Source organism: Macrosteles quadrilineatus, unplaced genomic scaffold (assembly GCF_028750875.1).
Source record: "Macrosteles quadrilineatus isolate MER2022 unplaced genomic scaffold, UCM_ALF_1.0 Scaffold_8__2_contigs__length_117827958, whole genome shotgun sequence".
Classification (NCBI taxonomy): domain Eukaryota; kingdom Metazoa; phylum Arthropoda; class Insecta; order Hemiptera; family Cicadellidae; genus Macrosteles; species Macrosteles quadrilineatus.
The window spans coordinates 63,490,081-63,778,438 of NW_026542601.1; the positions used below are offsets into that span (position 1 = coordinate 63,490,081).

At 35.0% G+C, this 288,358-nt stretch overlaps 2 protein-coding genes across 3 annotated transcripts in view; one reads left to right on the plus strand and one right to left on the minus strand.

The window, feature by feature from the left end:
- The first annotated feature begins 1,655 nt into the window (after positions 1–1,655).
- On the plus strand, positions 1,656–147,769 carry LOC128999390 (protein winged eye-like). Of its 2 annotated transcripts, XM_054425873.1 has the most exons (30): positions 1,656–1,812; positions 11,015–11,201; positions 46,191–46,349; positions 51,491–51,613; positions 53,979–54,200; positions 64,093–64,299; positions 70,804–70,929; positions 74,009–74,101; positions 93,249–93,356; positions 95,885–96,103; positions 101,094–101,275; positions 115,086–115,199; positions 117,331–117,471; positions 117,595–117,684; positions 118,813–118,956; positions 119,508–119,665; positions 120,501–120,862; positions 121,744–121,965; positions 122,243–122,415; positions 122,895–123,149; positions 123,938–124,187; positions 124,760–124,953; positions 125,614–125,827; positions 126,704–126,798; positions 128,014–128,208; positions 128,722–128,896; positions 141,460–141,581; positions 141,826–142,017; positions 142,635–142,799; positions 143,551–147,769. In XM_054425873.1, the coding sequence occupies exons 3-30, from the start codon at positions 46,235–46,237 to the stop codon at positions 143,761–143,763; spliced, it is 4,869 nt and encodes a 1,622-aa protein (XP_054281848.1). In that variant the 5' UTR covers positions 1,656–1,812; positions 11,015–11,201; positions 46,191–46,234; the 3' UTR covers positions 143,764–147,769. The 2 variants fall into 2 exon arrangements, with proteins under 2 accessions (XP_054281848.1, XP_054281849.1); XM_054425874.1 differs by lacking the exon at positions 74,009–74,101.
- Positions 147,770–193,277: 45,508 nt separating this feature from the next.
- LOC129000433 (ATP-binding cassette sub-family A member 7-like) overlaps positions 193,278–288,358 on the minus strand; it is a 126,879-nt gene continuing 31,798 nt past the window's right edge. Inside the window, exons 15-49 of the mRNA XM_054427396.1 lie at positions 284,878–285,099; positions 276,209–276,431; positions 271,209–271,430; positions 270,022–270,226; positions 263,805–263,921; positions 261,716–261,899; positions 259,441–259,572; positions 257,528–257,719; positions 256,756–256,841; positions 252,117–252,280; positions 243,211–243,244; positions 242,437–242,630; positions 239,262–239,310; positions 239,019–239,129; positions 238,136–238,180; positions 234,415–234,557; positions 232,259–232,476; positions 231,049–231,184; positions 230,635–230,723; positions 229,680–229,854; positions 228,972–229,135; positions 228,081–228,258; positions 221,805–221,920; positions 221,238–221,382; positions 207,566–207,689; positions 206,144–206,292; positions 205,322–205,432; positions 204,997–205,116; positions 202,778–202,975; positions 199,453–199,587; positions 197,210–197,285; positions 196,798–196,918; positions 195,968–196,196; positions 195,700–195,808; positions 193,278–193,974 (exon numbers count right to left, since the gene is read on the minus strand). Coding sequence (XP_054283371.1) covers positions 193,952–193,974; positions 195,700–195,808; positions 195,968–196,196; positions 196,798–196,918; positions 197,210–197,285; positions 199,453–199,587; positions 202,778–202,975; positions 204,997–205,116; positions 205,322–205,432; positions 206,144–206,292; positions 207,566–207,689; positions 221,238–221,382; positions 221,805–221,920; positions 228,081–228,258; positions 228,972–229,135; positions 229,680–229,854; positions 230,635–230,723; positions 231,049–231,184; positions 232,259–232,476; positions 234,415–234,557; positions 238,136–238,180; positions 239,019–239,129; positions 239,262–239,310; positions 242,437–242,630; positions 243,211–243,244; positions 252,117–252,280; positions 256,756–256,841; positions 257,528–257,719; positions 259,441–259,572; positions 261,716–261,899; positions 263,805–263,921; positions 270,022–270,226; positions 271,209–271,430; positions 276,209–276,431; positions 284,878–285,099 — 4,939 coding nt within the window. The 3' untranslated portion in view covers positions 193,278–193,951. The remainder of the gene's footprint in view (positions 193,975–195,699; positions 195,809–195,967; positions 196,197–196,797; positions 196,919–197,209; positions 197,286–199,452; positions 199,588–202,777; positions 202,976–204,996; positions 205,117–205,321; positions 205,433–206,143; positions 206,293–207,565; positions 207,690–221,237; positions 221,383–221,804; positions 221,921–228,080; positions 228,259–228,971; positions 229,136–229,679; positions 229,855–230,634; positions 230,724–231,048; positions 231,185–232,258; positions 232,477–234,414; positions 234,558–238,135; positions 238,181–239,018; positions 239,130–239,261; positions 239,311–242,436; positions 242,631–243,210; positions 243,245–252,116; positions 252,281–256,755; positions 256,842–257,527; positions 257,720–259,440; positions 259,573–261,715; positions 261,900–263,804; positions 263,922–270,021; positions 270,227–271,208; positions 271,431–276,208; positions 276,432–284,877; positions 285,100–288,358) is intronic.

The following is a 288,358-nucleotide window of genomic DNA, read 5'->3' on the forward strand; positions in this document are numbered from 1 at the left end:
CATTTTACTAATGCACATATAGCTATTATACTATATTATTATTAGTTCTTTTGACGGGGGTTACTTCGATTTACTTTTGACAAATAATAACGACAGCATTAGCTCGCGTTGATTGATTTAATGACTTGCTTCACATTGGCAACGCAGAGTTGAATTCCTCGTTAATTGAGATACCTTATCTTGACGGAGCCGAGTCATCAGTTGGAAGATTACTACGTCATCAGCAAGAGATGCTCTGATATAATCTACAAGAAGCAACGAAGATATTCTTTTCTGAATGATGATGTACCGTAGGCCTACAGGTTTAAATAATATAAACAATAACGGGGTCTGTAAATAATGAAGAGGAAACTCACCTCCCTTTTCATATCACCCAATCAACATATTCATCGCGATGGATCAAAAGTATTCTAAATAACATCGACATAGCTGCAAAACCCGCGGGAAAATAATTTATTATAAACATCGTAATATTTTATTCCAGTTTTGACTTATTGTTTTTCAAACGAAAGAGGCCTCCAAATGCCATAGAAGAGTATGCGCCATTGTAGTCTAGCTTAAAAATCATTTGATGTGTCAATCTGAAAAATAACTTACCTCACATTTTTTGATAGGAAACATAAAACTTCACTTGCGTTTTAGAAGAACTGCTTTGTGTCTTTGTTTATTTATGGCATTAACTATATGAATATATATAAGGCAACTATAGGCTACGTGTTCGTGTTTATGATTGAAAACCGATTATTTTGTCTGCGAAAACCGCGGAAAATAGTTTATTATAAACATCATAATATTTTATGCCAGTTTTGACTTATTGTTTTTCAAACGAAAGAGGCCTCCAAATGCCATAGAAGAGTGTGCACCATTCTAGTCTAGCTTAAAATCATTTGATGTGTCAATCTGAAAAATAACTTACCTCACATTTTTTGATAGGAAACATAAAAATTCACTTGCGTTTCAGAAGAACTGCTTTGTTCCTTTGTTTATTTATGGCATTAATCATATGAATACTAATAAGGCAACTATACGTGTTCGTGTTTATGATTGAAAACCGATTATTTTGTCTGATTTATTGATTTTGCTCAGTATACTGCTTGTATTTGAGCTTGTTTTAGAATGCGTAGACTCATGGAGTAAAAATACATTTTAACGTTTTGTTCAATAATTTTGTATTGGTAGATTGTGGGAACTAAAAGGCCCTACAAAATCTTGAAACGTTTTCACCTAACCACAATCAAAATTATCTATACTATCGACCATTTTAGCTGTATTCTTACTTCGCCTGGGAACCAAACATAAATATAGAATAAATTGAATTATTGTAGGCCTATTGCATAAATTGCGCATACAAAGTAATCTGAGAAGAAATTTGTAAAATTTAAAGAAACCTTCAAACCAGTACTAGTTTACTGTCGCTGTAGAAATGTATAATAATTATTATTAGCGGCGCGGCGAATTAAAGTTTTACTGTACCATTAATAAATAATGCATGGGTCGAACAAAAAGCACTTGAACGTAATAGCATGGTATGGTAGGCAGTCCTATAGGTTGTTCACCACGCCCCCTTCGCACGGAGAAGTCCGAACTCGCACGAACTTGTCCGAAGTCTTTTCTTCTCACTCAACTAAACTGCCAACAACAGTTCGGGTAGAGATTCGTTTCAAGTTATATCGTCGCGAACGCGCTTTCTACATAAAACGACAAGTAATTAATACGGTACATTTTCGTCAAGTGTAAGAAGTGAAGTGACATAAAGTGATAGTAAAAGTGCTAGCGGAGTCAAGTTGTTCAGTTGTGGATACAATTGTTATCGTAAGTTTATGATTATTTCTGTTAGGAGGATAGATTATTGTTGCTTTTCAAATAGGCTCTAGGCCTTTTGTAATGAAAACCACATCCGTTCAATGTAGCTGCTAGGATAGCTCATACTATATAGTTAACTTTAAAATCATAAGTGATTTGTGCATCCAAACCCATGACATTAATACCCTACAAGATTAACATTTTTTCCTTGGTTTATGTCTCGGAGGATTATAGGATCGTTTATTAAATGCTTAAAATAAATAGCATAACTTACAGTCGTACTGCTTGCTCAACTTGCTGGCTGTTTTTTTTTCTTCTTTTTTATTTCTTTTTCAGGAGAAATACTGAAATCTGAATCCAATAGAGGAACAACATATTTTACTTACGAATGTTAATAGACGATTGCAACAAGAGTTAAAAACTAGCCTGTATAATAGGCCAATAATTTAATATGTATAATATCGAGGGAAATTACTGCTTTCTCGCTTTCTGTTTCTCAAGCGCAAGCGGGTAGAGCTCCGGCCCGATTCAATACAAAGACTGAGTATAGACTCACTTCATGTGGTACAATTTTGCTGTTTCCATATTCTGTGTAGGCATGCTCATCATGTCTTTGGAGAACCAAAACTGTAGTTGTTGTCCGTTGCTTCGGAAAAAATGGCAGATCCTTCGGAAATTGGTATACAGTACAGTACGTGTAAATCGTCATTTGTTTTAATAGACCTAAGTCTGCTAATAGTCAATCCGATTCGACCAAGCGAATTCCTTGGTCCAATTCAATGCTCGTTTAAAATACGGGTTGGGGCATTTGAATCCAATTTCAGTTGTCTACGTTTCAAGATATCATTTCTTAATTTTATGTAGGTCTAAAAAAGAAAAGAACAATCTATTCTTTTAATTGTCAAAAACGAAACCGGTTAATAAGTCAGCTTTGTGTGTTGATTGCACATACTGTATTTAAACCGACAAACACAAAATTTCGCAAAACACTGTGCAGTCGTTTGCGATAAATATTGGATATTTTCAAAAGGCATTCGTATAGGCTTTAGTAGTACTTAGTACTTAGTAATAGTAGTACTTGTAGTACTTAGTAATTGATGGAGTCACCGAAACGCAAATTTCTCTATTTTTGCGGGCGCTCAATTCTAATGACAACCAAATATTAACTAAATTGCATGGTTGGTTGTCCGATTATGGTTACCTACAATTTTGTTAAAATTGTATTGTTTCGTAATTGGAGCATTTATTCATTTATTCGTACATACGGCAATCGCCATTTTACAAAATATGTTTGACTAGGTATACAGAATATTATTATACATTTTTCTTTCAAGCCGCTTACATGCAATAATACTACTAGATTCAATAATTTTAGTTGATTCAGTTGCAGGTACAATTAATATGACACAGAAATAACACAAAAATAGAGCATCAAAGACAAAATAGAACAAAGTGAATTTAAGCGCAGTGATAATATAGTTCATGCTACATGCTATGAAAATCATGCTATGAAATAATATAGTTCATGCTACATGCTATGAAAATCAATAAATAAATAAAGCATGTTGGATTCCCTCCGAAAAATGAACTCCCGGCGCAAACACCTATTTGCTTTCGAGTAGTTTTCAAATCTACACAACTGAAGTAATTTGTTTAGGATAGTGTTATCTTATATTTGACTATCGAAAATGTGTTAAAATGTTTTAGACAATTTATATTTTTAAGCATTTTGTAATGTACTCTGGCCCTGTGTACTTGTTTGTTCTCGTTGCGATTAGAATAGCCTACTTTACTAAGTAAGTTTAAAATTTTAGAGAAACACTGAAGAAAGTTGTCACTTGCCGGGTGACGTAAAGCAATATTTTGGTTTAATATTTTTGATGTTATGCTAAAAAATCTACATTCTGTCCGAAAGAGTAAGTTTTCAAATACAGTGCAACGTTTTCCAAGTTTTTCAAAAGGATTAATTATTGAGTTCCTTGTATTTAACGTAATAGTGAGCGTAATAACATTTAGAAAGGAAAATTGGGTTAATATTCAATGGTAAAACAAAGACAGTGTAAAATTTTGGAATTTAGCCTATACAAAATACAGAACATATTTGTCGAATACAACGTCAAGGACAATGTAAAATTTTGGGGTGTAGCCTGTACAAAATACAAAACTGATTGTATACAACGGTATTTATTTCTTTCCACAAATGCCACAAGAAACCCCGCCGGCAGCTCTATCTTATCTTATCATTGTTTGATAATACATTTGGGCGGGTCCCTATCAGAACACATAGCCGTCAAAGTGACAATTGAAACAGTACATAGGTTAGTTCATTATCATTATTTGTCCACAGTGCACTATTCCAGAAATATAGCGCAATGACTTACAGATTGTAGCAATAACACTGATATTAAATTCGTTTGAATGACCCATGAAATCAGCGCAAAAAGTTCCCCAATAACAATTTTATCTCCATTATAATTGTAAGAGGAACACTGCTTAACTTTATGGCCAATAATTGTAATTACAAAGACATCCCATAAGTTTGTATAATGATGTATGAATAAAACCATAAAACTGTAATATCTTTGTCTGAAATATCTTGTAATAAAATACCCATTTTGGTGAAGGGCAATTGTCTAAAATGTTCTGTTAAAGATTAATTAGAATAAATACAAAGAGGAACAATGAAAGATGTTACCAACATTAGTACGTGAATCTGCTACACTGTTTTACTCTGATCATGTTTGTAAAAGTTTTTTTATTGTTACAGTATATGGTTATAACTTATTCAGTTTATTTACTTGTTTTCGGATTTACATTAATTTAAATTTTAACGGGGTCATACAAAGCCTTAAACAACATAATATCTCCTAAATTCGAATAAGTAGGCTATTTGTAAATCATCACAATGGAAACAATGATTAATGAATAGTTTGGTCTAAAATTACGAAAAAATCTTGTGATACGAATAATTTCATGAGAAATTATATATAAAGCCTTGTACAACTAAAAGTTAGCTAGGTAATTGAATTGTACAGTAACTTATACTATAAATATTTTGACACTTTTACAACATTTGTTTCGTAAATTCCTAACTCTAGTGGCTAATGTACTCTCAGCGCCACTCTAATTATTTTGATTCGTCTATAGTTAACTCATATTTAATGAATGCTGAAGTTGTTGACATTGTTTTGGATTTACTATGACAAAGTTATCCAGAAATATACCGTCCGTCGGTCGCGGAAGCACCGCATCTTCGCGTTCGCGTAGCTGAAGAAAAGCACGATATTATTGATGGAAAATGACAGGCCCTCATTCATTTATTGAATGCCCTGTTTTTGTTGTTGTGCTTTATAGTTTCCGCTCACCAAAACAGTGGCAACGGGAGTAGGCCTATATACATCGATGGTGGTAACGGGAGTATATAGATCGATGGAGGTAACGAGAGTATATACATCAGTGGTAACAAATATTATTCTAAAAGGAAACACACCTAGCTGGTCCAAATAGATTTTCTGACAGTATATCTTTTGAGTATACTCTTAATTATGTTGTTCATCTATAATGTGGACTCACTGTAGGATACTCACTGTATTCATTACAGTATTAAATACTGTAATCAAATGATTTCTCCTTGTTTAATAGGAATATTTATAGTATATTTATAGTATTTATAGGCCCCTATATTCTAGTAAACAGAAAATTGACATGGATTGTTTATTGTTATTGAATTTTAATGAATCAAATAAGACAATTATCATTCCTTATTTGCTGGTAACAAAAATCAATTAATTGACTATTATTAAATGTGTTCTATTAGGCCTACTTGAACTTGAGGCGTTTTAATAGGAGTTTTGACATCACTGTACCCAACCCATATTAGGCTAGTTAGTTCGTTATCAGGGAAATATATTTTTAAATTATAAAAATATATCCCCATTTCCCCCAGAGGGGAACCAGTAATTAAATCCTAGCCTTAGTTTTTTCTAAATATTAAATTTAGTTTTTAAAAGATCTTCCAAAGAGTAACATAATTGTTGACTGTCTACAGTATTGATTTGCCAATTCTACACATCAATTTTACGTTTTGCACACATGTTTTTGTTAATTGGGTGAGTTTTAGATGACAAAAATTATATAATTGTTAAGTAAAATTGCCCTTATTATTGTCGTTACCAGCTGTCAGCTGTGACGTGTTTAACATCACGGCTTTGTAGCCCTATAAATAATTGATTGATCACACGGTAAAGTGACATGCAAATTTTATTATTTGCTGAATTAATGGAAACAGAGAGTTGGGGTTGTGAACATCTTTACTCACTTGTGGAGCTTAGGAAAGACTTTGTAAGATTATCAAATTTAGTGTAAATTTCAGCCAGTTTAGGCCTACCGTTGAAAATAAAAACAAATAAAGAAAAAATATGTTAACTACAATAATGTTGAAGTTAACTTGTATACCCACAACTCGCATATGCCTACATAAATTACCAGCTAATAGGATATTTGTGGGCCGTTGGCCCATGCTGTTTTGAAAAATACTACAGTAAACCTGCAGCATTTTATTGTTGGTACAATAATACGAAACGATAAGATATACTGTACACTGGTAGTACGAATTAGGCTACAGTACTTATAAACACATGAATATGTACTTCCTACTCCTGTATTGTGGGTACTGCCGGATTTTGAAACCGCGCATTCACGAATCACAGGGCCGGGTAGGCGTGGGTGCACGACGTGGCAACGTTGCAGCGGAGATGTGGCAACGCCGCGCCGTGTTCGTGGAAGCCGCACGGCGGAGTGACTTGGGTCGGGCGCGGCATTGTTGTTTTGTTTTGGCGCCTACAGCCGCTCTCCGCTCAATGAGGCGTTGAAGCTGAAGGGACTTTGGATATAGGAAGAATGAGAGAAGTTGTCGACCACTTGGTTACCGAAAGTTAGCAATAAACGTAACAAAAATTAAAATAATAGCACATATAAATGTATCAGAAGAATTTGTTAAGGCCAAATCAAATCAGAGGTTTTCAACCAACCCAAAACAAGAAATCCAAACAGCGTGGTAGAACATCATTCAAACACAGATTTATTTGATTTATTCTATTTTTCTTTTAAGACTTTCAATGACCGTGATTTTTACAATGTTTTCCACAGGGAATTGTTCAGATTTTTATCATATTACTTCCGTGGACCGGTCGTTCAAGCCAACAATCTCCAGATTTTGCCGAGTGGCAAGTGCTTTAACCAGATTTGCACCAGCTGCTCAGATTTTCTGCAAGCGTTGTAAAGTTTTACATAACTTCATGTATGGGAAACCCAGCTAACTGAGACTAATAACTGAGATTAATAGTTTAAAAAAATCACAATGTAAACGTTTTATAAGACAGGTGAGAATACATATTTCATCACATTTCATTCTACATTATAAGATCATCTTGGTATACGCAGTGCCAGCTGGAGGATGTGAGTCTGAAAGAACTACAGTACTGTATTTCTATTTCGACTTCAAAGAGAGCAATTCGTACTCTCTTCTACTACCGGTACTATCAAAATTAGCTCACACGCTTCTTGCAAAGATAGTTTTCAGTCTTCAAATATTTTTAAATTTCCTTGCATATACATAATTGAAACATTCTCTTTTCTGAAAAATAACTTTTCTATTGTATTTTTACAACCCCCAGATCATGCCCAGAAACAGTCTTAATCTTCAGATACCAAAGCATTCCATTACCTTTTCCAATAACACTTCTAAGCATATTAAAACTAAATACTGCTTTTTGATGCATTGCACAATCTAAAAATAGAGTCAAACCCTGTTTCTTTTGAAAAGTCGCTTCAAAAATTCCCAGCGTCTAAGGCCCCGTTTATGCACCAAGTGCGGTAGCGGTAGCGACAGCGGGAGCGATTTCTAACACCATTGAGTTAAATGGGGCTGTTTATGCACCAAGAGCGATAGCGATAGCGGTTGACCTCCCGCTGCGATTTCTAATTCGCCCGCTGTGTAGTTAGGAATCGCAGCGGTTGCTTGGGCTGAAGCCAGGGTTGCCAACTTGACCCACGCGCACGTGCACTTAGGACAAATAGTCGTGTTAATTATTTGGCAGAGTTTGAGTTGGCAAGACTGTGTCCCCCTTCCATTCTCCTTTAACCAACCGCTACCGCTATCGCTCTTCGTGCATAAACAGACTCATTTACAGCGGGAGCGGGCCCGCTATCGCACCGCTCCCGCACTTGGTGCATAAACGGGGCCTAAAATCGGCTACTACCGTGTAGTTTACGTTGGCCCCGACCGTGTCCTGTGTGAGCTTATTGCTGACGAGCAGGCATCGTATCAGTGCTTAGATTACAAGTTATAAGGCATAAATGTACACATACTTTGCCAGACGGTCAATACCAAATATATACAAAAATTCGCAAAGGTCACTTCTTTTTCCTTTAGTTTAACTAAAACGGCGAAAAGGGTTATTATAAATAATTTTAATGATTAATTGTAAGATAAGTATCCCATGTCAAGAATTTTGAAAATTTGTATTGTCTTAAAACAATATTTATATTCATATTTAAGGCGGATAAGTTTGTTATTGGTTAATTATTTTATATATTGTTATGATTATTAAATACTATTGGACTATAACTAAAGGTTTTAAAATAATTGCAGCGTGTAATATGATTGTAGCTAAATTTATTGTTCCGAATTACAATTTAATTTTGACCTGTTTACGCTAATAATTATTTGTTCATTTCTACATTTTTTATTTGTTTAATTCTTATTTGCCTCAAAATGTTTATTTTATTTAACGAAAATTCGCATATATGTGAATGTACCATTAATTCATCGGTATCGTAAATGAGAAAAATATACATTATTGTTGTTGTTGGTAATGTTGTGAACAATTTAGGCGAATGCATTTTTATTTTATTTTGTTGTACAGTAGCATAGTTCATTTCATGTTGAACGTACATATTTTGGAATTATGTGACCCTGAGAATAGTCAAAACTGTATTAATAATCTGTTTTATAGAGTTATTTTTTTACCAAAGAAATACTAAACAACTTCCATCGTGTCATTGTTATTCATGTAAAGCTCGCTTCCTTCGTTTTCCTCGTTTGTTGCTTCCGATTTTTGTACCTCAACTCAATACCGGTATTTTATTTTATTTATCTTGTAGGCTATGTTTTCTTTTTGTTTGAACTCATTTGAACTAGCCTCGCTCTCTCTAGGACGTGCGTCCTGTCATATTATAACACGATTTTGAGTTTATTCGATCAATTAATTTTGGCTATCATTGGACAAGCTAGCCATTTGGTCATTTGGGCAGGATCGTTTGTCATAGTTTAATTGACTATACAGTAATTGAGTATTTTGTCTGTATTATTATCAATAGATTATACTTATGTAAACAGTATACTTATGTACAGTGGAATAACTGCAGTAAATATTTGACCTTTTGACTAGTGACGTGGTCTGTGTAGTTGGATACCGTTGTAGGAGACCACGACGTGAGGCTTGGCGGTCACGAGACTGTGTTATCTCATCTGCTGCATTCTGTTTGAACCTACAATCTCCCTATACACCCTGTAGTCTAGCTGTCTTATTGTAAAACAGTACAATAAGTACGTAAATTGTATCTGGGGTAGTAAGCTTTCCTACTAGCTTATCTTGGGTTATCATGGCTGGCAAACAAGCAAGCCGTAGGTAAATTTTTCAATGATGGGTTGGCGCGAAGGCAAGTTTGTAGAAGTCATAGATGGAAAGCGCCTTTTTCCAGGAAAAGAATAGTTAATTATCGAAAGCATTACCGGTAACAGTGAGCAATTTGGTTTTTCCTCGATTAATAATTGTAGAACCTGAACCTCTTTCCGCGATTTGTACTATGGCTTTTCATTGAGGAAATTGTTATTGGACTAATTTGCACATTACACCGGCAATAAAGCTCTCATTGTTTGTAATTTTTATTTAGTTTTTTTTATTTTATTATAGATAAATGTTATATTACCTATAAGGCGTGAAGGTATAATTCGACAACGTTGGAAGTGTATTTGTTTACCAGGTCGCACGGTTTGGCAACGCTGCAGTCCAGAGTAGCGCAGTCAATGAACCGTGCAGCTAGACCGCGAATAATAAGTCTATCGGCAAATGACATCGATACCCAAATCAGCCATTTCCTGTACAATATATCCCGAAAAAAGGTTTAAGTGATTCAAACTAAGCGAACATCACCTTGACCAACAAGCTCTAGATGCTATGATTTCACATACTATTGTTCACTATAAGCTCTTCCATTTCCTGTGTTGCCTCACCTCTGGTACAGGGAGGGAGCGGTGATTAGAGAGGTCAAATTGACGGTGATTTTTGAATTAGTCGGCACGACTTCGACTTGGCGCTGCGGGGTTGGAAGTTTCGAGTTGTTGATGTGGAATGATGACTGGTACTGCCGTAATGAATCTGCACTTAGAGTGTCCTAGGTCGACCGTAGCACACGAATGAACAGTGGGTAGGTTCGTGCGTTGAAACAGAGTACAGTATTTGCACTCAATATAGCTCCCACTAATCGAGATTTCTCTCCATTGCTATAAAACCATTTGTCGACCTCAGGAAGATAAGGAAAGTATGACTTGAGGATACTATGCTTGAGGGTACCCTTCTATAATTTATAACCTCCTTGCCAAAAGAAGGTTTTACGAGTTTCTACAACCAGAATTTTACTTTCACGTGGTTTGGTCAATTATGATAAAAGATTATCAAAATATCACATTTTACTCCACCTTTTTACCGCATCATCTCAAAAATTGTGGCCGTGCGGGAATGAGATTTTGCGGAACATGGGTACAAGTATGATTCAATGCTAAATATTTCGGGAAATCTGGCCTCAAACTTCACAGTTAAATTGTGACAAGCGTACATACTGTATCTGTATATTAATCGCCTTAGCCTGTATACCTTAGCTTACCTCTCAAGCTATCCTTAGCCGATTCTACACGTATCGTTCATGAGTGTCAACCCTCAGCTGATTATTGTGCCCCAAATAAATGATCCTGGCAAATGAAACAAGAGATATTAATAGTAAAAAGCTACACAGATCATCTCACACCAACCTACCCTCTTCCTCCACTCTTATTTGGGTTAAAACCCGCTCCTAGCCATCCAACCTCATTGATTGTTGATTGATAATTAATTCATAATACTTGTAGACGCTAATTAACCCTATTTCACAGGGTTTTGTGCTCCAAGAATGCTTCCAACTCCACCGACACCAGTGTTTCTCGGACCTTAGTGCAGTGTCGGGGATCACCGCTGTCGGAGAGTGATTGAGGACCAGCGACTCCAGCAGGGTACTGGACCCGACCGCTCCTTCCGCCTGGAGTCTAGATGGGGTGACTCTGGAGTTTAGACTAGTCCCAGGTAAACTACTTTCTCAAACTATATGCTACTTACTTGAGGGAAATGAAGTCGTCATCCAATTTCTATATTAAAGCTGTAGCAAGTTAAAAGAACCATAGTTGAATTGAACCAACGGCAGAGGTTGGTTCGCTAACCTCAAAATTTGTTTATGGCACATTTAAATGTTGACTATGTGAAACACGCAAGAAAACGTTGTTAATCACACGATATATTAAGTTATGTTTGTAAACAGATGACGACATTAGTAACTTTGTATAGCCTCAAATTATGTGGTCTAATTTATGTAACGATTAGAAGGGTAATTAATTTATTCAGTCTTATGAAAATAAAAACTTGACTGCGCCTCGCTTGTAAAACACGATGCGTAGCCACTTTCGCTCCTAGTGAAGAAAACTACTATTGCGTTCAACTCATTAAATCGTTTCACTAGCGATTGATAAATGAATCTTATGTTTCTTTTTTAATAGTTGCGGTTTTAACAAAAAAATACAATTTACACTACTCAAATTTTCATACAACGTCGGAGCGTCTGAACTTACCATTAACTCTTTAACTCTCTAGTGTTTTAGACGTACCAAATTATATAATTCGATATAAATATCGATATATTGTACCGTATAAAACGCAAACAAAGTGTAAATAATGATGAACTATAGTTACACAACGCCTACTCATCGCCCTTCGCTACGTGCTCGAGTCAGATAAAGTGGAAGTTTACAGAAGTTTGTTGACTAAACTTCGCTTCTCAACAGGAATTGTGAGTTCCGGTAGACTTGGGACCCAGAAACTCGTATTTTCAACAACTATTCAATTACATCACACTAGTTATCTTTGTTATACTAGCTGTGTCATAGTTCCCGTCCCATTCATTCTATATTACTTTTAAGTTTTAAACTTTCCCTGTAATCTCCCGTAACTTGTACATTTTGGTACGGTGGGGGATAATTAATTAGCTATTTTAACGTAATATGACATGAATAAGGACAAAAATGAACTATAAAGGTAGCGTAATTGAGGTATTACGATATGGTATCAAATAAAAACAAATTGATTGGTTTAAAAAAAAAACTTACTAACCTAACCAGATGCCTTTATTATTTGATATCGCAGTATACAGTATAGGCCTAAAAAAAAAACACACACGAAAAAAACTAGTCAACTTCCTCTATGTGGTAAGGTTTTTGAGTTTTGAGACTTAAAGACAATATTAAAGAAATGCAGAGAAAAAATTAAAATATTTCTTCTTTAACTTCGCTGTATCTATTTACAACACGAGTGTCAACAGGATTTTTTGACCAAGAGACATTTTTCGGGGTTTTTAAAATATCCAAATTACAGCTTGAAAGAGTAGTTGAGTGTAAATAATATAATTTACCTTATTTGGTTTTTGTTGAAAGTTAAATTGATAAATTTTAAATGTGTTTATAACGCAATAACACTTTTTCCATGGCAAACTCATTGATAAGTTATTACATTATTAAATGTAGTAGTGTGTAAGTGATGTAATATATCTGTTTGCCAACTTTTAGTTTGTATCTGTAAGTCAAGACACCATTAACCGTAGTTGTCTTTTTTGTAACGTCATCAAATTGGTCATATTTATAATGCTATCACGAGATAGGCATGACATACTCACTTATGTTTTACAATTTTCGTATTTTAGATATAAAGTTATGTACAGTTAACTATTGTTAGGCCCAATTGTCCTTATTTTAAAACATCGCCAGAGAAAAGGAATATCTTATTTTTTAACTCACCATATATATTTTTATTTTTATTTAAGTTTGTGGTTGAGAATAAAAACGACGGTAAAAACTAATTATATCGTTGCAGTTTAGACTGCAGTATTTAAAATCCTTAGAACTTCCTTGTTGTAAATACCCAAACTTGAGTTTGTTTAAAGAATTTAGAAAAAAACACACGTTGTTTGTACCTTATCTAATCAATACGATTTCAGAAACGATGCGCATCTTTCAAGGCCGCGTTTTACTTTTAGACTTGTTTTTAAAAAGAACGACGGCCGTATCGGCGCGGGCGCGGGGCCAAAATTGGGGATACGAAGCCCATTTGGGCGCCGTCTTTGCGGGGGTCCATTGGGGAACGGGCAACAGAGATACATCTAACTAGTAAGTACTGTGATAGCTAATTGTAAGTTTAAAATAAACATAAGAGTAAAATAACGTTATGATTTTAGCAACATTCATCGACATATGTACTAAATTGAAACGCAAGTTTTTCTTCCCTCCAAATTTTGGTAATTTTTGGAATTGGATGCCATTAGATTGAGGAATTGAATAAAACAACGGATGGATATTTACCATATGACGCATCCGACCAGCGAGTAAGAATGGAAAAGTTTGATGGAATTATAACTTACTAAAATGTGTAATCGTCCTCTCATTAAAAAATATACAGTGGAACCTTGATAAGAGGACCCTCGATAACAAGTCACCCTTCGATAACAAATGTCATTTTAACATCCCCTCAAAATTATTTAACCCCTAATCACATGTTATTACAAACCTCGATAAGAAGTCAACCTTGATAACAAGTCTTATTTTACAATCCCCACGAGATTCTTGTTATCAAGATTCTACTATAATCACTATCCATACATCTAACATGGATACGGGTTCATGAAATACTTATAATAGTATAAATAAGACACAAAAAATTGTAAATTCTATGGCCAGGTAGACATGAGTTTTGCTACGACCTTAAGTTTGTTTTAAGTATATTTTTAGTCAAACTGCGCACAATGTTACACCACTTTAACAATACAAATGTTTTTATTTACTATGTTGGACAGCTATTCTGTCCTTACTAGCTTTAACACTTATTTTAAATTTTAGTATTGATCTATTCTGTTTATTTTTGGTCCGTGTCAGGTATTACAGTCAAATGTTTTGACAACTTTCAATTAAATTTACAGTATATCGATATATTGAACACTGTATAATGCCTACTATGAATCAACCAAATATTAAGATATATCATGCTTTCTAGTAAACGTTTCTGAAAGCGGATAACCATATAAGAATCATTGTAATCTAGTTGATGATAAATATATTTTATATTTTCAATCGTTATGATTCTCTAGCTGGCTCAAGGTACGTTTACCACTTTACCACGTCTCTCCAATACCACGATACATCACGGTCACGACGCGACGTTAGGAGTGACTATTTGTCACACGGTGAAAGCCACCATCTCCGATGACGTCATTGCACCCCGCTGCGATGTCGATAGTCAACCCATCAATAATTATCCGATAGTCGACATCACGGCCGCTGTCGTTCATCATCTAAATTCCAATATTTTAAATTTAAACATGCGAAAATAGTTTAGTTATTTTATCCAGACGATACACCGTCTACTTCTAAAAACGTTTAAAGAGTTATTAGGGGACGCGGAAAGGTCGCCCCCGGAAACATCACCCCCCTACGTCATATTGACGTCAGAGACCGGGGGGTGATGTTTCCGGCCGCGGACACTCAATTTCAGCTGGAGCATGCACTCGTCGATATGACGAGTTATTTTTTAGTTCGCGTATTAATTAGATAATTATATTCACTTATCATATACAATTACCAGATTTTCTAATTAGAATTGATGTTAACCGGATACGTTAACCCCGATCGTTTTCAAAATGCACACCCCGGAAAGGTCCCCCCCTGTCATGATCACCCCCGGTATACCTGCTGTAGGGCTTGGGCTCGTGACTCGAGCCAGCTATTGTTCACAAGGGTAGAGACTGTCCCATATTACCACCGCTCGACTGAACTCGCAAGAATGGGAAGGATTTGGTATCATTACGCAAACGTTGTGGATATTAAGATAAATACAAATTAACACTTTGATATTGTGCTTTCTCTAGACATATCCCCTTAATTTTATACATCAAATGATGTATAAATTACATATAGTTTTTGACGTATAAAATGTATTTGAAACACGTGGAAATGAAATAAAATGTTTATAGTAATAGTGACAATTAAGTAAGGAATCAACTCGTATTAATATGAGCATGCTTCAACCACTCAACATCATAATACAGTCAGTACACACTTGACAAACATATTTTCACATTTCCTAATTCTTAAATTGTAAACATTGAGCAATAAATGCTGTATATAATTTTTATACATTTAAATAATTCTCTGGATTTTATGGTAAAAATAAATGCATTGAGAATATTCCTGATTTGATATTGGTGAAGGACTCTTTCCCGTAAAAAAGAATTTAGAAAGTAAATATTGGTTAGTTTCTTCGGCAATAAACAGGAAAAAGCTCACACTGTTTACGTTTGCGTTGACAGAGAAGCAAGCAACAGTGTCACATTCACTTTATTTCATGATTTCACACTGCTGATATTAAATAACTAAATTGAAATTGAAGTAGTACAGTTATTCCATAAACGGTCGCCCATTGTTTTGAAAGTTATACATTTATATCTACCTGTAGTTCGCAGAATATTAATACGTATAACTTAAAAGTTTGCAAGAGAACATAATCCTAAGTATAGTATCCACTATTCTCAGAGTATTGATTTATGGAATTCGTCTGTAATTTGCAGACTATTAATTCGTAGAGTACAACTGTATTTATAGCGGGAAGTATTTTTTGTAAAATAGCTTAGACTTCCCCACTTCAGGTATCCCTCCCAAGAATACCTTAGCCAAATACGTTTGTTTAACATAGTCAAGGAAAAGTTTAGTTAGTTATTTACTAAAGTCAGTTTCATCTTTTTACTATAATTCGTACATTAACCCTTTGATGCACGGGAATATTTTTTAATTCCAATTTTCAGCAAATTTATGTTTTTTGATAACCTTAACAGTAATAGAGTTTAGGAAAAATAACTAAAAAATTATACAAATGTTTTTATAAGTTTTATTAATAAAAAACAAGGTGGTATTATGTATATACCACTATGTATCAATGCGTACCCTAAACATACACATACAGTTGTAAAAACCTACCTTGAAAAGTATCAATATGTCACAAATAAGAAACTATTTTACTTGTTATACTTGTTACTTGTTGTAATACAAAGATTAGGCATCATGTTGAAAATAATATATGAGTCTAATAAAATTCACACGAGTAAATAAATTTTCTAAAATTACTGAATACATAATACATGTGTGGGTCAATTATATAAAATAAAGAGTTTCCAACAAATTATTGTCCAATATCCTATCATCATATTTTAGATTCAAGGTTATTCTATCAGTTTAGTTATGAAACTCAAAAAAACAGTTTTTCTTGTCTGTTAGACATAAGGACACTTTGCACTCGTTGCACTCCCAGTAAGAGCGAACCTGTTTATCTTTAGTGCTGCAGAAATTGCATCTTTTCCATGTAGATCTCATGGGTAGGTGGAGATTCTCCTTCAGCCTCTTCTCCACTGGCACCTGAACTTTATGTTTGTTAACATTTAACATTTGTTAACATTGTATGATAGGCCAATTTCATCGCAGGATCCGTCACTTGGAATTTCTGCTAAAACAATGTCTTCAGTCAGGTCTTCAGGGAACCAAAAACGTCTTTTTGACATCTGAAAATCATATATAAATACTTAAAATATAGTTAGGTATATTTATATAAGTAAATTACCTGATAAGAATAACTAATATCATAAGAAAATACGCTTGAAATCATGTTTGAGCTTAGTAAGGCAACGAACATACCTATTTGTATAGTTGCATGGTGGTATTGTAGGGATACCACGTGTATTTGACAAAATAAACATTAAGTTTTAGAAGTAAATGCGTTTTTAACGCAATATTAATATAACATAATGTATAATTAAACATAAAAACATATAGCTTACCTTGTTAAATGTAATAGAAGGGCATACAATACAGTCTAAACTTCTGCAGTACAGCCTCTAACCTGTAGCATGCAACTCCGCTTTCAAACTAGAACTATGCTGCTAAAATAATCCATATAATAGTAGTTCCTTCTAAATACGCTAGATTACATCACTGGCTAGGTCCCTGATATGGTATTCTCACAATACCAGTATGCAGCAACGCAGTAAAAATTATTTTACAAGTGGTATTCTGATAATACCACTGTGAATCAAAGGGTTAACATAATTCATAATTATCAGTGTTATCTAGCCTATGTACTTAATTAATTTGGAAGGGGTTAATTTGTGAACAGAACGCCTCATTGAGTTTTAAACAGATTTTGAAAATGATAATGTAATTTGTAAAAAGTATACTCTGAAGTTGCACTAACAATAAAATCAGCTCAAAATATAGTAGGGGATTTTCCCCAGTGTTTTCTAGAGACCTGCTACACCGGTTCACATTTTTATAACCCTCGAAATTTTGGTATATCGATATAGACTACACACATTCTACAAACATGACATAACTTTCATGGCATAAACTTATAGGCCTACTTACACAGATTTGATTTCAGACAAATCTTGATTTTAACCAAGGGTAGAAGTATTAGAGATGTATAGTTCAAATCAAATCTACAGATTTCCTGAATACGAAGATCCGTTACGGTAGGAAAAAACAACATTTAAAATTGAAACAGTATGCGGGCAAACACCGACGATCAATATTTAAGTAAACTACTTGTAACATAAAAACGTCAATGACAGTTTGAAACCAGCTGTTAGTTAAAACAGCACTGAAACGACTTTAAAAATTATTAGCGTCGGCTGCTAGACTAAAAAAATTAAACTTAAAAAAATGAAATCATGGCATTGACATTCCCTTCCTTAGAAAATTATATTTATTTCAACACAAAAATCACGAAATCGCGAAAGTAGTTGATTCAGAATCCTGAAATGAAAAAAAAACTCTGTCACGTTTAAAAATATAATATATCACAATTAATTGCACACTCTAGTGGAAATCGATGAAACCCACCCATATGAATTCTTGCTTATCCGTTTACTTTTCCACTCTTTGCGTTTTTGTACATGCCAAGTCAAGTCTTAAAACATTACATTTAAAACAATTGTATTAAATCTTCCACAAATTACAAGAAACAGTGACTCATCCATTTTCCCCGATTCCGAATATTTGTGCGCAATCTTGGCGACTTATGTTCAATCTCCAGCATTTTGGAGGTGTTCGCAATTCAGACACACCCGTTCCCATAGTCCGATTATGCTGGTTCACGAACTCGTTCTAATAAACTTAGGCTTACACGTTTGTAACAAATCTCATCAAACTCGTTGTTGCCCGAGTTACCGCGCTCACGGTCACATATACAGGGTGTATTTATAAAGTCCCGCATGGGCTTAATATTTTCAAAACGGCAATAGATAAATCAATAAGATTTGGTACATAAACACCACACCTAAAAACAACGTTTTAAAGACTGTCAGTTTTCTGTCATATAATGGAGACATCCCGCAAGGAGTCAGAAGGAAATCTTAAATAAGAGCATAGGTTGATATTTACAGATAACCGTAGGCATATTCTACAACTTAGTAAAACGTTATTTTTTGTATTAAAGCCATTTTTCATTTAGGACACAAATGATTTTTCTTTTTGCTTTCTTTATTTGTTGTGCTCTTGGTCTTTAATGTTTACCAGGTTTTTAATGATTTATTTGTTGCCAAAAACAATTTAAGAATAGTTATTTGTGTAACTAGTGGTGAAAGTGGCACTTTGCTGCACACGAGAGCAATGTTTACGCACGAGCCGCAGGCGAGTGCGGAATGATCTCGAGTGCAGCAAAGGCCTTTTTCACTCGTGTTACACATTATATTTTTCCTACAGTCATTATAAAGCATATAAATAATTAGTCTTTCAAACACTATACAACACGTTTTTAGGTTCAGCTGGCAACACAAATAGGTGCCCTAGAGAAAGTAGTACCCGCGGTCTGTATCACTCCGCTATTTTTCCTCGGCAAGAAATGTACTCCGCGTTTTGAGAATATAGTTCCGTATGTTTTTGTAATTTGAAGTGGTTTCCGCGCCTAAAATAAACGCTTTAAAGGTATTTTCTTGTTTATTAAGATCGTAGGAACGTTTTAAAAAAGTTTAAATGAAAAGTCCAGAAAGTTCAGAAATACCTAAACTATAAACACGAAATGACAGGTTAAATCGTAGTTATAATAGTCAATCAGCTGCTCATAGTATTATTTTCTTTTAAGTGTTGCCAACCTATTTCCAAGCGTACACGGATTATGTGCATAATAGAACCACGCTGTTTTGTGTTGTTTCGTTGGAATCCTGATGTGCGGCAAAGTATAAACCGTACGGCAAAGTATAAACCGTACGGCAAAGTATAAATATGCAGCAATTAGCAGCTTTCTGTACTATAAACAGTACAAGGAAGCCAACTTTGTCGGGTGACTGTAGGAAAAATATATTTAATTATTTACTTACATTATTTTTTTACGTAGTTAAAATGACTAAGTATTTGATTTGATAATTTGAATTATTATCAACATATTTTTCAACCTTTTCCCATATAAGAAGGTGTCCAAACACTACCAAATAGGTAAAGGTACTACAGTAGCAAAATGTGTATTTATAAAAAGAAATAAAAATAAGAAACGAAACACACAAATTTAAAGTGCGTAACACAAAAAATTTATCTTTATGCTTTTTTCTTCTTTTTGTGCTCTTGATTTTGATTTTGATATATTTTATTGTTTTAAATTATATTGTAAATGAAGTTTGTACCGGTACTGTATAAATTCCTTGACACTTTGTAGAATATTAAATTGTTGTTCAGTTATATTTTTGTATTTTCTTTCCATAATTAAAAGCCACTTATAATTAAAAAATGAAATAATTAAAAGCCATTTTATTTTTTTTTTTTGTATAGGCCTATAAGACGATTTAGTACTCATTGTGTGTATTTATTTCTCAATTTAAGTACCTGTCTTCCAAACTTTGTTACAAAATCCTAAATTTGTGTTAGCGAATTTCCCCTATAGGGAATGAGCTATTACCGTAGTAGTACTCATGGTAAGACCTGGACCCGGGACCGATTTACTTTTTCGTTTTGAGGTCCCTAGATGCCAAAAACACCATCCGTTCAAATTCATAAATTTGATGAAATTTGGTACAAGCGTGTAAACCTACGTTTATTCGAACGAGTTCGCGAACCAGCATGATCGAACCAAGGGAACGGGGGTTTATGGGGGGTTTTATGGGGTAAAAATTGGGTTTTCCCATTTTTGACACTAAAAACTTAAAATTTAGCAATTTCTTTATAAACCATTTTGTAGAGCTTAAAAAACAAATAATTTAGTATATTGAAGCGTTAATTATGCGCCTAATGGTTACGGAGAAAATTCCAAAAATCTGTAAATTTAAAATGTCCATGTTATACTTAGAATAAGTAAACTGTTGTAGTTTGCTTGTTTATATACATATTTTAATCAAATTTGGAAAATGCATTCATTTCATACTAAACTATTATCATTTTACAAAAAAAAAACACCTTTTTACCCTCCCTGTTGCAGCAAACCTAAGTACTCGTTATACTTTGATGGTTCAAAACTGGACCCAGCTGTTCCTGATCATTGGGCTTTAAATAAATGGTCCTGGCTAATGAAACAACTTATCTTAGTCAGTAACAAAGCTACACAGATCATCTCACACCATTCTACACTCATATTTGGGTTAAAATACGCACCTAGGTGGCGTCCCCATATCAATTGATATTGATATATATTGAACTAATGTTATTTAAATAGGGAATAAATGTGATATTTTTACAGAGACTTTTTAGCGTAAATCCAATCAGGCAAGTGGAAATTCGCTTAGTCTGCAGGTTTGCTGTGTCGGGGGTATTTTTAATTATAATTGGCACTTTGTGATACATTAATTGAAGTATATACGAATGTTACTATCGTTTAAGCGATGTAATACAAGTTTACAGCTCAACATTTCAAATTTTGATTACATATTAAAAATTTGAACTCACGTATATTTTCCCCTTAGTAATTATGAAACATAATTTTGCAAACTTCAGTAGCAAAAAGGTTTTCTAAACATATACATCTTATAACAAAACTAATTTATTGGTATATCAACACTGATTGCAAGTCCTCTTCTCGATTTAAAGTGATTCTGATATTTTGATTATACTTTCATTATATTTTGACTCTATTCCAGTGATATGAAACTAGCCTAGGCTGTTTCTGAATTAAGGTACTTTTTGGCATAACCTTTAGAATAGTATCATTTACATATTTGTAATTACTAACAATTAATTATTTCGATAAGTTTAAGGGATTAATCCCCTAAAAGATATCATTATGTTTATTCTTATTTAATAATCTGTTTCTAATTTTCAAATTATTAATTAAATCGGGGCCAAACCTAAAGCAATGCGATTCATTTTTAATACATTCAGAAATGATTATATTTTTAACAAATGTGTTGCTTAACAATTACCATAGGGTGTAAGGTAAGTTTACTGATGTTGATAAGTATAACTACCATTTAATGCAATAGAAAAAATGTATACTTTACGCATTATCGTTGGTTATGAATTAAGTACCGGTATAAAAGAATCATTTTTTAAAGTCAATCTTTGCTCGCATTATTTAGTTGTCTTAGAAGTTTATACACATCTAAATCTACTGATTGATATTCCACCACAGCGTCTGCAATTTTCTTCTGTGGAAAAGCTGTTGTCCAAGCGACAATAATAATGAACGAGCGGCCGACCCTCAGAACAATGGACTGAGGAGGACGGGCAGCAGGTAGGCTGCCGAGCAGCCCAGCCCTACTAGGGGTAGCGTTTCAGGGGGGGACGATTCCGGGGTGTACATAGGGGATGCCTTGCCGGGGAAGACCTTTCCGTTTCTACTTGTTTGAATTAAAATTAATAACATAATTAGTTCATATCAACTAGATTTTGATAAATTACTTGTCAAGCCCTTGGGGGGAACGATTCCGGTCGCGGACATAGATTTTATACCAGCTGGTTGTCTGGTTTCGTGACGTCACGTTTAGCCTGGGGGGTGATGTTTCCGGGGGCGACCATTCCGGCGACCCAGTTATTAGATGTATAAGATAATGTGTGTTTTGGGCGAAATTAGTTAAAATTGTACCCTTTGTTATTCTTTGCTGTTAAAGACGAGGGAAACGTCCAAATCCTTTATTTCAGGACTGTTAAAAGTCTACAATTCATAGACTATGTTTTATTAAGTATATATCGTAGCTATGATCTTCGTCGTGCAGTCGGAGTGCAATCGGATAGTTAAGATTTTACTGATAGTTGTTTGTTTTGGTTGGCAGGTAGTAAGAATAAAGTGAGATGATAGCTTTGTTCCTGATTCGTATGGACCCTCTCAATATTAATTTGCGTTTTCATTTTGCGTTGGTTTTTTTTTCACTAATTTCCTACGTCGCACAGACCTAGATTTTAGCAATGCCTACCCAATCCTTTTCATAAATGTAACACTGTGTACAACTTATTAGCTCTAAAAATTATTAGCTCCCGGGATCTCCGAAATATTCATGTTTCGATAAATTCACTGAACAAATTGTTTGAAGAACCGTTTCGAAGTCAACAATATGTACTTATTTAATTCCTGCTTTATTTTAGCAAACCTTGGCACCTTCTATGAAACCCCTCCTCATAATTTACATAACATCCACTGTGTAGGCTATACAACCAAATATTCTTCCTTTGTGAAACGAATGTGTACGTTTCAAAGTCAACAACAATTTTTTCAACCACGGTTCGAGCGAACCTTGGTCGTTGCTTTTATACAAATCCACCATAAATTTATCACTGTGTGTATTTGGTCGAAAATTAATTATTAGCTCTCGATCACTTTCAATAATGCAGTTAAATTGTGCTTTATGTAGATTGTAGAGGCCTATATCCAAACCCAAATATATTTCCTCTTGCGATTCTCAATCCCGCTATAATTTTCTCACCCACACACGGATCACATCGCCTGCACCCCTCGACTTCCTGGTGACCTCAGGCGGTAGTCTCGGGTGTACCATGAGTCACAGTCCTGGCGACGCCCAGGAGCTGCCTGCTGACTACTGTACTGTGCTGCTGGCTGCTTCTCGTTTGCAGTTCCCTGAAGTCTGCGTCAGTGGGCTCAGCTCGGACAGTTATGTGCTGACGTATAACGTATAACACACACACTGCGCTATTTGATGACTCCATACAGCAACCTTTGAAGTGTCGACTGTTGAAACTCTGTTTTACTGCTTCCTTTTGATCTTGGAAAGTTTTCGCCCCGGAATAGATGTGTATGTGAAGATCGGTATTTTGCAGATCCATTGATTGATTTCACTATTGAAGTATGCCTCCAATGGTATTCTTATGGATGTTTCACATACTGATTGAAAGATACAATTGGAACCTTGAGTGGAGACAGGAAAATTCCTCATTCTGTGTATAACTACGTTGTGAACGGTATTGTTTATGTTTCTCTGTGCATAGCTTGGGCTGGGTGCTTGGGTGTTTATTCCATTTTCGTTGTTATATAACTATTTTCGATGTCTTCAGTCGCAAGGTTATGATGGTTTATTGTTTAGTTGTACTGTCATACATAAGTGTTTGAACAAACGGCTGATGATAGGACAGAGTGTGTATTGATTTCAATTCCAGAGCATTGCGTTGTCCACGCTCAATTTTACGTCGATTTTAAAAATACCCTGTATATAAACTCTCCCAAGATTAATTCCAAAAGGTCAAAAAACTTAAATTGATAACGTAATCATCCTTCTAATTCACAGGACAAATCAGATAATAAATGCGTATACTCACTCTACCCAGCGATGTAAAGAACTACTAACTGAGTTGTTTATATCGTCGACTTAACCTAATGTGACCATACAATTTCCGATCGTCTTAGTTCAGAATATAGGTTCTTTCTCGACCGTATTACATAGAGTACAATACTTGCTTCTTTTGGTTATAAACTACTCCTTGGATCTCACTTTTTTGCATTTTCCGTAATAATTTCATTTTAAACAACTCATATTAAAACATTCTTTTTAAATCCCTGCACAGTACCTTTTCGTCGGAACTTCTATAGAATGAAAAATGAACCGGGAGCGCGGGAATTGTGCGCTGAGAGGGAAAGGGTGGAAATCCAATAGGGGAGGGAAGTTATCGGGGTAACATTCCTTTCTCTCTCTCTCCCCCATCTCTCTCGCCGACTCTGCAATTCCGCCTGCATTGTGTTAAAACGGGTTCCGACGGTTTAGAATTCCAACTAGTTTTCTGACGGATAGTTTCTAAGATTTTTCCCCCGAAATGAAATAGCTGGAGGCGGCAAAGCTGTAAAAAGTCGAAATAGTTTTTCGGCTGTAATGTTGTTTATAGCAATATAAAAACGGTTTACGTACCTAACGTCGTCAATCCTAGTTATAGTTTTTCAGGCGACTAGTTTCGAAACTGACGTTTCATTTTCAAGCCTTGTCGTCTAAAATTATTTGACATGATGTCGTCGTCAAAATACACAAATAAAACATTTAACACACACAGATACATTGTGTATTGTATTGTAATGTAATGTAATTGTCTAATGTATCCGCGTGTGTTAAATGTTATATTTGTGTATTTTGACGATGCCTGCTGAAATTCATGTTCAAATAATTTAATAGACGACAAGGATTGAAAATGAAACGTCAGTTCCGAGACTAGTCGCCTGAAAAACTATAACTAGGATCGACGACGTAAGGTACGTAAACCTATTTTATATTGTCTTAAATCAATCCTGGAGGCAAAGCCTAATTAATTGTTTATAGCCCTATAAAAATGTTATGGGTTTAATCAAGATGTTATATTGTTTTAACCGACTGGATGCTTCGTTGGATATTCGTGTTTTGGGTTTAGATCTATTATTGGTTTTCTAAATTTATTTCACAAAGTCAGTTTTAGGCGTACAGTACAGTATGTACAAAATTATACGCCTAAAACTAAAATTTAACTAAAACTAATTAAAAGTAAAATTAATTCTCTGTAGATTTGACAAATCAGTTTATGTAGTATACTACTACTGAGACAGATGACGCTATTTTATGTTATTCTATTGTTTTTACCGTTGAGCTTAGCTATATTTCAAAGTAAACTGATAAAAACAACTGATGTGTGATAATTCATTTCGCCTGGCGTAATGTTGTTTGTATCACCTTTCATGGGGTTGCTTGAATTCCTTTTGTAATTCCGGCACATTCTTCATATATTCTTATTTTTAGATTAGGCCAATAAGATGTTTCCATAGTAATTTTAAAAATAAGTAGTAAATGCAAGTTAATAAGTACGTAATAAGTGATCGATTCTTTTTGCGGTTGGCAATACAGTATTTACTGCCCCTAATACAGTCAGGGCACAATGTATTTCTACCGATTTTACCGTTTAGCTTGGCTATATTTGATCGCAAACTGATAACATTCAATCAATATGTTATGTATTCATCAAGATATATTTTTAAATATTTTTGAGGACTTTTTTGTGGAAATGAATGGACGAAAGGAAACTCCTGATATAATCGGAACAATTATTTGAATGACCTGTAACTGTTTGAGGAAGTGGGAAGAAGTAAAACTGGAGGAAACAGGTGATTGGAAACCTGTTGCTTATGCACATAATCTAGACACCGGCTATGCTTAATGAGGTGTCATTATATATGCAGGTGCATCCCCACCCTTGCCAGTGCTATTCAGATCCCCATGTAGCATAGGGGGCAAGGACAATAGCACTTCAATACCCTTTTGTGACGTACAAGCAATGTATTAATTAGGAAACAATGGACAGGAGAAAATTTAAACTATGAAACTGAAGACCAATAAACATTTCTGGTTTTATTCAATGTTAGACAATTAGCCGGAATTTTAATTGCTTCGTTTCGTTGTGATATTCATTGTGCGAACTAGGAGCTTTAGTCTAGTAGTAGCGTGTGGTTCCTTAAAAATGTTTTTGTGTGTTCAAAGTTGTTTTAATATTATTTCCTCAGTTTTCAATTTTAGCATGAGATGTTGAATCACTTTAGTTCACACAAACGTAAACATACGTGGAGACTGCTTCTTCTATTTGAAACGGATTTTTAAAATTTATTGTGTTTCAACAATCTAAAGTAGGCCTATATTTGAACAAGTATAACTTAAAGAATTTACTTTAAAACTCCCTTAGCGTGGAGTTACGCTTAGATACGTATTGTCTTCTACGTCAGGGTTCCAAGTCTGGCCCCCGCTTACAGTAAAAAAATTTCCTTTTTTTATTGCTTCTTACGTCGGCGTTTTGCCGGGAATCTCGTCTACAGGTCTCTGGAATGGCCTTTGCGATCTTTGACGAAGACAAATCGTCTAAAACAAGCAGTGATGATTAATTATATACTGTAGATGGTTTTTTGGCCGAAGAATCATATTTTTTATTCCACTTTCGTAAGCTATCCGTTATCGCATACAATTTTTGCCAACAAAAATTCAGGGATAGTTGTTTCTGTTTATTAGAGACGTAGTTTTTACAAACTGTATTTGTGAATATCTCTGGATTTTGTAGGCCTGTTGCATGGTAAAGGTTGTTCACAATTTTATTAGAGTTTTATATACTACTTGCACTACACCCGGACCTATTGATTGACTGAGAGTTTATCGTTTACAGGCGATGGTATATCTCTGTTGGAAATGTTAGATTTGTCCGGACGACGTACCCGAGACCTGTCCCACTGGAAGTTTTCGGAAATGGGTAAGTCGAGTCTCTTGATAATCAGAGGTGGCTAGCGCCCCGTGTTGCGCGCTGTGGATGTATATACGTTTGTGCCTTGGCGTGGCTTACTGTATGGCGTATTAGAGGACGTATTTGTATTTTATCAATCTATGTTTTTATTATGTAAGGTGCCCCGGACATCTGAACAACATGTGCAGATTAGAGTAGTTAGCTTAGACCACTGTAAAAGATATTTTAAATCGGTGAATTTGAGACAGTCCCGTGAAATATGACAAAGGCGTAAACGTAGTTCTACAGGGAAATGTCTGTAGATTTCTACAACCTATAGTCATATCTTGTTTACTACTTAACGGTTATCGATCAGCCCATGTATATATATGCATATCTACATCAAAACTTGTATTTTTGACTACCAACGTGACTTTGTGTGTTTGGCTCACGCGCGCAACCGGCGCTTTACTTCTGTAAGCTACCTCTGGTTAGTATTTGGGCTACGTATCAGCTTACAATGTAGAGTAGTTGTGATATTTAGTAGTTCGATATATACATTAATATTAGTAACGTTTTCCGAATTAAAGAAATACATATTTCACTTCATGTTACGATGAGTAGTGGTCGTTGATACACCAATATTACAAGTTTAGTTCTACACAAATTTGTTGACATAATAAAAAAATAGATAAAACATAAAAAATGTCGAAAATGTATTTTTGTAAGTCCCATTTAAATTAATCAATGTTAGTTTGATCGATAAACCCGATTGCGCCATTTGTTGGACACACAAGCCTATATTTGATAAATAAGCCAGTGATGTGTATGTTTTGGCGCCTTCCCAACTTCGCAAAACGCATTTGCCCGGGTGATTATGCTGGGTTCCGCATGATTTGCCTCCCTTAACGATTATTAGGGTGAAGAAACTACATGATGATATTTTTAAGTGAATAGAATTACAAGCAACTGAGCATATGGTGTTATGAAAACATTCAAAGCAGAGTTGATCTAATAATATCTATATAAATAAAATTAGAGTTTTGTCTGTACATTGCTCAGAATCATACATTTTTAGGCTATTTTTACGTTTTATACATTAAAGAAGCCGAAACAAGTCTCATCTAAATTTCTGTCTGTCTGTCTGTCTGTCTGACACACTCAAGATGGCATTTTACGCAATCTTCTCCTGGAAAACGAGAGTACCTATCAAGACCCAAGTCATTTTAATGTATTCACTGGATTGGCAAGAGTGTCTTTAGCCATTAAAATATGGTCTCACTACTTTGTAATTAAAATTACGGCCGTTCAAAAATGCAGTTTTGTGCGATTTTTGTCAAGTTTTCTTCCAATTTGTATAACATAATCATCTATGAAACAACGAACAGCTGTTCGGATCAAGATTATTTTTTCTAGCTGTCACTGAAATGTTTACAAATGTTGTTTACAAACACCACAACCATTTCCGATCACGTTTTGAAGGCAAATCCCATCCAAGTGAGATTAAAAACGTTTTTATTACATAAAGGATTTAATTAATCGCAAGTGGAATAATATAGTGTAACCGTAAATTAAATAACTAGGCATCATCCAGGTCAGTAACCAGAAATACAGTATGTGTATAAAATTGTTTTGGAGTTTTGATAACCAGAAAGAAGACATTGAATCAAGATTGAATCAGTGTTGTATACGGCTGGGAAACTTAAATTTACTAATGACCGTCGCCAATAGCTTAGAAACAATGTTCCACTCATTGACGGCTCTTCAATGGCGGTTGTGTAAAGTGTAAAGCAAAAAATTACAACTGCAGTGGGTGATTGTAAAAGAGGTTTACGGATGATGCTGAACTCGATTTTCCAATGTGTCACTTTCTGTTCCTACCATTGACTATATAAAGTCAATAGTTCCTACTCACCGTGTGATGCAATCGCTGGTCCATACAGCCAATAGGCCCATAGCCCTTCTCTTGGGTACGTGTGGTACGTATGCTTACCCAATTATTTATAACAACCCTTTCGACAACAATCCTTGATACCGGTACTTTTCCTTAGAATACACGGCCTTCCTAGGTACTTAAGAAATAAAATTATAAACGTCCAAAAACCCAACGTTGTGTGATTTTTGTCATTTCCTTATAATGTTAATATATATACCAGCAACCATTGTTTAGAGAATACGTAATCTATTAAATAACAGAAAGTTATGTTGTATAAGGTTTTTTTTTCAAACTGACACCGATAAGTTTACATTAAGAGTTGTTTACAAATAAAGCAATTAATGGGAAATAATTTTGATTGCCGATAACTTTTTACGAGAAAATCCAAAACCAAGAGATCAATTAACCTTGATTAACGCATATAATTGGTCGGCTGTACTACAGTTCTTAACTGTAAACGTTGGTTTTTGGTACGGTACTGGTTCTTTTCCTTTTAACCTTTAGTAGCAGCAAGAATCATTTTTACGTACCTACACATCACAGTAATTTACAAATTAGTTATCGTTGGTGTTGCACCTTATTTATTACAGGCGTAGGCCTATTCAATTTAATTGATGTCTTAACTGTATAATTTTTGCTTTTTCTGTCTGGATTCCAAAATGTTATGCTAAGAAAACTATAACGCATTTTAGTAAAACATTTATTCATCAAACCATCATGAATTGTTCAAACACTTTGAACGTTGTTTATGTATCAATAGTTCGTGGCCTATTTTGGTAATTTTTATTACAAATTACCAATCTAAATCGTCTATAGTAGGCCTACTGTACTTCATTTCATATAGCAAACCGATTCTGATAGCATTTCGACAGAATTTCGAGTCATCTCCGGTCCAAGCAAATATAAATTGTTATGATCAAATTTTATGGCATTAACAAAGATTTCAAGTACTAATTTTATATGTACCTTTTTATGCTTAAAGCGTAGCAGATTCCCTAATTAAGTTCGGTATTTTTGTGTGTATGTATGATGGTAACGCATTAATGTCCTTGTTTCTCAATGTTTCACGGAAAGGACAAGAGCGCCTTGATAATGAAAATGTCAACCCGAATAAAGTGTTAAATTAAGAGGTTGAGGTAGTACCTTAAATACGTTTAACCATTATGTTATAGTCCTTTAAATTCTGAACAAAATTGTACAAATCCCATTTCCATATATTTACTCTCACCGCTTACACATGATAAAGGTTGTTGACAAACTTATGGGAGAAAGTATGTGTCAGAATGCTGATACCGTTTATTTAGTTTAATCATTGGATATAACATATGGACCAACAAGATCCGGGTGACATTTAATTGCGAAGCATTAGTTTTGGCTTGAAACTGTCAGATAGCCTACTGTATTTGCGAAGGAATAGTTTTGTCAGCATATCTGAAAGTATGCAAACCAACTGCTGTGCTTTATATAAGAAGGTTTTAACTGTCTATGATAAGATCCCCGTGCGTAGAACGGGCACACAGCTAGTCTTAACTATAGAGCGTTTAGAGACAATTATTGATAATTAAAGTTAGATATATAGCCTACAAGTATTAAAAAGTATCAGTATAACACTCTGTTTGTTGTGAATTAATTTGAAGATACTGTACTATAATTTTCTTAGCTTTGCGAATTTATCTTCGAAAGTTAACAAAGCACAGCACAGCGGAGGTAGGTCTACAATTCGAAATTATTGGTTACACATAAATATCACGTATTATCGGATTTTCTCGACGCTAAGCCGCTTCAAATCGTATTTTCAGCGGTGTGAGCCGTGAACCCTTCTCGTCGGAACCGGTTATCCTGAACAGGTCGGGCTCAAATTCGGCTTCAGGTGCCCGCGACCACTTTGCGTGCGGCTTGTAATAAATCTCGCCGGCGAAATTTGCTTTTGCAATCACCCTTGGTGAGGGAGGCAATTTTACAGGTGGACTGTAAAACCATTAAAATCCAAGAGTGCTTTGTTCTGCTCGGTTTGTGCGTGTTATGAGTTTGTCATCTGCTGGAGGAGACCAGAGACTTTTCTCCATTCGGTTGCACACGAACGATTGACCTCTGATTTCAGGGGTTTTCTTAGAAATTGTTTCTTGCTTAAGTGGACTGTGACATTTAAATTACATAACACGCCCCCTGGTGTAGCGCATATAGTTAACTCTTTATGAGTTTAGATTTGATTTAAGTAGTTATATACAGATGTATTAGGTCCACGAACATCTTTTGGTGTGTTCAGCACTTGAATGCGAAAAAAACTAGGCATTTTAATTTCCACTGTGAAGTTGTAGCTAGTTTTAGATAAAAAAAACTAACGAAGTTAAGTTTTGTCACTGACAGAGTGCGCTGGTCTGAATTGCTGTTTTCTTTCGAACTCTGCAACTTTTCAACTCACCTTATTATCTTGTTTACGTAATCATCAATCACAGTAAGAAAAACTAAGGGTGAAAATATATAAATGTATGCAGTAACGTACTCTGAATTGATCGTTCGACTAGTTTCCAAAAGTCAATGAATCGCCCACGTAGTCAGAATTACTATTCTAATTAAAACAACTGACTGTAAGCGCAAATGAACAATTTGTTGTGAAAGGTTTCTAGCCTGGAATCATAACTTATCACTTGGCGCCAGCGGCGGCATTTTTTACTGATAAACGTTATCTGTCTGATAGTTCACTCTGTGTTTATTCCGCATTAATTAGTCGAATGTGATCTATGGCGGAGTAATCTATCTACTTACGTATACCATTGCAATTTTCCTAGTTGTGCAATTACGATCAAAAAGTCGTCGTCCTCACACAACGAGATTATTAATTTTACGCTTTCAATTAATTCCCCCTATTTTGTCTGTCTAAAACATAAGTTATGTGCAGAGGCTGCGATAGTGTGGTTGAGTGGAGATGTGTTTTGGTGTTTTTCGTCCCCAGAATGCGTTTCTAATTGTGACAGTTGTTGTTATGAGTGTGTGGGGGGAGGGGTAGATGAAGGAACAGGGGGGAATTGATTGATGGGGAGAACAGCTGACTAACCCTCGTGGGGGAGGGAACAGACAGAGACAGAAATAGCTGGAGGATAATAGTAACGTTCACTCTTCAATTCATAAACAATATTGTTATCCATGCTTTCTGTTTTATTATTTTTATTTTTTATTAATGAACCAAGCAATAATTCGAAATCCGATCTAATCAGATTAAAAAAGGTACTGTACATTTAAAATACGTCATTTTACTTCGCTTATATATTTACTGTAACTTATTTTATAATTGGATACTTGAATGTGTGCTCGCTGTAAATGAAATGTTCTCAAAGTAATTAGGCCTAGATGAAAGCAACCTATATCTTTACAGAAGATATATCTTTAATTTTAAAGAAACTTTATTTTGTTTAACAATCCCAGTTTTAAAATTGTACATGGAATTTTCTCCATCGTTTTAATTAAGTAAATAATATTAAACTTTTATTTAATTTTAGAATAGTCTAATCTTATTTTTAAAATTGTACATTGACTTTTCTCCATTGTTTTAATTTTTCCTAGTTGGAATTAAGGCTCGAAGTCATTTTTTGGGTTTTCTTTGTCAAAAACAATTTTACGTGAATTAGAAGAAAACCTTTCGAGAGTTCCTCATTGGTAATGTCGTTGTGTTAAAATCACATACTCAGTCTAGACAAGAGTATCGTACTAATCGTAGCACTGTATTGTGACAAATTTGGGGAAAGGCTTCTTTTAGCGAGACAAATATTATTTTTTGAAAGAAAATACCTTTACTGGACACCATAGGTGAAAAAAAAGAAAAAAAAAACTATCATAGGGGTTGGCAATGGGAAGAAGAAATTAAGTGTGGTGTTTAAGAATTGAAGAACTTTTTTATCATCACTTGATATTTTTTTTTTAATTATAATATTAATAATAGGCTACAGTAATAAATCAATACCTAATAATAGTCTAAATAAATAAAAATTCATATATTTAAATTCAAAATGCCATAATTTTGGTCATGGATAGAATAGGAAAAAAATCAATAAAAAAATAAAATATTTTACGTCTGAGTAAGTTGCTAATAATAATCTAACCTAGTCATGAGCAAAGCATTGATATTTAGTATACTTTTATATTTTTTTAACGATAAATAAAAGGCTTAAAATGGAATAAAACAGTAATCTTAACATTAACATTACTGACATAACATAACATTACTGAGCGCGATCACCCGCGGCGGCGGGAACGACGCGGCGTTGCCGAGTCTCCGTCAAAACAACCGCGGGAGAAACTTGGCAACACTGGATGAGTCCGCCGGTCGCCTACTACAGTAGGTATAGGCGCCCGGCATACATTTGGCGGTATGTTTGTCGATTGTACATCATAACAATTTACCGACGGATCCTCTATTTGATGGTTAGGTCGGTAAAGTTAGTGCAAGTCGATACCTTGATTTATTACCGAGTTTAAGTACTGTACGAATACAGTACGTATTCGTAATGCAATACATACAACATACAACATACAAAACATACAAGAATATATCAGAGGCATTGATTATTACAGTGCCACTTCCCGACAGTGTCATACAATCTACAGTATTACATAGGCTTATGCCAGACGTAAACGCAAAAAAGGTGCTGCTTAAAAAAATATTTTTCGCAGAAGTTTTCCACTTAAACAATTTTACTATTAGCCTATTAACCTGTGAATGGTTTGTTTACTAAAATACTGGGTCGTTTAGAGTTTTTATAACAAAGCCTAATAAAAATACCAGATTAACTAGTACTGTAAATAATAAATTATTATAGACGTATCAGACGTATCAAGATGTAACTAACTAACCAAATACGATACATTTTTAAATGAAGATGACAAACAAAAATAAATAACTTGACAATAGCATTAACCACTTTAACCACAGAAAACATATTACTTCTGTGCTTTAACTATCAAATTGTATTAAAAGTTCAACAGGTTATCTATTAAAGTGTCAAACGATTGGTCTATAAACCCTACACTTGGTCTACTTGGTCTATTTGTCTATTTGGTCTACTTGGTCTATATACTGTAGAGGGGAAGTAGTATATTTAACTACTAGCATAGATGAAGTAATATAATTTATTACTTCATCTATGCTACTGGACTTTCGTGACGAGTAGACCTATTGAACGATACTTTTCATCACGATGAAAAAAACTACTTCATCAAACTTCAAAACTCAAACCTAACATCAACTACTAAAAAAAAAACGTCAGTTGTAACCAGTTGTAACTTTGTTGATGTCAGGCAAAGTATTGTTTGTATAGCGTAGCGAAAGTAGTATGTCAGGAAAAGTCAGCTGATCACTATTAGCTATTAGTTTTTGGTGTAAATTGACGATTTACGAAGATCTCATCTGTATGGAAATGGGCAATTTTCGAATACAGAGTGATGAAAATATTATTTTCAGGATATATTCTATGGTGTTCGTTGTATACGTAATTTTTCCTCACTTTGGTAGCCTGAGGCTCTTGTGTCACTAATCATCTTTACAAGAACATAAAGTACAAACTCACACTACGCTTTGCAACAGTTATTTCTCATAATTTCGCAAGCCCTAATGAGGACGTCCAGCGGTGATAAGATGATAGGATGTCAACTTCCTCCGCTTATCACAGCCGGGGTCGAGGCTTATCAGTCGATAACGGCTGCCCACTTTGTTGCGAAACTGATGACCTAGTATGTAAATCGAGCTAAATTATTCATATAACATAGTTGAGGTTAAAGTAAGTAAAGTTTTTCATTTTCGGTACTTAATGGGATAGTGAATCCAAGCAAACGTACTTCCTTAAATTCTTGAAGTGCAAGTTAATATTTTTTACTTCCAGAGGCAGACAGCTTAAGGAATTTCGATTTAATTTTTGTTACAAGGTGTTACCAACAAAAAGTTCCAAACTCCGGTGTAAACGGGGTTTTATTGTTTCATGCGTTTGCTAGACCCAGCTAGACCTACCATCACAGAACCAAGAGTACCTAATCTACTCTTCATTCTATGAGACCATAGATAAAAGGAATTATGGGACTATATCATGAAGTATAAATTTGTGATTTGAATGTCTTCATAAAGTATTCTTGGTATTAACTAAGAGTAAAAACATATTGTTTACAAAATAAAAACATTATTTGGATCTAAAACAAATTTATTTTTAAAACTTTCAAACCAACGTATTTTTGTAAAATCTTGTACAGTGTAAGAATTAAACTGTTCAAGATGGAAAACATGGGAATTAACATTATTGTGGCCATTTATAGGCCCATTTTGAACAACTGTGTATACTTCTCAGAAAAGTTTCAATTTTTTAAGTTTTTTCTTAAGTATGCTTCCTTACTATCAGAGATAAATTTACTTATTTTGCACCTCAGTGTAAGCATTGGAGTAGAGATACTATATAAGTTTTCCTATCGCGTTCCCATGATTCGAACATTACCAGTTCCACATGACTTCAGCACATAGAGAGAACGCTGAAGGATATCAGCATTGCTGACGAAGAATGCAGTTAACACAATTGTCAAGATTGTTATGAATGTAGCCGTCCTTACGGACATACAAGGACTTGTTACCGAACTTGATATGAATTTAGATTTAAGGACTATAGCATAAGGTGGTTTAGATTTTTAAGGTCTACAGAGACTTGTAGTATGCATAAGTTGCATAAGGGCACCACTTGGTAGCCAATGAGCGTATTTAGACAACTTTTATTGTAAAACAATTTGGGGTTTAATTAATGTGTCCTTTAGGAGAAAGTATTAGTTGATTTAGTTGCAAGTTTGTCTCTTTGAAACAAATAGTTTTGCTTAAGCCAACACAAATTTATCGTTTGGGGAAAACATTCGTGAATTCGGTCGCTAGTTTTATCCGTGCAAGTAATTTTATGTCACAATCCAAAGCTTGAAAGTGCCAGGCTTATAACCAAACGTGAACATCATCCCATTTTGTAATCAATTTACAATCCCATTTTGTGTAATCAAAATGTTGTAAATTGTGACGTCTAGGTTGTGGATGCCAGAATACGGCGTTGTGTTAATATTTGTACCTTAGTTGTATTATAAAATTAAATTTTGGGCCCACGTACAGCTTCTTAGCCAACTATAATGAGCGACTCGTCGGGTAATAAATCGAAACGTTGAAAAGCGCCCTACAGACATCAAAATGTAAACTAGATCGAAACAACTGATTTGTAAAATACCCGCAATTTTTGCAACATTTAAATACCGTATCCTGTGTGGTTTGCATAAGATTTTAATATTTTTCAACTTATTTCAGTTTAGATCATTTATAAGCTATACTACATGTTGTAAATGTTAGAACTGATCTATAACATCAGTTACCTACACAAGTATGGACGTTTCTCTCCTTTAGTGGATGACGTCGATTTATCGTTGGCCGAACCGCGGCTTCATTCTATGTAAATGATCCTCATACATTGCCGTCCCAATGGCTCTCTTGAGCAACGGGAAAAATATTATAGTTTTTACGTTTAGGGTGTAATATATTTACATTTTATGGGTTAATTTATACCCCATTTTGTTTCATGTACTGTAATTAACCAACATTTTTCTATTTTCCGGATTGATAAATGTTCTATTTTACTAAATAATTTTAGCTAATAATTTTCGGCCTATTATACTGTGGTTTGTTAAGCTGCATTCAAATGCTATCTGCTTGTTTATGTTTACCATACAATCAGTTTGTTTGTGGTCCAATATTTGTAAGGACAATTTGAAATAATAAACCGAGATCAAGTTGATGATAATCCGTTTTACACCAGCCATCAACCACTAACGGAGCTTGATTAAATCTATTACAAAATAAAATCTTAATTTTATTTTGTTAAATTTTAGATTACTATGCTGAAATTAGTATTTGTGTGTGTAAATTTACTGTGTCGTTAAATTCGTAGAAATGTTGTAGGTTAAAAAAAAAACTAAAACTTCCAACAAATATTTCTTGCTATTAAGGTCATTAACTTAAACTGCTAGCATTACACCTTGGCGTTTCAACGCCAAGTATTATATGGCGATTTTTTAAAAGTATTATATATATATGTAATATTTATAATACTGTGCATGTGTAGGCCTACTGTATTTACTGTCTTGTGAGTTAACAGTAAGTGTAAATACATGTTTAAAGTGTTGTTTGACATATTTTTAATTGCTTTTCGAACCGTAGTAATGCACAATGTATAAGAGTTGGTAACATCCACTCATCCGTAGTAATTAGTAATGTATGCCAAAATGAGGCTTGTATAATTATTACTATACACAATTTCAAGGCCTTTGATTGTAACAGAATATACAAGGTACATACCTGAGAATAGTCTAAACGTGCAATCCGTTTTTTCTCAATCCTTTAAGTCCACTCGTGAAGACAAATTCTCTACAAAAGATTTTAAAGACGTTTTGACCAGTCTAATAGATTTCACAAACAATGACTTCGATTTGTAAAATAATCACAAAGTTTCCAACTTTATTACCGTACTGTGTCTTGCATTCAAATTGCAATTAGTGATTTTATCCAGCGGTTGTAATAACTTATCCTTACATCGACCAACCACTCATTAACATATCTGTACTTATTACAAGGAGCTGCTTGTTTCTTGGCAAATTAACATCATTTGCCGCATTATTAACATTAGTTCTGCCTCCAATTAACATTGACCGTTGAATGTTAATGCGATCTTGATATTGTTTTGGTACATTCACGCTACAAAGCGATTGGCGAATTTAAGCAGGAAATTGTGCTATAATTGTAAAGCAAATAGTACGTACTTTGGGCATTATTTATGCTTTCTTTACAATCTAATAACTATAGGAGAATTTTAATTAATTTTTAATGGACTAGTCTACGTTCATGCGGCTTTAGAGGAATTTGAGCCATAGGTTTGGCAGGTTTTGATATTCTTTTGAGTTGTCAACCCTTTTTTTATACGGTACAGTAAATGAACCAAACGAGGCAAACCCAAATCGGTGGAAATCTCTCTTGATTAATGCTGTAGTTACACAAAACAATAGATAGGTTTTCAATATCTTTTGAAAATGTGTATACATTATAGTTTTGAACACACTCTCTTTATTAATGCTGTAGTTAGGGGCCTACACAAAACTATAGTTAGGTTTTCAATATTTTTTGAAAATGCGTATACATTATAGTTTTTTACACAGTTAAGCCGCTCAAAGAACTGCAATAAAACAAACGCTCAGATCAGGGGAAGTCGCGATTCTGGTTGGCCCAGGATCGACGGCTTGTTTGGGCCAAACGTTCCTTCACGCTACCGGTGACTTAATACCTTATTTTGTTAACCCAATCGTCAACTATTGTACTAAAACTAAAAACTCTACGCATTATGGGATAGCATAAGGTAACATTACAAGGATTATACACCTAAACCAATATTGTTAAAATAAACGTTTGCTGGCTTTATTACAGAAACTGGACGACAGGGCTTACGGTGTTTAAAAATTGAAACTTGTTTACATTCTTGCTCTAAACACGTAGCTAATAACTGTGCCTAATCTCTTAGAATAAGAAAAGCTACATACCGTACAGGTTCGTGGTAGCTAATAAACAAATTAAATCAATGCGTGAAGCTAGTGATATATTTGTAATTTGCACCCAAGTATTATTAATCTTGTAATTTTTAAGGAAATTCATTGTAGTTTACTACGTTAAAATGTAACCAATCTGTCATAAATAACCTGTAATATCTTCACTTCGCTAGTTTAGAGTCAGTCTAGCGGGGACGGCTGTTTTTGTTGGCCGAGAATCTCCGAGATGTTGGGCCAAATGGATATTTCCTCCTCCCCTAGTTTTTAGTCATGTACTAAGCAATGTCGGCAGAACCACGGACAAAGAAATAAGTACTTAGATACCTTATTGTGTATTGTAGGCTACAGTTAGTTTTTATTTAGATATTTTTACATAATAATATAACACAACGTTTAAAGTTTTAGGTTTGACACAGTCTTTATAACTGTGAAATTTTTGATTTTTTTATCGATTCAGATTCTTAGCCAAACATTTTTCTTCTATAATAAAATTACAACTTACATCTAATCACATCACTATTCCAATAATCCACTTGCGACAACGTGATCTATATAACTAAACCTTGTCTGTCTCCATATTATTCTGTGTTTTTATTAAAAAACTGTAGTTGTTTATAAAGCCCTGTACTGCATCAGGCATGCATGTTAAGATTTTTAAAATTTGACATATTTTACAATAGGGTATTTTTTACTGAATATCGTTTTTTCGCTTTCTTCTGATTATTTTGTAGTGCAGGACATAGCTAACTGATCCCAAATTTGACCTTTTACCTTTTTGTGTTGGATAGAACCTGGTGTTTATTCTATGATAGAACAGAGCGTTCTACGCCTCTTGGTAAAGAACGGAATCGAAACTTATATAAACAGTTTCCTGTCGGTAACAAAATCAACACAACATAACCATTCATTAAAAGAAAAGATAAGAAGTGATTTTTTAAGATGGAATTCTTAAATATACATAGAATGGTCGGTAGGTATGTCAAAATGAAGACCATATGTCGTAAACGACCAATATAAAACCAAAAGAATCCATTCTGTACCTACTTTTGAGTTGTTCTTTAAGACTTCTTGTCTGATTTCATATACTATATAGAATACAGTTTCTATTCGCTACACTACAAAATCTAATTATTCTATTATTTAACACAGATATTTTATATTTCTTTATTACAATTAGGAAAATTGAAACGCATAGATGTGTTTAGGTTATGCCTTCAATTTATAAGTTAATATTTACATTGGTTGTATTTACAGTTTTTTTTTGTTGCAAATTGAAAAAGTTAACAAAACAATGGCAAATCTTCGTTTGTTTACGTCGGCTAAATTCCCAAAAGATAATAAACATTACTTACGCATTGTAAACATTCTTTTTCTGTAATAAACAATGTAATGATGCATTTTCGCAAATGATTAACATGTAACGAAAACAGGTCTTCCACAGGTGGTGTGACTTGCAAATAAATAACATTTCAAGTCTAAATTGCTTGCAGAATTATATAATGGATAATTTTTACGAAAAAAAAACCAGAAAAATGAGTGATTTGTATATTTTCCGATGTAGTGGGTAAAAAAAAAAACGTTAAAGTGACACCTCATTTATGAAAATTGGTAAATAATTAAGGAACAGATGGTCACCGAACAAGCACTTTAGAAATTATAATATATATATATATATATAATAATAAGTATTATTGTGATTAGGGCTACTACTATATAAACAATTGAAAACATTAGTACCCTTTTAATTCATTTTAATTATCCAACGACTAGGTTCAACACTTAGGTCATAGTCATGTTGACATTTTATACAAATACAATAACAAAAATAATGAAAGTCAATAGATAATGAATTACAACAAATAATAACAAATATAGCCTATAGATGATTCACGTTCTTAAAATTATTAAAATATAAAAATACGATGGACCGTGTGAAAACTGCACATTTTAATAGAATCAAAACGAATAGTGTAAACCCTTGTTATCTTTACTTTAATACTTTACTTTAATACTTTCTTATTCAAAGATTATGTTTGTTTTAAGACAGTTTAGATGAACAACGGCTAGTTAGCAATAAATTAAAGTTAATCAGCATTACTGGATGTTTTAAAAGTGACCTATAGAAATAAATCAAACCCTAGGGGAAAGAAATTATTAAATTACCTTTTTAGTTACCATTCGCCATTCCGCTAGATCGTAGGGAAGAGGGATGTAACAATGAAAACTATTACATAGAAAAGTATGTTGATGTATGTATTTATTTGTTGCAACTTATTTTAGTGTATCCTTGCGAAAGCTAAAAACCATATCAGTGGTATAAAGTGTTTTTTGTTTCTTCAATTATTCTTTTCTGTGCTTTGAGTATTTCTCGGTTAGTTTCAATCGTTAATATTAATATATCATATAAATAAATGATGAAATGTATGAAGAATTATCACGATAGCGCTATTTTCCATCAGGGTTTGCTTCATAACAGCACACCATAGTTTTTAATTTTTAGACCACTTCACTAATGAGCTACGATAAATGACAAATTGAAAGTTTCTGATTGTCATCTCAATGAAGGTAATGTGCGCTTCTATTTGGCACTCTTATCACCCGTTCCACCGCCCAAAACATGTGTCTTCACCGCCAAACCCATATTATAGACTGCGGACCAAATTACCCAGGTCGGCGCCGTGTTTGATGTACCCAGGAAGTGGTTGTAACTAATAAATCACTGAGGAGCGATAGAAGAGAGAGAGAGAGAGAGAGATTTATAATCTAAAGAGGAAGGCGGAGAGGTGGGTGAAGAATGATTGTGTTAAATGATTGTCTCGATTTTTAACTTATTTATGGTATGGTTCATGATTGAGACAAAGCGTGTTGAAATGTGAATATCCAAAGGCGCAATGCAGACATCATAAGAAGTAATTGGAAATAAATATAATTTAGTACAAATAAAATAATTCCAAAACACTATCTTTTCACAAATGGCATATTTTGTTAAACAATCACACTGGTAATACTCTGAATAGCTTGGTGATCAATTAGTTAGAAAATAATTAATAGTGTAAAGAGCTATTGTTGTATAATACAATATTTTAACACGTTATAAGTACCGTAGCTCATAAATCGTGTTTATTTCAACTAGTAATCAATAAATATAGCATATAGGCTATATTTAGGCTATATTTATAGGCATATAGTGTGATATCTGAACAGTAATAAATTATTGTGATCAGGAATATTGTTGTATAACACATTCACATTATTTACATTTTTATCGTTTAATATCCAAGCAATAGTATTTTCATAGCATTTTAAAATGTTTGCTCTAGTAATTACTTAGGCTATAACCATAGATAAAAGGAGTTTAGACAATACTACTTCTACTGTCTACTTCTTCTGTCTACTTCTTTTAATCTATGCTATAACGTAGCCTAAATTTAGTGACGTGCATCGACAACGATTCAAAAGTGACCGCAAAAATGATCATATAAATGCTGTTGCGTTGTCTGGGTTAGCGTGTACTGGGTTGTTCTTGTTTCACGTGTACAATACACGTTTGTCGTATACTGTACCAGATCAGACCAGACTTGTTATTTTGCGTGTCGTGGCTGACAAACTCAACCCATCAATATTGGAGAACAGCGGGCCAATAAGTCCGATACGCCTACCTCGCACTGTAGGCTTACAACATGTAAACACTGACATGGCTGGCATGTAACTGTAAACGCTCCTAAAATAAATTGTGTTGAATTTTGTTGTCGCGGATTATAGTGCTGAATTGGAGTATTTTTACTATATGCTGTGAAAGCTGACGACTCAAACAAATGTCATGCTGTAATCCTTATTTGAAAGAACCGCAAGAAGGAAATAATACTTTAATCATGTCAAATAGGTAGTCTAAGTTATACTAGTACTACGACTAAACAAAATGTTTATCTTCAAGGTAAAAAAATTATTAAAACTGTAGACCAATCAACAGTACTGATAACAGATACTATGCTGATACCACCACAGTACTTGCTGAACAATACAAAATACATTTTTATTGAACTACGACTCAAAGTTTGATCGTTGGTTTGAAAAGTAAAGGAATGAAGCAAATGTGTAATACTGTAATTATAACCTATACACAGTGGTTTGGTTGATATTGTGCAAAGGATCTTGAAATCCTTATACTGTAAACTTACTTAAAAATAGGTAATTTATTTTTAAGGTTAAAAATGAATGGGACAAAGTATAACCGTTGACCGTTAACCGTTGGTTGAAAGTATAACCGTCCTTAAGGATTTACAGTCAACGGTATAACTCTATCTAATCATAATTCTGCGCTGCACTGATATATTTAATTGCATCTGAAACAGCATACGGACGTAACAATAGACACTAACCTCTAATCACAGACAAGGGAGACTGTATTTGCCAAAGCCAAGAAAACTATCATTCTCCATGGATATCAACGATGATGCAAGAAGTCTAGGAAAGAATTTATGATCGGAACAAACGGAATTGTTGCTAAAAGCAGAACGTTGTGTTCGGTCGCGTGTCCCGCGGCTCTATGTACTTCAATTTCAACTACAGAGCTGAAGTTGGTGAAGTTCAACTGTACAAATCAGTTATTTGATGTATTCAACAATGTGCATGTACCATTGTGACATGTGGGTGACGCCATGTTGTTTCATAGGGACTGTATTTTATCGTAACTGTTTTACATGCAAACCCTACCTCGAGGATTTGAAGTTAAAACCAGTAGAGTATTCCCATAACAGGCCAGTTTTGATTGCTAACCATTTTTGAGAAAAAACAATCAAAACAAAACACTTTATTCAGGAAAAATAGCAAAAATTGTCATTTGTATAAAATTTTATAAAAGCTTATATTAAAGTTTATGTTAGAAGTCAAAATGTTGTCCAAGAAAGTAACCAGGGTATTCCAGTTGTAGTATTTGATTGTGAACCTTCCGGGTGCTGATTATTCGTAGAAAACAAACAAATAAGATCACAAACATTGTGAACTTTATAGTTTGAGCAGAAATTCTCATCACTTGTCCAGAATATCTGTTTACAAAATCCTCAAAAACTTAATTTGAATGACAAGAATAAAAGACAAACCTACAGCCAGCAGCGTTATCCATACTCTTTGGTTCACCTCTCCTAGTCAGATAGAGCGAGGGGACGACATTTACAACACTCCACTTATCCCAGGGACGTACTGGACCACGTGTTCAGTCGGGGAGAGAATATTTAGCACCATGCAGATGATTAGAATATAATCTCGCACTGTAACTGAGTTACTCCTATAGATTTACGCAACCGAAGAGTTACCATTATGCACTCAGTTCTTTCAACCTTATTTGACAATGGAGTCCGGGTCCAGTGCGTACTCGTTCGGGTAGGTTGATTAGGGAATGACAAAATCGTTAAATTCGTGTTGAATCAGTCGTCCTATCTTACCAGTTCACCTCACTAGGTCTGCAATGGACCTGATCATGCGGCATCAGACTCTACAAGTGAGCGAGTGCTTCTATATAGCCGGGTACTCACATTCAGAGCCATTCACCTGCCTTTGCTTTGATAAGATTACGGCTTATAAAATGTCAAAGCGCTTGATGGTAAATGTCTCAAAGTGATCAATGAAGAACCAACTCAGTCTCTTTGAGCATCAGTAACCGCACTTACTGAAGTAAGTAAGCTTCATACCACTACCTATTTCTTATTTAGGCTTTTGCCCATTTAGGACGAATAATTTTTTTTTATTATAACTATTCAGTTTTAACTAAACTTAATTGCACAGTCCTATGATGTTCCTTGTCTCCGAATTTCTATAGTGGGAATGGCATATTTTATTTGCATGGGTCTAACAAGTTATCATTCCTGTCAAGTTATGTTAACAAAATTATGATGTACGTATTTATAGAAATGACGTTATGACGTACGTTAAGACGGTTTGATTGCATATATTTTACAAAGTTCATGAGGTTTTATAGAAAAATAACTTTATCATACATTCTCAGCCTAAAATATACTTTAAGAGAAGTGCAGTTCCTTGAAAAGTATTGCTTTTTACCGTACCTTATGCTTTTTAAGATTCTTTTGTAATCCATTAGACGATTTTAAAAAGTCATTAATTATTGTTGACAATTAAAACATCATACATTTTAGGACCCATAAAAACTTTGTGGTTTTAATTACCAAAATGTCCCAATGGAGAGTTTGAACTCTTTCTCCAAAGTATTATTTTCCTTGTGTGTGAGAAATGATCTAACATACATAACATTGCGTCGAAGGATTTGACATGGGTTAATAAGTGATTGTGGGTGAAATTCTCGTAAATCAATTAAAACACCGTTGACACGTCCCCAATATTATGTCCCACCCCAATCATATTATCATAATCGTACAAAAAGTATGCAATAATTAAACTTGCTTAGGTAGTTGAACACGGAAGTGAATTGTTCATTCAACCCGCACAAAGTAGTGTTCAATGAGTGTAATGCATCAATGACGTCAGTTCAGCCATTTTCCACAGTCAATACATCAATTATCCGTCAATTGACTTTCTCTTACGTCATACCCATCAAGCCTTCACTTTTCATTGTCTCTTTCTTTACAATTTCGTAGTCGCCTTGTTGAACTACTATTTTCTTTGAATCTCTAGTTTTGCTCATAATTGCTACAATTGCTACCTAGGTAGTGATGTATCTTTATATATATATTACATATGGTTAATCTATGGCCTAGGCCTCAATGAAACTTTACTGTACAAGCCTTTGGATTGTGATGTAGAAAACGGAAGTTGTCTCTTGTTGGCCTTTTAATAAAGATGTCGTTTGTCGTTGTACAATGTGGTCTTGTCTTTGTCTCTTTTAATCCTAACTCATCTCGCTGTCCAACACATCAGGTAGTAAAACGGAAGAAGATGAAATTTGCTTCGATTAAGTGTATGTTTGAGTTTGAATATATGCTTATAATAACTAAACAGAATTGCAAATTTGAGGGTTTTCACTTGTTTGTACATTATGTATTGAGGTACTGTATAACAAACTTAAGTTGGTTTTTAAACACTGTAGCAATTACATGTTTTACCTTACCTATTCAATGGTTTGTTTGTGCAGAGGACTGACAGCCTGCGTGTACAATAAGTCGCACACGGGTTTATGTTCTGAAAACATATAAATCAATAAGATTTGGTACACGACACCTAAAAATATTATTTTTGAAGGAATCAACCATCAGTTTTCTAAAATATCATGGGAACGTCCCGCAAAGAGTCAAAAGGATTTCATAGGTAAGCATAGGTCGATATGAAGGGTGAACATAAAATTAAAGGTCTTCTTGCCACAAACATGAGCTAAAAAGAACAACAGAGTAAAAAATTACAGTCGTTCAAAGATTGTTTTGAATCTGTCATTTTGATTCTTTTGAACGGCTGCCATTTTTGACTCAGGGTTTCGTTTGAGTTCAAATTTGCAGCTTTGTTTTCTACTAATAAAGACTTTTAATTTGATGTGCATATCCTATATCCTTATGTTATGTTATGTATGACCTATCCTTATGTTTATGATTTTCATCCGACTTCTAGAGGGCCGTATAGTAAGTAACATTGCAAATTTGAGGAATCTTTGAACAGCTGTCATTTTTGACCTGGGTTTCCGTTTGGGTTCGGGTTTGTGGCATCATATTTTATTGACAAAGACCTTTAATTTAACCCCAGTTTTTGCTACTGGAGTGGTTGTTTCAGTGAGTCCCAAATAGTGGTGCACCAGCACCACTTTTTTGCGACGGAATTTTACATCCATGTGGTTATGTACGTTATGTTAACACTATGGTCTTGTTACAGGCGGCTGCTACGGGGCGCCCGGTCCCGGCCCCGTGGTGGCGGCCATGCTGGGCGGCGCCCCGGTCATGGGCGGCATCAGGACGCCTGGGCGGCCCTGGCCCACCCTGGACATGTCGCACCCGCCACCCGCCCATCAACCCAACCATCTAGGCGCTGACAGTGAGTATCCTACAATACACATACATCATGTACTCGTGTTACTATGTAAATATTGACATTTCTGAAGCGTTGAAGCTTGTAAGTTGTCGGGACAAACTTTAAGTTAAATTTATACGGACCAAACTACCATTTTGTTGAATGGTAGATTGATCCGTAGATAGATTTAAACAAAAAAATTATCACTATCTTCGCCGATTCAACGTTAGGGTTATCTTCCATGATGAATCTATAGTGAAAAATAACACTCCTGACAACTTATTTTGAGTTTTTAACCCAAAATGCAAGATGCCATCACATACAACAATTTATGACCAGAGAAATCGATAAATCTCTTTCCACTGAAAGTGGATCTCATTACTTTTACTTTACGTCACGATTCTAATAATTATAAAGTTTTTTGTCTCCACCCACACATCCGCCCCAAAGCTCTGAGTCTGAGCCCTGTGGACTTCCTCGCAGGTCGAGGCTCCTGGACGACCTTTGTTATCAGATTATGAAGGCAGATCCCTCCCGTGTGTCCTGCCTCGTCAGTCAGGGAGGGAATAGAGAAAGGGAGAAATTATTTTCCGAGAGAGCGGATTTGATCCTAATCCCGTCTTATCTATATCGCTGATCGCCCGTGACGCCCGTAGACAAGCCTCTGGCCTTACCTGTCTGTTGACAAGGAATGAGATGTTTGACAGCCTGTTAAGTCTTAATCAACGGTGGCTACAGTGGCGTTACGTTTTAGTGTTACAACATTGATGTTGATTCTAAAATTCGAACCTAAACTAGGCCTATATTATACCAATCAACAGTGGGGATTTAGTAGGGAAAGTAAAAAAGCCGAACAAAATACGATAGCGCAGTATAAATAAGAATTAGGGCTTACTTCATACATATACGGTGAGTCGTATGCTCCTGGCCCTTGATTATGTATCAAACCAAAAAGGTTTCGTGCCTCTACTAACGGTACAAAATAAAATGTAAGAAGAAAATGTGTATGCACATCAAGGATGCGCGACTCCTCTTCGATTTGTATGCACATCAAAATATATTTAAGAGTCCTCTTCAGTTACAACGCACATCAAAGATGCACGACTCCTCCTCTGTTTGTATGTACCACAAATATGTACTAGTCGCAGTTTGTATGTACATCAATGATTCTTCTTCAGTTTGTATGTATGTAAATCAAAGCTTTACGAATCCTCTTAAATTTGTATGTACATCTAAGATGTACAATTCCTTCCTTGTTTGAACGCATCAAAGATACACGTTTACACCTCAGTTTACATGGGCCTCTAATATATGGGAAGTGCCACAGTATGCGCTTACACGACAAACTGGTGATATGCACGTATATCTCAGATTGAGTGTACGATAGTCAAAGCTGAATTTTCACACCGTGAAGTCTTATGTCAAACATCCACTTTCTCCCCTTAAATCAAATGATGTTATTATAGATCCTCTTCCGTTTACTCAGACGTTAAAATTATCTTCAACATACTCCTTATCTGGACGTTGTGATCCCTCTTACCTGCCGAGTTTGTTATTTTTTAATTTAGTTAACTTATACACAATTTCCTCATTTACACGGAATGCAAGGCGTTCTAACGCTCCTTTCACACTATACGATTTCGCTCGTGCGGTTATTAATCGTATTTGTTGTATCGCATTGGAGCTTATGGCCCCTTTCACATTATACGATTACCAACCGTGTACGATTTTCACCCGCGTAGCGACCGTAGGTGCACACGGTTGGTATCCGACTCCCGCACGAGTAAAAATCGTGTCTACTGCTAGTGGCCATGTGACCATATGGCCCCTTTCACACTACACGATTGTAGTCGTGCGGGAGCCCTCCCCAAGTGCAGTTTGTTGCGTATAGTTTTCAGATATTTTGCGTTTACAGTTGTTTAATTGTTTAATTATTGAGTTGAACTACCTGTGCAAACTGTATTTTATTATTTAGTTTTTGTTATTAATTACAGTTTTGTCTATATAGTTAAAATTATGAATGTGATTGATCTTGAAGCTTTAAACGATTCTCTTGAAATCCGAAAATAGTTGAAAAACTTTTCTTCGTCATTTCTCAGGTCTTGAAATAATGTTTTAAACATCCCCACTTCCTCACGTCTCAAATTTAAATACGACTCTTATTAAATTTATTTTTCTCCGATAAATTATTAAAGTAGCAATAATTTCCTCGTGATCCATACTACTTAAAACTTTCCACTGAAATGACAATAAACTGTTCTAGTGGAGTGGGGGTTAAGATTTTTTTAAATCGTACGATTACAAATCGTATAGTGTGAAAGCAACAGACCCACGATCATCTGCCCGTACGATTAACACTCGTACGAGCGAAATCTTATAGTGTGAAAGGAGCGTTACGCTAGAACAGTGGCACGTCCTGCATTCCTACCACAGTTACCTGCTCGTGACTCTCGGCGAGTGTTTATTCGGTGAGTAATGGTGGCTAAGTGACCACGCATGCTATTGCCCACCTCTGTCGACTGTCCACGTACGACCAACGACTACGACCGATTGTGATTGTGGCTGATTCGCTTTTAATAACAGGCCGCTGCCGTCCTCCTACCGGTGGGAGTGGATGGGAGTTGAGAAGGGAGTGCTTACTTCTCTCCGCGCTGTTTGATCGAGAGCGCTGCAGTCAAATCATGTTTACTCTACTCCTATCTGAAATTAGTATTACTGTACTAGATTTTTTAACACCAACTTATTTTTGAGGGATTAGCAACAAAATCACATACGTGTGTAACTTAAACTATTGGTCGCCATTATGTAAGAAATATAATACTAAATATTCGGGAATAAAGTGCAGTTGGTGTAGAGGTACAAGACCTAGATTGTTCGAGAAATGTCCTATTGATATTTCTAATTTTTAGAACTGTCATGACAATAGCGAGTTGTAAAATTGAGGTATATTGCAATTTAGCAAGAGAAAAACGAAGATAAATCAGTCTATAAAGTATTCTTTGATCCTCCTCGTCGCACGACTATTTATACTGTAGTACTTTCATGACGGATAGGGGGTGTATTCCAGACTATAAATCATGAATAAAATTCCTAAAAAGCAGAAAGGAAGTTAATTTTTTGAAATCAGCAAATCGTTTGTATTTCAATTCGTTTAAGAGTCAGTTGGATATGGATTATTCGAAATGAAAAATGTAACACTTGAAGTCCGCCAAGTGTTTAAACCATATAACTGTCACTGAAATAAGAATTCTCTGTTCTTCTCAGCCAAGTGATGAGCAAATTGACAACACATTGAGAACTTTCAGTCATCACTGTGTGACCGGCTCACATGTGGATGTCATTAGTACAACTATGGTGTGTTGCGTAATTTGTTTGATGCTACTCTTTGAATCCTTCCGGTTTAAGTTGTATTGATAGACAGAAAAGTATGTTCTTGAATATGGTCTAATGAAAACAATCTAAAGCTATTGATAAGGTTAGCTATCATTGTTGAATTTCAGAAATTGATTATGATGGACAAAATTGGAGTTAAGACGCCTACACACCAGTGTGTGTATTCCAAGGCGGAAATGAGTTAAGGATTAGTGTTGAATTAATGAGGTAACAGCTTTGTTATGTCTACAATCAGATTACTCCGTTTTGGGCGATGAAATAAAATCCCAATAATCAAGGACAGCTGCATCCAATTCTAACCACCAAAGTCCTTTGCATGTAACATGCGACATAAATGGGCCCGCTAGGAGTCAGAAGAAAATAAATATACCGTAAGATATATTTACGGTCATAAGATATACCGTGGTATCTAGTCATCTTGAATATAACAGCTTTGAGCTTACAGTATCCCAGGATCGTACCGGTGACTCACTGATTACTAGACGTGCAATATCCACTCAATGACCCAACTAATAGCTATACCGTACTACGGATAGGCGATACAAAGGGCAGGCCTATTTAACACGGACACATAAACAGAAAGCGCTTCAGTGATATTGCGTCGTAGGGTCTATGAGGAGCGATCGTAAGACTTCCCGCCACCGCGGCGACATAGAGTAACAGAGTACAGCTTCTACGGTTACACAGAGAACCCGACTAGGATTTTTCTTTTCCGCCGACTGAGTATAATCCGACTCAGGTGAAACTCAATCTTCACACACGACTCGGAGAATCCGTAGAAATTGAACTCTGTGTGAAGTCTCGACCGCGGGGTCTTGTGTTTGTTTTTACCATTTGATATTTTTACAAACTAGATCTACAGCGTAAAGTCAGTTGATAAATCATCATCCGATGCTATGAGAATTAATAGAAATTGAATGTTGAACTCTCAAACTGGCCTCGAAAACGTACTTCACTTTACAACGGTCATCAACTTTGACCTATCTAAATCTATTACTTATGTAATCTTCAATTGCAGCTATCGGTGAATCAGCAGGCATTAGACCTTGGGTGAGATATTCTTAATGGAGTTCTTGCTCCCTCACGCCATTAAATGTCAAAACGAACCAGTTTTTCCTGTTTTAATTTTCTACATGTACTAGGCCTACTTTATAAAATGCTATCACTTTTAACTACGAAACCCCATAGCTTTCTGTTATTTGATGGATTATTGTTAGGATTTTCCAATAAACATGAAATTGCGTGACGTCGATGACCTGCGGACCTGCTTGAATCTTATCCCGTCTGTAATTGGAGAGAAAACTTTAACATGAAAAAATAGTTCTATACAGGACAAACGCCGGGAAACATTATTATTATAGACATTACCAATTGAGATAAAAACGCCATCTTGGTGTGTATTTTAGCCAAAATATGAGTGAAGGGTGAGTGTTGAAGTAGAATGAAGTGATTTAACTTGTTACGCTCTGTTACCGACGAAGATAAGATGTTTCATTTGCCAGGACCATACAGAAAGTCAATTATCCAGGCTGGGTTCATTTTCAGTATATTATGGAAGCTACTGATTCTTCTCGTGTCAAACTGAAATAGCTTTCGGTCTCCAATAAACGTTTGTAAAACGACTAAAAACATCGTAGTGTGGTGGAAAAATCTTTTCGAGAACTTAAGGTTGCAACATACTTGATTTAAACATGTACACTGCCGACCCCGATAGTCGATAATATCTCGTAGTAAACTGAATTTCGATCATTTATGTCCATTGTTTGTTGCAGGTTTCGCCAGGTATGGAGTGTACTCTCTGCTACCTAGCGACGTGTACGCGGCACCGAGGTACGCGCACACACAGACAGTGGCTGCGCCTACCTACCACAATATACTGCCGCCTGCGCATAAAGGTAGGTCTACTACAATCTACAAATACTTTTACCATTGACGTCAATTTGTATGGACCAGCTTTAGAAGATAGCTTACAGTTGGTGTCACTGTCAAGATTCTATTTTCTCTCTATGGAAAATGCCACAGTTTACCGTTAGTCGTCCTGTCAGTTAAGTTTGCTTAAAGGTCGGTGTGTCGGATACTACAGAAATTAATCAGCAATTGACAGCAGCACAACAGTTGTCGCTGGCTCAATTCAACAATGTTTGATTATCACTTAAACCATAGATAAAAGGAGTATAGACATCTAGTGTATAGAGTAGGCCTATAATATGTCTACTTCTTTTAATCTATGGTAGTATCGCCATTCGCCAGTATCGGAGAATTAAGATACAGTATTTTTATATATTCTGTAATAGTGTGAATTTAGTTGATGCCTTGGATGGATATACAGTAGATGGTTGGAATTCACGTAAGAAGAATATACATGTAGCCTATAGAAGAAAGAAAAAGTATGGATTTAAATACCACCTAAACAGTTCATTTGAATTAGCTTCTATCGTCTAGAAATTATAACTTAGGTCTAAATCCCAATACAGTAACTGTACTATTGTTTTTAAAAAATACGCCCATCCTGTCAATCAAATATTACACGAATACAACCACGTACAGGAATTGCAATATTGGAAACTATACATTATTCGAAAACGATCGAAATCCCAGCGGAAGTTGACTATTTATCTCGCACGCGACCGGTTTCGCGATTGCAGAACCGGACCGCATCAAAACCCGGTGTGGCGGGAATCGATTTCGAGCGGGTAATTTAGGGCGGTATTGGCGCGTACAGTGTTTGACGCCTCAGGCGAGGAAAGGGTCTCGGATATCGCCTTTAATTACGCCCTGTGGCGGTGCCGTGTTGATAGCTGCTGAATATTGACTAATCCAAAGACGAATTAAACTAGACACCTTCGGTTTTATATTTTTTGTAGAAGCCCATTTTCGTACTGGTAGGCCGGGCGCACACCTGATGCGGCACGGCACGGCACGGCGCGACGTTTTGCCTTTTCAATTTTCGTCTTTTGGGCAAAAGGCTTGAGGCAAAACGATGTGCGCATGCGCGAGGATCGACACCACGTTCAGCGCAGTGACAGCCCCTGTCAAAATCAGTATGCACTTCCAACGATTAGTAATTATGTTTTTTTTCCGGATCTGCTCTTAGTTCTGCAATGAATGGTTTCAAGTTCCTTTTTTGGTTTATGGGATGCACCCACGATTCTCTGTTAGGGAGATCATCCATTACATTCATTAGGTACAATCATTGACTATATAAACACAACAGTCAATGGTGCCATATAGCAGCGATGGCAGCAGCCTCTTCTTCGCCTTCTGCATTCATTCTCACAAAATGTGTAGTACAAAGTGTCACAAAATGTACAAACAACCTAATAACACACAGTATCTCACTTTACTGAAACCATGGGATCGACCATGTGGGTGCTCAAGTCGCCTTGCCGTGCCGTGCCGTATGCATCTCAAATCTCCATCGGGCACAGCAAGGCGAGACAAAGACGTCTCGCCTCGCCTTGCCGTGCCGTGCTGCATCAGGTGTGCGGCCGGCCGTAGTTGACTTGTAATTTTGGCCCGCGACTATAGTTAGCACGATGGAATCTATTTGAGCAATGATTTTAGACCAAAATGAATTAATCAGAGTTGGTTGTATGTGGTTACCAGTTGAATTTTAACGTGATTACGACAATTGCTTAGGAGTTTGATGGAGCAACTTTTAAAACTGCAAGCCATACTTTTATGCTAGGTTTGTAACGGATTAAGGGTTTATTTTTTTCTACACTACACTACTTTGTCATTTTTACGTTTTTTTTTTAAAGGAAGCAGACCAAGATCTGGTCTTATTACTACGTCTTATTATAAGCAAGATCTGGTTTTATTACTACGTCTTATGATAACGTCGGTCATTCGTTGTAGCATAGCATATTAATAGATAGCCCAATGGCAAATGACATCCGGATTCCAAAATCGACCTCGAACGGCAACGAACCAGCAAACTTCACTTTAGACTGATGACTCTAGTTTCTACATCAATTTATTATTAATTAACACATTGAGTCTCGATTTTTACGATGTTTGTACAACAATATTGATCCCAAATTTCAAAAGAATACTGAAGACATTTATTTGCGTTTAAGGGTTGCAATAATTAGTTCCAAATAATGTAATACTTTTAATCAAAACTCTCTGTTTAGTCACAGATAGGCTATACTGAATTCCATCCCTAGGATCGTCGATCGTCAGTGTCATATCGATATGTACCTACTCCTGCAGCTTCCATTCCACTGATGTTAACCGAGTGTCTTGTTTCTGCTCCAGAGTGCGTGTTCACGTATCCCACGGCCCCCGGGTCGCCGATCACGTATGGGGCGCCCGTCGTGGAGCGCGGCATCTCCCAGCTACAGGAGCTCATGTCCAAAGGGTTGGAGAAGAAGCAGCGCCCTCTGGAGGCGGCGCCTGAGCGGCGACCCAAGAGACGGTCCTGGGAACCCGCTCCGCAGGACGACCCAGGCTGTTCTTGCAAGGAGAAAACACCTGTCGGTAAGTCTACAAGCTAGGTGGATAGTTGCGATTGCAAACTATTGTGCGAATCTGCGTTACTGACAGCTACTTTGCCATCTATTAAGTTTGTGTTGTGAAGTTCATGTTTTAATTGAACAGCAATTACTGTACTTTGCACGTAGTAGAGAAACTAAACACGTACTCAGCGACCAACGAAATCGATTATTCGCTCTAAATTAAAATGATATTCAAGAGACGTCTTATCATTGACTTTATAATGGTCTTATGGTCTTATTTTCTGAAGGTAATGAAATGCAGATTTGTCAAGAATAATGATGACTTCAAATACAAGATCTTGCATATTTTTCTAGAGCGTTGTAATTTTAAGATGTTAAATTCCTATGTGTTTCACTACCACTGGGTATATTTAAGAATTAAACAATAAACACTTGAGTATTCTTATTTTTGGATATGGCGGAGAAAGCAACCGACGATAAAAACTACAATCAGTACATAAAAACGCCCAAGTAAAATTACCATTTGCTCTTTAGAGCATTATTTAATGTTCAAAAGTGGTGCGATCCCATTTAATGGGAATGTCTGGGTTAAGACAAACAAATGCCGTTTTTCGTACATTACTAAAATCTAACTCTCATCACTGTAGAATAAAGTAAAACCGTCGATGCCAGTGCGTAAATACCGTATATTACCTGTGTGGTTGTTGTACCATATGAATTGCAGGCACCTGTGTACCCCCTCCCTTCCTAATATCACCCCTTTGATTTTATACGCCTTTGTGTCGTCGTCAGTGCATTTGCCTTTGAACTCTAAAGCTTTATTGATGCTACTCATATTCACTCTGTTTTAACCATATATTTAATTCAGCGTATTTTACCAAAGCATTCTGTTTTGTGTAAACCTATAAATCAAATCAAATCAAAATCTGTTTTATTTCCAAAAATCTTTTACAATATTACATATACAAAATACGAATAGTCCCGCATAGGCCGTAAAAGACCTGTGCGTGGGACGAGCTCTATTAATATCGGCTTACTTTGATAGATATAATGTAGATCGTATTTATATTCGTAATGTCTCAAAACTTGTATCAACCATATTCTTTCTATTTAGTTGTGTTAAACATTTCGTTAATATACTTCAGTTGAAGTCCAAACAAGTCTTTTCATTTCAGAACTGTGTCGTTTATGCATGTTAAGCTATCAAAATAAATCGAACTCTTGGAGATGTCAAGAATGAATTAAAGAATATTGTGCTTACATAAACAATTTTAAGGATATTGTACCTACAGATGGTCTATTTTGTTCAATCCAGTTTCATTTATCAACAATTTCAAATTACTGTACACGCACGGTTTTTCTGTCATTCCAACGGTTCTGTGAAGCAAATTTTCTGAACTAGTGAAGTATCAACTGTGTAGGTTCACGAGAAGCACTGTACCACCATTTTGATTCGTACAAAACTATTTGTGATGTCTTGTGTAACAAATTTTACCAGAATGCCAAAAATGTTTCATGTTATTTTGTTGTAGACCTTTACGAAATATGTATTTTACATACAAGCCTAATGTGACAGTCGTAGCACACGTCAGCGTGACACACTTCACCTTTCGTACTCTGTGTCGCTGTGTACCTTGGCGGGAAATGTCGCCTTGGCAACGCCGCAAGGTCACGTGATCGCGTGCGCGCCAACGCGGCAAGTGAAATATGTCGTCCGCCCGTGACACTGGCAGGGCCAATTTTTTACCCGACACGCAAAATCTAAATTTCCTCCTTTGGCGACAAAACTGAAAATAATACTGGTCCTGAAAATTGATATTTCAGTTGTGGAACACATTTTTGTAATTTCTCAGCGCTTTTTTGTAGATCTAACAATCTAACTGTAGCTGTTCGACACGTTCATTTGTAAACATAGTGATTTGTATAAACTATGATTGACGATAAACTCATAGATACGGATTAGTACGCTCCACACGTTCTCCTCCATCCGCTGATTCGCTGAATAGGAATTAGCATGTCAAATGATTATACACACATGTATTCGTGGTAGATTAGACTGCTGTACCAAAAATGTCGCCTGTGGAATGGTAAATAAAGTTCATGGAGTTGTTATTGAGAAGTATGACAGGCTTTTTGTATAAACAATTGTTGTAAGAAACTACCGTCTTCCTATACTCATGATAGGATTGTATAGAATGCATAGCGGGTGTCTAATATTCAACCAAAACATCAGTCATTATTTATAACACGACAGATAAGGAAATTTGTGATAACATGCACGATAGGGTGTAAAATATACGGAACTCCTAATATTTATCCAAAATATCAGTCATCGCGCCCTGACTTTCCCACATAAACTAAAATCTTCTATAATAAACTAGTTGTCTACAGCAATCTCTCCTCAATGTTTTGGCCCAACCCAAGTCCTTCGCAGTCGGGAACTCAAACGAAGTTCCCTTTTCTCGAGTACATATTTCATTTTCGCTTTCAAGTGCAGTCGTACAGCACTAACTACTCGCCGAGTGCTCATGTATAACTGAGATGAAATAAGAGAATCGCCGTCGGAAGGGAGGACCCCCCTGTGGGAGTTAACCCCCCCCCCGCACAACCCCCTTTTTTGCAACCCCAGTTCCGCAATTACGTCCGTTTTCACCCTGCTGCCTCACTGGAGTACACTATTGATAAATTAGGAAGCGATCGTGATACAAGTAATTACAGGTATATCGGTGTTTCACTCCAAGTTTCGAAATTAACTTTGTAAAAGTGTCGATTTATTTATGGATTGTGTGCTTCTAGCTAATCTAATTGCGATTATAGTAGATAGGTTATGGTTATGGAACAAGTGATTTCACAACTTTGTGATGATAATCATATCGCACTCCACAGTCAGTAGGCTATTGATAAGAATTGTTTAATTTGATAGTGAAATAATAGTTGTTACTTTGTGACGATTAGATTAGAGGTTTTGCAAGATAAAGGTTTATTTGTCAAGGAGTTTTAACAATATTTATCTTTAGATAAATTACTATCAGGGGTTTCTCCTAGGCGTCCCACAGAAAATGTGTACATTGAATTGTTATCGAAAAAAATTTAAGCCCCTTACAGATATGTCAGATTTACACAATTATTTAACACATCTTATGATAAATGAATATCATAGGCTTATATTTAACCTTAATTCCTCTAGCAAATATATACATTTATTATACACATTTACCGACGGTTTAGTCAAAGGTACAGTATCGTCAGTATTTTCAAAGGCAATAATGTACACAATATTTTTTTCGCAGATGGGAAGATTGTTTTAATCTTATCGCATTGCATGCATTATTTGCCAGTTATAGTGGTAGGTTGTATCAAGGCTCCAAGGTGATAGTCATCAATCGATTTCGTACTTTGTCATTGTCGAATTAACAACTTTTGAGTGAAACCAGCCCCCACCTCGTTGTCTCCACGCGGCAGACATATCCTGAGGACATTGTATAAGTTTTAACAATATTCCCTCAAGTGATATTCTAATTTGTGATATTATCTCTGTAGAATACAATCAGTATTTTTACCAAAAGCCAAATAAAAACAGTCACGCCAAAAAATCTGCTGTAAACACGAATACGAATGTGTCACTACTCCCATGTCCTGGGATCAGACCAACTATAAAATATTGCAAGTTTTGCCCTTTTTTAACTTCCGCAAAGCGGGTCACGCCGTGCTCCGGGCTGGAGCCGCCGTGTACAGTCCTCCAAACCGGTCCCCTGTTGGAACTAATCCTTTCTAAAACCGGTTCCCCTTCTCTGTCCCCACGCCCCCACTCTGCCCCCCCCCCTCCAGTGATAACCGGTTCACAGGACTACAGGAGATCAGGAGATGTTCACTTGTTAATGTTCTGTAGCATGTCGGCGCGGCGGGAGTCGCGGGTGTTGTTTCTTGGCAAAGTATTTGAAGAATGAAGGTGATGCTCGAAATGTTGTCCACACATTACGGTCTGAGAAGAATAAAAGCCACATGAAATACTCTGTGTGTTTAGGCTGTACATAGAACATAGAACCCCATCTCTTGACATCTCAAAAATAAATAAAGAGTAAATCGAATTTATTCAGATTCTCTCTTGATAATATACTCAACCAGACGTTCCTTTTCGCGTCCATTCAAACTATCTGTTGCTCAATTAGACAACTGTTATTCCCAAAACTATACCTAAATATCTTTAAATTTTGATTACACTCGATAAATTTCAATAAAGATAGAACATAAACAACCGTATATCATAGTAAAATAAAATTTAGTTCCCTAATTGCCAATTAATAACATCATTTGATGTTATTGATTTGAAATGAACTTATGGGTTGAAGTCTAGGCATTCTATTTAATAATTATGATCACATGTAGTACCATTTTAACCATAAAAGCTCAATCGTTTCTGCAAAAGTTGGATGTATGGTGATAACTTTAGTAATTACCTGAACAGAGAGAAGACAAGTTACACATTATATTTTATCTGAAACATTCAAACACTCGTGAAGCTTTGCACTATGTTGTTTGTCGATGACTCATGATACCCCTGGTACAGTTCTCGCAGCTAGTCTGGGCGCGCGGCCGCGCTAGGGCAGGGGGTGTAGAGGGGAGTGTTTATTGTTCATTTCCAAAAACATTCGGCCCACACGGCACACTGGGGTTGTTCAGCGCCTCACTGCTGTCTTCATGGCTTTGGCGTGGGGGACGGTTAGTACACAAGGGTCCGCGCGCCCAGACTAGCTGCGAGAACTGTAACTCAACACAGCCCTAGCTAATAGTCTACCTGTTCCTGCTTAGTGCTCTCACAAGGAAAAGGTAGTTCTAGGAACAAACGAGGAAGTAAACAGAAAGTTCCACGAACCCTCTGAGAACCTCTCATTGGGAAAGAACCGAAAGGCCAAAACCATAAACTGGCCGAAAATAATTTAAGAGACAAAAACAACCAACTGTCGCTGGTTACTGCTTCCTTCTGGGAAGTGCGAGGTTTCTGGCTTTGAAGTGACCGAAATGTTGTAGATCTTATTGTATTTGTTGTGGGGGTTGTCTGTTCAAACTTTGGTTAAGTGGCACACCTTAATGACAGAACAAGTAGGCAGTAAATACCTCAATAACCAGTGCGTTCCTGAAAACGCGTATATTTATCTACGAGGAACTTCTAAATCCTTCATAGAACGTATAATTTCCAAGTTCTTATTTGTTAGGACGGTAATAATTGAAGAGCATTGAGTAGACAATACCAAAGCCAAAACAAAGCAGTTTTGACTGATGTCGAATCTATAACTGATTATAATTTATTTATACTAGAAGTATTGCTAAGAATCACGTTTAATATTATCGATATTTGTTGTTATTGAATGAGGTACTGTATTAGAACCAATTAGAACCTACTAATTAATGAGTGTCAAGAGTGATCGGCACAATATGTATCACAATAAATAAGTTTTATCATGCAAATATGATTTGCCATGTTCTGAGGTTTTAAAGGGCAATCACATATTGCATCACAGTGACAGAATACCAAGTGTCACACATCAGGTATTCCATGATATTACAGTATGTACATTGGACATTCTGAACATACCTATACCTGTTATCTTTAATAAATTGTCTGATAAACCTTTCGTAGCGGTACATACTGACCTTGTCATATTGTAAAATGATTTTAAACTACTGTACCACAGTGGTAGTAGTCGAATTATTCGGTTCAACAATAGCACACCACGCTATGTTTTGAAATAATTATCCAAATTTAAAGTAGAATATAATATGTAGAATATGTATAAAATTACTCAAAGCATTTTACGTATTCTTAATGTTAAATGAGGAAAACACGAACCAAAAATTGCCTAGAGCAAATAATGATTAGTTTCTGCCGGTTAGGCTAATTAAAAATGTAGGGGGCCTGGCCTGCCTAATGAAAAATCAACCAGCAAACTGTACGAAGAACGCTCAGTACAGACGTCTCAGCTAGCCAATGATCTTTTGACATTGTCTACAATCGGCTAACAAAATTTATACCGACCTGTAAATTAGCCATTAGCACAGTTTAGTGCAGTAATTCGCAGCACCAACCAACGTACTGTACAAGGGCAAACCGGCTAGAGTCTTCAGCTATCTTGTCTTGAGACTTCGTGAAAAAATGTATGTCCTGTGTAATTATACATTGTATGATAACACCTCATACATTGATAATCCTTAAATTATAAAACCTAATAATAAGGTGTTGACATCGAGTTCCGCAAGTAACAATTACACATTAAATGAGGGGCGTTGATTTTATTTTTACACGTCTTGTTTTTTCAAAGATATAACATTAAAAATAAATCAAGTAAAAATGGAATTAGTAATTAAGATAGGTAGACCAGTTTTCGCAACAATCGCGTAAGAAATAGACAATTTTAGGTACGAGCCTTGGACCTTTAAAACTTCTACGACTGTCTCTAATTACGTGAGTTGCGTACACTTGGCTACTTTAACCAACATACGACCATTTAATTATTAAATCACTACTTACAACTTCCAAGAGAGGTTATGTTAACGTTTATAATCTTCATAGTCACTGATTGTGATGCAACAACATATTGTCCCAACCACTAACTCATTGTTTAATCAATTAAATTGGCCTTAGCAGCTGATTAAGTTGACGTTCGAAGTATTACAATTTTATTTATTTTTTCTCAATCCTTGAACCTCAATAATTCGTTACTCATGTTGTAAAGTTAAACAACAATGCTGTTAAACTATCCGCTACAGTTCAGTACATAGAATTGAAATGATTCACTTAACAGCATTGTTTACTTACTTAACAGCATTGTTTTACTTAACAACACGAGTAGCGGACCAATGAGGTTCAAGGATTGAGAGATAAGAAGTAAAAAAATTGTAATGCATCGAACATCTACTACAGTAATCTGATTAGTTGATGTTCGATGCATTTTACTTCTTTTCTCTCAGTTAAGACAGCTCAGTTTTAACAGCTGTTAAGACCAATTTGTTAATTAATGATGCTATTAGTGACGTTATCATTCATGCATATTACCATATATTACTGATCTGCGTTGTCGTTTGTCATACAACTAAATGAACAGCGCTGTGATCATTCGCTAACTGAACAGGGACGTGCAGTACAGACAGACAGCTGCCCTTCCTTTCTATTCTAGACCTTCCTAGAATGCATCAGCCCCTATGTGGGGTGTAGCGGTGTAGGGTAGCCAGTACGTCGTTGGTCCTAGTGCAACAATCATTCAGGCAATAGCAGTATACAAAGTGATAGGCATAAGTGATAAATTCAAAACGAATTGACCGCAGAAACAGTATGGTATTTTTATCATAGTGCAACCTTCATTCAAGTGATATCAGTAGACAAAGTGTCAAGTTATGGATTCAAAACAAAGTGTCCGCGGAAACAGTATGGGATTGTGTTATTTGTTGGAACAGCTGTTGGCTAACTGGACCAAATCCGAGGAAAAAACTGACTGTAGTGAAGTGGTTTTTGAGGAGAAAAAGAACACTTTGAATCCCTGTCCGTGTGGATATAAGAGGAGGAAAACTGGTTAGTCGAACTTTATTTTTGGAGTTGTTGATTATAAAATAATATATAGCCTATTAATAAATGCTGATATATGAAATATATCTTTTCATGAAAAGTATATTCGCTTTCTATTTGCATAATAGTTCAATATGACGAAAAACGTGGTTTATCACACGGGCAAAACGTGTTGAAATATACCATTTACATACCATTAATTGTACCGTAAAATCGCATTAAAACCAATATGAACGTACAGTAATACAAAGTTGGTACCTGCGGAATTTACAGAAATTCGTGGAGTAATTGTTGGGTATTCGCACTGGTCTCCCCTACATAAAAACAAACCCTCAACATGTAAGACTACATCGGCTGAGCTAGCCATTGGGTAACTTCAATTATAAATACAGTACAATAGTCAAGCTGAAAGTAAACTTAATTTATGCCACAACAATCCCAACAGTGCATAACGCTCAGGGACATACGAGTTCACCTTGAGAGCTCTCGCTCGATGTTTTGCCTGTGCAGTACAAATGTCAACAATAAAAAGGGGAAGTGGGCCAGGGAGGGGAGAACAAAACAGGTGGGGTGAGTTGAGACGGTTGAGACAAAAAGAGGGTGGGGGACTCCCCATCCGTGACGCGTCTATTGCACTCGGATAACCTCAGCACGATACAGACTAAATTGAATTTGTTATCTTTCATAATTTTAAAAGAGGAGAAAGTTTTTAAATAAAAGTATTAACCAAACATTAAAATAACTGAGAAAATAGATAAAAAGTAGAAAAAAATAAAAATAAGGAGGGTCGGATTACCATGCATAAATGAATAAGAATAAATAAAAGGGTTTGTTATCATTTCTATAGGTATAAAATTGTTGTGTCCTTCACTTTCTACCAATTATTTATGAATATTAGTACATTCAAGTGGGGGACCTTCAATATAATATTCTGTTTCAGCAATAAATTTAGAATATAATGATGTAATAAGTATTTTCATGCAGCAATCCGTTTGGGTGCAGCAGCAAAAGTTTTCAAATTTTCGGCTTTTGCAAATTACAAATTTTGAAAGCAACCCACAATAATGCAAAGGAAAAAATCCTACACATTTGATTCAAATGTAAAAGTTGTGACAGATTTATTCCCCGACGTCAAAATATCAATATATTTAATAAGCTCATAAAAATAAAACGTTATAAAATGTTTTCCTAAACGATTCCCCCCCCCCATTAATGCAATTCCCCCCACGGGCCATTTAGAAAATATAACAATTTCATCTGAAGTAAATACATGTTATAATTTCTGAAAGAAAATAAAAAGTTCTTTCAGGAACACCTGTTTTTATTTACCAATTGCACGATTTTCGTCTCCCGCCAGAATGCAAATTGGAATCACATGTTTTTAGAATACTCCAACTTCTCCCATATTTTGTTATTTTACCTACTACTCGCTGCCTTTCGTTGCTTCCCTGAACATTTCTGCATTTCATTATTTTTTTCGAATGCTTGAAATACTTTTTTAAGAATGTATTTATAACATGTTCATACATATTCTCTGTTCCTAATGTCATAATTCTTTAATTTCAATCAATATTTTATCGTCGCTATTCCGTTAGTTCGTTATTTCATTTCTTGTCTTAACGACAACCGGTATTGCTGCATCATTTGGATTCCACGATTAATGTCCCCATGGCATTCATTGTGTCTTTCTTTCCTCGCATACTTTATTATTTTTACACATTATGTCCTAGATTAAATTTATGTAATAAAAATCGTTTAGTTCCCCCTTCTACATTTAATTTCTTCTGCAAAACCTCTCATTGCATGTTCTTCACCATCTCGTATGTTCCTGCCAACGTTTTGTCTTGATATACGTACTTCACCTTAACCTAATGTTATCATGTTTCTTTTTCCTTCCTTCCTTTACACTGACTTCTTCGCAATCACTAACTTTTCCTCTTTTCTATCTCCTCGACATTTCCAATCAGTGGGCTCATTCCCCAATTAGTGTCTTCTAGAACATTTTTCTTCTTTTGGTCGATAACCCTATCCTCTTTCCCTCTTCTTCTTCTTGAGTTCTTTAATGCCACTCCAACACCTTTACTTTATCAGTTTTTCCATACCCCTCGGATTCTGTATTATGTCTACTTTGTCCCATCACATCCTTCTTTTCCTTCATTTTCCTTTGAATGCCTTGTTAGTAGGTACTTGAACTGATTTCCACCATGTGGCAGTTCCTCGGTATCATTTGGATTTTGTGTATATACTTCTTCTTTCTCTCCCCTCAATCGTTTCCCGATTTGTTTCATGTTATCCTCCTCGGTACAACTGTTATGTTCACTCTACTTCAACTGATGTGCACGTTTCTGTGTTACAGTATCCCCAGGCTGTTCTCGCACCACCCCAGTCAGCCTGAGACCCGCCTCCCAGGTGAAGAGGGAAGCCACCACCCCCGGTCCCGCCGCCTCCACACCTGCCCTCGCCCCGGGACACACCCCGTGTCAGGTGGCCGAGGTCACCACGTCCGTGGTCAAGGTCAAACAGGAGGTGTTGGATCCGCCCCCGTCGTCGTTGCCAACTCCTGGTAAGGGGAATAGAAATCCAACCCTTCCTCAATACTCAATTTCTGTTTGTAGTGTGTATTCATATGGTCCTATGGTTTTAGTTAACTTCTTTTTTAGTAGTGGCCGAGGTCCAACTCTAATCCAGTTGTATTCTCGATTCCGGATACAGTAATATTAATAACGTTTTAATTTGTATTATTGGCATCATTATATGTGTCATGGGGACCTTTAAATAAGAAATTTCCTGAATTTAACCTCATCAAGAGAAAATCAGCAACCAGCCTAAGCAGATGGTAAGCTGATGAGCCGACCTATGTATTGTATTCTGTCGTTTGTAACGGAGCAATATCATTTTTGTATCCATGTCTGAAGGGAAAATATAATTTGAAAGGTCGTAAACTCGTTGTCGCCTCGAGAAGATCCATGTATCTGAATTCCACCAAATTGTCGTGATTTTTTACATTGAATTCTACTCAACATTCGGCCAAAATGTATTTAGTTTAGCCTTCACACAAAATATCCGTTTCAACGAACCGGTAAGGACAAAATAGGACTACATTGTTTTGTTGTTGGTTAGTAATGTCAAAACCGAAACTAATTATCAAATACTGTACCTCACATTTTCGGGTCTATTGGTGTAGAAAGAAATTGCTGTTGAATGTGAAGCAAACCTTGCGATATTCTTACTCCATATATTTTATAGGTCTTGTCCTCGCATCAAAATGTAAAGCATGGTTACGCTGAGTAATATATTAATTGATAAATTTCCGCCTTGGAAGTTCGATTTTGTTCATGAATTGAAATCTTTTCTTTGGTTTATCAGCAATTACTGAATGTCTATTCAACAAGTACAACTGATAAACAATTCGTGCGTGTAACAGGGGCGGACTGGCCCGCCGGCCCACCGGCCGGTGGGCCGATACGCCTTCTCAAAATTCCAATATTTGCGCCCTCGTTAAAGGAAAAATTTATATTAAAAAAAAAAAAAAAATGAGACGAGACGTATTTTTAGAAAGCAAGAGTAAAAACTTCGAGTAAAAGTTTCAGCAGTGAATAGGAAAACATAAAGTCGGGTGTGAGACCTGAATAGACACTGTCGACAAGCGAGAGCAAAGCAGCTCTTCTCTCTCGTACGTGTAGGCCTACTCCGTCCGAGTGGAAGGCACTTTAATCTGTGCTGTGGTCTGAGCTACTTAAAAACAGCTGTCCTCTTCCCGCGTCGTTTTACGCCGAACCCGAAAAAAACTGCACTGCGACTGCATCCGACATCGGTCTCGGTCGGTGTCACGATGTATTGTCGTCTGTGGTAAACAACTAGTGAAGATAATTTAATATTATTTCATATTTGTTATAATATTTAATTATTGCTCACACTATAACTATTTCACTTTAAGCACAGAAAACATACTACTAGTATGTTTTCTGTGCTTAAGTCACATTTAATTTTTATCAATGTCAACTCAACTCTCTTGTAAAATGGCGTTTGCCGTGCATGTAATAAATAAATAGTGTGAGCTTCCAATTAAAATGTGTCCCTCTTTAGTGAGTGTCTAATTTGTGTCTCTGTGTCGAAAGCTTCAATTTATTTTTATATTCTTTATCTACACAGGAAACATGAACGAATGTAGTATTGTAGAATCACTATACTTTTACAAAATTAAAATTAGATTTAGTGACAGTGTATTTGTTAACTTAACCATTACACAGTAAAGGTTAAACAGTAAACAGTATTTTAATATGTGGCTACCGCCTATTAATTAATGATTTCAATATGCACTATGGCACTAATTTGGTCAACTTTCCTATTTTACTTACACATAGCCAGCCCAAAATACCTTCGTAGTTCTCTCTAGGCTATGGCTTCCATTTCGTTTGTAGAAATAGCTTAGGTAGGCCTACTTTAGGGTTACAGTTTTGACTTAATGTAATGCTAAAACAGTTTAAGTCAATAAATTGTTTGTTTTTTTCACAGTGAAAGCATATTGTTTGTGTTAAAATAATTTCATAGAAATCTGAAATATATAACTTCTGTTATTTACAGTGCCAAAAAATACAGCAGTTGCAGGTTCAGGTTGTAAACATGAAGCACATGATTTATATTGTATGCATGCAGCCAAGTCGTGCAAGTGAAAATAGTGAAAATACACAAATATAATACGAAATAACCTAAGAAAATCGTTTGTATTTTTATGTTTGTTAGGATATTTACTGTCAGAATAGCGCCAAGTCGTGTGGGTAAATAGTCTAAATTTTGTAAACCAAACATTGACCAATAGTGTCAGTGATCAGATTTCTGATTTCCACTGTCAATGCCTCTAGATTGCCTAAAAATGCGAGTTTACAGGTATAATTTTTAAACAATTTCCCGGGGGAGCACCCCCGGACCCCCCTCTGTACAGGGGGGTATTCCATACCCCCCAGACCCCCCGGTTTGGCGCCTTCGGGCTGGTCAAGGTTTACGCCCTAATAGAGTACCCAGTCCGCCCCTGGCGTGTAACCACCTGTAGACATCACCCGACGTTTCCGAAGGCTCCAGTAGTTATGTAAGTTCTCGGTCGACGGCTGTTGGGTCGATGTGCACTAACCGTAAACGCTCTTGGAAATTTTCCCCAACAAAATCCGTAATGGAAAGTCCTCATGGCCAACATAAACACGCTAGTGCTATAGTGGTAGTGCGTCAGCTAGGCCGTTGTGGGTGGGGGAGGGGGGAGATGCCCGGGACTGGGACTGATCAATACAGAGTGTGGTCTATGGACCGCCCTCGCAGTCCTGCACAGACAACACTCGTAGGGTACCGACCGCAGGGTACTACACACAGCACACCAGGGATACTCGATTTAGTTTAATTGCTGTGTAGCGGAGTGGTTTTAGTGCTCGCCTGGTAATCATAGGGTAACAGGTTCAATCTGGAGGATTATCAGATACTTTTTGATGGTTCGAAAAACTGTCTTTGGGACGAAATAAAATAATGGTCCTGACCAAGAAACCAATTGATCTTAATCACATACTGCAGCAAAAGCGAAGGTTGTCTAGGTCCTACGTTGTGGGCAAAAGTAGTATTTTTTACACTATCACTATCACAACAAAGAATCAGTTGTATTTGAGGATACAGCAGACTCTTGATAATTCGAAATTGGTGGGCCAAGCATATAAATTTGAATTATCAAGAGTTTTGAATTATCAAGAGTTCGATTTATCGGGAGAAAAATAAACCATTCGAATTACAGAGAGTTAATTTGTTTAATACATACAAAGGTACAGCACGTTACAATAAAACATCATACCGTATTTTAGTACACTTTTAAACAATCAACGGCTTATTTTTCAGTTACTGTAGTTGCAAAGAAATCTGTTATTTAGCGCTATATATTTCGCCAATAGCTGAACTATCAGCTGTCGACAACTACGTTTGTGCTCAAGGAGATGTCGCGCAATCTAGAGATCGGATTGCCAACTTAGAAAAACAAGTCAGCGAACTAACTCAGACTACTGCTCTAACTAAACAAACATCAAAACGTCCAACACTAGCCTACCATGGGAACAGGATGTACTGTACTGTATAGTTTCTTGTTATAACAGGAAGAGATCACTTCGAATTATAGAGTGTTTTGCCGACTAAACTTCGAATTACTGTGTGACTTTGATTTATAGAGTGTTTTTTCGACGAAACTTCGAATTACAGCATTACTTCGAATTATAGAGTGTTAACTGACAAAACTTCGAATTACTGAGTTACTTCGAATTATAGAGTGTTTTTCCGACGAAACTTCGAATTACTGCGTGTTACAAATTGACCTGCCCTCTATTTGGACTTTGAAATACCGAGTGTATCAAAATGCATGGTAAAAATTTGAAATATTGAGAGATTCTCTAGGGACTGAGCCTTCATTTTGAATTATCGAAAGTTTTGAATTATCAAGTGTTTGAATTACCAAGAGTGGACTGTATCAACTGTTTATGTTCCTCCATGTTATAAACTTACATGATACATAATCAAATGTATTGAGACTTTTGGGATCGTCATCAGTGATCGCTGTTACAAAAATATTGTCACGTTGTCGGATATTTTTATTTTGCCCATACGAGTAACCGATTACGTGTAAAAAAACACAAAACAACCAAAATGTTCTACTTCACCTATCCTTTGAGCAATTGAGCATACATCCATCTGGATTGTCTGATCACAAATGCGCTTTATTTTATGCAAGCTCTCCATTGTGCCATCCATTGTATCCATAGTAAATTGACTCATACTCATCACAGTTATATGTTCAATCCGAATAGTCCAAGTTCTCAAATAAATGTTTCATTTGAATGCACGCTTCCTACCTACTTTTCGACAAATATAAACAGGTGAAAAGTATACTTATTTACTTCATACAGACATGCGTATTCGTGTTGTCTACAAAAGATATACAAAATCTAGAATTCGCCTATCATCCTATTGCAGGTGTTGGAACCAGAGAGCACTGGTTGGAACCTAATCACAAAGTGATAATGACTATCATTACAGCTGATTTGTTTTGTCTTCTCTGATGTTTCCGTTCAGAGTAAACAGACGACGCTTTCTGCGTTTCCACCAATGTGATACTTTTTACGGTAGCAAACACTGATTCCGGCAAAAAATGGTCTAAAGTTATTTTTATTTGATAGTAGCTTTTCCCGCTCTTCCCAACGGCGTGTAAACAAATAATGTATGCTTTATTCCTCAGCGGATATTTAGATAAATTTTGACACAGATAATAGAACCGTACTGTGATTTAGATCACTACCAGCACAGAAAAACGAAGTATGGCCGGAAGTATTCTTCCTTCGCATGGCCACAATCACAATTCGGGAAGCGCATACAGCAGCCTAGCTCGTCCGAAATAGAGATAAGAGAGGCCTAGAACCTAGAACGTTGGACACGAGCCATGCTTTGGCTTATTTGGGCCTCCGTGTCTTCCCTATATTGTAAATTGGGGTTGTGCAGAGCCGGGCTGGGCCGGAGAAAAAGCACTGATGTTTTGCACATGTGGTGGAAGTTGTAAAAGTTTTGATTTTATTCAAACAAAACGGGAATAATCTAGTGTTGTATGTACCTCTTTTTGCTTAATGGACATTTGTCAGTTAAAACGGGAATAATCTAGTGTTGTATGTACATCTTTTTGCTTAATGGACATTTGTCAGTTATTCTGTAATTTATTCAGGGAAATTAATTATTTTTACTTTCGATATAATCTTCCTTATGTATTTTGTTACACTTTTGTTGTTGCTTTTTATAATTGTTTCACTAATGTGCTCAACTAACTGCAGGAATCCTGTATTTTCCTGTACAAATTGTGAATCTGTTAACAAATAAATAAACAAATACACATAGCCTATTAAAAAACATAGTCTAGAATACATACAATTAAAATACCGTAGGGTTAGTACAGTATATGTACAATCATTTCTAGTATTCAAAAGTTAACTACGTCACGGTTTTATTTTTTTCCACGATGCTTGGCACAGTCATGTATACAGGATTTGTATAAAATATTTCAAAATAATATCCTATAAATACCATATTTACTGCGGGAATATAAATTAAAAATAACATGTGCTAACTTATAGTTTATTGACTCTAAACTAAACCGTGTATTTCAGCAATAGTTATCGTGCATATCTGTTTATATGGTTGATATTCGATGATTCGGTTTATAAACTACCAGCTTACATGAAACATTATTACCAAAAAGTAAGACCTTTAAAAGCCAGTTTCTTTTTATTAATTCTGAATCTTTGTTCGTGGTTCTAAAGTATAAGATACAAATGACCCATTCACCATGAAGGTACGTGATTATATTCGCTACCAAATTTTATATGGTCAGAGACGGAAGTGCCGAAAATTAATTCATAAAAATCAATTATCTTTTGCAATACTGTATATTTATTTGCATCCCTGTTTACAATACCAAAATATTTTGTTTTAGGCCAAATCCATCAAAAATAATTGTTAAAGCTGAAATTTAAAACGATATTTATATATTTAATTCTAACGTGCATACTCTAACTTGACTAGCTTCTTTATCATATACATTCTCTACTTAGCTCTAAATGGTGACAAAATCGAAGACACAATACAGTATTTAGTTAAAAATAAAGTGTTTATTTCATTCAGTGAAGGACGGTTTTAATGTAGGTATCCTACACAAGGCGCGGTATTTGGATTTAAGATTTTAGTTTCGTGAGGATTTTTACACAGAGCCTACTTGGAACTGCCTATTTATTTACTATGTAAACTTTATAGTTATATTGGTTGTTCACCAATGTGGAGAATGCTTTCTCACAAAGAATTATGGTTGTAAATTCCACATCACGTTTACAACTGAATTAAAACTAATATTCTAGAATTTTTTTCACGAATGGCATATTTTATCTTCTGTCTAGCCTTGTGTAACCGACTATAACCATAATCTTGTACCTTTTCCCCCAATCTCCTACACTCCATTGTCCTGTACATTAGTGTGCGGACTTTCACTAAGGTCTACCCTCTGTTACAGCCACGACGGCGCCGCCTGTACAGCCCCAGCTCCAGGGCGGCATCCCTGTGGGCATCGCCGTGGCCCGCCAGAGGTCGCAGACACAGGAAGTCAGACTCAAGGAGGATCCTGTTGTACCACCACTAGGTAGGTTGATTTACCTGATTATTTCGTATCAGTATTTTCACTTAGAAACAACGCCCACTCTAGGATTACATTGTAAAAATACATAAAAGACCTTCCTAATAATATCATTCAATTAGTCTTAATCAAACGACTCCTTTTGCGTTTAATTAAATGAAATTAATATTTTCAAAGTAGTCCTTATCCTGGGAAGTATTTAAACCATATTTCTTTTTAGTTGTGATTTCTAATAGGCTACTGTCAATGAACTCAGTTGCACATTTGTTCTTCCGTAAGGGAACGTTAGGTTCTAAATCTTTACTAGAGGTTTTCTATAGGATATTCTATTTCAATAGGCTATACAGTACAATCGACATTTATTTGATTTTATCTTCAAATGTTTCACGGATTTGATTAGACCCTGTAATGAATTCAATTCGTAAACATAATTTTGGTAGTAATTTCTAGATGTTAAAAACACGATTATTTGTAAAGCTTGTATAATTATATGTTTCTAATATCGGGTACAGTTTGTTTTATGATTTTAAAATAAGCGCAGTATTTTATATGTAATGCTCTCCTACGCTTAGTTATAGTATATAAATAGTATTCATGTTTCTCGGATTATATTGCATGTAGCACGATAATAAAGCACTGAATGCATGAAAATGGGACGAGACGTCTAACTGCTTGGTTCATGGTGTCAAACGAAAGGTAGAATGTTTATAGGTAGGCCCTACAGTATTTGTATTTGCTGGACGAAGCGCCTGTCTACTAAAACCACTTCGGTACGGGTTATAGATTGCCCTTTGGTACATTTTAACGAGTAGATAATTAAAGGGGTCTGTGTGACGTATTATAATAGCCTAGCGTGACGTGATTATGTCTTAATTATGTCATGTCGTCATCACTGTTAGTTGCTTCCCGTGCTGCCAGATCAGCGAAGTCGTCGTCACTACACAATTAGCCTATGTCGTCATCACTGTTGATTCCCTGGCTGCCTGATGAGCGAAGTCGTCGTCACTACACAATTATGTCGTAATCACTGTTACTTCCCTGGCTGCCCGATGAGCGAACTTGTCGTCACTACACAATTATGTCGTAATCACTGTTACTTCCCTGGCTGCCCGATGAGCGAAGTCGTCGTCACTACACAATGATGTCGTCATCACTGTTAGTTGTTTCCCGCTGCTTGATGACCGAAGTCGTCGTCACTACAAAATTTTGTCGTCATCACTGTTACTTTCTGGCTGCCTGATGAGTGAACTTGTCGTCACTACACAATTATGTCGTAATCACTGTTACTTCCCTGGCTGCCCGATGAGCGAAGTCGTCGTCACTAAACAATTATGTCGTCATTACTGTTACTTCCCTGGATGCCTCATAGGAAAGGGCAAACTATCGATACAAACGAGTCGCTTGTCGTCTGTAAATGTGGACAACATTCCTTGGGTAAACAAATTAAATTATTTTATCTTCCTAAACCATAACTTCTGATGTAGCGATGCAAACTTTTCCCACGTGTACAAGATTTCTCTCGACATAGACATGTGGCTGACAATACTCCACTTTGACTTTATATTTTTCACGATGAAAAGCGCAACGGAACGTGCAATTAATTTGTCATCACTCATTGTTTCGTGGAACCCTCAATTTGGGAAATGATCGCAAAACGATTTGATTAATTGAATCGCGAGATATAACAATTCGGACGGAAGAGATGATGAAATGATACACAAATAATTGCATCCGTGGAGTTAAAAATAGAAACATCCAAACATCATCTCCTGCTTATTAGTGGTTATAATTGAAATCTGCTTTTCGTTAGTTCTGTGTAAATATTGTCTCTTGACAAACCATTTCAAATGTTACGACTCTATAATTTTAGATTATTGGTTGATTTTTAATTTGGCGTTTAATCCAACGCATTCCTTAAGGTAGTTGGGTTCACTTTAAATGTACTTGACTGACTGCGAATGCATTGTACCATAGATGAAGGAGTAGACACTCATTTTATCTATGATTGTACTTCGTTTGTAACCCCACATTATCAACTACTGGACGTCATAACATCGTCAGTGAGCAGCGAGCACGGAATGTAAATACTGTAAATTCTACTCTGCTCTCTGGCAGTGAGTGGGCTTAAGCATTGACTTTTGGATTATGAAGAAAGTAGGCATCCAATCTGCATGGATCAGCTGCTGCGTATTTTTTTGTTATCAAAAGAACATAGTTGACAAGTCACTACTCACACTTAGAAAATGCTACAGTTTAAAATATTTTGCGTTAGTGTTTTGTTTCTGAGATAGTTGATGTGATTTATGCCTAAAAGATCCTAGGCTAGGAGGTTCAGTTAACAGCTTACCTTAATTTATGTTTTATTCGGCAAAAAGTTGGTGTTATTCTATACATATTATCAAAAATTTACCCTACATCAGCGCACTTAATCTTCTTTCAGCCGTTCAATGTACATTGAACATATATTTAATTTTGGCGAAATTATCAATATATCAGATTGACGGTACATTGTAGGCCTATGTTTAAACTGTATATGTAAAAATTAAACATTTTACATCATTAAATAGGTACCATTAAGTTACCAATGTATACTCCCTGGGTTTATAATTCTATAAGTTACCCTGTCTATAAATAACAATCCGCGAGCATTATATGCGAGTGCCGCGATTGTATGAAGGTATTGTATGAACTAATACGATTTAAAAGGTCACCGACCCTGCGGTGTGTGTTCGTGTTGGTGTTGATATAAAAAATACACAAACCTGAGTTCAGTATTTGAATCGTGTGTATTTTATTAAATGTGAAACGTGTGTACAAAGGTTACTGTTAAATATCTAATCAATAAAATGGTTACGGTGGTGTCGGTATAAAAGCTACAACTCATGGCCATGGTGTGATTAAAACAATAATTAAATCAGAAAATGGAATATAAGGCTACTAAATGGATGGAATGGTATGCCTCAGGGATATATAATGGGGCCGCTATACCGGGCGGGTTTAGGGCTTATCATGCTTATGGTGTTGCGTATAAGGCATGCCAAGCGATTACAGGCCTAAGTGAACACGGTTCGAATGTGTTTTATAGCTGTTTTGGCGTGCGAGCGACCGACCAATCACACGCCGCTGTGGACCACGCCCCCCGCCCTCCCACCGCTGGCCCCGCCCTCCTACTGGCACGGTGAGTTGTTGATGCGGCTATCGATTGTCACACAGGTGGTATCGAAAATCTCCATCGATATTCAATCAGCATCTTTTGCCACTTGCAAGGATTTATTATATTTTATACAAATAATTAATTATTTATTTAGTGTTTAGGGTTATTTCTTATCTACAAAAGTTTGCGGCAATAGATTTGGTTTCGTTTAATTTTGTGCGTAGGCCATTGCCCCACTTATTGGCTTAGCATCCAGTTGTTTATGCTCGTATCAAAAACCCGACCCACTAAACTAAAGATTAAACAATATAAGATAGGCAATATTTTTATCAAGCAATAACTTGAACGAACACAGTCCCTTGTATCGTCGGAGATAATAATTCTACTATTCCGCAATAAGAGTAATAAAGCTAAATCAAGTGATTAGATATGATCTTAAAATTAAACCAGGAATAAATTTAGTAGTTTACTCAAATAACCTTATCACATATTGCTAGATTTAAATACAGTACATACGAATATTAACGTCAAGTTTAAAGGCAAACTTAAATAAGTTTTTATCTCCAAGGAAATCAGATGATTCCAACTCTCGTGACATTTACAATCAGGGAGATTTTTATATCTTGGATACAATAGTTTTCTTGAAATACGGGAGGTCTAGCATTGAAAATTAATATTAGGCCAGTGCAGTGCTATCAAACTCACAAGAGCTATTTCTTGCAAGCCTAAAAGTAGTTTTAAAATTACACTTATGAAAGAGAAAGAGTGCTGCCTATCATAATAATAATATAATTGAATGAACGAAGTGAATTCTCATACTGGTGTAAAATGCATCTCATCAATCTCCAATAACTCGAATATAACTTCGTATATCAAGTTGATGTTTTGCACAAAGGTTCTTTATCATATTGTCTCGGTTAAGTTCGTTATTGGAGATTATTTGTTCAGTAATAATTATAAAATCCTAAAAAAACCATTTTAATTTTCCCCCATAAGAATAACATTAGGAGCTACCTTCTTCTTCTTTTTTTTGTTTACATTTTACGAGCAACAATTTTGTTGTGAATTCTAGAGACCGAAGTGAATTCTATTATTTCTTTCATCCATGGAGTAAACAGTTTTAACATCTGTAGGTATATTATATTAGTCAATGGTTTTATGCATAATAAATCTTTAAATTGTAATTATTTTAAAAAGTTTTTATCGGAGGAAATAAATATGGGATATAAAAATATCCACCGAAATATATTACAATCGATAAAAATGTTTAGGTAGTCACATGTTTGAACTTTTTACATGTTTTTATGGTTTGTTAGTTTAGTAGGCCTAGGCTTGAATTAAGTAAGACCACAGTCCTTGGAATGCTTGTTAATTAAAATAATGTGTGAATTTTATCACTTGGGTGGCATGATGGGTTTCTAAAAATAAGTGGTTTTTACATTGTCTTGTGCTTTTTATATTGTTAATTTTCAATATTATTGTTATAGCACACTCTGCCTATGCCAATCAGATTTTTCTAAGAGTAATTTTTTTTTCAAACATATAGGCTAATAAGTTAAATAAATAGTTGCCTTTTTTCTTATCGTCGGTTGTTTGTTAGTGCTTTCTGTCGGGTGTATTTGTTGTTAATGTTGGTTGTAAAATAAAATAGTTAACATTTTTATACAATCATTTTAATGAATAAACCGCAAATATTACTCCTCGTAGTTAGAGTGTAAGAGTTATTTCACTTTATACCTATCTTTGTCACTGTTGTCAATGGCAAAAACTAGGCCTAGATCTAGGTTAGGAACTGAGGGAGCCATGGCCATTGGTCAGAGACCATTAGATTCTAAGCAAGGAAGGAACTTAAATTACTGTGTCTGGTTAAGTGTTTCAAAAATTAATCGTCATTATTGAGATATGATCCTTCAAGTGTTATTTTGAATTTAATAGCCTATTAGGCCTATAACTTAACGTTATCCGGTAAGTTATAAGCTAGGCCTATTTTAACTTAACTTGGTTACACTATCAAGTGTAACTGACAGAGTGTTCCCTATGAAGTAGGGTAGCCTGCAATCAAAGGTAATAGGCCTAACCTACCTTGGCCTTTTCTACAGTCTAATTAATTTAAATTAAAGGACCTAGGGTAGGCCTAAGTTAATAGATCAATTTATTCTAACCTTTAACTTGTATACGTTAGCCTATCTCTGGCCATAAGCCGGGTTTTCCTAGGCGTGGAGTGCGGAAAGGCGATTTAACAACGTCTTCCGACGCGCTTCTAGGAAAACAGTTAACTAAACATTAACTTAAATTACTTTAAGATGCCTACCTAAGACATGAGGAGGGCCTCACTTTCGTTTACGTCCTACACTCATTGGAATGAATATATCGATCGATATAAGTTTATCGATTATTCCATTCGATATATCAAGTTTGGTAAGTTAACTAAGTTTACGTTAACCGAATGAAATACAGTAATCGATATACTTAATAGAATAATTTATATCTTAGGGCTATCAATATTTTTCATTCGAATTAGTGTAGGATGTTTAAACTTAAGTGCAGTCAAGAGAAGTCTGTGTTTTGCAATCTGTTTCTGTGCCTAACTTAACTTGGGAAACTCCAGGTTAAGTAGGCCTAGGGTGAGTTAAGTTAGGCAGACCTAACTTATCTGTCTGCAGTCAAGTTTCTATAAAAAGCCTACTACATGCAGGCCTAAGTTAGGTTTAAAGCATTCGTAGCTCATCTGAATCTATAAATACCGTAGTTTAAACTTATGTAACGAGTGTTCTAAAAGTCAGTTAACCTAAGAATTTCTCATTTAAGTTAGTAGGCCTAGGCATGGGTGGAGTTCCGCTAAAACCTGCGATATTTTATCAAATTAATAATAAGCTATATCAATTATGATTCGGTTCGATGAATTTTAATAACTTAGATCTACGCTATAGACCATACCGGTAAGCAATAACAAGTAAAAAAAGATCCAATTTTGATGAAATTTGGTATAAACGTGTAAACATAGGCTAGGCCTACATTTATTTTCGCAAACCAGCATGATCTAACTATAGGAACGGGGGTTTTGGGGGGTTTTATGAGGTAAAAATAGGGTTTTTTTCATTTTTGACCAAACACAAAATTTTACAATTTCTTTCCAAACCATTTTGTAGAGCTTAAAATACAAATAATTTAGTATAATGAAGCGTTATCATGCATCTAATAGTTACTGTATGGAGGAAATTCCAAAAATTTTAAATTTTAAATAGCTATAGGCCTATTATTCTTATGGAGATTAATTCAACTGTTGTACCTGTAGTTTGCTTGTTTTTGAGCATATATTGATCAAAGTGATTTAATTGGTGTGAACCTGGCAATAACTCCAACAATAAGTATTGCGCGCGCCCTATAAAATCTATTGCTGGCCGTTTAGCGGGAAAATACGGCCGCGTACCATATTACCGATGATGTCACCAGATAGAGGACACTTTAACGGACACGACAGTATCAATATCATGTACCTGGGGGATAAGTTAGGGAGGGTAAAGTCAGCAATAAGTAGTGAGCGCGCCTAATAAAATCTATTGCTGCCCGTTTTGCGGGAAAATACGGCCGCGTATCTTAATACCGATGATGTCACAAGATATAGGACACTTTAACGGACACGACAGTATCAATATCATGTACCTGGGGGAGAAGTTAGGGGGATAAAGCCAGCAATAAATCGAAAAAATCAATTGCTGTCCATTTAGCGGAAAAATCCAGCCGCGTACCTTATCATCGATAATGCCAGCAGATAAAGGACACTTTAATGGACACGAAAGTATTAATATCATGTTTCTGGGGAATAAGTTTAGGGGGGGGGGGGTAAAGTCAGCAATAAATTGAAAAAATCTATTGCTGTCCGTTTAGCGGGAAAATCCAGCCGCGTACCTTCCTTCTTATCGATAATGCCAGCACATAAAGGACACTTTAATGGACACGACATTATCAATATCATGTACCTGGGGGATAAGTTAGGGGGGTAAAGTCAGCAATATGTAGTGAGCGCGCTTCATAAAATCTATTGCTGGCCGTTTTGCGGGAACATACGGCCGCGTACCTTATTACCGACGATGTTACCAGATAGAGGACACTTTAACGGACACGACAGTATCATCATGTACCTGGGGGAGAAGTTAGGGGGGATAAAGTCAGCAATAAATCGAAAAAATCTATTGCTGTCCATTTAGCGGAAAAATCCAGCCGCGTACCTTATCATCGATAATGCCAGCAGATAAAGGACACTTTAATGGACACGAAAGTATTAATATCATGTTTCTGGGGAATAAGTTTAGGGGGGGGTAAAGTCAGCAATAAATTGAAAAAATCTATTGCTGTCCGTTTAGCGGGAAAATCCAGCCGCGTACCTTCTTATCGATAATGCCAGCAGATAAAGACACTTTAATGGACACGACAGTATCAATATAATGTACCTGGGGAATAAGTTAGGGGGGGTAAAGTCAGCAATAAGTAGTGAGCGCGCTTCATAAAATCTATTGCTGGCCGTTTTGCAGGAAAATACGGCCGCGTACCTTATTACCGATGATGTCACCAGATAGAGGACACTTTAACGGACACGACAGTATCAATATCATGTACCTGGGGGATAAGTTAGGGGGGGGGTTAATTTAGCAATAAGTAGTAGATTGCTAACATACTTCTTATTGTTCTTATTGTATTATTGTGTTGTTCTTATTGTTCTTATTGTAAGAAGTGATATTTATTTTTTATTTATATAGATTATTGTTATCTACTCAAATCAAATTTATTATTGTTATCCATTGAACGCTTTTACTGATTTGTTTTGTTGTAACTGTTTTGTTTTTTTTTCACTTGTTTTGTTGCAACCGCTGTCTTTTTGCCATCTTGTTGCCGTTTCTCTTTTTTGTTGTTATCAATGGATTCTAATTCTTTGTTTTCACTAAACATTATTGTAACTACCTTCAAGAAAGTCTTGTTTGTATTGCACTAATTTGTACGAAATATCAAAATGGAGCTGTCCGTTGGAATGTAAAATAAAAATAAAATAAAATAAAGTAGTGTGATCGCCCAAAAAATTTTTTTGCTAGCCGTTTTGCTGTTTTGACCCCAGTCGCGCACCCTCGCCACTAGGTTCGATCTTACGCGACCAGCGGGCCATGTTATCAAATGCTGTTGCTGTTTATTACGCGCAGCCACAGTCACACCTGTAGCTTCCTCAAACGATTGGCAGTCGCGGTCACACGCAATTCGAGTGGCCGACATGTGGCCACGAACTGTCGTGTCCGTTAAAGTGTCCTCTATCTGTTGACATCAGGGGCGGACTGGCCCGCCGGCCCACCGGCCGGTGGGCCGATACGCCTTCTCAAAATTCCAATATTTGCGCCCTCGTTAAAGGAAAAATTTATATTAAAAAAAAAAAAAAAAATGAGACGAGACGTATTTTTAGAAAGCAAGAGTAAAAACTTCGAGTAAAAGTTTCAGCAGTGAATAGGAAAACATAAAGTCGGGTGTGAGACCTGAATAGACACTGTCGACAAGCGAGAGCAAAGCAGCTCTTCTCTCTCGTACGTGTAGGCCTACTCCGTCCGAGTGGAAGGCACTTTAATCTGTGCTGTGGTCTGAGCTACTTAAAAACAGCTGTCCTCTTCCCGCGTCGTTTTACGCCGAACCCGAAAAAAACTGCACTGCGACTGCATCCGACATCGGTCTCGGTCGGTGTCACGATGTATTGTCGTCTGTGGTAAACAACTAGTGAAGATAATTTAATATTATTTCATATTTGTTATAATATTTAATTATTGCTCACACTATAACTATTTCACTTTAAGCACAGAAAACATACTACTAGTATGTTTTCTGTGCTTTAAGTCACATTTAATTTTTATCAATGTCAACTCAACTCTCTTGTAAAATGGCGTTTGCCGTGCATGTAATAAATAAATAGTGTGAGCTTCCAATTAAAATGTGTCCCTCTTTAGTGAGTGTCTAATTTGTGTCTCTGTGTCGAAAGCTTCAATTTATTTTTATATTCTTTATCTACACAGGAAACATGAACGAATGTAGTATTGTAGAATCACTATACTTTTACAAAATTAAAATTAGATTTAGTGACAGTGTATTTGTTAACTTAACCATTACACAGTAAAGGTTAAACAGTAAACAGTATTTTAATATGTGGCTACCGCCTATTAATTAATGATTTCAATATGCACTATGGCACTAATTTGGTCAACTTTCCTATTTTACTTACACATAGCCAGCCCAAAATACCTTCGTAGTTCTCTCTAGGCTATGGCTTCCATTTCGTTTGTAGAAATAGCTTAGGTAGGCCTACTTTAGGGTTACAGTTTTGACTTAATGTAATGCTAAAACAGTTTAAGTCAATAAATTGTTTGTTTTTTTCACAGTGAAAGCATATTGTTTGTGTTAAAATAATTTCATAGAAATCTGAAATATATAACTTCTGTTATTTACAGTGCCAAAAAATACAGCAGTTGCAGGTTCAGGTTGTAAACATGAAGCACATGATTTATATTGTATGCATGCAGCCAAGTCGTGCAAGTGAAAATAGTGAAAATACACAAATATAATACGAAATAACCTAAGAAAATCGTTTGTATTTTTATGTTTGTTAGGATATTTACTGTCAGAATAGCGCCAAGTCGTGTGGGTAAATAGTCTAAATTTTGTAAACCAAACATTGACCAATAGTGTCAGTGATCAGATTTCTGATTTCCACTGTCAATGCCTCTAGATTGCCTAAAAATGCGAGTTTACAGGTATAATTTTTAAACAATTTCCCGGGGGAGCACCCCCGGACCCCCCTCTGTACAGGGGGGTATTCCATACCCCCCAGACCCCCCGGTTTGGCGCCTTCGGGCTGGTCAAGGTTTACGCCCTAATAGAGTACCCAGTCCGCCCCTGGTTGACATCATCAGTAATAAGGTATACGGCCGGATTTTCTGCTAAACGACCAGCAATAGATTTTTTCGACTCATTGCTGACTTAACTCCCCGCCCCCTAACTTATTCCCCAGGTACATGATATTGATACTGTCGTGTCCGTTAAAGTGTCCTCTATCTTGTCACATTATCGGTATTAAGGTACGCGGCCGAATCTTCCCGCAAAACGGCCAGCAATAGATTTTATAAGGCATGCACAATACTTATTGTTGACTTAACCCCCCTAACTTATCCCCAAGGTACATGATAGTGATACTGTCGTGTCCGTTAAAGTGTCCTCTATCTGGGGACATCATCGGTAATATGGTACGCGGCCGTATTTTTCCGCAAAACGGCCAGCAATAGATTTTATAAGGTGCACTGACTTCTTATTGCTGACTTAACCCCCAGGTACATGATAGTGATACTGTCGTGTCCGTTAAAGTGTCCTCTATCTGGTGACATCATCGGTAATATGGTACGCGGCCGTATTTTTCCGCAAAACGGCCAGCAATAGATTTTATAAGGTGCACTGACTTCTTATTGCTGACTTAACCCCCAGATACATGATATTGATACTGTCGTGTCTGTTAAAGTGTCCTCTATCTGGTGACATCATCGGTAATATGGTACACGGCCGTAACTTCCCGCAAAACGGCCAGCAATAGATTTTATAGGGCGCGCGCACTACTTATTGCTGGAGTTATTGCCGGGTTCACACAAGTAGTGCATTGTATATGGTTGAATATCTGAAAATACATTCATTTCTTACTAAACTACTAACTTAACATTTTACAGCAAAAAAAAAAACACTTTTTTACTCTCCTTGTTGCAGCAAACCTAAGTTTTCGTTTAACTAATTGAATTTAAATAGGTATTAGCCTAAATTTGATATTTTTAAGGAGACATTTTAGTTTAAATCCAATAAAGCAAATAGGCCTTAATAAGCCTACCTAAACCTAAAAAGTTACCGGTAATGTATAACTTTCTTCTAGCTACTAGACTTGTGTCCTTAGTAGGCCTACTTAGGTTAAGTTACCCATTTTCAGGGGGACAGTTTCGCAGGGAACCTAGCCTACGATGTATTATAAGATGAAATATTCGTTTGAGATAGCCTATAAGTTTAGGCTAGGCCTATAAAATATCGTAATCAGTTCATTTCTAGGTGATACAACTTACCTTAATCCATTTATCATGTAGGCCTAAGTCTCTTTCAATATTGAACAATTTATGCCTAACATATTTTTTAAGGATACTCTTTACACTGTGTAGCTTACTTTTTAGTTTATAATAGGCCTAATAACAAAGGTAGCATTTCTAAAAAACATCAATCTTTTGTGTATGATTTGTTTAAAAGATAAATTAAAAAAGACATTGGCTACGGTAAGTTAACTTTGATCTTTTTCATGAGTTTATAAAAAAGTACCTATACTTAACATAACTATAAATCGGTTCAATAATAACTTAACTATCGTATCAAATTTGAATTAATCTTAAGATACCATATGATATAAATAAAAAAATAACAAAAATATTAACGAAGCATTTTATTTTTTTATCCTTAGTTGTTTTGTTATTAGGTGGCCTAGGCCATTGTTTTGTTTCCTTTGGTAAATTATAGTCCTAGACAGTAGTTTAATTTATGAAATATAAACAAAAACCGAACAAACCATTAATTAATTGTATGTTTAGGCACAGAAAACGTACTTTAGGCTACATCGGGGGAAAATAAAGAATATTTTTTAATACAAAAATTAAATCGGATAAATACCGATATGTAATGTTCAGTATTTATCCGAAAAAAAAATCTTCACGAAAATTATTTAGTATGTCATCATTGAGATTTGATGTACTTTTTAGATGTTTAATTGCAGTTTCTTTCACGCTGAATCCAAAAATGCAATTGGTTTTTGTCGGTGAGATTCCTAAGTGGCTGTAAAAACAAGGTTAAAATTACGAATCTGAGGTTCATTTAGCGGTTCAGATGATAATATGGCGTGGTCTGGACGGATCCGTATGTGTTATTGTCTGAAAGTTTTGTTGTAATTAGTAATACAAAACCTCAAGAACCCTTCATAGTTCGCTAGCTATAGTAAGTAGTTGTAGCTTAGTAACAACTCCGTTACTAAGCAGAGTAGAGTAATTAATGTTTTTGGTACTGTACAGTAATACATTGTAATACATTCAACTTATTTGGCCATGTATCACACACAATTTAGTTGTGCATCATAGAATACGTTAGGTTAAAAAAGAAGTGATACTCAGCCCATGATTTTGAATCACCCTGTCACATGATTACAGGACCACCGTGAGGGGGGGTGGCTAAGGGGGCAAATGCCCAGGGACACGGACCCTAACTTAGGTTGGACAATTTTTAGTGTCAAACTGACCCCAGTTACTTTTTGCTTTGGGGCTTTAAAAATTATTGCCTTGTGAATTGACAGGTTTAGATTAACATCCCCAGCCAAAAACATAGCAAACACCACTGACACTGACGTTATGCTATTTATATTTGATTATTGAATAGATATATGCGGCATTAGAATTATTTCTAAAATAAAAGAGCATTACGCACGTAGTACAAAAAAATCGTTGTTAGTCTGGCCACTACCGCCGCGAGTGTAGGAGTTTTGCCAACGCGCCGCGCCGCAGGGGCAGGGTGAGGGGCCAAAGACAGATTATATGTACATGGAATTGTCTTCGTTCATTCTCATACGCGACTTCGGAGCGTACTCCTAGTTATTATTATCATAATATAATGTTTAATATAGTTAAACAATCTAAATACAAACCCTTAACAATTAATAAGTAATGTTCCCTAAACTAATATAGGCTACACAGTTTATAAGGAATTAGACATGGAAATTATAATATTTAGTATGACTCTTTCAATTTTATAAACGGAAGACTCTTTTAAACAAGTTTTTACCAATAAAACTCATTACACCCGGTGTCATGTCATTATCAGGTTAAACGTCATAGAAGAGTCTTATTCAAACATATACTACTGTATACATACGACACCTCTTCCACGTTAAATCTTAATTACAGTATGAACAACAACAACAACCTAGTGTGGGGAATAACCGTCAATTACATTGTTTGCAATAATTATAGTTGTGTCCTTTTAATCGCCAAAGGATTATACTCTTTTATAAAGATATAATTTTGAAGATTCACGAGTACTGTTAAGAGATCGCTTTTCTCTTCGGTAACGAGGGGTTGGAGCAAAAACTACGAACGTTGTAGATACTGTAGGCCTTGATACAATCAAGGTATCATATATGCAAATCGTGCTCTTACCTCTGTTGGCAACTGGCAGCCAGCGTTACTTCGTCACTTCAAAATCCGTCATACTGTATTAGCATCAATAAAACATACTATGAAAACACAAAATCTAACGCAAGTCATTTTCGTCTTTACATTTTTCTACAAATAACATAACAATATTTCATTTGAATTCACTAAAACATCACCAACTGTAACGGTAACCCCATTTTCGTATGGATGTAAACAAAATTGTATCATGGCCATCTGTTTTGATGTAAACAAAATGTAAACCTGAAAAAGTTCAGATGATTAAAAACTCAATTCAGCACAAACTCTGGACGAAGAGCTTTTACGGGGTATCATCCAAACCCGCAATTGGCATGTCTAGACGATAAGAGCTTTAAATTGATACCCATATGTCAATTTAAAAGTCGATTTGCTGAATACAAAATTCCAACAAGTTCTTAATATAGATATTTATGTATGCGTTCACAACTCAGCTGAGGCCTTTTTTCCTGCGGTTCTTCTCTTCCCTCGTGTTAGTTCTGGTTCTTACAAGCACTCAATTATCAGGAGAACGAACCAGAATCGTTGCTAAAGGTCAAACATAAATCATGAAAATTCCCAACGAATAAATAACCTTAATTAGAGGAACGCCGTCGGTTGCGCGATCACCATTTCGCAATATCGAAGTGGCAGCGATGTCTGTGTACCTCAGTGAAGGCGCTACCATCGATTATGTAGATATAAAGTCAATGATAATATATTGTATGCTATAAAATAGTGTGTAGAATCATAGATGAAAGGAGTAGACGCTCTCCTTTAATATTTATACTCCATTAATCTACGGTAGATTGGTTTTGATCTATGGTTTAATCAATAGTGCTACTCGCAAGTATTTTGATTTATTTATTGAAATACTGCACTGCGTGGTACTGCTATCCTATATCCATAGCGAAGCAAAGCCCTTCAAAATGATATCACCGTGACAAAGTTATCGAGTCGTTAAAGGCTTTTAAACCCAGGTCATTACAGTAATCCCCATTCCTCTGTCCTAACTTAAAGAATCTCTGTCTTAACGGCAACGGCCCATAAGTGATAGATTTTTAAAATTTCTAAAATCACAAATGTATAATAAATAGTTCTAAAGTTTGTTATACTTCGTAGAAAACATGAGTGAGGCGTAAAAACCACACTGTTAAATCAATTGATTTGATAAAAAAAAGTCTAAAAGCTAGATTGTAATTAACTTCGTTTGGGGTTTTTAATGATTGGTAGCTTTCAGTATAATAAGTGGCATACAAAGCAGTTTGAAATGTATAAGAAAACGAGATAGGCTTAATTTATGTTTTATAGTTCTCGCCACCCTAAGTTGAGGCAGCCAAAGGCCGCACTAGATATCGATATACGCCTTGCGGCCTTGGGCTGCCTTAACTTAGGGTGGCGAGAACTATAGAAGTTAATCCTCCGACTGTACATTTGCTTCAACCCTTTTAATGAATGTATGAATCATAACTAGTTGATGAACACAGAACACAAAATATCTCCGTCCCTCACTCTTCGCTGTTTTAACACAAACGATGAAATTTGTATTCCTACCACTATGCACAGGCGGAGTTTAGGCTACGTGTACATTATTCATTCTGTGGTGTTAATTTTTAAACGATTACATGGTTAAAGTAGTAATGGAAAATGTGTTCATCGACTAACTTATGTCAAGTTCCATTAGGACTCTTGTTTGAATACTCAAAGTTTTCTCACTGTGATAGTCATTTGTCATTAAATGTATACTATTGTAGATTGAAGGCCACCACGGGCAAATTAACAAATGTGTACTTTTCTTTGAAATCTGCTGAATGATGTTATAAACCTATGAAGGAAATTTTCAGCGAATCCTTCTTGAAAGAAAGTTACACAATTGTGATATTTATGCTAAGTTGCTACCGAAACAAACACTGTCAAATTCAGTATGTTTATTTCTATGTAGGCCTATTTGTAAACCATTTTTGTTACCATACTAAGAATAAGGTAAACTAATAGTGATACAGTATAAATGAACACATTTTGAAAAAGGCTATTTGTTTACAAAATCTGCAGTTTAATTTTAGGACTTGGACAAAAAGGTTACCAGAACGAGGACACTGGTATCATCACAATGGTAACAATGGTTGATCGTTTTTTCTTGTAAAGAACTACACAAACAACTAACAACTATATAAACATGAGTTGTTTATATCGTCGCTTGTAGGCTACCACTCATTATGCACACTTTTGTAACAGCACTTCAACTGCTCATAGCTAAATTAACAGATAGTTGCGTGTACAAGAGCAATAGCCCCGTCACCTGTCACATATTGTACACTGTTCACTGAACTTTGCCAACTTCTGGTCTTTATGCAGGATCACATAATTCATTTATGCTGGTTCATTGATCAGCATCGCCATCAGTCGATTTAATTGTCAATGTAAACCCGCCGTTGTCGTTGATTGTTATTGCCGACCTGATAATGGCTACACATGCTGATAATAGATCGCTAATGCTGCAGATTCTCAATACAGACTTGCACGAAGACTGAAGTCATTGTTGATCTTCCACAATCCACGGAGAGTGAGTGAATAATACAGGACCAATGCCAACGTCAATGCAGAAGTGACCAATCCATACAATGCTTCAACCCAAGATGCATGGTTTACTCCATACATCTTGGCTTCAACCATCCATTAGATCCATTTGTCGGGTCGCCGGAAGACTGCCCCCCGGAAAACTACCCCCCAAGCAGGTTCCTACGTCATATTGACGTCAGAGACCCGGGGGGCAGTTTTTCAGTCACGGACACTCAAATTTAGTTGTCAAACAGTTCTAATCTAACCTAACCTAACCAACCAAACTTGCTGTAACATTTCGAAAATCTATTTTATATTCACCACATGCCTTTTAGCGAATTTCCCATATAGGGAATAAGCTATTACCGTAGTACTCATGGTAAGACCTGGACGCGGGACCGATTTTTTTTTCGTTTTGAGGTCCCTAGAGGCCAAAAACACCATCCGTTCAAATTCATATATATATATATATATATATATATATATGTGTGTGTGTCCGTCAGCACGATAACTCGAGCAAAAATGATCCGATTTTGATGAAATTTGGTACAAACGTGTAAACGTACGTTTATTCGAACGAGTTCGCGATCCAGCATGATCGGACCATGGGAACGGGGGTTTACGGGGGGTTTTATGGGGTAAAAATAGGTTTTTCCCATTTTTGACCCAAAAAACATAAAATTTAGCAATTTCTTTCCAAACCATTTTGTAGAGCTTAAAAAAACAAATAATTTAGTATATTGAAGCGTTATTATGTGCCTAATGGTTACGGAGAAAATTCCAAAAATTGTAAATTTAAAATTCCCATGTTATTCTTATGGAGAATAAGTAAACTGTTGTAGTTTGCTTGTTTGTGAACATATTTTGATCAAATTTGGAAAATGTTTTTATTTCTTACTAACTATTCACATTTTACAAAAAAAACAGTTTTACCCTCCCTGATGCAGCAAACCTAAGTACTTGTTAAACTAATTCTATTTAAATCTATATAAATAAAATTAGAGTTTTGTCTGTACATTGCTTAGAATAATGAACTTTTTGGTTATTTTTACATTTCATAGGTCAGAGAAACCGAATCAAACCTTATCTCAATTTCTGTCTGTCTGTCTGTCTGTCTGTCTGTCTGTCTATCTGTCATTCTCTTGGTAACGCTAAAATACGCACTTTATTACAACTACTCCTCAATAACTATAGCACTGTCCCGCCTGAAACTTATTTTCCAAATACTATACATATATGAGATGGTTTTAGACGTATTTCATCGAATATGAGACAGTTAGATATTTAACAGTAAACCCTTGAAAATCAAGTTTTTGTCGATTTTTGACGTGGAATTTCTGGAAGCCCATGTTAACCTTATGAGAAATGAAATTATTGAATCTTAACAGCTGTTTCAATTAAACAAGTTGGTTCTGTTCTGTGATGTTCAATAGCATTAAAGTTACAAGGATTACCAACAGGGTGCAGCACTAGCACTATTATTTCTTTTACATTTATGACAACAGCTAATTTGCAACCTGGAGGCGAGTGAGCGTAGCGAACGAGCTAACCTGAAGGCAAGTGAGCGTAGCGAACGAGCTAACCTGAAGGAAAGTGAGCGCAGCGAACGAGCTCCAACATACAGGTGAGTGAGCGTAGCGAACGAACTTCAACCAGGACGTGATTGAGCCATGCAAACGAGATCAGATAGTAAAAATAAAAGTAAGCCTACCGTTATAGGATCGACCGGCAGACACAGAGGTAATTTAACCTTTTATTGATTGTCATACCGATCCGGAACAACAAAAAACAACATAAAATGAAGCTATGTATAATAGTTTGGCCAGCATATCTTAAAATATGCAAACCAACTGCTGTTCTTTATATAAGAAGGTTTCAACTGAATATTATAAGATCCCCGTGCGTAGAACGGGTACACAGCTAGTCAAGAATAAATGTTATATTTTTAAGTAGACATTTCAGTGTAAATCCAATCAGTCAAATGGAAATTCGCTTAGTCTGCAGGTTTGCTGCGGCGGGGGTATTCTAGTATCCAACGGAATTACTCGAATTAAAATTAAAATTACATAGCGTGATATGTCTAGGGGGGGGTAGTATTTCAGTCGCGGACACGGCTTCCATATTGGTTAGTTGGCAGATTTGGTGACGTCACGTTTCACCTGAGGGGTAGTTTTCTGGGGGATAGTATTCCGCACCCCCCATTTGTCGTGCAACGATCATAGACCTATTCGTCTATTCGTGAATGTGCTGGGATCACTGATAATTATTTTAGAACCACATTGATCAATAAGGCCTTTTAATCGCGATCGTGCCTCGCCTGGTGTAGATGTGTTTTCCATTCCATTGTCCGTGGCGCAGTTCGCAGTTGTCGAAGGTCGTGGTAGGCGATGTGTTGTTGTGACGCAGGAAATGTAACCAGGTCCGCTTCCGGTCTCTGGACAGCTGATCCCATCATTGTGCTATGTCACGGGTGTGTAGTCTAATGTTAATGTTAATGCGTCAGAGTGTTCACGCATCGTTCACGGCCGAATCCCATATTGGCGGGAAGAAATGACAAATAAATTACGTTTGGGAACTGTACTTATTAATTTTTCAATTGAGGGTTAGGGAGGGCTTGCCAATAATTACAATAAATACAGATACATTAATACTAAAATGTCATCAATGATTAATTTTTTCTTCCCTTTTTAATTCGTTCAAACAATAAGCCAATGAATAAGCATTTTATCAACCTATTATCTATATGTATTATTAAAAGAATTTGTTGGATTTTTGTGTGCAGCAAATCGACCGATTATTATTGATGATAGTCATTAATAAAAAAAAACACTGTACAAGTGTACAACAATGTACAATGAAAATGTTCAAAACACTGGTAGGGCTTGGTAGCATTTTTGCAGATACTGTACCAGTGTACCTCGTTAGCATAGTAAACGTTGATTGAAAACTACTAATCCGTGAATTTGTTTCCTGCGATTATTCTACTATGGAGTTGAAGCTTCACGGGAAACGAATATTTCACCATGAAAATCGCGATTAAACATCGGGAAAAGTGATAGAAATCAATGATTTTTGGGACTGAAAATTTTTTTTATTTTACTTTTTATGTGTTTTTCTTACTATTTTTGTAAATTTCAAACACTTTTTCAGCAAATGCTGTTTTTACCTAGAAAACCAAGTTTAAAAATCGTAAAAAGAGCAAATTGCCAAATATGCCCCATTTTTGGGTAAACCAAGTTAAATATAATCCAACCTAACATAATTTAACCTAATCTAATCTAACCTAACCCAACATAGCCCATGCTTAGGCTAGCAAAGTGCCGAAAATGACCGATTTTGGGTAAACCAAGAGGTTAGTAATAAGTTATTGACACATTAACCGGTCAAATATCCAGTGATTATTAAGTGATATATTAAGTGATATGTTTAAGTGATTTTTTACGCTTTTCACGATTTTCAATTGCGTTTTTTGGGTGAAATAAGCTAGACGTTTGCCGAAAAAGTGGAAGAGGAAAAATGTGTTCGAAATGGCCTAAATAATGAAAAAAATACTTTTTACCTAAAGTAAAAAAGTTTTTCAAGCACCTAAAATTGCAGATTTTTTGCATTTTTCTCAATTTTCAAACGCGATTTTCAGGGTGAAATAAGTTAGGCGTTTCTCCCAAAAGGGCCAAAGCTAAAAAGTGCTAAAATAGTCTAGTTTTGGTAGGTAAGAAAAAAATGCCATATAACATAAGTAGTATAAGCATTAAATTATAAATATCAGTATTACCATAGGTCATAGATAGAACCATGATAGAACATACATACCTAATAAATTAATGTCGACTAGGTGGTGGGGGAGGGGTGTTAAAGGGATGTTTGCTCAGAGTTATTTAAAATTCAAACATTTCCACGACGAACCCTCCCCTCTAATTATAGTCGTGTAATATGTATGCATTGTATGGTGTTGTTGCATTTCACTTCGCTGTCACTTAAGGATATTTTTTTAAATTAAAAAAAGATTTTGTCTTTAGATACAGCCATTGAAGGGCATTGGTAAGAGCAAGAGATAAAACAAAATTTCCTAAGAAAATACTTCTAACTTTAGTTAATGCTTGCTTAATCGCCCCCAAGCAGAAGTCACCTGAACCATATATAAAAGATTAAAAGGAGTAGGCAAAAGGATAAAAGGAGATAAAACGATAAAAGGAGTAGTATTGTCTACTCCTTTTATCTATGCCTGAACCAAGCATTTAATGAAAATCCGTTCAATTATAATCCCCAAAAAACCCCACTTATCAAAAAAATTCTCACCAATAGACATTTATGTAAAAAACAAAAACAATGTCACAAAAGAGAAAATGTCAATGATATTATCATATTATTACTCTCTTTTGAAAAGGAACATGATTTTTGATAGACAATCACAGACAGAGAACGTCGTGGCCTCATGGATAAAATTACCCGTCCTTAGGTAGCGGGAAAAAATATTGGCGCCATTCGTGGTTCACCAACGCGGTTTTGTGTTTTCTCGTTTTCTGATTTTTTTCAATATTCGTTCTTGTTTTTGAATGTTGTTGTTGTTTGTCGATGTGTTTGTGTCTCTGTCGTGTCTGTACTTTGTGCGCTCGTTGAATGTGTAGTTCGTTTTAGTTTTGGTGTTCTGTATTTCGTTATTGTCCTGAAAAACGAGTTATTAACCTACATTTTGTGAACATGATGTTTACCGATTTTGATTTTGTTTACAGGTATGTGATACTTCATAGCAGCCTACCTATGTTAATCATTACGAGCATTAGACTTGTCGGGAAAATCCGTTATGTGCCCACATTCCACATTCCTAAAACTCTATTTTTTACAATTACACGTAAACGTTCGAGAAGTTCGGTTGGTTACGTTAGGTTCATCGGACGATGTACATCGATGGTTAGGTTAGTGTAAATGACACTGTTCTAACCTAACCTAACCAACCAAACCGAACAGCCATTTTCAGGTATTTACGACGGCATATAAGCGTAATTGTAAAAAATAGATTTGTGGGCACATAACAGATTTTGACCGGCTTCTCAAAACAATATTTAAAGGTTCTTTGATTACGTTGTGCCTAATTAAACAATCCTAATGAATTGTTCTGTACTCTTGTTCTTCTCTAGAAAGTGTTAACTAGGCCTAGGCCTTTAAAGAAGTGAGGATAGGGCCTAAGTAATTGGCTAATATTATTCCAAAATAGGCAACCTACGGTTTTGAGTTCAATGACACCAAAAAGTAAAAAAAATGGGATTGTCTTAAGATACCGTCGTTAAGAGGCCCATGTTGGCGAATTTTGTTACCAATAGGCCTAGACCTTTTCGACTCCTTCAAATTATCGAACAATAAAAGTATCTAAGTTATACTCAATGGATAACCAAACTTAATTAGCCTAACAATTCATTATTCATTGGCCTTCGTCGTTGACCCCCTGGTGAGGGGATAGAATAAATAAATACTACAATAAAACTAAAACTTTCTTTACCTATCGATTGTAAGAAAACTTAACAATCTCTTTTTTCTTAGTGTTGACACCAGTCATATACGGTGTACACAAGTTAAGTTAGGTACTTGAAAGTTTCCTTGAATAGTTAAGTTACACAGGAGAACCACTTTAATTTAAACGTGTTTAGGGAAAGCTGTCCAAACCCAGCCGTCCAAACCCATAAGTAACTTACTTAGGTTAAGTGTTGTGGATGTGACAGGAATTGAACCCGCCCCCCTCGCACCAAGGTCCGAAATAATAATAACAATGTCTTTATTTAGCAAGCGTTTTTCAGATACCTATATATCTCTGCTTTTCAAAACAACTCTTGTCCTTAATACTAATATACTATTCATAAAAACTAACTATATATAACTAATCGTATCTATATCGTAGCTATATATTTAACTAATATATAACTATATAACTAACTAAATATTAACCACTAGGCTAGTAGCATTGACTATATAACACTACCTAGTAGCAACACAATTGATGATGAAGATGCAATCAGAAATCTAAGATTTACTTATATATTTATACAGGACAACTAACTAGGTCTAAGCTTAACTTACTCCTATTAAAACAGAGGTTAGACCTCTTAAGTTACACTTGGGCGGTATTCTTCCCATAGCATGCCCTTAGTCCTAAATAAGTTAACTTACTAATTCCACATAAGTTATCTAACTTAACATTTAATTGTAACAAATTACTGTATATTTAAGTTAAGTTACTACCAGTTTACAAAGTCAAATCCTACAAGCCTATCCTGATGTCAGTATTGTCAGTGCCCTTATCTAGACCTAGATAAAAATTTAAGTAAGTTAATCCGCCCAATCTTACAACAATCCATATTTTTCAGCCACTCCAATAGAACAGAATGTTCCTTTTCAACCTCCAATGGGCTATCAGCTCGCAAGAGATCCAGTGTCAGGCCAGCTGTTGCTTATTTCAACTGGTGCTAATATTGGTAAGTCCAATTGTCACTTATTCTGACTCTTACAAACCTAGTGAAATGAAGTTGCCTTGTCCACTTGCAACAATATCCAGAAGCACATTAATTGATAATGTTGATAAAAGTGTGTTATACTTCCAAATATAGTTCTTGCTTGTAGCCAAGCTCACTCTACTAGAAAATTAAAGATAGGCCATGTATGAGGAATGGTTAAATTAATAAGTGTGAATAAGGGGGGATTTTGATTAGAGGAACTTCTTCTTACTGTGAAATGTCGGTATAGGCCATAAGTTACCCAACGGTCAATAATCTAGAAACTGGACTAGCGTTGAAGGATCCACCAGTGGCACGATTAGGGGGACAGAGGGCAAGTTGGATTGTAGCATAAAGCTAGGGTTTCCAAGATCACGCCGGGCGGACAGCGTGAGTGGACAAGCGTGATTATGTAATCAAGTTTAAATTAAAGCCGTGCTTTTATATGGGTGCGGTTTCCAAGCGCGAGCGATCACGCCGGACATGAGTTTTCCCGCCATCTGTCCGGTGTGAGTCCAGAGCGTGGCACGCCGGAAATGACCCAAGTCATTTCTGGCGTGCATGCCGAGCGGACAAGTTGTTTTGAACTATTCTTTTTTAAATTGTGCCTAGGGCGTGTTAAAATTTGTGCCTAGAGAGTGTCAATTGTCAGTATGGAGTCAAAAGTATTTTCATTGGAAAAAGATTGAGAAACTTATTTATTTAGTTCGTAGTTTTCCGGTGCTATATGACATGAGTAGGAATAACTACAAGGACAATATAGACAATATGGAAGCAGCCCTCATATTTCCTTTTATCATACATCGAATGTGGTTCCATACGAACAAAACCTTCCAATAACATGGAGTCTTCCTCCTTCTCTTCTTCCAACAACAAAACAACAGTTACCAACGTTCATGTTGGTTAAAAACTGACAACTAGCTCATTCCCCAAGAGAAATAACCGCGTAATCCGCTTTCTTGCAAACCACCCTCACACCGAGCTTGATAGGATATACGCCGGACAGACCACGCTGGCGTGTTCTTGGAAACCCTAGCTTAAGGGTGAACTTCCCGGGTTGGTCTAGGGGGTTTGGAGTAAAGCGAGGGGTTTGGAAAATTTGAACTTAAAACTCGTGTTTCTAGACAATTTAGAGACAAAAACATGATTATACAGTGGAACCTTGATAAGGAGACCCTCGATAACAAGCCACGCTTGATAACAAGTGTCATTTTCAAATCCCTTTAGATTTATTTTACACCTAATCTCAGGTTACTGCACTACAAACCTTGATAAGAAGTCAACCTTGATAACAAGTCTTATTTTAAAATCCCCATGGTAGTCTTGTTATCAAGGTTCTACTGTATTTTGTAATTTTAAACTACAGTATTTTAACTGGATTCATCTATCATCCATCAATGTCGCGGAGGGAGGGATTGCCCCTTGCCCCCCCCCCTTGGGTCCGCCACTGGGATCCACCAGTCCAGCAAAGGTTATGAATAGTCTGGGTATCAACAAGGAAGAAGGAACCCAATACTGTGCTAAAAAAGGCAAGGAGAAGGGTTTGATTAATAACTTCGAATGAGAAATGTAAATGACAATTTTAATCCATTTCAAGTCAAAAGAAATTAAACAAGAACATATCTTGGTTGGTGTTCGCAGACTAACAATAGTGTTTAAACAGTTGTTGATCGTTACGTGTGTTACCTACACAGAACATCTCGTGAGGTTTTGTCGGTTAACACTGTGCGTTGGCGACCGAACACTTTCAATGCTTTCCACAGGAATTTTGATTTGTAGTGACTTTTTCGTGTGACTTGTGAAACAACAGTTTATTTATAAACACATTCTTCTCTCTTATAGGTAAATTTGATGTTAGCCGATGACAAATTTCTTTTACTTGATCTAATTTGAAAGGAACCATTCTAAATTAGCCTACATTATTTATTATGTAATTTTAACCTGCTCTGGAAAAGATGAATTATTTATTTATTTATTTATTCTTTCAACGGTAACACCATTTTTACATTCGAATTTACATTAAATAGGATTAAATCACTTTATAAACATAGCATAATTAGGTAGGCTAATAAATATTAGCAATAATAAGAATAAATTAGAAAGCAGACATGACATGCAAAAGACATAACCAGTATAAAAGAAAACAAAAAATACATTACATAGGCTGAATAATTTCAAGTGTAAGACATACATAAACATTGCAAATTAGGTATAGGCTACTAAAATACGTGCAATAAATAAGAATGAGTGAAAAGCAGGGACCTGTAAGACTACCCTCTCAATTCCTCCATATCAGCCATGAGGTTCCCAGACCTCCTGTCTAAAAGCATTAAAAGCATTAAAAGGCATTAAAAGCTTCTGTTCTAGGTACGAGAATCTCATAGGTACCTATTTAAAAGTTCCTATTTAGTTTGACTGACTACCTGTTAGATGTTTTAAATTAATTAGTTGATTTCAAACATAATTGTGTTATCCAACCAATTTCAATGATAGATTACAATTTTTCCCAGCGGATTCCCTGCAGCGCACCATTGTCTGGCCCAACAGCATGAACAACTTCCCCGCCTCTCCGTTGCTTCTCCCTCAACCACAGCCGATGGGCCATTTGCTGCTGGATAGGTTGGTAACCCTTGCTACTCCTACGCCGCCTCCACCTCCGTCCCATGACAAGAGGAGACCCCCCACCACGCCTCACAATCTGTTGAAGATAGAGGATCCTTCCATCACAGGTGAGTTTATATCAACAATCAAAGAAATTAGACAGAAAGGAGGTCTGAGAGATCAAAGGATATGCACAGCAAAAGTGTGGCCTATAACTTGCATCAAAATTACCAAAACTGACAACATATGTATTTGTTTTCTCTTATACAACTTGTAAGAAAGACTGACAAATCTTCAAAGCCTTACACGTAGGCAAAACTTTCAATAAAATAATAAGTACGAGTAATGTTATCTATTTTTGATTCTACCTACTGTAATTTCAAATCTAGTATAGGCTAACAATTTAAAAGCTTACATTTTTTAACCATGCTGGTTTAGGGATGTCACATTCATTGAGACAATTTTGAGGGGGGCTTAGGGGAATTTACAGTTAAACTATGCTATACAAAATATCATTTTATCTAGTCAAATTGGACATCTATGCGGGGGGGGGGGGGGGGGGGCTATAGCCCCTCTATGAACCCGCTGCATCACACTATGTAGTTATTTTTATAAATAGCCTACTGTATAACTATACTGCACCAACTTTAAACATTGTGCTCAAAAAAGTTAATACAGTACAGTCATTGAAATGAAGTAATCCTGAATCCTGGATAAGAATTCTCCCAGGTTTCAACACCTGTAAATAAAGTGCCAACAGTGTGAATAGGCCGACTGTATGGACAAAAACAAATTTAACTAAGACTATATAGGCCTACTGATTATAATAATTTCTAATAGTTAAAATATTTGGAAATATTCAACTTTCCCCGTTACTTTTTTTCACCCTGTACTAAACTAACTCATAGTAAACAATATCAAAGGTTCAGGATAATCAGTAGATTCATAAAAAGCATGATAATATACATCTTTGACACCCATTCATTCAATGGATGAAAGTTGCATCCATAAATTGTTAGTAACCTTGACATTTTCACTGTAACCGTTGACTTTTACATCGTCGGACATTAAATTTCTTTAACCGTCAGATAAGTTATCGGAGTACTAGTTCCAAGGGTAGTGTTATATTTAGTATTATCAACTTGCAAAATTGTTTTTATTGTTCTATGTTGGTCTACTGTAAGGTACTTAGTGAGGAAATAGGCTATTAGTTTTATTAATATTAAGCCAAATTGTAGAGAATGTTAGTTGAACTAAGTCTTTGTTGATCTTGTGTTCCCCCCATATCAAATCAAAGATAAAATTCGCCCTTACTACTACCGTTCATCAAGTTTATTAATTATTTACATGCACACCACAGTATCCCAATTGAATGTTAAATTTAATAAAATGTTTAATTTTTGGTAAGCAGGACTTTTCCGCTATATTGGAAAAGAAAAACAAAAAATTGTAGAATCTTGCAAAAAATTTGTATTATTAACTAGCTGGCCCGTCAGCCGTCGTCCTTTCCTAATGTGGTTTTATGTCAAATGCTCATTCATTTTCAAGATGAGCTTGCATTATTTTATTAGAAATTCTATATTATTAATACGCTACATGTAACTTTGTAAACAATAAGGCTTTTTTGTTTAACCCCACATATTATATACAAAAATGTTCGTCTAGGTGTGTAGATTTGCAAACTGACCTTTTCATTTTTGAAAAAGTCCCTTGGTCCCGTTGGTGACAGCAAGTTAATAATATAGCCTAGATGATAATAATTTATTTTTGTAAAAAAATACAACCGACTTCAAACGCTCTAAAAAGAATGAAATAATTTCAATAAAGTAAACTTTTGTATTAGGTAAGCTCACGTAATTTAAGTCGGCGCGGCTCTATGATGATTTTTGATACAAAATTGAAAGAGGGTGTCCATATTGCAGGTGACTATCTATAACTAAAGGTGTTAATCTGCATGTCTTTTTCATAGTTATGCGTTAAGTGTTATTTTATTGCCGTAATCAGAGATCGGCATTATAGTGGTATTAACGAGTATCTTTAAAAAGATTATAACGCATTTAAATGTTTCTAACTTGGAAAAGTAACGTTTTAATACTAAACTAGCTCCTTTTCCCTATCATAATATCAAACTAAATTATTTTCCTATTCATATAGAACATTTGTGTGTGTTATTTTCATAATGCATTTATTCTGAAGTAAACATAAAATACAAGAAAATATTTCCTTAAATATATAAACAAAACAGTTCAGTATATTTTTTATATATTTATGATATCCCGCTACAATTTATTGATTTTCAAAATACACACACAATATTTAATTTCAATCATATTTGCAGTTTGAGCCGCGCCGACTTGAAATACGTAAGCTTGCCTAATACAAAAGTTTACTTTATTGAAATTATTTCATTCTTTTTAGAGCGTTTGAAGTCGGTTGTATTTTTTTACAAAAATAAATTATTTCATGATTTTTAGTGACTGTATAATTTTGTATATATTAATTACTTGAGGATTTTTTATAAGCAAAACTGTTTGAAACAATCAAAAGTTCCACAGAACAATCATTATTTTAAAACTGCTTGAGTCACCTGTCCAGGTTACATAATCAATGGGTATAGAAATAAACATCTTTAAATATTCCTTAAGAAAGAAAGAGTTGTCCATTACATTAGGCCTAATGAAAAACTAATTGTCTTTTCTAGATACATTGAAATGTCAGACATCATCGTTTCCTGCAATCGGTGTACTTCTACATTATAAAAAGAAATACAGTAACGTCTCAAGCCTTTTGGAACAATATGAAAGTTATTCCTCAGCTACCAGCACTAAAAAATCTCTCAAAAGTGGAAAATTGGTCTTTAAAACCATACTACCTTCCGTATAGTACCTTTGGAAAATATTATATGAAAGATTGGTTCAGCTAAAAGTGGTGTAAGTCATGTAGGGGGTTTTGTTTGCTCAAGATATAGCCTAGTCGAAATTGCAAATCATCTTCCTCTAGGACTTTCCGAAGCAGGCACAATAGTATTGATATGTTATAGTAACTGGGTAGAGAATATTAATAAACATTCCACATCTGCAAATTAAATATGTATATGAAAGATTGGTTCAGCTAAAAGTGGTGCAAGCCATGTAGGTGGTTTTGTTTGATCAAGATATAGCCTAGTCAAAATTGCAAATCACCTTCCTCTATGACTTTCCGAAGCAGGCATAATAGTATTGATATGATATAGTAACTGGGTAGAGAATATCAATAAACATTCCACATCTGCAAATGCATGTTTAGTAATTAAAATATTTAACACTTTAGAGACAATTGACGATTATGCACTGTCACACTTCTTAGGTCATGTAAGGAATAATTGCATTTGATTTATATTTAGACCTGTTTTACGAATGCTTTGGTTTTCACAATACACCATAATTACTTGTCAATATTATACAGCTATTCACTAAAACATATATGTTTTTGTAAGTCAGAATATTCAATACTAAAAACAGAATTACTGTATACACAAATCAGGTCAAACGTTAAAATAAATTTTTTATAGTAACCAAAACAAAATGCATTTTTCTCAATGTAATTCAGGCTCCATGGCAAGAAATAGTTTATTGATCAATATGAAGCAACTGTTTCATGAAGAATTGTCTGTAGCTTCATTTAAATGGTTTCAACTAACAGCTGTAGGAATGTTATTATTATTTATTGCCTTCTCTGCACAAATGTAAACAATCTGCACAAATGTAAACAAAATAAATGATGAATATTTAAGGTTTTCAGAATTTTTCACCGAAACAAATATTATACTCAAACATAATATATAAGGTACCAAATAGAAACTCTCCTGGCTATTTTGGTGGTGGAACCACACTGATCGGTAAAAGAATCACAGAGAAATTGGTGAACATACATAGAAAAAAAAAAACATCGCCACAAACAAATTGAGAACCTCCTCCTTTTGTTGGTAGTGGGGAAGTCGGTTAAAAAGCTCATTTCATTGACAATATCAGCTGGTATATTTTCTTACATTGTAGTGTTCTTATCATTTGTCCCACATTGCAAATAGTTTTGTAATGATAAGTTTTACTCATGTGATTGATAATATCAGCTGGTATATATTTTAGTCAGTTGCACAACCTGATAAAGGAAGTATAATCATCAGTGTGATGTAAGATTTTTTATACTAACTGCTGACTTCTGACTCATCTATTGTGAGTCATTGAGTCAGTTCCACCTCAGCTATCTGTCTCCCTTGGCATGGGACATAACTAATCAAGTCAGTAGCCGGGTTTATTTACACTTTCCTGTTAGTCTTGTTATAGTGATGTAGTGTTGAGTGGTGGTGTATTTTTAGTATTCAGCTTGTGAGTAAATAAATATATAAATTGAGAAATCACAACCAAATCATTAATGGGTTTGAAGATTTTGCAGAAATCAAATGTAGAGTATTATACTTTTATATAATTTGATTTAAATTTTTCTAATTAAATGTATAGTTATTGACATATATCACTATTTTCAACAGTGGTTTTATTATGCTGAGTACTTGGGATACAATTTTTATTAGAAAAGAACAAGCAGTTAACAACAAACACATTTTTTAATTTTTGTAGTGGTGGCGTAAACCAGAATATATCGGTTTAGTTCCAATACTTAAACCGGTTTAATTACTTGTCAATACTTATCATGGTTCCCTATTTTCTTCCAGCCAGGAAGAAGGAAACCAGTTGTCAGTCTTATCTGATGGTTTTGCCATTAATACAGTTTGAGTTCACAGAGAACTATTCAGATCCGACCAAATACATACTAAGGATATAGCATTGTTGACTTGTAGTGGAAACTCTGAGAACCACTCCAAGTTTTTAATGGTACTTAGGGCTTTTGACTTTTGTAGGCAATTTTGAAAACCATGCCCAAGTATTTATTCAACAGGTATAACCAACTGACGACTACAGCGCAAAGAATCATTTAGCGCCAAATTTGTGAACTAATGGCCAAGTCCATACTCAAGTATCATAGATCAATAAGTATGGAGTTGGATCGATACCTGGTATGGTATGTAAAGTATTCAACTGACAACATTGTTACTGGGAGTTAGACCGGTTGATGGTGTTGCAGGTGTGATGCCATGCGCCAAGTCCAGTGTTGTGATACAACAGTTGTCCGCACACTCAGGACCTGCGCCCATACTCAATCCTCAGTTCTCCGCCATTGCCAGCTCTGGCTCTGTACTCATACAACACATCTCCGGGTCCAACACTGTTCCTCCAGCCATCATACCACACCAGAACACAGGCTCCGTGAGTAACTTAACCTCTTAACTATAGAACTAGACATTCCTTTCTGTAGAATTCGTAGCTTTTCAGCATGAAAATGAACATTATCCTCTACAGTCACATACTGTAGATTTGTAGTCTTCGGACAGTGACCCGTATCTTAAGTCGTAACCAATTAGTCGTAATCGTAGTTAACCAATGTTTCGGTCTTGATGTAGACTGCTCATACGTCTGCTTGACTTGGGACCAGTTATTGTATAGTCGAGATCATATAAGTGACTCAATGTCAAAACATGAATATTATAATATATAACATAACTGGTGAACAAAGTGATTCATCGATTTTGACATGGTTGTCACCCCAAGACTATGAATCATGAAGAATGAACATATTTAAACTGAATTGCCAACAGAGTGTGCTTATGTCAATTACAGTTGAACCTCTATAAATCTATAATACAAATTTCAAGGGGCAGGAGAAAAATTTTTACTATAGAGGTATTCTTAGACTAAGGAAGGAAGAGGGATGGGTAACGGTTTCATGTTGAGACAAGCTTCTGTTTGTTTTTTAAACTACATACTATAGAGGTTATGACCATGAGAAATTCGTCTTATAGAGGTTGCATTCGTCTTGTAGAGGTTTTGTGCTAAGAATATTTGTTCGTTGTATTATTGACCTGTATTAGAGGTTAAGTAAGAGTCCTTGGAGGCTAGCGGCCATCTTGGATAGTTTCAAACAGCTGCTGAAGAGTTATTTATCGTTCAAAAATATTTTTGAAACACCACAGTGGTTATATTTTAAATATCTAGTATACTGCGAGATTAGAAATATTCTTTGTAGTTTTTAATTCTTCTTCAAGGGAGTCCATGGAAGCTAACAGCCATCTTGGATTTGTCCGCCAAAAGAGCAATGTCAATTTCAAACAGCCGCTGAAGAGTTATTTACCGTCCAAAAATATTTTTTCACCAGAGTGATTGTAATTTAAATACTGTATCTAGTATAGGGCTACTGTGAGATTAGAAATTTTCTTTGTAGTTCTTTCATTGTTTTATGAGTTAGAACGTCTAGGCTCCAAGGACTCTTAATCAGTCCTAGCCCATGTCACAAACAAATTTCTACTACTTTCTATAGAGGTGTTTTTAGCATTGACCTTTATGAAAGTTTCAAAGAGATAAAAAAAAACCGTCTTATCAAGGAATTTGTTTTTTCGAGGTTCGTACTAACGAGGTTCAACTGCACTGATTTTTTTTGTCTAATTCACCAACCTTTTAGCCAAAATCCAAACTGGAAGGATAACTGATTTGTTATGTCACATTATCCATCACCAAAAACACAAACAAAAACTTGGGGATAAAATATATTGCTGGAATATCTAAAGTATACAAAAATCAATATTCTAACTTTTATCACAGAAAATATACTTCTATTACCCAGAATGCTGACGCTTACGGAGGTAGCATTAAGTGAAATTTAATTTGGAGCGCTGCCTGTTGGTAGCGCTAGTGTCTTCAACTCAGCGCGCACGGGAGAAGTTTATCCAGTTTGAGTCAACTGTAACTAGACGGGCGCATCATATTTCCCGCTCTCTCCCCGTCCCGCCATTCCACAGTCGCGGCATATGTGACCTTGAACGAGGCTGCCGCAGCCGCTGTCACTCACTGGCGTTTCAATGAATGCCCACTATTATAGTACTACTGTATTAATTCAACGTTTTGCGTTACCTCGTTATCTGTTGTCTTTATTCCACTTCCAGATAAAATGTTATTCCAGTAGTGTTTTTAAGTTAACATATGACGTATTTGTTTTTATAATCTTTAACATCCTCAGTCGCGATAATTCATAGTTTGCTGTTTTGCAATAAATTATTATATATAAATAGCCTTTATTTAATTGCACTATCGTGATGGTTCTAAGGATTATTCTAATAAAACGATTGAATTAACTCACTTCTCTTCATTATGTTCTGTAAAACTTTTGCAACTACAGTAATTTACAATTAACTCCCAGATGAGCAAGATTAGAAATTTTAAACATAAAAAATAACTGGATGACAACGCAATATAAAATATATTTCAGTAATTTATTTAAGTTTTGTAGCAAACATTTAGGTCTTTGATGGTTTGTATAAATATTTATAGTGCCATTGACAAAATATGCGTAAAACTTATTTATTAGGTTACCAAAGGTAAACAAAATTTTTAATAATCTTCCACCTTCTACCTTGTTATCCAACACAACTAACGATTTAGATTAATAAACAAAAATAATGTAAACGAAATTTGCCAAATAAAAATAATTTATTCGAATGAGAACACTTACATTTATATCACAAAACAGTACAAAAAAAACATGTAGGCTAGGCTAAATACCAACAATAAAATAGTAAAGTACAATAACCAAATAGCTATTGCAAACAAAGAACACGATGCAATTGCAATATATAAGAGCAAATAGCGTTAAATGCGCTCGGAAAAACAAGTGCCCAGTATCGACAATGAAACAATAGTATATTACAGGTAAAAAATTACAAATGACAAATAAAGATATTGATAAACTGAATTATGTACACGTAGAAAGGTAGCCTACAAAAGCCAAATAGCTAATAGAAAAGAAATACAGATGCAATTGCGACATATATGTAATAGCAAATAAGGTTAAATATACCCGAAAAAAACAAGTGCCCAGTATCGATAATGAAACAATAGTATATGACAGGAAAAAAATTACAAATACCATATTAGGCTATTGCAAAACAAATAATTATATATATACTTAGGTACAAAAGCTGAATAGCTAATACAAACAAAATACACGATGCAATTACGACATATAATAGCAAATAACGTTAAATACACGCGGAAAAAACAAGTGCCCAGTATCGACAATGAAACAATAGTTTATTACAGGTAAAAAATTACATATGACAAATAAAGATATTGATAAACATAATTATGTACACGTAGAAAGGTAGCCTACAAAAGCCAAATAGCTAATACAAATGAAATACAGATGCAATTGCGACATATATGTAATAGCAAATAAGGTTAAATATACCCGAAAAAAACAAGTTCCCAGTATCGATAATGAAACAATAGTATATGACAGGTATAAAATTACAAATACCATATTAGGCTATTGCAAAACAAATAAGTATATACACGTAGTAATGTACAAAAGCCAAATAGCTAATACAAACAAAATACACGATGCAATTGCGACATATAAGAGCAACAATGTTACAGTTAAATTGAACACAAAGGAGCAAAAAAGAGGGTTAAAAACTCAATAACTGTGGACTCAATAATGGACTGGTTTGTCTTGTATCAAACCTTAGACATGCTTTAACACTTTTAACTTGTCTAAGGCACTGGTTTTCATGCTGGTACTTATCCATTTGCATTGTTTCTGTATCAAAATACGGAATAAAGTTCTTACAACGAAATCTTCATTCCTAAAACAATTGGCATTGGCACAAGTCAGTGACCCGAATGAAACTATCTTACTGGTACTGTTTAGCAACCTACGTACAAGATGGCGTTTGTGGGCAATTGATTTGTACCTTATTTTGAAAATTTTTAACGCTGCATCGACAACGTACAGGAGGCTCTCCGAAGGGGCCAAAAGTCCACTTGTTTCATCCACTTTAAAAGTTGTAAACGATCTGTTAAGGAGTAGCAGTTCCTTTCGACTTGAAAGCTTTGAACGTAAGTCACACATCTTACCTAAGCACTGTATGCATTTGTACTTGTTGTAGTACCTGTGGGCAATATACCCAGCAAAATACACTTGGGAGCACGTTTCCAACATGACTACACTGTCTGGCATCACATCTATTCTCTGATTGTTGGTTTCAGCTGCCCCCTCACTTGACGTGGAGCATTGGCTGGAAGATTGGCTGATGTTGTCCTCGGTATTGGCCATTGGATCTGATAAATACATAATTATAAAACCAACTGATCATAATTATGCAAACATAAAATAACAAATGAGAACCAAAACACATGCGTATAGGCGCATTGACTTTACCAGGATAGATTAAATATACAGTATTTCAAACATAAAATAACAAATGAGAACCAAAACACATGCGTATAGGCGGATTGACTTTACCAGGATAGATTAAATATACAGTATTTCATTGATCAAGTTGTTATGTGCATCCAACAGATCCTTCTATTGTTATGTATATACATTTACACAATCGTTATCCTTGTCACTTTTTATTTTTACTTTGGAATGCAAGACAACTTGAATGTCCTTGGACAATGGGTCTTTACAAACAGCAATTTTATCCTACATAACAAAACTAATTTTATATCTTGGTAAATCATTGTAATCTCTCAAACAACAGCTCAATGATTAACAGCATGCAATATAACAAAGCTTTATTCAATTTTGACGTCAAACTAAAAATATATGACAAAGAGCAATTCTTCAGAACAAAAATATAATTGCTATCATGAGTAATCCTGGTTATCTTTTAAACAACAGCTTTATAAACATAATGCAATATAAAAATCGCTTTTTTACTTAAACTATCTCAAACAAAATTGTTAATGGGTTTATTATTGGGGTTTTCTGAAATATTTTACTACACCAATTCCTGACTAGGGGTTTCCTAAAAAACTAGAAATTGTTCTACCAAAGTTGTACGAGGATTTTTATTGCTTACCTTGAAGGTCTTCGCTTTGATTACAAGTAGATATTTCCAGTAGCTTGTCTTCGTCTGGGTCGTAGGAAGTTGTTTTGGGCGGCTCTATCATGAGTTTTAGTGTCATCACTCGAAGAGTTCCTCTAAAAACTCGTACTGAAGGATTTCTGTTGAATCCACCTCTTTGTCTTATCGCAGAAAACAAGTTTTCTAATGGATCTTGGTTCAGCCTGGAGGTTAGTAGAAACTTGCATTTTTCACTTTCCAGCAGCTGTAGCATGGCATTAATGGTAAAAATAAAACCATCAAAACACGGTGGCCTAGGAAATTTGCAATTAATTTTTTTCAAGTTAGTGAACATTTCGATTGCATTTTTCAAAATGTCTAACACATGTTTGTCACTTTGACTCAACGCACAGTTGTCAGGATTTCGAGACCTTAACCTCCTACTATTCATAGCATCAAACAATGAATTAATTGTTGCCAGGAACCTCGCCGTTGGTTGGGCAGTAGGGCTTCTTATCTGCCCTGTCGCTACTGCAGTGTGCAAAGCGGCTGATGTTGTGTGGCTGAAGACCTGAGCAGCGAGCGACACTTTCATCTTCTGGAAGTTGTTCGGGTATATATGAGCTGGGGTCAATTGATGTGCAGCTCTTGTTGTCTTGCTACTGGATTCGATTTCAAATAACCGCCTGATGTCTTTGAAAGATATCCTTTCGTCAAAGAGGGCAAAGTCATGTGTCAGGAGATTATTTCTGACAGATTTGAGAAGATGTGGTGGGTCGTACAGAGTGAAAATCTTCTTATCACCAGTTTTAAAAAATGGCTTCTCAACTGTTGCTCCTAATCTTCTGTAGGCATTGGTATTCGTGGAACATTGGTCTGTGACAACAGCTTTGACCATTAATCCTGTTTCTGATAGGTGCTCTATGGCGTCTTTGATCAGAGTAGAAAGTACTGAGCCTGATAGACCATCCTTTGAAACAAAATAACCAATGGGTAATTTCCATTGATAGTATAAGCCTCTTATCATGAAAACGGTTGCTTCAGAAGCTAATTTCCTCGTTCTGCCTAAATAGCCACAATCCTCAAACCCTTCAATCAGGTCATACTGTGGCGAATATTCCAGTTGTTTTTTAATAGCCATCTCATCCACCAGCAATACACAACACTTTTCTTTCTCATTCATGCTTGCAGCTTTATGTTTGATTTTTTCAAATAACTTGCTGTTAAAGCCAGGAATGAATAACTTTTTGGAAGATAACCAATTTCTAACCGTAGATATTCCTGGTAAGGTAATTTTTTTTGCCAAGAATCTATAGGCAGCAGGAGACCTTAAATACAATTCAATGGCAAACTTCATTTCGTCTTTCTTCCAAGCTTGCCTTTTTTTGTGGAGCTGCATTCCAAAAAGTGTTGCTGCAGCTTTGGATTTTAAACCCGCTGTGATATTTTGCAGCGTTGGTTTAAAATGCTTTAATTTTCGGATTTGCCGCTTCAATGCTGATATTGTCGCCATTTTAGATGCTAATTGCTTCTTTTTTCTTGTGAGATTTTCCTGGATCCGTTTTTTTGATGGTGATTCAAAAAGGGTCTTCCTTACGGTTTGTAGATTTGATCTCCCTACAAATCTGCTTGCTTGCGGTGACGCATTCACAATCCATTGTCGCACTGATGGAGACTGCTCAATTTCAAAAGTTGCAGATGACGTGCTTACAGCAGGAGAGGCCATGATGTCTGTTTGTGGTCTTCCTGGATATCTTCTTGGTGAACATATACTTCGGCTAAGATGGACATCAGGAGACTGTACAACAGATGGATCTTCAACTTCTGAATCCGCAACAACAGATGGATCTTCAACTTCTGAATCCGCAGCATAAGGGTAGGGCACTGAACCACGGATCAGTCTTCCACTTGGAAGAATTGCTTCCTTCGGAAAGTGCTTCTCACAAACAACTTTGATCCTGTTCAGCTTCTTTGGTGAAAATCCAATCAGCAAAGGATTCCCTGTAAAAAAAGAATAATAATTTATAGTATTTGTGTTCAGTCAAGTTGGCTTTGATTTTTATTTTATATGTCTTTGTTCCTAACAGTCTATATGTGATTCCCATCACATTATCATATGTTAATTTCCAGTGTTCCAGTCATTCGCCACGAATCACCTCTCATAACAATATGTAATCATTTTTTTCTTAATTTTTACTTTTATATATTAAAGAAACCGAAACAAGTTTTATCTCAATTTCCGTGTGTCCGTCTGTCATGGCCCGGAAGGCATTTTACGCGGCCTTCTCCTGACAAACAAAAGCACCGAATGGTAAGTTATTTGCCAGTATTGAAACATTTTTGACACTGTCTTTAGCTATTAAAAACGAATTTTTACGTTCTCCGAAAATATCTTTGATTAGGCTCGTCAAATTTCAAAATGGTGGCCATTTAAAATTTTTAAAGTGAAATACCGTGAAAACTAGTCATTAAGGTAACACAGTACTCAAATATAATTTTTTTTATTATTTAGTTTTGTAGAACAGACTTTTCTGAACACGTAGATAATAAAAATTAAGGAAGAAAGAAAATTATTTTTAAAATTTTCAGCTACTTTTATAAACTATTGCAGCCTAATTTAGCATGTCCAAGGTCCTACTAGCCTACTAATCAAGACGCAGAGGGTACGCCGTCAAATATTAATTTTTTTTTAAACATTTTTATTATTTAGTTTTGTAGAACCCACTTTCCTGAACACGTACATACCACATATTATGGAAGAAAAAATTATTTTAAGCAATACAGCGACTTTTATACACTCTTTATACACTGATCATCCATGAAGATAATCAATCAGCAATAGCTGTTGCAGGAAGTCTAGAAAACAAAAGACTTAAACACATTGATGTCAAATGACATTTTTTAAGGGAAGTTATCAAAAAGGGAAGTGTTGTTTTAAAGTACATTAACTCTGAAAACCAATTGGCGGATATATTAACAAAAGCTCTGTGTAAACCAAAGTTCCAGACATTCAGAAATAAGATGAATGTTGTTTAAAACTGTTTGTAAGAAGACAATACATTTTTATATTGAGGGAGGGTGTTGAAGCAATACAAAAATATATCAAAATATACCCTAACTCAATTATTTATTATTCTATGTGTAATTAAAGACTGTTTCATGTTTATAAAATTAGTTGTTATGTTGGCATAGCAACCTCCTAGTTGGTAAAAACAAAATGTGCTTATGAGTTGTATAAATTTATATGTGTTCTGTTTAAAAGTTATAAAATAAAGTATTGTTTGTTTGAATAGTCAAGTATTATAATTAAATAAGGTCCACAGATTTAACCTCAACACTGACAATTTAATTTTGCTCAAAAACATTTTTGCTTCATATTATTGTTGGTAATAATGTATTTAACTTAGTACAAAAATTTCAAGTTGATAGGTTAATATTTGTAACAGTTATGTGTACCTAAAAACTGTCATTTTAACATGGGCGGGATAGGGAGTACTGTGTCACCTTAAAACAAAATTTTAAATTACCGTCTTTTGAAATTTGGTAAGCCTTATGATCAAAGATATTTTCGGAGAATGTTTGTTCCTGTAGACTTAAAGTTTCTACAAAGTTTCATAAAAATATCTCCAAGGGTTTTTAAGTTATTAATATTTTCAAAAAAATAAAAAAAATTGCGGTTTACGGCTGAAGTAACACGAAATTGAAAAAAAATTCTCGACATTTGCGATTTATTTTTTCATGTAGAATCTGAAGCCCGATATGCTTTACTAAAAAACACTGTATATGCCAATGCTTGAATGCAAATCTGTGCGTGCATACCTTCAATTTCAGACCTCAATCATGAAAAGCGGTCGGGTAGGAACGGTCAGTGGCGTTGCTTAGTTAAATTCCAGGGGGGGGAGAAGCCTCAAATTTCCCAACTACTTAACATAGATTTCCCAACTATTTTTTTTTTTAGAAATCAATTTCTGTACTATTTTTAAAAATCTACAAATTATTATACCACTAAACTGCAGTAACATTCAATTCAGTATTTATAAACTTGCATTAACAAAACATAGCTAGTTTTCCATATATACAAAACTACTCAATTTCTAAAACTTCTATAATTTCATAATGAAATTTTATGACTAAAAAAAAAACTTGAACAAGTAATGTTTCAAATCCAAAAAACTTTACAAACCATTGTGGTAGCAGACGTAGCAGTGTAAAACTGTAGGGATATAAAATAAGCCTCAGAGTACAAATTAGTATAGAAAAAATATTTTATTACAAAATAGTGAAATTAAAATACTTTTAGAAGTTAAGATCAACATTTTAACTTTCATAAAACTTACAACTAGGGAAGGCCTAAACAAGTTTGTAATGATGAAATATTAATTTTAATGTCAGTGTTGTGAATAATATTATTCTAGTCTAGAAAAGAATAAACCTAAAATAAGACTCGTATAAAATAAAAACGTTCAACTTGGTTGATAATAAACAAACTTATACATACAATAAAAATGTTAACCTTCATCTTCATCAAACTAGAACTTAGACAAAAATAAAACTTATAGTGAAAGTCAAACATCAATTTTAGGTTATGTTTTATCCACGTAGATCTGTTTAAGAGTGATTAGTTGATTCATTTTTGTAAATCCTTAACTAGGAATGATAAATAACTTGTGTAGATTTTTAAATTTATTCAGAGAATAAATATTCCATTTAGGTTATTAAAAAATAAGAGTTTTAAAGGTAATACCGATACACAAAACCTATCTTTAATGTTATTTTAATCTGCTTATTAGCAAGTACTCTGGTCAGTTAGCCTGCTCCAAATACCACGAAAAAGGTATAAAATATATTTCATGTGACTGACGTCAAAAATATTTTTGAATTTCTTGTAAACACTAACAAAAAACATATTTGAACAGAAGAGCTACATTGCTTGCACTTTCAAAATTCAAACTCGCAGTCTCGCAGACGAATCATTCGGAATCCTCACACATGACAGGATCAAGGTAGCCAACATACGTCCAATAAGGAACAAAATTTCTCGTAAACGAAATTCCAACAAGCTATACCGCTAATTGATTATTGATTTCTTAAAATAATGCGTGTTTAGCCTTGTTTAATCCAAGTTAAATGAAATCAAAGAAGCGTCAAGTTTATTCGTCCAAGTCAAAGAAATTTTTATCTTTGATGGATTTTCGCAAATATTTAAATTTTGTTTAGTTTAAAATATATTTTTCTTGTATCTGACTTCCCAACTGTCCCAACTCGTGGCAAGGAAATTCCCAACTTTTCTCTTTTCAGATTCTAGGGGGGGGAGGCTCCCCCCCCTACCCCCCCCAAGGTGACGCCCCTGGGAACGGTGAGTATGAACTATTAACTATATATAATCAATGGTAGGAACAGAAAGTGACACATTGGAAAATCGAGCTTAGCATCATCCGTAAACCTCTGTTACAACCACCCACTGCAGTTGTGAATTTTTACTTTACACTGTACACAACCGCCATTGAAGCGCCGTCAATGAGTGGAACCTTGTTTCTAAGCTATTGGCGACGATCATTAATAAATTGAAGTTTCCCAGCCATATACAACACTGATTCGATGTCTTCTTTCTGGTTATCAAAACTTCAGAACAATTTTATACACAAACAATCTCTGGTTCCTGACCTGGATGATGCCTAGTTAGTTAATTTCATTTACGGTTACACTATATTAAATATTCCACTTGCGATTAATTACATCCTTTATGTAAAAAAAAACGTTGTAAATCTCACTTGGATGGGATTTGCCTTTAAAACTTGATCGGAAATGGTTGCGGTATTTGTAAACATATCTAGAAAAAATAATCTTGATCAGAACAGCTGTTCGTTATTTCATAGATGATTATGTGATAAAAATTGGACGAAAACTTGACAAAAATCGCACAAATCTGCTTTTTTAAACGTCCGTAATTTTATTTACAAAGTATTGAGGGCATTGAGGCCATATTGTAATGGCTAAAGACACTCTCGCCAATCCAGTGAATACATTAAAATAACTTGGATCTTGATAGGTACTCTCGTTTTTCTGGAGAAGATTGCGTAAAATACCACCTTGAGTGTTACAGACAGACAGACAGAAATTTAGATGAGACTTGTTTCGGCTTCTTTAATGTATAAAACGTAAAAATAATCTAAAAATTTATGATTCTGAGCAATGTACAGACAAAAGTCTAATTTTATTTATATAGATAGATAGATAGATGAATATTACAACAGAACCGGTATGGATCATAAACATAAATAAATGATGTCAATAACCCGAATGTTGTTTAGGATAATTAGTTTTCACATTTAGTTTAGTATTTCAAAATGTAGAGTCTAACGTTCTTTCACCTAGGGCCACTTGTCGGCTTTAGCAACGGTACAGAGTAATAAATCACCGTCCTTCTACGAAAGGACGGACCCTTCCTCGCCAGTTCTTAGAATGTTGTAACTCAAACCTTGGGTAAGGGAGTTGTCTTTTGTCTCTGTTTCGACGAGCATCACATTGTTAAGTTCGCATAGCTTCATATAGAACGTGAGAGGCAGATCCCTCAACGCATTTCATTTGTCTTATTCACATTATGTTAAAACCACATTAGTTTTTTCACAACGGTTTCATTTATACAGCCCACTAATATTATTTGTTACTTTCTACATCAATACAATTATAGTTAATTTCAAAGTGTTAGTTTTTATTATTACCAAAGCAATGGCGCATAACGCGCTGCAACACTTTAAGACAAATTATTTTTTTGTTCCAGATTATTACCTCTAATTATTCTACTGATAATTCCAGTTTTATACGCCATAATACATTTGAAGTTATGAGCAATCAAATAATTTCTAATCGTAATGCTGCGATCTTATTTGAAATGTAAACTTATTAGTACCTACTAACTTTATAGAACAACACAATACACAATACAAATTAATATTTAAGTTTTGTATTCTTAAAAGGTGTCGTGAAAACATTAATATATAAATATATATATATGAATATATGATATTATTCAGTACTTACCGCAATTAATCGTCCAAATATCGGCTAATGGTGAATTGGGGAACCGGAACATACGGACACCTTCCTCCCGGCTTGAAGAACAAGACTTATAGCTACACTTTGTCCTTGTCATGATAACAATTAACTTAAAATAACTAAAAAAACACACTATTTCGAAACACAAATATCCATTGACAATTGAGAATACAATTCCGTTTTGAAATGAACGCGCGCGCGCGCTGGCTACACTAGACAGTGCAGTGCAGACGAGCCACGACAGCTTAGCTAGGAGAGAGAGGGAAATAAGGGTGCGTGCAGTTGGCAGCACTGACAGCGCTTGCCCGTCAATGCTGGTGGCGCTGCCTATCGAGCGACAGGCAAAGCTCTCTCCGAGTACTTAACGCTTTATAACCAGCAGTCAGCATTCTGGGTTATAGTAGTATATATTCTGTGCTTTTATATAAACATGGATAGTGTTTATGAACCCAGAAGCTGACATTCCAGAAACAACATACATTCGTAACAACATTCCGTTCTTCATAACATTCTTTCGACATTCTCTTCCTTTCAAAACCACTTTCATTTCAACAAAAAAATCATGAAAATTTGTTAAGTGGTTGATTCAGAAACTTGAAATAAAAAAACCCTTTCACGTTTTAATATATTATAAGATTAAGATTTTAAGATTGTAGACAATCGACGCTAATACAAAAGTGACTTTACATAGGAAGTAAAAGTAAAAGTATTAATACAAAATTTGTAATATTATCAAACTAAAATGTCTTTACAGGTTGAAAAATGTATTGTAGCTTCACTATCCGTATAGTGAAGAAATCACTTATTGTTTGCGGTAAAAAAAAAACTCATAAACCATCTATAGATTTCCAGGGCTTACATAGAGTCGAGGAGGACATGGTAAGTCAAAAACAATATCACTAGGGGACAGAAGAAACAAAACACGATACAAACCATCCAAGCATGACAACTTTGTGTCTAGTCTCCGTCTAACCAGCCTTACCTGTTGACATGTGTAACATTGTGGTCCTGTTGTGCTGTTCAAATATTTAATATCTTTTGGTTTATCTGTTGATTGAAGATGGCACAACATAAGCATATATTTATACAGAGTATTCAGTCAGTTGGTAGTATCATTTGATAGTTCTAGTGTGAAGTTAGTACAACAGTATAATTCTAAATAACTAGTCAGTAAGTTTCTTAAAGAAGAATATTCACCACAATAACACCGGGTGGAACGGTGTTTTTACATTGTTGGTAAAACACAATAAGATACCTAACACATATCTTAGCAGATTAAAAAAAATATGTTATCATAAAAAATATGTTACCATTTTATCAATAAAAAAAATATTTCTGCTATTAAAACTTTCTATCAGCCCACAAGCCTGGCTGTATTTAACCTATTGAAAATGGGTTCTTTCAAGATTTAATTAGTTTTCTCACTAGTCACTACAGTGACGAATGAATGGTGTGGTATTGGTATATCACTGATGTATCGCAAGATGCACAGGTTGCTACTCAAAACATTTCCGCAACTATTATAACATTATTTTCTTAGCTGCCTACCAAAATTGTTTACTGAAATATATAATTTATGACTGAATACATATGTTGTGACAAAAGAGGAAGTATTTCTTAATTTAGAGCTACAGTAATGAGTTCTAAAGCTATATGCAACTTTCAGTCATTAGACAATGACTGTACGTAACTAGCTGTAATGTGGCGAATAGCTATAAGTAATGACAGTTCAATTATTAATATTATTCATAAAAATTACCAGATGTGGTTTCAAACATAAATGAACAGTTTTGTTCGCCAATTCTTCTCGTAACTTTAAATCATATGTTTACGTGTGTGTATGTTTATGTTTGCTCATCTTCATGCAAACAGTTATTCTAAAAGAATATTTTATATGTAAAATTATTCATTTGAATAATATAAATTATAAGCGACTGTCTTCATTTGCTTTTGAATTCATATGCCGCATTTGGCCAATTGTTGGTTATAGTCACTACAAGGATCGTCAGTTTGTACCATTGCACTGTGTCAACACTAAGGCAGGTTCAGACAGGCCGGTATGTAGCATGCAGTCCTTGCCTTGTACTGAGGGAGGGAAGTGAAGATGTTGTGGGTTGCAGGTGCTGATCAGTGCTCAGCAGTTGACTACGGAAGCTCAGAGTCTTATCAGCGGACACCAGACCATCCCTGGCGGCCAGCCTCAAGTGGTCATCAGTCACAGCCAGCAGGATCAGGTAAAACCCTTTGGCTCTACAAACCTGCATACTAAGCGAATATCAATTTGCCTAAATTGATTTTAAATTAAACCTAGTCCTGGGAGACCGAGCCTTGCTCGGTTTGATCAGACTCATTTTATCATTTACAAAAAATTTTTTATTACAAACCAAAAACATTTAATCACTGAAATAATATCAACCGCGTAATGAGTGTCTAATTACGCCCGTTTCATAGATCGTGGCATTTTGATTATTTACAGTACCGCGATTCGAGTAATAACATTTAGTTTTAATGTTAACCACTGACATTACTGTACACTCATGTAAACTGAAAGCTCATAGTTTTTTGACGTTTTGAATTTATAATGGGTAGCAATAATAAGAATAAGAATCAGAATAAGAATATAAGAATAAGAATATGTTTATTGTCTTTCAGGCTACATAAGCATTAACAAAGTCAAATTTACAGCAGAAATGCCAAGTCTCTATACTAATAATTAGGCCTAAGGGTAATATCACATATCATAGAAATATACAATTCATAGGAACTATACAAGAATCAAAAATTATACATAACAGATTTCAAACATTAAAATTCTATCTGTTTTAATAAGAAAAATTCACCAAGTGAATAGAAAGGATTTTTAGATAACCACTCATACAATTTGTTCTTAAAAACTTTAACAGTATATTTCTTACTAAGATTAATTACTTTATTATATACCTTAAGGGATAGTACTACATGCCTAGACAGTGATTTGCTGAGCCTATTGTACTCAATTGCTGCTTTATCCCTACTGTGAGTGTTTTAACTGTGCATATCCCCAGTGAGTGTAACAAGATCCTGATTTTTCAGTATATAAGATACAAGTTCAAAAATGTAAAGGTTGATAATGGTTTGTATTTCCAACTGAATAAATAAAGGCCTGCAATGAGCACTTTCATCTGACTTGGTCATAACTCTAATTGCCTTCTTCTGAAGGATAAGAATGTCATCAATTTTAGCACAGTTACCAAACAAAATCAGACCATATCTAAGAATAGATTGAAAATAGGCAAAGTAAGCTGTTTTTAGATAATGACTTGGAACGCACATTGTCAATCGTTTTAAAAGATAGATAACTCGTGAAAGTCTACAAGATATGTGCTCAATATGTGGTTGCCAGTTTAACTTGTCATCAATATAAATTCCTAAAAACTTTGCACTTGAGACCAAATCATCAGTAATTACACCATCTACAGTTCTTAATGTAAATAACATTTTTTGAGTTTTTTGATTGTTAAGTAAAAATCCATTTGCTTTAAACCAAGTTGCAGCGTCTTTCAAAGTTGTCTGGGCAAGTAAATTGAGATGAACAAAGTCATCAGAAATGTCTACAAAAGTGGTATCATCAGCATATAACAGAGACTTTGTACGAACAGAGCTAGGAAGATCATTAATACTAATTAAGAACAGCAGGGGTCCTAAAACAGATCCTTGTGGGACTCCGTATTGAACCAAGATTTCCTTGGAATGTTCACCATTATGATGAAATGCATAGCATAGCATTAATGAAATGCTACAGGGAGTAGAGGCCATGAAAACTTGATTAGGTTATGAACCAAGAAATATTTATGAATATTTATTACAGTATAATCTTGATTATCCGATCCCTTGGTTATCCAACCCTCTCGGTAGTTATGTTATTGTTAAGTCACATTCTATATCATTGTGGTATAGGTATAACTTAACTTAACACACTCAACAGGTACTCACACCAAACCTGTAGCCATCTATCTCTAACTTTAACACCTGCATATCACAGTATTTTTTGTTCAAGCCACTGCATACTCTACAGTTCATAAACTCCTCGCTTTATGTGAAGCATAATTGTACAGTTGGTATTTTACTTTGTCCGTTATGTTTACTTTACGAAAAGGGCATGGTTCCAATGAAAGACAAGCTTTAAAGCCTTGAATAGGTTTGACATCAGGGTATCTTTATAAATTTAGTGATTTGTATTATTTTCTATCTGACCTTTAAACTTATCTAACCTTGTCACAAAGTGGTTTACTCTACTGTGCCAATCAGTGTCAATGTATTTGCTGAAGTTGTTTGGTAGGTTGAATTATCTAGATATCCAGCTAATAGTGACTGTACTGTTTGTAGTCGTCTGCCACAGTGATCAACCCTCATGTAATTGGACAGTTGTCATCGGACCTTCTCACCTCACATGGACATCCACAACAGCTGCCGTTGGTCATCACGGCTCCTCCGCAGACAGATGCGCAGATACACGTACAGATCAAGGTAAGTTACTTAGATAGCTTTGTGTTACTGTCTTTTCTCTTTATAACTTATTGCTCGTATTGAAAAAAAACGCTGATTGTTAAACATTGTTGGTATTAATGTTATATTTACCTCTGTTTCCAGGAATCACCAAAGGAAATCGTGGAAGACCTCCCAGAAACAGCTGACAACCTTGAAGAGAAGATAGAGTCTGTTAATTGTTGTAGATCACAGGTAAAACTAAGTTGAATTTTGTTGTCAGATTTGTGAAATGAAACGTCTAAGATTACCTTTGTTGGAGTAAGGGAAGTGAGAACACTGACGTAGTGACGTGTGTGTTTCAGGTTTACTTACAATTTCAGCTAGTAGTTAAAGTTAGCACACACACCATAGAACAGAAAGACACATACTCTAGAGTAACATATTGTTACCAGAAATCGTATAAAGAAAACACAACAAACAGTAATAAGAATAAGAATAAGGATAAGAAAGTTTATTGCCATTGACCAAGTTGTTCATAGGAATAGGCATTGTCAAATTACATTAAATAAAATATTACTATTGTCCGGACCACGTAAGTTTGCAGTTGGTGGCAGCCAATCACAAGACAAGGCTAGTGCGACGTTGCCACATCGCCCGTTGACAACGCTAATAAAAATATACTAAGCAATATTTTCAAATCAGCTGGTATTATTAGATTTGGCAACACCACACGGTTCTCATTGGTTCATTCAAAACCATATGGTAAATAGGCTCCTCCCTCAACTGCAAACTTATGTGGTCCCGACTCTAAACATGTTCATATCTATAGGTAACAAAGATTGAGAATAGCGATTGAGAGTTCTTGATTTACAGTATGAATGATTCGGCTTTAATTTTATAATTCATGAAGTCCTTAACTGAGTAAAACGGGTTAGCTACGAGCCAGTTATGAATTTTTGACTTATAAAAGAGGAAGAGAAAGGCTGTCTGTCTGAAGAGGCTCAGGCAGCTTATTATAAAATTTCACACAATTAAGTTTGAAAGAATTACCTGTGATGGCCAGCCTGTGATGTGGTATATCCAGTTGTTCCTTATTTCGTGTATGGTGGAAATGGTAATGATCAACCTCGATAATTATTTTCATGTTTTCACATATATACATTTATTTACATATATTTTCACAACAAGGATATACATTTGAATTACTAACTCTAACACTGATTAAATAAACATAAAAACCCAAACTGCATAGTTACAATTGATTGTTGTCTATTCATATCATTCCTATGTGAAGTTAACACTTCACTTTGTTTGCTAGAGTATGTTCTCTGGTTATGAATCTCTTATGTATGCATTACACATGGTATCTCTTGTAATCAGGCCACATCACCTGTACCATGTCTGAGCCCCGGAGTAGGAGCTGGGGACAGTCAGCAGTCTCAGTCAGAAGATGAATTGGCCCCGCCTCAACAAGCAGATGCCAGCAACCAGACAGACAGTCTGCCTCCTAGCAGTGATGAGGAGGTATAGTAAACAACCCTCCATGTCTTTGGTAATCCATCTATTTACAGTAAAACTCCAACCATAACCTCAAGGGAGAGAAGTAATTTGGCCAGATTAACTTTGTTCATTGCAGTTATTTGTACTTTGCATTAAACTGTTAGATACGGTACTTAAATATGTTCCTATGAGTAATTTGCTTAGTGCTACTCTCTTATAGACTTTTCTTGACAAATTCAACCATCCACATTTAAGGTTTAATCTCAAGTGATTCAGATAACTTGAGTTCTACTTTACCCTTTATGGGTGATTTGCACAAACACCTGAACAATGTAGTTTTACATGTTCAATTTCATCGCCACTTAAAAATTTTTTTTTTTTTAAATTCATCCTGAAGCATTTCATCTCACATTTACTGAATCAAGTCCATGCAAACCTGTTTGAATGTAGCCTACTGAGAAATTACTCCCCGCAAACAAATCAAAAGATTTTATAATTAATTGTTAAGCTACTTATAGTTTAAAATTTATCTTTCTTAAGTTTGATTTAATTTATTTATATTTTTTGTTTGACAGGTTGAGGAACCTCCCACTGTATGTGAAGTCGCGCAGAACACAGAGAGTGAAGCAGATATCTCTGTATCAGCAGAATCCACGGAGAAGACTGGCACAGCAGCAGTCGACCTCAGCGGACTTGAATTACTGAGTGCTGCTAGCATGGAGCAGTTCCAACGGTAAACTGAACAATAACTTGAAGTATAATGTGATAACCAGTGCTCAATTATAATGGTACTAATGTGATTAGTACCTATTTATGTACCTATGCATGCCAATATTTTTATCTTTCTCCATTCTTCCGTGATTCCCCGCAAATCAAGTAATGGTAACAACTAAGCAGCAAACTCAAATTGTTGAATCTGGTCTCATATCTTTACCGGTCTGCACTAGCAATGAGGTTAAAATTAAAATTGGATATTGTCATTGTTGACTATATAACTGTTTTATACTATGTATTTTTACTATTAAGCTTTGACCTTTGTGTATTAACTCAGAAAATTGTTGGAATTGGAACTCTCATTTTTTCAACAACCTCTACTTGCTCTGACCATAGACTTCTGATCTGTGTGCTGATCTAAACATCAGTTACATGATCAAGTCAGTGGTGGCTGGCCTCGAATTAACAATGTCTTGCTTAACAACCCAAGACAGTACCACTGACCTGCCACGTTTGGTTAAGTGTTATATGTATTCGTTTTCAGCTTGTTTATATATTCTTGCCAAAAAATTATGTATAGAGTTTTATAATTGGCCTAGCTAGATGATTCATTATCATATATTACAATAAATTTACAAATGATGATTTTCACTGACTGAAAGTTGTAAAAAGCTTTATAATAAACACTATTTGAGTGATGACTGGATGAGTGGTATCAATTCGGTTTAATTAATATGTGTATAGTTATATTTGGATAACCAAGCAATGATTCAAGCTCTCTTAGATACTTGTGCCAACATGATAAACACGATTTAATACTCAAGACCAAGAGAAACATGCATTTCAATTTTCAGATCACACAGTGCTCCTCTTGCCGACACTATGAAGATCAAAACAGAAATTGAAGAGCCAGAAGAAACAATGGCACTAACAACGGACGTTGTGATAAAGAAGGAAGTGGAAACAGAAGAACCTTTAGTGAAAGAAGAAACAGTTGTAGAAGAAAAGGAAGTGAATGATAGTGTGACAGAACCAGCAGCGATTGATAGAGAAGATGCGTCTTCTGTACAAGGAAACGAGAGAGTGGACGGAGGTATCATGGGGGGCCTAGGGCTGCTGTGTGACGTCGTCCATAGAGTGATTGAAGAAGAAGAAGCAGCAAACTCGCGTCCACATTCTCCCTACGAAGATGTTGATCAAGACAATAAATCAACAGGTTTGTCTGATTTCACTTTCTGGCCACTGACTCCTCAACTGTATAAAATACTACTTCTTATCTAGATATGTTTTGATCCATCTTGTTATGGTAAAATTTACTGAGAAATACAGGCCTTTTTAAAATTTGAGGTACCATCTAACTTAAGAAAATTAAAATATTTTCTATGACACCTGCTACCTGGTGTTAGGCCTAGATTTGTTCTCTATACAAGTTGAAACAAGGTATTATATGGCACCCTTAAATTGTTAACCATTTTTATTTTTTATTTAGACTATTTGTTATTTTTTTGAAATTTTGTTGTTAGATACAACACAGAATTTGTTGTTGGTAATTAACAGTTGTTTTGAGTTTTTTTTCAGTCACTTTCAATCTAAAGATTTTTCATCATGGCATGATGATATTAATGTGTATCTTCTTAACCTCAATATTGTTCACAATATTTAGGCGGTTTGAGGGGAAGTTCCCCCACCACTTTTTTTGCTTAATGTATGCTGCAGCTGATTGACGTTTTGGCAAAACTCAGCTGTTAAGCTCAAGTGGAGAAGATAGATATCTTCCCTAAAACCGCAGACATTTTGTGAACAAAGTATAACAGTTTAGAATGGGTTAAAATGCCTTTAATAGCTTTTTTACTGTGGCCAGCGGTTTCTTTAACAACCTATTAACAAGACTAACAAGACTAATTACATGCCCAATAATCATGCTTTTTCAATTTTTGACCAGTAAAAAGCTTACTTTTTTGCCAAGACAACCTTTGACCCTTTTATTGCTATGCTAACGTTGTCTATGCTGTCTAACCATCTATAGAAGATATTAAAAATTAAAAAAATACACATTTTTGAAATTTTAGAGTAAATTTTGAAATACCACTGTTGTAGGGTGGACAGAAGATGAGGTAGATGATTACAAGTCGCCAGAGATGGAAGTGTGTCGCAAGTCTTTGCCTCGCTACCGGCCTGATAGTCCTCTAGACCCGGCAGAGCTGGACATGCGTGAGCGGTTGGCACAACTGCAGCGGCTGTACAGAGAGAAACAGCGCGAACTGTCTAAACTCACTCCTCGCAAGAGTTTGTCCAGTGAAACCAGTAGCAGCAGTTCAGGTGGGTCCCAAATTAAATATATTTAGTCAGTTAGTGTAGTCTCCCTTATACTACCTACATGGGCTGCTGAAAGGTCCAATAAGTCTTCGGTGCGTAAGGAACAGGTACGATTTAAGAATAACAATGTATTTCTTTCAAATCATGTATCCGGATCATGTATTATGTTATTCGAATGATATATTCGTAATTTGATTTTCGACATACCAATCTATATGGGTTTGTCAAAATAATAGTTTGAAGTCAAAATTAGGTCTATATTTATATTTTGTGGGTTCAGGTTGCCCCAGCAAGAGAGGACCAGGTAGGCCTAGGAAGTCCAGTGGCACCAAACGTCCCCGCAGCCCCTCTCCCCCACCACAGCTGTCCCCGCCTGTGCTGGAGCCTTGGAACTTACCTCCGCCTACACTCACACCTCACAAGGCCTTTCACAAGGAGTCAGATGTGCAGCAGGTGAGATGCATGATTATTTAACTTTAAAGGCGAGTTAAATGTACCCTATTTAAATAAGCTGTGTTTATTTGTGCACTTGGCACTATGACTGTTTTGTTTCATGTTTGACAAGTTTATTCTGTTCAAAATAATAGATTGCTTGTTTTAAAAATCCTCCTGATAATACCAATGTACCGAATACTAAATAGTTAGGAGTGGCTACTTGACCATTGTGTTTGCTCTGTTGAACAATTTCGGGAATCTCACAGCTAATCACTCTGTAATATTAAAATTAATCAAATCATGTATTTCTTCATGTTTTCTAAATAAGTTGTTGTAGTTATTCTGACTTTAACTGTAACTATATCTTTAAATTTTGTGTTAAAACAGTGTATTAACTGTTTTGTTTTGTTTGACAAAACATCAAATTATGCTTCAACAAACTTGGCAACTACATTACCGTTTTGGGACAGTTGTTTGATAGGTTAAGTTGTTCACAGGTGGAGTGGGAGTTGGTGTCACCTAGCAAGTCACCCCCACCACTGTCCCCTGCGCAGTCTCCGTCATCGGCCAGTAAGAAGCGCAAGGTCGGCCGGCCTAAAAAGCGCGAGGACCACGCCAGTTTGACCATTGTTGCTAAGAAGCCTAGGAGCAAGAGTTCACTGGTTGGTCTGTTGCTGGCCAAGAAACATCTACCTGATCAGCAAGAGCAAAACCACTACAAGATCAAGCCTAAACTGAAGGCAGAGGTTAAGGTAAGTTTTACAACCACAAATCAAAATTAATTCACCTAACAACAACCTATAAAATGGTTAAACATGCTTTTTACAAGGTTATCATTCTCATATGAATAGTTAAGAGTACACTCTGGCTCAAGAAATACAAATAAAACTCTACACTCCTCTATTAAAGTTAAAATATTTATTTCGCTTTCATTTCTGATAGTATTTTCAACCAAGGAAGGCAATGTGGAAGGAACCTTTAAAGACATCTTTTATTCCAACTCAAACGTCCCCTGGTTGGAAATGTCTGTAACAGTGAAATATTCTAGATTTAGTGTGGAGTGTAACCTCACAATTTAATTTTTTTTAAATAAAAAAAAATTAGTGTAACACTCATCCTACACTCATCCTTCACTCATATTTGGGTTAAAATACGCACATAGTGGCGTCCCCATCTTAAATAATTGATAATTGATAATTGATAACCTTGTGCCAGAGTGGACTCTTTCCCATTCAGGAAAGCCAATTATCATACAGACATTCTTAAAACCTAGGCTCTAGTGCTCACTATGTTACATCGTTAAATTCAAGTTTTATATAAGACTTACCTGACATAAGTACATTGAGCTCCCCCACCACATGTTTTAACCTGTGTATTTAAATACATCTTCAACTATTAACGGCATAATGGGAGATTGACAACCTGAAAAATGAAGGTGTTATCGCTGTATTTTGGTGTCACTTTGTATCCGATCACATGTTATTTTCGGCATTGTCATGTGAAGACTTTAATAATCTTTTATCTACTGTTACTTTACCAGGTGAAGTCGTGGTGTGAGGACGAGGAAGCAGAATGGACAGCTCAGCCTCCCCGACGTCACAGTGCCCCTGCATCCCCTCCCCCTCTCTCACCTACCCCCGGACGACCTGTCAAGAGCAAGAGTCTGCCTACACCATACAAGACACCTCACAAGAAGCCCATCATGGTGCTGGCCAAGCGTAAGCGGGCGGTGAGCACGGAACAGCCTGCCACGCAGAAGACTACGTCTCCACAGCCGATGCATGCACAGGGTGAGCCATTATAACAAAACACATTAGATGAATTACCGTTGAAATTGTTTACAATATCTTGTTAATGTTAGTTTGAAATTACTCCATTGATTAATTTTTTAAGCACAATACCTTTCCTAGAAAGGATTGGAAAGGAATACTGAACATAAAAAGTGTATATCAGCATACTTGTAGGTTGTTTACTTGCCATGACCATTAAAGAGGCACCTCAGAACCTTTGCACCTCAGCACCTCAGCCAAACAGACCAATGCAGATAATATTGTACCACAAAGGCAGACATTTGTGGCTGGACTGTCCAGTTTTAACCAGAGAAGGTTGAAATTCCTAGGAAAGGTGACCGTGAGACTAAAGGAAAAAGATTTGGGTGTTCTAAAGCTTGCAAAATTTGCCAAATGCCTTTGGCTGTAGACTGAGCTAAGGGGTGCTAAAGGATTATGATTTGCTTTTGTGTGTTTACTCAATCAATCAACCCTATAAGACAGCACGCACACTTGAGCGCATTTTAAACTGTATATGATGAATGCAGGGAGATTGAGATGACCTGTGTAGTCATCTGCGACATGTTTCGTAGGTGTAGTGAGCTGCATGTTGACCTCTGACCACTTGGCTGACCTACCTTGTAGAGTGTTGGTCACTATGGGTGGTTTGCTCTATGCTGGTACGCTGTCTGCTATACGACCTCCTGACCTCTATGGCACCATGCTGGACGGGGAGAGAGGCAACCGGCCGCACATACTGTCACGGGAGGAGATTCTCAAAGATGCGGTACTTTTCATGAAGATTTACATACACAATATACTATCAGGAATTAGAGTCTAGTTAATTTACTTAAGCGTAGACTACCAAAAATTGCATATAAACGTTCTGTCAATGTTCCAATAATTTGCACCACTTAAATGTTTTTAAAACTTAACTTCTTTGGCTTTGTGCAAACCCCTTTTATGAAATTGATGTGTTCAATCAGCAAAGTAATCAATGAAGTTTAATAAATTTGATTTGTCAATCCTATTTTCTGAATTTGTGGATTTTTCCATGAAAATAATTATCAGATGTTAATGTACATTTTAACTAATTTGTTTTACTCTGCTGAGTAGGCTATTGCTGTAGATTGCAATTGTTAACTTTACATACTTTACCCCTGTGGTTTATTGAAAACTAAGGCGGTCTTGGGCCTCGCCAACCATGTGGATCCAGAATCCTCTGTCTTCTGCCAGCTCCAGGTCTGCTCCCATACTCCTTAGGTCCTTTGATACCTCGTCAACCCATCGCATCCTTGGTCTTCCCAATGGTCTCCTGCCCTCCGGAGTACCTCTTATCACTTTCTTTACTATCTCTTTCCCACTTTAATTTATTGCAGTATTAATAAAAACAAAAACCACATTTAAGTAATATTAGACTTTTCATGGTATGCATCTGTGATTGTAGATCCTGGAGGTGTGTACAGACGTAGTACCGCCGCCGGGCACGCGAGTGTGTGCGTACTGGTCACAACAGTACAGGTGTCTTTACCCAGGGACTGTACCTCCGACAACCGAGGAGGCGGACCCGAGGTTTGTCTCAGTGGAGTTTGACGACGGTGACAACGGCAGAATCAGCTTGGAGGACATCAGACTGTTGCCGCAAGACTACCCGGTCGTAGGTAAGTCACATTGAGTTATAAAGTTGTTACTTAGGTTTGATCGGAGAGACTTATTGCCTGAAAATGAAGGAGACAAAGGACATGATAAGCAGACTTGCCTTAACATTTGTAGGTATCCCACAACACTAAAGTAACACTGAATATTCAAGGCCACTGGCCCTTTTTCAACAATGAAAGTCACTAGATTCTGGATTCCTTCACATGTAAAGGAAAAGAAAAGTTGTTACACAAGCTGTGAAACATAAGGTTGTCACAAGTAAATCATACTGCAATATTTGGTTTAGGATTTTGCTACGGATTGAACTAGACATTTCATTTAGCATGTTAAGTATTTTGCCACTTCTAAATTTAAAAGGGACTTTGTTTAATTGATTCACTGTCAGAGTGTGCTAATGTAAATTACTTAATTACTTTTAAACTATGCCAAGAGGATGAATTACTGTTTACCCCTGCTGCAGCAAACTTGCCGACTAAGCAAATTTCCATTTGTCTGAATTGATTTTCAATTTAATCTACTTAAATTACATTGGTTTAACGAGTACCTAGGTTTGCTGCTACAAGGAAACTAATAAAGTGTGTTTTCTAGTAAAATATTAATAGCTTAGTATAAGATAAATAAATTTGCCAAGTTTTATGAAATATATCCATAAACAAGCAAACATTATTTTTCAAGTTATTGTGTTCACGGACTCATTCATAACTCTATTGACTTAATTGACTTATTGACTTTAATCACTAAAAAACATATTGATATAGTTAGAGCAATCAGCTCCCTTCACAAAATTTAGGCGGTTTGAGGGGAAGTTCCCTCACCACTTATTTATATATTTTTATATCTAAATGTGTAAAATCACTAAACTGAAGTGTATTTTTCAGCTTACGATCCGAATCCGCTTCAAACGCTTGGTAAAAGACGACGAAGAAACTCAGGCGCTAGCTGCGACAGTCAGAGTAAAGACAAGACTGTACAGGTTGGTGTGCATAACTTGTCGATTAGCATAGGGTGTGTTTGTTGGTGCCTGATGATGACTGGTTGGACAAGGCCTTTAATTATTTACAGTTTTGGTACTAATACATAGAGTCATAATGGGAAAAGTCTTTTAATATATACATTAAAAAATATTCCAGTAGGCCAACGGATGGTTTGGTAAGAACCCTTAAAATAATATTAAATAACTCTTTGGTGAATAAAAGGTTAAATTACCTATGTACACCAGTCGATCCTGATGTATCCTATAAGAGGAGATGCATTTCGGTGAAATTAATTCGCCGTCATTAGTCCTTCGTCGCCGTCAAGGTCTTGAGCTTCCCCATTAGGTGGGTCTTGAAGTTTTGGAGACACATATACAAACTTTACACTTACACATGACAAATAAAACACATAAATACATGGTAGGCCTACTTTTATTTTTATAAGGGACTTGAAGACACACGTCGGTCGTGTGTCGAGTCTCCAAAACTTCAAGACGCACCTAATGGGGAAGCTCAAGACTTTAGTGGGACTGATGATGGCGATTTAATTTTTCCAAACAAATTGCATCTCCTGTAATAGGATACATCAGGATCAACTGGCGGAAACAGGTAAATTAACCTTTAATTGATTGTCACACCGATCCAGAACAACAACAAACAATATAAAATGTAACTCTTTAGCTTTAAAACAACGTTAACAGGGTTTTTAGTCAAGTTTTATGCAGAAATGTTCAAATTAAATGAAAAGCAAGAAGATTGATATAATAAGTGGTTACTATTAAAGAATGAAGTAAAAGAGGAAAGACTTTCCCAAGCTTTTTTGGATTTTTATTGTTGACTGTAACAGTTGTTTATTTAGTTTTCTTGTAATGGTTACAATATTCAAAGCAAATTAGACAATAAAGAGTTTGTTATTCTCAATACCATGTCAATTATTATATTTGGATTGAATCAATAATTACATTTTTTTAAAGTAAGAGATCTTGCAAATCTCAAGTTTTAGTATATGATTTTAAATTAATTTTAGTGGAAATATTAGGGAGGTTTTATGTTCAGATTATTTTGTTTTTATCTGATGTTGATCAAATTACTTAGCATTTTCAATCATTCTACACCCTTTTCATATATTTTTTTAAACTTTAACTTAAATATCCATTTAAATTAAGTAGTAATAAGTAATATAAGAAATTATGTCAATTCAATACATTTTTCAGCCTATGGAAACTGTCACTGAGTTGGAACCTGAGAACGAACCTGATGTAGAACAAGAACCATCGGAAATGGAACAAATGGAAGAACAGGAACAGCAAACTGTTCCGCTTGAGGAACCTTTGACAGAATTAGCAGAACAGCCAAGAGTTGTAGCTCCATTGGTGATGTCTTCAGAACAGCTTCCCATGAATCTGGAGGTACAGTCAATGTATAAGCTATTATTTAGAATACTTTTAAGGATCTTAATCCCATTTTCTTACTGCAATATTTCATTTTTTATTTCTTTATAACACACCAGAGTATGCAAGAGGACAACAGCCAAGTTGAACTGCTAATTTGTTCACATTCTATTAACAACTATAATGAAAACAAGAGTACGACTATAATGAGATTGGTGGTTTTTAAGTACTTGTTCTGGCACTTTATCAGAAAACCAATACAGTCAGGAAACCAAATTTGTAAATTAGCTCTCACATTAAAAACCCCTTAGGTGTGTTTTTTTTTATCTTTTACATTCTGTTGACTAGCATAGTTACAAAATCGAGTAAAATACTATATTAAAATAAATTCATGTTCATAAAACATTTTTATTTTGTGAATCATATTATTAGTTTTGAGTAGGCCTACTCATTTACTCATTTTTAGTATTTGAGTAACCACATTGAATAGAAACACAATTGGATGGTTTGTAACAAGGTCATTTCATGCAGGTGGCTGATTTGGAAAGGGAACGAAGAAGACTGAAGAAGAAACGCAAAGAGAAGTTAAGAAGACTAGACAGTGAGAAGAAACATAGGCACAAACACCATGATTGTCTCAAGACCCACAGGCATAAGCATAAGCATAGACACCACAGGCACAAGCATAGGCATTCCAAGAATATAGGTTAGAACAGGATAAATAAACTAATGTTAATATACACTGAGAACTCACTAGATAGACATAAGCTTTATTCATTGCTTGACAAGCATTATTAAGCTAGCTTGCTTTTGCAGACCACTATAGTACCTAATGTGAGAAAAGGATCAGTGCTGGATGTGAGACGTAGGAATTGGCTAACTCAGGAACTCTCTAACTCGGTCGTGAATCGGAACTGGCTAACTCTGGAACTGGCTAACCGTCTCAGTCAGGAATTGGCTAACTCCGGAACCCACAAACTCGATTTTGTCTCGCGGCGGAAGTCGCTAACCCGGCCGCGCCCACTGCACGGAGCGTTGCCAACCTTGTACGACGAAATAATCGTACACTGCCGTATTTCAAAATCAGTGTCAATGAAGATACAGTAAAATGTTATTGTTGTTTGTTATCCAATTCCACTTTTAACAGCTAACTAGCCCAAAGTAATTAAAAGGGGATTTAAAAAAAGTCATGAAAAAGTGTTTTTAATTTAACTGTACAACGGCCAATTAAATGTTTATGATTTCGATCTTAAATATAAGGGACCGCGCCGAACTTGGACAACGACACACGCGGACAACGTTAAAGTTGGACAGATTAAGTTTCCAGGGTTGTCGTTTGCGTACAACGTTACCCTTGGACACTTTTGAATGTGTCCAAGGGTAACGTTGCACGCAAACGACAACCCTGGACAACTTATAAATGTGTCCAGGTTCGTCGTTTGCGTGCAACGTTAAGCTTGGACACATTTGAATGTGTCCAAGGGTAACGTTGCACGCAAACGACAACCCTGGACAACTTAAAAACTTGTCCAGGTTCGTCGTTTGCATGCAACGTTAAACTTGGACACATTTGAATGTGTCCAAGGGTAACGTTGCACGCAAACGACAACCCTGGACAACTTATAAATGTGTCCAGGTTCGTCGTTTGCGTGCAACGTTAAGCTTGGACACATTTGAATGTGTCCAGTTTCGTTGTGTCGTGCAACGACGAATCTGGACATTTGTCTTAAGTCTCTTGTTTTGGGACCTGACTGTACATTCTACCTGTCAAAGTCCATTGTTTGGGATTTCGACCAAGGCCCCACTAGAAAAACACGCAATGCTGAAGGTTCATGACGTCACACTAGTGGATAGATTCACTGCAATATCCAGGGTGTCTAGTAGTCGGGAAAATCGGGAAAGTCGGGAATTAGTATTGAATTTCAAAATGGTCTTGAAAAGTCGGGATTTAGTCTTAAATTTGATTTCAAAGTCGGGAATTTTTATGATTTTGCCGCGATCGTCGTCTTCCGTTTACGTAACCGCGAAAGCCAATGATGATTGTCCTCACGGCCTCGGGAAATGTTCACGATTTTGCCGCGATAGTGGACGACGACGATGACGTTTCCGAAACCACGAGAGACGACGATGACCTTTCCGTGACCGCGGGAGATAACGATGACGTTTCTGTGACCGTGGGAGACGACGACGATATCTGCTCGGCCGCGGGAAATGTTCACGATTTTGTCGTGATCGCGGACGACGACGATGACGTTTCCGTGACCGCGGGAGATGACGATGAAGATTCCGTGACAGCGGGAGATGATGTCTACACGGCCGCGGGAAATGTTCATGATTTTGCCGTGATAGTGGACGACGACGATGACGTTTCCGAAACCACGGAAGACGATGATGACCTTTCCGTGACCGCTGGGGACGACGATAACGTTACCGTGACCGCTGGGGACGACGAAAACGTTACCTAGGCCGCGGGAGACGACGATAACGTTTCCGTGACCACGAGAGATGACGATGACGTTTCCCTGACCGCGGGAGACGACGATGATATCTGCTCGGCCGCGGGAAATGTCCATTATTTTGTCGTGATCGCCGACGACGACGATGACGTTTCCGTGACCGCGGGAGATGACGATGAAGTTTCCGTGACCGCGGGAGACGATGATGTCTACACGGCCGCGGGAAATGTTCATGATTTTGCCGTGATCGCGGACGTCGACGATAACGTTTCCTAAACCACCGGAGACGATGATGACCTTTCCGTGACCGCTGGGGACGACGATAACGTTACCTAGGCCGCGGGAGACGACGATGATATCTGCTCGGCCGCGGGAAATGTCCATGATTTTGTCGCGATCGCCGACGACGACGATGACGTTTCCGTGACCGCGGGAGATGACGATGAAGTTTCCGTGACTGCGGGAGACGATGATGTCTACACGGCCGCGGGAAATGTTCATGATTTTGCTGTGATCGCGGACGATGACGATAACGTTTCCGTGACTGCGGGAGAAGACGGTGATGTCTTAACAGCCGCGGGAAATGTTCATGATTGTGCCGCGATCGCGGAAGAACGATGATGACGTTTCCGTGACCTCGGGAGATGACGATGACGTTTCCGTGACCGCGGGAGATGACGATGAAGTTTCCGTAACCGCGGGAGACGACGATGATGTATACACGGCCGCGGGAAATGTTCATGATTTTGCCGTGATCGCGGACGACGACGATCACATTTCTGTAACCTCTGCAGTCAATGATGATGTCTAAACGTACTGTCTGCGGAAGATTTCACTATAAAAAAAAACAAATTTTCTAGTTAGAATTTTTTATTGCTGCATTATTTCTTTACTTGAAAACACCACATTATCATAATACTACTTTATGACAAAGACAAACAGTAGTATTATTTAGAAAATTTGTTTAAGCTATAAAAATTGGTATCGGTATCAAGAATCGAGAATCGATACATTTTGGTATCAACACCCACTAATTGTGGAAAAAACTAGTCTTGAAAAATCTGGAATTAGTCTTGAAAAGTCTGGAATTAGTCTTGAATTTTATAATGGAAATAAACTAGACACCCTGAATATCCCATATGTTTTGGGTAATAAAGCTGGCTGTTTTCAGATTTTACGGTTACATTTTTGTACAACTATCCACCACTGTGACGTAGTGTTGCACATAATCGGTATTTTTGCATACATAAAAGTAAACAAATATTTTCTGTTCCCTACGGACGGAAAAACTAACACTTGCTCGGAAAACAACACATGTGTGTAGTATAAGTCTACTTTTTAATCGTTGAATAGCAAGACAACTAAATCACTGAACGTTAATATTTCGTGCTTGGTGACTGGCGCATGTCTGGAACCGCCTTTAGGATAAAGAAAATGCATCCCTCAGGCTTTTGTTTTGCGTTGTCCATGTTTGTCGCCAATCTTTCAGATTAGTTGAACTATACTTTTTCTGTTTTCATAGCTTAGTATTATTTTTAGTTTTCCGGAAATTATGGATTAAATGAATGAAATAATCATGACAGTATTAGTAAGATTTCATATACGTTTAACGTTGCCAATCGTAATATAGTTTCGGGTGACTATTTAAAAATATCTGTTTGGTTTTCAAGCCTCTTCATTTCACATAAAATTATTTTTGATTGGAATGTGTGTATAAAGACCAGACTTTCTTATTATTAGCATGTAAATATTGTATATGTTGTCCATACATAACTAATATGAAACGTAGATTTCTATCTTCAAACGTGACTTAATAAAAAATAAATAGTAGTTCAGGTTTATTTAAAAAGTATCGGTGCTATTTGCACATTTTCTCACATTTTGTGTGACTGCACAAAAACGAGTCATTCGTATTTCGTTCATCTCAAGTAATTGAAAACCATTGTAGGCCTAAATAAACTCGCATTATTGACACAGTAAAAATTACCAACATAAAAATTCTGCATTTAAAAATTGTATCATTACAGTATTATCATTTTTAAAGCTGCACCATATTATAGGCCTAAGAGTTGATGTTGTAACGGTTAATCACATATTTTTTAGTTTATTGGCCTATATTTAACATCGGATTTCCTCTACAAATTAGACGCATCATACAGTTTTGTGTTAGGCCAAAAAAGGTTACTTTCATTCAAAACTAATGAATTCCACTGATAATAAATCTACTGTCAGAAATAAGTATTTTTGTATACATAAAACTGCAAATAAACACTCCGAAGACTCTAAGATGTGATTTTCAGCTGTATAATGTATTTTCTAATGCTGATTTTAAGGACTTGCAAAAAAATGTCATGGTCTTTACTTTATGCTCTTGAGTCTGGAGCATATTTATACAAGTGTTAAGAGGTTAGTTTTCTTACTGAATCTCATTAAAAATATGTCTAACGAAAATAAATCAATCATGTTTAAGGTAAACTAAACTATTAATCTGGAACTCTAGTTAACTTATAAAACATATACCTTGCTTTACGTGTAAATCATGTTTATTTAAAACTAGCTAAGTACCCGTTCTACGCACGGCGATAGTGTAGTCCTCACCATTGAACACTTTATCCAATTTGACAAAAATCACACAATGTTGGGTTTTTTGGACATTTGTAATTTTATTTCATAAAGTAGGTAGGCCATGTATTCTATGGAAAAGTACTGGTATCAAGGATCGTCGTCGAAAAGGTTTTTAGATGAATAAATAGGTAGGCGTACGTACCCAAGAGATGGGCTATGAATGGGCCTATTTCCTGTATGGTCCAGGAATTGCATTACACGGTGAGAAGAAACAGAAAGGGACACATTGGAAAAGCAAGTTTAGCATCATCCGTAAACCTCTGTTAACAATCACCCACTGAAGTTTAGATTTTTTTACTTTACACTTTACACAATCGCCATTGAAGCGCCGTCAATGAGTGGAAACCTTGTTTGTAAGCTATTGGCGACGATCATTAAGTGTCCCAGCCATATACAACACTGATTCAAGGTCTTTTTTCTGGTTATCAAAACTCAAGAACAATTTTTATACACAAAGAATTTCTGGTTCCTGATCTGGATGATGCCTAGTTATTTAATTTCATTTACGGTTGCACTATATTATTCCACTTGCGATAAATTGAATCCGTTATGTAAGAAAAACTTTTTAAATCTATTTTTTTTTAGGGATTTGCTATTAAGAAGTGATTAGAAATGGTTGCGGTATTTGTAAACATCATTTGTAAACATATCAGTGACAGCTAGAAAAAAATAATCTTGATCCGAACAGCTGTTCGTTATTTCATAGACTAGTGTGATAAAAAATTTGACAAAACTCGCACAAAACTGCATTTTTGAACGACCGTAATTTTATTTACAAAGTAGTGAGGCCATATTTTAATGACTAAAGACACTGTCGCCAATCCAGTGAATACATTAAAATGGCTTGGATCTTGATAGGTACTCTCGTTTTCACGGAGAAGATTGCGTAAAATGCCATCTTGAGTGTTACAGACAGACAGACAGAAATAGAGATAAGACTCGTTTCTGCTTATTTAATGTATAAAACGTAAAAATAACATAAAAATATATAATTCTGAGCAATGTACAGACAAAAGTCTAATTTTATTTATATAGATTAGCTGTTCTCATATAATATGCAAAAACAAAATAATAATAGTGCTGCACCCTGTTGGGAAACCTTATAACTTTTTAATAGTATTGCATATTATAGAACCAACTTGTAAAGTTGAAACAGCTGACTAAATTCTTTAATTCCCTTTAAATATGAATTGTCATAAGGTTAACATGGGGAACTATATAGCCACTGGGGTGGAGCCCGAAAGTATTTTTGAGATAAGAAAATGCCCTAATGTTAATCGGGAATGTGAGCTATCATCATGCCAAATTTCAGCCCAATGCGTCCTGTAGTTTAAGCGTGATTGAGCAACACACACACAAACTCACAAACTTTCAGATTTATAATATTAGTAAGATTTATTAGTGCGTTGTTCAAGCTAAGTGGTAGACCACGTGTTTTTTGATAATAGCCAACTTACATAAACACTAACTTTACTATTTAACAATATGCTTGATTAGTTATAACAGCTTATTATTGTTGAAGTTTTTGTTTAACTCTCATTTACATAACATCAATATAATACCTTTTCCACCAAGCACGTGGTTGTATTTAGTCGACAGTGGCACACTCAAACGTTTATACATTACATTTCACTAAAGAATAATAAGTTTTTCTTGCACTGTAAAAAAAACGCATCTTCATTATGATTTAATAATATATTTCACCACTAGGGTCCAAAGTGGGGAGCGAGCTGGTCTAGTAGTTAGAGCGCAGGATTTCAGTCTCTGGGGGCCTGGGTTTCAAATCCCGCCAAGTCACCAATGGATTTTAGTGGCCGCCTAGCCTGAACTGAAGTAATGTGAAAAACTATTCCGTGCTCGTGCCTAGCGTCTGATTGACTGGCATGAACTATTGAGGTACTTTCCTGTTAAAGGGAACATTCATTATTATCGATGATTTATTTTCGATGTATCGATAGTTTTGTTTTCCATCCGATATATTGATAGCAACAAATTGAAACATATCAGCTGACAAGTACGATATAGGATACAGTAAATAAATATTGTTCAGTATCAACAAACAATTAAAAAAAATATTAGCCTATATTAAAATGAAACTGTTCTAAACTAACCTAACCAACCAAACTTGCTGTAACATTTCAAACATCCGTTTGATAGCCTATTCCCCATATGCCTTTTCTCTTCTGTTATCAAATGGAATTTTGAAACGGTAACTTAGCCTATACAGCAAGTTTGGTTAGTTATGTTAGGTTAGTTTGGAATAGTTTCATGTCCTAATCCAATGTATAGGCTATTATTTTTGCCTAGACAAGGTCAGTTCTTAATTTGTAATTTAAATACGTTTGAAGATATTAAAACAGATGGAATACCAATCGTGAAGTAAAACAAAACTATCGATATATCGAAAATAAATCATCGATAATAATGAATGTTCCCTTTAACAGGAAAGTACCACTATTGATACATAAAAAAAAACGTAAAGCGTAAACAATTCATACGATTCATTTCGATACTGCTTAAATCAAATTGTATTTACTTACTGCATGTCATTGTCAAAAATTATTTTGTATGTATATGTTTGAGTTAGATTAAGTCATCTATACAACACATTGTAAATTGGTTCTTGACCGTTGGAAGGTAAAATAAATAAATAAATTCATGATGGTTTGCTCAACAAATAATGTTTTACACAAATGCGTTATCATTTTCTTAGCACAAACTGACATTTTGTAATCCAGACAGATAAAGCAAAACTTATACAGTAAGACATAAATTAACACGAAAATAAAACAATCATGTTTAAGGTAAACTAAACTATTAATCAGGAACTCTAGTTAACCTATAAAACATATACCTTGTTTTACGTGTAAATCATGTTTATTTGAAACTAGGTAAGTACCCGTTCTACGCACGGCGATAGTGTAGTCCTCACCATTGAACACTTTATCCAATTTGACATTTTCATTAACAAAAGTGCTCTTGACTTTTTCGTGAAACACTGAGTAATAAAGACATTAATGCGTCACAAACAGACATACACACGAAAATGCAGAATTTAAGCTAGTAACGACAATGATTGAAAAAAAAGTTTCCCAGCCCTAAACAACACTGATATTTCCCGGTTATCAAAAATCAGGAACAATTTGATACACAAAGAATCTCCGGTTCCTGACCTGAATGATGCCAAGTTATTTAATTTCATTTGTGGTTACACATTATTGCACTTGCGATTAATTAAATCCGTTATGTAAGGACAATTTTTTTAAATGTCACTTGGTTTGGCTTTTATTTCAAAACGTGATTGAAATTGTTGCGGTATTTGTAAATAACATAATTGAGCGAAGCTCACTTTCCCTCACTTTGTAACTTCTTTGTAAGAGCATCAGAATGTAATGGCTTGACAAATTGATATGAAATTTGGCCAACAGCTAAAGAATACTGAGCACAATGTTTTGGTAAAAAATATTTGCAAATTTCCTTCTGGATTTAAATTGATATAAGACTTGTTTCGGCTTCATTAATGTATAACACATAAAAATAACCAAAAAAATATATAATTCAGAGAAAAATATAATTTTATTTATATATATTTGTCAGTATTATTTGATCTGTGATCATCATACGAATGTCTGTCCTCTCTACTATGTTTATATAGTATATTGGCTCGATTGTAGAGGTATGGTATGATTAATAGTTTTATTTACTTTTACGTCATTTTGTAACCATCATGGCAACCCACAAGGTCAATGTTACAATTTAAAAACTTTGAGTTACTTTTACATTATATAGGCATTATTACAAAGTTTTACATTGAAGTCGATCCCAAAGAGCTTTGCTTCGCTCCGCTCAGTTATTAGAATGGAACTAGTAAACCTCTGGTTTACATGAATACTGTATACAAAATAATAATTTAATCCTAATATTATCGGTTCACTTTATTTAGATTATCAGTTTATTGTTTATTGACTAGAATCATCAAAATATATTACATTGTTAAGACTGACTAATGATGCACTCCGATTCGGATTCCTTGACCCTTAAGGAGTTGCCCGCGAGTCTGTGACGTTATATTTAAGCGTATCCATAAGAATAACGAGAATAACGTAGAAACGTTTAAGGCAGGCAGGGCAGAGCCATAGTAGAGTACTCTTATGGAGAATAAGTGAACTGTTGTTGTTTGCTCGTTTATAAACAAATTTTGATCAAATTTGGAAAATGTTTTTATTTATACTATATTGTCAACTTTGAACTATAAAAACACCTTACAGCCTTCCCTGTAGCAGCATACATAAAAACTCGTTTAACTAATGTTATAGTAATAGGGAATAAATATTTCATTTTTAAGGAGATATTTTATTGACAACACAGTCAGACTAAAGTAAAGTAGCTTTTAGTCTGCAGGTTCGTTGTGGCGGGTGTAGTTATAGTTCCGTAACGGTTTTGCAAAGTATTACCCGTAGTGGATTCACTAACGATCTCAAATACACGCCTGATATGTTGTCATTGTGTGTCACCGCTATTTTGCTGCTTTGTTCAAATAATCCTCAAACGAATCAGTTTTATTATTTCAACCTATGTAGGTACGATGTGTGATCGTAGGATACGATAGACTGCACATTGTGAAACAGGTTTAGTCGAGCAGGATCTTTTTACACATACCGTAATTAAATAATCCATAACAATTTGACTGCTCTATTGCAGTTGTTTCGCCACGAAAACGTTAAAATCTAAGGCATCTGTTTGCTTCATTTTGTTAGTTTATCCATGTTAGAGGTTGACGACTGATCAATCATTGAAAAACCAAGGACAAACCCCCAGACAAAAACACTCCACATATTTCGTTTCTATAAACCATTAACAAATTTTGATTTCAGCCGCAGCTCCATATTGCAAATGTATGTTTTGAAGATTCAAATGTGCCAAAAACAATGGACAGCTAATTACTATTGAAGGGCACTGAAAATCACTTAAATATGGCAGTTTTAAAATGAGACTTAATTAACTTTTCTACGACACTTAGCAACACGTATATTGAACAAAAGCTGTAGATTTGAACCGTCCGTTTGGGACACGGTGTATCCAGGTCCCATAGGTTTTAATTTTTTATTAATATCCAGCAAACATTTACAACGACCAAATAAACATGCAATTAAATTTCCGAATTTATAATGTACAATGTGTTTCGCGGACTATGAGTCACTACAACACAGTGTATTAGTAACAGTGTGTTAGAAAGAAGCCTTGTAACAATAAGGCGTATTCACGGCATTTCTGTTTTAGGAAGCTCATTCAGAGTTTACCAACCGAGCGAGACTGAGAATTTGATGAGCCTGGTGTACAGTCTATTCAAAAACTAAAAGTGTCCAGGTTCGTCGTTTGCGTGCAACGTTACCCTTGGACACTTTTGAATGTGTCCAGTTTCGTCGTGTCGTGCAACGCCACCCCTGGACAACTTAAAAACTTGTCCAGGTTCGTCGTTTTCATGCAACGTTAAACTTGGACACATTTGAATGTGTCCAAGGGCAACGTTGCACGCAAACGACAACCCTGGACAACTTGAAAACTTGTCCAGGTTCGTCGTTTGCATGCAACGTTAAACTTGGACACATTTGAATGTGTCCATATTCGTCGTGTCGTGCAACGCCACCCCTGGACAACTTATAAATGTGTCCAGGTTCGTCGTTTGCGTGCAACGTTAAGCTTGGACACATTTGAATGTGTCCATGTTCGTCGTTGTCTGCTTTTATCGTTGTCTGATGGAGGCGGTGTCTGCTTTTAACGTAGTCCACGTTTAACGTTGTCCAACTTCGACATCGTCCCAAATATAAATGCTATCAGTATTATAGGACAATAATAGAATATGAAAATTATTGAACATTCAGTTTAAATGGTACCAAACAATTAAACCTCTATGAAATTAAGCTCAAATACACGCAAGTTCATAAAATAATAGAAACACAATTTTGTCGACACTAGCGATCAGTGTCACCGGACATGAACTAGACACGAAAAACGAGCTTCAAAGTTTACAATGGGATGTAAAGTTTACTTGTGTTGATTAGTCTATGGAAAGACTATAATGCATTTTCCACTCTAATAATCATAAGAATAATATTAAACATACTTCTAAATATATTTATTTTATCGACTACGTTGCTCTCACTCCTAATTATTTGTAGGATACGACCATGACCATAGATTAAACATACTCCTCAAGATACGACATTATGGTACTACACTTTCGGCAACACTGGCCAAAAATCTTCGTGCTTGGCTCCCATTGGACGGCGCGCGAGGCTTCTGATTGGGAGTTAGTGAGTTCCGCCGAGGGACCGAGTTTGCAACTTCCGTACGAGGACGGAATTCGCTAACCCGGCTCTAGAGCGGGTTAGCGGGTTCCGGAGTTAGCCAATTCCAAAACCGAACAAGTTAGCGAGTTCCTCTCATCGACCGAATTTTAAGATAGGACGTTTAACATGGGGTTAGCAATTTCCAGAGTTAGCCAATTCCGCGGACCCCTGGATGTGCATAACCGTATTGTATTCTTGTAAAATAGATCTAGTGCTTTACTGAGCGATGTGAGACTAAACATTAATAATGGTGTAAGGGGAAGCCCATCAGCCAATTTTGTTTTGGAAAAGTATATAGTTCAGCTAGCTTAGAAAATTAGAGCCTAGGTACTTATAGATTCACAAATAAGGTCTCACAATACTTACATTTTGTCTTTATAGGACTTCTTCAGAGAATAGAGTAGGCTACATTGAGGAGCAGACATTGAGGAGAAAATAATTTACCCATAAGTCTTTTCTCTGGAAAATTCAAACCAGAGTGGAATATTAGTGTTTAACTAGCAAACCTGGCGCACGTAATCGTGCACAATTTAGACATAGGAGAAGAAGGAAAAGGATGGTTCAAGATGGTAAAAGGCCTAATTGAGTTTGCAGTTTACATGCCGTTTTGCAGTTTTTTTTAAAGTCAGTAAAAGATTCTCTTTTGATTAATTGATGATAACCTAAATGATAAACCAAAGGTTCCCACCACCACCTCTGGCTTAAGTCTGGGACTTATTTTCCAGACCGATCCCTGTGAAAATCTTCTTTCTTCTTCTTAGGCCACTTTCAATCCTCGTCCAGAAACTATGTGTCCAAACCCCTAGCAGCACGGCTCCCTTACCCCTACCGCCCTGAGCAATAGGGATCATTGGGATTCGCTCTAGTCCTCCCTCACCCTTCATGGTGAATTTTTCATTCCTTTTCTTTCTTTGTTTTGTTTGTTTCTTTTTTCAATTTAAAGCCCTGTATGTTTCCTTGGTTCTTCCTATTTCCCTAGCTACTTTCCTAAACATCTAAATTGTTTCCTTGTCTCTCATCTCAAGACCTTTCCTATCCAAGACTTCTTCCTGTTCTCTCCTATTTGCCTCCTAAAGTAGACAATTCATCAATATGTGACTCGTGGTCTCAATTTTTGCGCAGATGCATACTCTTCCACCAAGTTAAAGCTTCACAAATCGATCAACGACAGTAGTATTATTTGTATTTCGTTCGCGTCTACCAGTTAAAGTTCGTCGGCCTCCTCCTATTGGCCGTCCAGGTCGACGTTTTATAGTCTCCATTATGTCGAACGTTTTTGAAGGTTATGTTTTGATTATGTGCAAATAAAAACTGGTTTAAAACAGTGAAACATAAATCCTTGTAGCACATGTCTCCAATTTTAGTATAACCAGCTGTTTCAAATATTAGTGTCAATTTCAAGTATCCATCTGTTTAAATGTAAACAAACATTTTCTCCTTAAGAATAACATGGGAACTTTAAAGGCCACTGGGGCAGAGCCCTGATGGAATTCCAAAGTTTTTTGTTTGATGGCAAAACTACATGCTAAGACCTTTCTAACGACACCTTGGACATGGTGATTGGTAGCACCACCGCTCTAAAACAATTATGACAAAAATATGCCTAGCGTATTAAATATATAGATTGTTGAATTTTTTATGCATCTGCAAGCTGATTTGATTTCCTTTAGACTAGATTCAACAATTATCACTTTAAAAAAAAAAATCTTAACATGGATCTAACGGTGTATGGTGGCAGCCAATTCTTAGCATTGCTTGACATCCTTCTTAACAACTGGTATAACTGTCTTTTAGTTATTGCTGCCATGAGGTATTAAGACTGAGGAATGTTGTTTCAGTATCAGTGGTTTCTGAGAGTGGAAGTCATGTGGAGGAGAAGAAGCCACTAACTCTTGTCGTCCACACCAAGCCTGCAGCAGACGGCAACAGTCCTCCAATTGTGTCAACAATCAAGATAAAGGTTAGTCAAATAACTATTACAGTGACTCATCAGTCACAGATGTTACTGTGGTAGATTGATCCTTCATAAATCCAGATTATTCTACCAAATTATCTCTAATGAGATTAAAAACTGAGCGAAGAATTTACAATTCAAATTCGCTAGCAAAACTATATGTTGATTTGATTCTAAACCATCCTTGTATTGGATTATAGTAGTGAATTATTTTCTGTCTGGTCTTTAATTCTTTATCGTCCAATTACAGAAAGACAAGAAGCGAGCTAGATCCCATGCTGTGACGCATGACAGTACGACTCCCCGGAGCAAGATGGCCGCTTTCTTGCCAGCCAGACAGCTGTGGGGCTGGAGCGGAAAACCCTACAAGAGACCAGGAATGAAGGGGAGGGCTCGCAAGGAGTTCTACAAAACTATCCAGCGGGGCAAGGAGACCATCTCTGTAAGCATTCATCTGCCATACTTAAAAACGTTCTTAGGGTTTTTAAAATTTTAGTCAGGATTACAGAAGAGTCTCAATTATTTGACCTAAACTAGCAGCAGCGAGGTCAAATAAGCGTAAAAGCTAGATAATAAAATAAAAATTTAAACACATTAAATTGAAGTTTGTCTTTTGTTAAATCGATTCATGGCTATAGGTTTATCTTCGACTTTGATCAATATCTCTATTTAAATGCATCATCACAAACAAATAAATAAAAAATAACACAACTACTAAAACATGCAAGTGCCTACAGCCAGGTGAGGACAGTCAGGGGTGGCTCAAGAGGTTGCTTTGATGAACCTGCTATGGTGTACAATCATACTACACGCAAACAGTGTGTTATTTCATGGCAATATTCTGCATGAAGGGTCTTATGATGGAAGATTATGTAACCAAAGATCAGATCATTTAGACCACTGTATCAACATAGTGGCGCTTTTAAAGAAAACCAAAGAAATTGTCTGCAGTGCACAAACACGATCATAATTCTTTTCCTACAAATTCCAACATATCGTTTGTTTTCATATCCTTCATAATCTGTACTGGGAGACTAGCTGATGATGTTGTTGTCTCAGGTGGGCGACTGTGCCGTGTTTCTGTCCACTGGTCGTCCAGACAGACCCTACATCGGACGTATCGAGGCTATGTGGGAGAACCGGTTTCAGACAATGGTGGTCAAAGTGAGATGGTTCTACCACCCGGAGGAGACAGTTGGTTGTCCGGAAAAGCTGCCTTATCCAGTAAGTGCTCCTAGGTGGTGTTTGGGTCTTATGTACTTACCCTTGTTTTGTGATTGTACGGTTTAAAGAGTTAAACGTGAGGTGATTCATGCAAAAAATTTAAAATTATTCTATAAACAAGGGGGTCGTCCTTGGAATTGTCTTGTAAGATTTACATTGAAACGTCGTTTGTTATAGTCACAACATAATGGAATTGTATTTTGATTGTTACCCAAGAGTACAGGAAGTCTTCTCCATATATTGTGGCAGATGTGTTCAGGTAAAGTGCCTTGAAAAGCATAACTACTTTAAACAAGGACTATTTATGGGCTGCTACTGTCAGTGAATTGTAACTCCTTTCAACAAGAAACAAGCTTCTTTCTAGTATTACCTATGTGATACTGTAATAGTAGTTTACGCAACTCGCTCGTACCTTAAAAATGTCTACGAGTGTCGTTAACACTATTTACGCGAGTAAAACTATGCTGTTATGTAAGTAAACAATGTTCTTGTGTGAAAATGTTCAATTCTAAGAACTGAACTGAAGCGGCTATTTTAAAAACGGCCGTAGGTAAAAAAACTAACAGTTTTAAGCAAAATAAAAACCACAGCTGAGCCGTACGATAAAAAAGTTTAATCCACGGTAGATCCTAGATAGAGTGAGTTTTTTTTATGTGAATCTGTTCAAACTAGGTCGCTAATTACCAGCGGCTGAAATGAAATTTTGAAATCATCACTCGTGACAGATTATACAAGGTTGGTTGTGTTCCAGGGAGCTTTGTTTGAGTCACCACACAATGATGAGAACGATGTGCAGACCATATCTCACAAGTGTGAAGTGCTGCCACTACCCGAGTACAAGCATCGGCTGGAGCTAGAGCCGCACAGACTGGCCACTATCTACGACTACAACGACATCTACTACCTGGCGGGCCACTACAACCCGACCGATCTGTCACTCAAGTTTGAACCTGGTGTTGTGTAGCACTCTAGTACCTGGACTGGGTGATAGCACTTTCAATCATGTTCATCTTGTTACTATATTGTTTTGATTGTTTATTTAATAAGTTATTTGTAGGGATTTTTCAGTGCCATGAGTTTTCAGGCTCGCTACGCAAGCTGTGCAGTCAGCTGGGTAGATGAGGAGTGAAAGTTAAGTCACTTAGGCCAGTCAGTGGTTACCATTCAAGGAAAGTCAAGGGTGCGGTCACAAATAAATCGAGTGTCTCCATGTGTGAGAATAACCTACACTAAGTGCCGGAATTGATTAAATTGGCAATGTTTTTGCTAAAAAAAACCATTTATTTAAAAGAAGCGCTGAAATAGTGAAACAATATTCTTGACCTAAGCGGCCAGACAAAATATATTCACACAACATAAATCAGTTTTGATAAAAGTGTTAGCACCCAGCAATGTCCCCTTGTACTCCTCAAAGGAGTATAAAGGATTTTCACATTGTACATATACTAACGTTGTATTAATGTTAGCGATAAGTTTAAGTGATAGTAACCCTAGGGGTGGTCTCTAATGTTTTTGAGGCGAGAAGTCAATTCGAAAACATTTTTAAGATGCACACCTTACATCTTGTTTGGAAAGTAAATTTGCTTGTTTATCTGTTTAAAGTTGTGTAGTTTGGGATCTTATGGATAAAAAAAACAAATAATTATCTTTGTTACCAACAAAATAGTACTTACTTGTTGTTTTTGTTAGTAGAACGTAATTAATTTACTGTTGTCCCCAAAGATAACAATTAACTTTGTTACTTTTTTTACTTCTGTAACAACTGTAAGTGTTTGCATCTGAGTAAAATTATAAGTAGGGGAAACGAATCTGTGATTATAAATAAGGCTAAGATATTTTCTAGACCACCCTTTTGCTGTATATATCTGTTTGTCTTCCTTGTAAGAGTATATATTTCCAACTTCAATTTCTTTTTCTTTTATTCTTCTATATGCTATTTAACTCTTGTGCTGTGAGAAAGTCTTTTTTACCTACTGTTATGTATTTTTCTGTAGATTTGTTAAAGGATGAGTAACTATTTTTTAAATAGTTTTTACAAATTTTATGATTGGGAATTACACTTGTTCAATAAACTCTCACAATTTTATTTATCATAACACACTAAAAAGTAATTTAAGGAAACCCAATAAACTTTTACATTATTATTAAATTACAATAACTTTTACACATACAAATCTGTGAATGTATTTTCTTTTTTATAATTTGTACAAAATTGGTTATTTTTAAATCGCACTTAAAAGTATATCCACCAAGAATTGGTATACAATATATAAAACGTAGGAACTTATAGATACATACAGATATTTCAGAGAGTTTATTGTACTGAGAAATAATTCCTTACATAGTTACAACTTTTCAATTTTCTTAACTTTTTTAGCTTAAGTTCAACTCTGAACAAACGTACCTAGATTGTGTATTTTTTTTACTTCAATGAGCATTATTTAAAGACTGGCAGACATCTTGTGTTTCAAATTGTTCGTTATTATTTCTTCTTATTGTTATGTACCTGTGTCTGTTTCGTTATCTATCTTTTGTATTTTATGTGATTGTTATGTAATGTATATACATATATTTTCTGTATACGACCTGTAAGTATGTATTAAGGTCGATTCACACACATCAGTCCAGTCACAGTTCAGTCTCAGTTGCATCCGCAATTCCTCAGTCAACTGTCCATCAGTTGGACTCAGTCACTCTTGCGTCACTTTATTTACAGTATGTTACAGTCAATAATTTTTCAATTAAAAAACAGTATTCTATAAATTCATCATAGTCCATCTTGTTAGTTGTTACAAACAGTACTTAAAATCAAATATTTTTTTATATCAAACACATACATTACATGTCCGTCAGGCGTCTGAACAATGCCAAAATATCTGTGGGAAAAATATGAAATCGACTGACGGACGCCAGTAGAGCAACTGAAAGACCTGGAACGCATGGGTGTAGATAACGCAAAATAAAATCGATTAAATAATAAATTTGTTGACTTTGACGTAATGATGCAACTGAACTATGACAGGCTGGAACTGATTTGTGTGAATCGACCTTTAGATGTAAAAAGCTTGTGGAGAGACGAAACGTTTGCCTCGGTGACTTACGATGTGCCTAGTTTTTCTTCTTCTTGATTTTCTATTTTTGTACCGAGGAGGGATGTATTTTTTATGCGAGTGAGGTGATTACTATTAAGGTATATTAATGCAAATACACACTTTGCTTTAGAAATAGTCATTAGATGTTCATTTTCTACATCATTGCAGAACAAAAGCAATAATTTCCATCTCATTTATCCCTGAAGTTAATGTTAAAAAAAATAGCAACTAAAAATTGTCAAGCTTGGTTTGGTTGGAATTTTATTTTGAAAATGCAAAAGTCAAATTTTGGTCAATGTTTGTTTGGTGCTTGCAATTAATTTTAAATACCAACAAAAGTTGTGTTTGTATACAATAATTTTAAATGAATGCTTAACACAACGAATGATTCATTGGGATGTGCACATACTTCGGAAGTACTGTTTTCTAAATTAAGTAAAGCCATATTCTGATATTTTTAACTAAATTTATTTTAACGCTGGAAACTCTTTTGAAGTTTATACTATGACCCTTCAGATTATCAATTATTAATTAATTTATAATAGATAACCTATTTTAAATTTGATAAATTGCAGTTAATTTAAATACAGTGTAACACCTAAATCAAATGTTTAAACAATCAAAACTGTTGCCCAAAAGCACAAGTTATCAATAATGTATTTGTTTTTTTAACTATTGTAATTCGGGATTAAATAAACAATTCATGACAAGTTTCTAAATAAGTACTAAAAAAAGAAGACAATAATTGTATGTGACAGATACAAAATATTCAATATTATCTTACAAGTTATCTTTACAAGTACCTTTTTTGTTCTGGGATTAAAACATGCTTCCAAAGTGTATACAAAACTGTGTGTATCACTACATACAAAGTAGCAAAGTAATTTATCTTTTAAAATGTCCTCTCATCTCTGGTGAAATATATCATCTCTGTTTTATATATTAACCATCAATGGCCAGCTAAAACTTTCTGTTGTTATTGTTAATATATCTCTAAGGCAAATGTTATAAAACCACAACATAATATTATTTCTGTTTGCATTTAATGAGCCATTTAATAAATATTTGATTGTCAGTCAAAGTTTGCAATGTTTTTAGCAGGTATTGTAGTTGTACCAGTTCATCAATCAAAATAAAAATAAAAAAAACTTAAGTTCTAGGAATCAATATTTTTCGCTTTGTAAATTGTCACTCAGTGTTTTTATACTAGACAGGGTTCAGTGTTAGGTTTTGTCCAAGTTTAGTGCTACGTTTCCTTATAATGGAGTCCTTACTACTAATGTAGAAATGTCGCTTTAACTATTTTAGTTTTAAATAAAATCTAGACTCAAGGGAACACTTAATTATTTGAATTTGATTTAAATATCAGCTTTAGATTTTGGCAGGGATATTGTATTTAAAAATTGTCTGTACATTATTTATTTATTTAAATTGTTGTTGTAAAATCATTTGTTTGGTTTTTTGTACAAAATTGTAAAAATTTGGTTAAAATAATTTTTGTAAATAATTCAGATGAGTATTTTTGACATGGAGACTTGGGCAAATATTTTTCAATCTAAATGTGTATTTTTGAACATATTATAGGATTCACAAATCGTCGTTAGGTCTGAACAGTTTAGTAGAGTGATGATTATTTTATTTTTAACACCGAGTTAAGTTGCTTTCCCATCTGTTAGTTAGTACATCTTTAATATTGGATACGCTTATGACTAGGATAGGGTGACATTTGTTTATTTATTGATATAATAAATAAACAAACAAGGAGCGAACTGGTAAAACAAGAATATTTTTCTGCGTAATGTGTAAAAAATAAAATGTGCAAATGTAAAGTGAAAAATATTTTTGTTTTGAAAGAATAAAATCAAAAGGTGCTATTTACATGTGCTTTTATTATATTCCTTCCAATCACCCTGTGCCTCTATAAGTAATCTAAACCCATTGATTTTGTCGTAGAGTTTTGTTTTGTATATTCAAAAGTGTAAGTCAAGAAAATACTCAGGTACCTATCAGTGGTGTAGTGGGGTGGGAATATGTGGAACCCACTGTGCTTTTTCTAAAGAACATTTAAATTGTAGAAAAAGGAGGATAGCAGCTAGCTTACCTTGAAAGTGTGGGTAGGCCATAGAACAAGTAGAAAAACACTGCACACAATATTTCGTCCCCTAAGGGACTTTGTCAAGTGTAGAGAAAGAGTTTATAAATTACAAAATGGCTGCTGTCATGGCTGTGGTCAACTATGCAGGGTTGCCACATCTCATTAGTCTATTTACAACTATGTACACAACTTTATATACACACACACATATCATATTTTATATACAAACTAGGCCTATTATGTATTTAGCTAGCTGCTGGGACAGGATTATCTTAGGTTATGGTTGGGGGGAGTTCTGGAGTTGGTTATATACTGGAATGCCAGTTCCCACCTTCTTAACATGGAAGGGTTGCATTCACCCTTTGGAAGTGATTTTATTACTTTTGTTGTGAAGCAACTATCAAAGTCCATGTTGTGATTGTTGGCATTGTGAGCACAGTGTTTTTCTACTTGTTCTATGGCCTACCGGCCTACCCACACTTTCAAGGTAAGCTAGCTGCAGGTATGTGAAGCTGGCAGCGCCCATATTCAAAATAAACTTCAAAATAACCTAAATCGTTTGTTTAGCTATTTTTGACGTTTGTTTGGCCTAAGTTGCTTTTAAAAACAAAAAATAAAGTGGGCGCTGCTAGCTTCACACCAGCAGCGCCCATTCCTCGTTTTGAGCTAAAAACCATTGAAATCGATTGTTTATCGTTTGTTTAGCTATTTTCGTCCTTTATTTGGCCTTATTTGCTATAGAATTAGGAAAAAAGTGGTCGCTGCTGGTGTGAAGCTAGCAGCGCCCATTCGTCGTTTTGAGTTAAAAACCATTGAAATCAATTGTTTATCGTTTGTTTAGGTTTGTTTATCTATTTTCTTCGTTTGTTTGGCCTTAGTTGCTTTAGAATTAGAAAAAAGTGTCTAAATCCAAGTTTAAAACAATCTAAAACCAAGCCAAGTTTAAAACAAGCTAAAAACCAAGCTAAAAACAAGCTAAATCCAAGTTTAAAACAATCTAAAACCAAGCTTAAAACAAGCTAAAACCGAGTTTAAAACAGGCTAAAAACCAAGCTTAAAAAAAGCTAAAACCAATCTTAAAACAAGCTAAAGCCAAGTTTAAAACAATCTAAAACCAAGCTTAAACAAGTTTAAACCAAGCTTAAAACCAGCTTAAACCTAGTTAAATCCTAACTAAAACCAAGCTACGACCAAGCTTAAAACCACCTTAAACCAAGCTTAAAACAAGCTAAGACAAAGCTTAAACAAGTTTAAACCAAGCTTAAACAAGTTTAAACCAAGCTTAAAACAATCTTAATACAAGCTAAAAACAATCTTAGAACAAGCTTAATCCTAGTTAAATCCAAACTAAAACCAAGCTACGACCAACCCTAAAACCATCTTAAACCAAGCTTAAAACAAGCTAAGACCAAGCTAAAAAAAACAAAGCTAAAACAAAGCTTAAAACAAGTTTAAACCAAGCTTTAAACAAGTTTAAACCAAGCTTAAATTAAGCTTTAAACAAAATAAAACCAAGCCTAAAACAAGCTAAAACAAAGCTTAAAACAAGTTTAAACCAAGCTTTAAACAAGTTTAAACCAAGCTTAAATTAAGCTTTAAACAAAATAAAACCAAGCCTAAAACAAGCTAAAACCAAGCTTAAAACAAGCCTTAAACAAGCTAAAACCAAGCATAAAACAAGCTAAAACCAAGCATAAAACAATCTAAAACCAAGCTTAAAACAAGTTTAAACTAAACTTAAAACAAGCTAAAACCAAGTTTAAAACAAGCTAAAACCAAGCTTAAAACCGGCTTAAACCGAGCTTAAAACAAGCTAAAACCAAGTTTAAAACTATCTAAAACCAAGCTTAAACAAGTTAAAACCAAGCTTAAAACAAGCTTAAACCAAGCTTTAAACAAGCTAAAACCAAGTTTAAAACAAGCTAAAACCAAGCTTAAACCCATCTTAAACCAAGCTTAAAAAGAGCTTAAACCAATCTTAAAACAAAACTAAAACCAAGCTTAAACCTAGTTAAATCCAAACTAAAACCAAGCTACGACCAAGCTTAAAACCACCTTAAACCAAGCTTAAAACAAGCTAAGACCAAGCTTAAACAAGTTAAATCCAAGCATAAAACAATCTTAAGACAAGCTTAATCCTAGTTAAATCCAAACTAAAACCAAGCTACGACCAAGCCTAAAACCACCTTAAACAAAGCTTAAAACAAGCTAAGACCAAGCTAAAACAAAAAACAAAGCTAAAACCAAGCTTAAAACAAGTTTAAACCAAGCTTAAAACAAGTTTAAACCAAGCTTAAATTGAGCTTTAAACAAAATAAAACCAAGCCTAAAACAAGCTAAAACAAATTTTAAAACAAGCTAAAACCAAGAATAAAAGAAGCTAAAACCAAATTTGAAACAATCTAAAAATCAAGTTTAAACTAAGCTTAAAACAATCTAAAACCAAGTTTCAAACAAGCTAAAATCAAACTTAAAACAAGCTAAAACCAAGCTTAAAACAAGCTAAAACCAAGTTTAATACAAGCTAAAACCAAGGTTAAACCCATCTTAAACCAAGCTAAAACCAAGTTTAAAACAAAACTAAAACCAAGCTTAAACCTAGTTAAATCCAAACTAAAACCAAGCTACGACCAAGCTTAAAACCACCTTAATACAAGCTTAAAACAAGCTAAGACCAAGCTAAAAAAACAAATCTAAAACCAAGCTTAAAACAAGCTAAAACCAAGTTAAAAACAATCTAAAAATCAAGTTTAAACTAAGCTTAAAACAAGCTAAAACCAAGTTTAATACAAGCTAAAACCAAGGTTAAACCAAGCTTAAATCAACTAAAACCAAGTTTAAAACAAGCTTAAACCAAGCTTTAAACAAGCTAAAACTAAGTTTTGAAACAAGCTAAAACCAAGCTTGAACCCATCTTTAACCAAGCTTAAAACAAGCTTGAAGCAAGCTTAAACCAAGCTTAAACCAAGCTTAAACCAATAAAAAAATCCTAGTTAAATCCAAACTTAAACCAAGCTACGACCAAACTTAAAACCATCTTAAACGAGCTAAAACCAAGCTTTAAACAGGCTAAAACCAAGTTTAAAACAAGCTAAAACCAAGCTTAAAACAAGCTAAAGCCAAGCTTAAAACAAGCTTATTCTAAGCTAAAACAAAAAATAACAAAGTTAAAACCAAACTAAAAGCTTTCTAAAAACAAACTAAAACCAAACCAAACCAAGCGAAAAGCAAGTTGAAACCAAGTGTACTGTCTGTAAACTGATAATGTAGATTTTATTGTTCATCAGCTGGATTATTTGTTTGTGCTTGTGTTTTGATGGACAAGAAAATAATTATTTTCTATTGTGTTAGTTTTAATTTATTATTTATAGTACACCAAACTAAAAAACAAGCTTAAAACAAGCTTAAACCTAGCTTAAAACAAGCTTAAAAAAACTTTAAACCAGTAAAACCAAGCTTAAACCAAGCTTAAAACCAAGATTAAAAGAAGCTAAAACCAAGCTTAAAACAAGCTTAAACCAAGCTTAAACCTAGCTTAAAACCAGCTAAAACCAAGTTTAAAACAAAACTAAAACCAAGCTTAACCTAGTTAAATCCAAACTAAAACCAAGCTACGACCAAGCTTAAAACCACCTTAATACAAGCTTAAAACAATCTTAAAACAAGCTTAATCCTAGTTAAATCCAAACTAAAACCAAGCTACGACCAAGCCTAAAGCCACCTTAAACCAAGCTTAAAACAAGCTAAGACCAAGCTAAAAAAACAAATCTAAAACCAAGATTAAAACAAGTTTAAACCAAGCTTAAAACAAGCTAAAACCAAGTTAAAAACAATCTAAAAATCAAGTTTAAACTAAGCTTAAAACAAGCTAAAACCAAGTTTAATACAAGCTAAAACCAAGGTGAAACCAAGCTTGAATCAACTAAAACCAAGTTTAAAACAAGCTTAAACCAAGCTTTAAACAAGCTAAAACTAAGTTTTGAAACAAGCTAAAACCAAGCTTGAACCCATCTTTAACCAAGCTTAAAACAAGCTTAAAGCAAGCTTAAACCAAGCTTAAACCAATAAAAAAAGCTTAATCCTAGTTAAATCCAAACTTAAACCAAGCTACGACCAAACTTAAAACCATCTTAAACGAGCTAAAACCAAGCTTTAAACAGGCTAAAACCAAGTTTAAAACAAGCTAAAACCAAGCTTAAAACAAGCTAAAGCCAAGCTTAAAACAAGCTTATTCTAAGCTAAAACAAAAAATAACAAAGCTAAAACCAAACTAAAAGCTTTCTAAAAACAAACTAAAACCAAACCAAACCAAGCGAAAAGCAAGTTGAAACCAAGTGTACTGTCTGTAAACTGATAATGTAGATTTTATTGTTCATCAGCTGGATTATTTGTTTGTGCTTGTGTTTTGATGGACAAGAAAATAATTATTTTCTATTGTGTTAGTTTTAATTTATTATTTATAGTACACCAAACTAAAAAACAAGCTTAAAACAAGCTTAAACCTAGCTTAAAACAAGCTTAAAAAAACTTTAAACCAGTAAAACCAAGCTTAAACCAAGCTTAAAACCAAGATTAAAAAAAGCTAAAACCAAGCTTAAAACAAGCTTAAACCAAGCTTAAACCTAGCTTAAAACCAGCTAAAACCAAGCTTAAAACAAGCTAAAACCAAGCTTAAAACAGCCAAAACCAAGCTTAAATCAAGCTTAAACCAAGTTTAAAACAAGCTTAGAACAAGCTGAAAACAAGCTTAGAACAAGCTTAAACCAAGCTTAAAACAAGCAAAAACATAGCTTAAAACAAGCTTAAAACAAGCTAAGACCAAACCTAACACCAGCTAAAACCAAGCGTAAAACAAGCTTAAAACGAGCTAAAACCAAGCTACAACCAAGCTTAATCCTAGCTAATATCAAGCTTAAAACAAGCTAAAAACAAGCTTTAAACAAGCTAAAATCAAGCGTAAAACACGCAAAGCCAAGCTTAAAACAAGCTAAAGTCAAGCTTAAAACAAGCTAAGGCCAAGCTTAAAACAAGCTAATTCCAAGCTTAAACAAAAAATAACAAAGCTAAAACCAAACTAAAACCAAACTAAAAGCTTTCTAAAAACAAACTGAAACCAAACTAAACCAAGCGAAAACCAAGTGTACTGTATAAATTGATAATGTAGATTTTATTGTTCATCAGCTGGATTATTTGTTTGTGTTTGTTTTTTTTGATGAACAAGAAAAAAACATTATTTTCTATTGTGTTTGTTTTATACTAGTAGTACGCTTATTCTGCACGTAACAGGATGAGTGAACATGAGCGCAATAATGAAAGAGTTTACCCACACCTAGCACACTTACCGGTGTCACTGGTGTACACAATAATGTTATTTGTATGGGAAAATCGACCCATGAGTCGGGGCAAATAATGCTGAGTCGGTGACTCAAGTCGGTAGCGTCACGCGAACTTCGGGCCCAAGGCAGCGATGTCGTGAGTTCGGATCCTGGTCACTGCCACTAAATTTTATCAGTACAGTTCACCTTTGTACTGTACCGGCTCACCAATTGCTTTGCTGTAAACGTTCCACGCACGGGCGAGGTTAAAAGAGGCTGGACCAACCTCTTAAAAAACCAAATCTCAGTCAACAACAATCCTAACTACTCGTCCATTAACTAACCAAAGTCATTGGTAATATACGTAACGTATTTCCTGTTTCCCTCTCTTCTCATAGCATTTTATTATTGCAGATACGTTAATATAACTGTCACAAAGAGTTCCCACACTCTGGACTGTTCACCTTGACTACTTCCTTTACCACTTCCTACGTCGTGGACCTGTTTCCCTCTCTTCTCGTAGCATTTTATTATTGCAGATACATTAATCTAACTGTCACAAAGGGTGCCCACACTCCGGACTCCTCACCTCGACTACTCCCTTCACCACTTCCTACGTCGTGGACCTTTTTCCCTCCCTTCCCATAGCATTTTTAGAATTGCAGATACTGTACATTATTCTAATTATCACAAAGGGTTTCTACACTCCGGAATCCTCGCCTCAACTATTTCCTTCACCACTTCCTACGTCGTAGACCTGTTTCCCTCCCTTCCTATAGCATTTTAGAATTTCAAATAGATTAATTTAACTTTCACAAAGGGTTCCCACACTCCGGACTGTTCACCTTGACTACATCCTTCACCACTTCCTACGTCGTGGACCTATTTCCCTCCCTTCCTACAGCATTTTAGAATTTCAAATAGATTCTTTCACAAAGGGTTCCCACACTCCGGACTGCTCACCTTGACTACATCCTTCACCGCTTCCTACGTCGTGGACCTGTTTCCCTCCCTTCCCATAGCATTTTAGAATTGCAGTTACATTAATCTAACTATCACAAAGGGTTTTTACACTCCAGAATGCTCGCCTCGACTACTTCCATTACCACTTCCTACGTCGTGGACCTGTTTCCCTCCCTTCCTATAGCATTTTAGTATTGCAGGTATATTAATCTAACTGTCAAAAGGGTTTCTACACTCCGGACTGCTCGCCTCGACTACTTCCATTACCACTTCCTACATCGTGGACCTGTTTCTCTCCCTTCCTATAGCATTTTAGTATTGCAGGTATATTAATCTAACTGTCACAAAGGGTTTCTACACTCCGGACTTCTCGCCTTGACTACTTCCTTTACCGCTTCCTACGTCGTGGACCTGTTTCCCTCCCTTCCTATAGCATTTCATTATGGCAGATATATTAATCTAACTGCCACAAAGGGTTCCCACACTCCGGAATGCTCGCCTTGACTACTTCCTTCACTACTTCCTAAGTGTCGTGAACCTGTTTCCCTCCCTTCCCATAGCATTTTTAGAATTGCAGATACATTATTCTAATTGTCACAAAGGCTTCCGACACTCCGGACTGCTCACATTGACTACTTCCTTCACCACTTCCTACGTCGTGGACCTGTTTCCCTCCATTCCTATAGCATTTTAGTATTGCAGGTATATTAATCTAACTGTCACAAAGGGTTTCTACTCTCCGGACTGCTCGCCTTGACTACTTCCATCACCGCTTCCTTCGTCGTGGACCTGTTTCCCTCCCTTCCCATAGCATTTTCGAATTGCAGTTGCACTAATCTAACTGTCACAAAGGGTTTCTACACTCCAGAATGCTCACCTCGACTACTTCCATTACCACTTCCAACGTCCTGGACCTGTTTCCCTCCCTTTCTATAGCATTTTAGTATTGCAGGTATATTAATCTAACTGTCACAAAGGGTTCTTACACTCCGGAATGCTCGCCTTGACTACTTCCTAAGTGTCGTGAACCTGTTTCCCTCCCTTCCCATAGCATTTTTAGAATTGCAGATACATTATTCTAATTGTCACAAAGGCTTCCGACACTCCGGACTGCTCACATTGACTACTTCCTTCATCACTTCCTACGTCGTGGACCTGTTTCCCTCCCTTCCTATAGCATTTTAGTATTGCAGGTATATTAATCTAACTGTCACAAAGGGTTTCTACTCTCCAGAATGCTCACCTCGACTACTTCCATTACCACTTCCATCGTCGTGGACCTGTTTCCCTCCCTTCCTATAGCATTTTAGTATTGCAGGTATATTAATCTAACTGTCACAAAGGGTTTCTACACTCCGGACTGCTCGCCTTGACTACTTCCATCACCGCTTCCTACGTCATGGACCTGTTTCCCTCCCTTCCCATTGCATTTTAGAATTGCAGTTACACTAATCTAACTGCCACAAAGGGTTTCTACTTTCCATAGCATTTAAGTATTACAGATACGTTAATTTAACAGTCATAAAGGGTTTCCGTACTCCTTTCTTTTCACTGCTCACCTTTCCGTTTTATTTACTACTCTCTACGTCGGGGACCTGTCCCCCCCCCCTTCACATAGCATTTTAGTATAAAAATATACCAACGTTTTTGAATATTTAATATTTAATGCCAACATTAAATTGAATAATGTATAAAGCTGCTTTGTTCTAAATACATACATACCTATATACTTTGAATTAAAAGGCGAAATTTTAATACTGAACATAAACGGTATATAACTGCCGACTAATATTGTTAAGTTCAATTTATTATTATGAAAGTTGTGAGATTTAATTAGCTTAAATAACATTATTCTGAAAGCTGTGAAATTATAATGATATATATTCATAGACGCCAAACTGTTTACTCCATGAATGAAAGAGCTTAGAGTAAAAGTCGTTCTCTCTGTCTTAAGTAGACAACAAAATTGTTGGGTCTGACTTAAGGGAGGTACGAATGAGGCATTAGTTCAAAATTCCTCCGTGAACAGCGCTGTAGAAGAGAGCACTTTGGCAATGAAGGTTTACTAATACTAATCGCAAAAATAGTTCTGTTCATAAAATAAAATTATAAATGCCTCAAATTCAATTTTATAATTTTTTAAATATAAAATTAAACTATCATAACCTAACCGAACTAACCAAACTTGCTGATAATGAAATAATATAACAAATGTTTAGTAATGAAAAAATAATTATGTTTATAAGGTGGATGTTTATAAAACTAGAAATTGCTAATGCTAAATTAAAATTTTATAATGACTTATAATAAAATTAAACTGTCATAACAGAACCAAACCAACCAAACCTGCTGATAATGAAAAAATCTTGGACAAAAAGTTAGTGCTACCAGCGGGATTCGAGCCCGGGACCTTCAGCATATCAGCCCGGCACGCTGACCACTAGACCACCGAGGCCGATGGCCACTGACCGTATTGTTACGGTGATGGCGTTCCTTCAGCTAATAAGAAGTCCACAGCTATCATCGTAGCCTCTTCTATACCTCCCCTGAGTAAATACCAAAATTGTTGGTCGCAAAACGTAAACAAATAAAAAGAAGAAGAAGGTAGCTCCTAATGTTATTCTTATGGGACAAATTAAAAATGTTTTTTAAGTATTTTATAATTACTACTGAGCGGAATCGTCTAGAATTTTAATGGCGTCTTTACACTGGTGTCATAACTATTTGTGCAAAATTTGAACGCTATAAGTGCAACGGTTCTTGAGTTTTAGGTGCGAACACACACACACACACACACACATACTCCAGCGGACAACTTTTCTCCGACTCCGCTATACACGATACATAGATTCGTTCACTTCGTTCACTCATCTATTATTATTTATAGTACACTAAACTAAAAACAAGCTTATACCTAGCTTAAAACCAGCTAAAACCAAGCTTAAAACCAGCTAAAACCAAGCTTAAAACAAGCTTAAACCAAGCTTTAAACCAGTAAAAACCAAGCTTAAAACAAGCTTAAAACAAGCTTAGAGCATGCTTAGAACAAGCTTAAACCAAGCTTAAAACAAGCTAAAACCAAGCTGAAAGAGCTTAAACCAATCTTAAAACAAAACTAAAACCAAGCTTAAACCTAGTTAAATCCAAACTAAAACCAAGCTACAACCAAGCTTAAAAGCACCTTAAACCACGCTTAAACAAGCATAAAACAATCTTAATACAAGCTTAAAACAATCTTGAAACAAGCTTAATCCTAGTTAAATCCAAACTAAAACCAAGCTACGACCAAGCCTAAAACCACCTTAAACCAAGCTTAAAAAAAACAAAGCTAAAACCAAGCATAAAACAAGTTTAAACCAAGCTTAAAACAAGTTTAAACCAAGCTTAAATTAAGCTTTAAACAAAATAAAACCAAGCCTAAAACAAGCTAAAACAAAGCTTAAAACAAGCTTAAAACAAGCTAAAACCAAGCATAAAACAAGCTAAAACCAAGTTTAAAACAATTTAAAAAATCAAGTTTAAACTAAGCTTAAAACAAGCTTAAAACAAGCTAAAACCAAGCATAAAACAGTGTTTTAGGAAATCATAGTAAACACGACTCAATATGGTGTTTACACAAGCTCAAATAGATATTGTGATGTAGGTCAACGATTTTTGTTTACTTTGGATCCGGTTTCAATAAAACAAATATATGTATATGTATATGTTAATTGGTATATGTTGATTTGTTAGGTACTGGAATCACACCTGGAAACTTATTTAAAACCTTTCTTGGCATAAAACCTATAATCTTGACCAACTCGTCTAACTCTTGAAGCCTAGAAAACACCGTGTCGAGTCCTATTTACAATAACATCCCAATAATACTAATCATCATAGGTAACTATACAACAATGCATATCAGTTAATTGGCAACGAAGTAAAGAAAACAGGGATGCCAACATATAAGAGCTTGTTTTGTTGATAAACAGTGTCCCTCAGTACTTGTCATTTGAGTTGCGTAAAAAACACCCTGTATTTATTTGAACGGATGGTGTTTAAGGCTTCTTGAGATTCGAATCGAAAAAAGCAAAGTGGTCGGGTATTACCATGAGACCTACGGTAACAGCTCATTCCCTATATGGGAAATTCTCTAATATGTTCTTTGAAAACCCCCAAACATAAATTCTTTGTTACCGTTTTCTTCTGGATTATCATTAAGCGTTATTAATTTATAAAACAGTATAAAAGTAATCTATATTTTAATCCAGATATAAATTACAGCTGATTTAAATTTTCATCTGAAACACAAGTCCAACAGAAATATTAAACATTTAAACAATTGTAATTTCTGCCCATGTTAGGGTATGTTCTCTCAGTTCATTAGAATAACTCATGATCCATCCTGGGGGCGCAGGTTCAAGTCCCACCAATCACCAATTCCTTTTTGATATGCAAAAATGGCATAAACCCGGTGGCTCGGAGCCCATCTATCTTAAACCCAAATAAAGGTCTCCCAAGCTAGGAGAACTACTTCCGTAAGGCAATTTTATAAAGAGTTAGTCGTAAAACGTCGATAGTCAAACCAATTTGGGGTAAGATAGATTGTACAGGAGTTTATCATAACCGTTTATCATACTTTCATTACTAGCACAAATATTTAGTGCATATATTGAACTTAATTTCGCCGCCGAATTATTATTCACTATTATTCACCGCCGAACATACATAACAGTTAACTTCACAAAAAACTGGACAGGAGGAGTGTAAACTCAAGATTAGGGTTGCACGTTAAAAGATCGAGGGCTTTTAAAACTCGTCCATTCGAGGTGCGGACACTGTGTAATCACAAAATAAAATAAAAGTCTATTTAAAACACGACAAATGAAAAGCGCAATGTCCTTAATGCCGAAATAAAAATGGCCCGGCATCAACATACCTACAAACAAAACATTGAAATACAGTGTGTTAGTTTTTGAGGTTATGTACGTTAAGCAAAGTCAACAATGCAATTAGGTAAATTGATATCCCTTTTATTTGGTTAGGAACTTGTTATTAGGTTATTCAGAACAACGTGGTAGACTAAATAAATATAAAAACCTTATTAATTTACAAAATCTTACTTTTTTGCCCATAAAATTTTAGCTTTGAAAAAAATCGGATAACGCCCTAAACAAGTGAAACGTTATTTGTCAACTTTCGAATTAACACTCTCTCCAAATAAGTGGCAATCACTCATTTCCCTGTAAAGGTTTTTGCCAGAATATTAACGTAAAATGTCTAAACATTTAATTAAATAAATGACTGAACTAAACATTTATTTTAACAACAGTGTATTTAGAAAAGTAATAGTGACATTACCTAATCTGTAAATCTTGAGACAGGTGGCATTAACAGCACGAGACACAAGAAACAATATTACTGTAGCAATGATATAACACCTGAGTGCAGGTAACGCGACGTGTGGACAACTGACGATAACTTCAACCGTCCGCGAAAAGTGCAAAACCTTCCAGGGTTCCTGGAATAGGTCCGCAGACGAGTACTGATAACGTCTGTCTGACACTTCGTAGACAGTGTGTCGTCAATATTGAAATTATGTGAAACTATGGGACTAGTCTTATATAATTTCGAGGAGACAAGTTTGAGAAAATATAGCATGAAATAGGAAAAGATATGTTTTTGTTGAAGGGGTTTGGTTGTTAACATTATTGACAGAAATGGTTGGTATATTGAAAGTCTCATAATCGAACCTTGTTATTAGCTATCATGTCTTCAAATTAACAATCATTTATCTATTATAATATTGATATACAGGGTGAGTTTTAATTGTTTTAATGGAAGTGCATCATAATCTCTAACCTACCTGTGTCTGTGGTTCTTTGGGCTTCGGCCTGCTTGTTGTGTGCGACCAGCATTCAGTGGGCAAATCCTCGACTTTGGAAGTAACCTTTCCTGGAGGTGAAAACAGGCAAGTACCCGTAGCTCACGGGGACACTCAAGGGCAACGTAACTTTCCGCAGTGTGAGGGCAACGGTTTGTAGGCACTTATGCAAACCAATCCCTGTCTCTGAGCACGGACGGTATGGTTATCTTGAGTGTGGGGGGTTCTTCCCGGAACCTCAATTGAGTCAAGGGTGTCGCCACCTCTGGTGGATAGGTTCATCCGGGTGGGTCCCACTTCTATACCTGCCTCCTTTTGGGAAACCCTGATGGCCTGGCAGTGATGTTGGGTCTGACGGGCAAACGAAGTAGATCGGGTGCTGGGTCCGAGCCCGCCAGGGGTATCTGGGGATCTATCGCTCTGGTTATCTCTGGTTTCCCAGCAATGGGTAAGGCCTCGATCGGGTAGTGGTGTAAATGGGAGGTTGCTGACGGTCCCCTTCCTCCTGGCTATCGATGGCGGGTTCTACCTGTCAGGGATTAGATAGGTCCCGAGTGTTGCTTGCACTAAATGCGTCGGGGCGCTCCACCATGGACCTCTAGGTCCTGACCTAGTGGAACCCAGGTGGAGTGACGCTTAAACAAGCAGCCGGAATCCCTGGTTAGGATTGAGGGGCAACCCTCCTTCCGAAGGGTCTGCTTCGGCAGCCGGCGAGCCTGATGACCTTAAGTCATCCGCCCATGATGTGCTAAAGGTTGATGCTTAAGCTTCGGCCTACATCATGGGGCCCGGGTATGTCCTAAAGGATAGGTACCGGGTATGCAGTCAGGGGGCTTCGGCTCTCATGACAAATAAATAAATAAATAAATCCCCCCCCCCCCAACTTTTTTCTACATTTTTTCAAATATCAATCCCAGACCACTTCCAAACATTGTTGGGTAGTAAGTACTTCATTTTGACAAGGTGGCCATTTCCGGCCGCCATCTTGGATCCGCCATATTGGATGCAAATTTTTTTTTTCAAATGTAAAGGTGGGGTTGTGACCCATTATTTCGAACTAAATTTTTACCCTGATTACAATGCCGCAAACCGTTTAAAAAAATCTTGATTCATTCTAAAGTTATGAGGGCTTTTTAAAACTTTATTTTTAGCCCATTTTAACATTGTGCATTTACAAACTAAGACCATAATCTCAAAATAGTGCTAGATAAAGATAAGTATACACTACCAGTAATTGTCGACCTATTTTCACTTGGTTATGACTAATGTATTTTTTTTCGGCCGCCATCTTGGATCCGCCATTTTGAAATGTGATAAATTATTTTAAATATGAAGGGGGCGTTGTGACCCATCATTTCGAACTACATTTTTAAGCTGAACTTAATTCCATGATCCGATTTCATTTTCATTTTTTGATTTTGAAATATTGACATTTTTAACAAAACAATTTCAATATTTCATAAATAAAACTTGATAACAAAAAATGGATTGCGGCATTGTCTTCAGCTTAAAAAAGTAGTTCGAAATGATGGGTCACAACACCCCCTTCATATTTAAAATAATTTATCACATTTCAAAATGGCGGATCCAAGATGGCGGCCGAAAAAAATACATCAGTCATAACCAAGTGAAAATAGGTCGACAATTACTGGTAGTGTATACTTATCTTTATCTAGCACTATTTTGAGATTATGGTCTTAGTTTGTAAATGCACAATGTTAAAATGGGCTAAAAATAAAGTTTTAAAAAGCCCTCATAACTTTAGAATGAATCAAGATTTTTTTAAACGGTTTGCGGAATTGTAATCAGGGTAAAAATTTAGTTCGAAATAATGGGTCACAACCCCACCTTTACATTTGAAAAAAATTTTTGCATCCAATATGGCGGATCCAAGATGGCGGCCGGAAATGGCCACCTTGTCAAAATGAAGTACTTACTACCCAACAATGTTTGGAAGTGGTCTGGGATTGATATTTGAAAAAATGTAAAAAAAAGTTGGGGGGGGACAATTAAAACTCACCCTGTATATATAAGTATATATAAAAATAATTTTTCGAAATTATTTTGTTTGTGATGGTAGTTTTATGTTATTTAAGGGATGATATTTTCCATGACAAGTAAACAAAACGGGGAAAGGAAGGTAATCTCTTGAGAGCTATACATTTCTCTGTGGGGAGCGAGCTGGTCTAGTGGGGAGAACACGGGGCTTCAGTGCCCAATGTCTCGGGTTCAAATCCTGCCAATCACAAATGGATTATATCCATGTGATAATGCCACAACACTTTAGGACTGAAGTGCTGTGTAAAACAGTTCCGGGCTAGAACTAGCACCTAGGATGTGAATGTGGTACGATACAATAAAAAATATTCTTGGTGTGGTTGTGACCCCATTTGGGTGGGTTTGTTAAAAATATCTCGAAATCATTACCTAGTCAAACGCTAACCCCCATCTTCAATGTGATAATGTACATAAACTTCATGCAACCTGTAAACCTCGCTATGATTGGGATGTTTTTATTTTTGGCTTGTCTACAATCTCGCAATGTTTTAGGTACATTCCCACCCTAGGATGGAATCAGATTCCAGATTCCAAAACGTCTTTTACTCTTTGTGATTTACTAATCGTGATGGAGAACGTCCGCGACAATACCTCGGATAACAATGAAACGTGACATTAAATGTAACATATAAACTTAACGAAGCGCTCATGCAGTAACACAGGTAACTTACACTTCGGACAATCTAGATATCGATACGCCATGTTACTTAAGGATCCAAGTCCAGAGTAACATCGCTAATAAGGTTAAGTCGAACGTATAAACTACATACCATATTATAAGTTATTATTTTAAGTAAGTTATTATTTTTCTATTTCTGTTTTCCTTAAAAAATGTTAGAAATTTAAAACATAATGTTAAAACCAAGCAAAAAACAAGCTAAAACCAAGTTAAAAACAATCTAAAAATCAAGTTAAACTAAGCTTAAAACAAGCTAAAACCAAGTTTAAAACAATCTAAAAAATCAAGTTTAAACTAAGCTTAAAACAAGCTAAAACCAAGTTTAATACAAGCTAAACCAAGGTTAAACCCATCTTAAACCAAGCTTAAATCAACTAAAACCAAGTTTAAAACAAGCCTAAAACAAGCTTAAACCAAGCTTTAAACAAGCTAAAACTAAGTTTTGAAACAAGCTAAAACCAAGCTTGAACCCATCTTTAACCAAGCTTAAAACAAGCTTAAAGCAAGCTTAAACCAAGCTTAAACCAATAAAAAAAAGCTTAATCCTAGTTAAATCCAAACTAAAACAAAACTACGACCAAACTTAAAACCATCTTAAACGAGCTAAAACCAAGCTTTAAACAGGCTAAAACCAAGTTTAAAACAAGCTAAAACCAAGCTTAAAACAAGCTAAAGCCAAGCTTAAAACAAGCTTATTCCAAGCTAAAACAAAAAATAACAAAGCTAAAACCAAACTAAAAGCTTTCTAAAAACAAACTAAAACCAAACTAAACCAAGCGAAAAGCAAGTTGAAACCAAGTGTACTGTCTGTAAACTGATAATGTAGATTTTATTGTTCATCAGCTGGATTATTTGTTTGTGCTTGTGTTTTGATGGACAATAAAATAATTATTTTCTATTGTGTTAGTTTTAATTTATTATTTATAGTACACCAAACTAAAAAACAAGCTTAAAACAAGCTTAAACCTAGCTTAAAACCAGCTAAAACCAAGCTTAAAACAAGCTTGAACCAAACTTTAAACCAGTAGAAATCAAGCTTAAACCAAGCTTAAAACAAGCTTAAAACCAAGATTAAAAGAAGCTAAAACCAAACTTAAAACAAGCTTAAACCAAGCTTAAAACAAGCTTAGAACAAGCTTAAAACAAACTTAAACCAGGCTTAAAACAAGCTTAAACCAAGCTAAAACCAAGCTTAAAACAAGCTAAAACCAAGCTAAGACCAAGCTAAACACAGCTTAAAACAAGCTTAAAACAAGATTAAAACAAGCTAAAACCAAGCTTAATACAAGCTAAAACACAGCTTAAACCAAGCTTTAAACAAGCTAAAACCAAGCTTAAAATTAGCTAAAACCAAGCTTAAAACAAGCTAAAGCCAAGCTCAAAACAAGCTAATTCCAAGCTAAAACAAAAAATAACAAAGCTAAAACCAAACTTAAACCAAACTAAAAGCTTTCTAAAAACAAACTAAAACCAAGCGAAAACCTAGTTAAAACCAAGTGTACTGTCTGTAAACTGATAATGTAGATTTTATTGTTGAATATTTGTTTGTGTTTGTGTGTTTTGATGGGCAAAAAAAAATTATTTTCTATTATGCTAGTTTTAATTTATTATTTAAATATATAGTACACCGAACAAAAACAAGCTTATTACAAGCTTAAACCTAGCTTAAAACCAGCTAAAACCAAGCTTAAAACAAGCTTAAACCAAGTTTAAAACAAGCTTAGAAGAAGCTGAAAACAAGCTTAGAACAAGCTTAAACCAAGCTTAAAACAAGCTAAAACATAGCTTAAAACAAGCTTAAACCAAGCTTAAAACAAGCTTAAAACCAAGCGTAAAACAAGCTTAAAACAAGCTAAAACCAAGCTTAAAACGAGCTAAAACCAAGCTACAACCAAGCTTAATCCTAGCTAAAATCAAGCTTAAAACAAGCTAAAATCAAGCGTAAAACCAGCTAAAGCCAAGCTTAAAACAAGCTAAAGTCAAGCTTAAAACAAGCTAAAGCCAAGCTTAAAACAAGCTAATTCCAAGCTAAAACAAAAAATAACAAAGCTAAAACCAAACTAAACCAAGCGAAAACCAAGTGTACTGTCTATAAATTGATAATGTAGATTTTATTGTTCATCAGCTGGATTATTTGTTTGTGTTTGTGTGTTTTGATGGACAAGAAAAAACATTATTTTCTATTGTGTTTGTTTTATATTATTATTTATAGTAAACCAAACTAAAAACAAGCTTATACCTAGCTTAAAACCAGCTAAAACCAAGCTTTAAACCAGTAAAAACCAAGCTAAAACAAGCTTAAACCAAGCTTAAAACAAGCTTAAAACGAGCTTAGAGCAAGCTTAGAACAAGCTTAAACCAAGCTTTAAACAAGCTAAAACACAGCTTAAAACAAGCTTAAACCAACCTTAAAACAAGCTAAAACCAAGCTTAAACCAAGCTAAAACCAAGCTACAACCAAGCTAAAACCAAGCTACAACCAAGCTTAATCCTAGCTAAAATCAAGCTTAAAACAAGCTAAAAACAAGCTTTAAACAAGCTAAAACCAAGCTTAAAACAAGCTAAAACACAGCTTAAAACAAGCTTAAACCAAGCTTAAAACAAGCTAAAGCCAAGCTTTAAACAAGCTAATACCAAAATAAAACAAAAAATAACAAAGCTAAAACCAAACTAAAAGCTTTCTAAAAAAAAAACTAAACCCAAACTAAAAGCTTTCTAAAAACAAACTAAAACCAAGTTTAATACAAGCTAAACCAAGGTTTAACCCATCTTAAACCAAGCTTAAATCAACTAAAACCAAGTTTAAAACAAGCCTAAAACAAGCTTAAACCAAGCTTTAAACAAGCTAAAACTAAGTTTTGAAACAAGCTAAAACCAAGCTTGAACCCATCTTTAACCAAGCTTAAAACAAGCTTAAAGCAAGCTTAAACCAAGCTTAAACCAATAAAAAAAAAGCTTAATCCTAGTTAAATCCAAACTAAAACCAAGCTACGACCAAACTTAAAACCATCTTAAACGAGCTAAAACCAAGCTTTAAACAGGCTAAAACCAAGTTTAAAACAAGCTAAAACCAAGCTTAAAACAAGCTAAAGCCAAGCTTAAAACAAGCTTATTCCAAGCTAAAACAAAAAATAACAAAGCTAAAACCAAACTAAAAGCTTTCTAAAAACAAACTAAAACCAAACTAAACCAAGCGAAAAGCAAGTTGAAACCAAGTGTACTGTCTGTAAACTGATAATGTAGATTTTATTGTTCATCAGCTGGATTATTTGTTTGTGCTTGTGTTTTGATGGACAAGAAAATAATTATTTTCTATTGTGTTAGTTTTAATTTATTATTTATAGTACACCAAACTAAAAAACAAGCTTAAAACAAGCTTAAACCTAGCTTAAAACCAGCTAAAACCAAGCTTAAAACAAGCTTGAACCAAACTTTAAACCAGTAGAAATCAAGCTTAAACCAAGCTTAAAACAAGCTAAAGCCAAGCTTAAAACAAGCTTATTCCAAGCTAAAACAAAAAATAACAAAGCTAAAACCAAACTAAAAGCTTTCTAAAAACAAACTAAAACCAAACTAAACCAAGCGAAAAGCAAGTTGAAACCAAGTGTACTGTCTGTAAACTGATAATGTAGATTTTATTGTTCATCAGCTGGATTATTTGTTTGTGCTTGTGTTTTGATGGACAAGAAAATAATTATTTTCTATTGTGTTAGTTTTAATTTATTATTTATAGTACACCAAACTAAAAAACAAGCTTAAAACAAGCTTAAACCTAGCTTAAAACCAGCTAAAACCAAGCTTAAAACAAGCTTGAACCAAACTTTAAACCAGTAGAAATCAAGCTTAAACCAAGCTTAAAACAAGCTTAAAACCAAGATTAAAAGAAGCTAAAACCAAACTTAAAACAAGCTTAAACCAAGCTTAAAACAAGCTAAGACCAAGCTAAACACAGCTTAAAACAAGCTTAAAACAAGATTAAAACAAGCTAAAACCAAGCTTAATACAAGCTAAAACACAGCTTAAACCAAGCTTTAAACAAGCTAAAACCAAGCTTAAAATTAGCTAAAACCAAGCTTAAAACAAGCTAAAGCCAAGCTCAAAACAAGCTAATTCCAAGCTAAAACAAAAAATAACAAAGCTAAAACCAAACTTAAACCAAACTAAAAGCTTTCTAAAAACAAACTAAAACCAAGCGAAAACCTAGTTAAAACCAAGTGTACTGTCTGTAAACTGATAATGTAGATTTTATTGTTGAATATTTGTTTGTGTTTGTGTGTTTTGATGGGCAAAAAAAAATTATTTTCTATTATGCTAGTTTTAATTTATTATTTAAATATATAGTACACCGAACAAAAACAAGCTTATTACAAGCTTAAACCTAGCTTAAAACCAGCTAAAACCAAGCTTAAAACAAGCTTAAACCAAGTTTAAAACAAGCTTAGAAGAAGCTGAAAACAAGCTTAGAACAAGCTTAAACCAAGCTTAAAACAAGCTAAAACATAGCTTAAAACAAGCTTAAACCAAGCTTAAAACAAGCTTAAAACCAAGCGTAAAACAAGCTTAAAACAAGCTAAAACCAAGCTTAAAACGAGCTAAAACCAAGCTACAACCAAGCTTAATCCTAGCTAAAATCAAGCTTAAAACAAGCTAAAATCAAGCGTAAAACCAGCTAAAGCCAAGCTTAAAACAAGCTAAAGTCAAGCTTAAAACAAGCTAAAGCCAAGCTTAAAACAAGCTAATTCCAAGCTAAAACAAAAAATAACAAAGCTAAAACCAAACTAAACCAAGCGAAAACCAAGTGTACTGTCTATAAATTGATAATGTAGATTTTATTGTTCATCAGCTGGATTATTTGTTTGTGTTTGTGTGTTTTGATGGACAAGAAAAAACATTATTTTCTATTGTGTTTGTTTTATATTATTATTTATAGTAAACCAAACTAAAAACAAGCTTATACCTAGCTTAAAACCAGCTAAAACCAAGCTTTAAACCAGTAAAAACCAAGCTAAAACAAGCTTAAACCAAGCTTAAAACAAGCTTAAAACGAGCTTAGAGCAAGCTTAGAACAAGCTTAAACCAAGCTTTAAACAAGCTAAAACACAGCTTAAAACAAGCTTAAACCAAGCTTAAAACAAGCTTAAAACGAGCTTAGAGCAAGCTTAGAACAAGCTTAAACCAAGCTTTAAACAAGCTAAAACACAGCTTAAAACAAGCTTAAACCAACCTTAAAACAAGCTAAAACCAAGCTTAAACCAAGCTAAAACCAAGCTACAACCAAGCTAAAACCAAGCTACAACCAAGCTTAATCCTAGCTAAAATCAAGCTTAAAACAAGCTAAAAACAAGCTTTAAACAAGCTAAAACCAAGCTTAAAACAAGCTAAAACACAGCTTAAAACAAGCTTAAACCAAGCTTAAAACAAGCTAAAGCCAAGCTTTAAACAAGCTAATACCAAGCTAAAACAAAAAATAACAAAGCTAAAACCAAACTAAAAGCTTTCTAAAAAAAAACTAAACCCAAACTAAAAGCTTTCTAAAAACAAACTAAAACCAAGTTTAATACAAGCTAAACCAAGGTTTAACCCATCTTAAACCAAGCTTAAATCAACTAAAACCAAGTTTAAAACAAGCCTAAAACAAGCTTAAACCAAGCTTTAAACAAGCTAAAACTAAGTTTTGAAACAAGCTAAAACCAAGCTTGAACCCATCTTTAACCAAGCTTAAAACAAGCTTAAAGCAAGCTTAAACCAATAAAAAAAAGCTTAATCCTAGTTAAATCCAAACTAAAACCAAGCTACGACCAAACTTAAAACCATCTTAAACGAGCTAAAACCAAGCTTTAAACAGGCTAAAACCAAGTTTAAAACAAGCTAAAACCAAGCTTAAAACAAGCTTATTCCAAGCTAAAACAAAAAATAACAAAGCTAAAACCAAACTAAAAGCTTTCTAAAAACAAACTAAAACCAAACTAAACCAAGCGAAAAGCAAGTTGAAACCAAGTGTACTGTCTGTAAACTGATAATGTAGATTTTATTGTTCATCAGCTGGATTATTTGTTTGTGCTTGTGTTTTGATGGACAATAAAATAATTATTTTCTATTGTGTTAGTTTTAATTTATTATTTATAGTACACCAAACTAAAAAACAAGCTTAAAACAAGCTTAAACCTAGCTTAAAACCAGCTAAAACCAAGCTTAAAACAAGCTTGAACCAAACTTTAAACCAGTAGAAATCAAGCTTAAACCAAGCTTAAAACAAGCTTAAAACCAAGATTAAAAGAAGCTAAAACCAAACTTAAAACAAGCTTAAACCAAGCTTAAAACAAGCTTAGAACAAGCTTAAAACAAACTTAAACCAGGCTTAAAACAAGCTTAAACCAAGCTAAAACCAAGCTTAAAACAAGCTAAAACCAAGCTAAGACCAAGCTAAACACAGCTTAAAACAAGCTTAAAACAAGATTAAAACAAGCTAAAACCAAGCTTAATACAAGCTAAAACACAGCTTAAACCAAGCTTTAAACAAGCTAAAACCAAGCTTAAAATTAGCTAAAACCAAGCTTAAAACAAGCTAAAGCCAAGCTCAAAACAAGCTAATTCCAAGCTAAAACAAAAAATAACAAAGCTAAAATTAAACTTAAACCAAACTAAAAGCTTTCTAAAAACAAACTAAAACCAAGCGAAAACCTAGTTAAAACCAAGTGTACTGTCTGTAAACTGATAATGTAGATTTTATTGTTGAATATTTGTTTGTGTTTGTGTGTTTTGATGGGCAAAAAAAAATTATTTTCTATTATGCTAGTTTTAATTTATTATTTAAATATATAGTACACCGAACAAAAACAAGCTTATTACAAGCTTAAACCTAGCTTAAAACCAGCTAAAACCAAGCTTAAAACAAGCTTAAACCAAGTTTAAAACAAGCTTAGAAGAAGCTGAAAACAAGCTTAGAACAAGCTTAAACCAAGCTTAAAACAAGCTAAAACATAGCTTAAAACAAGCTTAAACCAAGCTTAAAACAAGCTTAAAACCAAGCGTAAAACAAGCTTAAAACAAGCTAAAACCAAGCTTAAAACGAGCTAAAACCAAGCTACAACCAAGCTTAATCCTAGCTAAAATCAAGCTTAAAACAAGCTAAAATCAAGCGTAAAACCAGCTAAAGCCAAGCTTAAAACAAGCTAAAGTCAAGCTTAAAACAAGCTAAAGCCAAGCTTAAAACAAGCTAATTCCAAGCTAAAACAAAAAATAACAAAGCTAAAACCAAACTAAACCAAGCGAAAACCAAGTGTACTGTCTATAAATTGATAATGTAGATTTTATTGTTCATCAGCTGGATTATTTGTTTGTGTTTGTGTGTTTTGATGGACAAGAAAAAACATTATTTTCTATTGTGTTTGTTTTATATTATTATTTATAGTAAACCAAACTAAAAACAAGCTTATACCTAGCTTAAAACCAGCTAAAACCAAGCTTTAAACCAGTAAAAACCAAGCTAAAACAAGCTTAAACCAAGCTTAAAACAAGCTTAAAACGAGCTTAGAGCAAGCTTAGAACAAGCTTAAACCAAGCTTTAAACAAGCTAAAACACAGCTTAAAACAAGCTTAAACCAACCTTAAAACAAGCTAAAACCAAGCTTAAACCAAGCTAAAACCAAGCTACAACCAAGCTAAAACCAAGCTACAACCAAGCTTAATCCTAGCTAAAATCAAGCTTAAAACAAGCTAAAAACAAGCTTTAAACAAGCTAAAACCAAGCTTAAAACAAGCTAAAACACAGCTTAAAACAAGCTTAAACCAAGCTTAAAACAAGCTAAAGCCAAGCTTTAAACAAGCTAATACCAAGCTAAAACAAAAAATAACAAAGCTAAAACCAAACTAAAAGCTTTCTAAAAAAAAACTAAACCCAAACTAAAAGCTTTCTAAAAACAAACTAAAACCAAGTTTAATACAAGCTAAACCAAGGTTTAACCCATCTTAAACCAAGCTTAAATCAACTAAAACCAAGTTTAAAACAAGCCTAAAACAAGCTTAAACCAAGCTTTAAACAAGCTAAAACTAAGTTTTGAAACAAGCTAAAACCAAGCTTGAACCCATCTTTAACCAAGCTTAAAACAAGCTTAAAGCAAGCTTAAACCAAGCTTAAACCAATAAAAAAAAAGCTTAATCCTAGTTAAATCCAAACTAAAACCAAGCTACGACCAAACTTAAAACCATCTTAAACGAGCTAAAACCAAGCTTTAAACAGGCTAAAACCAAGTTTAAAACAAGCTAAAACCAAGCTTAAAACAAGCTAAAGCCAAGCTTAAAACAAGCTTATTCCAAGCTAAAACAAAAAATAACAAAGCTAAAACCAAACTAAAAGCTTTCTAAAAACAAACTAAAACCAAACTAAACCAAGCGAAAAGCAAGTTGAAACCAAGTGTACTGTCTGTAAACTGATAATGTAGATTTTATTGTTCATCAGCTGGATTATTTGTTTGTGCTTGTGTTTTGATGGACAAGAAAATAATTATTTTCTATTGTGTTAGTTTTAATTTATTATTTATAGTACACCAAACTAAAAAACAAGCTTAAAACAAGCTTAAACCTAGCTTAAAACCAGCTAAAACCAAGCTTAAAACAAGCTTGAACCAAACTTTAAACCAGTAGAAATCAAGCTTAAACCAAGCTTAAAACAAGCTTAAAACAAGCTTAAAACCAAGATTAAAAGAAGCTAAAACCAAACTTAAAACAAGCTTAAACCAAGCTTAAACCAAGCTTAAAACAAGCTTAGAACAAGCTTAAAACAAACTTAAACCAGGCTTAAAACAAGCTTAAACCAAGCTAAAACCAAGCTTAAAACAAGCTAAAACCAAGCTAAGACCAAGCTAAACACAGCTTAAAACAAGCTTAAAACAAGATTAAAACAAGCTAAAACCAAGCTTAATACAAGCTAAAACACAGCTTAAACCAAGCTTTAAACAAGCTAAAACCAAGCTTAAAATTAGCTAAAACCAAGCTTAAAACAAGCTAAAGCCAAGCTCAAAACAAGCTAATTCCAAGCTAAAACAAAAAATAACAAAGCTAAAACCAAACTTAAACCAAACTAAAAGCTTTCTAAAAACAAACTAAAACCAAGCGAAAACCTAGTTAAAACCAAGTGTACTGTCTGTAAACTGATAATGTAGATTTTATTGTTGAATATTTGTTTGTGTTTGTGTGTTTTGATGGGCAAAAAAAAATTATTTTCTATTATGCTAGTTTTAATTTATTATTTAAATATATAGTACACCGAACAAAAACAAGCTTATTACAAGCTTAAACCTAGCTTAAAACCAGCTAAAACCAAGCTTAAAACAAGCTTAAACCAAGTTTAAAACAAGCTTAGAAGAAGCTGAAAACAAGCTTAGAACAAGCTTAAACCAAGCTTAAAACAAGCTTAAAACAAGCTAAGACCAAGCTTAACACCAGCTAAAACCAAGCGTAAAACAAGCTTAAAACAAGCTAAAACCAAGCTTAAAACGAGCTAAAACCAAGCTACAACCAAGCTTAATCCTAGCTAAAATCAAGCTTAAAACAAGCTAAAATCAAGCGTAAAACCAGCTAAAGCCAAGCTTAAAACAAGCTAAAGTCAAGCTTAAAACAAGCTAAAGCCAAGCTTAAAACAAGCTAATTCCAAGCTAAAACAAAAAATAACAAAGCTAAAACCAAACTAAAAGCTTTCTAAAAACAAACTATAACCAAACTAAACCAAGCGAAAACCAAGTGTACTGTCTATAAATTGATAATGTAGATTTTATTGTTCATCAGCTGGATTATTTGTTTGTGTTCGTGTGTTTTGATGGACAAGAAAAAACATTATTTTCTATTGTGTTTGTTTTATATTATTATTTATAGTACACCAAACTAAAAACAAGCTTATACCTAGCTTAAAACCAGCTAAAACCAAGTTTAAACCAGTAAAAACCAAGCTAAAACAAGCTTAAACCAAGCTTAAAACAAGCTTAAAACGAGCTTAGAGCAAGCTTAGAACAAGCTTAAACCAAGCTTTAAACAAGCTAAAACACAGCTTAAAACAAGCTTAAACCAACCTTAAAACAAGCTAAAACCAAGCTTAAACCAAGCTAAAACCAAGCTACAACCAAGCTAAAACCAAGCTACAACCAAGCTTAATCCTAGCTAAAATCATGCTTAAAACAAGCTAAAAAACAAGCTTTAAACAAGCTAAAACCAAGCTTAAAACAAGCTAAAACACAGCTTAAAACAAGCTTAAACCAAGCTTAAAACAAGCTAAAGCCAAGCTTTAAACAAGCTAATACCAAGCTAAAACAAAAAATAACAAAGCTAAAACCAAACTAAAAGCTTTCTAAAAACAAACTAAACCCAAACTAAAAGCTTTCTAAAAACAAACTAAAACCAAACTAAAACCATGCGAAAACCAAGTTAAAACCAAAAAGTGTACTGTCTGTAAACTGATAATGTAGATTTTATTGTTCATCAGCTGGATTATTTGTTTGTGTTTGTGTGTTTTGATGGACTTAAAAAAACAATTATTTTCTATTGTGTTATTTTAATTTATCATTTAAATATATAGTAACCCAAACAAAAAACAAGCTTAGAACAAGCTTAAAACTAGCTTTAAACCAGCTAAAACCAAGCGTAAAACAAGCTTTAAACAAGCTAGCCAAGCTTTAAACAAGCTAATACCAAGCTAAAACAAAAAATAACAAAGCTAAAACCAAACTAAAAGCTTTCTAAAAACAAACTAAACCCAAACTAAAAGCTTTCTAAAAACAAACTAAAACCAAACTAAAACCAAGCGAAAATCAAGTTAAAACCAAAACGTGTACTGTCTGTAAACTGATAATGTAGATTTTATTGTTCATCAGCTGGATTATTTGTTTGTGTTTGTGTGTTTTGATGGACTTAAAAAAACAATTATTTTCTATTGTGTTATTTTAATTTATCATTTAAATATATAGTAACCCAAACAAAAAACAAGCTTAGAACAAGCTTAAAACTAGCTTTAAACCAGCTAAACCCAAGCGTAAAACAAGCTTGAACCAGCTAAAACTTAGCTTAAAACAATTATAAAACAAGCTAAAACCAAGCTTAAAACAAGCTAAAACCATGCTTAAAAAAGGCTTAAAAATAACCTTAGCTTATACAATTGATAGTGCTCTTCAAGACGAGTCTCCCAAAAACCAATTTTCGACTATCGCCAAATTCTTTCCGGACCCTATACAATCGATAGTGCTCTTCAAGACGAGTCTCCCAAAAACCAATTTTCGACTATCGCCAAATTCTTTCCGGACCCTATACAATCGATAGTGCGAGTGTAACAAAGTAGTAATACGAGTATGTAATTGAATATGTTAAGACAATTACTAAATCAAGTATTTTTGGTGGACCTTGAATTTCCAAAAACCAATTTTAGCTATCATCAAATTATTTTTGAAAACCAAGCTTAAAACAAGCTAAAACCAAGCTTTAAACAAGCTAAAACCAAGCTTAAAACAAGCTAAAACCAAACTTAAATAAGCTAAAACCAAGCCTAAAACAAGCTAAAACCAAGCTTAAAATAGCTAAAACCAAGCTAAAAACAATCTAAGGCCAAGCTTAAAACAAGTTAAAGCCAATCTTAAAACAAACTAAAACCAGGCTTAAACCAAGCTTAAACCTAGTTAAATCCAAACTAAAACCAAGCTACGACCAAGCTTAAACCAAACTAAAACCAAGCTTCTTCCAAGCTTAATCCTAGCTAAAACCAAGCCTAAAACAAGCTGAAACCAAGCTTAAAACAAGCTAAAACAAGCTTAAAACGAGCTAAAACATGCTAAAACCAAGTTTAAACCAAGCTAAAACCAAGGTACAACCAAGCTTAATCCTAGCTAAAATCATGCTTAAAACAAACTAAAAACAAGCTTAAAACAAACTAAAACCAAGCTTAAAACAAGCTAAAACCAAGTTTAAAACAAGCTAAAACGAAGCAAAACTCCATCTTAAACCAAGCTTAAAAGTAGCTTAAACCAAGCTTAAAACAAGCTAAAACCAAGCTTAAGACAATCTAAAACCAAGTTTAAAACAAGCTAAAACCAAGCTTTAAACAAGCTAAAACCAAGTTTAAAACAAGCTAAAACCAAGCTTAAGACAATCTAAAACCAAGTTTAAAACAAGCTAAAACCAAGCTTTAAACAAGCTAAAACCAAGCTTAAAACAAGCTAAAGCCAAGCTTAAAACAAGCTAATACCAAGCTAAAACAAAAAATAACAAAACTTAAACCAAACTAAAAGCTTTCTAAACACAAACTCAAACCAAACCAAACTAAAACCAAGCGAAAACCAAGTTAAAACCAAGTGTCCTATCTGTAAACTGATAATGTAGATTTTATTGTTCATCAGCTGGGTTATTTGTTTGTGTTTGTGTGTTTTGATGGACTTAAAAAAACAATTATTTTCTATTGTGTTATTTTAATTTATCATTTAAATATATAGTAACCCAAACAAAAAACAAGCTTAGAACAAGCTTAAACCTAGCTTAAAACCAGCTAAAACCAAGCTTAAAACAAGCTATAACCAAGCTTAAAACAAGCTTAATCCTAGCTAAAACCAAGCTTAAAACAAGCTAAAATCAAGCTTTAAACCAGATAAGATCAAGCTTAAATCAAGCTTAAACCAAGCTTAAAACAAGCTTAAACCAAGCTTAAAACAAGTTTAGAACAATTGTGTATATTTGTGTATTTGTATATTTTCTTTATTATAATCCCATTATATATATATTATTAATATTAAAATAAATTATAAAAATGTATTCATTCATATATAATTATAAAAAAATTTTATAATATGTATTTATATTATGGTCAAAAAATGTATATACATTTATTTGGATATTATCCTTCCTATAATAATATTATATATGTATTATTAATATTAAAAACATTATTAAATTTAAAGAATTCACTTGGTAATGTACTCATATTTCTGGACAATAGTACAATATCAGGCAATACATTGGTATTATGCTTTTGCAACTCCTCATTTATTTCCCTGAACATTAATTGCAAACGAGATATGTATTGAACAAACTCCTCATCCTCGGTTACTTTAGCAGAAAAAAAATGTTCCAAAGTCCTATCCAACCTTTGACTTGAGGACTGTCATAAACTTCACAATGTTTGCCAAATTTCTTTTGCTGAGTTACAAGGTGCTGTCAATTCGACATGAGCATCATCTACAGCACTTACCATCAGGACCTGGGCTAGAGAATCATGTTTCTCATATGCTCTTACTGCCTCATTGTGTGCCTGTTCTTTTCTTGATTTTTCCTCAGGACTGACGATGTGACTGTTCTAACAGTCACATCGTCTACAGTGATTCTAGGCAAAGTTCTTTGGCCCTTTGCAATGTCTAGGACCCATGATGCTTCAACATCAATTCCATTTGCCTCTTCCACCTACACCAGGACTGAGACCCATCAAGCTTTGATATTTGTACCTTTTACATCCATTTTAGATTAATTTTCAGAGTTTACACGAAATTAAACGTACCTGGGCCCATGACCTTTTGAATAATGAAATAAAATATCCTTATATATAATACGTGAAGACGATTTCTATGAAACACTACTCCTCCGTTAATAATAGACGGATTCAGGGCCAGACTTAGGACTTCAGAGGCCCCAGGCCAATTTGCCAATGGAGCCACCAGAATGATTATAGGAGAATATACGGTACACAATATAACGCATGCACACTAATTTTAATTAGGGAATGTAAAGGTGAATTAATATGTAAACCTGTTTTATGTAATAAAATTTTATGTAATATTTTGAGCCTGAAAATAGCTACAATGTACGATGTTATGATTTGATCTTGCTGTAACTGTATTTATAAAAATTTAATATACCTATCAGGTACCTTACATTTTTTTTTGCAATACAATGTAATATCCTTTGCAACAAATAATGAAAACTATATATAAAATAAAAATAAAATAACACATAGGTACTTGTAAAAGGTTTAATTTAAATTTATTTGTTATTGTAATACACATTCTATTTGGTGCTTGAATTAAAACACAAATAAAAAATAACTAACATTATAATGGAATAAGTTATATTTAAACACATGCTGTAAGTCAGAGACAATACATAAACTTTCAAAGCTTTAATTTATTTTATAATTTAAGGTACTACTATAATTTAAATAACAAACCTTTAACTACCTACGTTTATAAGATACAAGTCAAAACAGTTTTAAAGTTTACTTTTTATAGATTGATCATTATAAGGTTTAGAAGATAGTTATTTCCTCTATAAATGTCACTTCCCACTCTGATACCTTGACCTGGCAATAAAAATCCCCTTTTCCTACATTTCTTGGCAGCACTAAACTATGACTTATGTTTATTTTCATAATGGTTTTGGTATGGAATTCTCGATTGTATAATATGTTGAAGTCCTAGCATGAAAAGTACCATTAAGAACTTTAACAAGTTTGATCTTGACGAGTAAAATGTTTCAATACATTCTAATAACCGCAATCACAAGCTAAACCATTTATATGAGTAACTGAAAGATGTTTAAATGTATCCAATATCATCGATTAATACAACACAAACATAACATTCAATACAACATTACTCACTTCAGCTTTGTGTAGTGTTTGTAGCTTTGTAGTGTTTGCAGGATTATTAATAAAATACAACACAAAAGTACAATGTCAACCAAAAACACACTGGAAGTAAAGTGGTTTAAATTGATTTGGATACTCGACGTTCTGTACCCACGAAGCACCTCAGCTTCCACAAGCACAGAAGGCCTTGGAACAGTTCCTGGGATAACAGCTATTTGTGTAATAGCTTCACTGTATATCTTTATTGGACCTGTTTAGATAGTTGTTTCAACAGTTGCAGTTGCGAACTGTGCATTGTGATTTTAAGGTGTTTATTCTTTACTGTTTGTTTATTTTTGACTTGAGCTGCTTGAAAAGGTGTTTTATGATTATGAAAATTAAAGTGTTGTGAGTGAGCTGAAGCTGATTATTTGTTAATGGGTATTAACAATTAAGTATTTTGCGTGCATGAATTATTTATGAAGTTTTAAATGTTCACTTAATAAAAATAAACCTAGACCTACCACTACCAAAACTCCAATCTAACAAATTCAAACACAAACGCAACCCAACCTAACATTAACAATCACTCTCTCTTGAGGAATCCGAAAAAGATAGGTTAAGTAAACTTCATAAATACTTTAAACTTTTAAAACTTCATAAATAATTCATGCACGCAAAACATTTAGGCTAATTGTCAATACCTAATAACAAATCAGCTTCAGCACACTCACAAAACTTTAATTTTCATTTTCATAATCATAAAACACCTTTTCAAGCAGCTCAAGTCAAAAGTAAACAAACAGTAAAGAATAAACACCTTTACAAAATCACAATGCACAGTTCGCAACTGTAACTGTTGAAAAAAACAACTATCTAAACAGAAGATATACAGTGAAGCTATTACACAAATAGCTGTTATCCCAGGTTCGAAGGCCTTCCGTGCTTGTGGAAGCTGAGGTGCTCGTGGGTACAGAACGTCGAGTGATTTGGATAGGCGATAAGGCATTGTATGTATGTGCGTGAGACAGACAGGACTAGACAGGATCCCTTAGCAGCTTATTATCATTTATTGTTGCAGCTGCTTCTGCTTATTGCTTGTTTACGATTTCAGTCGACAACGCTCGCCACTCCAAATGTAATTTTTTATGTAATTTTTTAACATCAGACGACCCTAGTTGTTATAAAATGTCTATATAGATTTTTTTAATCGACGCTAGTTGTTATAAAATGTCTATATATAGATTTTTTTAAATCGTACTGGCGCTGTATGATTTTGACTCTAACGACTAAATTGGAGATCCAAATTTCGACGAATAACTTAATTACTATTTTACAAAACCTTTTAATTGAATGGTTAATATAATCCTTCTGCCTCTTAAAATCATGATTGGTATACGAGTGTAGGACTTTCGGCCTAGGGTGATTATGCGGAACTTACCCTCTACAACAAACAATAGAGACCATGGGTAGTCTGTTGTCCGAGAAAGATTCCCTATAGGTTAATTTAAAAGGTGTTGTGGGTAAAAGGAAGTAGGGAAGGGGAGAAAGGGGTGCGTGACACATTGGTCTCGCAAACATTTTCATCTTTTGATATATTCAGATATAATAATATATCTAATCAAATATGAATCTGTAAATTTCATTCAATAATTAATGCAATTTGCAATATAATAATTGTAACACATAATTCAACATTAACGTATTTAAAAAAAAAATCAGTTGGATAGAATTATATTTAATGTTTTATTAGGTGAAATATCAGAGGAAATGTGTCAAAATTAAATTTTACTGAACACTTTTATATTTTTAGCGTATGTGGCCAACAAAATAAAGAATTCAAGTTTCAATTACTACAAGTATTTTCAATTTAAATCTTTCGTAATACATTTTTGATGTTAGCCTCCGGGTTACATTGAATATATAAACTGGTATAAATACCTGCTTCTAATAATCCAATAGAATTGGAAATTGCGACTATTGGATTACTAGAAGCAGGTATTTAAACCAATTTTGTAATACTGTTAAATTGGCACCCTCTAGTGATGAAATGCACAATTTTATATTCTTTTACTACTTTACACAATTACTTTTATATTTAGCGTACGCGGCCAACAAAATAAAGAATTCAAGTTCAAATGACTAAAGGTACTTTACATTTAGGCCTAAATCGTTCGCAATACAGTTAAACAGGCATATAGTGATGAAATGCACTATTTAGTATTGTTTTACTACTGTACACGAACATCTGTCATTTTTATATTTTAGCGTGCACGGCCAACGAAATAAAGAACTCAAGTTCTAACAATAATTACGGTACTACAAGTATTTTACATTGAAATATTTCATAATGTACAATTCAAAGCAAAGACCATTGATGTATTCAACTTTAAACTATTTTTTTCCTCAAATACTTTTTACCTAGGGTGGTTCACTTGTTTGCGAAGCATAGTTAAAAAGGAGACGTAGGAATTGGCTAACTCAGGAACTCGCTAACTCGGTCGCGTGTAGGAACTGGCTAACTCTGGAACTGGCTAAGGGTGCGTTCACAAAGAACGCTGGTTACAAGTAACTTACTTTCAGCGCATGTTCCAAGCGCTTGAGAATGCTGTTGTATGTTCACAACAAACGCTTGCATTTCAAGCTCATTGTAGTCTCAGCTCTGGTTGAGACAATATCTTCCTCAAGTGATGAAGAGTTATTTTTGATTGAAAAAGTAGAATTAAAAATTCGTAGAAGGAAAGTAGATGTTCATGCAATTAACCGCGAAAGAGGTAGGTCCGGGGAATACCACCATCTATTTAATCAATTGAAATTGGACAATGTGAGGTATTTTTCTTATATGAGAATGGAGTTAACCACGTTTAATTATATCCTCGAGAAAACTGAAAGTGTTTTAGTGAAGTTTTGGAGGAATTGGCATAAGCAACCTATCCATGTACCAGAACGAATTTTTGACCAATAATAAAACCTAAAAATACTCGAAGGGAGTTTTAAGCACCCTATGTAGCAGATTAATTATAATGCAAATAATATTGTGAGATATATTCAAATGATTTAATTTTCTAGGTAAATAAAGTAAAAGTATACAAGTTTCATCTAAAAAAAAATCCAATACTTAATTAATATTGAATTAAATGTGTTTGCCTATAATCTTAATACATATATGCTATATTTGTCCTATTGGTTACGTTATTGAACATTCTAGGGAAAAACCCACAATATGTGGGTAATATATTTGTTTGGAAATTGGAAGCTCTAAATACTTGAGCTATCAACTCATCGACACCCATACTGCACTGTTACTACTGTTAGTAGTTTGTAACTGACTGGTTCGGTCAACAAGCGCCGGAAAACAAGTATGAAACGTTCTTGCGTGCTTGTCAGAGCTTGTAACAAGCGCTTGCTAGCCGGCACAAGCTTTGTCTGTGAACGCACACGCTTGATACTATGTTGACTTTTCTCACGCCGGTTCGAGCTTGCAAGCGCTTGCCAACAAGCGCTTGTAACCATCTTTCTTTGTGAATGCACCCTAACCGTATCAGTCAGGAATTGGCTAAAGGCGGGGACACACTTGTCATACACCCTTCCGATCCGACTCCGATCATACTGCGGTACGACTGTCGGAGAGGGGAATGGTACATAACATTGAACGCAGTTGTTCACACCTCTCCGACACGCGTCATGTCATACTCCGATCCTACTCCGATTTTGGTTCCGATCACGCACCGACACTGCAGTCTATTCGTTTGTCGGATGCAGGACGGGTTGTTTCTTAAAAACCACCTTTATTCTTAAGGTCTAGGAACAATGGTTTAAGATAAATATATGCCGATGCTTGATTTGAAATCTGTGCGTGCATACCTTTAATTCGAGACCTCAATCATGAAAATCGGACGGGTAGAAGAGCTAAACGAACTCGAGAGAGAAAAACCTATAATAAATATAATGGGCACTTGCTTTCCTTCCATGCAGAACGGACCCAAATTCTCCGTTTTCCACTGCCCTCCAGAGATGTCTGACTTTCTTCCTCTTCATCTAGACATACCGCCACCATGGCTAAATCCTGAATACCAAAGTTTTTGAACATACAGTATTTATCACCTTCTGCACGTAGTTTACGTTTACGAATCAAGACTGGCGAGTGTTGATACCCGGTGGAGGAAATCGGAGATGGGTCGCCAGTTCGGAAGCGTGTATGACATGTGTGTTCACCCCCTCCGATCCCGCACCGATCCTTCTGGAATCCCGCAAATCGGATCGTAGTAGGATCGGAAGGGTGTATGACAAGTGTGTCCCCGCCTTAACTCCGGAACCCGCTAACTCGAATTTGTCTCGCGGCGGAATTCGCTAACTCTGGAAGTCGCTAACCCGGCCGCGCCCACGCACGGAGCGTTGCCAACCTTGTACGACGAAATAATCGTATACTGCCGTATTTCAAAATGTCAGTGTCAATGAAGATACAGTAAATGCTATTGTTATTTGTTATCGATTCTACTTTTAACAGACAACTAGCCCAAAGTAATTCAAAGACAATAAAAAAATCATGGAAAGGTGTTTTTTTATTTAACTGTAATGACCAATTAAATGTTTATGATTTCGTCTTAAATGTAAATGCCATCAGTATAAAAGAAAATAATTGAATATGAAAACTATTGAAAATTCAGTTTAATAGGTACTAAATAGTTAAACCTCTACGAAATTAAGCTAAAATACACACAAGTTCTCAAACACAGAAAACAAATTTAATCGTAATGTCGTAATAAACCAAAACTATTAATTAATACAGTCATCAACCATCGTAACTTTCATAACTAATTCATAGATTTAAAATTAAATGTTCGTCGTTGAATCGTCCAACGTGTACAAATATGACATAGACTAAGTTTCATATCAATTTATAGAATAGCTGTAGAGGCCTAAATCTATTCTAATAGTTTAAACCAAAGCATAGTAGGCCTACTAGTAAATAGTTGCCTAATTCTAAAATGTGTTGAATTTTTTAGTAATATTGTTACATGTTTTAAAACAGTTTGTAAATTGTACACCTAAGCATCACTAGTAAATAATAGGAGAGGATATAATATTCATATAATAAAACGTGACAGGTTTATTTTAATTCACGATTCTTAATCAACGACTTGGCGGAATTTCCTGATTTGAGTGTTGGGTTTCCTTTATATTGCTTTTACAATCAAAATAAACTATACCAATAATAAGCTATACCATTGCTCAATTCCCCGTTCCAGTGGCGGATCCAGAGGGGGGGCGAGGGGGGCGATCGCCCCCCCCTCGGGCATACATATACATATATTTTTTACTGCATGTAATACAGTAGTGCATACAAATTGCGTAAAATAATTTGTCACACTAACTTTGGACAAAGAAATTGTAAAAAACTGTGATTTAGGAGACTTAGTTTACACACATTTTTCGGAGGGGTACCCCCGAACCGCCCCTGACTCCCTGGTTCGCCCCCCCCTTGTGACTGCTCTAGATCCGCCACTGCCCCGTTCCCCGGTACTGAGCTACTCAATAGACAATAGCTTTGTTTTTGGATAAGATCAGGTAATTTTAGCTATTAGTCCAGTCAATGAATGATCCAAAAGTAGGTGTAGAGTGCGTGAGCAGGTAACTAAGCGATTCCTTCAGAAACTTGTTCAGGGGGCTTAGGGTGTTAACATACCAAAAGTCCTGACTCCTAGGTGGTGAGCCAGGGGGTGGAGGGGGGGAAAAAGGGGGGGGGAAAGGTACGCATTTTGGGTTTTTTGATTATATCTCGAAAACTATCAACTTTTTGTATACTATAGTAAATTATAAAATTGAAGAAGATTAAATTTTCTACAAGAAAAGTATATAATGTGTTTATTTTGGTTCAACAGATTACGAGTTATAACTTATTTAATTGATATCTTATTAAAATACTCCTTCCATAAGAAATACATGTAAATTAGTATGCGAAATGGGGCGAATCCTATCCGCCCAAAGGAAATATAACTGATATTCTGGAAATATTGACAAAATTTCCAGTAATTTGACACTTTAATCATGAAATTTTGTCAAAAATTAAAGCGAGGGTGAGCGTTTAAAAATGGGATGATTTAAGGTTTTTTTTTATATTTCCAATAAAAAACACCAAAACTCGAAATTTTGTTACCTCGCCCTCGCCTTAATTTTGGATCAATTTTAATGATTAAAGTGTCAAATTACTGGAAATTTTGTCAAGATTTCCAGAATATCATTTATATTTCCTTTGGGCGAATAGGATTCGCCCCATTTCGCATACTAATTAACATGTATTTCTTATGGAAGAAGATTTTAATAAGATATCAATTAAATAAGTTATAACTCGTAATCTGTTGAACCAAAATAAACACATTATATACTTTTCTTGTAGAAAATTTAATCTTCTTCAATTTTATAATTTACTATAGTATACAAAAAGTTGATAGTTTTCGAGATATAGTCAAAAAATCCAAAATGCGTACCTTTTCCCCCCCTTTTTCCCCCCTCCACCCCCTGGCTCACCACCTAGGAGTCAGGACTTTTGGTATGTTAACACCCTAAGCCCCCTGAACAAGTTTCTGAAGGAATCGCTTAGTTACCTGCTCACGCACTCTACACCTCATTCCTTGACTGGACTATATGGCCACCATTCATATAAATGATAACAAACAAAAACGACTGGGTTCATTTAGAACCATAAAAACTCCAGACTTTTAAAAAGAAGGCCTACTGAAAGACATAAAATTAATATCAATAAAAAAAAAATTAAGAGGATGACCAGAGTTCTAACTAATAGCCTTTGATAACAGAAATTTACAAGTTGTATTTATGCATAGACAAATTTGTAATGCAATCTATGAATACATTAGGCTTCCCACTTTATAATGTATTGATCCATATTTATTAAAATTCAATAGCTCTATTTAAAAAAAAAATACATTACCACTACAATGTATTTCTATAATGACGTGTAACGTGCAAATTTTATCATGAATTATGGTTCAATTTTACGATTCAAGGTTACAGGCCCAGTATATAAAATACGAACTTAAAAATTTTATTTGCAGAAGTTCACATAATGGTTTTTATTTGAATAAAAGAAACAAATGGTGGACTACGAAAATAGATATTTCATAACATGTAAAAGATCCAAATTAAATGTACAGTGTATTATCTTTTTGCATCCCAATAAGCTACTATTTAAGTAAGAAAACCACATACCCCCTTATATTAGTACATTTCTCATCCTTATGGATCAGCTGAAGACAGTTGTATTGTTAGATCTGTCCGGTGCACTGTCATTAGAGGTCGTGTTTTGTTTACAATTGTTTCTTGTTTTCAGTCATTTAAAACCTCGTTTAACCAAAGAAAACGTTCTAATCATAACTAATAACACGTCCCCTAGTTGTATAACCAAACAGTAAAGAACAAATCATAAAGTTAACAATAAAATAATAGAAACACAATTACGTCGACACTGGCGATCAGTGTTACCGGACATGAACTAGACACGAACAACGAGCTTTAAAGTTTACAATGGGATGCAAAGTTCACTTGTGTTGGTTAGTCTGTGATAAGACTATAATGCATTTTCTACCCTAATAATCATGAGAATAATATTAAACATACTTCTGAATATATATTTATTTAGTCGACTACGTTGATCTTAATCCTAATTATTCGTAGGATACGACATTATGGTGCCGATATAGGTACTACACTTTTGGCATCACTCTCACTGGCTAAATATCTTCGTGCTTGGCTCCCATTGGACGGCCCGCGAAGCTTCTGATTGGGAGTTAGCGAGTTCCGCCGAGGGACCGAGTTAGCGACTTCCGTATGAGGACGGAATTCGCTAACCCGGCTCTAGATCGGGTTAGCGGGTTCCGGAGTTAGCCAATTCCGAAACCGAACAAGTTAGTGAGTTCCTCTCATCGACCAAATTTGAAGATAGGGCGTTTAACATGGGGTTAGCGAGTTCCAGAGTTAGCCAATTCCGCGGACCCTTAAAAAGTTGTATTTCTCCAGGAACAATTATTTATTAAAATTATTTTTTTTTTTTAGAAAATCACTATCAAAATATCCTATAAAAAAGCATAACTGATGAATTATATGTAGTAGACATTTGCATATTTTTGTATTTTAAAATTTGAAACAAAACGAGGTTTATTTGGGGTGATATTCACCACCCGTAGACACCATCACTTCCAGAATCTGTAATGCCAAGATTACAGTAGTATTCTAGTACATTAGTAATGCATTTCTTACGAGGTTTGGCCCATGCTTCCTGTGTCGACGACCCTGACTACTACCCCACTTCTGGGAGATTCCTGGGAATTAATGGGTAAAGTGCAAGCTAGATCAGATACCTGGTCCCTAGAAACTTACCCTCCACAACACAGGGGGCAGCCCAGGCCGAGTCAGGGGCAGCGCAGGTCGAAAGTCCGTTTCCCTTGGTATATACTTAGAGGTAAAAGAATGACATTTAATAAAACATTAACAGAGCAATGTTTTACTTTTTCAAAAGTATTAAGACCCCATTGAATCTCTACTTAACCCAACACAATTAACACAATTGTACATTGTACAAGTTACGTTCTACATTAGGACAAGAGTTTTTATATTATTTATTGTATTTTTTGCCCCAAGCGAAAGGGCCCCCTTTAACTCAATCGTCGTGTGAACGGCTTCATTGAAACTGAAACTGGTCCGTCACAGCCTAGCAGCTATACTCGTGTAAACCAGGTCTTTGCGCGGAGCCCAGTGCAACCCTGAGGAAAAGTCCCTTAGAGTCAAGAATTTTGTTCCTAGTACATTAAAATTCACCTAAAAATAACCTTAAATATAGGATAACGACAATAAAGCTATTGAAAAAGAAGGACATTCAGTAAGTGTCTAAATAATTTTTGAAGTTAATAAAAACTACTGTGCAAGGGGGCCCCTGGGTGAGTTAACTTAGGTAAGTTCGGCCCTGGACGGATTGTTACAAACGATGTGTCAAAATTAAGTATTTTTTGTGTAGACGCCACCTTTCACCAATTCCTGTAATAAAAGTCCTCGGGCTTTGCCCCACAGGCCATCAATATCCTAATGTATTTCTTATGAAGAAAAGATTTTGTTTACTTAACAGACGAATAATTTGTATTATTTACAGCTGTTCATAGTAAACACATGATACACACAAGAGCGTTCGTTTTCAGTTTCAATAACTGGAGTGGAGTGATTGATTACATTATCTTTGAGTTGACTCTTTTAAGTCACCGGAAATTATGACTGTTATTCGTTTTGAAATAACGCCTGTTATACTTTGTAATTGCTCAAATTCGAGCAACAGGTGCACTAGTAATAGATTAATAGTTGTTAAACTTTATTATTAACAGTGTTTACAGAAACATGTTTTAAGGTAAAACAATCGTACACATGATTAAATTAATCATAAACCATGTGATTGTAAATAGACAGTGAGAAAGTTAGTTTGTTTCAATAAGTTACATTCAAGGAGAGCCATGTTTCTAGAGAGAGCGGATAATGTGAAGAAGACCAAAAGCTGTAAACTCGCAGGTGTACCAACACATTTAAAACATTTATTCACAACCCTTTTTTCCCCTTTTTTAATAGTTAATTTACTAACTATTTCCAATTTTTAAGTATTTTGCACCAAGCTCATGCCCCCCCCCCCTAGGTGCGGGGCCCTGTACGGCTGCAATTTTTGCTTAAGCCTAGAACTGGCTCTAACCGGTGCCCTCTCCCTTGTGGCGCCCCATGCAGGGCTGATTTAGTAAAACCTAGATTTGGGGGGCGCAAGAGGTTTAAGATTTTTGTGGGTGAAACAAAGGAATAAATATCCTAAGAAGGACAGGGCCGGGGAAAGGGGCAAGATTATATTATCACCCATAGTGCATCACATGAAACCGCATCCCTGGTCCTCACGGCGGCCCTGACTGTTAACTATCATACCATGTTTTAATGTAAACAGATGTTTTTGGCTTAGAAACTGCTGTAATCAAGGGTATAGCGAGAAATGAAATAATTAAAATGAAATAATTTATTCCCAGAAACAACAAACTTTAGATACAATATCACATTTCATTCAAAGTTCTCTAACTATTATCACACTTGTTACCTACCATTGTTGTTACTTTTTAAATTTCTTCCAACAAAATGTATATAGTTACAAGAAATGATTACAAACTTGTATTCACAGTTTTGAATGCTTGTCATTTTATTTAAGCCAAATTTAATTTTATATGATGATAAGATAGAACAGGTTTTCTTTGTGTAGATTCAGATAACAAAACTTGATCTCTGGTGGAAAGTTTGATTTTTACTTATCACTATTATTGCTATATCTTTAAAAATGTAATGAACAAATTAAAACTAATATAGTGACAATAGTAATAATAACATCTAAATAAATCATTTTTGTTTTAACAACATAATGATTTTTAAAGTATAATAAGATACAACAATAACCCTAACTAAAATACTACAATTTAAGTTACAGTAAAGTTAAATATAATAAATAAAATAATACTGGCTCGACTTTGGTGATGAAAAATCTACACGTATACCTTAGTTAAAAAAAATAAGGAAATTACCAACACAGATAGCCTACATTAACGAATCAACACTACTCTTAAAATAATAGTTTATCAATCATTACTTGTTTTTATGCTAGCTAAGCAACAAGGCACATTTAAAATTCATGCAATTCATAAACATCTCATTCCGACAAAAAAAAAAAAAAAAAAAAAAAATACCAAAAATAGTTTCCTAAAATATGGGTGAAAATAAAAATACAGACAAAAAACATTAAAAAATCAAAATAAAAGCAAATTCAGGTTATGTAGCTCAAGTATGTTTGGTTTTACATCTTAAAGATTGAAGGGTAAATTTGAACTGATAAAAATAAAACTAATGATATAAACACACAATATTTCTGATAATCTGTGTGATGCTTGGATAAGTTAACAAACTCACAAGATGATAGTTTCAATTACAAGTTAATTACCATAAAAACTTAACAAAATAAATAAATCTAATTTTCCAACAATACAACTTATTTGTGATTGTTTGGAATTGGGTCCTAGGCACTTGTTATAAAAACACTCTTAGTAAATGCAAGTTTTTGCAAAGGCATAAACCTTTTTTTAAATAGTTTGAAATCTCAATAATTAAGTTTTACGAGCAGAAACGTGTGTGCTTACACCTAGCCAGATGTTTGGTATTTATTGATCGGAGCGAGGGAAGCTCTTTTACTACACACTTCAAATTAGTTTCCGCACACTATTCCTGAACGGCTGAAGCAATTCACACGGATTTTTGCATGGTCAAAGTGACCAACTATGGGAAAGTATTAATCAGAAAAGTACACATCAGACTACAGGGCTCTGCCCTACCACTCTTTAAAAGTGCAAAGTTATTTTCAAACAAGAGTATGTAAAGTTTAAATCTAACTGTGAACTGTTACTATCAGCTGTTTGTAAGAAAGTTGTTTTCTGGGCATGTATCTATGAGCATATTCAGGTGTAATTTTGCAGCATGTAAAATAGTCAATTTTAATTTTTATATTTAACAAATTAGCCTATAGTTAATAATTAGGCTTGTATTAGTGTGTAATTGAGCGGAGCGAAGCACTTGTACTACAATCCTGCTTTTGTTTTACAAATACTGTACTCTTCCTGAACGGCTAAAGCAATCTGCACACAATTTAGCACAGTCCTAGTAACCCACCATGGGAAGGTATAAATCTGAAATTGTACAAATCGGACCATAGGGCTTTTCCCTACATGAATTTAATCTTTTAGAAATTTAACATGGGTCATTTGGGTTAGTTGGTCGCCATGACATTATTTGCGAGATAACAATAAAGAGGTAAACAGGAGTCGCAGTATATGTTAGTCAACGAATCATCTCAAATAGCATGATTCATCTTTGCATTTTTATCAATTTAGACATCAACAAAGGTTATCCAAATATATCACTAAAATCTGTCAATTTTCAGGAAATTTACCATCATTCAACCATTCAGCAAACAGTTTTGTTTTTGTTTTTTTTTTATTTAGAGTGTCATATCATTGGTAAACATAAAGACAATTAGCATATAAGAGGTGTTAGTAATAATATCAACAAGATGATTGAAGGAGGACAGTTGGTAGATCTCTCACGGTCCATAATATACGGATCTTTGGGGTAATTTAATTACACTGGCCCACACACCTTCCATTGAATCTTGCACTGCGCAGGCTCTGTGTGATGATGTGTTTGATGTTGTGGGAGGCCAAAAACACCATCCGTTCAAAATGTTATATATGTATATGTATAATATATATATATATGCCGGGTGCAGCAAAAGTCAGCGTACCGCTGCAGACCGGTAAGCGTCATTGTTTATCTCTCGCGCTATTTTTATCTCTTACTTTCACTCCTTATTTAATCTAACGTCAAGTTATGTTTTATTTTGCCTTAGTTTATTCTTTAATGAGGATTTTTTATTTTGTCAATATTCCGTCTGTGACCGTGAAGTGAAGTTGGTTAGTGTAGTGATTGTTCTATTAACTTCTATACATCAGTGTTTATTATTATGAATCACAAACTATCTATAGACCAACGAGTATTTCTTTTAAAAATCGGTGTAAATTTGATCGTAATCATACGGATGTTCTTGCTCTTGCAGCATACGAACAACAGTTTTCTGGAACGCAACCTCCTTACGTGTTTTCGGAGAATCCTCAAAGTTTAGAATATTTAAAATAATTGATAACGGAACATTTTTATGTTATATTCACAACCACAACTATGTAAAAGAATTTGCAATTCAGTGTTGAAAAAGTACTACATGTGTATAGACAATGGAGGTGGTCACTTTGAGCAGCTTCTCTAACAGGTACCGGTACTTACAATAATACTGTTATAGTATGTTTAATACTAGCTGTACTTTAGCTGCACTTTCGGTACACTGACTTTTGCCGCACTCTGTATAGAGAGAGAGAGAGATGTGTGTCCGTGAACACAATAACTTGATTTATTAATTTTTGTCCGATTTTGATGAAATTTAGCTTGATGGTGTAGGGCGGGAGAAACTTAAATGAGTTCGCAAACCAGCATGATTGGACCATGGGAACGTGGTTTTAGGGGGGATTTTTATGGGGTATGGGGGTTTTCTCATTTTTAACCCTCAAAACACATAACTCCCCAATTTCTCTCTAGATCATTTTGAAGAGCTTAAAAAAACAAGTAATTTATTATGTTTAAGTTTTTTTGTACCCTTATTATTTACAGAGAAAACTCAAAAAATTTTAAATTCCCATGTTATTCTTACGAAGAATATTATAACTCTTTTAGTTTGTTTGTTTATGGATATATTTTGATCAAACTTGGTAAATTTATTTATCTTGTCCTAAGCTATTGATATTCTACAAAAACACACTTTATTAGCCTCCCTGTAGCAGCAGACCTAAGCACTTGTTAAACCTAATGTTTTTAAATGGAATTGAATTAATTGTAAATCAAATCAGGCAAACGGAAATTTGCATAGTCTGCAGATTTGCTGCAGCGGGGTATTTTTATCTATTTTTTATGCAAGCCAATAAGTTGATTATTTATGTTGAGTTTTTAATGATAACAAAATTGTCACTTGATACCCAAACGAACTAAAATTTGACAATGGTATTAATATTATGACAGGTACAGTTGGAATACAGTACAAAGTATTTACTCTTACTCTGTAACATGAGACAAATTCAGAGCTTTACAGCTAAAATTATAGAAAGTAAAAAATGGGCATGACATGACCCTAAATAAAATTCACATATTAGACCCCAAACCTACTTTTTAGCTGCAGTCAGTGTTGGGGAAGCTACTTTTAAAATGTAGCTAGCTACAACTACTGCTACATTTCCAAAAAAGTAGCTTAGCTACAGCTACAGCTACAGTTCCAAAAAAGTAGCTAGCTACAACTACAACTACAATGAAATGTAGCTACAGCTACAATTTTAGCTACTTTTCCAAAGACGTTAATTTTTATTCCACGCACATTAGGTAAATGTAAAATTAATTGCAACTACATTTTTATTGAACAAACATTTAAAAAAATGTCAGTATTGTATCTAACATTAATTGGAAAACAAATTATTCCTAGATTGTATTTAATTTGTTGGCATTATAAACCTAACATTACAACAACAGAACCAAATAGTTGGGTGTCCCATCATATTTAGTAATTATTTTTAAATATTGCATTATTTTTAAGCATCTTAAAATGTAATTTTCATTAAGTTCAAAGGACATACAACCAAACTATATTTTAAAAGCTAATTTTATTAATTTAATATAGATTCATTTATGGATGTTTTATATAAACAATTAAGACCAATAAAACTGCAAAAAGATTATTTAAAAATACTTTTTGTGTTACAGAGCCTAGCCTACTGAAATTGGAGTTTATTGCCTTTCTTTACTTTTAATGTTAAAAACAACATTGCTATAGCTTTTAAAGTGATAAATTACTTATTCTACGAATAACACTTTTCAATGTCAAGAAATCGTCCTTTATTGTCATTATTCATAGGGCAAATTATGCTTCAACCTAGAGAAAACAGTAGAGTAAACAGTATTCAGCAACTTATCCTGAAATCGGCTTTTAATTTAAACATGATGAAATTTGTAAAGTAAAAATAACATGTAGGCCTATGTAACTTGGCTATGTAACAAGTTGGCTATAGTAGGCTTGTTCTTGCAAGGACTAAACAGATATAGGCCTATTCACAATAATTGAACTTGGTATTCGTCTTAAACCATAGCCTCAGTCCTATACAAGAGCTGTTAGCAGGAGCAAACTATGCTATTTTTTCAATGTAAGTTTCATGTTATATGGAGATTTTTCATTACAATTATCATGTAGTCTAGGCATATCTTAAATCTCATCAGGTAATTTCCTCTTTGCTAATTTAGTAAACCTTTGAAAAATCTTCGTAATCTAACCAAGGAAGGGCTTGTGATGATAAACCACAATCAACAGCTGAAGCAAAGGTTGATAGACCAGCTTTCTCATTATTTCAAGGTGTGTTGGTTTCCATTAAACCCCAAGTTGAAGCATTATCGATATAATAAAGAAACTAAATTGATTACTAATTCCCCCTGTCCTGTCAATCACTTGCAAGCATTCAATTCAATAGCTTCTCTTGTCACCGGTACCGTTTAAACGTCGTCTGCATCTAGCGATTTTATTTTATCTTACAGTAATGATAGAGTAGTAAATTAAGGAAATGAGAGCCAAAAATGTGGGTAACACTCATTTAATGGCCTCTATGTCCACACAACGTTGTAATAGGGAATGAAACGGCTGCAACCAGCTGTTTGAAGCCAAGAAAGTAGGCCTAATTTTTTTGAAAATCTCAGTTTGAAAGAGGTTGTTTCACGTAAGGTTGAGGTTGTGATAAAAATCATTATCTCAAACAAATGTTAATGTAGCGAGAAAAGTAGCTAAAATTCCGCTACAACTACTTTAAAAATGTAGCTAGCTACAGCTAAAGCTACAAAATCTTAAAAGTAGTGTAGCTACAGCTAACGCTACAAAAAAAGTAGCGCGCTACTGTAGCGTCGCTACTTGTAGCGCGCTACTTCCCAACACTGGCTGCAGTATAGAACTAACTGATAAAGTTATTTAAGACTTCCACTCTTATCTAAACATAAGTTATTTACAAGACCATATACCACTGACATATTATGCATATTTGTATAAAACATTGAAACCTGTAAGTTCTCGAGTTGGTTAGTAATTAATTATAGAATATTCTTTGAAAATTGATTGTTATTTATGTTCAGTTTTGATAACATTTATAGCTGCCAGTTTTGATGTTAAAACTATCCATATTGCTTGAGCTGGTAAAATAAGTTTAAAAAATAAATACTTATACTTTATACTTTTTAATGAAATGGCGACCATACAAAGTAAGTATTTTAAGCCAAGTAAGAATGGAGATGAGTGTAGGATGAGTGGCCCGATCTTGTAGTCTTGTTAGTGACTATGGCCGACTTATTCCTTAGACACATCTGTTAATTAATAGCCCATACAGCTAATGGCAACTAAGGGACCTACAATTTATAGTGGAATCCGAACCACATTTTTGCCTTGGTATATACGAATTGGTCTAATTTTTAGGATATTACTGCGGATAGTCGTAGTACCCACTAGTGCGGACGTTAATCCATACCAGGGAGTATTGCATCCACAGTGCATACCTATATCCACAATTCATAACCTCCTAGTAGCTGGATTACAGGACGACGCCACCCGTCCCAGTTATAAAAACAAAAGAAAAATTTTTATATGTATAAAAACAAAAGTATGCATAATGTAAAGTACAAACATAACAATATGTTCTAAAAATAAAAATCACAGCAAGAGTAAGTAGTATACAAGCTATACTAGAGAGACACGACACAGTCATGTAAGATGTGAGTATTGCACCAAACAAATGCCAAAGATCCACTTCATACTTCTTGCTCTTGGGTACCTGTAAACATAAAATAAGTATTAAATTGAGACAGGAAGATGTCAGCCTTAAAAATGCTAAAAAAATGGTATTTTCTTGGGGCCTTTGTAACTGGACATATACATTTTCAAAACAAAACAATTCAAAATTAGTCATACACACAATATTAGTGTATTAACACTTCAACTATACACTGATAAGTAAGGGTCTGTGATGCACCGAAAACGTCAATAAGGTATGGCTCTGGTCTAATTACCGTCATCGCTTCGGTACAGTATTTTACTCACATCCTAACTTGTAAAATGTTAATAAAGGGTGCGCCAAAATAACCTGACGGTTTTTAATATTAAATAATTCAAGAACAAAATACAATTTTATGTATTAAATAATATTATATTGTACACACTACTATGCCATTTTCATTTATGAACAATTATATCACTTAGGACCTTCTCCAAATCGCAGGCTTCCCATTTATTTTATTTTTTATTTTTTATTTTTTTTTTACATATTTGCAGTCACTTTAGCCTGATGAATAGAAGCAATCTCTTCCCGGATACACTGCTTGAGTTCATGGATGGTTCGAAATTTCTAAACAAACATTTTGCTTTTTTAGTATACCCATAGCCAACAGTAACACGAAATTAAGTCTGGGGATCGAACTGACCACGCACATCACCAAACCGTGAGATCACTATACCGGGAAAAGTTCACGCAAAACTGTCATTGAATAATTGGCTGTATGACAAGTTGCGCCGTCCTGTTGAAACCACGTGTTGGTCATGTCTATCCCTCCTAACATTCGCAGTTGTGGAACCAAAAACTCCCTCAGTATGTCCTCATAGCGTTCCGAGTTTACAGTGACAGGGGGTGTTCCCCCTTTCGTCCTCAAAAACATATGGTTCGATGACTCCAAGCCGTGCCACACCACACTAGACAGTAACTTTCTTTCGACGAAGTGATGTTTCACCTAACATAACCTAAAATGGCATAACATAAGCAATCGTTCACTACAACAATGAGGCCTCTAGCTTGTATAACAGCTGAGTTATTACAAATCAGAAACCGTCAGGTTTTTTTAGCGCACCCTTTAGTTTAGTATAAAATGAATGCGTTTTTAAAAATTTGATAAAAATATGCTCATAAACAATCAAACTACAATAGTTTACAATTTTCTTCATAAGAATAACATGGGAATTTGAAAGAAAAAGCTAAATTTTATGTTTTTTGGGTCAAAAATGGGAAAAACCTATTTTTACCCCATAAAACCCCCTGTAAACCCCCGTTCCCATGGTCCGATCATGCTGGATTGCGAACTCGTTCGAATAAACGTAGGTTTACACGTTTGTACCAAATTTCATCAAAATCGGATCATTTTTGCTCGAGTTATCGTGCTAACGGACACATACATATATATATATATAAATATATAAATACCTATATATATATATATATGAATTAGAACGGATGGTGTTTTTGGCCTGTAGGGACTACAAAACGAAAAAAAAAAAATCGGTCCTGCGTCCAGGTCTTACCATGAGTACTACGGTAATAGCTTATTCCCTATATGGGAAATTCGCTAAAAATACCTATGGTATTGAGACAGACCATTTTATGTATGACAAAGTAATCTTGAGGCTACACAACCTTTTGAGAAAAAAGGGTTGAACTTTTTATTTTATGAGGCACATTTAGTTACATAACAAGAGATTACTAAACAATGCTGAACATGTTTCATCAACTCACCTTTACAGCACTTATTACACTGAAGTACAATGGCTCGTCGTACGTTCCTAAAAACATTTGATTTTGATTTCATGGCATCCGATTGTTCACTAGCAAACCGCAGAAAGACCTAAACATAAACAACAAATAATTTCACTTAATAGTTTGTTCACAACATTTAGACGTTTTGGGTGGAAGTTATTTGACTTAAATGGACTTTACAAGATATATTAAGTCAATAGCATCATTAAGTTTAGATAAACATTGAATTTAATGTATATTGTCTTACTTCTTCTAGAGTTGTTTGTGATACGGAGAAGTCCAGGATTAGTCCAGACTGCTTGGCCTCCTCCATGGTTTGGAATACCAGGTCTAATGGCGCAGTCAGCTGATATCTCAGCTGATTATAGTGGGCCTCTACCAGGCTTGCAGACGACAAGTTGTCTCTGACGAACTCCTCAACTTGCTCTGCCTTGCCTGTCTGACATCTCATTATCAAGCTGTACCCGCCACCGTACCTGCAGCAACAATATAAACTGTAGTGATGATACCTGACCCTTCCTCTTTGCCTCTAGCCATTCAATTGGTTTTGAATCCCCTTATTTTATTTAGACATAATAGTCTCTCGATAATCTGGTTTAAGCAGGCAGCTGGCTGGATTTAGGAAAAGGCAGGACCATATGTTCCAACAAAAAGTCCTAAACTGGACATTGTGTTATTGTCAGTCAGTGTGATTGGTTACTGTATCTACAATGCAATAGTGATACTATGAGTTGTAATATGTAATATGAGTTACAATACCAACTTTATTTATATTGTAGGGTGTTGTAAATTCTGAAGGTAAGAACCAGGAAGCATAAAATATTATAAATTTACAGTTTTTTTTTTCATCTGGAACTCAAAATAGTCACTGGTCACAGGTCTTAAAATTTCACCTGCAATAATGCTTCCAACCGTTAAAATTTACTCAGTTAAATCCTTATTAATACTTGATGGGTTCTTTGAAACTAATGCTTAACAAAATTATTATTTCTTATTTAGTATTATTTATTTTCTAATTTAGTTCTTATTTTAACAAAATCGAGTACTGCTCATCATAATAAAGTAACTAAGACTGACTTGGACTTGAGGTGCTGTGAGCTTCCCAGGCACTTGAACTCTCCATTGACCATGATGGTGAGTCTGGTACATAGGGCTTGGCACTCCTCCATACTGTGACTGGTGAGGATAACAGAACGTCCTGTAACATATATAATTCCTGTATTTCATTCAACAACCATATCAAATATATAAAATATGAAAAATATTTTATAAATGAAGTCAATGTAATGTTATAGCAAAGAAGTGTTTACATTTCCAAAACAAAATTATTATTACACTTAGAATTTAGGTAGATTTTTAATGTTTTAAACGATAGAGTTAAATTAGCTTCCATAGTAGTTTTAAACAGTTACATGGCATAAAACTGAGATTCTTCCAATTATAGGACTAAAATATACCTTCTATTATTTACATATATTTGTTTTCATACCTTGACGATTCACATCTTGTATGCAACTCCATAAGAACCTTCTGGACTTAGGATCCATTCCAGTGGTGGGTTCGTCCTTAAAATATATTTTATTTTATTTTACAAACAAACAAGATAATTGCACAGTGTCAGTTACATTAAGTTATTTCATAATACTTGTTAGTTCACTGTAGAGGTTGTGTTTTATTTACAATTTGTTTCTTGCTATTTCAGTAATTTAAAACCTTGTTCAATCAAATAAAACGATCTAATTATAAACAATAATTCGTTCCCTAGTTATATAACCAAACAGTCAAGCATAAATCATGAAATTGACCCTAAAACAATGGAAAAAAAAATTTTGTCGAAACTAGCGCTCAGTATCACCAGACATTAGGCATGAAAAACGAGCTTCAAAATTTACAATGGGATGATAAGTCTACTTGGGTTGGTTAGTCTATGGTTTTAATGTGGCTTTAACAGTGTTGTCATTATATTTTGAAGACATACACATTATGTAGTTTGTAGAGATGTGCGAGCATAAGTTTTTCAGGTCGAGTCGAGTATATTGGTCTAATTATCAGGATAGTACTGCGGATAGTCGTAGTACTCACTAGTGCGGATGTTACTTACTTTCCGTGTCCGGAAATCAGACTTCGCTTTTCCATAAATTAGCTACCGATATGGCTTTGTCATTCGCATGTAAAAGATCATCTAATGCAGTGTTTCCCAACCAGTGTGCCGCGGCACACTGGTGTGCCAATAGGCCTCTGTAGGTGTGCCGCGAAACTTTAAGTAGTTAAACAATTTTTGATCAAGAAAGAAACTTTTAATAAACAAACGTCAAGCACAAGTTTCCCACTAGAACTGAAACCAGGGTTTATTTAATATTTTACCAAGCTCAATGTTTTATTATTATTTAAAACTTTCCACTTAATAAACACTAAATAATGTACATATGTTGGATAACAAATGTGAGTCTTATATTTTTTACCTTGGTAAACCCACCTTTATATTATATGAAGGTGTACGGATGAAGTGTATTATGAAGTGTATTATACTGGTTATACGGAGTAAGATGTAATTGAAAAAAATTTTTTTTTATGCACTTACTAAATGTAATTTTAACCAATGATATTTTGTAGATAAGTGTGCCGTGACTCCAAACTTGTTCTAGTTAGTGTGCCCTGAACGGAAAAGGGTTGGGAAACACTGATCTAATGTGTAAGACTGGTCTAGGCGTGGGCAGCTCAGCAGATGGCCAGGATCCTGAACAGCACCACACGTGCACAAGATGTTTTCTTCGTCTGGTAAGAGACCCCATTTCTGCATGATTGTCTTGCATTTTGGTACCTCAACCCTAATTCGATTTAGGGTCTTCCACACCGTGTAATGAAGGCCTCCACCAGGAGCCAGTTCCTCCCTGGCTGGTATGGGAGGGTTAGTCAACGTGGCCTCCCACCTTGACACCCGATTGCTTGAGAGTGATCCATCCAGGACTCGTGTCCGTGATAAAAAGCTCTTTCTGGACCTAAGCCGTCGCTCTGCAGGTTGGTGGCCGTGTAATGGGTGACGAGGGTCTGTCTCTTGCTTAGTCCTTTCTGCGTCGGCAGCGACATCACGTCGGATTGATGGAGGGGCGATCCCTATGATAGGATAGAGTTTGTGTACTGGGGGTTTCAAACACCCAGTTACAATCCGAGCCATGTCATTGACTGCAATGTCAACCTTTTTTGCATGTGACGATGCATTCCATACTGGTGCAGCGTACTCCGCAGCCGACACACTGAGCGCTAAAGCTGAGGTTCTGAGGACATTGGGGTTACCACCCCAGCATCTGCTGGTGAGCTTCCTGATGATATTATTCCTTGCTGAGACTTTACCTATTGTCGCAATACAATGCGCCTTAAATGTCAGTGTGCGGTCCAGTATGACGCCAAGATATTTGGGTATTTGGGTGTAGGACAATGCTGAAGACGGTCTCCCCGCCACCTCACATTCAACTCACGGCCTGCTTCTCTATTGTTTAGGTGAAAGGCACAAACTTGGGTCTTAGCAGGGTTCGGCTTGAGGAGATTTGCGTCATAGTACTGGGAAAGTTCATTTAGAGTCATAGTCAGCTTCTGTTCCACCTCTTCAAAACTCCTACCTTGTGCCGCCACTTAAAACTTAAGCTGTGTTTTATTCAAGACACACATCAATGCCATTGACCTGATTGAGGGATGGCGTTTCAGCTGTCAGTACGTGTAGTATTGTTAACTTACCAAGTAAACTATTGGAGGGTTGCCTAGCAGAGCTATGGCAGTGGAGAGTTTCCTCTTGTTGCCTCCAGATAGAGTTCCTGCCAGTCTATCACTGTAGTGACCAAGTCTCAGATACTTGAGACTGAGGTCTACTTCCTGTGTACAACAACAGTGTCATCATCATAATAGAACATCATATACAAGAGTGTCAAATCACCAAAGGAGACCCCGACTCACTAAATTGTTTTACTAATACATAAGGGATGATATATGCAGATTGTTTTATTGATTACTATAGCCATGTTACTACACAACTATAAGAATGAAATTAGTAACTAAACAAAAAACTGTTATTTGTTAAATTTACTAAGACTCTTTGTGACCAATGCAGCTGTAAGTGACAGCAGGCTTGTAGGCATACTTGGGAATAACTAATAGAAATTCTAACAAATAACAATATTGGTTAGTTTTTTTGGCTAACTTCTATTTCATTCTACTAATAACTAATAACCTCTATCAGTTAATTTTTACGGTATTAACTAATAACTTCTAACTAGTTAGAATTTTTAACTAACTTTACCAATTATGCGGAAGCATCTAAATATGGGTTATTTATTTCACGTGATCAGTGAGGGTTGCGTGCGGCCGTGAAAGGTCAGCGCCCTTGTAGACAAACAACGAGGGGGGTGGTGAATGAGGAAGTCAAAGTCCAGTTGCTTTGGAATGCAGTGGGCCTGTTATCAAACGGCCATTATCAACATCCCAAGCACTGATGGTGCGAAGGGGGAATTTTTGTTTGGCAATTGATACAACAATTGGTTTATCTCAAGTGTCAAAACATTGTCTTCAGTTGATGTTCATTATCTGACAAGTTTGGCCTATAGGGACATCAAAATGGAAAAGTATATCGGTCCCAAAACTAAATGCCACCTACGGTAATAGCTACTTCCCTAAAGGGAAATTCGCTAAAAGAGTGTCATGTTTAAAGCTTTAAAAATTTGACACAATTTTTTTTTTAATTTTTTTAGTATTAAAAGGTATATTTTACAATTAACTTGGCTTCGCACAATAATTACCTCCGAAATTAATTCAAATATTTTTTATTTTTTTATTTCCTTCAATGCCGCTATATTATACAGGGTAATTGCTGTTTAATTTTGAAGATTTTAATTGCATGACACCGAGTTTCAGCTGTTACCGTTCCACACATGGGGTGAAATTTGTTAAATGATTTATGATTCTGATCTCTAAAAGATACCCCCGCCGCAGGAAACCTGCCGTCTAAGCGAATTTCCATTTGGCCGAATTGATTTTCAATTGATCTATTTAAATAACATTAGGTTTAACGAGTACCTAGGTTTGCTGCTACAAGGAAACTAATAAAGTAGTGTGTTTTTAGTAAAATATTGATAGCTTACTATAAAATAAATAAATTTGCCAAGTTTGATCAAAATATATCCATAAACAAGCAAACAACAACATTTTACAATATTCTCCATAAGAATAACATGGGAATTTTAAATTTACCATTTTTTTAGTTTTCTCCGTAACCAATAACCGTACAAAAACACTTTGATATACTGAATTGTTTGTTTTTTTAAGCTCTTTAAGAAGGTTTAGAGAAAAATTGGGAAATTTTGTGTTTTGAGGGTAAGAAGTGAGAAAACCCAATTTTTACCCCACAAAACCCCCCATTAAACCCTGTTCCCATGGTCCGATCATGCTGGATCGCGAACTCATTCAAGTTTATCCCGCCTTACACCTTCAAACCAAATTTCATCAAAATCGGATAAAAATTTCTCAAGTTATCGTGTTCACGGACACATATATATATATACATATATAAAAATTTGAACGAATGGTGTTTTTGGCCTCTGGGGACATTAAAATGAAATACCCCCGCCGCAGCAAACCTGCCGTCTAAGCGAATTTCCATTTGGCTGAATTGATTTTCAATTGGTCTATTTAAATAACATTAGGTTTAACGAGTACCTAGGTTTGCTGCTACAAGGAAACTAATAAATAGTGTGTTTTAAGTAAAATAATTATTGCTTAGTATAAAATGAATATGTTTGCCAAGTTTGATCAAAAGATATCCATAAACAAGCAAACTACAACATTTTACAATATTCTCCATAAGAATAACATGGGAATTTTAAATTTAATTTTTTTTTTGTTTTCTCCGTAACCAATACCCGTACAAAAACACTTTGATATACTGAATTGTTTGTTTTTTTAAGCTCTTTAAGAAGGTTTAGAGAAAAATTGGAAAATTTTGTGTTTTGAGGGTCAAAAGTGAGAAAAACCAATTTTTACCCCATAAAACCCCCCATAAAATCCTGTTCCCATGGTCCGATAATGCTGGATCGCGAACTCATTCAAGTTTATCCCGCCTTACACCTTCAAACCAAATTTCATCAAAATCGGATAAAAATTACTCAAGTTATCGTGTTCACGGACACATATATATATATATAAATCTATATATATATATATATATATATACATATATAAAAATTTGAACGAATGGTGTTTTTGGCCTCTGGGGACATCAAAATGAAAAAGTAAATCGGTCCCGGGCCTAAGTCTTACCATGAGACCTACGGTAATAGCTACTTCCCTATAGGGAAATTCGCTAAAAGTAAATCGGTCCCGGGCCTAAGTCTTACCATGAGACCTACGGTAATAGCTACTTCCCTATAGGGAAATTCGCTAAAAAAGAAAATATTGGATTAGTATTAGATATATTGATTTTCAGAAACCTATGTTGGTCTGTACGTATTTATAAGTTGTAGTACCGGTACTTAAAGACAACTGATTAAATAATTTTAAAAAGTAAAGTGAAAATAAAGTTAACTCTTAAAAGATTCTATAAAATGTTATGGTTCTTCAGTCATTGAGATGTAAAAGGATCTTACAAAACTACATTTTTGCAATGGTACAATGCAGAAACTTACACCATAGTCTACTATTGATACCATTGATATATGAAGATTAAAATTTATTCATCTTCAATAATGTCAATAATCATTTATCTTCAATAATCTTTTGTTGTTGTCGACGGTAACAAGTTCTGCAGTGGCCGTTGCCAACCTCAAAACCTAAATTCCCCGTGATTCCCTGCCTATCTAGCCGCACTGCGACTTAGTCCCGACTATACTTGCTTTATGACCATTACAACTTAGGCGCAAGCTCCCAAGCCTGGTATTTGAACCGGGTACTAAAGTTAGAAGTTAGGCGCGTCTAACACTAGGCGCCTACTAGCTGGGCTCGAGCTCCCAAACTTCCCCTATATTATTGCAAAAAAATGTTATACAAAAAGAAAATTGTTAACACATTAACTTACTTGTTGCATCTTAGCTCTTGGAATATTCCTGAGTCGAGCGTATAACTCAAGGTGTTCTCTTGGAGTGAGGAGAGGGTCGAGAGCATCAAACTGAGGACAATAACCGAGGAGAGACCTGACAGTATCCAACTCCGAGGCAACATCGTGACCTTGTACTGAGGCCGATCCTCTGGTCATGGTAGTAGCTCCAGTTAACATCTGTAAAAAACATCAAAATGAATACAATAACCGAGGAGAGACCTGACAGTATCCAGCTACGAGGCAACATCATGAACTTGTACTGAGGCCGATCCTCTGGTCATGGCAGTAGCTCCAGTTAACATCTGTAAAACACATCAAAATGAGTACAATAACCGAGGAGAGACCTGACAGTATCCAACTCCGAGGCAACATCATGACCTTGTACTGAGGCTGATCCTCTGGTCATGGCAGTAGCTCCAGTTAACATCTGTAAAACACATCAAAATGAGTACAATAACCGAGGAGAGACCTGACAGTATCCAACTCCGAGGCAACATCGTGACCTTGTACTGAGGCCGATCCTCTGGTCATGGCAGTAGCTCCAGTTAACATCTGTAAAACACATCAAAATGAGTACAATAACCTAACAATAATTTTGTTTTGATCTTTTAATGATTTCTGGAAGTACAATATAGAGTAGTAGAGAATAAGTAGGTGTCCAAGCAACTACAGTTACCTCCCAATCATCTGAGCCCCGGTTATCCAAGACCCCAGGTTATCCGAGTTAGCTGTAGGCTGAAATATTTGTTTTTATTTTTGACCCAAATTCCAAATCATTATACTTAACATGAATTTTAATTGAAAACAATACTACTAATACAGTTATGTTTTATGCTAGATATACTGTTAGCTTTGATTAAAAGTATTCTTTATACGAATACAGTATTACATTATTAAAGTCGTCTTGCTATAGACTAACTTTAAAATAAAAGTGACCTCCATTTTATCCGAGATTCCCGGTATCCGTGGTAGTCTCGGTCCCGTATACCTCAGATAATCAGGAGTGTTGTGTTTGAAAATTACTTAGTAAAAAGTCATAAATAAAAAGCAAAGAAAATGAAAGTTACTCAATAACACATATCAAAACTAAGAAAAATAGGTAGCCCAAATCCCTTTTCCGTGGATGACGCTGCTTCCGATAAATATGGTGACCCCCGGATGAGCCTGCCCCTCCAACTGCTAAATTTGTACATACAATAGTAAAGATTTTGAGCTTAACTATTTACTTTTCTCGACACAGCATATTTGTGTGTACCCTCACAGAAGCTTGCAATCACCATCACCACGTAAAAAGAAATTGACCTGCACGAGATCAATAAAAATAATAAATGCTAAAGAATTATTTTTTCATATTAGTTTTTCTTTTATCATTATATTATTTAAAATCTACGTTTAATTACCTTATTAATATTAACTTTAGGGTCCATTTGGCCTATTATAGTCTTTAGCATAACTTGTATTATAACAGTATTCATTGAAAGCTGTTTTTTTCTCATACTTAAGAAAAAAATAAAAGTTAAGGACAAACAATTAAGAGGTATGAAATTTATAGTATTTTTGTGTCGAATACGAATTTGACAAATATATAGATAAAACTTTACAAATTGAGTACTTATAACAAAAAAATAAGTTAACCTTAGTCCTGTCCTCCCCCATAACTAAAAATTGCTAATATTTATTCCTCGAGCTAGTATTTGTTACCTAGTTGTGGATTAAATATATTTGGGTCTGAAACCCGGTTGAATTAAACTTAATTCGAGGATTATATAACCTGTGACTCCAAAGCCCAAAGTAAGTCCAGGACCAGTTAAGATAAAAATTAGATTTTAGTCCGAGAATAGCATTAGTCCCGAGCTCCAAACCCTGCCTTTAGTCTTACTCAGTAACAGGGCTGAATTCCTCCTGCATTTATACTCAGCTAATAAAAGCAGATTGGATTCTTATCAAAGTAAAAGTAAAATGAAGGGAATAAAAGCTTACAAACAAATTAGTGTAGATTATAAATTGATAAATAGGAGTAAAAACTGTTTACTCATTTATGCAGCACTATTGAAAACACTTATACTTTTAGTTTAGTTATTTAACATGGAAATAGAGGATAAACATAAATATCACTTTTTTAACCACAAGCATAATCATAGAATTTTTTTGATTTAAGCCAACTCAGTCTTCTGTATGAAAGAAAACAGTTAACGTACTTTGAAAGTGGATGTTTTGCCGGCGCCGTTGAGACCTAGTAGACCAAAACATTCGCCCGGACGCACTCCAAAGCACACCTGGTTCACTGCAGGCTTCACACTTCCACTAGTTTTGTAAACCTGCAAAGGGAACACTTTTATCCATGATGAATACACAATTTTACGGTCATCACAATCAAGATTATAAAAATCAATTACAGAAAATTTACTATTAAATCGAAACAATTTTAAACAACAGGCAAATAACAGAAGACTTACATTCTCTTTGTTAAATTAAGGTAGTTTTTATTATTATTAGGCTCTAATATTAGCTGTGACCACCCACCTTGGCTAAGTCCTTGACCAGCAGGATATCTTGTCTCGTGTCTCCGGAATGTATCCTGTTTCTCTCAGTAGCTACATCCTCCTCATCCTGCGGCGCTGGTAGCTTCATGTTCTGCACAAAGTTAGACGATTTTGAAAACGGTTGCTGTCTGGCAACTTACAATTTAAGAGATTATCTAGTTAAAGTAGTTTTTTAATGGATATTTATCTGAAATTGAAGTCTATGGTAACATGAATGATGGTTTGTACAAATTGAATTCAGAATTTATCACTACTGTACCATCAATTTAATATTTTTTTAAATAATTATTGATGGCAAGAAGTGATTACACCTGGACCTTTAATACTAAGTGTGATCTTATCTACCTGTCAACAAAAAATTATCAAAAGTATTTGACTCAATTTAAACATTCGCTTTTATTGTATTTTACAGTATTTTTTTATAACCTCTCATGCCCTGGTGTCTTTCCATTTGTAACTAACTTGTATGTAACTTTGCTTCATTTAAACAGGTTTTATATTAACTATAAGTTTTAAATATTTACACCTTAAGACAGTATTGCTCCCATTTTCAGTATCTTAAGCAAACCATACAAACACAATAATATTTCATTCATCTGACCCAACACATTTGGTATACCATATTTCATTGACTTTGTTCAAATACTTGGGCTTAAATACATTAAGTTTATTTGTAACCTTAAAATAACATTACCGTTAATAAGTATTAATTATTTTAAGGTTAAAATTTGCTTAATTATTTAAAGGTTTAAACATATTATAAAAAGTAATAACAATACAATAATAAAAAATGTTGACTTACTTTCTCCCTAAAAATTGAGAAAAGCGTTTTGTAGAGTTTAAATTCCACTACTAAAGTGATGAAGAAGAACAAAATACCAGTGAGGAACATACACAGTAGTGGCTGACCGAGGAAACCCCAGGCAAAGATGCTGGGACTGAGAACTATATCTGTAAAGTGTAAACCACAACCTTTAATTGTTTAAAAATAAGATTTTAAACAAACAGATTACCTTATGTCTAATATAGTAATAAAGAAATTAAAAATTGAATATTAAAAAAAATTTCAAATGAAATATTTTGGAAAATTGCTAAGCACTTCTAGGCAGTGGCAGATACAGCTTTAGAATGAGGGGGGTGATATAAGAGGTGAGGTTGCCCCTCCACACCAATGTTTGTACGCAGCGAGCGTAAACAACCTCTGCTTGACGTTCCCTGAATAGATGACAAGGAATTTAGTGTGACTGATTTTACGCAATGTGTATGCACTATTAAATGCAGTAAAATAAACGGTATCAGCAATTTGACACATACTTTCCTCCATTAGCTTGTCAACAACCTTTTTCATTAGTAAGCGGTGGGAGTAACTATGATATTTTATACGAAAAACCACAAAGTTCCAATAACTTTTAAACTGTAATTTTTACAGCAATGGGAGGTTGAACTTTTTTCTAGAATTATAAGGACCATAACATACTATTTTGAATCAATACCAGTTTTTTTAAAATCCGATTTCCGTTATTAATGGATTTTTATGTGAAAATAACATAAGATACAATAACTGATATTCTACTAAAAATCCCACTTTATTACCCTTCCTGTAGCAGCAAACCAAGGTACTTGTTAAACCGTAATGTTATTCAAGTTATTTAATTGAAAATCCAATCAGGCAAATGGAATTTTGCTTAGTCTGCAGGTTTGCTGTGGCGGGGGTACTTATTTTACATATTATCATAGTCGGATCCAGAGGGGCTGAAGCCCCCCTTTTTGAGAAAATACTGTATATGTAAATAATATTTACATTATTTTAATTTACTTCTTTAATGCATAATTAGTAAAATATCACAAACCAACTTGTAGACATGGCAAGGTTTAAATTTTATTCAGTGTTATTCTTCCAGATTGCTACAAAATGCAGGTTTACAGTCAACAGCTGCCTCCAGCTTATAGTTGGTTGTAGCACCGCATGATTAATCAAAACAGCCCCCGCCCCCTCCTGCTCTTCTACTCATGCTTGTGGTGATGATTGGCTTTGGCAGTGTTAAACTCACTAAAATGGAGACAAATTTATGAAAGTTTGTATCATTTATGTGAAATTTTTTTAACCTTTAACGCATAAGCCTTAACCAAAAAGCAGATATTTATAGGCAGGTCTTCTAATGAGAGTCTAATAATAAAATGTTATTGAATAATTTAATATAGTTTTGTGAATGTTCTAACTGACCAAAGGCAGCCAGGGAGTCCTTGGCAATCTGACTGCTGGCTAGTTTAAGAAGTCCTGAACCCAAGCAGTAGTGGGGGAACACAAGGAACAACACTTTCAACACATCTGAGACCTCCTTCAGTTCCTGAAAACAAGGATGAAACTGTTATACAAGTTGAATCTTGTAAGGTGTCTACTACAGGTGTACCCTCTTAACCCAACTCGCATTAACCGATAATCGGACTGTCCGCTCTCACTTGTGAAATATTCCTGTTTATTTTAACCGACCTTGTTTTGAGAGTAGCTCGGTTTGACAGCCACTTTCAATGAATATCGGTATTTCCGCTCCCACACTCAGTGATGTGAACCATACCCAAAAATCTATAGGATGTTACTGTAATCAGAATCAGAATACTTTATTCTTGAACATAGAGTACAGAATAGGCGTCAAACATTACAGAGATTTAAATATAAAACAGCATAAAGTTGTTGGGCTTTGAGGCGCTGTCGGTAGTGATGGTTATTACTATGAGGGTTGGTTCTCCAGTTTATGAACTCCTCAACTGTGTATAATGGTCTCTCCACAAGCCAAGCCGATAAGCGTTGTCTGGTGCTGCTTATGCTGGGGCCTTTTATTGTCTTTGGTAGCAGGTTCAGGAACTTCACTCCCATGTAGGAAGGCTTTTCTTAAAAAAGAGTTAGATGATGGACTGGAAGTGTGTAATTCATAGCCTGTCGGGTGTTATGGCTGTGGTTGGAGCTGTAGCCTGCTTGCGTGAGTAGCCACAGCTAGGATGTACAGGCTTGTAATCGTTAGGATTTTTAGTTCACGGAATTTTGGTCTGTGACTTTCTCTCTTGTCAATGTCTGCTAATATTATTACTGTTTTTTTCTGGTGGATAAGCACACGTTGCAAGTTGGTTGCCGATGAGTTTTCCCATACTTCAAGGCCATATCGAAGATGTGAGTCAAACAGAGAGTGGTAGGCAATCTTGGCTATGTTGGTGTCACTTATGGTTTTTACCCTTCTTATCACGTAGACACTGCTACTCAGCTTACTACACAGGCTGTCAATATGGGGGGTCCATGTCAGTTTCTGGTCTTTTATTAAACCTAAATACTTTGCTTCTTCTGGGCCTTCGATGTCTGGGATCCTGCATACCCCACCATTTATCCTTCCAAAGACCAGTTGTTGTGTTTAATCTTCATTAACTACTAGTCTGTTGTTTTGGCAATATTGTATTGCCATGTTTATTTATGGAAACAAACAAGCTGATTTCAAGGGCTTCAGGGGTTTTTCCCCCAAGGAGGAGTACTGTATCATCCGCATACATTGCTGTAGTCTTCCAAATAGTGAGGGAGATCATTTGTAAACAAGATGAAAAGGATGGGGCCCAGCACAGAACCCTGTGGAACACCCCTTACTACAGGTAATAACTTTGATCTTACTGTGTTTGTAGATCCCTTTTCAGTGTATTTAAGTTCAACCATTTGACTTCTTCCAGTTAAATAGCTCTTGAACCATTCTGCAGTTTTCCCACCAATCCAAATTTTTCTCAACTTGTTACACAGTTGTGTATGATCTAAGCAGTCAAATGCTTTGCTGAAATCAAGTAAAATTGCGGTTGGTATGTTTCCTTCTTCTAGATTATCTATTACATATAAAAGTTAGCGCTATTATGACAGATGTGGTTGATTTGCCCTGTACAAGCTCAGCTCGGGTGCTCAGCTGCCGCGTGGTCTGCTGTGTGTGTGAATCTATCTATCTTCATCTAGTTCCAGATCGTGCATTAAATGATGGTACTCTCAAAAACTCTTTCGTTTTTTGTTGATGGGATTAACCCACTTGCTCCTTTTCGTAACCGAGTATAACAACACTAGGTCATCATCACTATCGCTATCACACTGTTCATTAATCCATGGCACGGAAAACCCAGGCTCACACCAAGGAACTTGCGGATGAGACATAGGCCTACTGTATATGCACAGGTAACAAATGCACTTAACATTAATACTAGAAATGAGTGAGGGTGTTACTTGTCTTATGCAAATGAACAAGTGGACGCTTTGGAAGTTTCTGTGCAGTGTGAAAGGACCGCGAACTGGACGTCCAGAACGTCCGGGACATCCAGTACGCCGGAGTGAAAAGGCCTTCAAAGAACAACTTCAGAATTTTACTATTATTATTCGTTTAAAAATGGCAGCTCTTTATGAGAAAAATTTGGTACTATTTTGAATACCTACCTAGGCTATATTTTTATTGAAAATGCAGATAGCTGAAATGAATATAAAATGATAGCTGAAAAATGCCCATATACAGTGGAGGATTTTTTTACATGTCAAAATATTTCACATCATACATCACTGTAATTGTGCCTGTATTTTATATATATTTTTTTGTACTAGGTCTTATTATATTGATTGACTAGCAGAATACCCGTCCTTCGTACGGGGTTGGCATATAAGTACAAAATGATCATTGCAGTGATGGGAGAGGAGACGGTTTAAGAAAATTTGGTCTTTTAATTTATACGGTATCCTATAGTGTAAAACACATATACCATAGCCCTAATGCTCTACCACTGCACTCTACCATTGAAAATGTAAAGTTTTCATTGTGTACCACAACTTTTTGTTGCTAGTTGGTTCAAATTAGGTGTTGTCATAAATGCAAAAAACATAATAGGGCTGCACCCTGTTGGTAAGCCTTATAACGTTTTAATGCTATGTAATATCATAGAACCAACTTGTGCAGTTGAAACGGCTGACAAAATTCTTTAATTCCTTTAAATATGAATACTCATAAGGTTAACATGAGAAACTCCAGAGCCACTGTACTGGGGAGGAGCCCGGAAGGATTTTTTAGGTAAGAGTGTCTAGGGCCTATATGTTAATCGGGAATGTCAGCTATCATCATACCAAACATCAACCTTGTCGGTTTAGTATTTTTTGCATTTACTTGTCACAAACATCCATTCATCCATCCATACATCCAAACTTTCTTACTTATTAAATTAGTAGGATAAGTAAACTGTTGTAATATTGCTTGTTTATGGAAATATTTTTTACAAAATTGGCAATTTTTTTATTTTATACAAAGTTAATAATATTTTCCTAAAAATCACACTTTGTTTCCCTCCCTGTAGCAGCAAACCTAGGTACTCGTTAAACCTAATGTTATTGAATTAGATTTAATTGAAAATAAAGTCACACAAATGGACATTTGCTTTGGCTGCAGGTTTGCTGCGGCGAGGGTATTATGGAATTGTAATTGATTTAGAAAGAAGACTTTGTGGTGATACATGATTAACTCTAATTTATATAAGATAATAAATAAATCAATCCCGTTGGTCACAATTAGTCGCGCCGGTCACTTGTTATTTGAATGGCGCCACTGCAACCAGCGCTACTATTTCTTATTTGCTAGCAGCTATACCCGTGCCTTGCAACAGGGTCAGTATGCAAAAAGACAATGTTGGTTCTCTGAAAATGACAAACGGTTTCACTCCTACGGTTTAATTTAGAAGCGAAATTTAACTCTATTACTTAACTTTATAACAGTATGTTTTTGTTAACTCATACTGTGAATACTTATTTAGGCTACCAAGGATACAAAACCAATGATAGATTTTAAGGTACCTATAATAAAAGAATGTGTTTAATGGTTTGCATTGTAAACGAAAACCTATCACAATAGTTCCAAACCTGTTAATAGGGTAATTTTCTAACATATTTTAGTAAAATTATAATCAGACAAATGGGAATTTGCTCAGTCTATAGGTTTGCTGCGGCAGGGGGATTATATTACTATTTACAAACAAATAAATCAAAATAATATACCTCATAACTCAGGATAAGGGCCTAGGTTGATAAGGCAATATAGAATATTAATTATTTCCTATATCCATGAATGATTTCTTTTACAATTAATTTTATAAAAATAAATAAATACTAGGTGGCGTTCGCAGATGCATCCACAAAATTGAGCGGAGTCATCAAGGGTTCATATTATATTGTTTTTGTCATACTGCAGTAAAAACAGTCGTTTTTAATGCATGCGTTGCGGGTCTAAAGTAGCATTTTTACTCTTTAATATTATAACAGACTCAGTATAGTTAGATCATAAACAAATGAAGTAACTAAAAGAATCCTATACTAATGAAATTACATTACCATGGTTTGACAGCTCCTTTAGGTAATGTTAAATAATGTTTACATACAATGGTTACATGATGTCAAATAATGACATCATTATTTTAAATTTATAATCCTTACCCTCTCTGTTCTAAATGAACCAGCTGTGTGGAATTGTGAAATCAAAATTAATTTGACAGTTAGTTCTGCTTGTTTACATTTTTACCTAACCCGCCATGTTAAACTTCCCTATCCCAAGCGTGATGTATACAACTTCCTTACTTCTCGAGTGATTTAAAGTTGAAAAAAACTCACTCGGTGATGTAATGAAACCCATTTAAATAACATTGAGTGGATAACTTAAAAAATATACCTCTATGGAGCCAACGACGTTCAACGCTAGAAATCAGCTGTGTTTGAATTGTATTGCTATGCTTTGAAGAATTTTCCTAACCTAGCTTTTGTTTGTAAATGAACGTTACTGTTAGAAGATAAGTGAAATTGATAATGAAGCATATTGCTCGTGACCTCCTGAATATTGTCGGGTCAGGTAAAATCTTGTACGTTACACGTTACGCAAGAGCGTGTTTACATCACTTCGGTGAATTATGCAACTCGCCTTCGCTCGTTGCACAACATTCACCTGCGTGATGTAAAAAGGCTCTTACTACACTTGTAATGTAAATTGCTATTAAACTTTGTAGGTTTCTCCTTTGTTACCATGGATACCATCAACCAATATTTACTTTTAAATCTCTCACCTCAAATTTTTGAAAGCCCATGGGGCAGAGCCCTAGGACAATATCGAAGCGGGAATAGTTCTATATGTATCCTCGGAGCTGTAGCTTCATTTGTGTGCAATTTTAGCCCAGTCGGTTCAGTAGTTTTTGAGATTATCTCATACAAACACACAGACACCACCTCTTCTTTATAATAGTATATAGAAGATAGAAGATTACATGTAAGTATTCATTTGCTGTATTAATAACAGCATTATGTATTTTGTCTTTGTGACGATTGTTAATGCATTGTGAAATGTCTACAACAATAAGTTGATTTGATTTGATTTGCTTTTAACAGTCTTAACTCTATTCTGAAGTTTGCATTCCTTGTAATCTAAGCTTGAATTGGATATGTCATACTACAATAGGGACGCGTTGCAGAAAGTCAACAGTCCCGGAAGATCAAATAATTTATACCTGTGCCGCTAGGTCAAAAACTACAATGTTTGCAGTGTCTGTAGATCAAAAATCCCAGAAAGTCAAATAGTACAGTCCAAGCTAAAAACGTGGTCTATGTTAAAGCAATTGACTTATTGGGAATGTTACCTAATGCAACAGCAGTTTTAATATAACGAAATAAGATAAAATGTAAGTTCAGTTTCGCTGAGTCAACAGTGCCGGAAGGTCAAAAGTATAATCTGTTAAAAACAACGATAGTCCTCTCGACGCATGACTTCAATAATTTCGTGTTTTGGTGTACTTAACGTTGTGCTAAAATTTTGAAAATTGGCATAGAGCTTCTTGGTTAGTCCTACTCGATGACTATTTTGTTGGAACTTTAAACTATTTACCGATCTAATTAATAAAAATTGATATGAGTATGGTGAAATAGTTTTAAATCGTGATTTCTAACATGAAAAAGTTAGCATGCGAGATTTTTTTTGTTTTTGGGTTAGAGAGGTTTTGTCTGTGGCAAAGTTGTAGCCAAAAGTGTGATGCGTAAAATATTTATTTTTTTAATTTTTTACAATCAGTGGTTCAATAGATAACTTGGGTTGAAGAGGACGGCAAATTTAGCATTTCGCAACGCATGGAAAGAACTACATCGTACGATGCGACTGCTGAATGGACTTTTAATTTACAGTTCTAAGAACAAGAAAAAGATGAATATACAGATCACCAGTACATTCATATTATTTATAAAACATCATTCTGTATTACCAGCTTACATTTTTCACTTATAAGAATACATCATAAACAGGGTGTTAAAAATAAGCGGGGAGATACTTTACCTAGTAATTTCTTGGGTCAAAATAAACAGAAAATCAAGGATAACATTTTTTCCGAAATCGTTTCGTTAACCAGATATCCACCATTTTGTATTTTTTACATACAAATATTTATCTTTGCACTTTTCCAACCGATGTTTATGAAACTTGGTATGTATGTTAAGGTAGGAGAGACCCATGTTATAAAAAAAGATTCATCTCGATTCACCCTAAAATTTCAAAATTTAACACTTAACTACAATATACAATATACTTTACTACACCACAATATTTACGTATCACCATAAATCTTTAACAAAATAAAACGTTAACATTTTAAAAATCCAAAGTAAATAAATATAATCTTTCTTTTTTGAAAAATATATTTAAAAAAAGGCGATGGTAAAATAACGACAGGTGAGTTTCGATCTGGGTGTTTCAGGTTTGAATCTAGGAGGATTTAACATTAATTAGGTAACATTAGTGATGTGGGCCGGGTAAATACCCAGTGGGTAGGTAAATATAAATTGGGTATTTATCTGGGTATTTACCCCAGGCCCGGGTAAATACCCAAAAACTGGGTATTTATAATTTTTATTAAAGTTAGAGAAGATTAAGATGTTTTTTTGCAATTATTACCCTGTAAGGATAGTAAAATGATGATAAAATGCGTCAAACAAAATTTCATATGGTCACTACTAGCATTTTACTTCTGGGTAAAATCGCCATAAATAGCCAGGTCTGAGCATGAAGCTTAATCGGCATAAATATCCTGGTCGCATGGTTGCACTGGTCCTGACTACTTATGATTTTTTAATTTCTATGATAGATAGATGAATTCATTTTATTGAAAGTGAAGAAAAAGAATTTTTAAAGTAATAATTATTATTTAGAAAAAAAGGAAAATTTAACCTTGTAGTGGCCTATGTGTAAACAACTTAAGAAAATAATTAAAATTCAATCTGTTTTTGTAGGATGGCAGAATTTAATAATATTTTCTATTTTTTTATTTTGTTCTAGATCTTTTGTTGGTATCAATGGTGTCAAAATAAAAAAAAAAAACTAATTTCATAAACTTGTGATACAAAACATTTGAATCTATAGCACAATAAATCTTTCAACAATTCCTGGATATTTATAAATTCAAATAATTTTTTTTATGTTATTTAATTGGTTATAAATATATAAAATGATAAAAATTGAAAGCCTTTTTTAATATACTATTTTTTAGTAAGTTAAATTAAACTGATGTTACTCGATTTAAGACACAAAACCCCATTCTCAATTAAAAACTTTATGTATTATTAAAATACCCCCGCCGCAGCAAACCTGCAGACTAAGCGAATTTCCATTTCCCTGAATGGATTTACACTAAAATGTCTCCTTAAAAATTTATTCCCTATTTAAATAGAATCAATTTAAAACATACTTAGGTTTGCTGCAACAGGGAGGGTAAAAGTGTTTTTTATGTAAAATATTAATAGTTAGTAAGAAATAAAAACATTTTCCAAATTTGGGCAAAATATGTTAATAAACAAGCAAACTACAACAGTTTACTTAATCTCCATAAGAATAACATGGGAATTTTAAATTTACAATTTTTTTGAATTTTTTCCGTAACCATTAGGCGCATTATAACGCTTCAATACACTAAATTATTTGTTTTTTTAAGCTCTACAAAATAGTTTAGAAAGAAATTGCAAAATTTTATGTTTTTTGGGTCAAAAATGGGAAAACCCCATTTTTACCCCATAAAAGCCCCCATAAACCCCCGTTCCCATGGTCCGATCATGCTAGTTCGCGAACTTGTTCGAATAAACGTAGGTTTACACGTTTGTACCAAATTTCATCAATATCGGATCATTTTTGCTAGAGTTATCGCGCTAACGGACACATATATATATATGTGTATATATATATGTATATATATATGAATTTGAACGGATGGTGTTTTTGGCCTCTAGGGACCTCAAAACGAGAAAAAAAATCGGTTCCGGGTCCAGGTCTTACCATGAGTACTACGGTAATAGCTTATTCCCTATATGGGAAATTCGCTAAAAAAGTGCTAAATCATTAAAAGGTACTAGCAAAGCTTCAAGTTACTGTAAAAGGTGTTAAAGACTATCCTAATTTATCATGTAATGATAACTATAACATATTTAGGGGTAAATATAAATGAATTTCAATCGATTTCATAAATACCCAAAATACCCGGGTATTTATGGATTTTGGGTATTTACCCGGGTAAATACCCAGGGTATTTACCCCGAGTTTTAAATACCCGGGTATTTTACATCACTAGGTAACATTAATGTTTAATCCTCCTAGGTTTGAACTGATTGAGAGGAATACATGAAACAGAAGGGGGGAGATAGCAACAAGTGCACTAGTATTTACTAGTGTCCAATTACAATTTGATGGATTTAACCAAAACCTTTTCTATTTCACTTATTTTCAGCTGTTAAATTTCAAACGATACGTTTTAGCGACATCATTATCGTTATAATCATCATCATCGTTTGAGTTTGGGTTTGCGGCAATGTATTTTTATGAATAAAACCTTTAATTTGATACCAAACTTGACCTCTGCTGCTATTAATTGACTGTATGCACTATTAATTAACAGCTGTGTCTAAGGATTATGTCGGCCTTAGTCACAAACAGGACAACAAGATCGCTCCACTCATCCCACACTCATCTCCATTCATACTTGGCTTAAAATGCATACATTTGTATGGTCGTCATTTCAAAGCAACATGACTACATTATCAATGACAAACGTGGAAAACCTTATACGAGTGTGAGTAAGTCCGAAAACAGAGTAAGTCCGAAAACAACTCTAAAAAACAATAAGCAATAAATTGCAAGAACCGTTGCTTATATCATTGGGTATACACGTATGTACTGACGTGTATACTCAATGCTTATATCAAACGAATGTACATCGTGAGAATTTCCATTAGTTGTTCCATTTAGTTGTGTGTCCATTAGTATAATAGTTTAGTTGACTCTTTTAAAGTCAGAGGAAAGTGTGACGGTTATTACCCTTGAAATAATGTTTGTGTAGTACTTTGCAATCCTACCAATGCTTATAGAATCATACGATTACAATTTTCTGGTTAGAATATGTCGCATAGAGTGGTGACTACTGTATCTTTTTGGGTTGCTTGTAAAACAGGATCAACAGAGATTTGTTGATTATTTATAATGCACTTTACATGCTCCATTTGATAGTTTATAATAATTTACTCGGAATCTATAAGACACCTTTGGCTTGTATTAAATACAATTATATTATCAACTATAGCTTGTAACCGCGCTTCGCAACGGAGAGGACACTAAAGCGAAAAATTTGATCTTGAACTCTGTTGTATGAAATAGTTACACATTCCCCGTTGTTTTCTGGAACATAACTCAATTGAAACTCTTAGTTTGAAAAAATATCTTTCTTTAAGGCTAGGCTAGTTAGAAAGATGTTTTTTCTATAAGTTTATAAGGCTAGGAATGATATGAGGTGCTGATGGAAATAATATACCCTTATGATTCAATTTTCAAATGATAAGCTTACTTATTTATTTCGTTGAAAAACGTACATTTAAAGTAACTAAGGGAAAAATAATCGTATAACTTAAAGCACTGTAGTAAAGAAAAAACCCGTTTTTAATGATTTCATATATAATTGATATGTTTTACCGTAGCAACTGAGCTTTTTTCAAAGTTAAATCTTTACCTGCAGATCAGTGTGTATATATCACAATAACAAGAAAAGACAAACTAATGGAAAACTTGTATTACCTTTTGTTAGAAAGCCAACCACTATTACTCTTAATCAGGCACAAATTTCATCAATTTAAGTATAAATCAACAACATAATACAAATTAGTTATTATTTTAACTCGTTCCATAGTTCGAAACGTGTATGTATTTGTAATTACATCATCGTGTAAAACATTGACAATGAAAAATAGTTATGTTATAGATATTGAATTGATTTTAGAAACAAAAGTGAATTTCGTGCAGTTTAGTTTTGTGATATGTATTCTCCATAGTCAAATTAAAGCAGGGTTGTAAGAACACAACTACTAAGGAGGTTTCAGTAAATGTAAAAAAGTGAATGTGAATTAGATGATAGAAGAAAGTATAAGTAATAGCTACCTCTGGACTGAATGAAAGTAGGTGCAGTTGAAATTTAGTTTGTAAATTTAATTAATACAAAAATTGTAAACGTTGAGTCAGTTAAATTTTATAAACTGTACAGTACATATACGGCATCTCTTAGTTTTTAAAACCTATTAAAATCCTGATCCAAACATTTGTTTATCAGTTCAAATTCGTAAACAAAAAGGTACCATATAACAATTATTCCAAAAATGTATACATTGTAATGTATAAAATCCTTCTGTTTCCATGAAAATAAGTATATTTTCATAAATATTTTAATCAGACTATTCTCATAATCATAAAGCTTTAGAATCTTGGCAGCAGAACCTGTACCTCTTAACCCCTGCTATTTGAACTGTCAAATTATAATATTTACAGCTGACTTCAATTCATATTTTTGACTATTTACATTCTTCCAAAATGGAAACATTGAAACTTTGGAAGCCCATGGGGCGTAGCCCAAGGGGAATATGATAAAAGGAATAGGCCTATATTTTAACCAGGTATATAAGCTACCTTAATGTAAAATTTTATTTCAATCGATTTAGTGGTTTTTGCGTTATAAAGTAGCAGACAGACAGACAAACACACACCATATCATTTTTATATATTAGTATAGATATAGATGTAGATGTACGACAAAATTCTAATGAACACTTTTTGTACATTATATGCACACCGCATGTACACAATTCTCAACACAACACTTTACTTTACACTACACTACTTTACTTTACACAACACTTTACCCGTGTAAATTAACGGTAGAATACAAAATACGAAACGTGACAGTGGATTGGGCCGTTTAGTATTTTGAATACAATAGGGGTACTCGTCAAACAGTTAAATATTATTATTTCTATGAATTTAATGGGTAACTTAAAAGATTAGGTGGAATTTCTAACAATACTTCATCGTAATCAGCAGCAAACATACATAAGGAATTCCAGTTATTACAACAGACGCTCTGACAGCCCGTCAACATAAGACCTGCAGACGGGTCAACGAATATGCTGAAAAAAATAACGAGATAAGTGAGTGTAAAGTGACTATTTATATCCGGTCGTCATACGCCACGAGACATTCCGTCAGTGAATGGGAGGCCCACACAAGGGTGAAGATCGATAATGCGCTGCATTTGGAATGGAATAAATTGCACAGGTCCTAGAAAAGTACTAAATTCTCGAGTCCCGAAAAAGTCAAGTGCCCAGAATGTCTTATACACATACGGAAATTCAAGTCCTCAAAATATTGCAATAGTGTATTTTCGTATAAATTCTTGAGACCCGAAAAAGTCAAGTCGGATCCCCAAAATGTCTTATACACTTACATATATATGAATTTGAACGGATGGTGTTTTTGGCCTCTAGGGACTCAAAACGAAAAATTACATCGGTCTAGGGTCCAGGTGTTGCCATGAGTACTACGGTAATAGCTTATTCCCTATATGCGAAATTCGCTAAAAACCTAATAATTCTATAGAATAACTAGCTGTACCCGCTGGCTTTGCCCCGTTTAACTAATTAATTTTCAAGCTGAGCTCGTTCGCATGGCTCAATCACGTCCTGGTTGAAGTTCGTTAGCTACGCTCACTCACCTTTAGGTTGGAGCTCGTTCGCTGAGCTCACTTGCCTTGGGGTTAACTCGCCTCCAGGTTGAAGTTCGTTCGAAACGCTCACTCAGCTTTTGGTTGCAAATTAGCTGTTGTCATAAATTGTTTAATTGACACAGCTGTTAAGATTCGTTAATTCCTTTTAAATATGAAAAATCATAAGGTTAACATGGGAAACTCCAGAGCCACTGGGACGAAGCTCGAATGCCCTATCATAATAAAAATTATTTAGTTTTCCTATTTAATGCCCAAAGAATCGGTATATCGAATTTCAGCCTCCTAGGTAAATGGGAAGTGGGAGAATTAGTGATGATGAGTGAGTGAGAGTGAGTGTGTCAGTGAGGGCTTTGCCTTTTATAATTATACCATAGATAAAACATACATAGTACATTCAACCAGCTGTTAGTTAAAACAAATTATATTGGACTAAAACCAATCGATGATTACAAAGAATACTTTAAAAAATCATTTGAACATCCTACTACTGTATTTTACTATGCATATTTAATTAATCTGCCATCCTCGTACCGAAGAATTAAATGTATCAATGGTCAGCATTACACATAGTATAAATAAGCCAACCATAAGTATGTATTTGAATTTTCTTCCAAATCCTGAATTTGTGTCAGAAATTCTGAATGTTACAGCTGTTATGTTAAGCAAATTATATTGTACTAAAAGCTAGCTAGAAGCATTGACTTATTGGAGAAGGTTAGCATCGGCTGCTAGACTTTTTAAAAACTAAAACTTAATTTATAAAAAACTGGGACACTAATTTTAAATTATGGCTTTGAAATTCCCTAGTTCTCAAAATTGTCTTTCTTTCAACACAAAACTAATGAAAATCCATCGTCTGGTTGATTCAGAATCGTGAAAAAACCCATTTACGTTTTAATAGTATATATGATAGTTTGGACAGGTTTCAACCCTTCCGAGGCGTAATACATTTACACAGTTTATATGTAGACTACATTATAACTCATAAAATAGTTCTACAATTAAATGGATCTCCTTTTACAAACGTATATAATAACCAGAAATTTTCAAATCGTCCTTGCGGGTATTTTATGCCACAAATTTTGACGAAAGGCTATACCTATTTACAGTGTTGACCAAACAGTTGGCAAGAAGCATTAATAGATAAGCTATGTACCAAATATGATAATTTTAGCTCTATTCTAATTATGACAAAACACGAAGTAACTAAGCGAGTTTTGTTGGTGTAGTAAGCGTTCGCAGGAGGTCTACTTTACACTGAATCGACGTTCACTTTTATTGCTTTTGATCCTCCGGCACTGTTGACTCAGCGAAACTGAACTTGTATTTTACCGTATTTCGTTATATTAAAACTGCTGTTGCATTAGGTCAAATTCCCAATAAGTCAATTGCTTTAACATAGACCACGATTTTAGCTCGGACTGTATTATTTGACTTACTGGGACTTTTGATCTACTGACACTGCAAACATTGTAGTTTTTGACCTAGCGGCACAGGTATAAATTATTTGATCTTCCGGGACTGTTGACTTCCAGCAACATTCCCCTACAATAGTATTACAAAAACAAAAATTTAAAAACATATTCCTTTTAGATAATAGTTATACAGTCAAAACTCAAACCTGTTTTATATATTAGCATAATGTCAAATTGCATAAAATGTCAAAGGTAATACAATTCCAAGCAACTTTTTAGTTTAAACTTGAAATCCACATCTCTTTTTGTTTTCAAGTTTTAGTTATAGAGGTTTTAGAAATAACCAGGTTCTACTGGTTGGCATGAGTTTGAATTTTCAGTTACCTCATCATCAAAGACGCTGAGTACAAAGGTGGTGACAGTCGTGATGATGCCTATGAACATGTTACAACACGCCAGAGCAACAAATGACGAGCTTGGAACATCGAAGTAGAAGCTGAATGGATACATTAGAGCTGTACAAGACCACCTGTAAGACAAGTGTTACTTCAACCCAACTTGCTATTTACTAACAACAGTGTTTAGTGGATAAAGGGAAAGTAGGAGTCAGGACTCCACTGAAATTTTACATAAAATATTAGTGTTATCATCTAAGTATGGTTTTTGTGCTAATGCGCATGAAATAAAAATGAAAAAATGTAACAGTTTAAAAAACATTTTCAATTTCAAATCTAATGTAATTTTGATTACAATCAAAATTTGCCCGTGATTTTCTCAGTTCAAATTGAATTGCAGTTGAAAGTTGAAGAGTTAAAAGTTGCAGAGGTTAAAAGTAAACTTTGATGATAATGAAAAAAACTGATTTTTCTTAATTTATTAACTTAATACTAATGATTATTACTCTTATCTAAGATTGAATAAGCTTAGAGTTGCTAAAAACTAAAATATTACCCATACAACAGCAACAGCGCAACTAATCCTGGGAAGTTGGTGGGTGAAATGTAAGATTTTTCGTCAAAGGCAAGAAATACAAACACACACAATGCAGCTGCAAGCAAGTAGCAGGCCTGAAACCAAGAGAAACAAATGATATCAGCAAACTGACACATACTTTCTCCCATTAGCTTGTCATCAACCCTCATAATGGGTAACTATATTTCTAAAGATAAAATCACAAAAATTGCAATAACTTTCAAACAGAAAATTTTATATAATTGCTTGTTGTGCCATTTTATTTAGTGTTTAAAGGTCCTCTAAATTTCAATCAAAATCGTTCAAGCTGTTTTTGTAAAAATCTTATTTTTCTGGAATTGTATTTGAAAATTTAGGTTTCAAATAAATGTAAAAAACACCAGGGATCCATGTACATTCTACATGTACCCAAATAGTAAATTTAATAAAAATCGGTCCAGAGGTGTAGTCTGTCTATATATTATACTAATGCACCTGTTGCTTAAACCCATTGGCCTACTTCGACGGTCGCTAACCGCCGTGACGCCGCGGTCCCTAGTAATACAATGATGAGTAGCGACCGCGCACCAAGTAGTTGTCCGTTTCAATGCTAGATAGCAGCACTAATCAGGCAAACTGCTTTACCACGGCCTGTTTTTAGTTGAAATGAATTAGTATTTCAGTTTTCGGGTTGGTAGGCCTGTTTTTAGTGCGAGTAAATATTGATTTCTTGGCAACCTGTTGCTCTCAGCTTTCTGCTGTGTTTGTTTACAGAATGGCGGGTCGGGATTGTTTACGTTCGAGTGAAATAGATCGTTTTATTGATGATGATAGTTATTTGTTGAGTGAAATTGATAGTGAAACGAATGAAGATGTCAATGAACGAATGTTTGAAAGTGAGAATGAAAGTGAGAACGATAGTGAGACGGAATCTGACGAAAACGAAGAGGCTGTTGACGAACCTGACGATCTACCGGTGGATTTGGTTCTTGAAACCATTGAAAATGTTGTTCGTGGAGATGGCAATATACCAATGGACTCTATTGAGGAAATTATTGAAAAGGTGGTAAGTGGAGAAATTGGTTTTTTAGAGGAGCCTATGGCGTGGGAAGATGCTCCCAATGAGCCAAAAAATATTGTATTTTACGGTGACAAAGTAGGAGTAAATATTGCACAATCGCAGCTCCTAGATTCCGAATTAGATGTTTTTTCTGAGTATCTAGGCGATGATTTCTTTGAGCGGATTGCCATAGAGACAAATAATTATGCTGCAAAATGTTTTGCAGATCCAAACCGGAAAAAACTAAAAGATGATTCTAATTGGTTTGACTGTGAGACTGATGAAATAAAGGCATTTTTTTCCTTATTTATTCTAATGAGTGTGGTAAAAAAGCCAACTTTGCAGTCTTATTGGAGCAAAAGGAAAGTAATTGAAACTCAGATATTTTCTGAAATAATGCCGTTTCGAAGATTTCAAATGATCATGCGTTTTATTCATTTTTCAAATGAAGCAACTAGTCGGCCTACTGATAAACTGAAAAAAATCAGACCTGTAATTGACTACATGTCAAACAAGTTTTTACAAAACTACACCCCGGACAGAGATATCTCTGTAGACGAGAGTTTGATGAAATTCAGAGGCAGACTCTCTTACATACAATTCAACAGAAGTAAGAGGGCTAGGTTTGGTATAAAAATTTACAAACTATGTGAGTCATCAACAGGCTATTGCTCTGCCTTTGAAATTTATACGGGCAAAAAGAGTCTTCCCAAGGGTCAACTAGTTAGTGAACAGATAGTTTTGCAACTCACAGAGCCGTTTTTAGATAAAGGCTACATAATGCATATCGATAATTGGTATTCATCACCAAGATTGTTTGTGAACCTGCTTGAACGGAACACATACGCAATTGGTACCGTGAGACCCAATAGAAAGAATATGCCAGGTGATATGAAGGAGCCCTTGGAAAAAGGAGAAGCACAGCGTAGAAGTGCGGAAGGTCTCCTTGTGGTTAGGTGGATGGACCGGAAGGCTGTGAACACGATTAGCTCCAAACATTCTGACATCGACTTTACGTCAACAGGGAAAATGTCAAGGCCTACAAGGGACAAACCTGCTACTACAATCATGAAACCTAAGCAGATTATTGAATACAATCAGGGCATGCTTGCAGTTGACCGCCAGGACCAAGTATTGTCTTACAACCCAGTGATGAGAAGGTATGTGAAGGGTTATGTGAAGATTTTTTTCTACCTTTTTGAGGTTTCTATGTTCAACTCTTTTGTAGTTTACAAAAAGCTATCTGGCAAAAGTAAGCAGCACTTCTCTGAGTACAAAACAAATCTGGCTGAACAAATCACTCAATCAATCCGGCTACGACCGAGGACATCACCTGGAAGACCATCGACAAGTAACCCAATGCGACTCCAGGGACGACTTCATTTCCCAATGACCATACCAGCTACACCTTCCAAACCGATGCCAACTAAAAGGTGCCTTGTATGTTCCTCAAAAGGGCTCAGAAGAGAAGTGAGGATCCAGTGCAGCAAGTGTGTGGTGCCGCTTCACATCGACGGCTGCTTTGAGGCATACCACACCTTAGTGAACTACTAAGAGTTGAGGGACAAGTGTAAATAGTGTATATAGTGTAGTTGTAAAAAGCAATCATGCCCAGTCAAAAGAAATTTAGTTAGGTATATTGTTTGTGAAGTGTGAAGAGACCTAACTTACATGAAATTTATGAAGTGAAGGCCTACATATTGGATAATATTATAAAGGTACGTGTTTTCCATTTATTATTTTTATTATATTTATTATTTTACCAGGCCCGCATTTAGCCTATTATTATAAGTATCCTTATTTTGAAATGGTAAACTTCTAAGGTGATCTTTTCTATGTGGTGTCTAGGTAGGCCTAACCGAAGCCTAAGTTACAGACTGCGCTAAGTCCATAACGTCTTGTTACTATTTAATTTTTTGAGGACTTATTTATCTTATGTAAAATTATAACAAAACAAATTCTTATTTGTAACTAAATACTAAATGATAAAAAAATTAAAAAAAAATAAAAAAAAATAAATTGATGATTTAATTACTAATTAATTAATTAATTAATTAATTAATTATAATTAAATTTTAAAAAATTTTTTTAAAAAAATATAATTTTTATATTTTGATATTAGCTTGACATGTTTCCAAAGTTTGAAAGAATTCTGATGCAAAATAAGAGAGATATAAGTGTTAATGCAAAAGCCTGCAAAATCCTAGAAATTAATAGGATTTCCAAGGGTTCAACAGGGCCTATAATATGCGTAGGCCAATGGGTTAAATTTGAGCAACTGCAAAATATTAAAGGTGTTTTTTTTAAACGAATAACAGTCACAATTTCCGTTAACTTAAAAGAGTTAACTCAAAGATAATGTAATCAATCACTCCACTCCAGTTATCGAAACTGAAAACGAACTCACTCTGAAAACGAACACTCTTGTGTGTATCATGTGTTTACTATAAACAGCTGTAATTAATACAAATTATTCGTCTGTTTAAGTAAACAAAATCTTTTCTTCATAAGAAATACATTGGGATTTTGATGGCCTGTGGGGCAAAGCCCGAAGACTTTTATTACAGGAATTTGTGAAAGGGGGCGTCTACACAAAAAATACTTAATTTTGACACCTCGTTTGTAAAAATCCGTCAATTATTAACGGAGGAGTAGTGTTTCGTAGAAATCGCCTTCACGTATTATATATAAGGGTTGTATGTTTCTTGTCTTGTTGCCTTTAAGAGTATCAAATAATAATAACTGCTCCCTTAAAAAGTTTCTTTATTACTAATTTTGATTAAAACAAAGGTTAGGCTTCTTGGTTACAAAATCACAATAGCTTGCTTTTAAATACAACTTGAACAACAGAAGTACAGTAACTAAATTAATGTGAACAATTTCTTCTAAAATACTATTGAACGGGCAAAGTTGATTTCCACACTAGACTAGACTCAGAAGAACTCCCATTATCTTCAAAAACAAGTAAAAAAGGCGAAACAGAATCAGCGCCTTCTTCATCAAGTGTAGAACAAGTGAAATTATACTATGTTCTCGACCATTACTTTATTTTAAATTATCTTACTAATATTATAATCTCTATATATAAATGCGAAATTCCGATCAACGCACAGGCCAAACCATAGCACCTAGAAGCACGAGATTTTGCATAAATATTCCTCTCATAGTATAGGCAGACAATAAGAAGCGATTTTACAAAATTCCCAATGAGCCCCACAGAAGGTCAAAGTTAGCATGGAGTTTGTATTGGAAGAATAATTTGTTTTGGGCTTTTGTTTACATTTGTCTGAGATTTATTTAATCATCAGCTGTTAGAATAAAAATTAAGTTTACTAAGGTTATTTCAGACCATATAAACATCATAGTTGTGTGTCAGTGAAATTAAACTAATTTATTGTGGCATTTTAGTTTTATCAACTTCTAATATGTGTGATTAGTGTTGACGAAAGTAGAATTGAACTTAGTTTTTTATTGCATTTTACCTTTTTAAGTGAGAACTTGTGATATATAGTTCTGTTAATATTTTTTGTAGTTGTTTAAACCGTTTCATAGTATGGAGGTTTTATGGCAAGTTCGTTCCACACAATAGGCCTATCATTCACATCAGAGGAGATGAAGCGTGTTTATTTACTTCACTCTCATTTATAATTTTCACTTCATTTATATCACTGTACACACATGCACACACTAACTGTGTGCGAAGCAATTGTTAAAAATGTTAGGAACTGGGATTACTTCTCAATCATATTCTACGACAGTGACGGGAATAATTACCTCAATTCTAGGGAATACTTCTATTAATGTCTAAGCCGGTTACCTTTGGTGGGTTGTTTGAGCTGGTTGTAGCTTCACAACTATTCAAATTTGTTTTTGAGGTTTATCGGAATAGTGAATTATATGTCAAGTTTGGTGATGAACGTAATCCCGTGAAAAGACTCAGATTCACACAATCCCTGTCTAGCGGGCACTTAGACGTTTTAGAGCCACAAAAAGAGCCCGTTTCTCCCAATCGTCGGCCGATTCCGGAATCTCAACAAACTACTAAGGCGTAAACGAAGTAGCAGGTGCACAGACACACAGAGAAAAAACAGCACAGGTGAAGAACGCAAGCAAAAGGTATGAACAAACTCATCCTGAAATAAATTTGCCAAAGATTCAATGGATGGTGAAACATCTATCAACAATGACATATAATCCGAAAACAGACTATGAAGGAGATAGCTTGGTGGTTCAAATGTAAGTACTGCGAAGCCTTAAAATGGAAAGAAGAAACAACAGGCATGTACTGCAATCAATGGTGGTGTTAGCTGCAATCAAGTGCAGCTACTACCTTTGCAGCACCTACCTGAACCTTTATGCAGTCTGGTCATGGGCAACCACCCTGAGCATACACACTTTATGGACAGGGTGAGACATTATAATAGGTAGCTGCTTTAATATGACATCGATTGGAGCAAAACAGGTTGTAGCTGAATTGTTGACTGAAGGCTGCTTGAACTTAAACACTAATTTATTAAAAATATCAACCAATCTGAAAGTTTCCGTAGCGAAGCACGGGTATTCCGCTAGTGCATTTATATTTTTGAGATAATGTAGGTATTCCTTTTATTTATTTTGTTAACCATGTATGGTCAACAATGTTTATAAAATAATATTCAGTTATAATCTACACCATAATATTCTGTATTCCTCTTTGTATCTCCACAACACCTTCCTCTCCAACCCTCTCTCGGTTCCCACTCAATAATATGGCCAAATATTTAACTATTTCTGTTTTAACTCAATATTATTTTACCAATAAACTAATATGAATACACACTTGTTATTATTAATGAACCATAAAACCGCTGTGTACACATAGACACACATATCATTTTGAAAACCACTTTTTTGGATTCAGGGGGGCACAAAACAAATATTTTCACACAAAACTCATTCTTTAAAAGTTAAATTTTAAAACTGACTTCAACTTTGACACAGGAACAGAACGTCTTGTTCTATTCATATCCAATGCTTTTAGCTACATATTAACTTTGTAAATCTATATCCAGTTCTTAGCTCTTTGTCATTCAACTTGGTTACATGCAAATTGATACATAGAAACAGGTGTCAATGCTTAAACTACTTTTTCCAGAGTTAGGGAACACCTATGCCAAAAATTGAAAATATTTGCAAGACGACAATAATTCTATATAACCGTGATGTATGTAACATACCAAGTCCCAGGTGTAGGTTTGTAGCCAGTAGATGAGTCTGTTGACGCCAGACACCATCTGCAGATGCTTAGAGTTGGTAACTCTCTCTTCTATCAGGTACAATGTGAACGACGCAGGTACAAAGCTCAGAGCAAACAACACTGCGATAGCATGGAGCAGTGAAACTCCACTTGTGCTTCTGTCAACAACAAGTGTTTAACCCTCGATGGGACGAACATAGGTGGCAATAAAAACACTGAAACACACTATTTTGGTCATTACTGGAAGCAGAAAGCAGGCTTTTTTCCGCTCAAGCAGTTAAACTTAAGGGAAGGGTTAGGCCATGAAATTGCAGTGGTGGGGAGGAGTTAGTTCCAATCTGCTCGTCTCAGTAATTAAAGCAGTCCAAGATCGGTAATTTTCACCAGAGCGCCAAACACTTTTAGGCCTAATCTTTTTCCTAAAAGTGATATCCATCATGGACATATGATACAAATGTAGATTAAGGTTATTAACCTTTATTTCATAAGATTCAAATATATCAATAGGTTTTTCTAAGTTCAACAGAAACATTTGTACTAGTTAATATTTCCATCCAGTTACTCATTCGTATTTTGTATTTTTATAATGCAAAATTATGTTTATACATCAGTAAAACCATTTCCAAGATAGCATGTCATGTACTTATTTCTCTTTATTTTGAGCAATTATCTGTTTTTCTAAGGAAATGATAATTTGGTCAAAAAGATCAATGCACTCATTAGTGTCTTTGAAATGGCTTTACACCAGTATTTAACAGACCTAACAGTATATTGAGGATGAGCATGTAGTTCATAAAAAACAAGTATAATCTTTCTTAATACAGTGTCAAGCAAAATGAAAATATCATTTTCCTGCTAAATAAATACTCACATAATCTCAATACCGAGCTGTTTGCGAGTAAAGTTCATTGGGTGGTTGATAGTATTGATGCTGTATTGTGACTGATTGTTAGGAACAAACGATCGCAGGACTACGTTGTTGAGAGCATTCATGTACCCGACCGAAGATGCCCACGCTTTGTTGAAGTACCACACCTGCCAAAATACGTCCCTTTGTAGTACGAGGATAACACATGCCTAACAGTGACTTTGACAAATTAAGTTTTTAAATGTTTACATTTGGAGAAATAGCCTCTGGATCGTTATTTAAACATTTTTATAATCTAAGGCTTACCTTACCAACCTATTGATTTACAAAAGTAGAGTAAGAGATGAAAAACAAAAACTTTAGCTTAACCTAGGACTCACGATAACGCTCCGGCGTAGAAACCTAGGTCTCCACAGTAAATCAATTGGATAGTAAGGTAAGCCTTAGATTATAGCAATAAATGTTTACATCGGTAAAAACGCATATTGACTCGTTTTGAACAACTTTTTGTAAACTTTCCAAAACCAACTAAAACATATGCTTTACGCGCATTCTACAAAGCAAAGTTTTGTACAGCTTAGTTGAGGATATGTTGTAGGAAAAGCTCATTTTATTCAATTAATTCTTAAATAATTATTTATTATTATTGTTTAATTAATTATTTCTTAAGAACCAAACAAAAAACTGTATATTTCACACATGTTCTCTCACCATGACATGTCTCTGCTGCGTGTTGTTGCTTGTGTTAGCAGAGTTGCTGGTAGCCACAGCCAGAGGTCTCCACAATAGTCCTGTGTTGTTCACAGCCTGCACCAACCTCCCTAACATCGACGTCAAGTCCCAATCAGGCACAGGAGACACCACGCCCAAACTGAACCCACCGATCCTAAAAAGGTTTTAATGGTGTATTAGCAATCATCTCGTGCTTATTGAACATTTTAAATTTATTTACAATACAAAACAGTAACATTTTATATAAGCATAAAATTTAAGGAAATATAGATTAACAGGTGATAATATGACAGTACTAGGTCAGGAGAGCCAGTGGGAATATGAGTACTTACACTCCCTAACATCTGTGCTCATCTCCGTTATTTAGGCAACATCATCATAATTTCTTGCAATTACAATATTCATACTTGGTGTTTGAACAGGAGAGAATCAATGGAACACCATCAATGAATGGACCATAGGCCATTGGCGACGATTATTAAAAAACTAGAACTACCTGCTCCTATAAAAAGATGCATTCAAACTCCATTTTTTTCTTGGCAGTCAAAATTAACGTACGGTATCTCAATTTTCTAGTCAGCTGGACATCCTGGATGTAAAAAAATCTTGTGTCTTAAAACTTGTGAAAAAATATATTTACTTTACCAATATAAACTGCAGAACCTTCAAACAACATAATAATTATTGAAGAACTAATGTGCCCTTAATTTGAACTCTTTTATGGTTTTAAATTATGAATAATATAAAATGTCAATCTCAGCAACTTTCTTTAGGAGAAATAGTAGGCTTCTATTTAGTTAGTTATTATTAGTGATACCAGTACCTAATTTGAAAAAGTGGTACTAACACTCCACTGGTAAAAATGAACGTTTTATAAAAATAAATATCGAAGCTCATGAGCTTTATTTTATGGTAAAAATGTCATCTTATTTACCTTGTACGGTCGTATCGTTTCTGAGTTTTCAGTATCCAATCAGAGATGTTTGATCCTGTTAGATCGTACATTGTGTCATCAGAAGCAGTCTGAAAATCAACATCACATAAAGATTTTTTCAAAAAAAGTAGACAAATGTTTGTGATTATGTTTCTAAAAAATGTTGTTTATACTTTTAGGGTAAAGTGGCTTAAAGCCAGGATAATCTCACTGATACCTGTTATGAAAGCAATCCTAGTATCATTACCTGCCTGTTTAAAAACAACCCTCTAATGGATTAATTTAAAAAACAAAGATGGACGGGTTTCTCATCTGTTGAGTTGTCACTTGTCACTAAATCATAGATTTCCCAAATAAGACCCAAGCTGTAGTTAAATAAAATGTTAACTTAGACTTTTCACAACCATAGCTTACCATGAAATATGGTGGGTCAGGCAGTCCCGCAGTCACCGGACAAACTTGTGCGCCACTGTCACAGGAACAACTGGGGCCAAACATGGAGATGTTGTGAGGAGGTGGGGCGATGGTTGGAACTCGACACTCATCAGCTCTGAAACACAACACAAGCTAAAATCTTGACAAGATACGTGAACATAATACAATAAAGCATACCTAACTGAACCTCAAAACCTTGTCAAAACTATAAAATAGATATGTTTGCCGGTCATTAAAAATTAAATGTAAGTTGTTGTGGAACTGTTGTATGGCTAAAATACTAAGATAAAAACTGTGAGGGAATTTCACAGTTTGAAACAAAACACCAGCAACAAATCGAAAACAACTCTGGAAAGAAGAAGACGATTCTAGAAAAAAACCAACCACCAAAGAAGAAAAGGAAGCTCTTATATGACAAACCAATCTGTTGTGCTGTAAAATAGAGTTTCATCGACAAAATAAAAAGATATTATATATCATCATATATGTCATATATATCATGTATATCATATATATCATATATATGACATATATCATATATATGATGTATCATATATGATATATATCATATATCATATATCATATATATGATGTATCATATATGATATAAATCATATTCATGATATATATATATGTATATATCATCTATCATATACATCATATATATCATATATATACATCATATATATATAATATATATGCATCAATATATAATACATTGGTGCAATCTCACAAGCGACTACATATTTAGTGACTCATCACATAATAGTAGCATAATATTATGGGCTACAAAGATCATCATTGCGAGGGTTAACAACATGTTGAAAAGGTAACTAGCGAGAAAATGTTACCATACACAAGTAAGTTGGGTATATCATGGTATTAATATCGAGAATTGAGAATAATTTTTCAGGTTTCCATCAGTATCAGGAAAGATAAAATTTTGGTATCGACGCATCTCTAGTATTTAAAAAGATGTTATTTCAAGAGTGAGAAGAATTTTACATGTTTGGTTACTAAAATATGTTGTAAATAATCAACGACACTAAAGTAGTTAGATGGATTTATTTACAGGTAATTTAAGTAACGAATTCACCTTCATGTGTAACGTCTAAATTTCTGTAACCATTGAAAAAATAATTGTCCATACTAAATAAATACTAATATCAATCGTCATACAAGTGTTTACCTGTGTTTTGGTAGACACTCCGCACCCAAGCCGAGAGGTCCCTGTATCTCTTGGTGATACCGAGCAGTGTTGTTATCAGTGGAGTCTAGAGATAGGAACATGTAGTGAGGGGGAGGGTAGATCCACGGGTTGAGAGGGAGGGGAGGTCTCTCTCTCAGTTCTGGCAGAATGGATGTCACCAGCAGTGTGATGCAGACAAACACAGCTGGGATAATCAGCTGTACAAGTGAAAATATACAGCTGATTCTTCTTGACGTTTTAGGTTCAATTTTGGTAGGGTGGTGAGTTTGTATTGTCTAAAAGGCTATTAGGCACATGTTCCATCACAATAAGTAAAAAAAAACAAACAAACAAAAACAGGAAGTCTAGCTCTAGAACGCTACATCCGATTGTCATGTCTTTTCCTATCACCGTTGTTAATGTCATTTAATTGTTTTAATATTTGTGTTCTTGTGCGTTTGTCTATGTGTACATGTGCATCAACAACCTTTTGTTGAAGAGATTATGGCATTCTTTAACGCTTGATGATAGCTTCATGAGATGTCTAAACTAGTTACGGCCCAAGCAACAATATACACTTTAGATGTAAAATTTGTTCTTGATAAAGTTCTGTATAAATTAGGTAAATGGTTGTAGATTTTTAATCCCATGTAAAAATGATATAACATATCTTACTTTTAGCACTAGTTTATATGGTGTGAATCAGAACACCTGTGCACAACGATTTGGCCCAACAAGCGTTAAAAAACTACATTTTTTATTGAAAATTCATAATTTAAAATCTGTTTAATGAGTTACAATTTTAAAATTTCACTTTAGGCACTTTTCTTTCAATGTTGTAATTATTAAAAGTACAAATATATGTTCAAAAAGTAATTATAAAGATTAAAAACATATCAAAAATCCAAGATATATTAAAAATTTTAGAAGTAGAGCATTTTTTAAGGTGAAGGAGTGTGATTTTTTAAAAATTCCTAACAGTGTCTTGTACAGGGTGCGACATGAAAACCGATCTATTTTATGCAAAGCACTGTTCAACGACAGGTCGTCTGAGACTTGTGAGGGTAGGCTCGTTGAAAAGCCTACACGATGCCATTATCCGTAGTCATATCAGTTGCCACCTGAGTAACGCGCGTTTGTTAAAGAGACGTTTTAAAAAAGTAATGATTTAGTCATTACAACACAGCGGCATTTCCATGAACTCTTTAAATTAGGTCAACATGAAGAGGTTCCGTTGCAATAGCGATTATCTGTATGGATAATAAACAAAACACAGATTAACAAATTAATCTTTAGGGATAAGAATTAAGATCGAGCATCAAAATTAGGGTAACCGAGCGGTCAGACATGTTCAAAGCAGAAACTAGTTTTCAGGCGGGCCTACGAGGACTGTTTTCCACAGCAACACAAACTCTTGTCGAATGTTAGTTGTCTGGTGTCCAATCTGTTTTTGACGGCTTGTCAGCTTCTTTTTGAAGGCAGAAGCCGTTGTTCTAAGGTTGGTAACCCACCACATGATTGTGCTACTTGACGGAACCACGTCGCCCTAATTAAAAGAATGCACGGAACTGCCGCTGAGTTGCAATGACTGAATCATTGTTTTTTAAATTTGACTTGATAACAAACGCACGTTGCTCAGGTGACCACATCTCTATGACCACAGATAATGGCATCGAGTAGGCTTTCCAACGAGCCTAACCCCAATACTCTCAGACCACCTGTCGCTGAACAGCTGAGTTGCTGCATAAAATAGATAGGTTTTTATGCCGCACCCTGTAGAAAATTTAATTCCTAACTATGAAAATTCCTTCAAATCTTTGCTAGTTCTTACCGTTTACAAGCTATAGCCATTTGAAAAAAATGTGTTATTCTAAAAAAAGGGGGATTTAAAGGAAATTTTTTGGGCGGGTTGTAATTTGAATATATATTTTTTTGGATTTTCTGGGTGGTTTGGGACCGAGGCAGACCTCCACGAAAAATTTCAGATCCCTAGCTATTCTAGAAGTGGGTAAACATCTGTATAAGTTAACTGATCAGTGAGTCAGTGAGTTACACAAGCTCCCGTTAAAGTATGTGCACAGGTGGTCTGATTCAAGCTGTATAATGTTATTAAGTTAATGTACGATTATGCATAAAGTTTCTAGACTATGACAGACCTCTGAGAACAGAGCCTTCTTGTTTCGCCGGTTGTGATGGTATCGTTTGATATGCAATGCAAGGAACTGCCTCCAAAGTTTATTGCTAGGCTGAGCAACATTTACATCCTTTGGGCCCTCTTCCTGCACAGGGACAGTCAGGTCTGTAAAATAAGCAGAACTTCTGTATAGTGTAATGTAGTCCAATTAACTATGACACAATTATTTGATGACAATTAATAAAAAAAAAATTGTTTTTACTTTTTAGTCACTACCTACTTAAATGAGCAGCTTGTGCTTAGCTACTGAGTAAAAGGGGGTTTATAGTTAACACGTTTGCCGCGGCCCGCCAAATAGCAGGCGTAGCCGCCCCAGTGCGGCGCATCGTCGAACCCGTTTGGCTTTCAAATATTTCGGTCTGATGAATCGTAAATGACATGTGGTAATGTGCTGTGTTATGATACGACAAGAGTCGACGTAGTTTGCTAAAACACCCACAGATAGCAGCATTGCATGGAACTAGCCAGTCCCATAGAATTGCCAAATGGATGGAGAAAGACGGGACAACAAGTTGATTTCTAAGCTTGCCAGAAGGGAATTTTACGGGGAAATTTACTACCAACCTACACCACAATAAAGCACCCATTCCTAGCAAAATCCAGACATAAAAATACCCGTTATTCCCGGTGTGCTGCTGCACAGAAATTGAATGGAATGTAGGCGATGCCCGCACTCACCAGTGAGTGGCTACGTGTTAAATGGAACACTCATCCATGCCTTGACTCGGTTTATAAAGTTTATAAAATATTGTTGACAGTGTGGAATATACTAGACAAAGAAAAATACTACGTACTGTATTGTTGTTGGAAATTATTAAAAATGCAGGGCATATAACATTGCTTTATTCATCTAGTAAAAACATCAATCCAGATGAAAACCAAACATAAACATTGACAGAAATTAAATAAACATTGAAACAGAACATCTGATTTTAATAAAATAATAAACATCTGATTATAACTTGAATAATCCAAAGACCACCACAAAACTATTCTTTTTTTAGAATTGAACTAAGAGTGTTCTTCAAGGGGGGTCAGTTCGAGATGACGGCTAATCATTCTAATGTTCCAAAACATGCCTCTACGGTACAAGCTCAATGATTGTGTGCTTTTTGTGCTCTTTATATCAGAGGTTGCAGTGGGTGGAGCAAAAATAATGTTTAACTAACTATTACTTAGAAGTTAAAACCGCATGTGAAAAAGACTAATTTACGGATTTTCAAACGGATTTTGTAAACACTTAAAGAAACAATTACAAAGTTTCAGTTCTACCAGTACATAGTTTGGATCTTTTTATGAACATTTTACAGTTTATTTCAACTCGATAAACACTTTAATAATGCCAGGAGGTACTTTTTTGTAGGACCATGATTATGTAGTTAACAGCCGGCGCAGCGGGTGGAACCCTCTTAACGAGAAGGTACTTTAATGTACATCATCTTGCTGTTTTGTGTCTGTCACTTCAAAGAAAAAATTAAACGGAAAATAAATAAGCTGCTTGACAAACTTAATTTTAAAATAAATAGGGTGATAAAAATGATAACAAAAATGCAGGTTTTTTACCGATATTTTTCCATTATTACTTTAAATGAACAATACAAAGATTAATTACATTTTAAAACCTGTTGTGACTCATTTAAGCTGTATTTTTTAATAATGTTGACTTTAAATATAAAAATCTATATTTACAATCAATATGTACCGATAGCCAGTTTTAAATAAAATATAATATGCATGTTTAGGCTTTTGCGGCCGGTGTCATTGAAATCCATCACTATGGATTTCAAAATCTAGTTTATGAACCTTTATTATACAATAAATACAAAAACAATAAACCTTTATTATTTACAAAAAATGAACCAAAAGTTTGACTCAGAATTATACTGTGACAGGCAAAAATCATTTAAAGCTCAAGACCCTGTCACCTACCGCCTCTATGGGACCTGCACAATTGGGGTTTTGGAAAGATAAATATAAAAGAAGGACCAATAAATTAGAAATATCAACAAGTAGTTAACTTAACTTAGTTAACTTAGTTTTTGCCCAATCAGATGACATCAAGACCAAATTAGACGTTCAGGGCGGGACTTGTGTGAGTTTTCATTGAGGAATAGACCAAGTATTCATACCAACAAATTTCGGAGAAGTCAGAGAGGAACTAACCGAAAACCACGTAACAAATTATCACATCATACCACCCGAAAACCACGTAACAAACAAATGATTACAAGATGTCACATGATCTAGAGGCCAATGATCACAACATACCAGATGATCCAGAGACCAGTGACAACATATCAGATGTTCCAGTGGCACCAGCTCCCGCTATGACAGTGAGACTTAAAAAAGGACACATAAACCTGGGGATAGACTTTATGAAACTCACTAAGAAGGGGAGGTGTTACATCATAAATATCTATACCTTTACTTATTGCCTATTTATTTTATAACTATTATCAGCTGGTCATAATGTTTACTTGTTCACTCTGTTTTTAATTTGTGTTTAATAAAGTTGGTTAAAATTGTACTTTGATGAATACATTTTATTTGCTCTAATAACATACAGAACATAAACCATGAAACTTAATTTCACTAATTTAACATGCAGAAAAAGTGTACACAAAATTAATCACATACCTATGGTGAGATTATAATATTATGTTGAGGTAAGTTTTGTTTCAAATTAAAATAAAGGCAACTATTCCATGCAAAGAGATTTTAAATTGTTTTTACCATCACTACACTTAACAACAAATATCTAAATATCCTCCTAATATTATAAATGAGAAAGTTTGGATGTATGGATGTATGTTTGTGACAAGCAAACGTGAAAAATACTGGTTGGATCGGGCTGAAATTTGGTGTGATGATAGTTCACATTCCCGATTAACATATAGACGCATTCTTATCTCAAAAGTCCTTTCGGGCTCGGCCCCAGTGGACCTGGAGTTTCCCATGTTAACCTTATGAGTAATCATATTTAAAAGGAATAAAAGAATTTTGTCGGCTGTTTCAACTACACAAGTTGGTTCTATGATATTAAATAGCATTAAAAAGTTATAAGGTTTACCAACAGGGTGCAGTACTATTAACTTTTTTGCATTTCGTGTCCTCTTCCCGCTGCAAAGCACGGGTACAACAGCTAGTATAACATAATTGTCAAAGTAATAATTTAAGTTGATAATAATTCAGAAATCAGAACCAAATCAGTACAAATATTAAGAAATTTTATTATTTGTACTATTAAAATTAATGCTCTCTAAAAAAAAAATATTTATTAAACTAGTATAGCCTACTAATTTTCATCAAAAGTAGGCTATACTTTAAAAGGAATTATTATGTTTCAAAAGAAAATTAACACAAATGCATCCTAAGGAGGTTTAAGAGTGCAAAGTTTATGAGTGAATTGGTTAGTAAAATGTTGCCATACGCAATTGAATGAACTATGATCTACATTTTGGAGAAAAAATAAAAGACAAGGGGGTTAGAAAGCTAAAGCTTTGCCAAAAGCATTAGAACCATTGCATAAACCTAGAACCATCACCTGTAAAAACACAACTACAAAATAACAGAAAAGGTAGGCAAAAGATTAAAATACCACAATTCCTGCATATTTCCAACTAAAGATGAAGACTGGTAAGGGAAAGTTTTACATGCAATCAAACCTAAAATAAACAACTCACACTTGACGGCTGTGCCGTTCCTACGGATAACAATTTCTTTCTCAGCTGTAAATAACAAAGTAATATTGAAACATATAACATAGTTTGAGATATTTTGCAAGGATAGTAACACAAAACACATATCAACATTTCTAAACAAAAACATTATCTTTTTTGACACTATACATATTAGTTAATCAGATGATATTCATCTTTCATCGTTGCCAGAGGGTGCCACAAGGTTGTTATTTTTTGATAATGTTTTGCATCATGAAATACATCCTATATATATAGGGTGTCCCACGAAGGGGTTTAAACGTTTGATTTTATATTACGCGCCCATTCATGCACCGAACTTTTTGAAACTTTACACAGTTTACAAAGTAGGTTCTAAAAATATTCTGGAAAAACTTCAACTCCCTAACCTTAGTAGAAACAAAATGGTGGCATATTGAAAAACGTTACTTTAAAAACATTAAAAAAGGTATTTTTGGTTTTATAAAATATTTTTATTGTTACTTTCCAGGGCAATATGACTGTTAAATAAAAAAAACTAGAACAAAGCCTAATGGAAAACTAAAAATAAATCAAATAACTAATAAATAATAATAATAAATAAATAACTAATAGTAAATCATGAAAGTAGTTTTTATAGAAAGCACATTGGTAAATTTGTCAATATGCCGCCATTTTGTTTCTACTAAGGTTAGGGAGTTGAAATTTTTCCAGAATATTTTTAAAACCTACTTTGTAAACTGTGTAAAGTTTAAAAAAGTTCGGTGCATTAATGGGCACGTAATATAAAATCAAACGTTTAAACCCCTTTGTGGGACACCCGGTATATAATATGTAAGTACACATACATAGTAACCATCATGTACATAAAAAAAGATAAACTTACTTGGATTTTCAATTTTTTTAATATCCAATTGAGGCTCCGAATCTTCAGGTTTCGTCTTTATTTCACCCAAGAAATACTTCCTCAACTTTTGAAGCCAGTTAAGTGTTTCACTTCCTGAAATTTCAGAGCAAAGAATTCAATAGATACACAATAAACTAGGAATGATATATATTATATATACCACAAAGTTTGGCTTCAGACTTTTATTTGTGTAAATCTAAAATCAAATTGTCGGTGTGAACCCACCTTTCACTGCTGCAGGTTGATGTTGGTCCTCAGTCACCCTTAAAAATATCTGTAAGCAAAAAATATATTTCATGTTGTTTTATTAAAGGGTTATTTAAAAAATTATAAGCAAGATTTTACGATTTTTTTGCCCGTTGCAAAATATTTTATTAGTACATTTTGTGTTGGAATGTAGGGAAAGTATTGTTATTTCTATTTGAGCAGATACAAATGTACTGTTACTTTTTATTCTCAAACTTTTTTGAGATTTTTAAACAGTTTTAACAGCACCTTAAGTGTTGTAAGATTACAATAAGTAATCATTAATTAAATACTTCCAGTGGCTAATACTTCCATTAAATACTTAATACTTAATTAAATACTTCCATGAGGGCCAAGTGGGCCGGGCCCACCCAAAATAAACAGTAGAGTATACTTTTAAATACATTATAGGTTATTTGGTTGATATTATTCAATAAACTGCTATATGAATTAGTTTTGAACTTTCAACAGGTCATAGCTTTTGTTGAAATACATTGCAATCATCTCGTAACACATTGGAGGGCCACGGATTTCGGGCCCTTCTAGCCAACATAAGAACATACTGGACAAGGCAATGTTTCCGGCGGCACTTGACTATCAGGGAACAATGCATTTGGTAATAATGGTTGATTCTCAATATTCTCGCTGAGAGTGCTGAGCGCTAGTGTAGCTTTGTTTACATCCCGCCCTGTATGTTGTACACCAACTGGCAAAGAAACGGGTTGTTGTTGTAATATTTCATTAAATAATAATTAACACTTTTAGTTAGTTTTGTGGTATTATTCTAACAGATTTATTAGAGTAGCCATATTACGGTTTTAGTGATCATAAATTTTTGATTTCTATTATTCTCTTATTATTCTAGATAAGGTTGGTACACCGTGTTATCAGCTGTTCCAGTCATCCACATAATTCCTGCATTGACCAGGATTGAACAGTCGGTCGTCAGTTTTCAAGCCGTGCACACGCTCTAAATGTTTTCGTGTATTCGTGTTTTTGTGTGTACGTCCTGTTTTTATATGTGTACTATTATTCAACCCCTGACACAATGCAAATGAAGACATTTCGTGTTGAAGGTGACAAGACTATATTTTAGTGTACCACTATACACCTGACGATGGAGTTATCTCCGAAACAGCCGTAGTGGAATATCACCCCTGATTGCGTAGACGGTAAGAACCATATATATCTATTTGAGATTTATTGTAGTCTTTAATCAATATTTTGTATGAAGTGGAATAACCTCAACGGTTACTCTTAGAAAACAATTTGGGAATAAAGATGAAGTAGGTTCGTACAGGTATTTGTTCATTAAGTACTTAAATACTTTGTTAATTGCTCCAAGCAAAAAAGGTTCAAATAATATAGCCTAGCATGCACGGTATAAAAGGTTAAGTTCTGTCAATGGGATGCCGTACTTAAGACTAATTTTGTTAAACCTTTACAAAATGAGCATAGACTTAGAAATAATAACTGGGTAGGGTAGGGATGCTAATTTAGCGGTTTTGACCAAGAACTAAGTTTATGTCAACACACCATTTTTAGCCTTTTCTTATTTGACAAAGACAATTTCCAATACTGTATTTCAATTGTGGAAGCCTTTTTACCAGCATTAACCAAAAAACCAAAGCTACCTTAATAAACCAATATTTATTCTTTGGCAGTTAAACCCCTGGAATCATTAAAATTCTTTATTTAAAATAACATCAACAAAAGCAAACAAAGACAAATAACAAACGGTTTTTTTTTTACACAAAAGATATGTTGTACTGGGATATCTATCCTGACACATATATAATTTGATTCTGAGTTTGTTTAAATATTACAATAATTTCTTTTCCATTTGAGCTTTTTAGGGACAAATGTCCCTACAAGCCACTAGTTAATTATTATATTTTCACGCAATATGCCAGACTCAAGAATTGTGAGTTATTATTGAAAAATGCAGTTCTTACCATGATTTAAATAGTAAATTTACAGGATAAGCTACCCTCTGCCCTACCCTGGCCCACCCTACTGTTCAAGTAAAGCGTCGCCACAGAATACTTCATACATTTGATTTCAAATTTAGATTTATGACATTTGATTGAATAACAACAAATAACAGACTTAAAAAGTGTAATAGCATAAAAATAATATTATTTGTTAACACATTATCTACCAGCCGACTCACCTGTATGATGGGCCTTGTGTTAACGGTATTGAATGTTTAAATTGGTGAAAATTTACAACATTTTTAACAAGGTTGATAAGCCCAAAAAAATTATAAAATGGTAAAATAAACTTATCTGGTTAAAGCACTAACAATGTTTTAGTTAAGTTCTATTGGGTGGATAAAAAAATAAAACTTAATTTTTTTTTAAATAAACATGAAAATTTGAGTTATGTATAGCACAACTAGTCTATCTGAAGGTGTAGTGTAGAGTTGGCTAACAAAACCTCAGCAACATTTAGAATTGAGGTTCTACAGAGTAAAATTACAGATTAAACCCACTTTTAGTAGGTCATCCAACACAAGTACATTTCTCATCCCATTGTAAATTTTGAAGCTTGTTTTTTGTGTCTAGTTCGTGTACGTCGGCACTGATTGCTAGTGTAGACAAAATTTTGTTTCTATTATTTTAGGGTTATTTTAATGATTTGTGCTTTACTGTTTGGTCATATAACTAGGAGACCAGTTATTGTTTATGATTAGATCGTTTTATTTGGTTGAATGAGGTTTTAAATGACTGAAATAACGAGAAAAAACTTCTAAACATAACACAACCTCTACAGTAGGATGTACGTACAGAGCTAACAATAGAATAGGCTTCAGCTGTTCCATAAGGATGACAAATCTATCATGGGAGTATGTTTTATCTATGGCCATACCTTCCTTAGTTAAAAATGCTGTTATTGGCATGGAAATATTTATATGTTTTGTGTATATTGTAAAGATGTATTTTTCTTGTGCCAGTTTGGACCTTTTGCCATTTATGTAAACCTTCTACCCTTACAAAAAAATCCTGAAAACCTAGGCTCTTGTGCTTTAGTCCTTAACACTCCTTTATAGATTTCTCATCCTTATGGATCAACCACAGGCAATATGAACGTTAGTTCTGTTTAATTAATTTAGATTTAGAGGAATGGAATGTGACATAATGCTCGTCCTCACCTCTTCAAGGCTGGTGTCAGATATCCCGTAAGAGTTTATGTGCAGATTGGTCCGTCTCTCGTCCAGGCTGTGGAACAGTTTGGGCAGCTGAGGTTGGCAGCCCTGAGGCAGTAGGAACACCACCTCATCTCCAACACTCTCCGTCACACGAGCAGACGACACACACTCACTCACTACCTCTGTCAGCTGAGAAACTGTAATATGGGATTATATGTTCTTTCAAAGTTCACAATTTTGCAATGGATAATTACTTTAATTTTAATTAAATGGACTTTTCCAATAATAAGTGTTTTGACTAGGCCTACACTACGTTTTTGGAGTTAAATGAACTCCTTCCGTTTTTAATTGTCCTTAATGCCTACATTTACCTCATCTCCCTGTCTAACCTAACCCAACTATTTTTTCACACATATTTTACATAACTTAAAAATAATATACAAAAAAAATGAAAGTAAACACAACTATTCTTATCAGTCTGAAGCCTCCAAGCTAGAAAAAAGCCACAACACAAAGCCTTGTGGGAAATCTATTTTCCATGTAGGTTATAATAAATTATATTAGAATTAAGATAACATTATTAATGAAAGTTAATTAAAAGTTGTACAATGAAAATCATCACTCTATGAATAAAGGTTGTTTGGTTGATTTTATTTATATTTGCATATTTGTATATTTGCAAAAGTGTTTTTTTTTATTTGCAGGACTCCACTGTTACTTGAGTAACAGTGGAACTAGGAACAGAGGAACTCAAGTATAAGTATAAACTAATCTTACCTTGCATTTGTTTAATGTTCTCCTCTTCATCAACCTGAAACAGAAATATTTCTTTATTTCTACCTTAAGAATCCTTGGAGGCTAGTGGCCATCTTGGATGATTTCTAACAGCTGCTGAAGAGTTATTTATTGTCCAAAAATATTTTTCAGTCGCCAAAGTGATTATAATTTAAATATCTAGTATACTGTGAGATTAGAAATGTTCTTTGTAGTTTTGAATTGTTCTCCAAGGGAGTCCATGGAAGCTAAACGGCCATCTTGGATTTGCCCGCCATAAGAGCAATGTTAATTTTGTTAATTTCAAACAGTCGCTGAAGAGTTATTTACCATCTCAAAATATTTTTTAAACACCAGAGTGATTATAATATTAAATATCTAGTATACTGTGGGATTAGAAGTTTTCTTTGTAGTTCTTTAATTGTTTTACGAGTAAGAACGTCTAGGTTCCAAGGACTTTTAAGTTTGTGATGGAACAAAATGGCAGTGAATCAATAAAAGACAAGAGCAACAAGTTTTGAAATCTAATCAACAGTTATAATTTCTCATACTTGTTTAATTATCCCTCTTAGTCAAACTGACTATAACAATAAGGCTATTATATGGGTCTCTTACAAGACTATTAACATTAATAGGCCTAATAGTAATTTGTTAAGTAAGAATCAGGAAGTCAATATACATCCCCATGTATTTAATGAATATTTTATCAATTCGGTAAAAGATATTAAGAAACAAATAGATAATCCCTGTATTAGTGTAAGAGACTTAGTGCATAAGGTAAATATTAATCTAAGGTTTTTGAATGGAAGTTAATCTCACCCAGTGATGTTATTAATGCTGCAAAGAGGATGAAAAACACAAAAAGTAAAGATATTTATAATTTATCTAATGATCTGGTTAAAAATATAATTCACAGTATTGCTCAACCGTTATCTTTTAGCTTTAACCAATGTCTGCAGGAAGGTATTTTTCCTAGTAAATTAAAAATCTCAAAAATATGTTAATGTTTCCAAAACAAAATTCATGCCTATTTCTCTCACGTCAACAGCTGACTATAACCTAACCAATTTGATCTTGCACAGTTGTCTCAACCAATTCAATAACAGTTGTTCGTGCGATACCTTAGAGAGAGTTAACTCATATAAATATTTAGGAATAATTTTTGACTCACATATGAAATGGATAGAGCATATTAATTTCTTGCAAAATAAAACTAGAAAACTTATATTTGCATTTAGACAGTTAAGTGATGTTCTCAGTTTTAAAGAAATTAAATCAACATATTTTGCATATGTACAGTCGGTTTTGTCTTATGGAATATTAGCTTGGGGAGGGGCGTACAGTTCACATCTCACAGGTCTGATTCTGGTTCAAAAGTCTATCCTAAAAGCTGGTTTTAAAAAGTGTAAAAGATACCCATCAGATTTACTATTTCATGAAACTGGAATATTCCCCATTGCAAAATTGTTTATCAAAGATCTTCTAATTTTTATATTTAAAAACTTCAATTCAATTTTTACTTCCATAACCCACACTCATAATACAAGATATGCAAATAGAATTGGAATTTCTACTATTCAGCAGCATAAATCCTTTTCAAAAACAAATTGTTTCTACATAGCACATATTTTGTTCCGGAATTATTCCACTATGTATAAAGCAACTCAGTTATTTCATTCACATACATTAGGTGTATTCAAAAATCGAGTTAACAGATGGTTATTGGATATCAGCGATGAAGAGGCCGAGGCTCTTATCACTACTGATAACAGGAGACCTGCCACTGTCTGACAGCACTGAACGGACAGGGCCTCTGCAAACTCTTGCAACCAACAAAATTCTTTTCCATTTTATTTATTAGCTTCCCCTTAAACAATTCTGTTCATAAAAATTTAAATTAATATTTACTCCAATTTTGTATATAATCTTTAAACTTATCTTCACACGTTCCCATAGCACATAGTATATTTTTATTTAATCTTAAACTTTTTCTTCAATTTCAAATTAGCTCAAAAAATATATATAATATTTAACAACTCGAGTCTACGCACAGACCACTGAGGTCCATGTAGACTCATTTCCCTATTACATTAGTTATTATTCAAGCCGGAGCAAACATTCAACTAGTATTTAAGTTTTTACTATTATAACTTTGTAAATTTACTTTTACTAGAATTAATTTACGTAATCAATTTACTCTATAATGCTTCAAAACTATATATATTTGTATTTTATTTTTTTGAAAAATTGTAAATATTTTATATATTGTGGAAATAAAACTGATTTGATTTGATTTGATTTGATGTCCAATTTATAAGAAAGGCGCAAAAGACAAACCTGAAAGCTATCGACCTGTTTCGCTGATTCCAATTGTTGGTAAACTCTTTGAAATGTTAGTTTATGATCAAGTTAGTTATTTATTAGAAGACAATAATTTTCTCAATTTTTCTCAATTTGGTTTTCGGAAAGGAAAATCCACTATTGATGCCGTGGATCGGCTCGTAAGAGAAGTGCTCATGAATTTTGAGAACAAAGCCTATGCTCGGGTCACTATGTGTGATCTGAGCAAGGCTTTTGATTGTGTTGACCATGATGATCTTTTATTAAAACTTAACTACTATGGGTTTTCTGGTAATTCATTAACTTTTTTTGAATCTTATCTTAAAAATAGACTTCAAACTGTCTCAGTTAATGGTGAACATTCCAAGGAAATCTTGGTTCAATACGGAGTCCCACAAGGATCTGTTTTAGGACCCCTGCTGTTCTTAATTTATATATTAATACGCAAGCAGTTTTCTTTTCACAGTCATAACTCGATAACGGTTTGACGGATTTTAAAGTTTGAGGTGTCAAATTAAAGGTATTTTCGCGTAGATGTGCAAATACGTCTCAGAATATTTAGAAAGGGCACCACTTAAGTACACTTAAGGGCTAAAGTTTGGAAGGCGGCGCTATCTGTTGACATTTGATCATACTCATTTCCCTTTGTTTACAAATAACATATGGACGTAGTTTGAAATAGTTTTTAAGGTTAACCACAGACTGCAGGACTTAAAACTTCCAGAGCAAAGCTGGAATTTATTATTTTGTTTCAATCTGTTAACTCTGGTTCATAATAAAGAGTTTCCCATCAATACTAGACAACAAAGTGTTTAAGAATAAATATTTAATAAGTATTTCATTCTTTTTGTCAACGGTTAAATTGATTTACCTTACATCGTATTTTACTGATTATCATGTAGTTACAGTTCGAAGTGATGAAGTGAATGTTTAAAAGTGATTATTCACTGGGCAGTTATCCATTACATTACCATATTATCATGTAATTTAGGCCTACAATGTGTATCAAAATTCAAATTACTTTATAGTATTTTCTGTTGTTTGGTTAACTTTCTTATTTCATTTCAATGTAAAATCAAATGCCGCCAGTACGACGAAGAACTGTGAGTGGCTGGAGGGAACGCGAACATGACCGTTTGCATCAACCTCTCAATTGAACATTTGATGGGTACATAGTGGTAGTACCACCGTTGTGATAGTCCAATCTCGGACAAATGAATGTTAAATGTTTACATTGTAGTGGTTTACATATTTTTAAGCAAGAGAAGACTGGCCGAGACAGTTAAGTTTGTACTCTTTGTTGCCATAAATGAAAGGTTCGTTTACCTCATTTTTGCAATTCACCACAATAAACTTCGGGTTCTTATTGGAAACTCCCAATATGAAAATAGGACTGTGAGACTTATATCCAGAAATTATTTGGATAAAGTTCGTCAATTCAGTTCTGCCTTTACCATGGTCAGCTCCAAAGCTCATTAAGATGAGAAAGTTCCACAGGGGATCTGCAATTTTAAGATCCGTGACACGTTTTACCACCGAGTGGGTCCTCTAATTCCTCAAGAAGGTGATGATACTAAATACACAGATATATAAGTAAGCACGGCAATGTCACTAGAACCCAAAGGAGAACTAAGTACAATTAACAAAAGTGCAATAAAAATATGCGGGAAATAGGGTCACAATGCCAACCCATTTGCAAATCTTTGAAGACTGTGGCAGACATTATGTAGGGAAGGGAGTTCCGAGGAATCAAGTGAGATTCTTATGTACATAATAACAGAATTGTCTTCCCTCGCTACAATGGTGTTACCTGTGAAGATTTCGCAGCAATTTTTAAAACTGAAAACAAAGCACCACCTGGCCAAATAAATCGTATAGTTTTTTCCAACACTAATAATGTTAAACGCGTATCCATTATAGATCTGTCGTTAGATCCACTTGCTTACCCTCTTATGTTCCCAACCGCACACTTGGGTTAGGGCCCTTAATTTAAATACGCCTAAAACAGAACACATCAAAGAAATAATTTAACAATGCTAGAATAAGAGTAGCAATGGTTGGCCTCAAGAGAGGAATTGAGCTACATTATGTCAAAAGCTCACTTTACAGTGTGTGGTTAACGTCTACGTGCTCATAGAGTGCACCCGCCTACTATACATAAGAGATAACCAAAGCAGTATTAGAATGAATGTAAATTTAAATATTGTAGATTGCTTTTATATTTTTTTACATCATAATATTTTTATGTTTTTATAATCAGTCATATAAATTATTTTAGAGTGACTCTTTTTTTAAGGTCTTGCTGTTTATGTTTTTTGTTTATTTTTTCATACAAGTTTCAGTTTTGCTCGATTTTGAGCAACAGGTTATCTAGTTAGTATTAATGATCTTCCTAGCTCTGTTCATACGAAGTCTCTGTTATATGCTGATGATACCACTTTTGTAGACATTTCTGATGACTTTGTTCATCTCAATTTACTTGCCCAGACAACTTTGACAGACGCTGCAACTTGGTTTAAAGCAAATGGATTTTTACTTAATAATAAAAAACTGAAAAAACTCAAAAAATGTTGTTTAAATTAAGGACTGTAGATGGTGTAATTACTGATGATTTGGCCTCAAATGCAAAGTTTTTAGGAATTTATATTGATGACAAGTTAAATTGGCAACCACATATTGAGCACATATCTTGTAGACTTTCACGAGTTATCTATTTTTTTAAACGATTGACAATGTGCGTTCCAAGTCATTATCTAAAAACAGCTTACTTTGCCTATTTTCAATCTATTCTTAGATATGGTCTGATTTTGTTTGGCAACTGTGCTAAAATTGTTGACATTCTTATCCTTCAGAAGCAGGGCCGGATTTCCCAATAGGCCCGGTAGGCCCGGGCCTATGGGCGCAAGGTCCCAGAGGGCGCACGACCGAGAGATTTTTTTTATATCTAAAAATGAAAATAAATAGTCTTAGTTGATAACAAAAAACTGCCTGATTAAGCGTTGTGATTCTGAGGTTCATAAGAAGAAATAATTGTTAGGAAACTTAAACTATTTTTCAGAACTACGCATCAATTTCGTTACAAAATTGGTAGCGAACACCGGTTATACGGGAGTAGGCTGTAGGGATGTTGACATTGACGAGCGCCCTAAGGGTGCGTTTATGTCGGAGCTGCGACTAGCGATAAGAACAGCGATGCCATTAGAGCCTAGACAATTAGTGCGTGTATTTCAACGGTACGCATCGTATTGCCACTGCACTGCCACTATTCTGGCTCGGACTCGGCACTACTGATCAGAGTGATTAGGGGCGCATGCGTGGTAGACATTGTTACCACCCTCACTTCACAAAACAAAAGTTATTAACTAAAAAAAATATGTAATACGTTGTGTTGAATATCAAAACAACGATGAATTTACCTTTAAAATTTACGAAAAAATGTTAATTTCAGTTTGCATTAGGTTTTAGATAAATTCAATACTCTCCAAAGCACCATCTCCAATGCTGTAATTTTCTCCTCAGACCTAAGGATCGGTATGGTTGGCCGGAATATTGCTCTGTTTTGCTTTGGAAATATAACCTAGATCATTGAATAGTCAAAGCCTAGATGCAGTACAACCATAGATTAAATATAACTCACTCAAGTCGACTTCTTATGACATTGTTAATTCAAAATTTGTCAATGTCTAGTTTATGTTGGTGACACTTGAGATGTTAGTTATCACGTAATTTTGTTTCTATTATTTTAGGGTTAGTTCTATGATGTGGGTTTTAATTTCTTTTAATATAAACAGGAGACGACCTATTTTTAATGATTAGATTGTTTTATTTTGGATAAACTAGGTTTAAATATAGATAAAACGTACTCCTTAAATAAAAAAAATTGTTTTCAGCTAGGCTAATCCAAAACGATGACAAATCTACTAAAGGAGTAAGTTTAATCCATGGTATCACGTACTGTATGGAGTTCATGTTTTTGACCCTGAATTGGAATCAATGGCCATGTTTTTTTTGCATGAATGCTCGGTGAGTTGAGTTGTTTTGTTTCAGCATTGAGTACTCAATGGTTTCAGTCCCACGGCGGCTACGGCCACAAACGTGAGCATTTAGTAAAGGCATAAATTTGCTAAAAGTGTTTAAGACGGAATTTTGTTAATGCTAAACAAGTCAATTCCTTAAAAAGACTTGCAATGCAACGATTCCGACGAAGAGTGGTATTCAAGCAATTAACTTAAGCCTATGGTCGTGATATAGCAGTAAATAAAGGATCGAAGGAAAGTAACTGAGACCAGACTATAGGGGGCGGAAAATTGTTTTGGGCCTAGGGGCACAAAAATGCTAAATCCGGCCCTGTTCAGAAGAAGGCAATTAGAGTTATGACCAAGTCAGATTTAAGTGCTCATTGCAGGCCTTTATTTATTCAGTTGGAAATACAAACCATTATCAACCTTTAAATTTTTGATCTTGTATCTTATATACTAAAAAATCAGGATCTTGTTACACTCACTGGGGATATGCACAGTTAAAACACTCACAGTAGGGATAAAGCAGCAATTGAGTACAATAGGCTCAGCAAATCACTGTCTAGGCATGTAGTACTATCCCTTAAGGTATATAATAAAGTAATTAATCTTAGTAAAAAATAGACTGTTAAAGTTTTTAAGAAAATATTTTATGAGTGGTTATCTAAAAATCCTTTCTATTCACTTAGTGAGTTTTTCTTATTAAAACAGATAGAATTTTAATGTTTGAAATCTGTTATATATAATTTTTGATTCTTTTATAGTTCCTATGACTTGTATATTCCTATGATATGTGATATTACCCTTAGGCCCAATTAGTATAGAGACTTGGCATTTATGCTGTACATTTGACTTTGTCAATGCTTATGTAGCCTGAAAGACAATAAACATATTCTTATTCTTATATAAAAGTATATAAAACTGATGTGATGCATTTGAAAGATGATAGATGGGTCATTATTCAATAACATCAAAAGAGTGTAAAAACGTATGTAGGCCTACTCGACATGAAGCTCAGCCTATATCTATATCCATACTATTTTCAAAATGCGGTGGTGAGTGTCTGTCAGGCTGACATCAGCTAAAATACTTGATGATGCAGCTGAAATTCAGCACACAGAGGTCATATATACCTAGAAGTGGCATAGGCATATTAACATTCACTACCCTGAATTCCCCTCACAGTAGGCTGCACCCAGTACATGTTCAAGTTCAGATATAAGGCTTTGAAAGTAAAATTTTCATGGTCTCCATGGCTAAATACCCCTGCCGCAGCAAACCTACAGACTAAGCGAATTTCCATTTGCCTGAATTGATTTTAAATTAAATCTATTTAAATAACAGTAGGTTTAATGAGTACCTGGGTTTGCTGCTACTGGGAGGCTAATAAAGTAAGTTTTTTAGTAAAATATTAATAGCTTAGAGTAAAATAAATAAATTTGCTAAGTTTGACCAAAATATACCCATAAACAAGCAAACTAAAACATTTTACAATTGCAAAGTATTACAGGAGTCAGTCATAATGTCCGATGACTTAAAAGAGTCAACTCAAAGATAATGTAATCAATCACTCCACTCCAGTTATCAAAACTGAAAACGAACTCACTCTGAAAACGAACGCTCTTGTGGGTATCATGTGTTTACTATGAACTGAACAGCTATTTTAGTATGGAATTAATACAAATTATTCGTCTGGTTAAGTACCTAAACAAAATCTTTTCTTCATAAGAAATACATTGGGATTTTGATGGCCTGTGTGGGGCAAAGTTGGAGGACTTTTATTACAGGAATTGGTGGAAGGGGGAGTACTAAATTTACCATACTAAATTATTTGTTTTTTTTAAGCTCTTTATAATGGTTTAGAGAAATTGGGAATTTTTTTTGTTTTTATTTCCCATGGTCCAATCATGCATCCCACCTACACCTTCAAACCAAATTTGATCAACATCACACAAAAATTACTCAAGTTATCGCATTCACGGACTTATGCGCTTTCAGCTCTAGTATGTTGTGCCAGAAATATAATTGTGACGAGCAAGGAAAAGCCCGAGCAGCAACCACTGAGCAGAAATTCCTATCGCACAGGGCACAAGGTATTCCTTCACCGTGACAGTTGTAGTAGGTACTTGAGGGTGAGGAAGGTGGTGTTGGACTTTGCCCAAAACACCAGTGACTAATGCTACATAACATTTGAGTGTACCATTGAATGTTTCCTCTGTAGTCTGTACCATACTTCTCTGTTTTGAAACTATCTTTTTAGAATTGAATTTAAGCACAAGCAAATTAAACTACCAATCCAGTGACAGTTTTCAAAATTACACCGTTTCAAATCTCAGAAAATTACTGTTTCATACATGTACATGAGTTTGTATTTGCAATACCAACAGTAAGACAAATGACTTTTCAACCTTATATTTATTTTATCAGATAATTGCAAGGTTTTCCTTGTGGGTGATCTTAAACACTCGTTTATGGTTTCTATTATACCCAAGTCAATACTTTGTAAACGATGCGTAGTTTCTATCTAATTGTGCATTGTTTGATACTCACAACTGCAGTGAGTTCCACTGTAAGATAGTAGCCAGTGCCAAACCTAGACTTGAGGAACACACTGGATCCACAACACTGTAGCTGACCATCAGCTATGATGGCTATCCGGTCACCGAGCAGATCTGCCTCGTCCATGTAGTGGGTTGTCAGAAGCACAGTGCGATCTAATGCATAAGACTTTATATAACAAGGCTGTATGATTCACACAAGATTGCACTTATGTAACATGAGTAAATTGAGAATAAATAAATAATAAATATAATTTATAACACTGTCAGGTTTCCAAGTTCTTGTTGGTAATAGCGAGTTGAAATTATCTAACAGATTATTGGGGAAATCTTCCATCACAATTAGTAAAAAACAATGTCTAAACAAAATGATGCAAAATGCTTGTTTTCCCCTATCCTTGAGTTCATTCGTTGGTATCATTCATTCAACTGTAGGAAAAGGATAATCAGTTTGAGAGATTGAAAAATGAACAACTACCTCTTCAAAATTCACATACCGCGTTAACTAATAGCAAGGCACATCAGAACCAGGAAAATATGTAAATACTCTATGTAAATTAAGTTCTTTGTTTGTTTCAGTTTATGCATCACTTTTCCATGTTGTTTGTTTTAGGGATGCCATTTCCAGATCCCTTCGCCTTTGCTTCAGCCATTACTGTAAGATAAGCAAGAAAAAAGCTGTTACCCTAGGTGGCACAATAAGACCTAGACCCGGTACTAATTTACTATCTCATTTTGATGCAAACATATTAAACCTTTTTTGGAGAGTGTTCAAAAATGTGATGATAACATGAGCTATCATTTATACAGCACTCAAAACCTCTCAATTTTCCATCAAAATGTTCAAAATTTACAGACACGCATTGGCATTTTAGAAATTAACCTTGATAAAATAAAACCAGATGTAGTTGTTTTGACAGAAATAAATATGCGTGAAGAAGAAATACAATACTGAAATTTCAATAATTATAACATATCATCCTACTGGACCAGGTCAACAACCACAGGTGGAGGTGTCATGATTTTGACAAGCAAATTTATAAAAAAATATTAATCAAAAGAGCTCAAGAATTAACATTGGAGAAGGAGTTTGAGTGTTGTATGGTTGAAGTAACAGTAAATGCCTTTTCTTTTGTATTAATTTGTTTATATAGATCACCTAATTATAAATACAATGATATTTTTTTAGATAAGCTGGAAATTTTACTGGATATATTAACAAGTAAATATGAAAATATAATTTTAGCAGGAGATATAAATATTAATGTTTTAAACATAACTCTTTGTACTACAATTTTATCAGCACTATTTCAATGTTTAATATGTCCTACCTGGTTGATTTTCCAACAAGGGTAAAAGAAATAAGTGTTACAGCAATTGACAATTTTATTACTAATATAGAATCCAAACAGATGAAAGTAACAGGGATTATTACTCATATTTCCGATCACGATGCTCAGCTTCTTGAGATTTTAAATGTAAAAAATGTGTAACTAACAAAGTAATTCAGAGGAGATGTAGAAAATTTAATGAAAATAACTTATCTGTATTCTTAAACGACCTAAATGAGAAAACCTGGTTTGAGGTTTTTCAGTCCCCTGTGGATAAAAAATATAATGTTTTTATTTCTATTTTTAAATACTTGTTTGACTTGAATTTTCCAAAGATTGTTAGTGTTGATAAGGGAACCAGGAATTGTGGATGGAAGTCAAATGAAATATTAGAGAAAAAAAGGCATCTCACAGATTTGGAAGAATTAAGCAGAGTGCAAAAAACAAAAGAGTTAAATAGAAAGTTGAAAATCTGCAAAAAAGACTTAAAAGAATCAATACTTAAATCTAAACAAACATTTTACAATGGGAAAATAAAAAGTGCAACAAAAAAACTAAAATTACATGGAATATAATTAAAAAAGAAATAAAATTAAACTCAAAGAAAAATTCAAACACCAACATTAGTATGTCCCAAAATGAAAAAATTATAACACATCGAATTGCTGTAAGCAATATTTTAAACTACTTTTTTACTTCTGCTGTGGAAAAACTAATTTTGCCCTTTGTTCCTCAGCAATCTTTACAAAATTGTAACACTCGACATAAAGCTCCAAATAAAATCATTAAATTGAAAAATAACAGAGGATTATCTTGAGGAAACTGTTCTTTCTTTTGAAAACAAATTTTCCTCAGGGAATGATGAGATACCCATCACAATTGTTAAAAAATCTGTAATTTTTATTCGTAAACCATTGATTTACCTAATAAATTCTTCTTTTATTTCTGGTATTTTTCCTTCTAAATTAAAATTGGCTAAAGTAATTCCTTAATAATAATAATTCAAATATTCAAATTCAAATATATTTATTTAGGATATTACAAGCATGGCCTCGCCAAGTTTACAAAACTTGTCGGCGAGGACCAATAGGTTCAAAAAAATGACAAACAAAGTTTACAGATTTTTCTCTTTTTCTTTTGTTTTGTTTTCTAAGTACAAAGAATTATGAAAACTAGTTCTAAGGCGGTTCGTGGCAGGCACTTATTAATAGCAAGAGTGTTTTGACAGCTAAACTTAATTCTAAAAGCGTTAAAAAGAAGTGTAACGAATAAACAATAAACAAAAGGTAGGAGTGAAAGCTCATATAACCAACGGCATTCACCTAGATTGCAATCTTTTGTTGTCTTTGGATTTGTGAGTTTATGTCGTGTGGTGGTGGTAGTGGAGCGAGTGAGTGTCGAGAGAAAAAAAGAGTTGCTTGACAAGCTTGAGTCTTGTTTGTTCGTCTGTTGGTTGAACATAACCTTACACTAAAAATGCACATTTGTTCATAAGCAGAAAAAATACAAATTTTATTAAAGCTTTCTTTTTCCTATTCTACCCTGAAAATGTATTTTTGTGTATTGTGGCCTAAATCTTCTCTTAATAATAATAATTATAATTATCCAAAATACTAATTAAGGAAACTAATAAATACAAGCACTTGTAACTTGCATAACTATTTATTCATAACTGAATAGTAAATATTATGATATGAAAATTGTAAATAATTAACACATGGATTAATATAAAAAGTACAGAAGCAAAATAGCAAAATATATAACAGTGAAGCAAAATAGCAAAATATATAACAGTGAAGCAAAATAGCAAAATATATAACAGTGGTCTCCCCCTAACAATGGTCTCCCCTCAAACTTTCGTACGCAACATTTGATCAATGTGGCGTCTCCAAATTTGTCCATCGTCCATCTTGATAAAATAGTGAATGTGACCGTCTCTACTTTGGACATTTCCGTAACCCCATTTACATTTCCCGGAATAGTTCCGTACTTGTACTCGTTCACCTGGTTTGAAGTATCTCACTATTCCTTTGGGTTGTTTTGTTTCTTTCTTTGTCTTAGGTAAGAGTAAACTTAAGTACGTGCGGATCCTTCTGTTGAACATCAAGAAGTATGAGCTGTTGCCAATTGAATTCGGAACTTGACATAGTTTCATCAGCAGTTGGTGAAGCTTTTCTTCCAGTGTACCAGGCTCGTCTGACAAGCAGTTGATAAGTTTCTTTATCGTTTGTACGAAGCGTTCGACTTGGCCGTTCGAAGAAGGATGGTAAGGAGCTGTCATTTTGTGCAAAGTTCCACATTTCCTCAAAAAGTTACTAAATTCGGAAGAGGTGAACTGACGACCATTATCAGAGACTATAACACTTGGTAGTCCAAAGGTGGTGAATATTTTACGCAGCTCTCTGATTGTCCATGAAGATGTAATACTCTTCGTAGGTATGACTTCAACCCACTTGCTGAATGCGTCTACTACTAACAGAAAGTAATTTCCGTTGGTTGGCCCAGCAAAATCTATGTGGACCCGTTCCCATGGTTCACTTGCTGGCTCCCAAGGATGGTTAATTTCTTTCTTCGGTAAATTTTGTTTTTCCCTGCACTGTCTGCATTTTGAAATATTATCTTCTATATCTTTGTCCAAACCTTTCCAGTAGCAAAAGCTTCGTGCTAAGGCTTTGGTTTTTACCATTCCCAGATGACCAAAATGTAATTCTTCGAGGACATGTTTTTGTAAAGATCTAGGAATCATCACTCTCCAACCTTTCATGATACAGCCATCATGTAGACATAGCTCACCGTCATGATAACCATGGTGCTCCACAGCCATTTTCCAGTTTCCAAAGCTAGTAGCAAGTGTTGCATGTTTTCATCCTTTTTCGTTTCTTGAGCAATTAGGTTATGGTTTAGGTTGATCGTTGCAATTTGGTTCATATAGAAAACATCAGTCTGGTCCATGCTGGTAGAGTCATTTTATTTCTATAGAATTTTTTATGGTTCATATAAACATTATAAGCCACCTGAGTTAGCTCAGAACCTATAGATCTTAGGTTTTTATAGACAGTAAAGTACTTAAGCATATCATTCTTAATTATTCCAAGCTCAGGAGTATACTATTTTATAAGCTTATTATTTTTAGTAAGTATTTTTAAATTACCTGTCCGTTACTTTGACCGATGGGGAACAATTGTGCCATAAATTCACATATCTTTTAAAAAAACGATCAAACAAATTTTCAACACTAAAAATGATATCATTTGTAATGAAATGAGTAAAAATAAACTGATGATTAAACTGTCAATTTACCTTTTTTATACTTGATGAGTAGTTCCCAAATTGACCTTCGAGAATACGGATCCACTCCAGAAGTGGGCTCATCTAAAATTACAGTCCTGGAAAAAAATTTTTAAGAAAACAAAAAAGTCAAAGCCACAAAAAATTGTTCATGAAAAAGCTTCTAAGAAGAATTATTCCCTATTCTGTCTAAGGTAATAATTCTTTTAACCCTTAGACTAAGGAATTTTTAATGATTTCTTTATCAATGTACGAATTGAATTGAATACGGCACAGGTATCAGATTTAAGGCCTCCCTTGCAACAAGAGCTCGATGGAGACCTTAATTTACAGACAGACCTCGTATATTACATAAAACTTATTGCAGTTTGTTATATTGTTATGACCTTTACAAAATATAAAAATACAAAAAACAATATTTTGGATTGAATTCAGTAATCATGAACAAACAACTCACTCTGTCAAAATTTCTGTCACTATTTAACGTAAAATTATTGTGGATTTATGTTCTATTAGTATCATATTTAATATTTTTCCATGCATGTAAAACTAGCTCTCATATGAATACACCATTACTGTGGTAGACTGTAGTTCACAAAAGAAAATTTAACTGTTCACAATTTTATAAATTAGGTACTGAATCAAATAATAACAAATTCAATCAAAATCAGCCAGTACAACTAATAACCAAATAAATATTATAGATAACAGATAATTTGATTAGGCCTCCTCCCTTTAAGTCAAATACAGGATCAAAGGTACATTCTGACTCTGTGATACTCACTTGGAGCCACCAATGAAGGCAACAGCAACAGACAGTTTACGCTGCATTCCCCCAGATAGGTCCTGTGTCAGTGAGGTAGCCTTGTGTGGCAGTCCTAGGTCTTGTATCATGTGTTCTATCTCTGGTCTGACAACCTCCGTGTCCTTTCCTCTCAACAACCCAAAGAACCACAGTGTTTCTTCCACAGTTAGCCTGTAATTGAAAAATAACCCTGTACTGCTCATGCAAAAGAGATTAAAAGACCAAAACTTAGCTGTTCATGATGATGCAAAATTTCTCAGTTTCTATGTAGATTCATATTTAAATTGGAACAAAAGCATTGCAAATTTTATTAGTAAACTGATTTTGGCTTGTTATCAAATGATAAGTTTAGGAAACACAATTGACTTAAACACTCGTTTAATGTTATACTATGCATACTTCTATTCAATTCTTCAATATGGAATTGAATTCTGGGGCTTTGCATCAAACCGATTTAATTTTTTTAATTCGGAAAAATGCTCAAGAATAATGACATTTGCACCATGGGGAACGTCATGTAAGCCAATTTTTAAAGAATTAGGAGTAATGACTGTTCCGAGTTTAACAATTTTTAAAACACTTTTGATGGTAGATTGAAATTTTGAAAAAATATATAGTGAAAACGTTGAGCATAGGTATGATACTAGGTTTAAAACAAAAATAACTTTCAATATCCGCGGCAGTGTCTTTCATTAGTAGAAAGAACCCTGACGTACATGGGTAAAAAAACAATTCAATAAACTGTCTCAAGAATTAAAGAACGAAAACTATACTAAAAACTTGTTACAGTATAGATGAGTTCTTAACTGATCAGTTTGTGTAAAAATAAATTTGTTTTAACTAAATTTTTTAACTGATACATTTTGTTTATACAGTAGAACCTTGATAGCAAGACTCTCAAGGGGATTATTAAATAACACTTGTTATCAAGGTTGACTTCTTATCGAGGTTTGCAATAACATGTGATTAGGGGTCAAATAAATTCTAGAGGATTTAAAAATGACACTTGTTATCAAGGATGACTTGTTTTTGAGGGTCTTGTTATCAAGGTTCCACTGTACCACTTTTATTTTTATAGATTTAGTTTATTTTAGTCTTTTATGACTCCTTAGTCTTAAGGTATTTGTATTTTGACAATGTCACCTGTTTTATAGCATTGCTATATTATGTGAACGTTATGTGACAATAAAGATTTATTTATGTAACAATTAAACATGGTAGAATTCAGGGATTCGGAATCTTAAATCTGATTTAGAATTATACTTATGCGGATCTTTTACAATAAACTTATTGCCACACTACGTAGTGAGCAGTAGACAAGAGAATGTCAATTTTTACGGAAAAGGGCTGGTAGTCAGCTGGATTATTGTAAAGTCGGCTAAAGTACGGTAGAGTCAGCTAAAGTCAAATAAATTTATTACAGATCACACTCACGTGAACATGTAACTTTTTCAAACAGGTATAATGAGTTGTTTCAATCGGCTCTCAACAACGGTACTAGACAAGTTTGGCTGGGCAAGTTGCACTTTCAGAAATAAATAATGGAATAATGGTTTATAAATGTTAACTTTTAAAAACAGTTGATAATTAAGTTAAAATGTTGTTTTAAAATGGTGTTCTATAAATTAAACAGTGTTGTGTTTATTTTTATGGGTTGCATTTGACTCATCCTGTACCTATGTTTGATGCTGGTAGTGTGGCAGTACAGTATCATACATGTCTTGTTCAGGACCTCGGTGGTGTAGTGGATAGCGTACCTGGCTGATAAACTGTAGGTGTTTACAGTAATTTGCATGATATTCCTAGTGAAAACCATCTGTATACACCTACTTTTCTGCCTCCTAGCGTAATATACAATTTGTATAACAAAATTGACGTTTAGGCCTACTTACAAGTTAAACAAAACATTGTGCTGAGGACACATGCCCAGGCTGCTGCGTATTGAATCCATCTGTTTGCGGATGTCCAGGCCGTTGATGTAAGCAGTTCCACTGGTCGGAGGAAACATTCCTGTCAATATGGATCTGGGAACATGCAATGTAGTGTTTTTAATTACAACAATAATATTAAGAGATCATCATAATTGATTGCTATTAAACAGCACTATTACACCATTTGTTTTTATGCACTAGTGTAAATATAGTTTGGAATTACTAGCACAGATTCTGACGGCTTTTACCCACAGAGGTGCTACTTTTCTTTTATTACTCACTTTTGATACTATGAGTATGATTCATCCTACTGTTAAATCTGAGGAATATTTATTATTTTTAGAGGTAAGCCAGCATACCATTTTTGAATGAGTTGAGCTTTTGGAGGAAAGTACAAGTGAATCTTTCGAGCCTAACTTTTTTATTTGATGATTTTGAAGTGATGCCATTAAGTAAATTAAGTCTCAAAATCTTCAGCAAATCACTGTTAAAATTTCTATTAAAGTTTTAATTATCTCACTAAATCACTTGCCAAATCACCAATTACTTACATGAGAAAGGAAGGATACACAACTAACAACCTGAAAAAGGCTCGTCACACACTGCGTCCGGTGTTTTTTGCCGGATCCGGCAAATTTCCACACACTGCATCAGGCGTTTCTGTTCTAGCGACCAGTCTACATAAGGACAGAGGTACTGTGAGTTGAAGAAGTGGTTAACCAACAAAAAATTAGTTCGTTTTAACAAAATTTCCCTAAAGCAATGAGTGGCAGTGACAGTGAAGAAGAGATCTTCGTAGTTGCAACAGCTTATTTCTTCCATAATATTTTCCTTCATAACTAATACAGTAGTCCAGTAGTACAGTAGTTGAGTAGTTCTTGTGGCCCAAGTCGTATAGCACAGGATACTCCTGTACTAGCACAATCAGTTTCTCTTCCAATGACATTTTGTAGCAAAACGTACCCACAAAACCACGTCTGCTGCTACTGTCAGTGCCTACTGTCACTGTCACGAGGTGAGTAGAAGTCGTCCGTGCATGCGCGAGCTCTCTGGCGCCTATCGCTTCTCATCCGAAATAATTTTACCGGACCGCACCTGACGCACCGGACCGGGTGCAGTGTGGGGACTTAAATTTGAATTAATGGTTTTCGAATGGTTTCCAAATTTACCTGATCCGGCATGCCTGATCCGATTTTACCGGACCGGACGCAGTGTGTGACAAGCCTAACTCACCTTTCCTCATTCCTCATTCAGGTGAGTTAGTTGTTTATCCTTCCTTTCTCTTTAACAAATTCTTAAGCCTAGTTGCTCGTTTGGAAATGTGGAGGAAAGAATCCATGCCTGATGAGTGGAATGAAGCTGTGATTACTCCAATACACAAAAAGGGAGTCAAAACGGAGTGTAACAATTACAGAGGTATATCTCTTTTAAGCTCAGCTTATAAAGTATTGTCAAAAGTAATCCTAAATAGGCTAAAAGTATATATAGAAGAAAATATAGAAGACCACCAAGCTGGATTTATCCTAGGTCACTCCACAACGGACCAGATATTTATTATCAAACAATCTCTTTCGAAATATTGGGAATATAATAAAGAAGTCCACCTACTGATCATTGATTTTCAAAAAGCATATGATAGTGTACTTAGGAAGAAAATGTATGAAAAAATGAAAATGTTTGGCATTCCTGACAAACTTATTAACCTGACAAAAATGTGTATTCAAAAATTACGCTGCAAAGTGAAAATAAATGGGAGAATATACAAGTTTTGAAGTAACAACAGGAGTGCGTCAAGGAGATGGCCTTTCGCCCCTCCTTTGTAATTTAGTGATTGAAGATGCCCTCAAAAAGATACGGACCAATTCAAGATGAAGAAGGCTGGAGAATTAGGAAGAATAGAGAATTGAGAGATGTGTATCACCATCCAGATGTAGTAGCAAGGATAAAAAGCAGGAGATTGAGATGGGCTGGACATGTGTGGAGGAGAGAGAACTCATCATTAATTAAAGCTGTGGACCAGAACAAACCAGAAGGCAGAAGACCACTCGGCAGGCCGAAACTGCGATGGAGGAGTCAGGTGCTGAAGGATGTGGCTGTATTGGGCACTACTCCTGAGGCAGCGGAGGATAGAGAAGAGTGGAGAAGCATCGTTGGCGAGGCCAAAAACCTTCTGAGGTTTCAATGGCCAAGGAGGTAAGGTAAGTTGCTCGTTTCCCTTCAGCAATCAATTACTTACATGGTGGTGGTTTTGCCAGCTCCATTGTGTCCGAGGAAGGATGTGATCTGATTCTCGTAGAAGTTGATATTGAGATTGTTGACGGCCACTTTGCCGTTACTGTATACCATTCCCAGGTTATGAACAGCCACACCTTTCCTCATACCTCCTGGCTCAGCCTCAAAGTTGTCATGAGTCTCCACGACTGCAAAATATTATTTTATAGGTATATCCTTCAAAAAACAGACCATTACTGTAAATTGGCCCTGTTAAGTCAACAAGTATGATAATTACGTCAATCCCTTGAAATTTATTTATTGGTATCTCTCTTTAATGTAATGTCAACTAAAATTACTCACAGAGTTGTTATCAATAGTTTTATACCCCAAGAAATTAGTGATTAGAGCTGGGAGTGTTGAACAAAAATATAGGTTTGTTAGAATTAAATTGGAAAGTGATTGACCATATGCTTTTTGACAAATGTCTAATTTAGAATAAAATGTATTTACACTAGAGGAGACTCGTGTATATTTTAATGAGGATCAAAACTTGTTTCCAAAGGAAAAAGAATTATGCAATAATTTTTACCTTTTAAAGAACTGTTACCGGTACTGTAAAATAACATTAAAGAAACACATCATGGTAATATGTCTGTTTAAGAAAGTTATTAGACTTATAAAACTACTAATTTACAACATTTAAAATCATTCGATTGTAGATCTATACAAGATAGAGTGATTTACCTACCCCAATCAGGATACAATCCTACTCTATATATATATATATATATATCTATATTTATAAAAGAGGAAGTTTGTATATATATATATATATATATATACAGGGTGATTGATATAAGTGTGCCAGCCGTTTTATTCGAAAACTATAAGAGATATCAAAAAAAGTTAAATGGTAAGTGCCTTGGATTTTTTATTTAAAAAATTTCAGTCAAGTCGAAAAAATTATTTTAGCCGCCATTTTTCCAATACGGCCACCAAATTTGATTTTTCTTATGGAACACCCTGTATTTTATGATGTATTCCGGTAGAAAAGACGATTTTATTCTTGTGATTTTTTTCATAAACCTAACCGTTTCAAAGATAATAATGGTTAAAGTTTTGAAATTTCGGCATGAGAAAGAGTTTCGGGCCTAAGCAAGCATGCCAGCTGTTTTATTCGAAAACTATTAGAAATTTCACAACTTAAACCATTATTATCTTTAAAACGGTTAGGTTTATGAAAAAAATCACAAGAATAAAATCGTCTTCAAATTACATTTTCTACCGGAATACATCATAAAATACAGGGTGTTCCATAAGAAAAATCAAAGTTGGCGGCCATATTGGAAAAATGGTGGCTAAAATAATTTTTTGGACTTGACTTGATTTTTTGATTTGACTTGGGGAGTGATTTGACTAGTTAATATGCCAAAAGGGCTAATTTGTCCAGTCTAGAAAAGTGAAGTGTTTTAAATGTAATAACTACTTAAACAGTTTTTAAGTGTTACATACCTGAAATATAAACTTATATGGACGATTGTAAGTAATAGTTTAGGAAAAAAGAAACAACAAGCATTAAGAAAATCGTAAAAACAACATCACAGTCTGTTGCACTAGGCCTGAGGCAACAGGTCACAATGATTTAAAACAAACAGTAAAAATAGCATAGAGTCATAATATACATTGTGTCTTATGGAGAGTTCTAGGAGATTTAAAAAAAAATTGTTATATCAAGGAATTTGTTATATTGAGGTTCGTTACATCAAGGTTAGACTGTATTGGTGAAGAAGGACCGGTGAAAGAAGGTTGTTATAGGTGTTGGGTGTCTTCATCACTGTACACCATCTATTCTTGGGTGATTAATTTAAAACACTTTTAGAAATGTAATAGTCTATTGAACACAGTTTCAATTCTTAACACAATGTGACTTTACCTCAATTTTTAACATGCTACATTCTGATCTGATTGACTTCTAAAAACGGTAATCTTTATTTTTTTGTGAAACCGTTTATTGTATTGGATAGATAGAAGCAGTGGAAACATCACCTATAGCCAAGGCGAATGTAGCAAAAATTAAGAGAAGAGTTGTATAAAGAATAGTGATTACTTACACATTTCATTTTCAATCAGCTTATCTGAGCTGTCAGTAAAGTCGGTTTTGCAGGATGTTCCACACCAGTAGGACTTGGTGACCAGGAAGTACCAGCATTTGGGGATCCCAAACTCACCTACATCCAACAAAAATAAAAAGCATCTAGGAAGCAACAAAGATCAACCCTATACTACCAATCCTTAAATAAATGCAGTGTGATGATGCGTATAAAAGAGCCCAAGTCTAAAAATTAGCTTCCCAAAGAATTATATTATGTTTTTCAAAACTAACTATGTTTTTAAACTTAATACAGCTATTTCTCAATTACCTGTAAATGGATTTGAGTAGATAATGTCATTTTTGTGTTCTACATTACATTTTGAATAAGAATAATAGAAAATGACGAAGGATGAGTGGTAAAAACTCCATTGTAAATGTAAATAGATTCAAAGATAAAAATAAAGATTTTTGATGAAAATTTTAAAAACATTGGTCTATTGCATTTGTTCACACCCTGTATACAAGAAAGTGTCCGAATATGTTAAAAACTGCGCCATTTTATAAGCTTTCCAACCATATGCTACCTTATTGAGGTTTAGATATTCTTTTGTTTGTTTTAGTGGTTTTGAATACCAGAAAACAGGGATTTTTTTACTGTTAGTGAATTTCTCATATAGGGAATAAGCTATTACCGTAGTACTCATGGTAAGACCTGGACGCGGGACAGATTTTTTTTTTCGTTTCGAGGTCCCTAGAGGCCAAAAACACCATCCGTTCAAATTCATATAAGCATCATATAGGCTTGCTGATATTTTGGGAGAAAAAGTAGTACAAAAAAAAATTATTTATATATATATATTTATATATACTAGCTGACCCGGCGAACTTCGTATCGCCTAAGTTATAGGTTTCCCCTAAGACAGACCGATGGAAAGAAAGTACCATAACATTTAATTTTCAAGATGATCTCGTTCGCATCGCTCAATCACGTCCTGGTTGAAGTTCGTTCGCTACGCTCACTCACCTTTGGGTTGGAGCTCGTTCGCTACGCTCACTCACCTTTAGGTTGGAGCTCGTTCGCTGCGCTCACTTGCCTTCAGGTTAGCTCGTTCGCTACGCTAACTCGCCTCCATGTTGAAGTTCGTTCGCTACGCTCACTCACCTTTGGGTTGGAGCTCGTTCGCTACGCTCACTCACCTTTAAGTTGGAGCTCGTTCGCTGCGCTCACTTGCCTTCAGGTTAGCTCGTTCGCTACGCTAACTCGCCTCCAGGTTGAAGTTCGTTCGCTACGCTCACTCACCTTTTGGTTGCAAATTAGCTGTTGTCATAAATGTAAAAGAAATAATAGTGCTGCACCCTGTTGGTAATCCTTGTAACTTTAATGCTATTGAACATCATAGAACAGAACCAACTTGTTTAATTGAAACAGCTGTTAAGATTCATTAATTCCATTTCTCATAAGGTTAACATGGGAAACTCCAGAGCCACTGGGGCGGAGCCCTTTTAAGAATTTCGAAACGGGAAATAGTTTACGTCCGATTCGCATACCTACAGAATTTACACACCAAATTTCATAACGATCGGTGAAGTCGTTCCGGACGAGTTTGCAGACAAACACTGTGACACGAGAATTTTATATATTAGAAGATATGTGTCCGTTAGCACGATAACTCGAGCAAAAATGATCCGATTTTGATGAAATTTGGTACAAACGTGTAAACCTACGTTTATTCGAACGAGTTCGCGATCCAGCATGATCGGACCATGGGAACGGGGGTTTACGGGGGGTTTTATGGGGTAAAAATAGGTTTTTCCCATTTTTGACCCAAAAAACATAAAATTTAGCAATTTCTTTCCACACCATTTTGTAGAGCTTAAAAAACAAATAATTTAGTATATTGAAGCGTTATTATGCGCCTAATGGTTACGGAGAAAATTCCAAAAAATTGTAAATTTAAAATTCCCATGTTATTCTTATGGAGAATAAGTAAACTGTTGTAGTTTGCTTGTTTATGAAAAAATTTTGATCAAATTTGGAAAATGTTTTTATTTCTTACTAACTATTAACATTTTACAAAAAAAAGTTTTACCCTCCCTGATGCAGCAAACCTAAGTACTTGTTAAACTAATTCTATTATAATCGGGAATAAATGTTATATTTTTAAGTAGACATTTCAGTGTAAATCAAATCAGTCAAATGGAAATTCGCTTAGTCTGCAGGTTTGCTGCGGCGGGGGTATTTTTATTGTTCAAGCTGAAACAAAAATACAACTTTTGCTTGGTACTTTCTATGTTTTAAATGTTAAAGACACCATGTTTTGTAGTCTTCAAACCACTAAAGCGTACATAAGCAGACATAAAGCTCAATGGAAAAATGGATTAAACCCCTGTTCAAAGAGGGCGATGTCAACGATCCCTCTAACTACTGCCCCATCGCCCTTCTGCCTTGTTTTTCAAAGATTTTTGAAAAAATTGTAAAGATTCAACTAACAGAATATTTAGAAAGCAATAATTTAATAAATCCTTCGCAGTTTGGTTTCCGCCCAGAACTCGGTACTGAAAAATCGATAACAAAAATGATTAACTGCATTGCGGAAGCCTTGGATGGATCGCAGAAGACTGTGAGTGTGCTATGTGACCTATCCAAGGCTTTTGACTGTGTGAATCATGAGATACTCATAGAAAAATTAAGTATGCATGGAATAAAAAATACTGAATTAAAATGGTTCATATCATATTTCAAAACCCGAAAACAAAGACTTGTTGTACAAAAAATGCAGAGAAATTATAAATCAGAGTGGAACATTAACCCCAATGGAGTTCCTCAGGGCTCCATTCTTGGCCCTTGTTTATTTATTATTTATGTTAATGATCTATGCAATGCTACTAAGATGTCCACCTTTCAATACACAGATGATACCGCTTTAATTTGCACAGGACAAAACAATGAGTTCATACAAGCCTCAATAACTCAGGAATTTCAACTCCTCGGGGATTGGTTTGCAGTAAATGGTCTGTCCATGAATGTGGCAAAAACTCAACTAATTCAGTTTTCTGCATCAAATATTAACCAAGAAATAATTGTAAATACAAACTTAACAACAATTCATTCACAACAGCCAATAAATTATTTGGAAATAGAAATCAATTCACAACTAAATTGGCAAAAACACACCTATCAAAAAGACTACGCTCAGCAACATTTGTTCTCCCAATAATTCGGGATACTACTAATCTAGAAACACAAATAGTAGTATATCACGCATATTTTTCATCGATTATGAATTATGGAATTACTGTATGGGGCTCATCAAGCCATGTCAAAAAAATATTTATTCTCCAAAATAGAGCTGTAAGATTAATGGCCCCCGTAGAACACATTGTAAAGATTTATTTATTCATTTTAAAATTTTAACCTATTTTAGCTCTTATATTTACAAATTGGCATTAATGGTTAAAAGTGATTTCGACACATTCATGGACTTTCAACAATCTCATCCACATAACACAAGATTCAAAAATATTATAAAACCAGTTCAACATAGGCTTAAAATCTTTCATTTATCCCCTCTAGTATATGGGGCCAAAAATTTACAATAAATTACCCGCTGGGATTAAAAACATTGCCTCATTCTCTAAATTTAAACTATCTTTAAAAAATTTACTTTTGGAGAGGGCATTTTACTCGTTAGAAGAATATCTGGAAAATGAGTTTATTTGAAAGATACTACTTCTCACATAGGTTTGTAGCTTATTATTTGCTTTATTTCTTTTGTAAGCTATTTTATTATTTAAAATGTAGTATAGTATTAGTAATTGACTTTGTGACAAATCACCTGTCAAGAGAATTGATGTAATGTGATGATGTTTAATAAATAAATAAATGGTGTAGCATATGGTAATGTTATGTCTTGTAGTAATGTCTTGTATTGGTAATGTTGACGACTTCATTACTTTGAATTCTTCTGTTGTGAGTTTGATATCTATGGTAAAGGGTGTCGTAGATGACAATATCAAACTAAACAAAAGATTTGACGATTTTATTAAGACTGGAAAGCCAAATTCTATGCATGACCTTGACCAAGGTCAACCAGGTGTAGGCCTAGATGTGAATGATGTAGGTGGGATTAAGTCTTGTCAGCTATTTCCCATAGTAGATCATGACAAAAATTGTGTAAATAATCAGACATTATCTGACTCAAACCGTAGCTTGATAATTGAAACCATCTCCGGTGATAGGCCTACTAAGCCTAAACTTGGTCAACCTAGACCTAGACCTCCAAATACCAGCTTTGCCGGAATAGTGAAAAATTCGCCTGTTGTCAAGAAGGTAGCTAATAAGAAACCTATCATTGGCACAAAAACAGATTTTGGGTCTAATGAAGGCAGTTCTAGCCTTAAAATTGTGGAGAAGAAATCGTGGTTGTTCATCTCTCAATGTCAACCAGAGGTAACTGAAAAAGTTATAGTGGACTATGTGACACGAGGTGGTATTAAAAGTGTTGACTGTGTCAAACTAACCTCTAAGTATCCGACGTATGCATCTTTCAAGGTAGGTGTACCAATTAATGAATTTGACGGCATCTTGAATGCTGATTTTTGGCCTGTAGGGACTCTAATTAGGGAATTCACTCCTAGAAAACCTGGTCCTACACATGTGAAGCCTTTTTTAGGTCAATAGTTTGCAAAGATCGTGTTGAGTCTACTGATTCTGAAATAGACTGTGTCAGGCTTAACCTATGTTTGATTAATGTTCAGTGTTTGCGAAATAAGACAATCGAACTTGAATTATTATGCTTTGACAATCAAGTAGATTTCCTTATGGTCTGTGAACATCAGTTGCTCAAAGATGAAATTGAATACTATAAAAGTATTGGGAATTTTGAACTAATTAGTAATTTTTGTCGTACGTCTGCAACTGGAGGCGTGGCTATGTACTTCAATAATAGACTAAATTACTCTGTCAAGCCTCTGGACCTCTCAATGTACAGTGTAGAAAAAGAGGTTGAATTTTCTGCTTCAACTATTACGGACTTGTCATTGGTGGTTGTAACTATGTACCGATCACCAAGCGGTAAAATGGGTAATTTCTAATTTCTTTGATATACTGGAAAAATTTTTAGTATTTTTGTTGACACTTGGGAGGTATGTGATAATAGGTACCGATCATAATGTGAACCCTGTCTATTTCCCCAGTGATGCCAAAACATATGTTAAAAAAATCTAGGGTTAAGTTTAGTCAATGGGATGCCTTTACTTTACACTAATTTTGTTAAACCTTAACAAAAGGAGTGTACACTTAGAAATATTAACTGGTTAGGGATGCTAACTTTGCGGTTTTTGCCAAGAACTAAACTTACCTCAACTAACACACCTTTATTTGCCTTTTTATATTTGACGAAGACAATTTCCAAAATTCTCAGGGAAGCCTTTTTTACCACCATTAATCACAAAACCAAAATTACCTTAATAAACCAGTATTTATTCACAAACAATTATATGTTTGCTGCCTTTAGCAGAGTTAAACCTATGAATTGATTTAAATTATTGAAAATAACATCAACAAAAGCAAACAAAAACAAACAACAACTGATTTTATACCAAAGAAATGGTGTATAGGAATATTATATTCTGACACATAGATAATATATTTCTGAGTTTGTTTGAATATTAAAATATAAATTGTTTTATATCATCGAGCTTTTTAGGGACTTATGTCCCTACAAGTCACTAGTGTCTCATAAATTAAATACAGCATTATTAGTTTCTAGCATACCAAACCCATATCCTTTAAATTAAGTGGTGCAGTGGAGCGGGAATGTGTGGGAATAGCTCCATTTTGATTTATTTTTCAAAAAAAGAATTATTTTGACAGGACACCCATATTTTTTATCCGACACTAGTGATTGATCCCGCACTGCCAAATTTCTGGATACACCACTGGTCAAATTGCTTAGAGGGACATGCATACCTAACTGTGCACGCAAACACAACTGTGGGGATGAGATCAGTATAGAGGCCTTCCACAGAGAATTTCAAAGCAGCAAAGGAAGAAGTAGTCGATAGATAGCAAAGTTTATTGCTGCAAGAGTTTTTAGTTTATCCTCATGGGAACCATCCACGGCTACCCGTGTTAAACTATAGTTGACAAAATAAATTGCATGGATCAGTTGAAATAGTACAATTTAGGAACAAAACAATAAAAAATTACTGAAAATTACCAAGTGAATTTTTACCTGGAAACACAGCCTCGATGTACCAAGTGAGTAAAAAGTACAAGAAAGTGTCCACCATCAACATAACCAGCACCAAGCCCAAGTTAAAGTCATCTCCGTAGAGAGGACTTTGCCACAAGTCTGGCCATGACACGCCAGTTCCTCTCTCCTCCAGCAGGGATAAGTAGCCTGCCCCCAGACCAAACGCAACATTAGACGACAAAGCCTGCAAAAAAAATGTTTGACGACATACGACAAAGGACAGTACAAAATATTACAACTCATTAGAGTGGCTGAATAAAAGTGGATAGCAAAAAATGTGAATAATGCAAAACTAACCTAAGTGCCTCGGGAATAACAAAATAGACTTTTAATGTATAGTTAAGCATTAATACAGGTTTAGTTAATGATTAGATCTTTCAAATGCATTGTAGAAACCGGTACCTTTTAACTTTGTTTTACACACTTGTACAACAGATAATATTGGACCATATTAGGTATTGGTTATAAATACATAAAAACCAATATACAACCAATGTATAGGTCTGGTAATAACAAAAAAGAAAACATACACAGAATTTAACTTGTCAACTAATTGCTCGTGGTTAATTTGCATCAAGGTGAAATGATTCGTGGATAATGGGGGTGGACTACTATAATTAAATTTGTCATTCAATTTTCTTGTAAAATAATTAACAGCAGCCACTACTGTTTGGTAATTACTTTTGATTATTTTTATTTTGAAATCAGTAGAACTCCTACCTAATATTCCGCCTCCGAATTTCTGGTCCTCTGTTTATCCAGTCACTTCCCCGAATCGATGCCAAAAATATTTCCCACGACTGTATTAGTAGTCTTCATAATTTGAGCATTCTCACGGTTTATCTGTTTCCTGTTTATATACATTTTTAGCGGGTTCACTACTCATTTGAGCTAGTAGATTCCAAAAAGAGACTTAAACACTACTTTTAACCAATCACAAGTTTAAATAATAGGTTTTTTTTTATCCAGCCAAAATATTATCAGGCCAGGGGCTCGGTCCCACGTAGGCCGGATATGAGGGGTTCTACTGTAATTGACCCAAATGTTGAGAGCTTAGTTTTAGATTATTTGACATATTTGACAGTTTGTGCACAATAACGTGACTTGACCTATTGTACCTGATGCTTACAATAGACAATCATTATTAATAATCAAAAGAGTCTCACTAGGGAAGCTTTGATCCACGGACTCATGAAGAGGATCCAACGTACGAGGAAGCTGTACGGGAGGTAGAGGATGAAGAAGATAATTCCTCCACAAGCGGCTGAGAGATTGGCCTTGGAGAAGAAGGTGGAGAGAAGAAACGCCTGAGCGATGGTGGCCACTCCATACACACTGAGGAAGGTGAACACCAGCATGGGGTCTGCGTTCTTTAGAATGTTCCCGTACTGGAAAAGTTAATTGTATGATTAGTTAAGAGTTATCAGCTTTAAATTTGTAAAGAAAAGTTTTCAAAACTATTTGAGTATAGGCCTTAACATTGTGGTATTCACAAATACAGTAGATTTCCGATTATCCACCATAATTTGGCTGAGTGATAGTGAATGGTCAAAATCGTGAATAATGCAAACATAGCCTAAAATACCTGGGAAATAGTCAACATTGACTTTGAATGTATAAGCTATAAATACAGGTTTTGGTAAACATTTTAAATGCAGTATTCACACATTAACTTTGTTTCACAGACATCTATTGAAAAAAACAGGGTGTCTAGTTTATTTCCATTATAAAATTCAAGACTAATTCCAGACTTTTCAAGACTAATTCGAGATTTTTCAAGATATGTTTTTCCCACAATTAGTGGGTGTTGATACCAAAATGTATCAATTCTAGATTCTTCATACCGATACCAATTTTTATAGCTTAACCAAATTTTCTAAATAATACTACACCAACTCTTTGTCTTTGTCATAAAGTACAAGAGTTTTACATCGTCGTCGTTACAGTAGTATTATGATAATGTGGTGTTTTCAAGTAAAGAAATAATGCAGCAATAAAAAATTATAACTAGCAAATTTGGTTTTTTTAACATGAAATCTTCCGCGTACCATACTTTTAACCATCATCATTGACTGCAGTGCTTACAGAAACGTGATCGTCGTCGTCCGCGATCACGGCAAAATCATGAACACTTCCCGCGACCGTGTATACATCGTCGTCTCCCGCGGTCACGGAAACGTAATCGTCGTCGTCCGCGATCGCGACAAACTCATGAATATTTCCCGCGGCCGAGCAGATATCAATGATATCATCGTCGACTCCCGCGGTCACGGAAACGTCCTCGTCATCTCCCGCGGTCACGGAAACGTTATCGTCATCTCCCGCGGTCACGGAAACGTTCCAAGATCGCAGCAAAATCATGAACATTTCCCGCGGCTGTTTAGACATCACCGTCGTCTCCCGCGGTCACGGAAACGTTATCGTCATCGTCCGCGATCACGGCAAAATCATCGTCATCTCCCACGGTCACGGAAACGTCATCGTCATCTCCCGCGGTCACTGAAACGTTATCGTCGACATCCGCAATCACGGCAAAATCATGAACATTTCCCGCGGCCGTGTAGACATCATCGTCGTCTCCCGCGGTCACGGAAACTTCATCGTCATCTCCCGCGGTCACGGAAACGTCATCGTCGTCGTCGGCGATCGCGACAAAATCATAAACATTTCCCGCGGCCGAGCAGATATCATCGTCGTCTCCCGCGGTCACGGAAACGTCATTGTCATCTCCCGCGGTCACGGAAACGTCATCGTCGTTTCTCGTGGTCACGGAAACGTTATCGTCGTCTCCCGCGGTCACGGTAACGTTATCGTCGTCCCCAGCGGTCACGGAAAAGTCATCGTCGTCTCCCGTAGTTTCGGAAACGTTATCGTCGTCGTCCACTATCGCGGCAAAATCATGCATATTTCTCTCGGCCGTGTAGACATCATCGTCGTCTGCCGCGGTCATGGAAACGTCATCGTCGTCGTCCGCGATCGCGACAAAATCATGAACTTTTCCCCCGGCCGAGCAGATATCATCGTCGTCTCCCGTGGTTTCGGAAACGTCATCGTCGTCGTCCGGGATCGGGCCAAATCATTAACATTTCCCGCGGCTGTTTAGACATCACCGTCATCTCCCGCGGTCACGGAAACGTTATCGTCATCTCCCGCGGTCACGAAAACGTCATCGTCGTCGTCCGCGATCGCGACAAAATCATGAACTTTTCCCCCGGCCGAGCAGATATCATCGTCGTCTCCCGTGGTTTCGGAAACGTCATCGTCGTCGTCCACTATCGCGGTAAAATCGTGAACATTTCCCGAGGCCGTGAGGACAATCCTCATTGGCTTTCGCGGTTACGTAAACAGAAGACGACGATCGCGGCAAAATCATAAAAATTCCCGACTTTGAAATCAAATTTAAGACTAAATCCCGACTTTTCAAGACTATTTTGAAATTCAATACTAATTCCCGACTTTCCCGATTTTCCCGACTACTAGACACCCTGAAAAAAACCAAATAATATTAGAGAGCCAATTTATAGGGTTGGTAATACAAATTTTTTAACACATACAAAAAGTGACTTATCAACTCATTGGTTGTAATCGGTGATTCATCGATGGTCGGTGAAGGAAACAACAGCAGCTCTATAGTCTGTCCAGTGTCCACGATATTTTGGGCCTTCTCATGCTAAACAATTTGACCGTCACTTTATAATTTCCTTATTAGTAGCATATTAGTTGCATAATATTTTGATATTTTTGCAATCACCATTAATCTGCAACAAGGTTAATCCATTTGTGGATAACCGAGAGTTTACTGTAGGTTACAAAATTATATTAACATTTTTTTATTAATAATTTGTAGTGTTCTCTTAAATTTAATGACTATTAATTAAATATATATACATTTCTTTGAATATAGACAAATTCACTTAGAAAAACACAACACATAGAGATAATGTCATCTTCCAAATTGTAAAATACTAATTCTGTAACAAAATCTCTCTGAAAACAACATTTGTTGTATAATATCCATTCCTTGGTCTTTATTTGGTTCTATTACTATTTTAACGTCATCTGGCCGCTTTACCCGGCTAAATGCAACATAAAGTTGACCATGGGTAAACACTGTTTTTTTCAAATAAATGCCAACTTTTGATAGGGTTTGGCCTTGCGCTTTATTTATAGTAATAGCAAAAGCTAATCGCAACGGGAATTGAATCCTTGCGCTTTATTTATAGTAATAGCGAAAGCTAATCGCAATGGGAATTGAATCCTTGTAAATTTAATGGGCATATTAGGATCTGTAGATATTAGTTTTATTTTTGGCATGAAAAATATGTTCCCTTTGCCTACTCCAGTAATTACTTCTAACTTTACACTTTTTTCAGACATACCCAACACAACCAATCGTACTCCATTAACTAATCAAGACCCTAGGTTCATATTTCTTATGAGCATCACTATTGAACCAACTTTTAAAACTAATTTGTGTGGTGGCATTCTAGATGGTGTTATTGATTTTATAAACTCAATTGGTATGTTCAACCTCTCTGTAGGGTCTTCTGAAACTACTTCATCATTACTGTAGTATTCCTTAACCCTCCAAAGGTCCATAGTTTAGGCCTTAATGTCCACCTATTTTTGGCGCATTTGCAAGGTTTTATTAAAACGGATCTAAGAAGCTTAAAACAATGTTAATTCTAATGTTCTATATACCATTTTGTTTGGAAAATCATGGGCTTCAATATTATATATAAAACATAAGGAACATTTTTTCAAAAAAAATTTTTTAGGTAAAAAAAAATATAATTTCGAAAATTTTCAAAAAAAAAAAAAATAAGTTCGCGCTCAATGAAATTGTATAAATTATAGGCCTATAAATATTTGAAAATAGCCACTTTGTTCTAAATTTAATGAGGATTACAAATATATAATCATTAGCGAGGTAAGTTATCAAATAAATAAGTTATGAGCGAAAAACGGATTTCAGTACATAGCGTTTAGCTAAGAATGCATAGCCTAACCATAGCTAGGAATCTGGCTGATAATTTACATCAATATCACTACCTACTTCTTCAGGATCATCAACCAGCACTTCAAAGCCACTTAAATCTTCTTATAATGCACCACGTATATCACTACTTTTGATTTTTAACACTAAAACAATGATAAACATAATAAAACACATCAGTCATCGGTCCGAGTTTACCTGTTTACTGTTTACTAATATGCACGTCAGCTGTCTGCTACAATTACGATTGGCTCAGAGAACAAACAGCGCTTAGAGACAGACCTTTAGAAAGCTTAGAATCTAATGAAAAGAACGATACCTAACTCGATCCAGTTCAATCCGATTCAGTCAGTCATAGAGCCTTCGCCGTAAACGATGTTCGTGCGTCTAAAAATAGACGCGTGACACTACACAAAGTGTGTTGTGCGTCTATTTTTAGAAGCGTGACCTTCGGAGGGTTATAGTCTCCTTCGATGGTTTTTAATACTTCTTCGTTTAAATCATCACATTGTTCATTTAAAGGACATACAATTATTTTTGATTGGAGTAGTTTTGAATATTTTCTGGATTTATTGAGTTGCCATAAACAATTGCACAATCAGAGAGAAAAAAGATATCTGGAATGTCAATTGCCGGTGTTGCCCTATTGCTCTCTAAGGTTCCATTACCTAAGCGTAGAAGCCAATCACAAAATGCTGTTTCATTTTCATTTGCACGCATGTTTACTTTCAAATGTACTATAGTTACATACAGTACATACATATACATACTACCTTTGACTATTAATACAACTTCTGTAGCCAATAGTCAATGATATTACCATATGCTTTAAATAAAGTTAAACCAAATGTTTTAAAGTAAACAAAGCAGACATGACCTAGATTCCCATGCTATTTAAATGTGAATTATTTTATTCTGTAATAACCTTTTGGTGCATAATTAAGAAAAATGCATATTTTCCCCCAAAATTTCATGCCCAGACCTTTAAAATGAGACCTCTCCCAGCTTTCTACGGCCTCCAGTTCGCTCACATTTTATTGTAAAATTTTGGGCTTACGGAATTAAATATATAGATTTGTAGTGTTCTCTTAAATTTAATATATAGGCCTAGTGCTAGTTTTCAATACCATCCCTAATCTAATACCATCACAATGTATGTTACACACTCACCACCAAGATGGCAGTAAGCATAGTAATTGTCACCATCATGGGCACAATACTGTCTATGAACCATCCTAGCCAGTGTACGAGGTTGCCGAGTCCCATCACTCTCATGGTCTCTTTCAGTCGTTGTTCCTTCTCGTACACGATAGATTTGACGATCATAGCACACGTGTAAACCCATGACAACACCATGAAGAGTGGGAAAGTGCGGGATATGGCCATCACGAACCTGGAAACAAAAGAACTAGTAATATCAATATGGTTTTCTTTTATTTAACGCTCCAAGTGGCGCATCGGTCTTTTTGACCAAATTAACTTTTTCCTTAAAAAAACTAATAATTAGTAAAAATTTAGAAAATAACAACATGGTCCTTATAGTTTTTAATGATTTATGAACATAAGTTTACGTTATAAAAATAAAAATACAAAACTAGATTGACCAGCTGGAAAAAAAATTAGTGATGGTCGGATCCGGATATCAGACTACCGGATACGCCGGATCCGAGCTAGAACCGGCACCGGATCGGATCCAAAAAATTCCGGATCTTGGTCTGGATCCGGTTTTAATGAATCCGATTTTTTCCAATTTTTTTCCATTTTTTTACTAACACAATGCTATCTGTATCCATGTACAAGACCAACTTTTTCCCGATTTCTTTACTAACACAAAGCTGTAACACAAAAATTAATATCAAAGAATTTATATGGCAAGGCCATGTCTCAGTGTTTGTCTATTGATGCAAATAACATATATGGCAAGGCAATGTCTCAATGTATACCTTATATCTTGATGCAAACAATTTATATGGCTAGGCCATGTCTTCGTATTTGTATCTTGATGCAAACAATTTATATGGCTAGGCCATGTCTTCGTATTTATATGTTGATGCAAACAATTTATATGGCTTGACCATGTTTTCGTATTTATATGTTGATGCAAACAATTTATATGGCTAGCCATGCCTTCGTATTTGTATCTTGATGCAAACAATTTATATGGCAAGGCAATGTCAATTTATTATGGCAAGGCCATGTCTCAGCGTTTGTCTCTTGATGAAAATAACTTATATGGCAAGGCCATGTCTCAGTGTTTGTCTCTTGATGAAAATAACTTATATGGCAAGGCCATGTCTCAGTGTTTGTCTTTTGATGCAAATAAAATACATGACAAGGCCATGTCTCAGTGTTTGTCTCTTGATGCAAATAACTTATATGGCAAGGCCATGTCTCAGTGTTTGTCTTTTGATGCAAATAACATACAGGGTTATTACAAATGATGGACCCATTTTTAATGCTGTATAATTTTTATACTATTAAACTTACCGCTATAAAATACACATCAAACGAAAAAGCAACTCAAAGAGTTTATGCCTTCCAAAGACACATAATTTAACAAAATCGATCCAGCAGAACTTTAGATTTAATTGTACAAAGTTAAAAAGTAATCTCCAACTTTTTTTACCACTAGAAATTTGGAGGTTACTTGACGTTTTTGCAAATAACTTTTAAATTGTGAGGAAATCGACCAAAGTGGAAGGTAATATTCCGAAAGAGAATAAAATTTCCTACAATCTACTATTATGCATATCTTGAAAATACTCAATAAATGTAGCCTAAATTTGGCTTAAAATAAAAAAGTGTGAAATTTAATGTTTGCTATGTTTATTGTCTACATTGAAGACGGGGATTTTCAATTTTTTTCATTTTGAGGCAATTTTTGGTACCTTTCTTGAGTACAGTAGAACCTCTTTAATCCGAACTAATTGGGACCGGGGGTAGTTCGGACTATTGAATAGTTCGGATTACAGAACATATTGTTGTTTTTACATTACAATAGCTAGGGAAAAGTGAAAAATGCTTTATTAAGTAAAATACAGTGTTTATTTAATACAGTAGTAAACCTAGGGAAAAACAGTACTGTGCATTACACAATTGGAATAATTACGGTGCGTATATCAATAAATACAATATACAATAAAGAACTACTGTACTGTGTATAGAGTACAGCAATGAGGCGTTCGGATTAGTGGACGTTCGGATTACAGGGGTTCGGATTAGAGAGGTTCTACTGTATTTTCAAAAAATGCCCAGTAGTAGGTTGTAGGAAATTTTATTCTCTTTCGGAATATTACCTTCCACTTTGGTCGATTTCCTCACCATTTAAAAGTTATTTGCAAAATCGTCAAGTAACCTCCAAATTTCTAGTGGTAAAAAAAGTTGGAGATTACTTTTTAACTTTGTACAATTAAATCTACAGTTCTGTTGGATCGATTTTGTTAAGATGTGTCTTTGGAAGGCATAAACTCTTTGAGTTGCTTTTTCGTTTGATGTGTATTTTATAGCGGTAAGTTTAATATTATAAAAATTATAAAGCATTAAAAATGGGTCCATCATTTGTAATAACCCTATATATGGCAAGGCAATGTCTCAGTGTATACCTTATATCTTGATGCAAACAATTTATATGGCTTGACCATGTCTTCGTATTTATATGTTGATGCAAACAATTTATATGGCTAGCCATGCCTTCGTAATAACCCTATATATGGCAAGGCAATGTCTCAGTGTATACCTTATATCTTGATGCAAACAATTTATATGGCTAGGCCATGTCTTCGTATTTATATGTTGATGCAAACAATTTATATGGCTAGGCCATGCCTTCGTATTTATATGTTGATGAAAACAATTTATGTCTCAGTGTTTTTCTTTTATGCAAATAACTTATATGGCATGGCCATGTCTCAGTGTTTGTCTCTTGATACAAATAACTTATATGGCAAAGCAATGTCAATTTATATGGCAAGGCCATGTCTTCGTATTTATATGTTGATGCATACAATTTATATGGCTTGACCATATCTACGTATTTATGTTGATGCAAACAATTTATATGGCTGGCCATGCCTTTGTATTTGTATCTTGATGCAAACAATTTATATGGCAAGGCAATGTCAATTTATATGGCAAGGCCATGTATCAGTGTTTGTCTCTTGATGCAAATAACTTATATGGCGAGGCCATGTCTCAGTGTTTGTCTTTTTATGCAAATAACATATATGGCAAGGCCATGTATCAGTGTTTTTCTTTTGATGCAAATAACTTATATGGCTAGGCCATGTCTCAGTGTTTGTCTCTTGATGCAAATAACTAATACTGTATGGCAAGGCCATGTCTCAGTGTTTGCCTCTTGATGCAATTAACTTATATGGCATGGCCATGTCTCAGTGTTTGTCTCTTGATGCAAATAACTTATATGTCAAGGCCTACTCTCAGTGTTTGTCTCTTGATGCAAATAACTTATATGGCAAGGGCATGTATCTTTCTGAACAGAATCCGACCCGATTTTTTGCACAACTCTAATTTTTAGTTTTGTACCGTTAGTGATGATTAGCTAACGGCCTATAATCTTGTCTCGGAAATATCCCGTTAGTATTTCAATCCCGCCCGATGCTTCAAGATAAAAAAAAATCTCGAAGTTTCCGGTCTTATCCATCACTATAAAATACCCTGTGTCTGTGTACAAGAAGATTATCTGCATACATATTATTACATACAGGGTGAATAAAAAGTCAAGACTCCCCCATCTAATATTTTTCTAAGTTAGAACACAGTATAGTCTTCTTGTACACAGACACAGGGTATTTTACCTGTAGAACTTCACATACCCGGCTATCAGTACTGTGGACTTGAACGAATTTAAGGAAGAGATCAACAAGAGGTGTTTTAGGCATAAATAAATTGGATGCTGCATGAAAAAACCAAGATATAGCATACTCAAGATTGAACTATAGTAAAATATACACAGATACCCTTTTGGTGGTCGTGCAAATTTAGCACAAAGTTTCATTTTATGATTTTGAAAAGTTTTAGTGTCCCCAAAAAATGAGGGATTATGGGCTCAACTGGAGATTACTCTATATATAAGATATATCAACCTTAAAACATTACCAATTTAATTTTAAACAGTATGATTTAAATTGGCATTCTGTTAATTATGTTTTTTTTTTTCAACCGCCCTTATGACAGTGTGTATCTGGATCCGGATCTGAAGATCCGAAGATCCGGAACCGAATTTTTCAAGATCCGGATCCGGATCCTGTACTGACATTTTCTTGGATCCGCCCATCACTAATAAAAATATTAAGTGGTTTAAATGTTAGTGTTAAACTCAATAAAAAAAGTGTATCAATATTTGAATCTTATTAAGAGAACTAATTTATAATATTTACATTCACATTGGGTCCGCGGAATTGGCTAACTCTGGAACTCGCTAACCCCATGTTAAATGCCCTATCTTAAAATTTGGTCGATGAGAGGAACTCGCTAACTTGTTCGGTTTCGGAATTGGCTAACTCCGGAACCCGCTAACCCGCTCTAGAGCCGGGTTAGTGACTTCCGTACTAGGACAGAATTCGCTAACTCGGTACCTCGGCGGAACTCGCTAACTTCCAATCAGAAGCGTCGCGCGCCGGCCATTAGGAGCAAAGCACGAAGATTGTTGGCCAGTGTTGCCGAAAGTGTAGTACCTACGATCGTATCGGTACCATAATATCGTATCCAATGAATAATTCGCAGTAAGAGCAATGTGGTTGATGTTAAATAAAAGTATATTGAGAAGTAGGCTATGTTTATTATTGTTATGATTATTATTAGCGTGTAAAATGCGTTATTATATTCTAATTTAATTGTTGTTTATTCGTTTGTAAAAAGATAGTTTGTTTGGTTCTTTTGTTGATGAAATATTTATTTTCATAGGCCGTAATTTGCTCCTTTTTCAAATAAATTGCATTAAATATATGAAATGCTGTAAATAAAATTATCAAGTTCGTATTTGGTAGACCGGGTTTGTAGCCGTGAATGATTTTCCTTGATAGGCTATAATATGACTCTTTAAAGGTCTATTTTATGTCTGTCGTGCGGTTTATGGTTTTTATTCATTTGAATAACTTATCATTTTGTTTCAATGTTCTTACATTCATTAATCTGGCACTCCCCTCACGAAGCAGGACAAGACAGTCCGTTCTGTTTACACTCACAGTTGCACAATGGGTCATAAAAGAAGAATGGACCATTTTCAATAATCACTCTAGGGTTGGCAGTAGAGGCCTATCAGATACTGTACGGTAGTACGAGGTTTTCACCAAGAAGGACATTATTCTCAGACGTTTGAACAAATATGTGAAAAAAAACTATTATAGGAAACAGTAAACATGAATACTATAGTATGAAACAGTAAACATATCAAAACAGGCAATGCAAAAAGACTACAAAACAAAAAAGTCGTACCCCCATACATTTCTTATGGACGTTTCGTAGTTTGAACATGTTTGTAGAAAATTTTTCTTATATCTCCAGTTTTTACAGCTTGCAGTTTGTTCTAGCCTTAAAATATTCTGTGATAAAATGGTTTACATTTGAGCTATTGATCATTATAATGGTATGATTTAGAAACGAGCTACCAACCCTGTCACATTAATAATGTGACACCCTGAAGGTGCCGGGTTCGCATCCCGCTGATAGTACTAATTTTTTGGCCTTGCAAACTAACAACACGTCTCCTCAATTTTCTGTCACCTGCCTCTTCTAATGCACATTATTCATTAAATTACCAAGATCATTTTATAAATTGTGTTTCTTTCTATAGTCTAATGTGTTGAAATGCATTGTATATTTATTTAATTTTACTAGGGTTTTACCATTATTTACATGCATTAGGTTCTAACATTATTGTTTTTGAAACGTCACAATTTATTTGACAAACATAAAATGGAAGCATAACAAAGAATCGGCTGATAGCTTCAAGGTCAATGAGTAAAACTTACGGTAGTTGTTATTTCAAACGTTAGAGTTTTTATTACTGAACTAAGATGTTAATGACAAACTAATATTATTGAGCAATAATACTGTAGTTGTAACTTACTTTTGACTATGCGAAAAGCAAATTAATAATCACAATAATGTACATTTATACAGTTAGGACTATTATGAGGTTTTATGATCTTTTATGGGCAAAATCCTTTCGTCAAGGGGGGGGGGGGTGACCCAAACCCCACCCCTTGCCACTGCAGCAGAATATTTAAGACGGTTGTAGAGAAATTTGATCTATAATAAATGTAATCAGATGATGTTGTGATAGTTGTACTAGATGATTGAGTACTAGCATTGACTAGATAAAGTCGAACACCTGCTTATCCTTTGTCGACCAACGGGACTATTAAGTCCCAGCATTGCTTTTTCAGAACAGCTGCTGCCAATTAGGCCATTCTAGGGTTGCTATTGGTTGTAGCTGTTGCCTAGCAACAGTTTCAGCATGTCCTTGTAGTTCAAACTTAGTCCACCAGGCTGCAGCACATACTGGACTCCATAGGGTACTAGCCCTTTGTCGACCGACGGGACTCTTAAGTCCCCCAACGGGACCCTCAAGTCCCAAATAATATTTTTTTCTGTTACAAGTAACCATGGAGATATTTAATAACTTAATTTGATCCATAAAAAAATCTTCCAGCAAATATTTTCTTATTTTTCCAATTTTTCAGTGGTTGGGCAACAAAGGGTTAACATAATAATAATAAATGCAAATAATTGCATTAATTAATGTTTGTTAATTTATTTAAGCAAAGATTTAGTAGTTGAACATTTTTAGGGGAAAAATTAATTAATTAGGCATTTACAAATGTATCATACAGTAATAACATTACTAATTGTAATTAATGAATCTATATTAAAATAATAGTCTCCTCTCCAACTCCAGAAAAACAATTCAACTACTTTATGTCATAACAGAATCATAGTATCAAAAATATTTTAAGTATTGCGACCATTGCAACTGTCGGCTGTTATTTGACCGCTTGAAAACACATTGTGTCAATAAACAAATAGCTCAGAGGTAAGGTAAGAGGCTCACGACACGTAGATATCAGGTTCGAAACCCATTTGGAGAAGATTTGTTTTTCATCTTTTGATTTCATATAAATAGATAGGCATACTTTTGTAAACAACTTGTAAAGTTAACATTTTTGCGACACTTAGAAACCCACTGTAAACCACATTAAAAGTTACTCAAAATAACAACGACGGATACTATTTAAAAAAATACAGAGTTGTTGACATCTACAAAGCTGAAACCCTGAACTAAAATGACCTTGACTTTACCTTTCTTAAATCTATCCTTCTTCCAACACCAAATCATATAACAAAATTAATAATAAATTAAACAAATATTAGGATTAGGCTAAAAAAACTAGCTTTTTGCATGTAGGCCTAGGTTTACATTGCTTTAGTTGTCAATTGCCTAGGTTTAGCCTACAATTATTCTATTAACTGTTATGAAACGTATGTAATATTTTTACACATAAGTTTGACGAGTCAACAACGAACCTTTAATTTGAAGAATTGCTTATAAAACACGGTTAAAGGCTTTATTAGACAAGGGTCAATTACATCACGAATAAATTTTGTATCCGTGTTTGAGAGCTCACTTACATTTACAATCTCTTCGTGGTTTAGTTGGTAGGTCTACTATTCTCACTAATTTTCATGTATTGCTATTTTCCTATAACACTGGCATTCATTTTAGATATACAGTAGAGTCCCGCAAACTCGGCACTCGATAACCCGGCAGTCTGGATAACTCGGCCATCACCTGGCTCAGAAAATTAGTGATTTTTAGAGTCTGAGTTAAACATGGACTCAAGCCAGCTCATATACATAATTCACAACTCATACCAAGGATGTGTTGTACTGTATCTGATGACTTAATACTGACTTGTAATATAAATATAAATAAAAAAAGGTGGTTACAAGGCTTAACAAATTGTATTGTGTTTATATTTAACCCTAGTTCCTGATAACCCGGCATTTCACAAACTCGGCACCCTTCCAGTCCACATTACGCCGAGTTTGCGGGACTCTACTGTAAATCATATAACACAATTTCATTGGACTTGTAACAGCAAAATACAAAACCATATAACCTCTTAGAATTTATGTGGCATTCCCAGTTTCAAGAACAAAGGATTTATTATGTTGGTTTACCTTATGATTGCCATGTTCTTGGATAAAACTTTCAATAAAACTCTACAATCATCAAGAAACAATCACAAGGTGAACCAACATAATAAATAACTTCTTAATGATGTTATAATTGCATTTTAATTGCTTTGAGCTACGTAGCTATTATATCCCCCCTAATGGATTTGATAATAGAAACCAATACCGTAACAATTATCTTTATTGACACTGACGTTTTGAATTACGGCAGATTACGACTATTTCGTCGTGCAAGGTTGGCAACACTCCGTGCAGTGGGCGCGGCCGGGTTAGCGACTTCCAGAGTTAGCGAATTCCGCCGCAGGACAAAATCGAGTTAGCGGGTTCCGGAGTTAGCCAATTCCTGACTGGGACGGTTAGCCAGTTCCAGAGTTAGCCAGTTCCGACACACGACCGAGTTAGCGAGTTCCAGAGTTAGCCAATTCCTACGTCTCTTCACATTGTATGTCCAAAGACTGCATTTTTAGAAAAAAGGGTAGGCCTTTAATTGTTTGAGAGTTTTTGTGAAAATTACTGATCTTAGACTGGTTTAGTGACAAGCAGTTTGGAAAGTTCTTTTTTATAAGCTACTTTTAGAAAGTGGCAACGCAGAACGTGTGCAACAGACATAACTGTGGTTTTACCTGTCCTCAACATAGCATGGGTAGGGGAACTGCTGCAGGAATGTTCCGGGTATATTCGTAACTCCCGTTTGCTCCTGTATCACCAGGTGGTCTATCATGTCTTGCAGGTAGGCAAACCCGTACGTGATGTACTTGAGGTCAAAGGCTGGCCGAAGTCTGGCCCCAGGACGCTGCAGAGTGTCCTGTAGAAACTCGGTGTTATCTACTCGCTCTACACTCATCCTGCAAATAAACCAGAAAACCAACTAGACGCTATAACCAGCAAAATTAACTAGGAATATGACTACTATATTATTAGACCTGAGTACTAGTATGTGTATGGGTTTTGCACAGGGAATTTTGGGACCCTAGTGATTACTTGGTGCTACCTACCTCCCCTGATGTGGTCTTCGGTGCTAGACTGTTGAGTTTCTGGTTCAGTTCTACCTTTTGGGACATCTACTTACCGTGTTGGACTACTTCTCTGGACATTGGTGTTCACTCGTCAACCTGTGGGTGTACCGTGCTCCACCTAACCGTCGCAGACTTAACCAACGCACTCAAACCACAGATAGGACAATTTCACTTTCACTCTTTTGTATTATATGTATATATTTAGATGATTTAAATTAACTTGCTATTGCTTATGTACATTTTCAGGGATTATTCTAATTATTTTTAAGTGGGAATTCTATGTTTATTGCCATTAGTTAGTGTCGGCCGACAAGTTAGGTATAATTCAGTGGATTTACTCTCGCAAATGTTGAATATTGAATATTAATGGGCAATTGTTGTTGAGATATCATTCTTTACTTCAACATTAAATAATTTTGTGGCGATTGAAAATTCTAGTTATCATTCAGATCACCTGGTGTGTGCCCTATCTTGATTGGATAAAACAGTTATAGTATTTTTGAATATTTTGAATACAATTTGAATTTAGATTTATAAGATTTATTTGAATTTTGAACTTAAACTTGGAAACCACATTTATTTAAAACATTTTATTTGAACTTGCCCTATTATCTACTTTTAACTTCTGGAATTAGTCAGAGAGTATTTTGCATCAACATTCTTATCTGAGCAAAAGATAAACAGATATCTTAAGCCATATTATCAAGACAATTTTTGAAATATTTTAGTAATTAGTATCACTTGGTAGATTTTGCTGAAAAGTGTGTTTAGCCAAGGACTTAACTTAATTAACTATAGGGTTTAGCCTCTGCCATTCCTTTCAGTATTTTGTTTTCCGAAATTATTTTAAATTTTCCTTTTCCTTGGAACATTTCCTAGTTTGGATCCCAGGAAGTTTAAAAACTAGGTGGCGCCCCTTTTCATGAAGAATTATTGAATTATTGATTAAGGATAAACACTCTGTGTATAATATTCATCGACCCACCCCAGACTGAGCAATCCGAGGCCAATCATGAACATTTTTTTGTCTTTATTCCATACAATTTGTTTTTGAATCATTACAATAAATTACCCGCTGGGATTAAAAACATTGCCTCATTCTCTAAATTTAAACTATCTTTAAAAAATTTCCTTTTGGAGAGGGCATTTTACTCGTTAGAGGAATATCTGGAAAATGAGTATATTTGAAAGATATTGCTTCTCCCATAGGTTTGTAGCTTATTATATAAATGCTTTATTTCTTTTGTAAGCTATTTTATTTTAAAATGTAGATTAGTATTAGACTTTGTGACAAATCACCTGTCAAGAGAATTGATGTAATGTGATGATGTTTAATAAATAAAAAATAAATAAATAAAAAATAACTTCATTCTAGAGTGAACTGAAAAGTTAACAGCTTAATTATATACATCAATTTAATGAAAACCACATTTTTTATATTATTTAGTTTTAATTATCATGGCAATTAATATTCAACTTTATAGAGTTTAAGTTGGCAATATATCAGCTACAATTATTAAAAACATAATTCCTATTATTGCAGCTGGCCATTGAAAAAAAAACAAGGTCAGCTGAACGATCGGGTAGTATTACATAGAACTGTCATCTACAGGGTTGAGTTTAAATATTGGGTCGAGTCAACAGTTGGCTTGAGAGGTCATTACAGGGTGTAAATAGTTTTCACGTTGGGTCGTTTGTTTTAAAGGTTTTATTGTTGATTGCACAAATCCTTTGCGAAGATTGTGTGATTGAAAATTCATGATTTCACCATGATTGAGCTAAAACTGAGCTGGACAACTGGATCCAGTTTCGAACCATCAAAAGGCTACTAAGATGTAGGAATATGTTCCAACTGAACTTTCCCAGAACATCTGTTGTTATCTGAGCAGCGTAAGATCTGACATTGCAATAAAAATCCCGACATTGCTGGTCAGCTTACCATGGCTCTTTTTTACATGGTTCTTCTTACTTCTGAAACTATTTACCAACTATTATTAAGGAAATTGACAGGAAAGCAGGCTTACCTTTAAATAAGTCCATAGAGACACATAAAACATCACAAAATTAAAAGTAGAAATTTTCGTGGTCACTGACCACTTTTTCAACCACTGGAGATTGGAGAAATGGCAATGGCCATTGCCATTTCTCCAATCTCCAGTGGTTGAAAAAGTGGTCAGTGACCACAAAAATTTCTACTTTTAATTTTGTGATGTTTTATGTGTCTCTATGGACTTATTTAAAGGTAAGCCTGCTTTCCTGTCAATTTCCTTAATAATTCCTGGCAAATGCCCTATCTTTTTATAAGATATTTACCAACTACTTATTTGTTCATCAAATTTGGTCTATTCAATGCACATATTTCTGATCAATAGCTGTGGTCGAATACTTTTTTCACTTAACAATCTTATAACAGCTTGCATCTCACACTTGGTGGGATTTTCTATTATGTCACAAATTTGAGACATTGCAAAACCTTGTAAAAAGATTACTTGAACCTCAAAAAAGAACAGCTGACCTGCAACTCACAACTCTACAAGAATGACTGTGCCAACTCCAATACTTGCAAAGTGACCAACCCGAGGCTACTAAACGAATGGCTCTCTTACAATATTAATAATATATAACATTTTATAAGTAATTGAAATAAAACAAATAATAATATTAAAATCAATAATTTATAAAGCAAACAATTTCCACCCAACCCGATGTTCACGCAAGACACAAAGATTAAAACTTTATACACATCCTGACCAGAACAAAAGTAAAAAATCCTATAGCGTAGACCCCTAACATGAATATGCATTGTATAATCAAATTCTGAGTCTAGGTAAAAAAACGGAGAAACAATTTGTTTATCATATTACCATGTTATATCCAAAGAGAATTAATACTTAAGGGGTTGTAAACTTAAAGATCCAATTATTACTAGGGATGGACGGGATTGAATTTTTAGTTCCCGACGGGACGGGATGGGATTTCATCCTGTGCATAAAAAGGGATGTTTAAAAAGTTTTGAGTATTGCAGTTACCAAAAAAGACAAAGAAAATAAATTTCACCGTTTGTGACACTGATCTATAAAAACTAGAA

Coding starts and splice junctions, on each gene's coding strand:
- LOC128999390 (XM_054425873.1), top strand. CDS start 46,235: ATGCTGGGCGGCGCCCCGGTCATGGGCGGCATCAGGACGCCTGGGCGG. Junction 93,357..95,884: donor TTCAACTGGTGCTAATATTG/GTAAGTCCAATT, acceptor AATTTTTCCCAG/CGGATTCCCTGCAGCGCACC. Junction 117,472..117,594: donor AGATACACGTACAGATCAAG/GTAAGTTACTTA, acceptor CTCTGTTTCCAG/GAATCACCAAAGGAAATCGT.